The 288,358-nt window shown below is 38.7% G+C and overlaps 3 protein-coding genes, 1 non-coding gene and 1 pseudogene across 12 annotated transcripts; 3 read left to right on the top strand and 2 right to left on the bottom strand.

Annotated features, from left to right (window-relative positions):
* Nucleotides 1–21,086: 21,086 nt before the first annotated feature.
* On the top strand, nucleotides 21,087–42,163 carry Clta (clathrin light chain A). 4 transcript variants are annotated; one of them, XM_058578125.1, is made up of 7 exons: nucleotides 21,087–21,435; nucleotides 28,529–28,566; nucleotides 30,782–30,899; nucleotides 34,938–35,049; nucleotides 39,492–39,545; nucleotides 40,723–40,758; nucleotides 41,714–42,163. In XM_058578125.1, the coding sequence occupies exons 1-7, from the start codon at nucleotides 21,219–21,221 to the stop codon at nucleotides 41,883–41,885; spliced, it is 747 nt and encodes a 248-aa protein (XP_058434108.1). In that variant the 5' UTR covers nucleotides 21,087–21,218; the 3' UTR covers nucleotides 41,886–42,163. The 4 variants fall into 4 exon arrangements, with proteins under 4 accessions (XP_058434108.1, XP_058434110.1, XP_058434109.1 ...); XM_058578127.1 differs by lacking the exon at nucleotides 39,492–39,545 and having other exon boundaries at nucleotides 21,088–21,435; XM_058578126.1 differs by lacking the exon at nucleotides 40,723–40,758 and having other exon boundaries at nucleotides 21,088–21,435.
* On the top strand, nucleotides 34,580–34,686 carry LOC124101461 (U6 spliceosomal RNA). Its single transcript, XR_006854612.1, has one exon. It is a non-coding gene; the product is annotated as a U6 spliceosomal RNA (small nuclear RNA).
* Gne (glucosamine (UDP-N-acetyl)-2-epimerase/N-acetylmannosamine kinase) lies at nucleotides 34,883–98,066 on the bottom strand. Of its 3 annotated transcripts, none has more exons than XM_046457382.2 (12): nucleotides 98,042–98,066; nucleotides 79,734–79,939; nucleotides 72,328–72,779; nucleotides 67,435–67,587; nucleotides 64,241–64,453; nucleotides 60,862–60,949; nucleotides 59,015–59,225; nucleotides 55,870–55,999; nucleotides 55,027–55,248; nucleotides 52,396–52,578; nucleotides 49,425–49,541; nucleotides 34,883–36,434 (listed from the first exon to the last, which is right to left on the bottom strand). In XM_046457382.2, exons 2-12 carry the CDS (start codon nucleotides 79,895–79,897, stop codon nucleotides 36,346–36,348), a joined length of 2,022 nt encoding a protein of 673 aa, XP_046313338.2. In that variant the 5' UTR covers nucleotides 79,898–79,939; nucleotides 98,042–98,066; the 3' UTR covers nucleotides 34,883–36,345. The 3 variants fall into 3 exon arrangements, with proteins under 3 accessions (XP_046313338.2, XP_046313337.2, XP_046313340.1); XM_046457381.2 differs by lacking the exon at nucleotides 34,883–36,434 and adding an exon at nucleotides 45,038–47,951 and having other exon boundaries at nucleotides 98,042–98,065; XM_046457384.2 differs by lacking the exons at nucleotides 34,883–36,434; nucleotides 98,042–98,066 and adding exons at nucleotides 45,038–47,951; nucleotides 84,304–84,462.
* LOC124101468 (U4 spliceosomal RNA) lies at nucleotides 85,882–86,056 on the top strand (annotated as a pseudogene).
* Nucleotides 98,067–132,536: 34,470 nt separating the features above from the next.
* On the bottom strand, nucleotides 132,537–259,932 carry Rnf38 (ring finger protein 38). Of its 4 annotated transcripts, XM_046457329.2 has the most exons (13): nucleotides 259,665–259,932; nucleotides 211,442–211,512; nucleotides 178,529–178,678; nucleotides 168,334–168,527; nucleotides 157,021–157,234; nucleotides 151,496–151,663; nucleotides 149,690–149,860; nucleotides 146,197–146,358; nucleotides 145,238–145,344; nucleotides 142,940–143,024; nucleotides 138,871–138,992; nucleotides 136,850–136,949; nucleotides 135,789–135,994 (listed from the first exon to the last, which is right to left on the bottom strand). In XM_046457329.2, exons 1-13 carry the CDS (start codon nucleotides 259,915–259,917, stop codon nucleotides 135,932–135,934), a joined length of 1,860 nt encoding a protein of 619 aa, XP_046313285.1. In that variant the 5' UTR covers nucleotides 259,918–259,932; the 3' UTR covers nucleotides 135,789–135,931. The 4 variants fall into 4 exon arrangements, with proteins under 4 accessions (XP_046313287.1, XP_046313288.1, XP_046313285.1 ...); XM_046457330.2 differs by lacking the exon at nucleotides 178,529–178,678; XM_046457331.2 differs by lacking the exons at nucleotides 136,850–136,949; nucleotides 211,442–211,512; nucleotides 259,665–259,932 and adding an exon at nucleotides 187,804–188,072 and having other exon boundaries at nucleotides 132,537–135,994.
* Between the last annotated feature and the right edge of the window lie 28,426 nt (nucleotides 259,933–288,358).

Genomic DNA, 288,358 nt, shown 5'->3' with positions numbered 1-288,358 from the left:
TCACTGTGGTTACTTTCTTTTTAACAAGGTTGAGATATAATTCACCTTTATTTCACCAATTTAGAGTACAAGTCAATAGTTCTTGGCATTATCACAGTTGTGCAATCACCATCATAATCACTTTTAGAATGTTATCTTCATATAAAAAGAAATTTCATAATCTTTAGTAATTCCCTATTTCTCTTCCCTACCCACAAATCTCCCCATCCATGGCACTCAACAATCACTTACCTGCTTTCAGTCTCTATATATCTGCCTATTGTAATAGACTTTAAAAATATTCCTCAGCTGGGCACAATGGCAGATGCCCCTGATCCCAGTTACTTGGGAGGCTGAGGCAGGGCCAGCCTCAGCAACTTAGTGAGACCCTGTCCCAAAATGGAAAAAAAAAAAAAAAGGACTAGAACATCCCCGGTTCAACCTCCAGTTCTGCCAAAGAAAGAAAAAAGAAAAAAAAATCCTCATATCTAACTAATCGTATATACTTTGACTAATAACTTCTCATCTCTCACTCCTTTCTAAACATCCAAACTTCTGGTACCACCATTCTATTTTCTATGTCTATAAGATCAATTTTTTTAGACTTCCCACATGAGTGAAACATGTGGTATATGTGTTTCTGTGCCTGGCTTATTTTACTTAACAATAATCTTCAGGTTCATCTATGTTGTCACAAACAACAGGATTTCTACTGCTAAAGAGTATTCCTGTGTGTGTGTGTGTGTGTGTGTGTATCACATTTTATTTATTAATACATCTGTTGATGGATACTTAGTTTGATTTCGTATCTTGACTATTGTGAATACTACAATAAACATGGGAATTCAGATCTCTCTTCAACACACTGATCTAATTTCCTTTGGATAAATATCCAGTAGCAGGATCACTGAATCATACGGTACTTCTATTCTGAGGACCTTCCATACTGTTTTTCATAATGGCTGTACTAATTTACATAAGGTCCCCTTTTCTCCAGAAGTCTTTGTTATTCTTTTGATAAACAGATATTCAAAGAAGGATGAAGTGATAACTCATTGTGATCTTGATCTGCAGGTCCTTAATTAATGATGTTGAATGTTCATATAACTGCTGGCCCTATCTTTTGGTATGTGTATGGTGATAGTAGGATTGAATTCAGGGCCTCATACATGTAGGCAAGCACTCTATCAACTAAGCTACATCCCCAATCCTTTAAAAATATTATTTTGAGACAGGGTCTGACTACATTGCCTAAGCTGGCCTGGAACTTGTGATCCTCCTCCTCAGTCTCCTGAGTAGCTGGGATTACAGGCCTGCACCACCATACCCAGCGTTCGTGTTTTGTTTTTTTTGGAGGGGGGGGAAATGTCTCTTTAGGTCTTTTGTCCATTTTTAAAATAGGTTGTTTTTTTGCTATTAAGTTGTTTCAGTTCCTTCTAAGTTTTGGATACTAACCCTTTATCAGATATATTGTTTGTATATATTTTCTCCAATTCTGTACTTATGTCTTTATTTTATTGATTAGGTCCTTTGCTGTGCAGATGCTTTTTAGTTTGATGCAATTCCATTTGCCTGTTTTTGTTTTTGAGGTCATATCAAAAAAACTCATTGACCAGATAAATGTCCTGAAGCAGTTCCCCTTTTCCCTTCTGGTAGTTTCGGACCTGACATTCAAGGCTTTTATTTAGCAGTGCTGGGATAGTTAGCAGTGCAGGGCCTCATGCTTCTACCACTGAGCTACATCCCCAGCACCCTCCTTCTTTTTACATTCAAGTCTTTAATCTATTTTGATTTTTTTTATATGGTGAGAGACAAGCATCTAATTTCACTCTTGTACATGTGGATATCCAGTTTTCCTAACACCACTCACTGAAAAGAGAGTCCTTTCCTCAATGTGTATGTGTGCTCTTAATATCTTTGTTGAAAATCAGCTGATTGTAAATACATGCACTTATTTCTGGACTCTATTCTGTTCACTATCTCTATGTGTCTGTTTTAACACCAGGACTATGCTGTTTTGGTTATTACAGTTTTGCAATATATTTTGAAGTCAGATATTGTGATGCTACAGCTTTGTTTTGTTTGTGGTACTTGAGATTGAATCCATGGGTGCTTTATCAATGAGCTACACCTCCATCCCTTTTTATTGTTTGAGACAGGGTCTCAAGAGATTGAGAGACTGGCCTTGAACTTGTGATCCTCCTGCCTCAGTGTCCTGAGCTGGGATTACAAGTGTATACCACCATGCCTGGCAGAGTTTTATTCTTTTTGTTCAAGATTGCTTTGGCTATTCAGAGTCTTCTGTGGTTTCATATGAATTTTAGAATTTTTTTTTCTATTTCCGTGAAGAACATCATTGGTATATTGAAAGGGACTATACTGAATCCATAGATTGCTATGGATAGTATAACAATATTAATTCTTCCAGTCCATGAATACAGTATCTTTCCATTTATTTGGGTGTTCTTCAGTTTCTTGCAACACTTTTATAGTTCTTATTGTAGACACGGTTTACCTCTTTGATTAATTTTTTACTTGGATTTTTTTGTAGCTATTGTGAATAGGATTATATCTTAATTTCTTTTTCAGATAGTTTGTTTTTAGCATATAGAAATGCAGCTGATTTTTTGTATGTTGACTTTGTATCCTTCAATCTTACTGAATTTATTTATTAATTCCAACAGGTTTTTAGTGGATTTTTTCAAGTTTTCTGTTTGTATGATTGTGTTATCTGAAAAGTAACATTTTAACTCTGTCGTTTCCAATCAGATACCCTTGGACTGGGGATGTAGCTCAGTGGTAGAGTGCTTGCCTAACATGTATGAGACTCTTAAATTTGATGCCCAGTACTGATAATCTGGTATGCCTTTCATTCCCTTCACTGTGGATACTTTCATACACATTTAGGACTGAAATGCCTTCTGACTCAGTCAACTATTTATGATTACATAGTGTCTGTCTTTATCCTTATAATTTTCCTTGCTTTGAATTTACTTTGAATTTATCTTTTTTCAACCTTTATTTTTAACATATGTATTTATATTTGAATCAGTTTTTTGTAGAAAAATATAGTTGGTTCATGCTTGTTATTAAACTGGTATGTTTAAAAGTTAAATTTAGGGGCTGGGGGTGTGGCTCAGTGGCAAAGTGCTTGCCCAGCATGTGTGAAGCACTGGGTTCGATTCTCAGCACCACATATAAACAAAAAAATAAAATAAAAATTTGTCAAAAACTTAAAAAATTTTTAAGGTTAAATGTAATGTAATTATTGATATGTTCATATTTAAATATCATTTTATTGTTTTCCATTTTTTTCTTCTTTTCCATTCCTCCTCTTTCCTGCCTTCCTTTGGGTTATTTAAATATTCTTTAATAATTCTTTTTTTTTTTTCCTTCAGGGCTGGGGATCAAACCCAGGATCATTCCATGCTAGGCAAGTGTTCTGCCATTGAGTCACACTCTGAGCCCTACTATTTCATTTAAATTTATTGTCTTGATAAGATATATATAATCTTAGTGTTTTAGTCAGTTTTTTTGCTGCTGTGACTAAAAGGACCTGACTTAAACAAATGTAGAGGAGGAAAAGTCTATGTGAGGGCTCCCGGTTTCAGAAGTCTTAGTCCATAGAAGGCTGGCTCCTTTCTTCCGGGCTCAAGGTGAGGGAAGCAGTTCACATGATGATCAGAGGGCACACCCCCAATTAACCACTTCCTTCAGCCACACCCCACCTGCCTCCAGTTACCACTTAGTTAATCCCATCAGGAATCAATTCACTGATTAGGTTAAGGCTATACACCAATAATTTCTCCTCCAAACCTTGCATTGTTTCACACATGAGCTTTTGGGAGATACCACAGCTAAACCATAACACTTAGATATATATTTGTATCTACATATATAGATGTATCTATATAGTATGTATCTTTCAGCAGATATCAGGCATATTTTAAATAATTCAAGAAGAGTAATCTATTACCAAAATATTTTTCCATTTCTTTTGCTCTTTCTTTATTCCTGATGTCTCAGGTTTCCTTTCAGTGTCATTTCCTTTCTCTGAAAAACTTCCTTAAAAGAACTTTGGCAGTTCTATTAAAGCATGTCAGCTGAACATCATCAATTTTCTAGTTCTTCCTAGAAAACATCTTTTCTTAATCTTCATTGCTGAAAGCTATTTTCACTGAATACAAAATTTTTGGTTGCTATTATTTTCTTCCAACACTCCAAAATGTTGTGCCACCTCCTCCGGCTTTCATGGTTCCTATTGAGAATTCAATATTCACTCAAAATCATTGTTGTTCTGTTGGTAGTATGTTATTGTTTTTGTTTTTCAGGTTTCTTTGAAGATGTTTTTCCTTTTGTATAGTTTTCAGCAGTTTTAATGTGTATCAGAGTGTAGATTTATTTGCCTTTTATCCTTTGGGGGGTTTACTGAGCTTTTTAAAAACTGAACATATTACATACATGCTTTATTGCTTATAATTTAAGTTTTCTCTCCAGTCAGAATCAATATGACCCTACTGCATTATCAGATTTTTTTCACTATATCTCATTCAATAATGCCGCAGTCTGGCTGGGCACAATCAGGAGCCACTTGTCAAAAGAAACTAACTTTATTTTTAGAACCACACACGCCAAACAAAACAGCCTCTCAGGAAAAACCCTCAGAGCCTCAACTGCCACCACCGGCTTTCCACAAGCCTCTCTCTCCCACCACCAGCTTCTCTCCACCTCCCCCAATCCTCCTGCTCTTGAGGCCGATTGGCTGGGTCACGTGGGCGGAGCCAAAAAAGTCCCCCAATGAGCAGCTCCGTGGTCTGAAAGGGCAGGGAAACAGCCCAATGAGCATCACCGCAGAGGAGCCAATCAGCTAGATGTTGCTGGGGCCGAGGAGCCAATCAGCTAGATGTTGCTGGGGCCGCTGTGAGCCAATCATCAGCCAGCAGCTGGAAGTTTGCTGGCAGCTGGAAGTTTGCTGGGGCCCCTTTGGCTGTGGCTCTCAACATCTCCCCCTCTCTGTTTAAACAACAAGCATGTGGCTTAGGGACCGTGCCTGTTAGGCAGTCCAATTCAACATATGGTCCTTACCCGTCATCGGATGAACTGACCTCTAGGCGTCAGCCTCCTGTCTTAGGTTGGTACCACTGCAATTGGATCATACCCGTCACTGACTACCGGTCCAGCATACAGCCATACTTGTGGATAGGCCTTTGCACCTGTGGGGGGGTGAGGTTCTTTGCCTCACCTCTGTTGGCCCCCAAATTTTAGACCATCACTAGTAGAGGAGGATGCAAAATGCCATGACATTAAGCCAATTGAGGGCTCCTTTGAAAAATTGTACCACCGGTGACACCATCAGCAAAAATACTCCAGCACTACCACAATTCGCTGTACCAACAGATAGTTCACAATGCATACAGGTGAGCTCACAATGTGTCCAGGCAAGTTCTGCAAGCAGTTCAGTGATGGCTATTGTAGAAGCTGTAGATTGGTTTTATCTTTGACTTCACCAGCACTGGGATGAAAATAGGAATTCTGGCAATAATGGCTAAAGAAAAAATTATGTAACATTACAGAAGGCACTAAAAGAAAACAATTTTCTTAACAATTTACATTGTCTTCACGGGCACTGGGATGAAGATAGGAATTCTAGCAATAATGGCTAAAGAAAAAATTATGTAACATTACAGAAGGCACTAAAAGAAAACAATTTTCTTAACAATTTACATTATCTTTAAGAGAATTATTAAATATAATGAAAAGGAAAGGTGAAAGTAAACAAACAGATCTGTTAACCTTCTTTTTTGTTTACATATTAAAACAATCCTCAACAGTTGTTTACCCAATTTAAATTAAACCATATAAATCACGTGAAAAAAATATTTGGATCCATTTTATCATGAGCGCTCATCATATATGATATATGGACATACGTACATTCAAACATATAACACAAAACACAAGTGTGCACACATAATATAATACATACAACACATAACATTATAGTAAAGGCCTTATAACTTTTTACAGGTGAAATCTCCATTGCAATGTTTAAAAACTCTATAGTCAAAAAATAGAACTGATCAGCAAAACATTAACCTAGGTCTGTATGAGCTCAAAAAACAAAATAGAACTTCATGATATGGCAAAGGGCAATAATAAAATAGATATTGAAAAAAGCATCCTGGTTCTGTTGCAGATGTAAGAATAGCCAAACTGGAGTTTTGGATATCAGTTGTTATGGATTTGAGCCAAATCATCTTCTTTTTGGTCTGTAGAAATCGCTTTAGTTAATCTTTCTGGAATCCAAATCGGCTGCTGTTCTCCCTGTGGAAACACATAAACAGACCCCCGACTCCAGACAATCACTGGGTCAGGACCTTGGTTAATCTCTCTGGAATCCAAATCGGCTGCTGTTCTCCCTGTGGAAACACACAAACAGACCCCCGACTCCAGACAATTACTGGGTCAGGACCTTTCCATTGTCCTGTTAGAATATCCTTCCAAAGTACCTTGGGCTTATGTACATTTTTTGGACACATATGCCTTTCCGCAGCACTAAGTCCTGATGAATCCAAATTTAAAAAGTTTAGAGTAAAAAGGGTTATTTTAAGTTTATCTTTGGGGAATATATACCCCTTCCCAATTCCTTCTTTTTGCTTTAATAAGTACATTTTAATAGTTTGATGAGCTCTTTCAACTATGCCTTGTCCCTGTGGATTGTATGGGATTCCTGTTATATGAGTAATGCCAAATGTTGAGCAAAATTGTTTAAAAGAGGTAGAAGTATAACCAGGGGCATTATCTGTTTTTAACTGTTTTGGAACACCCACAGTGGCAAAATTTTGTAAGCAATGAGCTATAACATCTTTAGTTTTTTCTCCGGCATGAAGGGAGCCCATCAAAAATCCAGAAGAAGTATCAACTGTAACATGCAAATATTTTAATTTTCCAAATTCTGGCAAGTGTGTGACGTCCATCTGCCAAATATGGTTAGGTATCAATCCTCTAGGATTGACTCCAAGATTAACTTGTGGTAAAAAGGTCACACAATTTTGACATTGTTTTATTATTTGTCTAGCTTGTTCCTTAGTTATTTTAAAACGCTTTTGTAAAGTATTAGCATTGACATGGAACTTTTTATGAAAATTTATAGCTTCTTCTAGTGTAGAGAAAATATGTATGTCATGTGTAGTTTTATCTGCTAAATCATTGCCCAAACTAAGGGCTCCAGGCAATCCTGTATGTGCCCTGATATGTCCTATAAAGAATGGATCTTTTCTGTCCCAGATTAGACTTTGTATAGTGGAAAGCAAAGAGAAAACAGTAGAAGAAGGGGAAATCCTACCAGCATCTTCAAGAGATACTATAGCATTAACTACATACTGACTATCAGAAAATAAATTAAATACAGAATCTTTAAACATCACAAAAGCTTGTAAAACTGCATTAAGCTCTACCTTTTGAGCTGATTGTTTGGGTACTAAAAATGTAAAAGTTTGATCAGGGGTAACTACTGCTGCTGTACCATTATTTGACCCATCAGTGAATATATTTGGAGCATTCATGATAGGTGTTTTTCTTGTCATTTTTGGAAAAATTACAGGATGCAATGACCAAAAAGACAATAAAGGATTAGATGGTAAGTGGTTATCAAATGAAACATTAGATTTGCACATGATTATTGCCCAAGTATTTAACTCATTAGCTAACTCATCAATTTGATTCATAGTATATGGAGTAATAATTTTATTGGGAGAAATTCCAAACACTCCCTTTGCTGCTTTTATTCCTTTGAGTATTAATTGTCCTACAGCCTCAGGATACCTAGTAAGAATAGTGTGAGGAGAATAAGATAAATGTATCCATAATAATGGACCTTCTTGCCAAAATACTCCTGTAGGAATATTTTTTGTTGGTAGTACAATAAATAATAAAGGCAAACTTATATCAATTCTATCCAAATGCATATTTTCCATATATGTTTCAATGATTTTTAATGCCTTTCTTGCTTCAGGCGTTAACATTCGGGGTGAATTTGGATCTGATGGACCTTTTAGGATATCAAATAAAGGTCCCAACTCTCCTGTTGGTATACCTAAATAAGGCCTTATCCAATTTATGTCTCCTAATAACTTTTGAAAGTCATTAAGTGATTTGAGTTGATCTACTCGTATTTGAATTTTTGGTGGACGGACCATGGTTGAGGATAATAGAACTCCTAAATAATTAATTGGAAAATTTAATTGTACTTTATCTATTGCTATCTCTAGATTATAATTTTTTAATAAGTTTGTAAGTGTGGCATAACATTCTAGCAATGTGTTTTTATCTTTGTGTGCTAATAATACATCATCCATATAGTGAAATATTTGTAGTTCAGGATTTTGATTTCTAAGTGGCTGGATTACTTTGCTAACATAAATTTGACACATAGTTGGGCTGTTAGCCATCCCTTGAGGGAGTACTTTCCATTCATATCTCTGATCAGGACCTTCATGATTCAGTGCAGGGATAGTAAATGCAAAACGTGGACTATCCTCAGGATGAATTGGAATTGAAAAAAAACAATCTTTAATATCTATAACTAAAACATACCAGGTTTTTGGCAAAGCAGACAACTGAGGAATCCCTGATTGAGCAGGTCCCATAATAACCATCTCATTATTAATGGCTCTTAAATCTTGCAATAATCTCCATTTACCAGATTTCTTTTTGATGACAAAAATGGGAGTATTATGGGGAGATACAGAAGGTTGTATATGTCCTTCCGCTAATTGTTGTTTGACCAGGTCATGGGCTGCTTGTATCTTTTCTTTAGTCAGGGGCCACTGAGGAACCCATACTGGTCTTTCTGATTTCCAAGTAATTTTTATTGTCTCAGTGGCCCTTTCTGAAAATCCAACCCATGTCTGTCTGTTCCTTGATCTATTTGTATTGGTGCTGCTATACCTTGTTCTTGTTTTTCTAATCTTTTTCCTTTCCTAAAACCTTGTCTAGTCATAATAGTGGGTGCATTTTGGTTGATGTTATTTGTTAATGTCAAACCTAATTGATCTAGGACATCTCGTCCCCATCAATTTACGGGAAGATGATCCAATACATATGGCTGTATAGTTCCTTCACATCCTTCAGGATCCTTCCAATCTAATACCATTGCACTTCTATGGGGATTAGTCGCCACTCCTAGGCCTCGAAGCGTTTGAGTGGCTTGTTGTAATGGCCAATGTTTTGGCCATTCTTGACGAGAGATGATGCTAAGGTCTGCGCCTGTATCCAGTAGCCCATTAAATTCATGTCCTTGAATATTTAGTTTTAGCATGGGGTGAGAATCTAAATTTAAAGAAAGCATAGCCCAATCTACACCTGTGGAGCCTAATCCCTTGGAACCTCTTTCTACAGTACGACTGGAAAATTTATCATGTAGGCTGGGTATTATTAGTAACTGTGCTATTCTATCTCCTGGTGAAATTACTGATATACCCTTTGGAGAACTGGCTATAATTTTTATTTCACCTTCATAATCGGGATCAATTACCCCAGGACTTATCATAAGTCCTTTTAGAGTAGAAGAGCTGCGTCCCAAAAATAAGCCTACTGTTCCTTTGGGAAGAGGTCCTTTCACCCCTGTGGGAATGATTTGAACTCCCATCTCTGGAGTTAGTACTGCTCTGACGGAGGCGCACATGTCCAACCCTGCGCTCCCTCTGGTTTGTCTGATGAGGGATCTGATGGACAATGTGTCCTGGGCACTACCCTGATGGGGTTGCTGGGTTCCTCCAGTGCTCCGTATATTTGTGGTTTTGGGCCCCGGAGCATTGGGCCCCCCTGTCCATTTTTTGGCAATGGAGCCCGATGCCTTTCTCCACAATATCGTGGATAAACACCTGTTCCTTGTTCGTTTTTTGATAATGGAGTACCCTCTATGGTGGTTTGAGAACGGCATTCATTAGCCCAATGTCTCCCTCTACGGCATCGTGGGCAAATACCTGGTATTCTACTCCTTTGATACCTAGTTTTGTTAAACCCTCCTCCAATGGGGCAATTCCTTTTAAAATGTCCTGTTTGTTCACAATTGTAGCATGTTCTTGGCCTGGCATCTAAAGCCTGTTTTACTGCAGCTGCCACAATTTGCCCTTGTTCATTAAGGTCTCTGGCATCTAAAGCCTCTTTTACTGCAGCTGCCACGACTTGCTCTTGTTCATTAATGTCTCTACATAATTTAATATATGTGTTTAAATCTTCATGTTTCCATGGTCTAATGATATCTCTGCACCAACGATTCGCTTGCTCATAAGCCAGGTGTTTTAGTAATGGCATTGCTTGTTCTGTATTCCCAAAAACTCTGGTAGCTGTTTGAATAAGCCTATCTACAAATTCAGCATAAGGTTCATTAGCTCCTTGTATTACCTTAGATAATTGACCTTGTAAACCTCCATGTCCTTGTAAAGTCTTCCATGCCTTAATTGCATCTGCAGCAATTTGTGCATATACGCCAGGATCATATGCAATTTGTTGCTGCTGATCCTCATAAGGTCCCTTTCCTAACAACATATCTAGATTTCTCTGAGGATAACCAGCTGCTGCATTTCGCCTAGCCGTCTCCTTGCAAAATTCCTCATTGGCAACCTTCCATAACAGGTATTGTCCTCCATTTAGCACAGCTTTACACATATTAGCCCAATCTGCTGGCGTCATGTTCAAGTTGTTAATGGATTCGACCATGCTTACAGTGAAGGGTGCTTGAGGACCATAGGTTGTTACAGCCTCTTTTAGCTGCTTCACTGTTTTGAAATTTAAAACTTGGTAAAATCGCTGCCCTCCTGCCTCAAATACAGGGCATGTTAATATTTGAGATCTTGTCTCAGGATCCCAACTATCAACTGCGGGGGTTGAGGGCCTCCCAGCATATGGAGGTGGCGCTGTTGGTTGGACACTTACGCCCTCTGGTGATAGAAAGGTGTTAGTAGCAGTTTCCTGTAGAGGTGGTGCTGTTGGTTGGACACTTACACCCTCTGGTGATAGAAAGGTGTTAGTAGCAGTCTCCTGTTGTAACTTTCCCCCTGATGGCTTTTTCTGTTTTACACTTTCTTTCTCTGTCTGACTAGCTTGAGAGGCCTTCTCTTTTACTTGAATCTTTTCCTCTGTCTGACTAACTTGAGAGACCTTCTCTTTTACTTGAATCATTATGTCTTCTCCTTCCTCTACCATTGTCTGAACTGAAGGCTTTGGACTAAGCAAACAAGATATGAACGTCCACAATGGCAATGTGCCAACTGGCAGAGTCCCTGGGCTTTTCTTTTCTATTCTTTTTAAATCTTCACCATGATGGTTCCATTGTGACATATTTAACAACTCCTCCTTAAAAAGCCATGGGCTACATTTTTGTATTGTATCAACGTATGCCCTGATTGTTCTTGATTTTACTGAGATGCCTCCTTCCTCTAACAATTTACTTAACACTCTTTCAGTTTGTTTTTTACTAATTTCTGATCCCGTATTTCTACTATAATACAACCCAACAAGATGACGCCAAACAAAACCGAGACAGAATGAAATAAAAAGGGAACAACAAAAAGTCATTATAGCCTTTCTATCCTCCTGACATGTGCATCCGTCCTTTCTCCCTATCTGTTCCTCAGATGTAAATAGTTTTTCCTCAGATGTGAGCGGTTTTTCTTCTGTCTCACTCATCTCCAGGGACAGGCAACTTAAAACAAAAGTGAAGCAAAATAAAAGAGGAATCTTAAAATGGCTACCCATCCTCTCGCCCTGCCCTCAGGGGCGAGCAGTTTCGCTTACCCTCAGTCGCTCCCCGTGGGAGCCACCAAATGCCGCAGTCTGGCTGGGCACAATCAGGAGCCACTTGTCAAAAGAAACTAACTTTATTTTTAGAACCACACACGCCAAACAAAACAGCCTCTCAGGAAAAACCCTCAGAGCCTCAACTGCCACCACCGGCTTTCCACAAGCCTCTCTCTCCCACCACCAGCTTCTCTCCACCTCCCCCAATCCTCCTGCTCTTGAGGCCGATTGGCTGGGTCACGTGGGTGGAGCCAAAAAAGTCCCCCAATGAGCAGCTCCGTGGTCTGAAAGGGCAGGGAAACAGCCCAATGAGCATCACCGCAGAGGAGCCAATCAGCTAGATGTTGCTGGGGCCGAGGAGCCAATCAGCTAGATGTTGCTGGGGCCGCTGTGAGCCAATCATCAGCCAGCAGCTGGAAGTTTGCTGGCAGCTGGAAGTTTGCTGGGGCCCCTTTGGCTGTGGCTCTCAACACAATATAATTCCCATAACAAACTATATTAATGTCTACACTTGAAAAATGAAAAATTAAGATTCAGAGAAGGGGTCACTCCGAGTTCAATTCCTTTGTTGGGATGAGTTCTGGTCTTCCATACCTGAGAGTCTTTTAATAGCATTGGAGTTAGACCACCTATTGTACAAAAACAGTTTCAGAGGTTCAGTCCATAGTCAGCCAAATCCATAGCTCTGGGCTCAAGGTAGAATATCATGGCAGAAGAAAGTTGCTGAGTTTATGACAGCAGGAAGCAAGAGAGCCTACTGGGTTTTTTGAATCTGTAGGTTTATGTCAAAGTTTTCAAAAGTTATTATTTCAAATATTTTCAGTTTTGCACTTTTTCCTCTCCTTTTGAAATCTAATGAAATAAATGCTGGACTTACTATTCCAAAGGTCCCTGTGGCTCTTTGCAGTTTCTCTTGTTTTCCTTGCTGTTGTTCAGACAATTTTACTGATTATCTTCATGTTCATTGACTGTTTATGAACTTTTTAAATTTTAACACTGCCATTTTTTTTCTATACTAGAGATTGAACCCATGGGCACTCTCACTGATCTAAACTCCCTACCTTCTTTCAACTTTTATTTTGATACAGATCTCACTAAATTGTCCAGGCTGGCCTTGAATTTGTAAACTTGCAGTCCTGCTGCCTCAGCCTCCTGAGTAGCTGATACTATAGGGTGTACTACTGTATCCAGCCATTTTTGTAGTTTCCATTTCCTTATTAAAACTTTCTAGTTTCTATTTGTTCCAAAGGTGCTTGCAACTACTTGTTGGAGTATTTAAAAAATTTTGTTGTTGTTGTTGTTGTTGTTGATGGAAAGGATTCTCTTATTGTATTTATTTGTTTTTATGTGGTGCTGCTGAGGATCAAACCGAATGCTTTGCATGTGCCAGGCAAGCACTCTACCACTGAGCTATAGCCCCGGCTGCTTTAATGTATTTGCCAGATCATTATGATATCTGAATCAACTCAGCTGTGACCTGTTGTCATACTTGTGAGTTGAGATTTTCCTGGTTCTTCATATACCAAGTAATCGTGGATTCTACCTAAGACATTTATGCTATGAGGCTCTAGGTCTTGTTTAAATCCTATGAAAGGAGGACTGGGTTTGGTGACACTCCTATAATCCCAGTCACTCAGGAGGCTGAGGCAGGAAGATTGTAAGTTCAAGGCCAGGCTCAGCAACTTAGAGACCCTGTCTCAAAATAAAAATTAAAAAGGGGTAGGGATGTAGTTCAGTGGTGAAGTGCCTCTGGGTTCAATCCCCCACCCATACCAAAAATTAAAAATAAATCCTATGATGAATACTGTTGTTTTTGCATTAGTATGCTTTCGACCTAATTAGGTTCAGGCTGGTAGACCTAATCTGCCTTTTGTGGGCTATGGTTAGAATTACATTTAGTTTTGGGATCTATTCCATGTGTGCACCACCCAGTGGCCATTTTAGAATCTGGATGATGGTAATTTCAGCTCTCCCAAGTGGTTTTTTTTTTGTTGTTGTTTTGTTTTTTTAAACACTGTTTAAAAGCACAGTCACCTAAGTACAGCTCAGAGTTGTTTACAGTTTGTAAACAATACAAAGACAGAGAAAGTTATGGGGTCACTTACCCAACTTCCTTCTACTCCATGATCTCATACTATTCATTTCCCTGGGTTCTTCGTTTTGGTTCTCCAGCTAGAAAGCTTTACTTAAACCACTCTGCCATACACATCCACAGCTATGCTCAGTTCAGGTCAGATCAAGCAACAGGAAGATAATAGAAAAAAAAATGGTAAACTTGGGCTGGAGATATAGCTCAGTTAGTACAGTGCTTGCCTCGCCTGAGTTTAATCCCCAGCACCAAAAAAAAAAAAAAAAAAAAAAAAGTTAAAATAATTGCCAGTGAGTGCTTCATAGTTTTGTCTTCTTCCCCAGTTCTGTTGCCACTGTTACTTTTTAGAATTCTCAAATAGATCTCCATGAATTCTGGTGGGTATTATAGGTCCATTCATTCAGTAGAAGAGACCACGAGTGTGCTTATGCCATCTTACCCCTTCTCATGATTTTTCCAACAATGAGTCTATAATTTTCCTTTTTCTTTATTTGATGCTCTTTTTTAAAAATTCTCTGAAGAACTTGTGAGGGCTGGAATTTTTACTAATAAAGCCAAATGGCATTCTTTGTGGGAAGGTTGTTATTAAACTGCTTTTACTAGTTATAGGAATATTCAATCCTATATCTCCTTGTATTATTTTAAGGTGTATTTTTCTAGGCATTTCTCTGCTTCTTTCAAATTTTCAGTTATTATCTGTATACCTTATAATCATTATAATGTCTTTTTTTTTTTAAGACACAGAGGTTTATTTAGGAAAGCAGATGCACATTCAAGGAAGAATTACAGGGCAATCTCAAAAGAGAGATGCCTTTGGGGTAAAGCAAGGAATATACACTCAAGGGAGAATGTGGGCTATTTTCAGAGGGAGAGACAATAATCCATTGGTGTGGGGTGTTAATATTTATAGAGGGCTAGTGCTATGGGCTGGAATTGGAATAGAGATGTAGGCAAGACTGAGCTACACAGTTTCATGCTAGTTTTTCCTTTGCATGCACATTTCCCTCATTTTACAAGGGCATAGACAAAGGACATACTAATCCATATTTAAAATGTGCTTTCTACATCTTAGTGGCTATGGGCGCTTCCTTTAAGATTCTTCATCCTAAATTCCTATCTCATTCCTCCTTCCCAGACTTTGATCCCCTAATCTTAAGAGTTTGGTAAGGGTGAAGATTCATCTTCTATGGGTGCTTCAGGGTGCCAAGGGGCGATGATCCCGCCTAGTCAGGGATCAAAAGTCTTATCCTGACAATTCTAAAGGAGATGGGCACTGGTCTCAGTTGTGGGGATGGCTTGGAATTCTTGCACTGCCATTCTCAACATGGAAATGTAATCTGGAAGATATAGAGTAGTAGAGCTTTTAGAGGGGTTCCATCATTCCCTGGGTTCTGGTTGACGTTATAGTGGGCAAGGGCCAAAACATTGACTGCTTTTTTCTTAGCCCTTTTACCTTTTTGGCTTTGGTTCCCAAGTTTGGGTTTTAAACATCCAGCAGGCCAGTTTCACCAGAGTGCCTTTGAAGATCCCCATACGGGCCACCAAGAGTTGTCATGGGAGATGTCTCCACAGAAGGGTCAGAGGAGTTCTCACAGAGAAGCACTCAGAACCAGCAGTATTCTTGGCAAGCATGATGGAAAAGAATTTCAGCAAATACCAGTCAAAGGCACAGTAGTTTATTTAGGAAAGTAGATACACACTCAAGGAAGAATGGGGGGAGCAATCTCGAAAGACACCCCTTTGGATTAAAGCAAGGAATATGCACTCAAGGAAGAATGTGGCCTATCTCCAGAGGGAGAGACCTTTAATGCCTTTAAAACATTCAGTTATGCTCCTGTTTTCATGCTTGATTTTAACTTTTTAGAAAACTTTATATCAATCTCACATAGATGTAAATCTTCATGACCTTGGATAGGCAATGGTATCTTAGACATGACACCAAAAGCAAAAATAACGTGAGAAAGAACAGCATAAAAAAAGCAAAAAGACAATTCTGGAAAGTAAAAAGAGTGGCACATGCCTGTAATCCCAGCTATTAGGAGGCTCAGATAGCAGGATTTAAAATTTGAGGCCAGACAAGGTAACTCAGAGAGACCCTGTCTCAAAATAAAAACTGGGCTGGGGATGTAATGCTTGAGGTCCTGGGTTCAATCCCCAGTAATACACACACACACACGGAAAATATTTGACAAGCACATATAATTATTATAATAAAAAGGCAAATAAACCAATTAAAAGGTAGGCAAAATATCTGAGTAGACATTTCTCAAAAATACATGAATGGTTAAAAGGTACATGAAAGGACACTTGATATAATTAGTCCTTGGTGAAATACAAATCAAAACCATGAAGAGCTATAATAAAAAAGACAAGACATGTTAGTGAGAAGGTGGAAACCTTCATACAATGTTGGTGGGAATGTAAAATGGCGTAGTCATTTTGAAAAACAGCATGAAGATTTCTCAAATGGTTAAACGAATTACTGTATGAGCCAGTAATTTCACTCCTAGGTATATAAACTCACCAACCAAAAATTTGTCCAAGATTTTGGGGATGTAGTTCAGTGGAAGAGCACTTGCCTAGCATGTATAAGGCCCCAAGTTCAATTCCTATCACCACAAAGCACAGGGGTGGGGGTGAACAAAATTATTTCTAGCAGCATTATCCATAACAGCCAAAAAGTGGAAGTGACCCAAATGTCCATTTACTGAAATATGCACAAAGTATGATACATCCATTTAACAGAATATTATTCAGCCATAAAAGAGAATGACATATTGACACATGCTACAACATGGATGAACCTTGAAAACATTATGCTAAGTAAAAGAAGCCAGTCACAGAGAGCTACATATCATATTTTATCTACATGAAATGCCTGGAATAGGCAGATCTATAAAGACAAAAAATGGACTGTTTGTTTCCTAGGGCTGAGGGGTTTAAAGAAGTAACTGATAAAGGGTATGGACTTCTGGGTGTGATAAAAATGTTCTAAAATTGATCATGATTGCAGCTCATTGATGGATGCCCAACTCAATGAATATATTTAAATGGGTGATTGGCAAGATATGTGAATTGTCTCTCAATAAAGTTGTTAAAAAGATACTGTGGCATCTGTCTCAGTCATTCTCTCTTTCTTGGATTATTCATCCTGGGGGATGCCAAATTCTGTGTTGTGAGACTCCAGGAGAGGACCGCCAACAGTCACGTGAGCTTGGGAGTGGATTACCCTGCCTCAGTCATGCTTTCAACAGCTGCAACTCTGGCCAACAGCTTGACTACAACCTCAGGAGAGATACTGAGTTGGAACCACCCAGCCATGCCCTCCCAGATTCCCCACCCTTAGAAGTCATGTGAAATAATAAATGTTTGTTATTTTAAGGTAATAAGTTTTAAGAAAATTATTATACAGCAAAAGGTAATATGGGCCCATTCATCCATTCATCTCTTTAAGACAGAAATTTCTAATAAAACTTTATTGTTACTAATTATTTGTTGTTAACTTTCTGGCATATTTTGTCCTGTTGTTTAAATGCATAGTAGCACAATGATACTCAAAACAACAACAAAAAAGATTATTTTGCTATGTTGGGGATAGAATCCAGGGCCTTGTACACATTAGGCAAGTTCTCTACTCAACTATACCCTCAGCCCCCAGAACCAAATTTTTAACATTAAGAGCCTTGTCATGAGAACATTTTTTAAAAAAAATCTATTATATTTGTAGTACACATTTTTCTTACAAAGGAATATCAATAAAAGTCAAGCACACCCCCCCCCAAAAAAAAAAGTATAAGAAGGTACAATTTAGGGGACATACAATGACAGTATGTGTGTATAGAGCACAAATAAGAATCTGAAATTTTTAAAAAATATTTTTTAGTTTTAGGTGGACACAATATCTTTATTTTGTTTTTATTTTGTGCTGAGGATCAAACCCAGTGCCTCACACATGCTAGGCGAGCGTGCTACCACTTGAGCCACATCCCCAGCCCTGAAATTTCTTGATGTTGATAAACTTTCTCATTTTTTTAAATGGATGATAGTGGGTATCAAATTGCTGTGGTATTTAGACTCTACAGGTTTACATTTAAAATAGCAATGCAACAATTTTATTTGAAAAGATCAATATTTACAGTATGATGGAAATTTTACCCATTGCAACTCATTATTACAAAGAAATTTACATGAAAATTAAAAATTCACAAGGGAGCTGAGTACAGTGGTACACGCCTGTAATCCCAGCAATATAGGAGGCTAAAGTAGAAGGATTCCAAGTTTGAAGTCAGCCACAGCAATTTAGTGAGACTCTGTCTCAAAATAAAAAGGCTGGGGATGTAGCTCAGGGGTAAAGTACCCTTGGGCTCAATCCCCAAAATAAATAATGCAAAAGTAAATAAATCATAAAAAAAGGATTGGGGATGTAGCTCAGTGGTAGCATGCATGAGGCCCTAGTACTGCCCCCCCCCCAAAAAAAAAGGCACAAGGGGCACGCAGATTTTTAAACTTTTAGGAAACTCAGCGCTGAGGCAGGAGGATCACAAGTTAGAGATCAGCTTCAGCAATTTAGCCAGGCCCCTAAGCAACTTAGTGAGAACCCTGTCTCAAAACTAAAAATAATAAAAAGGGCTGGGGATTAGCTCAGTGATACAGTGCCCCTGGGTTCAATCACCATACTAGGAGCAGCAGGGATGGAAATCCTTGAGATTCTCCTGCCTCAGCTTTCCAAGTAGCTAGCAGTATAGACAGGTGCCACCATGCCCAACTTCTTCTAGAATTTTATATCTCCCATAGATTTATCAATCTGTGGACAAACAATGATCATATATATCATTTTTCTCAGCCTTTATAGCTACTATTCAGCTGAGAAATCAGCTCTCAGTCTTATTGCTCCTTTAAAAGTTATAAGGCTTTCCCCCCTCAACTTTCAATATTTTCTCATTGTTTGTTTTTTAGCAGTTTAATTAAAATTTCTAAACATTTTTTTGGAAAAAATAATCTCAACTTTTTATTTTAGAGAAAATAACAGATGACAAGGAGACCATAGTTTCTCCTCAAAACCCCCAAACAAGCAAAAGGTTATATCAGTCTTCATTTTAATCTTGAGCATTGAGCCATTCTTTTTCTCCAATTAAGTGAACCTTCCACTTGAGGTAGTCTATGGATGACTTTGTAAATGCTTCTAAATGTATCAAATATCTTAGAGAATAAGATCTAAAAAAATTGCATAACAGTGTTGATTGAAATTTTTACTTGATTATTTCAGTGTCTTCAGCCAATATTAATTATTTTTGGGGAGGGATTACAGAGGATTGAACTCAGGGGTACTTGACACTGAGCCATATCCACAGCACTATTTTGTACTGTTTTTTAAAGACCCGAGTTTCACTGCTTAGTGCCTCAATTTTTGCTGAGACTGGCTTTGAACTCATGATCCTCCTGCCTCAGCCTCCTGAGATTCTGAGATTACAAGTGTGTGCCACCACACCCAGCTTTAACTTTCTTAAATGTTTTTCTTCCAAGCTTTCCCATATTTCACACTTAAAATGACTAAATGTTTTGAGTAAAAAATCACTTTTTTGGCATCAAAATACTTGTAGAAAACAACTTTCATGACTCTTTTTGGCTCTCTCTCAAGGTATCTTTGATCTCTGGTTTTATTATTGTTTTGTTTTTTAAAGAGATCTCACTGTTTCCCAGTCACAAACTTCTGGGGTCAAGAGATCCTCCTGCCTCATTCTCCCCAGTAGCTGGTACTATATGTGTGAGTCACCATGCCCAAGGTTTTTCATTACTTTTTAGGGTGATGGCCTTGATGGAGAAGGATCCTTCTGTTGGCCACTGTATAAGCACTCCTCCTCAACATGAGCACGATTAAGTGAGATTCCTCTACTAGCTCTATTAGCATATTAGTAATATGCCCTGATTTAAAAGAAATATTTAAGAAACATTATATCTAAACAAAGTCCTTGCTGTCCTTAGTTAGGAAAGGAGTATGCATACAAGAGGTTGTGACTAGTTTGGCAGAGGGGCCCAGGTCTGTAATCCCAGGGATTTAGGAGGCTAAGCCAGGAAGACTGCAAGTTAAAGGCCAACCTCAGCAATTCAGAGAAAATAACAGATGACAAGGAGACCCCCATCTCAAAATAAAAATTTAAAAGGGCTGGGGTGTAGCTTAGTAGTAGAGTGCCCCTGGGTTAAATTCCCTATACTAGGGGGATTTGTATCATCAGGAATTCCCCAGGAAACCTGGTTTTCCTCTTGGCCACTAACTTCTTCTAGGAATGACTTCTTCCTCCAACATCAGGGCTACGGTTTCCTGATACAGCAGATCTCTATGGAGTTTTCCAGTTACTGAAAAGCTGTACTGGATGCAAAAATTCTTTGACAAACAAATGTATTCGCCTGTGCTACACAGAGGGCGGGGGGGGGGGCGTGTATTGGGGATTGAACCCTGAAGAGCTTTACTAGTGAGCTACATCCCCAACCCTTTTCATTTTGGGACACAGCCTGGCTAAATTGCACAGGCTGATCTCGAACTTGTGACCCTCCTGCCTCAGCCTGGCAAGTCGCTGGGGTTACAGACGTGTGCGACGACGACAGGAACATTTGCCTTTAAGGAAAAGTAATTTTAGGGGGGAAAAAATCGGAGTGGATTTGATCAGTTACATTTAAGTCAGTTGTCTCCAAAACAGCAAATAATCCAGACTAGGTAAATGAGTTAAGAAATATTTTTACAACTTAAAAAAAAAACACAACAGTAACATGTATAACATGGATTCAATAACAAGGATTCAATCAGGTTTATGTTCCAATAAATCTTGAAAGGGAGGCAGTGTAGGACTCTTGTGCCGGTTTTACATATGAGAAAACTGAGGCTGAGAAAGCCTAAGTGGCTTGCCTCTTCTGCAGGCGTTCAATCTTGCGAGCCCTACTTTCATCTCACCTCCCCATGCGGCACCAGAGTCCCCTCACCGGTGGCAGTCCCAAATCCGTCCAGCTCTTGAAGGCCAACGACTAAAGCAGCTTTCCGTCAGAGGGTACTTCCGCCTCCCTGTCCCAGCTGCTAGCGGTGGTCTCCTAGCGGTCACGAGTTGTCTCTGGGAATCCGCCCCTCCATCTGCTAATTGGGCAGCTCCTGGCCTCTGATTGGTTGTTCCCTTTCCGGCTCTCCAACACGGCCTGGACCAGCCGGATATAGGGGCAGGGCTTCCGCTTCCACCTTCTCCCTCCTCCCGCTTGCCCTCCGATCGCAGTCGCCACCACAGCGGCCGCTGTCGGGCGCGGTGTCGGTGTGTCGGTTGGCTTGTCTCTCAACGTTGGTGTCTGTGCCGTTGAATTGCCCGCCATGGCTGAGCTAGATCCGTTTGGCGCCCCTGCCGGCGCCCCCGGCGGCCCCGCGCTGGGGAACGGGGTGGCCGGCTCTGGCGAGGAAGATCCGGCCGCGGCCTTCTTGGCGCAGCAGGAGAGCGAGATTGCGGGCATAGAGAACGACGAGGCCTTCGCCATCCTGGACGGCGGTGCTCCCGGGCCTCAGCCGCACGGCGAGCCGCCGGGGGGTCCGGGTGAGAGTGCGGACGCGTTTGCGGCGGGAGGACTTGGGAAACTAGGCCCAGAGTGGGTCCTAGAGCTTCCGTGTGACTCGTGCTCTTGGCCGAACCAGGAGGTTAGGGAGGAGTGCAAAGAGGAAACGAGACCCCAGCCCAGTCATGTGGAAACCTGGGCTCGGGAAGCCTGACCGGTTCTGAGTGTGTCTGAGTGCTGCTGATCGCGGAAGAGCGAAAAAGCAAAGAAAATAGGGTGACGGTCATGTTCGGGAGCTCGAAGAAGCCCGTTCGGTTCAACTTTTCATTAAGCACTTGCTGTGCATTAAGCTGATCTCTGAAGCAGCCGCATTGGCGCAGTTGGGCCAGACTTAAAGGCAAGTCTGAGCCCAGAAAGAACCAGTTAAGAAAGTAGAGCAGAAAAAATTAATAACAGTGGTACCGCTGTCTTTCAAGACAGAAACAAAAATGGTAATGCAAGTCAGCAGTTAAGCACTTGAGATGGCAGTACTGAGTGTTGGGTTACAGGGAGGAACGAAGGAGTAAGGAACTGAAAAAAGATGGTCTAACCCTGGAGAAGGAAACCCCAGCCGAGAGAGAGAGGAGTTTACCATTGTTGAGAGTATCACACAGCTATGACTTTTGGAGCTCTTCTCCCTTTGGAAACAGCTTTGGTTTTCAGTATTGCCTTAAGGAGAAACCAAGATTGGCCTGGACCAATCAGGGAGGGGGAAAGAGGTGAATAGAGAGGGGAGTGTGACCCTTTCCCAGCGAAAAAAGAGGGACAGGATGCAATTTGACGTTTTTAAATGCCTTAGCAGTGTGATGCTTAATGGTGTCGGGGAATTGTGCTCTGTGTATCTTTGAGACTCAGAAATCTCAAATTACTAAGCAGACAGAACCTTTTTTGGAGGTAAGGGGGTAGTTTGCAACCTCTGAATTTTTTTTTTTATGATGCATTTTAGCATCTAAATTTTTGTACTACACTACCTTATAAACAAATCCACCCCCCAGTAAGAACTTATGTGAGAACATGTAGTATGCCTAAATATGCAATTTACAACAAGCAAGTAGGACAGAACTGGGTTGTGATCTGTAGACAAAAATGACTTTAAGAGATTATGGCTATGATCATTGGATCTTAATATTTGCCTGAGAATTTAAAAGTTGTAATTTTTAGATCCTTAGTTTACCTCTTTCACTTAACAGGAAATTGAATCCTAGAGAGAGAGATGACTTGATTAAAAAATAACAAGCTAGTAGCTGAGCCCCAAGTCTCCGCACCTTTAAACTACCACATTCTGTTGAAGTTTTTTTTTAGCCAAGGTGTGATGGCATAAAAGAAAGGCATTGCCGCTGTTCCTGGGTAGGACAAAATTGGGAGAAGTAGGACCCATAGTTAGAAGAATACTATGATTCGAGGACAACGTTATTCTTTTTTTTTTTTTTCCTTACATGATAATAGTGGAGTACACTACATTCATAATTATCCATTCACAGCACAATTTAACAACGTTATTCTTGTTCACTGTTTTATCTGCATTATGTAGCAGGGTATCTGGCTGTCCACGTACTTCACAAAAGAAGTGGGCAGAGTGAGTCTTGTATCTATCATGCAGCTATTGGGGGTAGGCTGTTTGGGAAGATAAAAGGAAGAGAAGAGTAGATACATGGGCCCTTTGTGTATCAAGCCTTCAGCAAAGGGAAGGAAAAGGATGATTGCTGACTTAGTTCCTGGGAAAGATGTTCTTCGTAAACTAAGCATTTAATGACTTAATGCCAGATCCCTGACAGTGTGTTGAGGTTGTTAATAGTGTAGGGTCAGCACTTCCTTTAGGGATTAGAGAACTTTTTGGATGTACACTAGTGATTACTGTTCTATCCTATCCTATGTTACTTGGTTGTAAGTTTAGCTTTGTGGTCTTTAGGCAATTTATATAACTACCAATGATTGCCAGTTTCAGTTTACTTCTCTGTAAAAGGTGCATAATATATTTCACTTAGTGTTTTGATGAATACTTAAGAGTATCTGTGAGTGCTTACCTGGTATATGGTAAGCATCCATCCTTGGGGGAAATTCCAAAGATGGAGGATGGGCACAAGCCAAAACAGGGTTGAGTCTTGGTGATCCTCAGGTGATCCAGAGAAGAGACATAAGTTTGAAGGTAGGAGGTAACCAACCTAGATGAAGTAGCTTGGGGGATATTGAGAAGAATGAGTGGTCAAAAAGGAAACAGCACAAGTGAAATTAATTGAAAACCCCCAATCATGAGGGCTGATTGGGGAGGAGAACAGTGATTTTAAGTAGCTACAGAGAAATATAGCAGCAAGGCACTATTTATTATTTCTGACAAATCCTTTATTGGAGGAGAAAGAAAAGGGGTAGATGAATTGAAGGGAAGCTTTCTGGAGGGACAGTAATTTTATTGGTAGCACTGGTAGAGAGAAATTTAAGGAAACTTTATGCATGATATTTAAGAACATTGTACATTTATGTATGCCAAGAACTCTATATACTTTGAGATCTATGCAGTAACTCTGTAAGCTAAGGAGTAGTGCCATCACATTTCAGATGAGAACTGATCACTGTGGAAGTTAAGTAGTGTTCCTAAGGTAGCAAGCTAATCAGCGGCTCAAACCTGAGTTGGCTTGACTTGAAATGTATGGGGAACGTGAGAGGTTGAAGGTGGGTTTGGAAGTCTGTTCCGCTTTGGAAATTTACTCTGGCCCTTCTTTCTTTCTGGAGTTCCTTAGCCCTAGAAAATTTCCTCTGGATCATTGAGTTTTTTGTTTTTTAAATTTATTTATTAGGATCATTGAGTTGTTTCTCTTAGCTGTTCTCATAAGTTAAGGTCCCTAGATGTTCTTTTTGTATGTTTCTTTAACGATGGACTCTCCTTTGACTTGGTTTAGTTGCTGATTCATAGGAGAATGTCAGTACTGTAGTACATAACTGATGAAGAGCTCAAAGCACGTTGTGTGTCTGGATAAGTCTTCAGACCTAAAGGACAGGCAGCATGTGATTTAGGAGGAATGGGGGAGGGTTGTTTCTAGTTTTGTATATGGAGTAGTGATCAAAGTCTCTTCTTTTGAAAGTGGCCCTGGGCTGGAATACATTAACTGGATAATAGGTATGTTAGCTGTGATATATTAACTATAATGTAGACCTAGCCAGAGTAACCAATGTGTTCTCTAGCATTCAAACTATCTCACTCTTTTAATCCCAAATGGATTAAAGATAGAAATTTTTTAAAGTACCAGAAGAAAAGTGAATATCTGTTTCACAGTAGGAAAGACCTTTAGCATAAAAGCAGATGTAGAAATCAAAGAAAAAGTTAATTATGACTACATACAAAGTGTTAAACGTTAAGTAGTATTTCTAGACACCAAAGGCCATAAGCCAAATTAAAAGACAAAATGGAAAATATTTGCAATATGAAAGTACTACTAATAGAGAATACAAAATATAGCAAAAAAAAAGGCAAAACTCTTTTTGGTAAAGAAGAAACTCAAATGTCAGATATGTTAATAAGATTGGCACAGCAAAGCCTCCATGAAGGTTTTTTTTTTTTTCCTTGCTTTCAGATTAACAAAAATTTAAAAACACAGTAGTCTATAGTATTAATGAAGGTCTGAGAAATGGGGTACTCATGAGCTGCTGCTATTAGTAATATAAACTAATAGGCTAATAGGGGTAAATGATTCAATGTTTTACAAGTCTTTAAAGTATGTATCATAAAAATAATAAAATATATATATTCTGTAACCCAGCAATTCTTTATCATTTGATAATTGATACCATTGATGTGCTATCAAAATACTTTAATTCACTTTTTGATAAACTTTGTTTTCTAAAACTTGATAGAATGTTTTAAAATTATATGGGTAGGTGGCACACAAACAGCATAAAGTAATAGAAGACCATTGTTTTTTTTTTTCGGTGCTTTCATAAAGTACAGAAGTGCCTGTGCTTAAGCAAAAGAGTTAAACAATTAGGAAAATTAATTAAGGAAAATATGGAAAGTATATTGAAATAATCAAGATGTGTGTGTGTGTGTGCGCGCACACACACACACAAATATATATATATATATGCACACACACAAACATAAACCAGTAGTTGAAACAGATCAAAGGTAGCTGAGGTTTGTTGCTCTGGGCTTAGATCCTATGGTTTGTATTCTTATTATCAAATTAACAGATGATCTTTCCTGCCATGATGCTTGCTCAGGTTTACACTGCCTTTTGTTGCAGCTGCTACTGGGGACTCTACCCAGGGCCTCACACCTGTTAACAAGCCCTCTACACTCAGCTACATCCCAGTCCTATCAAACTTTTAAAGGCTGATTATCTAATGTGCATTTAATGTTTATATTATTTTAAACATAAAAAATAAGTTAAAAAGAAAATAGTTTCATTAATTATCTGCTCTTTCAAGAATACCTTTTCTTCTCTTAAGGAACCCTACATGTTCCAAGGTTATTTATGAAGTGTTGATACATAGAGGTATATTGCAAGAATTAAAAGTTAATATATGTGAAGGGAAGCGTTTAACACTGTATCTGGCACACTGTAAGCAATAAATAGTAGGTGTTTTCTTAGTAAGAAAGTTGAAAACAATATCACCAGGCATGGTGGCACACATCTGTAATCCCAACTACTCAGATGGCTGAGGCAAGAGGATCGAAAGTTCAAGACTAGTCTGGGCAACTTAGCAAGACTGTTTTAAAATAAAAATAAATTAATTTTAAAAAGGACTGGGGATGGGCTGGAGATGTGGCTCAAGCGGTAGCGCGCTTGCCTGGCATGCTTGCAGTGCTGGGTTCGATCCTCAGCACCACATACAAATAAAGATGTTGTGTCCACCGAAAACTAAAAAATAAATATTAAAATTCTCTCTCTCTCTTAAAAAAAAAAAAAAGGACTGGGGATGTGGCTTAGTGGTTAAACACCTCTGGTTCAATCCCCAAACCACAGAATTAAAAGGGCTGGGGACATAGCTTGATGGTAGAACACTTGCAGAAAGCCCTGGGTTTGATCCCCAGCACTGCCCCCATCTCCCTCCCCCCGCCCCGCCCCGTCCAATTTTTTTTTAATGATATAGATGAATGGATTATTAAAAAACATTCATCGTGTGTGAGGAAAAACTAAAAGTACAGAGATTGGTGTTGGGATTATATGGCATTTTCTTCTGTTTTTATTTTCCTTTTTCTAAAAAATAATAACTATTTTAATATCAAGAAGAGCATGATAGAGAAATGATCTGTAAGTTTTCAGTGCTCCCAAAGCTAGGGGCTGGGAATTAGGAGAAATAAGAGGACTAAAAAGTGAATGAAATGTTAGGATTGTGTGATTTGAAAATAGGTAGTTCAAGTTGGGTTTAATTAGAAATCAAGAAAGTTAAAGGAGTGGTTTGATGAAATCTTTGCCTGTTAGAGGGAAAAACAAGGTTGAGAGCCCCCTTGCCCCAGGCCTCTAGGTAAGCTGTGGTGTTTTTCATGTATTACCCTTCAAGAGCCTCAGAATGTGGTCCACCATAACTACTTGGCATTCCTGTTTATATCCCAGTTTCTTGTATCTTTCAGGTTCATCTCTTCTCATTTTCTTCTACCTCATGTAATAAGATAGTCACTGAAGTTTGAAAAATTGGGATAAAGTAATAGAAATCCTACACAGTAGGTAGCAAATTAGCTAATAGATAATAGAGGAGGTCGTTGGAAGCTAAGGTTTTATGGCCATACTGAGGTTTTCAGGAAAAGGCAGGGTAACTCCTTCAGAGGGACTGTGCAGCCCTTCCAGACCTCCTCTCTGAGGGCTGTTGTGTTGGCAGGGCTTAGAAATTCATGGTGATTGGGTAACAGAATTAGTGAAACACAGAGAAGGTTTTAAAATCAAGTCATTGGTTTTAGTGGGGAGTGGTAGATTGATTATAGAGTTTGCTATCCTGAAAGGTTATTCTCAGTTCCAGGGAATTATTACCAGTTCAGGAATGCAGGCCTAGTATTGCCAGATCCTCTCTCTGCTTGCCTCTTATTCTTTACCTACCCTGCCCAAAACTCTGATTTTTTTGAATATTTTGAATATTTTTTACTTAGTACTGTTTTTAATTCAAATATGTTTAGACTCTAGAACCCTTTTCTGCTAAATGGGCAAAAGGTATAGATAGGCCTTACTTATTAAAAAGAAACTTCATATTTTTTATTTTTTTATTTTTAGTTGTAGATGGACACAATATCTTTCCTTCCTTCCTTCCTTCCTTCTTTCTCTCTCTCTCTCCCTCCCTCCCTCCCACAACCCCCCAAAAATGTACTTTCTCATTTAACTCAGAATAGTTAATGGTGCCGCACAAAAAGGCTGGATTGTATATCATATTTTTTGAGTTTTTAAATGATTTATATCCTTGAAATACTGGTTTAATTTGGTATGCTCAAATCGTAATTGTTTTGGACTAATTCCAAATGGTCTAGAGAAATTAACAAGTTTAGGGCTGGGGATGTGGCTCAAGTGGTAGTGTGCTCGTCTGGCATGTGTGAGGCACTGGGTTTGATCCTCAGCACCACATTAAAAAAATAAAATAAAGATGTTGTGTCCACCTAAAACTAAAAAATAAATATTAAAAAAAAAAGTTAACATATTTCAACTGTAGACCCTTTGGTACCAGACCCACTCCATCCATATAGTGGAGATTCCTGATGCCCAAAGCAGCACCTTAGTTTGAAAGTGAAGCTCCACATCTCTGCTCACTGTTGATTTCAGGCCAGATTTTTCTTTTGCATTGTTTAAAACTTTCATAGAGTAACACTGTTCCTCTATGCAGCTCTTCTTCCAGGCTTCCATTTGTCACCTCTCTCAGCCAGGAAACAGAATCTTAAAAGGTTTTGACCTGGTAGCTTGGGGACAGATTTGTCTATATTTTGATGAAGTCTTTGTCATTTGTGTGTAAGTACATCTTAGTTTCATAAAATAAAAAATCGTTACAGTCTAGTACCTACCAGAGGGGTAGCATTTAGTAGCTCAGAGTCCTGCAGTATCCAATACTGTGTTCCACTATATTGTCCTTTGACCCAATATTTGACCAATCCTGGTTGATAGATTAACATTTCATGTCTTACAGATGCTGTTGATGGAGTGATGAATGGCGAATACTACCAGGTAGAGTACTCTGAATCAATGTTGAATTATGATTGAGAGTCTTCCTTTCTTGTGAATTGAATAGAAAGAGATCCTAGTCTTTTGACTTTCCTGGATATTAGTAGTTGGTATATTATCTGCCAAAGTGAAAGGACTTAAAAAGTGGTGGCATTGATAGGAAGAACATTCTTTTAAGATGTTATTAACCTGGCCCTAGTATTATCACCTTGATTTTCAGGAAATAATCCTTTATGATGATGAGAATGGCTATTTAAGTCTTTATCCATTTTTCTGTTAGCTCCCAAATCTTACATACAACGAAGCAGAGCCACTGCTGCTGGGCATGGTGGTGCACACCTGAAATCTCAGCTACTTAGAAGGTAGATGCAGGAAGTTTGCAGGTTTCAAGGTCATCCTCTGCAATTTAGCAAGACCCTGGCTTAAAAAGGGATGGGGATATAGCTTTAGTGTTAGAGCACTCTGGGTTTAGTCTCTAGTACTGGTGAGGGAAATTAATAAATAAGAGCTACCTCACCTCCCTACCCAGTGACTCTCATTTGCCTGCCTTTTCATCCTTCTCTCCCTTCTTTTGGGAGGAGGAGGAGGAGTAACTCACCTTCTTTTGGATTCTCTTTCTTAGAATTTACTATTTTGTAAATTGAATGATATTAAGTGACCTTTTTCCTGAATATTATAATGGCATTTAGAATTTGTAGGCTCTAGGTCTTGCTTTGCTATGTACCTTTTTTTTTTTTTGAAGATATCATATAATATGGTGTTGAAAGAGGAAACAAACTGCTAATATGGTTTTCTAATAGGTCCATTACCCACCCACCGCCAACTTTTCTATCATCCACTCAGATCTCACTAATTAACCGGTCAGATAGCAACAATTCTGCTTCCTTCACAAGATTCTTAAGAATTCAGTGCATTATTGGGCCTACTTTTTCTTCAGTTAGGCACAGGGTCTCTGGTCTAATTCTTAGGTCCTTGATCCACTTTGAGTTTTGTGCAAGGTGAGAGATAGGGGTTTAGTTTTACTTTGCTACCTATGGATTTCTAGCTATTCCAGCACCATTTGTGAAGAGGCTATCTTTTTTTCAATGTGTATTTTGGGCGCCTTTGCTAGTGTGAGATAACTGTATGTATGTGGGTTTGTCTCTGTGTCTTCTATTCTGTACCACTGGTCTATGCCTGTTTTGGCACCAATACCACAAACTGTTTTTGTTACTATGGCTCTATAGTATAGTTTAAGGTCTGGTATTATGATGCCACAATCTGTCAACAAATATATGAAAAAAATGTTTAACATCTCTAGTAATTAGAGAAATGCAAATCAAAACTACTCATTAAGATTTCTTCTTACTCTGGTCAGAATGGCCGTTATCAAGAATACAAGAAATAAGATTTGGCAAGGATGTAGGGGAAAAGGCACACTCATACATTGCTGGTGGGACTGCAAATTGGTACAACTAATCTGGAAAGTAGTATGGAGATTCCTTAAAAAATTTGGAATGGAACCACCTTTTGACCCAGCTATCCCATTCCTTTGTCTAAACCCAAGGGACTTAAAAATGGCATACTACAGTGATGCAGTCACATTAATGTTTATAGAAGCACAGTTCACAATAGCTAAAATGTGGAACCAACCTAGATGTCCTTCAGTAGGTGAATGGATAAAGAAACTGTGGTATATATAGACAATGGAATATGAGAATGGAAAAGAGAATAAAATTGTGGCATTTGCAGGTAAATGGATTGAGTTGGATAATATCATGCTAGGTGAAGTAAGCCATCCCCAAAAAAACCAAAGGCCAAATGTTTTCTCTAAGAAGTGGATGCTAATCTATAGGGGGTGCGTGGGATGACTGCAGGAATTTTGGATTGGGCAAAGGAAGGGGAGGTGGGCGGGGAGGGGCTATGGATATAGGAAAGACAGTGGAATGAGACGGACATCATTACCCTGGGTACATGTAGATTGCATAAATGGTGTGTACAATCAGAGAAGTGAAAAATTGTGCTCTATTTGTGTACAATTAATCGAAGAGCATCAAGAATTCAGTGCATTAATGTTGAAACCTATCAGTATGTGAAGTTGTTAATTTTAGGGTAATTCTTAAAACATTTTTACAGCAGCCTCCAGTGTTGTGTGTAACCAGAAATTCTAAATTTTTGAAGCACAATTCAGAAAGGAGTTTTTGATACTGATAGAACATTAATTGTATTTTGTGTTAAGGAGACTAATGGTCCCACAGACAGTTATGCAGCTATTTCACAAGTGGATCGATTGCAGTCAGAACCTGAAAGTATCCGTAAGTGGAGAGAAGAGCAAATGGAACGCTTGGAAGCCCTTGGTAAGGAATCCATCTGTCTTTGTTAATCTGGACTCTATTTTTATGCATTTTATCTTGAATTAGCCATAGTATCCTTGTCTGGTGAGGTTTTTGTTTTTGTTTTTGTTTTTTGTTTTTTTTTTTTTTTTTGGTTTGTTTTTGGTGTAATTGGGGATTGAACCAAATTCACTTGCTTGATCTTTGGGGAAATCTTTCTCAATCTGAAGATCACAAGGCCACTGACATTGAGATGCTTAGCTCTGTTGTGTGAGGAGTATGATAGCCCAGAAAGCTTCCTCTCCCAGGAAGGGCACAGTGAAGTTGTGGAAAGAGAGAGCCCTGGACTTGCTATGAAAGGCTGGGTTCAGGACCCAATCTTACCTTAACCTTCTGTGGGCACCTGGTTAAACTTCAGAGTCTGTGTCATCATCCGTGAAAGATGTGTGTAGCTGATCTCCAAGGATAGTCTGAGGTGGTATTTATGAAAGTGCTTGGTAAACTTCATGATGGTATTGTATCCACATGAAAGACATTTACAGTCTGTCATTTGAAGGCTTAGTTTAGGTAATGCTTACAAAGAGAATGTGAAAACATGCACAATTTGTTTTTCTTAATATCTCTGTAAGATAAGTTCGTACAGGTTTATGGATGAAGAAGTAGATATTATTGGTAAAATAAGTATTTAAAACACATAGTTAAGAAGTAATAAAGAAGAATTTCAGCTTGAGTCTTTATTGCTTCAAGGGCCACATCCATGCCTGTGTTGCTTTCTAAGCAAAGTGGGTGTACATAACCATAAGGCTGGGCAGGCCAAGCCCAAGATCAGTGCTAACCAATCTAGCCTCTGGTAAAGTGATCTGTATATGGAGAATCAGGTAACCAATCAGATTGGTTCAAGATCAGGAAAGATCTCTTGCCTATATCTGGTGCATTGGTGAGGATATAATCCGTGGTTTAAAACACAGAATAGTTGGATAAACAAGGAATGTTTACAACTCCCTTGAATGTTTCCTAGAAACAGGCATTCTCCTATGTAACCACAATGTCAACAATATTATTCCTTAAGAACCAATGATCTTCCAGGCACAGTGGCACATGCCTGTAACCCCAGAACTAGGGAGGCTGATACAAGAGGACTGCAAGTTTGAAGCCAGCCTCAGCAACTTTAGTGAAGTCCTAAGTGATTTAGTGAGATACTGTCTCAAAATTTAAAAAATCAAAAGGGCTGGCAGTGTGGCTCAGTGGTAAAGTGCCCTTGGTTAAATCCCCAATCCCCTGTCCCCTACCCCCATAAAAGAAGAAAACAAATGGAAAAAAAAAAATGACCCTGTAAAAACATAATTCCTTATTTTTCAGCTGGAGAACCAACATCTGGAAATAGGAACAGACTTGATCCAGATAATATAGCCAGTTATTGCCAAATCTTCTATCTCTGGTCTAATTTATATGGCTTTCAGAACAAAGACACATTTAAGTTTAAGCTTATATATAGCAGCACTAATAATAATTCTTCGGTGGAAATATTTGGTATCTGTCCAGTATGATAGCCACTGACCACATATGACCATTAAGTACTAAAAATGCAGTTAGTGTGCCGGAGATAACTGAATTTTAGAACTTTAAACATATGTAGCTATGTATGACTGGTAGCTACTGTATTGCATAATGCAGCTTTAGGAATACAAAACAGGTCTTCAGGTTCTAGCAATCTTGATCCTTGCTTCTTGTTTTTTATGTCTTTTGGTTAGACTTGGAAGCAAGTACTGCTGAAGTTACAGAACCCAGCTTTTGTCTTTTATATTTTTCTAAAGTTTAGCAATGATTGTCTTCTCCATAGAAAGTATACTATGGTTGTAGAAATTTTCAATTTCTTTTTCAATAATCAAATTGGGTGCCTTGGGAATTCTCCCAAAGAGTTTTCTTTCTTCTTTCTTTTTTTTTGTACTGGGGATTTAACTCAGGGGTGTTCTACCAATGAGCTATAACTCCACACACCCCCACCCACCTCCCCCCACTCACTTTTTAAATTTTGAGGCAGGGTCTCGCTGCATTGCCAAGACTGGCCTTGAAATTGTGATCCTCCTACCTCTACCTCTAAAGTAGTGGGATTACAGGTATGTGCCACTGCACTTTTCTTGAAGAGTTTTCTTAACTCAAGATGCCATCTTGAGGAACATTAGACATTTGGCCTTGCCTTCTTATTGAGCTGAATTTGTCCACAAATAAGATATTTCTTCAGTTTCACCTTTTTCCTTGCAAGAACTGTGAGAAAGCACAAGATGCTAAAAATAGAGGGCCAGTATCAGTGGTTTTCAGCGTAGTGCTGGCTGCATTCTCAAATAATTTCTTTCTGTGAACAGTAATGAGGGTGGACAGAGAAGAAGGCCCCTCTCACTGTGCCTTGCTCTCTAAAGGGACTCTTTATACTTTCTTCCTTTCCAGACTCAAAAGAGATTGCATTCAGGCTCAGATCTTTATCCCATCAAGCTAAGCACTGAGGAATTCTTACTGCCAGTGGCACTTCCTTTTATAAAAAAGCCAGAGGACAATTTAGTGCAGTGGTAGAGCTTTTGCCTAGCATGTGTGAGGCATGTCACCTGCATCAGTACCTGTGACATGTATTTCTTTATCTCCACTGTTAAAGAGCTGGGGCCTTCCAAGAAACAGAGGTAACGTGAAGACCCTCTCTTAAAACCCCAGTTCTTATGATCAAGTTAGAAAGATTTCAGACATGTCATTCAGAGTAATAGGACTGAGTTTATCGACCGGAATGGGAAAGGGAAAGGGGACACACTAAAGGGAGAGTGTGGGTCCTCTCACAGGGGAGAGGGACAATGTGCCTCTCTTGCACGCCAGTTTTATTGGTGACCCAGAGAAGTTTCCAGAGGGTCCCAGCCAGGCCTACCTCTTGGCTTTTGCCTGACAGCAAGGTGACATCAGACTTCAAGTCCCCACTGTCATGGCATCTCTAGGTCACCTTGGCCCTTGTTGACTGGTTCTAATTGGATTCTTTAACCATACATTCTTACAGATTTTATGGTTAGGAGGAATTATCCTTATCTCCTAGAGTTTCAGGATGGATCTGGTCACAAAAAATCTCCTAGGTTCCTCCTACTGACATTATCTTGGGCCTGCATTTCTCCTACAGTTAGCTGATAGTTTGCTGAGGAATGTGACATATCTTGTTTATTTAGGCCAGGCAGGGCTGCAGGTAAATTCTTGGAAAAGAAGGCATTTGGGGGTTAGCACAGTGGGCCCATTTTATAGAATTACTGTCTTAACCTTATGTTCCCACCATCCTCATCCGTCTATTCCATAACACCACTATCCTAAGTCTCTTCAGCTAATTGGCTTAGGGAAAACCATGTTTAGTTCTTTATATTTGAGAATCCAATCTAACCCAAAAGGTGTGTTTTCTCGCTTCATCTCTAGAACTTTTTGGCTTAACTCTTGATGGTGATCCCACACCCAAACTCTTGCAGTTTTTTCTCTTGGGGTTTCTTTGCTAGCTCTGTCTCATCTCTTCCATGAGCTTAATCTGCAGTCTGAGCTCAGTCTGCATATGCTTCCTCTCCCCATTCTCCCTCAATTTAATTCATTTTGTTTGTGAACAGGTCCAACTAATGACCCATCAACTTGTCAGTGGACTAGGATAAAATGTAGTGAAAGATAAGGAATAGGATTATGAGCTCAAGAGTTGTGTGCTCACTTTGGCAGCACATAAACTAAAATTGGAATGATACAGAAAAGAATAATATGGCCCCTTTGCAAGGAAGACACATAAATTCATGAAGCATTTTTCATCTATTTTTCCAGTTTAGAGGTGGATTTGGTCATGGTCAGCCACCCCAGGAAAATTGCAGGAGATTATATTGTGTTGAATAAAGAGTTGGTTGTACAAAAAGGGAAGATATAATTTTATCCTCCCCTTCCTACTATTCTCCCCACACTTATACACATGTGCCCACACCCACCATAAATTCAGTAAGACCACAGTAGACTGATGAACTTAAATTTGTGCTTTACCTCATTTATATTGTCTTTTCCTTCCCTTCAAAGATGCCAATTCTCGGAAGCAAGAAGCAGAGTGGAAAGAAAAAGCAATAAAGGAGCTAGAAGAGTGGTACGCGAGACAGGATGAGCAGCTACAGAAAACAAAAGCAAACAACAGGTGAGTCCATGATGGTTCTACTATGGCTTATTTTCCAAGACTGAATCATATCCATTTTCTAATATCCAGTCCAAGCTCTTGGCTGCTGCCTCTTTCAGTGTGAAATAGCTTTGAAGAAGTTTTCAAGAAAGTGCTTGAAACAGGTTGCAAGTCTCCTGGATCCTGTCAGCATAATTCTGCCTGTTCTTTAGCCATTCTGACTCTAGTAAGTTCAGATCTTTTAAGAGTTTGGTTTGCATTAGCTATATTGTATTTCAGGATAGAGAAAGTAATTTCATGGGTTAAGTTCATGATGTGGAAAAAAATGGAACACTGAAACAAAAGGTCAGTTTCATGAATGTACTAGGATCTCATCTGTACTTAGGACATAATTATAGACTTGAACATGGTGCATTGCCTAAACACAACCCTGACTTCTGAAAGATGCATAGTGAAGGGGTCCATCAGCATGTGAATGTGCTCTTGTAATTAGGGAGCTGAGGAAGTTTCAACACAGTGACATCAGATTTAGGATTCAGTGGGTATTTATCTGTGCTTTAAGAAAATCTTGAATTCTTCTTAAAAATACTTTTTTCAGAATCCCTTTTACTCACTTCCTGAAGTTGAATTAGTTATGGGGAGGAAATGGGGTGTTTATTTCAAGCAAGTGTCATTATCCATGGGTGACTCCTCAGGTCACTATGAAGCAGCAGAAGTAATATGCTTTACTTCTTGGAAGTTCTTCCTTCTTGGAAGTAGCTCACAGAGGAATCTGCAGCCTGGCTTCCCTCAGGGTAGGCACATTGGCTTGCTTTCTTCTGCTGAATTCAGAGTCTACCTTTCACTGAGTATTTGTCACTCCTTCTACTTCAGTGTAGAAGCACGCCAGACTGAGCCTGGGATATTTTTAATTTTAAGGGTAGAGCATTAGGTTCCTAAAGCAGATTGGGTTAAAAGCCTTTATCTCTGGCAGCTGTATTCAGTAAAATCTGCCGGGAAGTGGGTGAGGGGGGGCATGACTAACTGTTTTGCCAGCAGCAAATGCTGTTGTGGTGCAACTGTGTCAGAATGGAGGGCCACTTTCTTTCATAGAGCCAGCCCTTCCTTCATTCTTTGAATCCCTTTGGTCATCCTTGGTTCTATCAGCTCTCCAGTAGATGCCATAGCTCTTTCCTGGTCACCTTCCTTAGGGGGATACATACTCAGAGTGCTTGTCGGGTTCCATTTGAAATTTTGTGGCAACAGTGGTCTGTGTGTCTAGTTGCTAGAGGTGATGGCTGCAATCCAGCCTACCCAGGGCTGCTGTTGTGTTTGTGGTCAGCATGAAGTTCTGACATCTCTGGTCTCCTTTACCCTGTGCTTACTCAAGATGATTGCCACCTCCCGCTCCAGATGCAAGTCCAGATCTGTAAAGAAAGATGAGTGGATGCAGTTATGTTCCCCAGCAAGCTGCCTCAGAACTCAGGTCTGCTCTGAAATACTTGCCAGAATATGCTGCCCTTCCCTGTGCAGGGTCTGTGAACCTTCAGCAACTTGACACACAGATTTTCAAACTTGATGAACATGTTAGAAAGTGGCTTCTTATTGCAGAAATTTCTTCAAGGCAATTTTGCTGAACTCTGAAAAGAAAGGGCTTCCTCTCTATGTATAGAATTAGGTGCTCTTGTAGTCATTCATATATATATATATATATGGTGGATCTCTCCAGGCTTGGAGATAGGGCTGTAGTGTCTTTCTTGGAATTGTAGAATGTTATGTTGGCTGTTCTCAGATTTACCTCTCAAGTTCCAGAGAGGAGAAAGGACTGGCCCACTCCACACTGAGCACATGGAACTGTTTAGAAACTGCAGCACAGGCCTGAACCTGCTTATGTAAAACTAGAGAAGTGCTAGCCACTGTCACCAGGGTCCTAGGACAGAAGGGATGATTTTCACACATCATTCCAGTGTTTGTCAGAGGGTAGAGGTGGCAGCTGTTTAAGAACATGGGAGACTTCTTGCAATGGCATATAACTGCCCCTGGAGGAGAGTCTAATATTGCTGAGTTTCCCCATCCATGTTTGCCTCCACATTTTAGAGTCTAAAGGAATAGGTCTTATTAGTGTATACAAAATGACTCATCTTCCCTGTTGTCTGTCTGTATGTAAATATTGAATATTTTTAGAAAAGAAAATGGGGTGTTTATTTCAAGCAAGTATCATTCTCCATGGGTGACTCCTGCAGCACCTGAATGTAAGGGGACCCCAGAAATAAGGCAGAAAAGCAGAATTTGAAAGTGGGGTATGGAAATAGAAAGACATCTAGTTAATTGTGTGTCCTTAGTTCCCCTTCTCTTAAGTTGCCCTTACCTACTCAGTTGCCAAGGCATTGGGAGCATATCCAGGCCAAGGCCCTGTGCTAGGGGATGGGGGGCTGGGCAGGCAGTAGGCAGGTGGGGTCCTTGCCCTGCACACAGAATCTGTTGCCTTTTAGTCCCTAGACTGCATCTCCCTTTTTATCCCAAGTCAGGGCCTAAATATCACTATACAAGCACGTGAATAATTCAGTGACAGCCTGCCAGAAAGGAATTCCCTTTCTGGAGGAGTCAAGTCAAAGCATTGACTGTCTTCTGTAGTTCTCTTATGGAGAAAAACTCAAAAACATGTTCTTTTCCAAACCAGAAGAGAAACTTTTCCCCCTGCCACAGGTGGCTTTTGTGCTGAGACTTTTCAGCTCTTCTGAGGCTTAAAAAGGTTTGGAGGATCCATGATTCTCCATAGTGCATTCTCAGTGACACATTTTCCATGCCCATTTTGGGGCTATTTATAGAATGAAGTTCTGTATTGTATTTAGGCTTCTGGGAGCTTGTCCAGTAGTCAGGAATCCTCCTCCTTCCCTTCCCCTGGCTTCCCTAAGCCCCACCTTGCTGAGGCTTGCAGTTGCCACTTTCAGATCCCTCTTACTGAGTGAAGAGCAAACAGGTGTGGCTGTCTGCACTTGGTATATAGTTTCCTGTTTGTTCTTCAGGGGCTCTGCTTGTCACTGACTGGCTCTTTAGTCTTGGGGCTACTGACATCAAGCCTTTTGTTGTTGCAGTGATCCCTTGACAGGAATCATAAAACCTTTATTCTCTTCCATTAGGAGCAAGTGGCGTTGGAATTAATTTTCGTTGAGCCCTTTGTGTAAAATAAAAGGATGCGAGTTTACAGCTGCCCTGTGTTGCCCTGTCCTCCCATTCACTCAGCCCACTAACAGCTCTCTGCTTCCCTGCTGAGTCATTTTTACAATCAGTCTGCTCTTTTTGCTTTCTCTGAATTTCCACAAAATACCTCTTATGTATAAACCAAAATGGGAAAGACAGAAGGGTATGTGTGAGTTTAAAAATAAACTGAAATTAAAATTACTAGATTTTGCCTTCAAATAAATAAGTGTACTTAGGTTAATGACTAGGCATGATTATCCTTTAAAAATGCCCCTTTCATTTGCCCACTCTAAATTGACCTGGCAAAGGATGGGCCAAGACTCCTTAAAAAAAATTCCCAGCCTGCCACAGTGGGTGAGGTGGCTAGATCCAGAAGTTAACCTACCTCTACCCAGTATGCCCCCTTCTTTCTTATCTCAGACCCCTGCCCTGTTGATCGACTTGCCTGTCAGCATGAGTTAAGGAGGGATGAAGTTCTGGATTCTGGATCGTACTTCATCAAAACCAGTTAGGTCTGGCATAGAAATGCACCAGCTTCTGGAGCAAAGAGACTTGCTCCGGGACAGCCTTAGCAAGGGACAGATCCCAGGACCCGAGACTAGTGTTCCTTCCAGCAGACCACTTGCCTCCAGCTGCTTTTTCTCTGAGACAGGACTTTTGAAATGATGATGTGTGTTCCTATGAAATTGAAAATGTATTCCACCCAGCCAGTGTGGCAAAAAATGGTTGGATATTCCTGGATTTGGGATTAAGTCTTTGTGACTGAGTAGATCTGGTGCATGGTCTTGTTCATGACCAGTGACATTTTACTGAGACTGGCAGAAAGGTGGCATAGCTTTCTGAGCATACACAAGCTGGGAAGCAGCTTTACTGTACAGTGAAAAGAACCCAGGCTGCCTTGGCTGTGAGTTCTGAACCCTGCCACTGTGCTGCAGGTGAGCAAATCGCTTCTCTCAGCCTCAGTTAACTCATCTTAAAGTGGGGTGAGAGCACTCAGTGGCACATAGGTTATTGAGAATTGAATCAACATAATAATATGTGAAAGGACTTATCCCAAATGATGCTTAATAAATGTTGCTGGGGCAGCCCCAGAACTGAAGCTGCTGTGCTCACTCTGGGAGGAGCCCCATGCTGGAAACCTCCTGGGGATTAGGATGAAGCCTTAGGAGCAGCTCCCTAGAGCCCAGTTGCACCTCTATTGTGGATTTTAGATGTTTCTGCTTCTCAATGTTCTCTCTTTTTTCCTGCCTGCTTGCCTGCCTTTTGGACTTCTTGCTGTCTAGGGTGGCAGATGAAGCTTTCTACAAACAACCCTTCGCTGACGTGATTGGTTATGTGTATGTTGCAAAACTAATTCCTTTTCTTGTTTTGATTCTTTCTACCTTTTGTTTAGAGTTAATGTTCCTTTTATGTCACAAGTTGCTTTGCTTTTTAAAATATTTCAAATTGGCACTGTGGGGACTGCCTGAGTGTTGATAAACTGGGGTATGATCCATTGCTAATCTTGCAAAATTGTGACTCCCTGCACCCTCTGATGGCCATTTTTCATATTTGGGGTTTTGGAGGGAAGCGAGTTAATTCCCTTTGAAAAATACAGGTCCTTCATGATCTTGTCAGGGACAGGTTTGGGACTTGGGGTGGACTCTGACCTCTTGCTGTTGTTACCACCACTGCCACTTTCAAGCTCCTATTGCCTGTCTGTCCCCAGGTGGGAAGGAGAAGTCTCCCACCTGGGAGCAGGTGAAAATCCCAGATTAGGAGCCCCAGTGAGTAGCAGTGGGGTATCTGCATTTCTATACTGAGTCCTTCACATAATAGGCCCGCTGCCTATTCCTCAGACAGAGGAATTCAGTGCAGAGGGGATTGTCTCTGATGGGTGTCTGTCATTGTTTCTCTGTAGTCTCACATGTCAGAAATTCTATTTAGTGACCAGCTTTGAGGTCAAGATAACTGAAGCTGTCTGATATGGGCCACTTCAGCTTTTCTCCCCCATACTGCATCATTCCTGGAAGATTTTTAAGGATTCAGGTCATCAAAGCAGTACTGCAGAAGACCTGGAAACAGTTCTGTTTCCTCCTTAAAAATTAGGACCACTTTTTTATATAGGGGACAAGGGTGGAATAGAGAAGAGCCTGTAGAAGATGGGTGGCAGGCTGAGGTCTATAGAACCTGGTTCATGACCTTGAGATAGTCACTTCATTAGAAGACAGAACTAGGTTTCCTGGGCCCCCGATGGTGCTTTTGCAATGAGACTTGTGAAATGCTGGATTTACAGGTGGTGTTTGATTTGACTTTTGCACATTCTCTCTGGAGTAGAAATGGAGACTGGAAAGGTCGAGTCTGGTTTTGCTGGGCAGCAGGGTGGCCCATCAAAGCCAGCTGCACGTTCCCAAGCATAGTAAGAGTGGCAAGGGCATGTCTAGCTTACTGACCATCTGCATTGAGCTCATTCTCATTTTCTATATCTGACCTAAAGTTTCTCTCCTTGTTTCTTTTCTTCTCTTCACCTTTAAGCACAAACATAAACCATCCTTGCTACAGCCTAGAACAGTTAAGTAAACCTTTCTCACTGCCCCTAACTGTGTGTGCCATGAAGTCGCAGTGTTGTAGTGGCTCTGGGCTTCAGCGGTGTTTGCCACAGCCATCCCTGTGATAGTGCCACCCCTCTGTCCCCACAGACCGGTCATCTCCATTGCTTTTGCTTTGCCCGTGATGCTTGTTGGAGTAGATGAATATATTGTGTCTTCCTTCCTCTTACCACTGTTCTTTGAGCTATAGCCCCCACCAGTTAGTTCCCAGTTGGGGATGGGCTGACCTTGATATAAAAGAATGTTGGAACAGCATCCTGCCAAAAAGCAGCTAACCTTGGCTCTCCTGCCAGTGTGTGTCCTGAGTGGCCCCAGGCACCTGGCTGGAGAGAAAATGGCAAACTTTGGCTGAAGAATGTCCTAACAAACCCCCTTCTAGAATGGCTTTAGTTTCTAGTGCCTGCTAGCATGGGAGCTTTGTCTTGAATTCCTTTTGATCTGCCCTGTTTCTCTCCAGCCGTAGGAATAAATCTAGAGGTTTTGTGCAATGACCTGTGGGCTTTTTAGAAGTCTCAAAATTTCCTTGAAACTCGGTACAGCCCAGCATAAGCTACTCTTCAAGTTCTTGATAAGCCTGCTGCTTTGTTCTGGTTAATAAAAGCAGTGCTTAGCTGGCCAAGGACTTGCTTTTATAATGCTCCTTATGATGAGAGACAGCCAGACAGAGAGACAGTGAGCCCTGAACCAAACACCTGTATTCCACCATTTTACACAGGAGCCTGGGCACCCCGTGCCTAGGAGTGCTGAACATTGTCTGCCCCTGAGTCTCACCTGGGCCAGGGGTAGTTACTCTTGGGTAAACCAGAATGCCACTGAGTCAGGGATGAAGAGACAGTCACTTTTCTGTAGCAGGACAGCTGCCAGGTTGCTCAAAGGGGTTTCTGCCTTAAACCAACATATTTTGTTGTTGCTTCCAGGGCAGCAGAAGAAGCCTTTGTAAATGACATTGATGAGTCGTCCCCAGGCACTGAGTGGGAGCGGGTGGCCCGGCTGTGTGACTTTAATCCCAAGTCCAGCAAGCAGGCCAAAGATGTTTCCCGCATGCGCTCAGTCCTCATCTCCCTCAAGCAGGCCCCCCTGGTGCACTGAAGAGCCACCTGTGGAAACACTACATCTGCAATATCTTAATCCTACTCAGTGAAGCTGTTCACAGTAATTGGATTAATTATGTTGAGTTCTTTTGGACCAAACCTTTTGTCTTTAGAGTTGATCATTGTTTGTGATTGCATGTTTCCTTCAACTGTGTTCTCCCTGGCATTCAGAGAGGAGGGGGGAGGAGGAAGAGGAAGGGAGGGAAACTCCCAACAGTAGCCTCAACCTGTGCTTTTGTGCATTATTCTGAGAATAAATTTCTGTTTCAAACAATATACATGAAGCTTCTTTATTGACCTCAAGATGTGCTACAGTTTGGAGTTAGGCTTGCACGGATGAGGAATTAGGAATTCCCTTTTATCATTTTAAGGACTGAGTAGGAATTGCCATTGGGCACTTAACTTTGCCTTAATAAAATAGCTCCAAGTTTCTCCTGCTGTGGAATTCTTGGAAATTTTCTTTTTTCTTGTAGTGCTGGGAATTGCACCCAGGGCACTGTACCATTGAACTACATTCGTAGCCCTTTTTGTACTTAGTTTGAGATAGGGTCTTGCTGAGTTGTGCAGGTTGGCCTTGAACTTGTAATCCTCCTGCTTCAACCTCCCTCCTGAGTCACTAAGATTATAAGCATGTGCCACTGCTGGCTAAAATTTTCATTTGAAAAGGGAATTCTATAATTAAAAATTAACCCTTTATTGCTTACCTAACACATAGCTCTGAATCATCTCACCAACAGACATTTTTTTCTAGATGGGTTCTTGTCACCATCCCTTAGTTTAGGGTCCTGAATATTCATACACTTTGGATCAGCCAGTAAACCTGAGCCAGGATAGCACGAATGTGTGGCTAGCACCATTCCTTAATTCCGTAGCATATGGTGGGGCCTGTGCTATCCTAAGGCACTTGATTCATAGTTCTTGTGTAAAATTCTTCATCTAGACCTGGGCTGTCCAGTACTGTACTCACGGGGCACATGTAGCTATTTAGTTAAAAATATATTTTTAGCCCTAGTCACATTTCATATGCTCATTAGCCAAGTGTGGGTAGGTGGCATCCAAATTAGACAGTGTAGGTCATGGAACATTTCCATTATCTCAGAAAGCTCTCTAGAACCTTGCTGATCTTTACAACAGGTGCTTCTAGGAGACTGTGCTGAACACATTCATCATCTACCTGCAGAACCTGCTGTAATATGGTGCCTTTTAGTTGATATTCTAAGCAATTAGTAAAGCCATCTTTTAGTAACTTTTTTCAAGATATTTAATTGGTACATTATAATTATATTTAGTGGGATTCATTGTTATATATTCACACAGTAGAACAATATAATTTGGTCAATGTCATTCCTTAGTACCTCCCTCCCTTCTATTTTCATAAGACACCCCTACCTTTTTTTTTAAAAAAAATAACTTTTCCATATAGTCATCTGTTATTTCTTTTTTCTTTTTTTTTTTTTTTAAGTTGTAGATGGACACAATACCTTTATTTTATTTATTTTTATGTGGTGCTGAGGATTGAACCCAGGGTCTTGGATGTGCTAGGTGAGCACTCTACTCCTGAGCCACAACCCCAGCCCCATCTGTTATTTCTAAATTGGAGATAGAGGCAAACTCCTGTAACACCATACCCAAGAAGGGGGTTAGGTCTTGCCATTTCCAAGAAACTCCATCATCTCCCCAGTGCATAATTACGTGTGGATGGGAGAGGAACATTCATTACTTGCCCTTCTTGCTCCTCCTTAGGTAGGCTTTCCTTGATCTGGTGCCCATTTCTGGCCCTTTTCTTCATTCCTCTTCTTGAGCCACCTCTGATTGCACTCAAGCAATCTCTGTTGCTGACAAACCATTTGTTACTACTAGATCTTTGTAATGCCATTCACGATGTCAAGAGTTCAATTTAAGCAGCAGTTCAAAGGCCTCTCTTCCACAGTGCTTTCACATATTCCCTCCCCTGAACTGCTTTGGCCCTCTACCTAGTACAGCTTAGTTTTTTTGATATTGTTTTTGAGCCATCATATGGCCCAGTCCTACCTACCACACAGGGAATATGGCAACTTTAAGATGTAAAAAACTGGGCATGGTGGTGCACACCTGTCATTCCAGTGACTCAGGAGGTTAAGGTAGGAGGATCTCAAGTTTGAGGCTAGCCTCAGCAACTTAGTGAGACCCTGTCTCAAAAAGGGCTGGGGATGTAGCTCAGTGGTAAAGCACTCCTGCATTCAATCCCCAGTACCCAAAATACAATAATATAAAAAGTAAACAAAATCTGTGCCATTGTACAGATCAAGAGGTAATTGGATAATGACAAAAGTGATGCTTTATGACTTCCCAGGCTATCGTAAAAGGTAATGCAGCTTATGGCTGATTTGGAACACACTAACTGGGAGCCCTCAGCCACTATAAAAAAATCTTTACCACTGTGAAGCCCAAAGTATGCCTACAAAGACCACTTGAGAGACCCCATAACTGTTTGCAAAGAGAAATGCCTGGCCAGTTTCTAGATATCCAGCAGCCCAGCCCACTATTCTAGCTGCAGCCCCTGTCTTAACTACAGGTGCAGGCCACTCAGCCAGACCTACCTAGCAAAGCCTTTTCCAAATTCCCAACCCACAGAACCATGAGAGAAAACAGTTACTGTTGGTTTCAGATCTTTTAAATGTTGTTGCACGGTGATCGTGAGTTGTTTCTAATGCCTGTGTAGCTGGCATGGGGAGATTCAAGTGGGTGCTCAACGTTTACTTGCCAACCTCTTTATTGGGGCAACTTTGCTTTTTAATTTTTTCCTAGTACTGAGGATTGAACCCCGTGCGCTTTAACATTGAGTTTACTCCCAGTTCTTTTTATTATGAGACAGGGTCTCACTAAATTGCCTAGGCTGACCTCAAACTTGTGATCCTCCTACCTCAGTCTCCCAACTCATTGTGATTACAGGCATGCACCACTGTGCCCGCGTGCAACTTTGCTTTTTTATATCAACTTTTAAATGTTATATAATAATGCTTTCTATTAATAGGTTTTTTGTTGTTGTTCAGAAAACAATATTAGTTGCTTTAAGTTATATAAGCTTAAAAAAAAAGCAACAGTATAAGTCTCTTCTAGGAAGGGAAATGCTTTTAGCTAGTGAGTTAAGAACAAAACAACACAACTGTGTTAAGATATCACAAAGAAATGTATTTTTTCCTTAGAATTTGACTCAGAACAGTAACATAAAAATATATACATTAAAATAAATTAAGATGTGATTATTTAAACATGTAATAATTTATGTCAGAATATATTAGTCTTTCCATGAATTTAATAAAGACTTAAAAGATTTAGTTTTTGATTCAGTACCATCCTTTCAAATATTTGGCATGAAACTTGGTAGCAGTGCAGTTGTTTGGTGTCCACTGATCGTGGTTTTAACCAAGAAACACTGATGTCCACTTTGCGGCACACCATCTCACCCAGACATTGATGCGCCTGAGCCACCCTGGAATGTCTGAACAGTAACCAGGCCCTAGAGATTGTTTAAGGGCTGGTATAGAGTTCTAGGAATCAGCCAAGCTATCTTTTTCACATCAACCCACCAGGAAGGAAGTTGTTCAAATGTGATATTGATTCCTTAGGTTTTGTTTGTATTTTGTTACTGAAGCAATACATTGTAGAAACTTTCAGGCTTTTGTAAAATAAAAAACAATCTGAAAAATATATGCATGTTTTTTTGATTATCTACAAGTACTCATAAAATCCTGTCACTAGACCAAATACTGTACTGGCGAGATTATCAGAGCAGAGAGGAATATTTTATTAAATTCACAACTGAGAGGGTCAAGAATGAATCGAGCCAGGCTCAGTGGTGCATGCCTCTAATCCCACCAACTCAGGAGGCTAAGGCAAGAGGATCACAACTCTGAGGCCAATCTCAGCAACCTAGTTAAGATCTGGTCTCAAAAATAAAAAGGCTGGGGATATAGCTCACTGGTAAAGGAAAAAAATAAAATAAACAGTCATTTGCAAATCAGATATTCTTATTAAAGCTTTTGATAACCACTGGGGTTGTAGCTCAGTGGTAGAGCGCTTGCCTAGCATGTGGGAGACACTGGGTTCAATCCTCAGGATCACATAAAAATAAAATAAAGGTATTATGTCCATCTACAACTAAAAACAAAACAAAAAAAAGCTTCTGATAACCTAGAGTAATATATCAGCATTTTGAAATGAGAAGTTGTGCAACTTAGCAAAAAAAAAGACACCAGGACCTGGGATCAAACCTTATCAAGCTTATCTAAGATTCACTAACTGGGGGGCATAGCTCAGCTGGTAGAGTGCTTGCCATGTACACACAAGGCCCTGGGTTCAATCTCCAGCACCACCAAAAAAAAAAAAAAAAGATTCACTAACTCCATGGCTTTAGATAATATCACTTAAAATCACTTAAGTTTTGGGTTCTACAGAATGAGAATTCAAATAACTACTTCACAGGTTGTAAGGATTTAGAATAATACATATGAAGCACCTAGTTCAGAACTTGATACACAATAGGCACTTAATAAGTGTGGTGGCTGGAAGTATTTCTTACAGGTTGACCCTTTTTATTTTTCCATTCATTTACATTTTGTACTTTTGTAATTTTCCACAGGTTCTTAGTCAAAATCTGGGTTCATGGCTCTGGGCTGTAGGAATTGCACCTATAAACACTGCCTTCATAGACACTTGGGGGTCATATGCAAAGCAGTGTGAAAAGCTATAGAAAGAATTATTTGCTGTCAGGAGCAAAGATCCTTTTGGGGATAATCTTTCAGAGGCTCTTAAGTCCTAGTGGCTTCTTAGTGGTCTCTAAGAAGATGAAGACAAGGTCACTAAAGCCAGACTTCTGGTCTTTTGTTTGTTTTTGCAGTGCTGGGAATCAAACTCAGGGCCTTGCACATTTGTAGGCAAGAGCACTACTGAGTACTACCACTGAGCTACACCCTCAGCCCAGATCCCTGGTCTAAATCAAGCTCCTATAAGTGCTGCTAGTATAACAACATCTTTCAGCAAAAACATTTGGAGGTGACTGATATGTCCAATGTCTATGGGTTTGTTTGTTTTTTTCAGTAGTGGGAATTATTGTACCCAGAGCCTGGCACATGTTAGGAAAGTGCTCTACCACTTTAAAAAAAAAAAAAAAAAAAACAACTTTGAGACAGGCAAGAATCTCTTGCCAAGGCTGGCTTCAAACCTGCAAGCCTCTTCCCTCAGCCTCCTGAGGGCTGGGATTATAGGTGTGCACCAGCACGCCCACCATGTCCAATGTCTTTATTGTGGTCATGGTTTCATAAGTATATACATAAGACAAAGCTTATCAAATTGTACACTTTAAAAAATACTTCAACAAAGCTATTTTTAAAAAGTTCAGGTAAGCTTTTCCTGGTAAGACTCTTCTGTTCCCTGACTGGATCCCTTTCTATTCTCCGAGTTTGGGGTTAGATAAAGAGTTATTAACCCACACATATGAAGTTCTCATCCAAAGTAGGTCTGCAAGGTCTGGGTGGTACATTAGTAAGCAGAGTCCTAAGGCTCCCTGGTCTATTATTGTAGCTCCTTTTAGCACAAGAGGTTGTGATTGGAACTTACAGGCTTCTCCTAAAATGACCCCTAGTAGGAAAACATCAGAAAGAGCAGCATCTACAAAAATGGGCACAGGAAAGATAAATTTAAAAGAGACGAAAAGCAAAAGCACTCTCTGTCAGTGTCCGCTGCAATAAAATACTAAATTTGCTGTGTAAGAAATGTTCATCTAAAAGAAAAGAACTTGATTCCACTAAGAAGTTCTTGAGTCTCGGCCCATGTCCACTCCTGGGAATCTAGTGGATCCTTCGAGTTGTATAGTCCAGAACCATGCTGGCAGCACCAAGCAGGGCAGGGTCAACTAAATCTGAAACCACCACATCCACATCCTGCACCGAGGACAAGGCTTGCTGGCGAATGACATCCTTGACGATGTGGATATAGTGACTGGCCAGTACTCCAGAGAGGATCACGAGGGAAGGATTCATGGTGTGGAGGATGTTCACGACCCCAAGACCAAGAGCTGTTCCAGCTACAGGAAAACAAAAATGAGTTTTGGGGTACTAAACTAAAAACACCAAGGAAGAAGGTAGGAAAGAGCCAGTGGCCAGTAATGGTAAAGTATATTCATTCTAAGTAATGGGGAGCAATATTTTAATAGCTGTTCATGAATTATTCTTTTTTTAAGAGAGAGAGAGATCTTGTTATGTGGCCCAGGCTGGCTCTGAACTCCAGGGCTCAACCGATCCTCCTGCCTCAGCCTCCCAAGTAGCTGGAAATATAGGTGTGTGCCATGATTTATTCTTTTTGTTGTTGTTGAGACAGAGTCTCACTAAGTAGCTGAGGCTGGTCTTGAACTTGCAGTCCTTCTGCCTCAACCTCCCGAGTTGCTAGCTTCATAGGCATGTGCCACTGTACCTTGTTCATGATTTATTCTTTTTTTTTTTTTTTTTAATGTGGTGCTGGAGATTGAACCCAGGGCCTTGTGCATGCAAGGCAAGCACTCTACCAACTGGGCTATAGCCTTACTCCCCATGATTTATTCTTTTTTTTTTTTAATATATTCTTTTTGGTCTGGGGGATTGAACTCAGGGACACTCAACCTCTGAGCCACATCCCCAGCTCTATTGTATTTTATTTAGAGACAGGTTCTCACTGAGTTGCTTAGTGCCTCACTGTTGCTGAGGCTGGCTTTGAACTCACGATCCTCCTGCCCCAGCCTCCCGAGCTGCTGGGATTACAGGTATGTGCCACTGCACCCAGCCCTGTGACTTATTCTTAATATGAAAACTATCATGTGATGTCTTTTTTTTTTTTAAATATTTTTTAGCTGTTAATGGACCTTTCTTTATTTATTTATTTATATGTGGTGCTGAGATTCAAACCCAGTGCCTTACAGATGCTAGGTATGTGCTCTACCATTGAGCTACAACCCCAGCCCCACATCATGTGATATCTTTTTTTTTTAATGGACTTTTATTTTTTATTTATTTATATGTGGTGCTGAGAATCAAACCCAGTGCCTCACACATGCTAGTCAAGCACTCTGCTACTGATCACAACCCCAGCCCAAATCATGTGATATCTTGAAGTGAAAAATGAGTCTCCATAAAAAGAATAAAATGGCATATACTGTAGAATATAATCTCAACTATGTAAAAAATGAACAGAAAAGGAATAGAAAGGCTCAAAAGAAATACTAATAATTGGTATCTCTGACTGAATGGTAAAACTTTAAAGTGATACTTTTTCTTATTGCTCTTTGATATTTCTCTATCCTATAGTATTATCAAAATTGTAAAACCAAACACCTATTTATAAAAGTACTGCTGCTGGCAAATGCCTTTAATACATTTCCTTTTTTTTTTTCCTCAGAAAATAGGAAAAGTACCTCTGAACAGAATGCAGAATACTGGTTCCCTGAGGGAAACTGAGGGTTCTCTGCCAGAGCCCTGGTATCTGAGAACACTCCCTGTGGCATGGCTGCCTGGAGCCATTGGCTCACCTGTTCTTAAGATGCTCTGGGCCTTCGCATTGCCAAGTTTCGCAGCTTGGATGAGGTGGAGTGCACCCACGGCTTCATCTTTTGGCACTGACATCCCTTCCACCAAGAGCAGGTCCTCTGAGCCGAGTGAAGAGAGTGAGGAGAAGCAGTTGTTAGTGAGCTGTGGGCAGCCCTGGGGAGAGGCCAAGCTTATGTGCCTATGGGCAGCAAGCCCCTGAGTGAGGTGCTTTCTGTTTATAGTTGCAGGGCTGAAGATGAAACTCAGTAGTAGAGCACTTGCCTAGCATGCACAAGACCCTGAGTTCAATTCCCAGCCCCGTGGACACATCATGCAAAACTTTATTATTCACAAACATCCATATATATTGCCCCCAAAGCCTTTGCTGCCCTCTTGATAACTGGCTATACATAATCCAGAACTTCTATAGCTGGGAAAAATCTCAAATGTGATGACAGTCTTCTAGCCCTCTGGCTCCCTTGCTTTTCACTTCTAATACTGGAGTCTTAAAAATATTCTGTTCCCACAAATGATCTAGCTCCTTAATTCAGTTCCATCCTCATCTACCCCAGATGCAGTGCCACACTACTTCAATGCCCAATGTTCTAGGGCAGCACGGCACAGTAACTGCGGAGCAGTCAGGCCTGGGTGCGGTTCCAGCTCTGCCACTACTAACTGCGTAGACCTCCCCATGTCACTTCATCACTATATATTTCTCCCTTCTAGAATACTGGGGCAATAGTACTTAGGGTCATTTCAGAGATCAAATGAGATAATAGATTATAAAGTACTTAACAGTGCTGGCTAGAGTAAATGCTAAATAAACAGTAGAGATTTCTATTACTTGTGGTCTTTGTCTTTCTGCCAGTCACCAATCCAGATCAATCTTCAGCCCAATCTATTATTCTAGGCTCTGAAGGAAGAAAATCCCCAATCATGCAGACGACTACCTAGATACCAATGGATTTCTCCTGTCTTTCCTGAGCCTCGCAGTTACCAGTTCTCACTTTCTCATTGTTCTTCTATACCTTCACCAATACATTTCCACACTTCTTACTTCTCTGATAAAAGATGCCACCAGGCTGGATTCCTGTACTTGTCTGCCCCCACCTACAAATCAATCAGTGCTTGCACATTTTTGTTCTTGCCCTCTACCTGGCTTTGCAACTCATTTCTTCCCACCTGTTCAGACACTCTATGGCTGGTACTCCACACCTGTTCTCCTGCATTCCAAACCTTCACTTCCATTCCCATGGTTTCTGTCCCACCAGTACATGCTTACAGATTGGTTCTGAAGCAAAAAAAGATACCAACCATCATGTAGCTTTTTGGCTTCCCTCATTTTATGTATAAAGTATAGATATACATGTGGAACATAAAAAATACATCTGTGGTAGGGAAGTTTCACCCTCACCAGGGGAAAAAAAATCATTTAAACAGGCTCTCTAGGGAGAAAATGAAACCCAACATTCAAACATGAACACACAGTTGTAAGGGCATCAAATGATGTCCTTGTGGCCAAAGCCAATGAACTTTTTCAAAATTCTCATAAGTAGCACTTAACATTACTGACTACACCCTCTGAAACACTCTTTTTTTGGTTGGTTCTATGAAGTTTTCCCTTTTCTGGCTCCCCCCACCCCCACGCCTCTCCCTGCCCCTCCAATGCTGATGCTGCTCAGCATTCCATCCTTGACTCTGGCTTGCCTCATTCCCTGGTCTCATTCATAGGCTTAACTACCACCTCCATATTGACGATTTCCAGTCCCTCTTTCTAGCTTAGTCATCCTCCTGAGTGACAGATCCCAGTGTTCAGCTGCCTTATAAGCATTTCTACCTGGATGTCCTCCAGGTACCCAACCATCATCTTGTCCATTTTCAGAATATAGTATTCAGCCTTAATTGGATCCAATTGTAGGCATTTTTAACTACAGTCCTTCCCTTTGCTTGCCCCAATTTTAAAAATAGATCTAATCCCATAGATCATAACCCCTTCCTCCAATAGGGGCAAGAGGGAGCGCTGTATTAGGGATAAAAGCAGGTGGACTGGCTGTCCTGGTGTGCCTGCTCTCCTGATTCCCTCTGAGGGCACACCCTTCTGCAGAATAATTTTTTGCCTTGCTGACCTACTTCTGAACACGTTTGATTTCTTGCGGCACCTCGGTATTCTAACATGCCTGTACCAAGTCAACATTCCCACCCCTGAGCTGTCCAACCAGAAAACTGAAAGTCACTCCAGAACTGTCCCACCTAAAGCCATCCTCCATTCAACTGCCAAGTTAGGAGTTTAGTGAAGAATCTAAAATTCAGATCTGTCTGTGTCTTTCCTATACTGTTTGTTAATGGCTTTTCTCCTGCTACACTATGCCCAGTCTTGCTCTTTATGCACCCACACCACTGTTTTCATGCCTAGAAGAGCTCCCCTGACCACTCACGCTTGATTAACTCTCTGGTTCTGATGTTCAACTCCCAGGAAGGCACCTGGCACTCCCTCCCTGTGCAGAGGGTGAAGTGGCACTTGCAGTGTCCTGCTTACTTGCATTTGTGTTCCTTGGTCTTAATGCTCAGTGGCTTTAGCACAATATGTAATAATGACATTAACTGAATCTGTCCATCCTGACTTGCATAACATGTCTAGAAACAGCTTTAATTCACAGAGATCTCTCAGTTCAAAAACTGTAAGATGTTCATTTCTTGCTTAATTAAAATGTACCCACCCTGTGCTAATGGCTGAGAAACAAAACTAAAAGAAATCATCCCTTATGTCTTGGACCTCTAGGCCCCTGTCCACCTCTACCCCTAGAGAGGGAGAGTGTTAATTTGGGTCAGAGCCAAGCATCAGTGGAACATCAGGAGGAAGCCCTGCTCTTCCTCTAGGAAGTGAAAAGGTTAAAAGCCCTGGCTTTAGTATTCGGCTCTTTGGATACTTGTCTACTATTTGGTTACTTAATCCCTAAGGGGAAAGATACCAACCATCATGTAGCTTTTTGGCTTCCCTCTGCAAGGCCATTCCGGAAGCATATGCTTCAATGCATCCATGGCTTCCGCAAGAACAGTCGGGCCCATCCAGAGACACAACAAGGTGGCCAAGTTCTGCAGCACAGAAGGAGCTTCCATGGATCAATTCATGCTGATGGATGATCCCACCACCAATTCCTGCATTAAGAGACAAAAATCTATGATGTGGCAATGCCTCAATGGTTTAGCAAAGTTTTCCAATGCTTGCTTTTCTAGACAGTTGAAATGTAGTACGCACCAAAACTTTATTTGGCAGCATTTTGAAAGGAAATATTTTTAGCAGATCTTTGGATACCTGTGTCACATCTGCTTGATTCACTCCAGTTTCAAACATAGCTATGGCAGACCGTTCAGGGCGCCTGGCTCACCTAGTTTTGATGGCTTACCCCCTTCAAGCACACGCTGCCTGTCTCTGCGCACCATGGCCACCTCCCACACCACAGTAAGAGCCCACTCAGCCATGAAGGCACAGTGCCAAGAGGCAGCCCTCACCAGGTGAGACAGGAGCCAGCATCTATAAGTGGACAGTTCTGCACTCTGCTCTATAGGCTTTTTCAAGTTGTGGGAGATTTCAACCCCCACTGCCCTTAAGGCCACTTTGATAATGCTTCCTTTAATGGCTTTTCTCCTACTGTGTTTCACTTTTCCCACTCCCTCCTGCTTCTCAGGTTCATCTCCTAAAGAAAATACCTATACCCAAATGGTTGTTGTCAGGCTCTGCTTCTCCCCTAACCCCAGTACTGGAGATGGAACCTAGGGTGTTCTGCCACTCAAATACATCCCAAGTCCTTATTATTTTTTGAGATAGGGCTTTACTAAATTGCTGAGACTGGCCTCAAACTTGTGATCCTCCTTCCTCAGCCTCCTGAGTATCTGGGATTACAGGTATGTGCCACCACTATACCCAACTCATGCTTTTGCTTTGAGGAAAGCCAAGATAAAACAATCCAAAATAGGGCTGGGGACATAGCTCAGTTGGACATAGCTCATAGCCTTGCATGCATAAGGACCTGAGTTCAATCCTCAGTACCATCAATAAAGAAAAAATCAAAAAAATCTGGGCTGGGATTGTGAGTCAGAGGTAGAGTGCCCATCTAGCATGTGTGAGGCACTGGACTCAGCACCACATAAAGTAAAATAAGACATTGTGTCCACCTATAAATAAAAAAATAAATATTAAAAAAATTCCAAAATATATCACACACCACCTGCTTTTCTGAAGCAGAGAATATGAATATGATTTTGTCTCTCTCTCTTAACCTTTATTTTATTTGTTTTTATTAATTTATTTTTTTTATGTGGTGGCGGGGATCAAACCCAGTGCCTCATGCATGTTAGGCAAGCACTCAACCACTGAGCCACAACCCTGGCCCCTGGTTTTGTCTCTTCTTGATGATGCTATAACTAAAAATTCAATTCAAATGTTATGAATATAAACAATCATCTTTCGAATGGAGTTTAAGAATTATTAAGGAATACGGGGATCTTGGCTTAGAAAGCTCTGCTTTTAAGAGCTGTCCTTCCATCTGTCACCACCCCTCTGATTTACAGCTTGTTAACTACTCTGAACTAGGAAATGGTATCCAAGTTAGCTAAAACCACATCCAAGAAAAGGGAGGAACTATATGAGCTAAAGTACATGACCTCAAAGGGAGAGGTAATATAGTGCAGAGTTTAAGCACACACAAGTGTTAAGATTAGGCATATTCTAACCTAACTACTTCATTAGATGAATCTACTTTCCTCATTTAAAAAAATAAAATTGTTCCCCTTAAATATATACAATAAAAATAAAATTTAAAAATAAAACAACAGGAAAACCAAATTTGGACATCAATGAAAATGACGAAAGTAGGGAACTTCAAAAATCCATCCTGCCACTTAAGCAATGAATAAGGGGGCAAGGCTGTCAGAATCTTGTTTTACAACTCCTGAAAAGATTTACAACATGGAAAGGAAGAAGGAAAACAGTTTATCTCAGTAAGTCTGATTTTTAATTTAACTTAACCTGGACCCACCCACTCCCTAGCTTGGAAGTGACCTTGAACAACAGCCCCATTCCCAGTTCTGGCATATAGATACCAGTACCTGAGGAAGCAGAATCAACTGGTTCTCAAAAAATTGTGGTTGTTTTGACTTACCTGGTAGTTCCATGGAAGACCAGTTCCAAGAGCTTCCTTATCTCTCACCTAACTGGGAACTGTTCAATGCTGAGGGGGGGTTATACACAGGTGTTTGTAAAAGGCATTTAAAGGTAAAATGTATTAGTCTCTAGTGCCTAGAACAAAGCGGCCGAGACATGTAATAGACTAAAAAACCAGGAGGAAAAGCTGAAGAATGAGAAGTTTGGGGGAATAAGAACTCTGACTATGTATGACAAGTTCCTAGAAATTTAGAAGGCCATAGGCAAGACTAGTGCTGGGCACATGCTTAGAAAACACCTGGGAAAGCCTTAAGCTCTCACCTGGGTTCACCTTCAGGACATACTCAAGCTGGAAGCAAAGACTAAGGCAGAGTTGTAACTGCTTAGCTGAGGTTGAAGATGAGTTCCAACACACATTCTAGCTCCTTCCCTTCCTCTCTTACCTGTGCCTGTGATAAGTGTAACAAAGTTTTCCAGTCCCTTTCCTTGGCCAAATTTCCTTTCTGCCATGGCAGCGCAATTGCCATCGTTGTCTACCCACACGGGGAGATGCAAAGTGTCAGAGAGTGGGGTCCTGAGATCCACAGAGTTCCATTCTTGTATCAGTTTGGTTGAATGCAGCACAATCCCTTCCTGAGGATTTACACGGCCACCTGTGGAAATGCCTGAGCTCCACCACAAACACAAGGAAAATAATTCTGATTAGCAATCTTAGGAAGGCATGCCAACTTTCTCAGCTCAGAACACAAATTAGAGCTGGTGATGTAGCTTATTGGTACAGCTGCTTGCCTACATTTATAAGCATTATTTAAGGAAAAGTTTTCATCAGCAATATATTATTGCACTAAAAAACAAGGTGATGTAAACTCAACTTTACTTTATATAGAAGTGACTAAACAGAGTATAACACAAGTGATGAGAAGCTCAGTAGTGTCAAGGAAATAAAAATTATAAAAGCAGCACTACAAAAAAAATCAACACACACACACACATTAATTCACTCAAGATCTCAATACAAACATTGCCAAGGACTACAAGGAAATATTAGACAGTTTTATAAATATTAGACAGTAAATCTATAGCTCCCCACAGATTTACAGAACCATCAGTGCTTCTCCCATAATACTTGTCAGCATCCCAGGAAGTCACCATGCTTTGGGTATACAGACAGGACCAGAGCCATCTGTACACAGGCAGACCATAACATGATGTTCAGTTAAACATCAGAACTCAGTAGACTGTACATTAAAATGAATATTTCTTGGATTTGTAATTTACCATCTTACCTACTCCCAAAATTCTGCAATTCAGTTTTACAGCTTCTGCTGCAGCTTCCACACACATTTGTAGGATTAAATTAATTCTCTCTTCATAGGTTTTGGGATTGAACTGAGTATACTTCTTAACTATTTCACCCTACAAAAGAAAAAACAATAAGATCTATCTCACTTAGCTAAGGAGCCTATCACACAGTGCTATAGCACAGGCTTAGATGACTTAGATGCAAACTTAGATGATTAGGGACAGAGCCTTGTCTGGCTTCAACCAGCCATGGAATAAGCCCAAGTATTTTCTTGGGAATCCATCTTGATACAAAGTTGCTGAAGCAACAACTCCACAGGCAATGAAATGGAACTTTTTAAGCTTAAGGTGAACATTGGCTAACCTGAATCTCATTCACTAAAAGGTCATATTTTACTCTTTTTGATTGACCCAATGTTTTTGTTTAAATTCTAGGGCAACTAAATAGTTATCCTACTTGAATTTTAATCATCCCCTGCAATTGAAACCAATTTATCCTATTTACTCAGGATAATTTCCATGCTGAGCACATTGTTTAAATTACTGTGCTTTATGATGTTTTAAGACCAAACAGGGATAATCCTTCCTATTTTTTGTTCCTATTTTTATATTTTTTCTTAATTCATCTCACTTGTATATTTTTATTATTTTCTTTTGGTACTGGCAATGAACCCAGGGCCTCCAGCATGCTAAGTAATTGGTAAGGAAGTTTTCATCAGCAATATATTATTGCACTAAGAAACAAAGTGATGTAAACTCAACTTTACTTTATATAGAAGTGACTAAACAGAGTATAACACAAGTGATGAGAAGCTCAGTAGTGTCAAGGAAATACAAATTATAAAAGCAGGATGTGGGTTGGTCTATGTGTAATCCACCTGGATTAATTAATTGCTGCTTTTGGAAGTTAGATTCCTGCTTCCTATATATGGAAGCCCTATCTTCAAGTGTTAGCAGGAACAAACAGGAATTTCTACACAATTTTTAGTTCACCCAGATGGGCACTTTAATGGGTAGTGGGGTCATGCCCAAAGAAGAGATCCTTGAGCTCTTAGAAACGATATTAGTGTTTTGTCCAAGTCTTCATCACAGCCCTTTTTATTTTGAGACAGGGACTCTAAATTGCTCAGGCTGGCCTTGAACTTATGATCCTCCTGCCTCAGCCTCCAGAGTAGCTAGGATTACAGGCGTGTGCTGCCACACCAGCTCACTTATGTATGAATTTAAGAATAATGCTAAACTTTAAAAAAAAAAACTGTGATTTATGATAATTTTATTCAACTTCAAAATCCCATTGGAATATTGACTAGAATTATATTAAATTTATAATCCAATTTGGGGACTACTGACATTTTTGAAATATTCAGTACTTTCACCAAGGACACTTTTTTAGGCCTTTATATTTTATAGTAAAGTTTTATAATTTTCTTTATGTACATCACATAGTTTTCTGGTTTTGATTATTCTTCAGGAGTAGTTGTTTTGAATAGTCTCTTTTTCTCTTTAAATTCTTTTGTTATTAAGGGATTTTTACATATCAATATAAGGGTTAAAACTATTACTAATAACAGTCATTAAAAATCAACCTGGGGTATGGGAATGGGAAAGACAGTAGAATGAATCAAACATAACTTTCCTGTGTTCATATAAGAATACACAACCAGTGTAACTCCACATCATGTACAACCATAAGAATGGGAAATTATATTTCATGTATATATGACACGTCAAAATACATTCTACTGTCATTTATAACTAAAAAGAACAAATTAAAAAAAAAATTTAAAGCAATCTAGAGGAGTGTTTCCCAACCTCACTATATATCAGAATCTACTCTTAACAAATACTGATATGTCCACCCATCCCCAGAAATTCCAATTTAATTAGTCTGGGGCAGGAGCCAGGCATCTGTGTTTTATTAAAGCTTCCAAGTAATGCTGAATATGCAGGGGAGTCAACAAACACCACCTAAAGGGAAATTCAAATCTTTGTCTACAATTTCACCTAGATAGAAAATTATTGATACTTACATATTTTTCATAATATCCAACCATGTTACTTATCTTATTAACCCTATAAGCTAGCTGATTTCTTCAAATTGTCTAAATAATATTTTTGTTTTATTCTGTCCGCAGTCTCCATTTTTGCTATTCCTTATTTTTTCCCTTTGTAAATTTCAGAATTATATTAAAATTATGTTGCAAAAGATTTTTTTTCTTGATTTCAACAGGAATGCCTCTAGAATTTCACAAAGAATACTGGCCATGGATAAGAAATAAATCCTTTTCAGATTAAGAAAATATTGTTCTATTAACTTTTTTTTTTAAGTGTTTATGGGACTGTGGTGTAGCTCCATGATAGAGCACTTGCCTAACGTGCACGTGCGAGGTCCAGGGTTTGATCCCTGGCACTAAAAAAAAAAAAAAAAAAGTATAAGGGAGGCCTTTTAGTTTCTCTTAGCAAAAGTATGTTTTGTTTTGCTTTTCTGTATTTTTGATTAATGATATTAACAAGCTCCCTGTATTTTTGTTTTTAAAATCTTTGCTATTTCTTGTGCACTTCTAAAACTTTATAATGTTTCAAACAAAGGTTTTTCCTCATTAAGTCATTCAGAGATCATGAAGGCACTCTCAGCCTGACAATGCTGTGTTGATGTCTAGTTAATAAAGATATGCTCTCTTCAATAAAGAATATACTTATAAAAATGCAAAGTGGAGAACCCATCTGTCTGACAATATCTGAGAGAAGAAGCAACTTCTTTCACCCCATGCAAATGCACGTGTTCTTGGCTGGGTGGAGATGGTGATCAGCATACTTCACACTCTACTCCACTGTGACTACTCCGATACTTTCAGGTCTCCTGGGTGGCAAAAGCCCTCTCTGATGCCTAAAAGTGTCTTTTCTACCCATTGTTCATTCAAGTCTGCTACCTTGAATTCCCTGAAAATTTACTTCTTTGAAATGTTAATAGTTGATAAACAAGACAAACATTGTAATAGATTCAAAATCAGTACTATAGGCAAATGATTACACACTCTTGTATGTTTCTAGTCCTGTCTTCCAACTATACATTTTAAAACTCAATTACTCAAATGGGATGCATAATTAAGAGCTGAGCAGTGAGTATACCTTCATGCTGACTATTGCAACTCGGAGGTTCGTTCCACCAAGATCAACAGCCAAAGCACTTAGAGTTTCAAGAATATGGTCGATATCTTGAGAGATATTCTCCTTCACAGGAGGAAAGCAGAATTTCTTTTGTAGTGGCTCTTGAAGGTCAATAGATTTGAGAAACTTCAAAATCCTTGGAACAGCATTTCCATCTCCATATATCTTTGAACTACAATATCCAAAACAATTAAATTCACTGTATACATTAAGTGATGTTGAGGGTGTGGTTTAATGAAATCTGAAGGTTCAGGTAAAAATAGTTTGTGTTGCTCCTTTTTAAAATAACATTCTGGATGGTATATATACATAATGGAATATTTACTCAGCCATAAAGAAGAATGAAATTATGGCATTTGCCAGTAAATAGAGGAACTGGAAGCTACCATGCTAGGTGAAATAAGGCAATCCCCAAAAAAACAAAGGACCAATGTTCTCTCTGATATGCAGATTGGACAGCGGGGTATGGGGGGGATGGAGGGGAGATGGGAATGGGAAAGACAGTAGAATAATCAGATATAACTTTCCTATGTTCATATATGAATACACGATGTGAAACTTCTTATCATGTACAACCACAAGGATGTGAAGTTATACTACATGTATATACGTCAAAATACATTCTACTGTCATGTGTAACTAAAAAGAAAAAAAATTTAAAATAAAATAACATGTCAGGGAGTGTACCTCAAAGGAATAGTGTTTGCCTAGAATTCACGAGGCCCTGGGTTTGATCCTCATCATTGCAAAAAATAATTTATAAATACATAAACCGAAATAAAATAACATTTGTGCAATGTGTGTGTGGCATAATTTCAAAGCATCATGTACAAGACATGATGATTCACAATGTGATCTGTCAATTAAAAAACTGGAAATCATAATTATACATAACTAAATAAAATAAAATGACATCTGGATCTCTGCAGCAATAGAATAACTAAGTGTCTGCATTTTTGTCTTGCTTTTTTAGAAGTTTTATCTTTACCTTTCTGAGAAAATTCATCAATTTGAAATAGGACAACCAAAATTAATCAAAATTCTGAACTAGAATTTTTTTGATAGACACAATATCTTTATTTATTTACTTATTTATTTATGTGGTGCTGAGGTTCGAACCCAGTGCCTCCTGAATGCAAAGCAAGCGCTCAATCACTGAGCCACAACCCCCAGCCCTAGAATTTTTTTTTATATTTTTTTAGTTATTGGTGGATTTTTATTTTATTTACTTATATGCAGTGCTGAGAATAAAATCCAGTGCCTCGCACATGCTAGACAACTGCCCTACCACTGAACCACAACCCCTGCCCCTGACTAGAATATTTTTTAAGAAAATTAGTTACACTATTTTGTAATATTTCTAGAAAGTCAAATTAGGTTAAAATAGTATTTTCTAGCCAAAGTACTGTATAATTAACTGAGACAAGTTTAAAAAATAAATTCTACATTAGAACCCTTGGGACAATACTAAGGGGTAAGATATCTGCCATTCCCATCTCACCAGCAGCTAGGAAGCCCTGGGCATGAGAAGAAAAGTTGTTAAGATGGGGACTAAACACTGGTCCACTGCAACTTTAAAGTGGTGCCTGAACTATTTCCCCTTTTAAAATACTTTAAAAAAGAGGTTGGGGGCTGGGGATGTGGCTCAAGCAGTAGCGCGCTGGCCTGGCATGCGTGCGGCCGGGGTTCGATCCTCAGAACCACATACAAACAAAGATGTTGTGTACGCCAAAAACTGAAAAATAAATATTGAAATTCTTTCTCCCTCTCTCTAAAAAAAAAAAAAAAAAAAGAGGTTGTATACTCACCAAGGGTATTGTTTACCAAACTGAAGGTGCAGTGCTTGCAATATTTTGTCTTGAGTGTCAGCATCCCGGACATGAAGGACATTCTCCCCTAGGTAAATCATGTCACATTTTAATGAATTGGACATGGGACTCTCTAAAGAATAAAGAAGTTGGCAGTATAATGAATTCATAATTTAGTCCTAAAACTCAGAAGGACTGCAGAGCATTCTGCAAGATTTCCATATATCAAACATTTTAGGGCACTAGGGTTCTTTATTCCCAAAGACAATAAATCATGGTTTTGTTTATTTATTGAAATAAATAAGGTGGATTAATCCAGCATCCACATCTCACTTGCCTAGTCATCTGTCAAGCCCACTCTCAACCTGCCCTGTCTTCCATCTCCTTAGCCAATCATTCAATCAGCTGGTCAGGTATGACTGGCCAGTCAATTGCCGGTGAGCTATTCAGGTAGCACTTTCTCTTCCTCCATTTCCTAACCAATTTGAGAAATGGAATATAGTAAGAATGGTCACGTTTTCAACAGGCTTGGCTAAGAGGAGTGGAAGAGTGGACAGGAGTGTAGGTCACAGGAGAGATTGTTTTTGCTTTTAATATTTGAGAGGCCAATGCAAGTTTAAGATGAGGAGGTTAAACATACATGGAAGAGAAAGGATGCCTGATGGGCAAGTCCCTGAGAAGGCAGGAGGGGAGGGGACTTAGAGCACAGTTAGAAGGATGAGCAGTGGACAGGCAGGAGACACACACCTTCTCCGCTATCCTCATCATCACCACATATGCACACACTATAAAGGAAAATAAGAAGGAAAGGAGTCCTGAATGGGCACATACATTTATGTAAGAGTGGAGGCAGAGAGACAGACCAACAGACCACATTGCCAAATCCAGTGTTCAATTCTCCTTTCACATCATACTTAACTCTCAGCAGCATTCACCACCACCTCCTCAAAACACTATTTTCTGGGCATTATGATATCATATTCTCATTTTCCTCTGATCTCTCACTGGCAGTTCCTTTTCAATTTTCTTGGTGTGTGTGTGTGTGTGTGTTGTGGTGCTGGGGATTGAACCCAGGGCCTTCTGCATGTAAAGTAAGCACTTTACCAACTGAGCTATCTCCCCAGCCCTCACTTTCCTTGTTTTTGGTACTGGGCATTGAACCCAAGGGTGCTTTACCACTCAGCTTCATCCCTAGCCCTTTTTATTTCTTTATTTATTTTAATTTTGAGACAATCTCACAAAGTCTCTAAGACTGGCCTTGAACTTGGGATCCTCATGCATCAGCCTCCCAAGTTGCTGGTATGTACCAATACACCCTGCCCTTTTCAATTTTCCTTGCTAGCCTTTCCTCTTCACCAAAACTCTTAATGTTGAAGAGCTCCAGAGGTTTGTCCTACACTCCATTCTCTGCCTTACTGACAACTCTCCCTGGTTCATTTCATTTAGTCCTTGGTTTTAAATACCATTTAGGGCAGAATGCCATTATCTTTGATATCTTTCTTTTTTACTCTAGAAATGGAATTTTTAGCATCTGATCACCTAGCAAAAGACTAGCTAAGTATGGCCATGTGACTAAGTCCTGGTAAATGTGAAAAGTATTTGCAACTTCTAAGTCATGCCTTTAAAGGAAAGGGCATCTTCCCCCTTTTTCTCCTTCCTAATGGTGAAAATACAGACTCTATACCAAGAGGTAGAGAAATACCAGATAGAAGTTTCTGTGATAGCAACTCAACTGATGTCCTAACTACATAACCATCCATATGCCAATGACTTTCAAATTTCTATCTCTACCCCTAATTCTCCCTGAACTATTTAGTTGCTTATTGCCATCTCTGCTGTGGTTATCTAATAGACATGGGAACATAACACAGCCATTAGAGAATTCTTAATTGCATCCTCCCCCAGATCTGTTCCTCCCTCAGAACTCCCTTATCTGGAAAATATACCCCCACTGCTCAATATAAAAATCTAGGCATGACTATGATTCCTTTCTTTTACAACCCACATCCAAGCATCAGCAAATACTATAATAAAACCCAAATCAATTCTTCTGCATCTCTAATACTACCATTTAGCCTAAGCCACTATTCTCTCTCATCTGCATAACTAGTCCCTGTCTGTCTCCCTGCTTCACCTCTTGCCCTATCACACTCCATTCTCTCCATAAGCAGACACAGTAATCTTTCCAAAGTGCAAGCCATAACATTCCATTCTCTCCCTTAACTGGATTCCCAAGATACTCAGAAAAAATTACAAATTTTGTAAGCCAGTACTTTGGCTTATAGAAGTCTGCCCCCTTCTCTGCCTTTTGCCCACTACTTTACAGCCACACTGACGCTTCTGTTTCTCAAATACATCAAACTTGTTTCCACCTTAGGGCATCACACTGGCTATTCCCGCTGCTTCTCCCTGCTCTTCACAAAGCTGACTTTGTCATTCAGGTCTCAGCTTAAGTGTCATTCCCTCAAAGAGACCTTTCCTTACCAACCTAATACAGCTCATCACATTACTTTGTGTAACCGTCAGTATAACACATAGAAATCCTGATATTTTTATTTTTGTTTATAATCCATCCCCCCTCCCATGACATCTAAGTTATATGAGAGCTCAGTCCTTGTTAGTCTAATTTACTAACAAATCCAGTGTCTAGCACATGGCATGGCATTTTCTGAATTTGAAACAATTTCCATCTCACAGCTTCTATTTTCTCTATGAAGTGAGAAGCAAAGTAATGTTCTGGAATGAGAGATGATCTAAAGGTAAAAGAAAGAGCAGCAATTATGAAGAATGGAAGAAAGAGCAGAGCTGGAACAAGTCTTACCATTAACTGCAGATATATATTTGCATGTAGATAGTATTAGAACTTGGACTAATGTTAAAAACAGGATCTAGCTCAGCATATTAATAATAATCCTGATACCTTAGTTATTAAGGAGCATCTTTCATAGAATTGCCATAATTTAAAGTACTGATTGAAGAGATTTCATGAGGCCCAGAAGATACAAGAGTAGTATACTATGTGTAACAGACTCATGACTATGGTATGAAAGAGTAGTACAGTATGTGTCATATACTCATGACACATCAACCACATTTTTTTTAACCACATTCTCAAATACAGCCTTCAAAGATCATAATTAAGAACCACTTAACTCTAGTTGATATTACAAGGACAATAAAAATATAAATAGAGCTTTAAATTTTGGTAATCATTATGTACTTTTTATAGACTATTTCCAGATTTAAGCTATTCGTCATTCACCTCATTCACTCACTTGCTCACAAAAATATATGCCCAGCACCAATATAAACATACCTCATGATAACTCACAGAAATATAGAAAGCCTAGTCAACTGAGATATAAGCAAAGGTAAACACCTGTTTCTCTTCCAATCTGACGTGTTCCTAGGTTGATCACAGGTGTTCCAAAAGCACCAACCTCTCGTACCCCACAGCTGCTATTCCCAATCATACAACCGGCATGTGCAACCAGCTGTATAAACTGTTCAAATGGGACATGTTTAACTGCACGAAAATTGGGATGATGCTCAATTCCCTTCTTCCGCATCACTCGAACCATCTCTTTGCTACCTGTGAAAATGAGAAGAACCAACTGTTAAATGGTATATGAGACAAAGAAACCATTTCCATTAGAAAGTATTCCCGCCCCCCGCTTGAGGAAATCTCCATAAAAACTCATACCAGTTATTGAGGAAATAATAATTTTAATCATAAGTCTTTTCAGGAATGATGAGCATCTAAAATGTCTGGCTAGCTCTCTACTTCAATTCATCCTGGAACTCAAACAGTTGGAGCTTTTGAAACAAAATTCAATGAAGCAAATACTTTTATTAATGCTGCAGTAAAAATCTTTACCTTAATCAACAATTAAGAGCTAAACCCAGGCCTACAGTCTATGTCCCTTAATCTGGAGATCCTAAGTGGAAAGGTCTCATTCTTCACACCCCAGGGACATCCATCAGAAAACCTCTGCCCAACTCTGCTCATATTTACAGTAACAATAGGTCAGCTGGACAGCACTCCCACCTATGTGGGCTAAACTCCAAGAAAATTCAAATCGATTCTGATACCATAGTGGACATTTCTAAAACTTTTTTTTTTTTGCAGTGCTGAAGATTGAACTCAGGGCCTTGCATGTGCTAAGCAAGCATTCTACCACTGAGCTACACCCAGCCCAATATTTTATTTAAATGAATGATTTTAAAACAATTTAAAGATACTTGAGGGAAAAGCTTCTCTTCATCCTCTTCTAGACAATAGAGGGAAAATTGCTCATCTGACGGATTAGAATGTAGGACAGTGACCACACTATGCCTACTAGTGGACAGGAACCACTGATTATCAGAAGCCATGCATGCCATCTCTTCTTATATTAACTTTATCTATGTAGCAAGGTAGGTCAATGGGCTCAGGGTCTCACTCTTAGGAGTGAACCTGGCCACTTCTCTCTGCATACAGTGTTGCCAGAGCACTCCAGTCACCATCTGTAATTACCGTAGTATGTGACACACTAGAGGTACTACTATTCTAAGATTCAGACTTGGAATCAGTTAAAGGCTTATCTTTGGCCTTAGGCTTAAACCACAAGCATTAGTCCAATTTTCCAGAAAGTCCTACAATGGGCAACTGGGCACAAAACCAGATAATGATAAAAATGATTGATGCCTTCATCCTTATTTCTTTATTGTTCCCTATGTACATCTTATCAAAAACTCCATGGAGCTGGGCAAGGTGATGCATGCCTAGAATCCCAGCAATTCTGGAGGTGAGGCAGAAGGATTGCAAATTTGATGAAGTACCACTGGATTCAAGCCCCAGCACTACAAAAACAAAGAAATAAAATACAACTTAGCGAGACTCTGTCTCAAAATAAAAAATAATAAAAAATAACAAAATAATAAATAATAAAAAAGGCTGGTAGCTCAGTGGTACAATGCCCCCCGGTTTGAACCCCAATTCCAAAAAAGAAAAGAACCCCACCAAAAAAAAAAAAGAAATTAAAAAAAGAAAAAAAATGACCCTTTAAATCATGGGGCCTTTTACAGAGGAAAAATAGCTCTATTCTAAAGTATATACAATCAGGAAAATATATTACAAACAGAAGATACAATTTGAGAGATACATAAACATATTATACGTGTTTATGTAGAATTTAAAGGATTAGACAAGAATCAGTATTGAATTTTTCTGAAATATTGGCATATTACCTGGACAAAATCTGGATTAAGTATTCTTATTTTTCAACTAACACTGTATTTCATTTCTTTGTTTTTGTAGTGCTGGGGATTGAACCCAGTGGTACTTCATCACTGAGGTCTTCAAGTATGCTAGTCAAGTGTTCTACCACTGAGCAACATCCCTAACCCCATAATACTTATTTTGTTTCCCCTAACAGAAAAGATTATTAAAGGGTCATTAAGAGAAAGTTCTTTCAGAGCAAGATGATGATATTTTGGCATTGCAAATAAAGGGTCCTGACCTTTATTTTTACTTTTTGGTACTGAGAATTGAACACAAGGGGACTTGACCACTGAGTTGCATTCCCAGTCCTTTTATTATTTTGAAACAGAGTCTTACTAAGTTGCTTAGGGCCTTGCTAAGTTATTGAGGCTGGTCTTGAACTTGAAATCTTCCTGCCTCAGCCTCCCAAGTTGCTTTGCTGGGATTACAGGCATGTGCCACTATGCCTGGCTGGGTCCTGCTTCCTTTACCAAAAAAAAAAAAAAAAGCATAAAAGCAAAGCAATTTGAGTATTGTCAGCTAACAATAGCAAGTATTTGAAAATTCCGTCAGTGTAGGGGTCTGCTGGGGTACTTCTCCTTTATATCTCATATGCCCAGCTAACTTGCCTCACTAGCACTAAAAGTTCACAGTACCATCCATCATCAGGTGATTACCGAGGGCAGGCTTAAGCATCAACTGGTTAAGAATTCCAGATCTAAACTGCTTAAGCTCAAAATTACTTTAAGGTATACCAAAATAGGTAAGAAAGAACACAAGAAAGAGTAATAATAGAAATTTTACTACAGTCAGTGGAATCATTACTTTCCTTTTCTAATATTTATGCCTCAAGTCTATAAGAGACTATCAATTATAAGAATTTCTCATTGGTTGAAACTAGAGGAAAGAAACTAACCATGAGAGTAAGGTGGACATTAGATTTTTTTCTTAAGAATTTACTTCTTGGGGCTGGGGATGTGGCTCAAGCGGTAGCGCGCTCGCCTGGCATGCGTGCGTCCCGGGTTCGATCCTCAGCACCACATACCAAAAAAGATGTTGTGTCCGCCGAAAACTAAAATAAATGTTAAAATTCTCTTTAAAAAAAAAAAAAGAATTTACTTCTTTCTTATTAAATTTCTACCAGACTTGATTAAAAAAATCACAACTCTGATCTATAACAAAATAGGTAATTCTCTGAAAAGTGAAATACATTTCAGCCTAGATGGCCTTCAATGATAACATGGGTGAGTAGGAAGACATTCAAGAGAAGAGGTAACAGAAACAAAATTTGAAAATGTAGGTGACATGATTTCATTTTCAAGTTTAATTACCTGCATCAATATTTGGAAACAGTACTAGGGTCCGCTTGTTAAATGAGATAAGTGCATCCAATGTTAATTCAAACATTTTAATGGAATGCTTAATGTCAGTGGTCACAGGGTGCTGTAGTGCAACAATGTAATCCTTACACTTTACATCATCACCTGTTTAAAGAAAATCAAACCACATTGCTTCATTAGTTAAGCAACTTAAGAGAAGCAGCAAATTCTAAAAAGTAAGACCTTGAAGTCTGCTTTTAAAAATTCTAAGATCAAAACTGTTTGTCACATTCTAAGCAGGTCATCCATATTCGGATCAATGATAAGAACTAAATAGCAACAAGGAACCATCAAACTTAACATTTTACAGATTCTTGCTACCACAAATATAAAATATATGTGTAAATAGCAGGAACTAGAAATTCACTGTTGTAAAATCCAAAATATTCCAAAGCCCTAAAAAATGTGAACATTCCCAATTTCTAACTAATGTTTCTAATCAATAATCAGCATTGCTAATTAATAATAGTATGTTGTAAATCGGGGTACTCAGAAGTTGAATGATCATTAAGAATATTTGACAATGCATAGGTGCTCCCCAAACCATCACCCACCAGATTCAACAAGTGTTCTAACTCTGCTGAAAGGGCTGGAAAGGCTTCATTCATCATTAGTGTGGGATACCAAGGCTTTCCTCAGCAAGCATTTAAAATGTAAAAGGCTTAGGTTGATAGTGCCATGCCATACAACACACAACGTTTATCATAGGGCCTGTATTATCCCATAAAACTGAAAATGAGCTCCACTAACTTATTTTTATGATTTAATGATAAAAGAGAATTTTTACTGTTAGAATCTTTAGTAGTATTTGATTTAAAATACTATATTAGCTCCAAATTTTTATTTTGAGAACTTATTGGTCCTATATTAGCTTCTAAATTCTGAGGAGGAAGAAGTATAATGGTTATTATTATTATTTATTTTAGTAAGAAAAAATACTAAAGGCCTAAAAGAATCTACTGGAAACTTTATAAACACAACATTTAAAAGATCAGAGGAAAGCTGGGTGTAGTGTACACCTATAGTCCAAGCTACTCATGAGGCTGAAGCAGGAGGATTTCTCAAGCCTAGAAGTCCAAGACCAGCCTGAGTATCACAGGGAGACTTGGTCTCAAAAAAAAAAAAAAAAAAATCATACTGAAAACAGCCTCTTACAGCTTACATTACAGTTAACACAAGTCTCAAAACAATTTCAAAGATGCTTAATGTCAGTGTCACAGGGTGCTTGCTGTAAAACATTAAAAACATGGGAAAAGGAGTGGCAATAAAAGAAGTGTGTTCACCATAAGGAATATGGAAATACTACATATTTCTGCAATCCAACCACAGGATTAATCTGTACCAGTATAAGGCATGTTTCCATAATGTGAATTAACTCATCCATGCCCAATAAATAGAGAGAACATGTTAGCCTTTAATGTAGTAATTGAGTTATATATACATGATTCTTCATGGCAAAATTCAAAGAACACTAATGGAAATAGGCAACAGCTATGGAGGAACACAGTCCCATCACAAGGGCCCTTCACCCCTCATTTTTCATGTTGGTTGTTTGCCCATATACTCTGTCTTGAAAACACAGAGGTGGGGGCTGGAGCTGCAGTTCAATGGTAAAGCATCTGCCTCGCACGTGTGGGGCCCTGGGTTCAATCCTCAGCACCACATAAAAATAAATAAATAAAGATATTTTAAAAAAAGAAAACACAGAGGGCAAGTCTCTGATCCTTGGGCTTTGGGGGGCAAATTTTCTTTGAAAGCGAGAAGGTTAGGGTGCTTCTGTAGTCCAGTGCAGGATTGTTTTACACAATTTATTGCTACAATTTACCACCAAGGACCAAGCAGAAGATCAAGAAGAAAAATGCTGGCAGTCTGCCTCCAAAGAGCTTTCCACTTTTCTATTTGTGTGGGGAGTGGGTACAGGGCAGTACTGGGGATTGAACCCAGGGCTTTGCACATGTTAGGCAAAAATTGAGCTACATCCCCAGCCCTTTTATTTTATTTTGAGACCGGGTGTAAGTTGCCCAGGCTGGCCTAGAACTTGGGATCTTCCTGCTTCTTTAGCCTCCTTAGTAACTTGGATTATAAGCATGTGCCACCACACCCAGTATATCATATTTCACCATATAATCGTTGCCACATTAACATATATTCATAAGTATTCTTTGCCTCCTAATCTTGCACCAGAGGCAGTTTAGTAATAAACTAATTTGTGTGTGTGTGTGTGTGTCTTGGGGATGTCAGGCAAGCATTTTATCACTAAGCCACATCCCCATCCCATAATAAATGTTTTCTAAGTAATACTGGCACAATTTTTTTTAAAAGAAAACACTTCACATAATGACTCCATCCCATTGTTTGCAAAAAAAAAAAAAAAAACTTGGCATAAAATCTGCAGTAATTATGAAGTGAAATACAATATCCTTCTCATTTATCTTCTACTTTAAGTGTAAGAAACATTTGTAGTGCACAGAAAATAACTGTATAACACAGGTGCAGTGAGACTGCATTTTGCGTTTTAAGGTTTTATATAGAGCCACTTAAGCAGTTTCTTTTGAAAGATTGGCAAAACAGCAAAAACTAGATGTCTTTTTTTAAACCTGTGAGAAAGAAAACAAGACACTGAGCCAGAGCTATTTATTCCTGGCAGTGATACATCTTGTGCAAAGCTGGCACCAGTGTCTCAACCTGCAACCATTTGTGTCTGAATTCAGCAGCCTTAGCCCTTCCTACTTTTTCTATTAAGGTACTATGATTTTGTTTTGCATTGTAAGTCCTGTACTTACCATGATGTGTCTTTTGTTACTAGGACATTTTTTTCTTTTTTTGGTACTGGGGATCAAACCCAGGACCTTGCACATGCCAGTCAAGCACTTTACAACTAAGCTACAACCCCAGCCCTTGTTACTAGGAATTTAATGTCTATTTAACTGTACTAATTTTCTTTCCTTCTCTCTCTCTCTTTTTTTAATTGGACCCAGGAATCAAACCTAGGGCCTCAAGCATGCTAAATATAAACTCCACCATTGAGCTACACTCCCAAGCCCTTTGCTAATGTTTTTATTAGGATTGTTACATATACTATTGGTCTGGTTACACACAGCATAAGTTGTCTACCCAACCTTATTTTCCTATAAGCAGAGTAATAACATAAAAAGTTGCTTGTTAAGGGGCTGGGGTTGTGGCTCAGTGATAGAGCACTTTCCTAACACGTGGGAGGCACTGGGTTCAATCCTCAGCACCACATAAAAATAAATAAATAAAGTTGCTTGTCAAAAAGCAGGTGCACGCTTTATAAAATGTGTCATTACAAAGGGTGGATAACTCCGGCTCTTTGTCCTGTATTTTCTTTTTCACTAGTTTAATAAACAAAGCTATGACTAGTTTCAAGCTGGATCTATAACCATTATCACTTAAGATATTAGTAAAACAAATACATAACTTTGTCAAAGTTGACTTATAGGTTAAGGTGCTATATATATTTATGACATACCCCTTTAGCTAGGATTGCAAGGTTCAACAGCACCCATTAGAGAAAAATTACTTCATTTCCATGACCGTATCCTGATAAATGCTATTTTGTCATCTTTCTTTTCATAAAGAACTACTTAAATGGTCCCAAATAAGACTTTAAATCTTATAAGTGCAATTCTTGCTGCATTCTGCTTTCTAGTGGTTATTTTCTACTCTAGAATTTTTCAGTAACACAAGGTTTCCCAGAATATAGAGAGCTCAAAGTATGATTAGAACAGAGTGCAAGAGGGTTCATTTAGAAGCATATGAAAAGGAGAGTGAAGAGACAGATGTTTGTTCTATCCCCATTATCTAGGCAGGTTCTTTGATAGCTATAAATCTGTCCAAGGATAAGAAATATATAGAAGGGATAATTTATCTAGTGAGAAAGTCCAATTCCATTCCCAATCTAATGTGATCTGGATAAAAAATACACCAAATTTCTTTGATTACATAATCATCAAATCAATTACCTATTCATTATTTCATTATTCAGTAGATTTACTTTTAGAAAAAGGAAGATCCAAAATAAATGATTAGTCCTGATTCTTACATGGCATTCTCACTATAAATTAACTAATTAATATTCTGTTCTTAGGTTTGTTTTCTTTACCTCTGATTAGAAAAGGTAATTTCCAGGAAGCCAGATTACTGATAATTGAAAATTTAACACTTTAAGGCTTTGTTTTACAAAGATAACAAACTCTGATGTTATAACTATGACTTTTGCTTTTTAATAATCATCATCAAAATCCCTTATATTAATAAGTACTTCTGGTTTGCTATCTGCTTTGAACATTTATTATCTCACCTGAGTATTCCAATAATACTGTTAGAAAAGCATTAAAAGTAAAAATAACAATTTTTTTCGTTGTACTACAAAATGCAGAAAACAAAAATAAAAACATCCATAATCCCACACTAGAAATGACCTGGTGTACATACTTCCTAGCCTTTCCATTTTTATAACTTTTCTAAAAATGGCATCATATTCACATGTAGTTTTGTAGTTTGATTTTTCCTCTTTTTGATATAGTAGAAATTGTCCTGGTAACTAAATATTCACCCACATTATATATAACAAATAAAAGCATTTCATTGTATAAATACAGCATATATTTTTTAAAAAGCTCAATCCAATAAGCCTATTTTACAGAAAAGGTGAATCTCAAAGGTAAAGTCAGACCATAGGGCAAGATCTGTGAACTAAAGCCTTAGCTTTCTGATTGCTAATGAAATAGTTTAACCATGAGTTACCAAAAGAACTGAAACATACCCAATGCTTCCTGACAAAAAAAAACAGCCATTAGGCTAAATAAAGGCTGCCATACTTACCTAACCACATCCGAATAATGCTCATATAGTCTTTGTTCTTGGCTGAGAGAAGTTTGTCATAGGAAGGGCAGCCTGCCAGAAGGATGCGATCATGGTCCTCACACATGGATATCAGATGTTGCTCTGCACTTCGGGTGCAACACACATGATAATGAGCCAGTTTTGTTATGGCATGTCTGATAGAGTCATCAATAGTTCCACTAACTTCCCCTCCTTCAATGTGAAGGATTCGGATGTTCATCAAGGCAGCAGATGTAGCCAGAGCCAAGGCATCAAACCGGTCGCCATGAACAATCATGATATCAGGCTTCAAGCGATTAAGGACATCTGGTAGCTTCACAAGGGCCAGGCCTACTGACTCCACCATGGCTGCTTCATCTTCCCCCCTAACGATCGTATGTAGCCTGGTGTTAATGTCAAAGTCGTCTTGCTCGATCATGCGATAAGTGTTTCTAAAGCAGGAGAGAAAAAAAGATGTGACACCATGTTCTTAATATACAAGAAAAACAATCTAACACTAACCCTGATGGGAGAAACATGTTCACATTTTTACTTATTTTAAAAATAAATAAATAAATTGAAGTATAACTTATACACAAAATTAAGAGTAAATTCCACAAATGTACTTAAAGCCTGATCAGTTTTGTTACATGAACACCCCTGTGGCCACCACCCAGATTGAGATAAAAACATGCAGCCGCCGAGTGTGGTGGTGCTTCTTGCCTACAATCCTAGCAGTTTGGGAGGCTGAGGCAGAAGGATCACAAGTTCAAAGCCAGCCTCAGCAATTTAGCAAGACCCTGTGGCAAGATAAAATATACAAAGAGTTGGAGATGTGGCTCAGTGGTTAAGTGCCCCTGGGTTCAATCGCTGATTAAAAAAAAAAACAAAAAACAAAAAACCCACATGCCGCACCGTGGAAGGCTCACTTGTGACCCTACAAGTCAATACCTGGGGGGAGAAACATCTGAGGCAGATTTTTTTTTTTTTTTATTACCAGTGATCAGGACTTACCTATCAATTTTTAAAAAGAAATATGTAAAAATTTACTTTTTTTTTTGAGAGAGAGAATTTCAATATTTATTTTTTAGTTTTCAGCGGACACAACATCTTTGTTTGTATGTGGTGCTGAGGATCGAACCCGGGCCGCACGCATGCCAGGCGAGCACGCTACCGCTTAAGCCACATCCCCAGCCCCCAAATTTACTTTTTTAATATTTATTTTTTAGTTGTAGGTGAATACAATACCTTTATTTTAGTTTTATGTGGTCCTGAGGATCGAACCCAGTGCCTCACTCATGCTAGACGAGCGCTCTACCTCTGAACCACAACTCCAGCCCTAAAGTATGTACTTTAATAGGAAAAATATTACTTATAAAAATGAAGCTCATTATTTCTACCAAAAAATAGGGCAGGGGGGGGGGATCGGAATGTCTGACATGTCACTGCACTATAAATTTCTGAGTGATGGGAATTATCTTCTGAATTCTCCTTGAATGGTACCATTAATAATTCTGCTTGGAATGAAAATGTAACTTTATAGAATTAAAGTGGCTATGAAATGCAGTTTCCAGACTGCTTCATGCTTTAATAACAGCAACTCTCAATTTCTTAAAAATTCCCAGTTATGACTAAATTGTCAAAGATATGACTTTTTTTTCTAAATATAGAACACACATTTATATTTTAAAATTAGGAAACAGAAATTTTTATCCACAAACCTACTACTCAGCAACAACAAATATAATCTTTCTAGCCATTTTATGCAAATATTTTAACATGGCTGAGAATACATTGTACATATAATTTTATAATTTCATAATCTACCTAATCCATTTCATATTTTGTGAGATAATTAAGGATTCTATTTTTTATTTTTTAGGCAGGGGATAGGAATCAGACCCAGGAGTACTCTACCACTGAGCTCCATCCCCAGGCCTTTTTATTTTTTATTTTGAGATAGGGTCTTGCTAAATTCCTGAGGATCTCACCAGCAACTGGTGAGACTGGCCTCAAACTTGAGATTTTCCTGCCTTAGCCTCCTGAGTTGCTGAGATTACAGGTAAGTGCCACTGAGCCCAGCCTAAGGATTCCTTACATACATCATACAGATGTAGTTATCATTTTGTAGACTCCTTTGGATTTTCCACAAGCAATCATATGTGCAAATAATGACAGTCATTATCCCTTTGTTTTTACTTCTTATTTATCACACTGGCGGTTTCATATCCAATATAAGTTGAAGAGAAGTGAGAACAGTGAAAATACTTACCTTGTTCCCAATCTTAGAAAGCACAAATTTTGTTAGCTGTCAGTTTTTCACAGACAGCTTTTATCAGATTGAAGTTTCCCTTCTATTCCAAGGTTCCAAGAGTTTTTATCATAACTGGTTGTTATTTAATTTTGTCAAATGCTTTCTTTCGGCGGGGAGAGGGTACAGGGGATTGAACTCAGGGGTACTCTTTCAAAGCCACATCCCCAGCCCTATTTTGTATTTTATTTAAGAGACAGTCTCACTGAGTTGCTTAGCGCCTTACTTTTTGCTGAGGCTGGCTTTGAACTTGTGATCCTCTTGTCTCAGACTCCGGAGTCACTGGGATTACAAGTGCATGCCACCGCCCAGCATCAAATGCTTTCTTGACATCTACTGAAATGATCATATAGGTTTTTTTCCCCTTTATTCTATTAATGTGTCAGTTACAATGTTTTTCAAATATTAAGTTGGTCTTGAATTCTTAAGATAAGCCCACTTGGTCTTAATATATTATCTGGTTTTTATACACAGTTATCTGATGTGCTGGATGTGATCTGCTATTTTGTTTATATTTTTATGTTTATATTCCTGAGGAATACTAGACTGAATTTTATTATGTCTTTGTCAGGTTTTGACGTCAGTATTATCTGACCTTATAACATAAGTTAGGAAGGCTCCCTGCTTTTATATTTCTTTAAGGTGTTATTTCTCTCTTAAATGTTTGATAGGTTTAATAAATGAAGCCATCTTTCTGGGAAATTTTTTATGGAAAATATTTGATAATGAATTCAATTTCTATAATAGATATTGTGCTATTGAGATTTTTCTTTTTTAAAAAATATTTATTTTTTTAGTTGTAATTGGACACAATATCTTTATTTATTTATTTTTATGTGGTGCTGAGGATCGAACTCAGGGCCTTGCACATGCTAGGTGAGCTCTCTACCGCTGAGCCACAACCCAGCCTCAGATTTTTCTATTTCTTTAAGTAGGGGTTTTGGTAAGCAGTGGTTTTTCAAGGAATTTGTCCATTTCATCTAAATTGTTCAGTTTATTGGTATAATAGTCCCCTTTTCTTCTTCTTAATGTTTGTGATGATATTTTTATTCTATACTGATAAATTTCTATTTTCTTTCTTTTCCCTCATGTATTGCTAGAAGTCAACTTTTTAATATTTTTAAAGAATTAACTTTTTGTTCTTTTAAATTTCTCTATTGTTTATTTTTATATTTCACTGATTTCCATTCTTTGTTTCCTTCTATTTTGGGTTTAATTTTCTCATCTTTTTTCTTGTTTACTAAAGTAGAAACACAGATCATTGACTCTAAACTTCTATTTTAATATAAGTTTTTAAAGCAATAAATTTTCCATATTTGTGCAGTTCAGTGGTCAAACAAGAATTTGTAAAGAATGTATGCACAGATTCTGGGGCTTCTCCCTTGTGGTCTTTCATTTCTAGAATCATTCCCTCAAGAAAAGTTCCATTTTCTAGTATCTCAGCCTAAATAACCGAGGCTTTCTACTCGAGTTCTAGCCACCTACACCCTGTGGCTTGGGAAATATGCTCAGGAGAAAAGTTATTGAAACATGTATCTCACCTACTATAGTACAGATCCCTTCTTTTAGGCATTCTATCTCCTGTAGTTTCTACCTGCTGCTGATTGCTCTCCAGTGCCTTCAAATACTTTTAAATATTTTCCCAGAGTTAAGAGTAAGCTGTAGGAGAGTTAGTCAGATATAAGCTTCTCTGCCATTACTAGAACTTCTTTTTCTTAAATAGGTATTTTAACATTTGAGTTGGATATTTATCCATTTACTCTTAATTTTCCGCCAGTAATAAAAGCACTTAAGACCATAAATTTTTTTATTACAAGTTTTCCTTTCTTATTTTATCTCCTCTATTATTTTGTTATTTCATTTTTATTAATTATTTATATCTCATTCATCTCCCCCACCAGAATGGAAGTTCTTTGAGAACAGGGATATTGTCTCATTAGCCATTTGGCACATCCTGGATGTATAATAAAAAATTGTTGAATGAACAAATGAATTTCTGAGCATTCTATTGTTACTCATTTGCTCTCCTTTTACACCCACTTCTTCAGGGCATAAAAATGCTGATTTTTTTTAAGTTGCTGATGGACCTTTAATTTATTATTGATTTATTTATTTATATGCAGTGCCGAGAATCAAACCCAGTGCCTCACACATGCTAGGCAAACATTCTACCCCTGAGCCACAATCCCAGCCCCAAAATGCTGATATTTTAAAAATGTCCCAAGTACAGATGCACCTTAGTTTACAATGAGATTTAACCCGGATAACCCCATTGTAAATTGAAAATATCACAAGTTGAAAATGCACTTAAAGCCAGGCATGATGGCACATACTTGTAATTCCAGCAACTTGGGAGGCTGAGGCAGGAGGATCATGAGTTCCAGACCAGCATCATCAATTTAGCAAGGCCCTAAGCAACTTAGCAAGACCCTGTCTCAAAATAAATACAAAAGGGCTGGAGATGTGCTCAGTGGTAAAGTGCCCTTGGGTTCACAGTACCAAAAGAAAATTCACTTAATAGACCTACTCTAGCAAACATCACAGCTTAGAAACCCAGTACACTACAGAATATCAATGGTTTATTCTCTTGATCTCAAGGCTAAATGGGAGCCTGGGCTTGCTCTTGCTGCCAAGCATTCTGAAATTTTCAGAGTATCATACTGCATATCACTACCTCTGGAAAAGATCAAAATTCAAAATTTGAAGTACAGTCTCTACTGATGCCTACTGCTTCAAACTCAACCATCATAAGGTCAAAAAATTATAAGTCAAAAGATCATACATCTGGGATAGTCTGTAGTTGAAATAGAAGGTAGCTTATTTATCCTGTTATTTTATTTTATTTTTAAAGAGAGAGAGAGAGAATTTTTTTTAATATTTATTTTTTCATTTTCGGCGGACACATGTTTGTTTGTATGTGGTGCTGAGGATTGAACCCGGGCCGCACGCGTGCCAGGCGAGCGCGCTACCGCTTGAGCCACATCCCCAGCCCCTATCCTGTTTTTTTAATGTCTTCTTAAAATAAATAGTACAAGCCAGGCAGGGTGGCATACAACCATAGTCCCAGCTACTCAAGAGGCTTAGACAGGAAGATTGCTTTCCCAGGGCAGCTTGGGCAACATGGAAAGGAAAGGGAAAGGAAAATACATTCACTTGGTTCAAAAGGTACAAAAGGTTATATAGTGAAAAATCTTTCACTTTTGTCTCCCAGTCACCCAATTCCTCTCCTAAGAGGCAACAAATTTCTTGAATTAGAAGGTACTTTAACTTTTTAGCAGGGCATAGTGCCACACACCTATAATCCCAGTGACTTGGGAGGCTGAGGCAGAAGGATTGCAAATTTAAGGCCAGCCTTGGCAACTTAGAGAGACCCTGTCTTAAAATAATAGAAAACAGGGCTGGGGATGTAGCTCAGTTGCCAAACACCTCTGGTTTCAATACCTGGTGCCCCCCACCAAAAAAAAAAGTTATTATAAACTTAAATTTTTATTAAGTACTAGTAAAACTTCCTTTTTAATAGTCTTACCAGACAAATACTACCTTTCCACCTTAATTGATATGGTAGGAGATAAAAAAAAAAAACAAAAAACAAAACCCTACTACATCCCAGAAGCTCAGGAGGCTGAAGCAAGAGGACCACCAGTTCAAACCCAGCCTCAGCAATTTAGCGAGACCCTGTCTCTAAATAAAATACTAAAAGGGGCTGGGGATGTGGCTTACTGGTTAAGTGCCCCTGAATTCAATACTTAGTACCAAAAATTAAAAAATTAAAAAAAAAGAAACCCAACTATAGTTTTCCTATGAGCCTCTCTTCCATCAGTCTTCCTGTCAAAACTTCACTATAGGGCTGGAGATATAGCTCAGTTGGTAAAATGCTTGCCTTGCATGCATAAGACCCTGGGTTCAATCCCCAGCACCACAAAAACTTTCACTATAGAGGCAAAAGAACCCACTCAGACTTTGATTTCTAGCTCTAGCTAAAATTTCTCTTCTATCTTGTCCTATTCACCCAAGTAGATTTTCTTATGTTGACAGAATTCATTTCATATTTTTTAGAAATTTATGGATCCCTGAGCTAACCATAAGTTTCTTCTCTACTCTTTAAATATTTTCTTAGAACAAACTGCTAAATTAGTTTTTGAAGGCAGGTTTCCTATTTGTTTATTTTGCTAGTGTTGTCTTATTTTTAAAGAGTCTCAGAAAAGGACACTTTTACTTTAACACACAATCTACTTTCATATATAATAATGCATTTTGACCATCTTTGAAGACTGCATGAACATTTTCATGCCACAAGGGTGCACTAAATGCCACTTTATTACATATAGTTAAATGAATGTTTATTTCTGGTTTATATATTCTACTCCCTCAAAGACTACTCAATCTTCATTTTGCAAATATATCCCATGTTCACTACAAATCTAATGCCACTAAAATAAATATCAATGGTCATAATATTATAACATTCTACTTTACCTCAAATCAATTAGATTTTTAAAAAATATTGTTCTGTATATACTACTTAATTTGCTGTTGAAGAAAGGAAAGGGAAAGGAAAATACATTCACTTGGTGAATGTATTTTCTATAAACCAGTTTTGAAGAACTGCCATTAGAACTCAAAACACAGGTTGGGGATGTAGCTCAATGGTAGTGTGTGTGCCCAGCATTCATTAGGCCCTGGGTTCAATCCAAAAAGCACCCCCCCCCCCAAAAAAAAAGACCTTACAAAATAGATTATATGGAATCATATTATTATAGTCACATAATATATATTTACAAGTGGCATTTCTCCTGAATATAATAATAAATAGTAATATTATTTATAGTGATTGTTTATCAAATATCTAATAAGCAACATCATTGTGATGGATGATTTAAATCATTCTCTGTTACAATAAATTACAACATAGGTTTTCACTCTGTTTCACAATTGAAGAAACTGAATTTCAAAGATACTAAGCATCTTCTCAAAGTCTACATAAAAACTAAGTGATAGAACTGAGATTTGAAGCTAGATCCATATGGCTACAAAATATCCTAACTCTCTGGCATATACCCTTACAATGAAGAATAAGAAAACACTTTGAGCTTACCCATAGTCATCTATCAGGTGAGAGCCAAGTACCACCACATCAAGTTCAAAGAACTCAGGCTCTGTTTTAATGCCAAACATGATCGGGGCAAGTTTAGAATAATCAGCACGGTTGCAAGTAGCAACACAAACCCGAAGCTTTCGGTTATTCCCATTCTTCTCCATGACTTGTTTTTTTTGTTTGGAGAGTTTCTTAAAATAGAGTTCCTGAAGTTTCAAAAATAAAAATTGTTTGTTATCAGAATAATTCATAGATATAAAATAGATCTTTTCAGTATTACATCCTACCACTTAGTGTAGTGATTCTTAATCTATTTTTTCCAACCCACTGCTGTGTGACACTCGTACCATAATTACCAGTTATAAAATTTCAGCAGACTAACTCTAACTCAAACCCTTTCTCTCATAGTCAATAAAACACTCTGGAATGCAATTAAGAGTGACATAACTCAACTTTCATTTAAAAGGAGGTGTCAGCTCTTTAATTATTATTAATTAAGAATTACTTGCCATAACTCACAACTGAACCCAATATGCCACACTGTTGGAAAACTTTGGTAGAGAACCGTTGATAGTTTAACTCCCTCACTTTATAGAAAGGGAAACACAAGTCTTAAGAGGGGAAATTACTCAAGATTCAAGATCACATCTTCCAAGGTACATAATCTACTCAGCCTCATACTATACACCATCTTAAATATAAGGACTGTGATTAGTGCTGGGGAAGAGAAAGATAAGTAATATAAAAACCTTATCTTTAATACATCATTAATCCCTACACACCAGTACCTACAAAACTGCCAATCTCACATGCTACCAGGTGTCTCCAGCTATACATCCCATAGGCATATTAAAGTCAATATCCCAGGCTGGAGCTAATAGCTCAATGGTAGAAAACCTGCCTACCACATGTGAGGTCCTGGGTTCAATCCTCAGTACCACAACAAAACAAAACAAATGTAAGTCAATGTCCCAATCTGAATTCATTTTCTTTCCTAAGCCCGTTCCTTCTTAATTGTTCTCTCAGCATGCATATGATTTATCAAATGTCTTGATGTCCCTATCCTCTCTGTTCCTCACATCGTCACTTTCTGTTCCATTACCTCCTAAGCTCTGTCAATTCACCTCCTAAATATCTTCCAAATCTCCTTCTCTTCTTCCCCACCAGGACTTCCCATAGTTCAATTCCTCACCTTGGGCCTTTAGTTTATAAATCAGATATTAAGCTAACCAGGGTAGATTGCTATGGGACAAAATACAAATTGCTGATCCAAATCTAACCCATCTTTTTAGGCCATTTTTCCACTACACACAATTATCCTTACTCTGTGCTAAAGCACCAGCCACACCAAACTGCCTACAGTTCAACTAATGGATCTCTGTGCCTTTTTAGGTACAAATACCTCTACCTAAAACTTGCCTTCCCTCTTGTTTGGACTCCTACTCATCTTTCAAAACTTAGCCTGAACCAGGCACAGTGGTGCACATCTGTAATCCTAGTGACTTGGGAGGTTGCAGCAGGAGGATTTCAAGTTCAAGGCCAATCTTATGAACTCAGCAAGACCTTGTCTCGGAAAAAATATATATTTTATCCTTCCTTCCTTTCCTTCCTTCCCTCCCTCCCTCCCTCCCTCCCTCCCTTCCTTCCTTCCTTACAAAGGCTCAGTGATAAAATAACTCTGGGTTCAATCCCCAATACTGGAAAAAAAGAAAAAAGAAAAACTCAGGCCAGATGTGGTGGAATTAGTTTTTACTGGGGATTTGGCACACCCTATAATCTCAGTGGCTAGGGAGGCTGAGGAAGAGGATCAAGAGTTCAAAGCCAGTCTCAACAACTTAATGAGGCCCTAAGCAACTCTGCAAGACCCTGTCTCTAAATAAAATATAAAAAAAGGGCTGGGGATGTGGCTCAGTGATGAAGCGCCCCTGGGTTCAATCCCAGTACGAAAGAAAGAAAGAAAGAAAGAAAGAAAGAAAGAAAGAGAGAGAGAGAGAGAGAAAGAAAGAAAGAAAGAAAGAGAAAAGAAAGAAGAACTCAGGCTGAGTGTCACCTCTTCTCTAAAGGCTTCCCATAAGCCTCAGGTCTTCCTCAAACAGCTATTAGTTGCTTACCTCCCTATGAGCACAATAGCCCTACCATACACAAATATACTATTGTTCAACTTGTCTTCCTACCTATCCCCCTCAAACCATCACACCCTCCATTCAAAAGTAAAAATTGGGGCAGGAAGTAAGAGATTTTATGGAACCTTTTAAACTGCTCTGCATCATGTAAAATTACACCTTATGGACTCTGATCTCAATGCTTAGGTTTCAGGAAGTACATCAATATTTAGAATTTGTAACCAATCCAGGGAACTTGACTAAGGGTGTCAACACAAGGGGTGGTGCCCTCTGAAACTCACTGGAAATCCTATCAGCAGCCCTCTATTATTGGTACTTCATTTTTTAGGGATGCAAATTGCCCCATCATTAGGCCCTTTCTGAATTAACAATCCCCATTAAAAACTAATTTCACTCAAAAGATAGCACTTGTAAGATAATGAACATTCTGCCAAGAGTATTCAGAAGACCTAAGCACTATTTAATCATTAAAAATACAAAAATATTCTTCCACAATGGCTGTCTTGAGTGTTCTTGTACATAGTCTTTCTTCCACTAATAAATTTGAGCTGAATAAACTTTTGGTGATATTAAATTTGCCAGGTAAGGCAAAGTAAATCATTCATAGTTGGTCAATTTCTACTTACTTTACAAGAACAGTAAACTTTCCACCTGGCAGTGCAAAGTATTTACCAAGTTACCTAACAGTTATTCTACCTGAACTGAGTAAACCAGTCATGTAAATAAACTGTGAAATATTGAACAACATATATTTTTTTTTGGTACCAGGAATAGAACCCAGGAGTGCTTAAGCCACATCCCCAGCCCTTTCTTAATTTTTTTTTTTTTTGAGACAAAGCATCCCTAAGTTGCTAAGGCTAGCCTCAAATTGTGGTTCTCCTTTCTCAAAAGGGAGGAAAAGAAAAATAAAATGGGGGTAAAAGAGCTTTACTATTTCATGTAAATTTTGTCTATACAGTATATAAACTTTTGGGGGGTATGGGGCAGTACTGGGAATTGAACCCAGTGCCTCATATATGCTAGGCAAGTATTCTACCACTGAACTACACCCCATTCCCTTTTTAAATTTTTGAGACAGAGTCTAGTTAAGTTTCCAGGCTCGTTTATTTTTAAAAAATCATATAAAAGAAATCTTTCTTTGGCTTTTTTTTTTTTTTGTAGTACTGGAGACTGAACCCAGGGGTACTCTACCACTGAGCTGTTACATCCCAGCCCTTTAGGAAGGAATAGATAGATAGTATGCCTTCCTCTTGAATTCAATGGCAATCTCTGAGAATCCATTCTTAAAAACCACTTTCAACTCAAGACTGTCAATTATACATATTGTCAAAAGATGTTTAACTCTTTCCAACAAAATTAAAAACGTCCCACTCAAATGTGGAAAGAGTTCTTTGTGAACAAAGGAAACGATAGTAACAGTAAACAACAAAGTAAACAAAGTGCCAAGCACTTTGATAACAGCTCTATAAGCACTAGCTAAATTCATTCTCACAGCCCTCTTATTACTTCATCTTACAAACAGGAGTACTGAGTCACAGAGAAAATGATTTACTTGCCCCCAATCACTAACTGCATAGCTGACATCATCCAAAATCAAACCCAGATCTGGATGATCCACCAGCACTCTGGATACTGACCCACACCCAGAGTTTGCCTTGGGTCTATTCATTCCAAAATTATCCGTGAGTGCAAATCTTTCTAGAAGAAAACATAATAAGTGACCCTTCTTCCAGTGCAGAGGGGATGAAACTCTTAGCAATAAGAAGGGCTACAGAAAGTGGTCTGAAACTCAGAACTCTATCCCCAAGCTATAATTTGGGTTGGCTTCTCCTTCCTGAGTTCCTACAGCTGGACTGACCGTACTGCTAAGCTGTACCCCATCCCTCCTATCAGAGGAGCAAAACATACTTCCTTGTGTTCTAACAATTTTACAAGTGTGTTCAGGGTTGGGGTGGGGGTAATAAATGCTACCAAACTTCCAGGGAAGCCCCGACTCAAGACAGACTCAGGGCTGGGCGGGTCCTTCAAGACCATTTTCAGAAGAGCCTTAACACACCCCAGGACACCTTGTCTGTCAAGCACCTCTCCACCCTTTCTTGCTCGCCTTTGTAACGGAAGTTCACTCTCTTTCCTTGCTGGACAGCACTGCCCATGGGGATGGAGACAAGCTAAGGCTTTTCTCTGCACCTCCAGCCCCTATTCACCTGGCTCACACTGAGCCCGTCAATTCCAGCAGCCACATGCAGGGGCCCTGAAGAGGGCCAAAGGGGACCCTGTTGTGTAGGGCAGCGGGGCACAAGGCAAGACCCGGATCGGGATGCGAGCCCGAGGTAGAAAGCTGCCTGCGGCCGGCCGGGTAGATGGGGCCTCGGGGAATGGGCGGGAAGACACGGTCCTGGGGTCTAGCAGGATGCTCTCCCGAGTCCCGGCTGAGGCGCGGCTCTCACCAGATGCGGGTCAGAGGTTCCCTCCGGCGCCGCGCCGCCGCCGCCCTTCTCCGGCGAGAGCTGAACCTAGAGTTGGAAAGCAGGCCGGCGCTAGCCGGCCCCCGGGGCTTCCACTACCCGGGCGTGCCGGTCGATGACTCGTCGCTCGACTCAGGACCTGGCTCCCACTGCCTGATCGCCGAGTCGGCGAACACGCCTTCCGTCGCCTGCGAGGGCTCCCGTGATTGGCTGCTTTCCGCCCCGGGCTCCTTCCCAGCCGCTTTCAGGAGGCCTCTTGCCGGTGAGCTAGGTACTTTCCGTCGTCGTGGCAGTGCTTGGCAGGCGGCCGAGCTGGCCTGCCAACCTGTTCCCGCCTCGAGGCGTTCTCTCCACCGGTGACACACGCACTGAAACCCGAGTCCTCCGGCGGAGTAGTTGCTAGGGCCTTGCACCCAAGGTGGGATTTTTTCCCCCCTTAATCATTTCATAGACCAGCACCAAAGCAATACTCTAGTGCAGCCTGTCTGTCCCAGAGCTGTCCCTGGAGTTAAGCCTCGTCACTCCTTGCCATTTGTACTCTAAGGCTCTGGTGGAGTGTCAGTCATGACAAGGTGATGATTCTAACTGATTATTACAGTCTGATCAGCGTTGGCCTTCACTGCAGGTAACTAACTAGCTAGTTCCAAGGCCCTGGGGACGTCCCCTATTCACCTGGCCCACACCGAGCCATTATTTTGTCCTGAGAGACACCTAGTGAGAAAAGGCTAGCCCGGCTCCTGATGAAGAATTTAGTGTTTTAAATTGACTCAAATTTCTGAGTCACTATAGAAACTCCAATTGACAGAAAATATTAAAACTTTTTTACAACCATTAAAGAATTTACGACAACTGAAACTATTTAACAACTCACTGAGATTGCTTGGTACAAAGCTAATTTTAAATTCCATCATACTTTTAAAAAACAAATTAGTTGTATATGGACACAATATCTTTATTTTTTTATGTGGTGCTGAGGATCAAACCCAGTGCCTCACACGTGCGAGGCAAGCGCTTTGCCACTCAGCTATAGCCCCAGCCCCTCCATCATACTTTTGCAGTTCATGATGTATTTCAATTAATGATGAAGGTCTAATTTGCAGCATACTATGAACCATTTGTTCCCTGAAGCTAGCTTGAAGCCACTAAAAGGTCACATCAGTCCAACAGTACAGAAGACATTAAGGGGTTTTAATGCAAGGAAGTGCCATCAGATTTCTCTTTTAAATATTTCTCTTTAAATATTTTGGACTCCTGGGGTGGAGAATGGACTGGATGAGAGTTAAGAATTGGTAGCAGTGAGATAACTGAAGTAGATGAATATATTATTTATTTTGGAAATAATATTGATAAAACTTAATCATGGATTAGATATAAGGGGATGATGGGGGCAGGGTATCAAGAATGACTTCCAGGGCTGGGGATGTGGCTCCTGGTAGAGTGTTTGCTCAGTATCATGAAGCCTTGGGTTCGATCCTCAACACCATGAGCCAAGGAATTTATAAAAATAAATTATAGAAGGAATCCACCTTCTTTAAAATTTTTCTTAAAAAAAAAAGAAAGAGCTTTGCGCAGTGGCAGTATCGTAGCCAATGAGGTTTATCCGAGGCGCGATTATTGCTAATTGAAAAAAAAAAAAGAAAGAATGGCTTCCAGGTTTCTGTCATTGAACTAAGTGATTGTACCATTATTAAGATGAGAAAGACCAAGGAAAAGTAAATTTTGGGAAGGAAAAAATAAAATTTTAATTTTGGATGAGATACAATTGAGATGTCTATGAGATAACTGTATGAAGCTACTAAATAGGCAGTAAGGTAAATGAATCTGGACATAGACTCACCAGATATTCCAAATGGTGTATTAGTTTCCTATTGCAGCTGTAACATATTACCATAAACTTAGCATCTTAAAACAACACAAAATAATTGCCTTATTTTGGAGACTAGGAGTTCCAAGGAAAGAATTTCAGGGATTAAAATCAAGGTGTCGGTGCAATCACCTGCCTTTTGGAGGCTGCAGGACAGAATCTATTCCCTTGCCTTTTCCAGCTCTTAGAGGCTGCCCACATTCCTTGGCTCATAGGTTTTCTGACCTCTACTTTTCTTTTCACATTCTTCTGCCCTCTTTTGTTCCACTCTTTCACTTGATTATGTTGGGTCCACCCAGTAGTCCAGGATAATTTTCCCACCTCAAAATCCTTAAAAACATCTGCAAAGTCTCTCTTGTTATGTAAGGTAACACATAAAGTTCAGGGAGTAGGATGTAGACCTTTTGGGGAGCGCTATTTTTTCTACCGCAAGTGGTACTTAAAGTCAAGGAAGACATTCAAGAGGGACATTTGCTCTTAAAGTTTCATACCATTTTACCAAATATCCAGAGCACATTACTTTTTTCTTTTTGAAAGTTAAGAAGAGTTAGCTTTAAAAACAATGCTTTTTTTTTTTTTTAATTTAAGTGCTATCCAGGCATGGTGGCTCAAGCCTGTAATCCCAGCGGCTCAGGAGGCTGAGATGGGAGGATCACGAGTTCAAAGCCAGCCTCAGCAACGTGGAGGCTCTAAGCAACTCAGAGAGACTCTGTCTCTAAATAAAATACAAAATAGGGCTGGGAATGTAGCTCAGTGGTCAAGTGACCCTGAGTTCAATCCCCAGTCCCCGCCCCCCCAAAAAAAAAGTTAAGTGCTGGTGGCATGAGTCTGTTGAATTTTGTAAAAATTCAAATTGTACACTTAACATATGTGTCCTTTTTGTATGTATGTTACACTGCAATATGTTTCAAAGTACTTAACACTTAAGATTATGTCTAGGAAATGTACTTTTAACAACAAATTCAGCCACTTGTAAGTTTTGTGTCTGATCAATATTAGAATTTTATATATCCATATAGAGTCGGATAGCTCTGTGTTGATGGAATCATCTAACTTTAAGTGAAATGCCCATTTTGGAATTTTATTCTGTGTTTTTTGTCTATGTGTGTTGGAGATTGAGCCCAGGGGTGATTTACAACTGACCTACAGTCCCCAGCCCTTTTTGGTTTTTTATCTTGAGACACGACCTTATTAAATTGCTGAGGCTGAGGCTGGCCTCCAACTTTGGATCCTGCTGCCTCAATCTCCCCAGTCACTATAATTACAGACGTGCACCACCATGTCAAGTTCTTATGTTCTCTCTCTCTCTCTCTCTCTCTCTCTCTCTCTATATATATATATATATATATATATATATGTGTGTGTGTGTGTGTGTGTGTGTGTGTATGTGTGTATACACATACACACACACACACACACCAGGGATTGAACCCATGGGCACTTAACCACTGACCCACATCACCAGCCCTTTTTATTTTTGAGACAGGACCTCCCTAAGTTGCTGAGCTTAGCCTTGAACTTTCAATCCTCTTACCTCAGCCTTCTAAATCACCAGGATTACAGGTGTGTGCTACTGTACTTGGCCTCTTGTATTCTCTTGAGATGAGTTGTAGCAAAGAGGCTTAGGAGGCATTTTTTCCCACCTTTTTGAGGTCACTTTTTCTATGGGTAAATAATGTTACATTTCTGGATCTCTTTTACTTTGCTATTCAAAAGTGAGTTAATATATCAAAATTCTTCCCAGCTTGTTTTGTTCATTTGATTTGATGTCATTTGACTTTAGTCTGAGGGTTCTACAATCTGCAAAAAGTACTTATGAATAACAGCAATTCAGGAGACCAAGGGAGGAGGATCACAAGTTCAAGGCCAGTCTGAACAATTTAGCAAGGCCCCAAGCAATTTAGCAAGACCCTGTCTCAAAATTAGACAAATTAAAAGGGTTGTGGATGTGGCTCAGTGGTAAAGTGCTCCTGAGTTCAATCCCAGTTAAAAAAAAAAAAAAAAAAAAAGTTCTTATGGCCTTGTGGTATAATAAAAATCAAATTTTTCTATAGGTTATTCCATAAGCTGAAATATAATTTAAATCACTCAGAATATAATTAGGCTAACAAAGAATCTTAGTTCTTATGAGAATATCTAATTTACCCTTCTTATCAAAGGAGATCTTTCTACAGTTTTTTTTTTTTTGTGTGTGTGTGTGTGCATGGTGAGGGGAATTGAACTCAGAACCTTGAACATGCTAATCAGGTACACTACTACTGAGCTGTATCCCTAGCACCTCTACAGCTTGCTCGCTTGCGCTCTCTCTCTCTCTCTCTCTCTCTCTTTCCTTCTTTCTACCTGGGGATTGAACCCAGGTATACTTAACAACTAACCCACATCCCCAGGCTTTTTTTTGTTGTTGTTGTATTTTATTCAGAGACAGGGTCTCACAGGTTGCTTAAGGCCTTGCTAAATTGCTGACATTGGCTTTGAACTCTTGATCCTCCTGCCTCAGTCTCCCAAGCTGCATGCACCACCGTGTCCAGCTCTCTACAGCATTCTTGACAGGTACTCATCTGGCCACTTTGGGAACTTTTCTTCTAACAAGGACTTGTTTTGCTCTTTTATTTAGTGATTTAATTATTATAAATTAATCTGCCACTTTGTAAAGTCCACCTATGTATTTGTAACCTACTCTTCTAAACACTTTATCTATATTCACTTAGTATTCAACAACCCTAAGATCTACTTTCCATCACCCCCATTTTATAGATAAGGGCACCTGAAGCACAGAAGGCAAAGGTGCCTGAGGTCATATAGCTGTATGACCTCAGCCCAGGACTTGATCCCACTTACTTGACATCCACCATGTATTTCCTATCTATATAATTAGAGTGTGTTCTGACTATCCTCAGGTCAATCTTTTTTAACTTTATTTACTCATTTTTATGTGATGCTGAGGATTGAACCTAGTGCCTTGCATATATTAGGCAAATACTGTACCACTGAGCCACAAACCCAGCCCCTCTGGTCAATCTTAATCATCACTTTTTGGGTAAATTGTTCCATGAATTAGAATTCAAGAACCTGGGATGTAGCTCAGTGGTAGAGCACTAGCCTTACATGTACAAGGCCCTGGGTTCATTCCCCAGATCCTCAGCACCATACACACACAAAAAATAAATTCACATAGCTCTTCCACTATTCAGTTTATATCACTACGAATTGCTCACATCAATATTGAAGAGTTTTGTTTTTTTCTGAATTAGGAGTTAAATCTAGGATTGTCCTACCACTGAACTGTATCCCTAGTCCTTTTTATTTTTATTTTTTTTAATTTTGAAATAAGGTCTTGCTAAATTGCTAAAGCTAGCCTTGAATTTGTGATCCTCCTGCCTCAGCCTTCAGAGTCACTGATATTACAGGTGTGTGCCACAGCATCTGGCTCTTGAGAGATTTTTTTAAAGATATCTTCTTTAAAATCAAAATGTAAGTGTTGATGGAATTCTCCCATTCTACCGATTTAATAACACTTTCAAAAAGGAAAATACGAGCTGTGGGTTTAGCTCAGAGATAAGTGCTTGCCTAGAAAGCATGAGGCCCTGGGTTCTATCCCAGCACCACTCAAAAAAAATTGCTAAAAAATGAAAATAAGATCAGTTTGGCACAAACCTTTTTAAAACAAATTTTTTATTGGTATGTCAATGAATATCTAAGCAGATGTTGAATTTTGAATTTTCATGAAGTGAAAACCACCACTGAGCTAAAGAAAGAAACATTACCAGAGTCCATGGGCTGCCTACTCAAAAGCTGCCTCTCCATGATCCATGAAAAGCACTGGCACCAAGCAGGTCATTAGCTAGCAGACACATGGTAATTACCTGAGTAAGTCAAGCTAGCTCTCTAAAGAATCTGGATAGAGGGAACACAAGTTTGGCCAGTTGGATGTGAGAGGAAAGGGGGCACATTAAAAACAGACAGATATGCTATAAGAGGTGGAGCAGGTGGGCTGTGGGGAGAGAATCCATTACCCAACTTGTCTTGGATCCTGAACTGCTTTCTGATTTCAATCCATCTGTATCCTTAAAATAAATTCTCTTTTTCTTAAGATGCCATATTCCTTGCAATCAGAAGATACTGACACAAAATGGTAAGCCAGGGAGAATCTCCAACCATTATTTTGATCCCCAACTCCAATTCATTGTATGAACTCAGCTGGGTGTGATGACACACACCTGTAATCCCAGCTCTTTGGGAGGCTGAGGTAGAAGAAGTGCAAGTTCAAGGCCAGCTTAGGACACTTAGTGAGACTTCTCAAAATAAAAATGAAAAGGGCTGGAGATGTAACTCAGTGGTAGGGCCCTGGATTCAATCTCCAGAAAAAGAGAATAAAAAAATAAAATTAAAAAGAGGTATTCTGAGACAGAGTAAAAGTTTAATGGGAAAGAGTACTTTGATGTCTATCATGTTGTTTCTTTAGGGGAATGCAAGGGAGGTAGGGATGGTAGGGACAGTGCTATGTATTTGCCATCCCTACCCTGAGCATGAAGAAATCATCCAAGAGGTGGAAAAAAACTAAGCAATGTTAAGCTAGGTATTTATGTTAATAAATGTCTTTACTTTAGCTGTTCTCCTCCCCCTGTTCTATACATTAGCCACAACCCTTTTAATTGCCGGAGTGTCTAGTGTATTAGAGGTAAAACACACAAATCAGATATCACTGCATTAGCCATATTGTTGATAGCCTCCCAGAACAAAGAATTGCTCCTATTGCACTGAGGAGTTTTATGTCTATACTACATAAGGAAAGCAATTCTTTTTCCCTAAGAAAAGCATTTAAGAATTAAGGATTAAGATTATATTGACAGGGCAGGGGTTGTGGCTCAGTGGTAGAACATTTGCCTAATGTGTAAGGCACTAGGTTCAATTCTCAGTACCATGTATAAATAAATAAATGAAATAAAGGTCCATCAATAACTAAAAATATATTTTTTAAAAAAAGATTACATCGGCAGAAAATAATTCAGTAAAATCCTAAACTGTATGAGTCAAATTCAGGTTTGCAAGACCATGAGATTTAAAGGTAAGGGTTGTTTTTTTTTTCTTCTTCTTCTTCTTGTTTGGTATTGGGTATTGAACCCAGGGATGCTCTACCACTGAGCTATATCCATAGCCCTTTTTATTTTATATATATATATTTTTTATTTTTTATAAATATATATATATATTTTATTATATATATATATTTATATATATATATATATATATTTTAATTTGTAATTGGACACAATACCTTTATTTAATTAATTTATTTTTATGTGGTGCTGAGGATCAAACCCAGGGTCTTGCACGTGCGAGGCATTCTCCCGTTTGGCCACAACCCCAGCCCCTTATTTTTTATATTGAGACAAGGTCTCTCTAAGTTGCTGAAGCTGGCCCTGAACTCAGCCTTCCAAGTCATTGGAATTATAGGTGTGCACCATCATGCCAAGCAAAAAGCATGCTTACAAATGTGCCAATTAAGATACTCATAACTGGGAAGGGCATGGTGACACACACCTGTAATACCAGCAATTTGTGAGGCTGAGGCAGGAGGATCATGAGTTCAAAGCCAGACTCAGCAATTTAGCAAGGCCCTAAGCAACTCAGTGAGACCCTGTCTTTAAATATTAAAAAGAGTTGGGGATGTGGCTCAGTGATTAAGTGTCCCTGGGTTAAATTCCCAGTACCAAAAAAAATAAATAAATAAAGGAAAAGATACCCATAACTGGAAGAGAGGCCTTTTTGAAATTCAGGTTTCAGGACCATTTAATCACTCTTTGTAGCCCCAGTTACTAATCAGTTTATCATGCCAGCCAATCAGATTTTTATAGTACCTATGACAGTAAGCCATCTCCATGCTAGCTTCCCCAACTGTAGAAGAGAGGTTCACATAAGTGTGACTTTGTGTTTATTTTTGTGAAATATTCCTTATATTGGAATTTTAAAATGTATTTTTCTTTATGGACTATGATGATAAATTATTTTATTATCTGGCTGCTAGAGAAATGATGTAAGCCAGAGAGTACTCAGTCATCCTTGACTAATAGAAGTTTACAGTTTAATTAGAACAACTATTCCAGAAGGACTGGAAATGTGTTAAAAAAAATAGTTTGCCTTTAACTTTGACTCTAATATAAAAAGTGTGTCAACACAGTTATGACCTGAAATAACTGCTCATTGGCCAGGTGTGGCGGCACACTCAGGTAGTGCCAGGCTCAACTCATTTGTTTTGCTTTCTTATAACTCTCTTAGGATTATGCTTCTGCCCTTTGTCCTCTATGTATTCCATCTTTCAGAATTTGATTCACTCTTTAAGCTTTCCATTTTGACTTCCATGTAGATAATTCCTTGGAAACAAACAGCCTGCCTTTCCTCCCAGGTCTTGGTCCATCCTTTCAATTTCCTGCTACATATATCACCTCGTGCTCAATACATATATGCAAAATGTAGTTCTGTTGGGTTTTTTTTCTTGACTTCTCTATTTCTTTCAATGGTACTAACTTGTCACTTTCATCCAAACTCAAAATCATCTGAGTCATCAGAATCATCAGAGTCATCTTTCAATCTTTACTTTGTCTGATTTCTAACATCTAATCTTTCAATGTTATCAAAATGTTTCCTGCATGTGCTCTTTGTGCTGTTTCTTTCCCTTTCTACCATCTTAGTTCAGGTCTTTGTCTTTTTATGTCATTTAATTTTGAGAATGCCTATTTTTTTCATGATTTTACATGAAAATTACCTAAAATCAAGCTTTATCTTGTAATCAATGTATAGACTTAGTGTAGGGTTTTTTTAATTGCAAACATATCCTCTATTAATAATATCTCACAATTTTTCAAAAAATAGGAACAAGGCACAGTGCTGCACACCTGTAATCCCAGTGATTTAGGTGGCTGAGGCAGGAGGATCACAGGTTTGAGACCAGACTCAGCAATTTAGCAAGGCCCTAAGCAACTTAGTGAAGCCCTATCTTAAAATAAAAAGTAAAAGGGGCTGGGGATGTGGCTCAGTGGTAAAGTATCCTGGGGTTCAATCCCAGTACCAAAAAACAAACAAAAAATATTAAACCAGTATCAAAGACCTAGACTAATTCCTGCCAAATTCCCTTGCTCTTCTAACCTGTCCTGAACACTACTATTTTATTAATCTCATTAAGAGACTGCTTTAAAGAAAACTGCTTTTAAGCAAGGAAATAATCAGTGGCTCCCCATTCCTGGCTAGATGAAGTATGCCTAGGAGATCAAGTTTAGCATTTAAGATCCCTGACCTTTTGCTGATTTTACCAATATTATTTCCCTACCCATCCTGTGTCCTGAGCACTTTCTTCTTTGTTTTGTGTCATTCCTCTGCCATCACCCCCATTAGAAGGCTATTCTTTGTTGCTGCTACTTACCCTTATTCTGGCTTCAAATCCTCTCTCTTTTCAGAAGCCTAATCTGAACAATCTAATCCCCCAATATTCCTTTCTCCTCTGAATTTCTGTAGCACTTGGCTTGACTATTAATTTCATGCTTACTATTAATTGTCTGGTGTCTCTGGATGTTTGTGACTATAAAGTTATGATTTGGTATGCTATAAGGAAACCAGTAACATTAGTCATCTCACTATATATGACCTGTTTCTTTAATCAGATCATAAATTGCTTGAAGTTAGCCCTGTTAGGTATGTTTGTTTCTCTGATATCTTATGTAAGAAGCAGTCAGTGGTCAAATGTTTTCTCTCATATGTGGAAATTAGAGCAAAATTAGGGAAAGAAAGCAGTGGAGGGGGTCAGATATCATAAATATATAGGGAAGATCAACAAATTAGATAATTGATAGGGAAGAAGGATGGGAAAGGGGAAGAAATATGAAATGAATTTAACAAAATCACATGATATGCATATCAAACAAACAAACAAACAATCCAAAGGAAGATGAGTGGAGGAAGAAGAATGGGGAGGGAGGATGGAAGGAAAAACAGAGCGGTGGGTGGGGGTATGGGGATTGAAATCAAATTCCATGCATGTATGATTTTGTCAAAATGAACCCAACTACTATGTATAACTATAATGCTCTAATTAAAAATAAAAACAGTCAATAAACATTGACATTGTCAAAGCAGGATGACATTTACCAAAGATTCATTGTCGTCTCTATTCTTTCCCCTATGTCTAGCCCACATTACCTGTATACAAGCTCCCCCATCAACCATCCTCCACCATCTGGGCTTATAATCTTAGTAGCATAATAGTGTTGCTCAGTCTTTATAATGAATCAAGTTTAAAAGAACTTGGTGAGTTGAAGAACAAGAAGAAATTTAGAGATATTGTAAAGTAGATGTGTAGAGGCAGAAAGTAACTAGAGATGTGGCTGAGATACATAGGGAGGCCAGGTCAGCAAGTTCCCTGCATGACATCAGATACAGAGGCCAGGCTTTTCTTCACTGAAATTGAGAGCAGTTTTAATTAGGGAAGTGACATGTTCAGATTTGTCTAAATAAAATTATGGTGGATGGTGGATTGGGAAGGGGAGGAAGGAGCAGCTGAAGGGATACCTATTAAGGATAATATTCCAGGACATTCCAAAGTCAGGCTGATCTCTTTATTTAAATAAGAATAAACAACTATGGATCAAAATGGTCAGGGAAAAAAAACTATCGGTACTGAAATGTACAGACTTTCTCTTGTCATTATTCTCTAACTAATACAGTATAACAACTATTTACAAAACTTTTACATTGTAGTAAGTATTACAGATAACCTAGAGATGATTTAAAGTATATGAGAGGATATGTATAGGTTATATGCAAATACTGTACTGTTTCATAAAAGGGACTTGCACACCCACAGATTTTGATATCCCTGGGAGTCCTGGACCAATCTCCCATTGGATACTGAGGGACAGCTGTGTCTTACATATAACAGTTGTCCAAGTCTTAGACAGTTAGACTCTCAGACATTATTAAATTTAATTTAATAAGGTGTAAAGTTCTGTGGAAACCCAGGAACTTCAATCTATTGTACTTCATGTTAAACACTCAGTAATGCTCTGCTGGCTGTGTTCCCTCTTTTCCAACTCACATTTTCCAACTGCCCAAGCATCTATCTTTTCTGCCCTCCAGCTTCTCTTCTCTTAAGCCTTTGTCTTTTTTTCCACATCTTTTATTGGTGCATTATAGCTGTATATAATGATGGGCTTTGTTACATATTTGCATTTGAGCACAATATAACAATATAATATCAATATAACTTGGCCAGTATCACTCCTGAGCCTTTCTTTACATTGTTGGTCACTGACTTCTTCTTGAAACGTTCTACTTCCTGGACTTCGGAGACACCTGATTTCCTTTCCACCCCAGCCTCTCTGGCTACTACACTTCCTCAAACACCTTGAAAAAGTTACTCTTTCCTAGGATTCTGTATTTAGCTTTCCTTGCATCTCATTTTAATATTTCTCCAAACTTCCTCATTCACTTAAATTGTTCCTAAATTTTAATCTCTAGTCCAATCTTCTTAGCTCAAACCCAATAACCAATTGCTCATAGGACAAACTTCCTGGAATGTGTCCTATAGGCACTTCAGATCAACCTGTTCAAAATTAATTTTTTTTTCTCCACAAACCTGGGCTTTCTTGCCAATTCTATTCTCAGAAAATTGTGTTATTATTTACTAAGTAACCTGGGAGGCATCTTTGACATCTCTCTGTCCTATACCTCTTAATCCAGTATGCCATGTAATCTTATCAATTTTGCATTTTTTAAAAATATTTATTTTTTTTAGGTATAGATGGACACAACACAATGCCTTTATTTTTATGTGGTGCTGAGGATTGAATCCAGGTCCCGCCCGCGCTAGGCGAGCGCTCTACCACTGAGCCACAATCGAGCCCCTCAATTTTGCATTTTTTAAGAGAATTTTCTGGGAGAGAAAATGGTGTATTTGAACATAATAAAATGAGAATGAAAATAGTATATGAGGAGATCAGCCTGACAGGAGAAATGCTTTGTTGAAGAATATTTAAAAATATAACTGGATTATTAAATGGGAGAGTACCTTAGAAGGTAACTTGAAGACCACCCAGAGAATTTCAGAGCCGATGTGCTCAGAGAAACTGCCAAATATTAGGCAGGTAAATGAAATGGTCATTTTAAGCTGTAATATAAGAAAAGTGAGCCGGGTAAAGTGGCGTGCACCAATAATCCCAATGGCTCAGGAGGCTGAGACAGGAGGATCACAAGTTCAAAAGCCAGCCTTGGCAATTTAGCGAGGCCCTAAGCAACTTAGCAAGACCCTGTTTCAAAATAAAATATAAAAAGGGCTGAGGAGGGGCTGGGGATGTGACTCAGTGGTAGAGCCTTACATGTGGCACTGGGTTCGATCCTCAGCACCACATAAAAATAAATAAAATAAACATATTAGAAAAAAAGGGCTGAGGATGTATGGCTGGGGTTGTGGCTCAGCAGTAGAGTGCTCCCCTAGCATGTGCCAGGCATGGGGTTCGATCCTCAGAACCACATAAAAATAAATAAACAAAGGTATTTTTCCAGCTACAACTAAAAATATATGTATTTTTTTAAAAAAAGAAGGCTGAGGATGTGGCTCAGTGGTTAAGCGCTCCTATGTTCAATCCCTAGTCCCCCCCCCTCAAAAAAAGTGAGTCATAAGAAAAATAGGTGGGGAGAGATAACCATTTTTTGGTAGATTTCATTGAACATATGAGGGGAAAAACCTTAGACCTTCCAGGTAGAAGCTCAGAAAATCTGACTTTGAATTTAAATTTAAGTAATACTAAAAAAGGGGAAAAAAAGTAAGAAATTCTCACTAAAGAAGGCAAATTGAGGGGGCAGAGAGAGGGGAGGGGAGGGGAGGGGAGGGGAGGGGGGATAGTAGAGGATAGGAAAGGCAGCAGAATACAACAGACACTAGTATGGCAATATGTAAATCAATGGATGTGTAACTGATGTGATTCTGCAATCTGTATATGGGGTAAAAATGGGAGCTCATAACCCACTTGAATCAAATTGTGAAATATGATATATCAAGAACTATGTAATGTTTTGAACAGCCAACAATAAAAAATTAAAAAAAAAAATCTCAAAAAAAAAAGAAGGCAAATTGAAATTAGTTCTATTACTGCATTAAGGATACAGCTAAATGTAAACTGTTGGAAATAATTTAGGAATGTCATCATTTGATTGAAAAGCTCTTATAAGCTATTCTTTGACTATAAATGATCTTAAAACGGAAATGTGATATTGGAATGTGATGATTTGTTAAAATGTCTGAATATCCACAAGCCTCAATAAAAATTTAGGTTAAATAAACTGTATTTATAGCACACTATATGACACATTTATATAAGAATAAACATGGTAATTTCCTTTCATCTTGGCTTAGATACTAATAAACGGTATAAATGTGTCTCCCTCCCATATGGTCAGTGAAATAACTGGGGAAATAAAAGGGAAACTAGGAAGCTCTACATGCCATCTTTCAAAAGCAAAGGGAAAAATTAAAATAGTTGAGTGAATATTGGACTCTTTGGAAATAAATGGTATTTATGAAACAGAATATAAAAAGTAAATCTGGTGAAAGTGTCAAGAACCTGGAGAAAAGAGTTCCTTTCCACCTGGAAATGCAAAGAGGCATTGAGTTCCAACACAGTAACTAGAAACAAATAGCAACCATAGAATGACTAACTTGAGTTAGCAGTTTAAAAAAAAAAAATGCCATTAAAAAAATGGATGTGATAGATTTAAAACCAAAGTTTCCCTCTTCCTTCTTATAATTTTCCCCTTTTTTCTGATAGCAGTGTCAATAATAAAGCTCTACAGAATTGCTACATAACTTACATGAGGTCCTAGATAGCAGGACTCCCTGTGAAGTTCCACGTTGGTGTCCATCCCGTAGAACAAGTTTTGTATCCTGGTGTGGTAGGAGTTCACGGGCAGAGCAGCTGTTTGTTCTCTTGGTTCAGCTGCCACAGAACTGTCACTAGTGAGCATCTGAATTCCAGGCTAAATCTTAAGCCCCGCCTCTCTGAAAAGGAAGAAAAAAAAAATGTGATTCTAAATTCTTTCCGTATTCTTGGACAGTGGCTTGAAAGCAAGAGGACAGTAGCACCTGAGTGTTACTTCCCTTTGTGTGGTTGTGTGTGTGTGTGCTGTTTGGTTTTTTGGTGGCACTAGGAGTGGAACCCAGCGCCTCACATATGCTAGGCAGATGTTCTACCACCAAGCTTATCCAACAATTTTATTTTCCATGAGAAAATTTTTCTTCTGCGTTTCCAAATATAAAATAAAAAGGCCTATAATCAAAATCTGAATACTCTTTTTCATTTTGTTCTCACACGATAGTACATTCAAAATGTTTGTTTATGTGTGACTTTGAGCAAACAAGTAAAATGAATTAAACTGGAGGTTTTTTGTTTGTTTGTTTGTTAGTTTTTGTATTGGGGAATCTAACTCAGGGGCACTTTACCACTGAGCTACTTTTTATTTATTTTTAGACAGGTTCTCACTAAGTTGCATGGTTGGCCTCAAATTTGTGGTCCTCCTGTCTCACTCAGCCTCCCCAACTGCTGGGATTACAGGTGTACACCACCGTGCCTGGCTCAACTAGAGAATTTTTAAAGATTCCTTAATAACCAAAACCTCAAGATATTTGGAACCTTTAGTTTCATGAAACTGAACAAAAATCAATATGGTTGCATTTCATCTAAGTATATTAGAATAGAAAATGTACTACATTTGATAAAGAATTCACTTTGTGCTTTTGGTGCTCAGAGTTACCAAGTTCAACAATCTACTACACTTAGCCTTATCTACCACATGACTTTATATCCCATGTAAGGAAAGCTATAATACAAAGTAATACAATCTGACATAATTTTCTCATGTACATATATGAAAACAATGTAGTGAATCCCACCATCATGTACATCCACAAAAATGGAATCCTAACTAGAATGAGATATATTCCATGCTTGTATAATTATATAAAAATGGATTCTACTGTTATGTATAACTGAAAAGAATCAATAAATAAACTTATTAAAACAAAAACAAAACAATTTAAAAAATTCATTTGTAATAAGAGACTGTACTGCTGTTTTTAAAAATTAATTAATAGGGCTGGGGATGTGGCTCAAGCAGTAGCGCACTCGCCTGGCATGCACAGGGCTCTGGGTTCGATGCTCAGCACCACATAAAAATGAAATAAAGATGTGTCCACCGAAAAGCTAAAAATAAATATTTAAAAAATTCTCTCTCTCTCTCTCTTTAAAAAAAAAATTAATTAATAGGAAAAAAATTAATGAATAGGTTCAGAAGTATATGGACAAGCACAGGCTGGTACATTTTACTGAACTAGCACAGGGTAGTCCAAAACAAAATTGAATGAAAAAGATTGAAGGAATCCCAAATAAAAAACATTAGTAAATAAAATCCAGCAGGGTATTATAGGAATAATAGCTAATAACCAAATGGCAAGAGCAACTGAATGGATGGTTCAATTTGAGAAAATCTTTTATATAATATATTATATTAACAAGAAAGAAAAACTATACATACTAGATCCTGAAAGGCATTCACTACATACATTTCCAATTTAAAAACACACAACAAACAAAAGACCTTTCTGTTATATAGGATATGGGAATTTTCCTTAACTCAGTAAAGAAAAACTATCAAAATCTATAACAACTATCATATGTGAGAATGAAATAAAAATATTCTTATGTTATTATCATCACTTTTCACATCACACTCAAAGTTGCAATCAAGACAAGACAAGACTAATATATAAAGAGTAAATACCTGAAAGTAAGAATTGAAACTATGTTTTATGGATTGCACGGTTGTCTACCAGGATAATCCCAAGAAACTCAGTTTAAATAAATATTATAATTAATGAGTGTTTACCAAAGTGACTAAATACAAAACTGCCAGTAATAATAAAAAAAATTACAGAAGAACAATTCCATTCACAGAACCACAAAGATAATAGAGTATTTAGGAATTAACCTAATTTAAAATGTGTTAAGAGCCAGACACAGTGATGCAAGCCTGTAATCCCAGTGGCTTGGGAGGCTGAGGCAGGAGGATCAAAGCCAGCCTCAGCAAAAGTGAGCAACTCAATGAGACCCTGTCTCTAAATAAAAAAATACAAAATAGGGCTGGAGATGTGGTTGAGTGCCCCTGAGTTCAACCTCTGGTACCAAAAAAGAAAATGTGTTAAGACTTACTATATGAAGAAAACTTTTAAAACTTTACTGGAAGACTTAACAGAGATCTCAGCAAATGTACAGTCCATGTTCTTAGATGGGAAAGATGTTGATGTTCCTAAGTAATTTATAAACTCAAGGCAATCACAATGTAAAATTTCATTTCTTACTTCTTTTTGGTGATACCAGGAATTGAACCCAGGGTCTCAATTGGACGCTAGGCAATCCACAGAGCTGAGCCACATGCCCAAACCCCATTCTACCCTACCTTTTTTTCTTTCTTTTTCATGGAGACAAATAGCCTCCCAGGTAGCTGGAATTACATCCAGCAAACTTTCGCATTTTTAGTAGAATATGAAATCCTCGAGTTCTTCTGGAATAGAAAATGAACAAATATAACCCCCAAAACAGTTGAAGAGCTGAACACAGTGGTACACACTGTAATCCCAGCTTCTGGGGAAGCTGAGGCACAATGATTGTTAGTTCGAAGCCAGCCTGGGCAATTTAGTGAGACCCTGTCTCAAAATTTAAAATAAAAAGGGCTGGGGATATAGCTTAGTGGTACAGTGTCTTTAGTTCAATCCCCAGTACTGAAGAAAACAAAGGTTTGAGGGGGAAAAAAAACAGAGGAGAACTTTTCCTATCAGATATTGAAACACAACATTAGGGTAGGAATAAAGGACTAGATAAATGAAGCCAAATAGAGTCCAGAAACTGACCTGTGTACTTCAAGGAATTTAGCGTATGATAAATTTAGGTAGAATTTCTCACTAGTGGGATTATTTAAAAAAATGGTTCTGAGATAATAAGAAATCCAGAAGAGAAAAAAAATCATGTGAATGTCACCTCATAACATACACAGAAATAAATTTCAGATTGATCCAAGATCTACATTATGAAGTATTAGGACAAAATACAAGGCAATATCTTTATAATTATGAGTGGAGAAGAACCAGAAGTCATAAGAAAAAACAGATTTTATTAAATAGCAATGTAAAACTCCTCATGGTGAAAGACTGGGAAAAATATATCCCATATTAGCGGGGTTGGGGGGAGGAATATCTTCACCGGGCAGGTGGTGCACATATTGTAATCCCAGTGCCTCAAGAGGCCGAGGCAGGAGGATGGCAAGTTGGAGGTCAGCCTCAGCAAGTTAGTGAGGCCCTGTCTCAAATATAAAAACAAAAAGGACTAGGGCTGTAGCTCAGTGGTATAGCACTCCTGGGTTCAGTCTCCAGTGCCTCCCAATAGATAAATCTGTAGATACTAATTCCCAACATAGAGTGTGTCATGGATAATTGCATACCTTATTCTCTAAGGGTCTCTCTTTTCCAGTGTTTCATTTCTTTGAATTTTCTATCAGATCAAGGTGAAAGCTTCAATCAGGGAGATTTCTTATCAAATCTCCGCAGTGGCTCAGCAGATGGACTCACCACTGACTTCACTGAGACAGAAAACCTCCCTCGTCCTTCCTCCCGGAAGCTGAATATTTCTCTATACACGGACTCACTCTCTGTTGCTTGGCTGGCTGATAGTAAAAGGAGCAAGGCTTTGAAGTCAGTCAACACTGTACTTGAATTCTGGCTCTGCCACTTACAGTTGATTGATCTTGAACAAGTTAATTTTCTGAAGAGATAACATTAGAGGGCTGTTCCTAGGGAGGGGCAAAAGCTATACAAAGCAAACACCAAGTGTGCTTGATGCCCAGTGATTTTCTTCCTCTTCCCAACCCGGGCAGAATCGTGGTGCAGTCTCTTGTGGATATGACCAGCAATGGGGAAGACTGTCCATCAGTCTCGATGACTGGAATCTCTGTATGTACTAAAGACTGCTTGTAAATGTTATTTTATACATATTATTCTTGAAATCAACTTTAAATCAATTTTTAACTTAGCTTTATCCTTACCAATGATATCTGTGAAATCATTAACATGATAATTATATTTTTTCCAATGTACAGTGAGTATATTTAGATGCTCATTCAAGAAATAAAATACCTGGGGACTGGGGACAGAACTTAGTGGTAGAGAGTTTGCCCAGCATGCACAGAGGTCCTGGGTTCAATCTCCAATATCACCACCAAAAAATAAAAATAAAGAAAGAAAAAATATATATGTATCTTTGATGTTCTTGATGTGATTAATAGGCTAGTTATATACATTATACATTGTATATGCTGAATACCTTGATAGTCATTCAGCAGATATGTAGAGTGTCTTCTTGTTAGAACAATCTGGCCTGGGTCCAAACTCTTGAGGACGCATGCTGATCCCAGACTGAGAAGATTGATGACTGACTGAGGAGGAAGTTCTACGACGTATCTACCAAGGAGTCCATTCAGGGTGTATGAATCCTAAGCTTTGGGCTAGAAGCCTTCTTCTAATCTTCATTTTCCTCCATGCACTAGGAGGGAGAGAAGTTAGAGAGGGTGGGACACTCTATTATTCTCTCTTTTCCTCCATTCCAATCCTCTTTCCAGGCAGCTGCAAGAGACAATTGGCTCAGAGCTGCAGAAACTACAGTCACCCTTGCTCTACTTAGACCTACATTATTTTCACTGCATTGCTCTGGGGCTCAGGATCATGCACTGATAAGATCCCAAGATGTAGATTTGGGGATAGGAGTGAAGGAGATGGCACCTTTAGGCTAAGCAGATTTCCACGCCTGTTTATCAGACTTTGCATCACATGTCTGTTTTAGCTAATTCAATGGCTCCCCTCCTTCGCTGTCATATTCCAAGCCTCCTCCTTCCCTGAGGCATGGCTCTGTGGATTATCTCCTTTCTCTTGAGGCCTCACCCTTTGTACACCAACATGTTCCTCTATGGCAAAAAGAAAGATTACCAACCCAAACCAGTTCTCTTTTCACAGGTCTGTGCCTCCTCTTTCTTTCCTTTTCCAATTCTGAGATTCTGAGAATAGGCTACCTGCAGGGTCTCAGCTTCTAGCTCCCTGTCCATTTCTTAACTTTTCCAGTCTGTGCTCTGGACCCACCACCCTCCCAAAACGGCTTTCCTAAAAGTCAGCAATGACCTCTCATGACCCTCATCCACCTCTACAGCCTATGATCTGCTGACCCTCCCCTGGCCCTGGCACCAAATGACCTTCACTCTCCTTTTCAAGGCTTTTCCTGTTTCATCTTCTCCTCTCCTCACCGCCTTGAGGTATGGTCCCTGTACTGGTACTGCAGGTCATGTCCCATGGCCTCTTTTTTTTTTTTGTACCAGAGACCTAGGGTCATTTAACCACTGAGCCACATCCCCAGCCCTTTTTAAATATTTTATTTAGAGACAGGGTCTCATTGAGTTGCTTAGAGACTCACAAAATTGCTGAGGCTGGTTTTGAACTCTTGATCCTCCTGCCTCAGTCTCCCGAGCTGCTAGGATCACAGGCACCACCGTGCCAGCTCCATGGCCTCTCTTCCTCTCTCAGAGCACCCACATCTGCACCATCCTCTGCCCTGCAGCACAGTGAGCAGTCAGCTTCACCAGACAGAAAGGCTGCAGCAGTTTCATTTCGTTCAGTCTCAGAGCCTAGAACAAAAAAATAGGAAAGTGGAAAGTCCCATGACATGGCCTCTGGGAAGTTTTGTGGGAACAGCTCAGGGTTTCAGAAGGAAGTGTGATCCATGGAGTCAGCTGGTTCAGAAGAACAAAGACATTTGTAAAGAATGAGACACAACCGACCAACAGCCTTGCTTTCTATTGACAGGAAGCAAATGTAGTTAACTGGTCAGGGGGATATGCAGACATAGGCACCTGGGTTTCAGGGCAGTGTCTATCAAAAACTGTCATAGTAGCTTATGGACAAGAAGGAAACCTGGGCCCTGGTAAGAGTGGGAAAGCCCTCTATGCTAAAGAGCTATGGATAGGATTTAGGGAGCAGGAGGGGCTCTGGAGGACTGTTGGGATGACCTCAGGCTGCTTACAAGATGAGAAGGGATAGAGAAAGGGCTGGGAATTACTCTAAGACTTTCATGGCTGGCACTGGTTCCTGCCACCATTTCAAAACAGTCCTGTTTGCTGATGTTGTCTGTGGAGATCTGGAGATCCTCAGAGAGAAGATTCTTTGTATCGGGCAGCAGCAAAACCTATTTTATTTATCTATTATTTACTTATTTTTATTTTTTTGGTACTGGGGATTGAACCCAGGGGTACTTTACCACTGAGACACATTCCCCAGTCCTTTTTATTTTTTTATTTTGACACAGGTATAACTAAGGAGCTTATGGCCTTGCTAAATTGCTGAGGCTGACTCAGCCTACCGAGCTGCTGAGATTACAGGTATGCACTGCATGTCCAGCAACAAAACCTGTTTTAAACACCAGCAGATTCTGGCTGCAGCCATTAGAAAGCTTTCTGTTTTGACATTCAGCAAAGAGATCCCCAGCAGAGGAGCAAAGGGTACTTCCCTACACTGCACCCAAGTGCTACTGGAAGTCCAAATCCTTAAAATACTTGAGCAGGCCCACCAGAATGTAATGTGGCAATAGAAGCAGGTGGACTGCTCTGGGAAACCTAGGCAGGAATCCCCATAAGAAATTGCAGAACCCATAAGACACTGTTCTGGCCAGTGTGTGGGGTGGGAAGGGAGAGAATGATATCTATAGTTATGGGAATACAAAATAAAATGTGCACCTACAGAGAGGAGGACTTCATTTCTGTCAGCTTCTGGCCATGGAGGCTGCCTTCTGGCTAGGGAGTACACATCCCTTGAAGAATCACAGTACTTGGTCTTGATGTAGGAAAGCAGACATTGGAGTGAACTCTAAACTTCTTCTCTTGGTCAGGAAGACAGGCGGACAGTGGTGGGCGTGTGTGTGGGAAGATACGATGTTAACTGAGGGCTAAAGAAACAGGATCTATAAAGAAGCCTTCGAGCTCTTCCCAGGTAATTAAGGGCATTCACCCAAGCTCACACCAGTTTTTCTTGTTTATGGCTTTAATTTTGCTGGCTGTCCTTTCACTCACCTGTTGATTAAATTTTACACCCTATTTAATGTGCCCTTTTAACCACTGGGCTTCATGAACACCATTATCGTAATTTTCCACTTACGACTTCATCTACAAATGGATGTTGACATCTCTACTCAAATATTTCCTTATTCACCTGCAAAATTAGGACACTAATACATGTATGAAAGATTTCCTGAGGATTAGGTGTGATAATGTATATAATCATCTAGCATAATAATTGGCAATATACACAGTAGATGGTTTTCCCCTTCTTTTCTAATTTCTCATTAACCATCTGTTTAAGACTTCACTTAGAATTCTCACAGTTGCCAACAAGGACTAACATTGTTAAGGTATAATTTTAATTTTTTATTATTTTTCATTTTATTTATTTATTGTGGTTTATTCATTTCATTTATTTACCTCACATGTTAGGCAAGTGCTCTACCACTAAACTGCATTTGACCCTATAATCTCTTTCAAAAATAAAATACAATTTTTGTGCAAATATACAATTAACAGGGTCATTAATTACTCGTCAATTAATGAAGACGTCAGTAAGATGTTAAGACTGTTTTAAAGGAGAATTTGAGAATAAAAAGAGTCAATACGGCCAGGTGCAGTGACAATCTCTATAATCCCAGCAATTTGAGAGAATTGAGGCAGGAGGATCACAGTTCGAGGCCAGAGAAAGCAACTTGGAAAAACACACTCTCAAATTTTAAAAAATTGTAAAAAGACTGAGAATGTTACCCAGTGGTAGAGTTCTGCTGGTTTCAATTCCCAGTTTAAAAAATAAAAGAAGAATCAATGAGAAAAGATAAAATGGTTTTTATCAGTAGTTCTCCCTCATCCACAGGGTTTCCAAGAGTTCCTCAGATGCCTAAAATTCTGTAATATACTCTGTATATACAATGTTCTTTCATACACACACACACACACACACACATATTTTCTGGAGGGTGGGGTTACTAGGGATTGAACTCAGGGCACTCAACCACTGAGTCACATCCCCAGCCCTATTTTGTGTTTTATTTAGAGACAGGGTCTCACTGGGTTGCTTAGAAACTCACTTTTTTGCTGAGGCTGGCTTTGAACTCGTGATCCTTTCCTGCCTCAGCCTCCTAAGCGGGCTAGGATTGCAGGCCATGCACCACCACGCCCAGCTTATACATACCTATTATAATTTTAATTTATAAATTAGACACAGTAGGAGATTAGCAACAATAAGAATAGGACAATTGCAACACTACACTGTAATAAAAGTTATTTTAAATGTCTGAAATATTTATTTAGGATTTTTAATTTAATATTTTTAGAATTTCAGACCACAGATAACTAAAGCTTTGGAGAGCAAGACTGGGCATGTGGTACACACCTGTAAATCCCAGCTACTTGGGAGGCTAAGGCAAGTCCAAGGGCAGCCTGAACAACTTAGCCAGACCATGTCTCAAAATAAAAATTAAAAAAAAAAAATAAAACCCAGCTGGGGTGTAGTTCAGTGATAGAGTACTTAACTAGCATACATGGGGTCCTGGAATGAATCTCTAGAATTAGAAAAGAGAAAAGAAGGAAGAAAGGAAAGAAGAAAGAAAGGAAGGAAAATTTTGGAATGTAAAACTACAGATAAGGGGACTACTGTTAGGTGCAAAATTGTTTAGTATTCTGTTACAATAAAATGTAATGTCTGGCTGGGCAAGGTGGCACATGCCTATAATCCCAGCAGCTTGGGAGCCAGCTTCAGCAAATTAACGAGGCTCTAAGCAACTCAATAAAACCCTGTCTCAACATTTAAAAATAAATAAATAAACAAACAGAGGCCGGGGGTGTGGTTCAATTATTGAGCACCCCTGGGTTTAATCCCTGTTACCAGGAGAAAAAAAAAAAAAAGAATAGTGGTGCTGTCCATTCAGGAAGCCAATCAGTAGCCATAAAGTACTTCCTTTAAATGAAAAAGGGAAAGTTCTTGGCCTAATAAGAAAAAAAAATCATATGCTGAAATTGCTAAAAATCTATGCTAAGAATGAATATCTAATCCATGAAATTGTGAAGAAGGAAAAAGCAATTCAGGCTAGTTTTGCTGTCACAGCTCCCATCGAAAGAGTTATGTCCGTGGTGAGTGATAGGTGCTTAGTTAAGATGGGAAGGGCATTAAATTGTGGGTGGAAAACAGAAACAGAAATGCGTCCTGACTGACAGCAGTGTGTTGCACCAGAAAGCACTGAGCCTATCTACACAGATTTCCACTAGGGTGATGCCAACCCATCTCAAGTAAGGGTTGGTCACACAGATTCAGGAATGAGTTTGAACTGAAAAAATGTAAAAATGACAGGAGAGGCTAGGCCTGCTGAGGAAGAAGCTTCTTCCACATTTCTGAGTTGAAAAAGTTGATTAAAGAGAAAAGGGGATGGGGATATGGCTCAGTTGGTAAAGTGCTTGCCTCGCATGCATAAGGCCCTGGGTTCAATCCCCAGCACTACCAAAAAAGAGAGAGAGAAAGGATACTGACCAAAGCAAGTCTTCAATAAATTAGTAGTTACTGAGCCTAATTTATAAATTAAACTGTATCACAGGCATGTATGGAGAGGGAAAAACTCAACACATATGCATAGGGTTCTGAACTAGCTACGGTTTTAGCATCCACTGGGAGTCTTGGAACATACTCCCCATGGATAAGGGGGGACTATTGTAATTTCTTTTGTCCATTTCCATTTGGTGGATGAATTTTCCTGATAATGATATATTTAGGAGGAGGCCTTGAAAATTTTCTCACTCTTGTGAGACCATAAAGTCTGGCATTGCTTAGATCTAGACACACTGGCTCCTAACTAATCTCTTATTCCCAGTCACTGATAATAGGGATTCTCCTCTCCCTGAGGCATTATAAAGATTAGGTAGAGGTGCTTGGGCAGCCAGTTTCAACATTAACCATTTTATTCCTATGTTGGGCAGTCCAGGGACTAGCCATCCTTTATTTAAAACATCCTTCCAAAACCTGCCCCAACTGGCTAACCAGAGTAGTCTCCTACTTGCAAATCCTCAATCCAAACAAACAAAAAGTCACTATAACCTTCAATTTACAAAGCCATTTTCTCTGTTAAACCATCATGCACTACCGTGGACTTTTTTTTTTTAATTGTATTTTTTTAAGTGTGTCTAAAATTATTTTTTAAAAAGTGTCCCATTTCTTGTGTCTTTGTGTAAGTTCTTTCATAGCAGGAACTGTTCCCCTCCCTCACTACCCAATATTGTATGTTAAATAAATATTTGTTGATGGAAAGGCTACATAGAAGATGTCAGAATAGGGTCTTTCCCTGCTCTGAAAAATTTCTTGAATTCCCCCTGCCTTCCACATAGGGTGCAAACAACTTAACTAGAGGGCCCAAATTCTCCTAGAGGGCCCAAATTCTCCCTGGGTATTACCCATCTTCTCGTGCCAATCCAAGTGTTTACACTCAAACATTTCTTTTTTTTTAATATTTATTTTTCATTTTTTTTTCCAGTGGACACAACATCTTTGTTTGTATGTGGTGCTGAGGATTGAACCCGGGCCGCACGCATGCCAGGCAAGCGCTCTACCGCTTGAGCCACATCCCCAGCCCTCAAACATTTCTTTTTGCATCTCTGTGTCTACTTTTCTAATCTGAAGTGTTCTTTCACATCACCTTCGAGGCTTCTCACTAATGCTACCTCTTCCAAGAAGCCTTCCATGATCTCTCTACTTACAAGTTGCCATTCTTTGTCTCATCCTCTAAATAAATCCAGTGACATGATACAGGCTGCACACACAGACTGCCTGAGTTCCCTCCGTCGTTCTGTTATCTTTAGCAAGTTACTGTAGGAGAGACCAGAATAGGCCACCCCAAAATATGACTAGGAAAATCAGACTATGCCACACTAGAATATACCTCTTTGGCATAAAGACTATCTTGAACTGAGTATTTTGAAAAATTACAGATGTAGGGAGAACTCTGAAAACTGAGTAGAAATTACCCTTTTGCAAGGCAAGGTTAATCTTTAAAGGAAGTCTGCATTTGCATGAGTGTCTTCCTTTCTATACCAGGAAGAGAAAGATAACCCTAAATCACCAGAAACTCTCACCACCCGAGGTGGCACAATTTAAATCTGCACAGCAAAACTTACAGTAGTTTACTGGGCTTTTCCTGGATGTGCCCCGCCCCTTAACCAACCTTCCCCCCACCCTTCTCAGTTCCCAAATGAGGGTTTTTAAGTCTAAATCCAAAGCCACAACTTTAAGATTTACTCATGTTTCTGGGTCTTTTCCATGAATGCATGAGGTATTCATGTTATTAAACTTGGTTTTCTCTGTTTAATCTGTCTTTTGTTTCAGGGGTCCCTTCTGACTAAGAACTAGGAAAGTAGACAGGAAATTATTTTTTCTCTTCTATATTTTTTGGGGGGTGGGTAGTACCAAATATTGAACTCAGGGACACTCGACCACTGAGCCACATCCCCAGCCCTATTTTGTATTTTATTCAGAGACAGGGTATCACTGAGTTGCTTAGCATCTCGCTTTTGCTGAGGCTGGCTTTAAACTCACAGTCCTCCTGCCTCAGCCTCCCATGTTGCTGGGATTACAGGCATGTGCCACCTCACCCGGCTTCTTATGTTACTAAACCATCTGTGCCTGAGTTTTCCAATATAACTTTGGGAGGAAGGGAGCCATGTCCATATCATAGGGTTTTTCTAGAACAAAATGAGTGTTCAGTAAGAGTTAGTTTTTGCTCCTTCCCTTGGATGATCCTATCATTCTGTCCTGGTGCCTCTTTCAGAGTACTTATGCTCAGTTCATTCTACTATATGTAGATTTTATTTACTTTTTACATTTCTGTCTCCATCACTGAAATAAGCTTCTTAAGGGATGTTTAAGGAACATTTGCTGAATAAATGAGCAAATTAAAAAATTGGATGAATGGGTAATTGGTGCCCTGGCTCTTAGTAAGCAGTCCTAATCAAAAATCAGACCTTTTTCCAGACAAGGTAGCACACACCTGTAATCCCAGTAGCTCTGGTGGCTGAGGCAGGAGGATCAAAAGTTCAAAGCCAGCCTCAGCAACTTAGTGAGAAGCTAAGCAACTCAGCAAGACCCTGTCTCTAAATAAAATACAAAATTGGGCTGGGGATGTGTCTCAGAGGCTGAGTGCCCCTGAGTTCAATCGCCAGTACGGCCCCCCTAAAAATAAAAAATCACATCTTTTACTTGTGGTATGAGAGATTTTCTTTAACTACCCAACCTATCACATGAGCTTTCATTCTGCAATTTCAGCCATCTGTTTGATCTGAAGTATAATGTTTGGATAGCCCTGACACCACCTGTAGCACTAGGATATTAGCTACACAAATCATCATGTTTGTATTTGTTTTCTGGGTGTAAGTCAGAATAGTTTTGTTTTGTTTTGTACCAGGGATTGAACTCAAGGGCACTTTAGCCACATCACCAGTATTTTTTTTAATTATTATTATGATTTTGAGACAAGGTCTTGCTTAGTTGCTTAGGGACTTCCTAAATTGCTGAGGCTGGCTTTGAACTTGTGATCCTCCTGCTTCAGCCTTCCGAGTCAATGAGATTACAGGTGTGCACCATTGCACACAGCCAGAGCAGTAATTTGAACATCAGTTTTCTTGCCTGTAAAATGCACACCAATATCTGTTTGGGTTTTTTTTTTTCCTCCTAATGCAAGCCCTAGGCTGAATAGTATGTTACCATTAATAAGGTATGTGTTCTTGAGCAAGTCACTTCTAAAAATTTGAGTTCTGTTTCCTCACTTCCTGTGCTGGATTGTCCTTGTGGCTTCTCAGTCCATTCCTGCTTGTGTGTCCTCCCCTGTGTCTTGGGAGTTGGACATACGGGAGACTGCAGTTCCTAAAGCCCTCACCAACAGGATGCCAGGTTAAGTTCGGCCAAAGAACAGATTCAGAGAGAGCAGAGATTTTTTGAGCAGTGGTGGGTGGGTGAGTAGACATTAGCTGGCTATGGAAAGGTTTTTGCCACATGTTGCAAACCTATTCCTGCAAACCATTCACTTCAGTGCTGCTGGTAGCTGGGATCATTAGTCATTCCTACATATCTTGATTTCCTCAAAGCTGGTAGCAGTTTTCCTACCCTTCCCACAGTTTTTTGGAATAACAGATTTAGTGTAATAGAATCCACAGATCATACAGTTCACCAACTAAGTGTACAATTCATTGGGTTCTTAAAAAAATATATTGAAAGCATTGTGAAATCCTCAACTACAATGAATTTAAGAACATTTTTATCATCCTGGAAGAAATTCCATACACATGAGCATTTACCCCGAGGGTCCCCCTAACTCTGACCATCCTCCCCTCTCATAATGCAGCCAGCAGTCCACAAATCTCCATGGGATTGTCTAGTCTGGACATTTCATGTTTGGGCGCTTTGTGATGTTGTACTTTGCTTTATTGCACTTCACAGATAACTTGTTTTTATGAATTGAAGTTTTGTGACAACCCTGCATTGAGCAAGTCTATTAGGACCATTTTCCCAATACATGTGCCCACTTTACATCTCTGACACATTTTGGTAATGCTTGTGATACTTCAAACTTCTTCATTATTATTACTCTTGTGGGTGATACGTGAGCAGTGTTCTCTGATGTTAGTACTGCAATTGTTTTGGAGACCACAAATCTTGCCCGTGTAAGACTTAAACCAATACGTGTTGTGTGTGTTCTGACTGCTCCAACAACCAGCCATTCCTCATCTCTCCTCTTCTCCTCAGGTCTTTTTATTCCCCGAGACAAAACACTATTGAAATTAGGCCAATCAATAACTCTACAATAGCTGGGACTGGTGGTGTATGCCTGTAATTAGAGCAACTCAGGAGGCTGAAGCAGGAGGATTGCAAGTTTGAGGCCAGACTCAACAATTCAGTGAGGCCCTAGACAACTTAGCAAGACCTTGTCTCAAAATAAAAAATAAAAAAGCCTGGAGATATAACTCAGTGGTAAAGCCCCCCTGGGTTCAATCCCTAGTACAGAACAAAACAAACAGCACCTCTCATAAGAACCCCTACAATGGCTCCAAGTGTTCAAATGAAAAGAAGAGTCATACATCTGCCACTTTTTCAAAAGCTGGAAATGATTAAGCTTAGTGAAGAAGGCAGGTCAAAGGTTGAGGTACAATGAATGCTAGACCATTTGCACTAAACAGTCAGCCAAGCTGTGAATGCAAAGGAAAAGTTTTTGAAAGAAATTAAAAGTGACACAGTAGAGCTGGGCACAGTGGCACATGCCTTCTATAACTCCTGCAACTTAGGGAGCTGAGGCAGGAGAATCACAAGTTTGGGGCCAGCCTCAGCAACTCAGTGAGACCCTGTCTCAAAATAAAAAGGGGTGGGGATGTGTGCAACTCAGTGATTAAGCACCCCTGGGTTTAATCCCCAGTACCAAAAAACAAAAAAAACAACAACAACAAAACAACCCACCCACTCACAAAACAACCAGGGGTCCAAAATAGGCAAATCCTTTAGAAGTATAATTGAAGTTATCATCCTCTGAGCCCCCACATTATTAAATCTTTGCCAAATGACATTTTGAAACCTCATGTTGAGGTGCACCAGCCAGAGCTCTGAGGACTGACAGGCAGAGTACTCTGGTGGCCACCTTCGCACCAGGCAATGTTTGAAAGTCCCCTCCACGGGCTCAAGGTTGCCCTCTGCTCAAATGAACCCTGGAGCTGGTGTTCTGGGGAAAGTACACCTCGAGGGCTAAGAGAGCGCAGGCCTAGTGGGAGAACCAGGATTCCACAGACTGACACCACCTGTCTACCAGCTAGGTTATAGGAGAGCCGGATACAATTTCTGTCCTTGCCAATCTAAATCTGAAAATGTTTTAACCCTCAGCCCTCAGCTAACAGCACCCAGAAGAGGCCAGAAGTTGGGTTGGTAGGGAAGGCGAAAGAATATGAATGAATGAATATGTAAACGATATGAAGCCCCAGCAGCCCCAGCAGCCAGTGCTCATTCAATCAGGAGTTCAGATTGAATGGAGTCTTTAAACTCAGTGGGCAAAAAATTACACCCTGGTTTTCATTAACCTCTAACTAGAATTTACCTTTTTCTTCAGTTAGAATGAAGGCCACACCAGGGTGCCTGTAATCCCAGCGACAAGGGAAGCTGGGGCAGGAGGATTCCAAATTCGAGGCCAGCCTTAGCAATTTAGTGAGGCCCTAAGCAACTTCGTGAGACCTTCTCTCAAAATAAAAAAAAAAATAAAATAAAATAAAAGGGGCTGGGGATGTGGCTCAGTGGTTAAGCACCCCTGGGTTTAATCCTCAGTATTTAAAAAAAAAGCCACAAAAGGCCACAAATATACTTGTGTATAAGAAGCACCTGCTACTTTGCAACTAGAATCTCAAAACTTTCATATCACCTTGTGTTTGTTGCAGAAGCCTTGCAATCTCTCTCTTCCATTCATCACTTAACAGTCATAGTTACCATTAGACCTACTGCGGATCTTGTCATTTAATACAGGAATAAACTAGCATTTATATTCCATATCAAAAATTTGTTAACATTTTGATAACTGCTTTTCTACACAACTAGTTCCATAATAGTCCTGGGTGTTTATGTTATGCATTTAAAATGGTCCATAGGCTTCACCAGCCTGCAGAAGCGGGGAGTTCATGGTGCACAAAAAGGTTAAGAACTGAGAAAAGCAGCTGGCCAAGGGGAGGTTCTGGAAACACAAGATAGTCTAAGTTCCGTTTCTACATCCTTTTCAGAGGACACAAAGCCCTTTTGTTGCTCATGGTCTGTTGCCCTCTAAAGCTGATCAAGGGCCAACTTCAGAACAGGATGGAGCTGTGGGTGAGGAATGGGTGGAGGGCCACGGAGGTATAATAAAGAACAGTAAGGTCCCAGCTGACGCTCCCACCCTCAGTCCCCAACCCCAACAGACTGGCACAGGGAATCTAAGCAGGACCCACCCACGCACCCCAGCCCTTGGGGATCTCCCTCCAGCTGCCTGGGGCGCTCCTTACCAGCCAGCTTCCACCATCCGCAGAGAGCTGCTCTGACTATTGAAAAAGTCTCAGACCCCGGACATCTTTTCCTTAAGGAGGTAAAGATGAACTTGACGGCCTTTACCTGATGTCTATACTGATATTTCCTCACTAAGTGAACGAGCCAAACCTCAGCACTCAACACCCACTTGAACTTTGCAGTTTCCCTTTTTCATTAAGAAGGCTATCATAGAGTCTGGCATCTAGTCAAGGACACATCAGCTCTCAGGGCAACCCCGTTTCTCCCAGTGGAGCCCGGGAGATGGGAGGGTGTGGCTAGAAGCCAATAGGAAGGGATGTGGACCCCAGGCAGCCGGCTGCCCTGGAGCCCTGGGAAGGAAGATTCTGGGCTGTGGTGCTCTCGCCAGATTTACTGCACTGGGGATCTTTCCCTGAGTAAGTCCCAGCTAATTTGTAGGTTCAGGGAGAAGTGGGGATTGTAGAAAGATAATTGCAGTGAAGAGGCCTCTGGGTTTCTTACATAGGAGCTGGAAACTATGTTCTTCATTTTCCTCCAGAATCTAGTCATTGCTGTTAAAAAAGAAAAAGAAATAGTTTGATCCTCAGCACAACCAGAGAAGAAAACGGTTTCTGCTACACATGCCCTGTCTTCTAATTAGACTTTATTACTTTCTTTTTGTTTTATGGTTTGAACCTGTCGCAAATTGTAATCTCTAATTACTGAATGCAGTGGGGGTGGGGCGCACTGAAGCTGTTAAGGTGTGTGGTCTCATGTAAGGCACTTGGTGTCAGCCACTAGGAAACCTGGGTCCCAGCCCCAGCCCTGCCTCTAAGCTCCGCTTGACCTTAGGTGACTCCCTTTTCCCAGTGTGCCTCAGTTTCCTTGGAGGTAAACAGCCACAGTTAAGGAGGAGAGATCTGGGAAAGTGCAAAGAGGCTGGAGTGTGGAGAGGCTGGCCAGAGGAGCGTGGGAGGAGCAGTGAGTCCCAGCCTGAGAGAACAGGGTTCAAGACACTGGTGTCCAGACTGATTCCTGGTCCTGAAGAGACTGTTCTTTGTCCTGGCTGGAGGCTCCCCAAGGTATGGGCAGACAGAAGAGGAGTCCTGAAGAGTCCTGGTGCCCATGGCTCTTCCGCAACAGGGAAAAGACTTGTGGTCTGTAGTGATACCTGATAGTAAGAGGTCTGTGTTCAAATGAAAGAGGAGAGCTGGGTGCAATGGTGCACTCCTGTAATTCCAGCAACTCTGGAGGCTGAGGCAGGAGGATCACAAGTTCAAGGCCAGCCTCAGCAACTTAGCAAGGTCCTGTGTCAAAACAATAAACAAAAAGGGCTGGTGGTATAGCTCAGTGGTGAAGTTCCCCTGAGTTCAATCCCTGGGCCAAAATAAATAAGTGATAAATAAGTCCCCAGCACCAAAATAAATAAAATTTAAACAAAATTAAAAATCAAGCATAACAAAAATCCAAAATTGCTTGAAATAATGTTTTTCCAGCTCAGTCTTCTAGGGCAAACCATTTATTGTTATGTGTACATTGTATGTACTTTTTTTCTTTCTGTTTTTTTTCTCAAGGGGGGATAACATATGAACATGTTATTTTGGATAACATATTTTAGTATGTGAACTAAAATAGAAAGTTCTTCTTCTATTCCATTCAAGCACTGGTCAATGGGAGACTGCTTCCTGCTGGTGCACCCCAGCCTCCCCTGACCCTTGCCTCAGTGTTCACCAACACTTCCACCCTTCTGTCTTTTTATAGGTGGGGTGGGGTACTCATGAACACTAATGTCAGTAAATCTGGTTTCAGAATATCATAGCATGTCCTGCATATGTGGCTCAGCCCTTCCCTTAAATTGTAGGTGAACAAAGCAGCTATTATATACTCTCAGACTTTGAGGTCTCAGCTGAAATGAAGACAGAAAGAATGTGCTCTTGCCAGGCTCAGTGGTGCACACCTGTAATCCCAGCAACTGGAGAGGCTGAGGCAGGAGTATCACAAGTTCAAGGCCAGCTTCAGCAATTTAGCAAGACCCTCAACAATTTAGGGAGACTCTATCTCAAAATAAAAAAATAAAAAGGCTTGGGGAATATAGCTCAGTGGTAAAGCACCCCTGGGTTCAATCCTCAGTACCAAAAGAAAGGAATAATTCCATATGATTATGATTCTATATCATCATTTCTTTAACCAGTTTTCATTGATGGGCATTCAATTGTTCCCAGGATGCCTGTGGATGTGCACTCCTGTGCTGTTATAAACAATGTCTCAGGTATGCTTTTAATTTAGCTGCTGATTTAATATAATTGGTTTCACTTTGGCCTCCCTAGACCATCTAACCAGACCCCAATCAGATCCCCTTGCCCTGCTTACCAAACTTGGAGAAGCTTGGCACTGGACATACTTAGTGTATGCCACAGGATATGAGATCTCACATTTACTTAAAAGTTTTGGTGAAAAGAGTAATTGTTATGTTTTGGATGTGAATTGTCTCCCAAAGACCCACAAAAGACTCAGTCCCCAGTAAGGCAATGTTCAGAGGTGGGGCTTTGGGAAAGTGATAGGATCATGAGGGCTCTGATCTTATCAGTGTATTAATTGATGGTTTCCTAGCAGATGGCATTATTGGTGGAAACTGTAGTAGGTGAGACCTAATTGAGGAAGAGGTCATTGGGATCATGTCCTGGAAGGGTATTTCTTCTGCACAGCCTCTCTGTCTCTGCTTTCCTCCATCACACCCTTCCACCATGATGTTTCTTCCTCAGAGCCAGTCAGCCATACCGAGACCAGCCAGCCAGACTGAAACCTTTGGAACTGTGAGCAGCCAAAATAAACCTTTCCTTCTTCAAGTTTTTTTTTTTTATTAGTTTCACAGATAATACAATGATCTTGACAATTCATACATTTGAATCAAATGGGGTATAATTTCTCATTTTTCTCATTGTACAGGTGTTTTGTCATTGTGATGAAAAGCTGACTAACACAGTGGTATAACGTAATCATTAAGTACTTAATTCAAGAGGAATAAGTGGGAACCACCAAGTACATTCTCCTTGCAGTGAGCTATTTAGTTCTTTGGTGCCAGATCTCCAGGCCCCACATTGTCTTCACATCACTCTCCTATGTTTTCAGGGTTGTTTTGTCAGGACACCTTGAAATGTGTTGCCTGTGTCAGCCACCCTCTGAGATGGCCCTTGTGATCCCAGCCTCTGGTATCCACACCCCTTGGGTAGTTTCTTCCCACTTTGTATTGGTCATGTGACCAATAGAACTTAACAAAAAGGATGGTGTCTTAGTATTCTGTTGCTATAACAAATACCTGAAACTGAGTAATTTATAAAGAATAGGGATTTATTTAGCTCACAGTTCTAGAAGCTGAAAGTTCAAGAACATAACACTGATATCTACTCAGCATCTGGTAAGGGCCGTGTGTGTGTGTGTGTGTGTGTGTGTGTGTATGTGGAACTGAGGATTGAACCCTGGGGCACTCTACACTGAACTACATCCTCAGCCCTTTTTAGTTTTCATTTGAGACAGGGTCTTGCTAAGTAGCTGAGGCTGACCTCAAACTTGTGAACCTCTTGTCTCAGCCTCCCGAATCTCTCAGATTACAGGAGTGCACCACCTTGCCTGGCTTCGTTAGCGCCTGGTGACTTGCCATCACAGGGGTGGGTGGGAGGGTCCTATCCTCATGACCTCTTTTTTTTTAATATTTATTTTTTAGTTGTAGTTGACACTATGCCTTTATTTTATTTTATTTTTATGTGGTGCTGAGGACTGAACCCAGGGCCTTAAACATGCTAGGCGAGTGTGTGGGAGACCAACCCTACACGTGAGTCACACTCCCCGGCTGGGTGCTGAGGTGCTCAGTCACAGAAATGTGGCAGAGCTTTCCCCACCCTTCTTGGGTTCGAGGGTCGGTGTCTCATGCATGGGTGTGCCTTGCTACAGCCCCATGGGTGAAGCTATGCTCACCTGTTCCTTTGTAATATAACCCCTTGCCCTGTTTAGGATAGAATCTTCCATGGAAGTGCCTTATGTGTGTCCCCTTCTCTTACTGTGCCCTTGGGTGTGGCCTACCTAATGTCAGTCAACCTGCTGACAGTGGACATCATGAAGATAGACTCAGCCCCCTGAAACCTGACCCCTTGCATTTAAATAGCTTCTCCTCAGTAAAAGGGGTCAGCGTGTGTATGTGTGCATTCTCTCTCTCTCTCTCTTTTCCTGCGGACCCTTAAGGAGAGAGGAGCCGTCACAGTGACTCCAAAGAAAAAGGTATTTGTGTCTCTTGTGTGGTTATTTTGTGCAGCCCAGTTAGCCCAGTTCAACTGGAGTGATCCCTGAGCCTTTTAGTCGCGAGAACAGAAACCCAGCGCTAGTGCTCTACTGCTGAACCACAATCCCAGCCCCATCCTCATGACCTCTTTTAAACCAAATTTTCTTCCCAAGGCCTCACTTCCAAATACCACTAACATATTACTTTGGGGATTAAGTTTCCAACACATGAGTTCTGGGAGGTAAACATTCCAACTACATACAGCAGGTGGCACTTCCGAAACTAGATCATAAAGCTACTGGATCATGAAGGTCTTGAGCTCTTATCTTCAGTGATGGAGAAAATATATCATCAGAGATAGTAACATTACTATGTAGAAAGTACCATGTTGGAGATGGGGGTGCACAGAGGTCAAGGAGGGCTTCCAGGGAGAAATGACCCCTGGGCTGAGTCTTAGGGGATAAGCTGAAGTTTTCCCATCCAAGAAGATTGGAAGGAAGGCTCAAGGAGAGGAGAAAACATCAGGAAAAAGCTTGGAGATGCAGCAGCACGGAGTGTGTGTAGGGGAACACAGAGTGTTCATCTCTAGAATGTAAAATGCAAAATTAAGACTAGCAAAAGTGGCTGGGCTCGGTGGAACACGCCTGTAATCCCAGTGGCTCGGAAGGCTGAGGCAGGAGGATTGCAAGTTCAAAGCCAGCCTCAGCAATTTAGCAAGGCTCTAAGCAACTTAGTGAGACCCTGTCTCTAAATAAAAAAGTAATAAGGGCTGGGGATGTGGCTTAGTGGTTAAGCACCCCTAGGTTCAGTCCTTAGAACAAAAAAACAAACAAACAAACAAAAAAAAGACTAGGAAGAAAGAAGACTGGAAAGGTAAAGAGGTATGAGAGAGTTGTGGGTGCCATGTTAAGGACCAAGGGCGATGAGGAGCCATGAATTGGGCTTAAAAATGACATGTCAAATTTTGGCATATGGTGGGAGATTCAAGGGGGGAATCACTGAATCATGAAGAATACTCATAGCCCTGTTGAGCGACCAAAACGTTCAGTAGTAGGGAATGATTAAATAAATTTTGATGGCCCATACCATGGATAATTATGCCCCATTTTTCTAAAGTCTGCTTCATGATGAGTGCGTTTGCGCACATGCTATATACTGTGTTTCCTCCCTTTTCACCTAATGTGGAGGTATGTGGCAAGATCCCAATTTTCTAAAATGCTGTCAGAAAAAGCAATCAGTGAGATGCAATAGGTTAATGATTAGGAGAGAAAGGAAGAGGGCCTCAACTAGGTGGTGATGAGAAGGATAGAGAATGGGGCAGAACAGAGATAGGAGGTCAAATTGTTAGGACTTGGTGACTAAGGACAGCCAAGGGTGTGGAGGTGGGAGGCCCTGCATTGTGTTTGACTTGGTCACCTTGGGGGTAGTCTGGATAATGACATAGCCACTGACTGAATCGGAGCACAGGAGGCAGGGAAGTTTGGGAGGAGTGTGGGTTTGGATGTGTTGACTTCTGAAGCGCCTGGGGTGGGGCCAGTCAGTTACATCTGGTAATTATTGAACTAAAGCAATATCTGAAACCAGAGGATTGGAGGACTTGCCTTGGGGGATGTCTTTGGTTGAGAGCTCCAGGGTTTAGGGAAAAATTTGAATACTTAGTCTCTCATCTCAAATACTATTGCCAGTCAGTTTAAGTACATGGTACTGTTTAAACAAATGGCTATTATTTATGAAATTATAAACCCCAGAAGACATATGTCCCCCCAAAAGATCTACAGTTATCAACACTGTATTGTGTCAGTTAAGGAAAAAAACAAATCAACTGTAAGGAACACAGAGCCAGAATGTGGAGTTTGGGATTTCTCAATGCAGCAGACCAACTATGTGGTCAGGGACATGTTTCTTTCTAGTTTTTCTGTGCCTCCATGGGGTCAGCTTCGTCCCAAAGCCAATGCCCCTCATAAAGGATGGCTATCAATAGCCACCAGGGATGCACACTTTCATGTTTATGTGCTAGAAATTCTGGGCCATCATTCAGAGTCAGACTCACAAGATTCTTTTTTTTTTTTTTTAATGGTTGAAGACTTCCGGTTTATTTATTTAATTTTTTTTTTTTAATTTTTAACATTTATTTTTTAGTTTTCAGCAGACACAACATCTTTGTTTGTATGTGGTACTGAGGATCGAACCCAGGCCACACGCATGCCAGGTGAGCGCGCTATCGCTTGAGCCACTTCCCCAGCCCTCACAAGATTCTTCTTAATTTGCCCTACTTAGGTCACATAACCTCCTCAAAGCCCTGACGGTGCTCGAGGAATGATAAGTGCTCACTGGCTTTCACCACCAGAGACCCACTCTACTGGCAAGACTAGAGTCAATTTCCTCCTCAACAGTGGTGCAAAATGTGAGGGGGCTAGGAACTTGAGGAAGAGGGAGTGAGGGAATGGAGGGGTAGGCCAGAAAAATGTTCACTAGACAAAATGTCTAGCTCTGCAAACCCAAGAACTCAAACCAGAGAAGAATGTTTCTCTTCAATTTTAAAGAAGAAACTGAGTGCTCCGGTCCTTTTCTTCTCTCTCTCTCTCTCTCTCTCTCTGTGCTAGGTATTAAACCCAGGAGCACTTTGTCACTGAACTACATCCCACCCCCTCAACCCCCCCCCCCACACACACACACCTTGAGATAGGTCTTGCTAAGTTGCCCAGGCTGGCCTACAACTTATGATCCTCCTACCTCAGCCTCTGAAGTCACTGGAATTGCAGGCTTGTGCCACCACACCCTGCTCTGGTCCTCTTTTAGCAGGCAAAAGAATTGACTTTTCATTCCATGCTGTTTTTCACCATCTATCATCAATATGTGAATGATTCCAGAATATTTTCTTTGCCCTTTAGGGGTGCTTTTGGTCTCTTAAGGTAAGATATTAACAGGAGAGGCATCAGTCAGAGCTTGCCATGTGGGATGGTCCCAGGGTGAGCACTTTCACTGGCACTGAATGATTGAATTCGGTTCCTTTGATCCTGTGAACAATCTTGTTATGTCAATCTGATAGTTGAGGAAATGATGTCCAAAGAAGTTAAGCAAATTACCTAACAGCATGTAGTTGAATTATGACACATCTCCCACATTAACTAGGATTCTTGTTGAGTTGGAGTTAAGTGAGCTGAGTCACCACATGGGAAACGTGGCTAATGAACCAAGGGTGTCTCATGGAGCTGGGGGCTGAGATGCAGTGGAGACAAGAATCAGGAACTGAGACCTATCAGGATCCTCTCCTTTTAGCGCCATTCCTTTCATTCCCACTACATTCTTCTCTTTTCCTTCAGACTTTCCTGATTCTCCAGGCCTTGTAACAAAAAAAAAAGTGGCCACTAAAGTCCCTTTCCTTCTCTCTCAGTTCAAAAATCCTGGAAAAGTCCCCCATTGACCCAGGGGGACTCACATTCTACAGAATGGCTGCTGCCCTGACCCCACTCCTGCTCACTGTGGTATTTGCTTTACAGCCCAGTAGCAGGGAACAAACCTCTGAAAGCCCCGTCAAGGACTTGCAGCAAGGGGGCTCATGAAAGGGACACTAGAGAAGGCAGCCTTTGACTCAGTGACGGTAGAAACAAAATTGAGTTAAGTGAGTGTGGACTTATGGTCAAAGCTTTATCTGGGGCTGCAGGGCTGGACTTCAGCTGAAAGGAGACATCTCTCTGGAGGAACCAGGCTGCTTTCCAAAGGGAAACACAGGCTTTTGTTGACATGCTGAAGTGGGCTAGAGTCTAGTAACTTTTCATTGGCCAGGGGCATGTTCCAAAAGATGTTTTTCCTTGTGGTGACTCAGAATACCTGGTGGTCACGGTCAACTTGTCCTGCTGAATTACTCTTGCAGCCGGTGCCATCATCTCATGCAAACATCCTAGTCTTGTATCTTAATCTGAGTCTTAAGACAGGGCTGAAGGACTTTTGAGTGCTTGGACAGCTATAGCTGCCCAAAATGCACAAGGGTAGGAGAGAAGAAAACACACACCAGCTCCCATGAGTAATCAACATGTCTACGTGCAGAGCCGAGTAGAATCTGATCCAAAAAGATAAGTCATCAAAGGGGACAGACATAATAAGAAGACAGAGATTCCACCCAAGTCTCCCTTCAGACACCTACAAGCCCAAGTGAAGAGTCAATGTTTTCAGCAAGAGTAGGCTTCAATTACCCGGGGCAACTGTAATCATCATAACCCATATGTGAGAGGCATCATCTATAGCAAAGTTAATAGAAAGCTGATAATGTATATTGCCCAGTTTTGTGATTTCCAAAATTAGTGATTTTTTTTTTTGGTATGGTGGACTGAACTCAGGCATGCTTTACCACTTAGGTACATCTCCAGCCCCTTTTAATTTTTTTTTTTTTAGTTGTAGATAGACACACTACCTTTTAATTTATTTATCTTTATGTGGTGCTGAGGATTGAACTCGGTGCCTCCCACATGCTAAGCCAGTGCTTTACAACTGAGCCACAACCCCAGCCTCCAGCCCTTTTTGAGACACGGTTTCACTGAGCTGCTCAGAACCTCACTATATTGAAGCTGACCTTGAACTTGTGATCCTCCTGCTTCGGCCTCCCGAGTTTCTCACAGGGTTACAGTAGGATTGCAGGTGTGCACCATTGTACCTGGCCATAAAATTAGTGACTTTTAAGTGGACTAAAAGTAATTGAAGCTGGGTGTTTATTTACGTTTTTTTCCTGGTAATGATTTCACCTTATGCAAACATCCTGCTTCTGTGGATTTATCAGAGTCTCAGGGCGAGTAAGAGCTGAGAAGAACACAAAGGTAGAGAAATCGACATGCCAGAGTTCATAGTGATAGTTCATTGCACCCAAAGGTTTATGTAATTGTCCCAGCCTTTTGTCCCACCACAGTAGTTCCTGATGGTCTCAAAAGGAGCTTTGAGGCTACAGCTTCTGCTGTTCTTTCCCTCTCCATGGACATTTGTCCCACCAGCTGCTGTAGTTGTTCACCAGGCAATTCACAAAGTGCAAGGTGGATCCTAATGAAATAATGGCCTGGGACCTCAGAGTCCCCTCCACATCGCTGGGAGATGAAATTCTTGGACATTTCTTGAAGCACAGTCTTCGGTTCCAGGTGGATTTGGAGTGATGAATTCCCAGAAAGAGTCATGACAACCTAGTTCCTAGGGGACAGAACAGGCCTCTCTGGACAGTGGACCCCCCCTGGAGCCCAGGGCATTTGCACTCCCTGCACAGGTCATGCTTGTTCAATTGTGATCCCTTCCTGCATGGCGTGGGTGCATGGGTGTGACTCTCACCCTGCTTAGGTTAGTACTGACCTGAACCTAACCCATTCGAAATACAAATCCAGGAAAGGCAGTTTGCCCAGAATTGAGAGAGCCTCTCTTTGCATGTCTCAGCAAAGGAGTGTCTGTTTACTTTCTGCCACACTGGAGCCCTGTCCACATCAGCATGCTCCTGTTCCTGAAGAAGGTGGGGTTTTGCCCCAGCCAGCCCTCCAGCTCTCTGGAGGCAGCTGTAGCCCCAAGGCTTCTTGGAAGAAACTTTCACCTGGGATCCCCCCTGGAGAGAGGAGAGAGGGTGGTGTTGCTGTCCTACAAAGGAGACATCCCTCTAGGCCTCCTGAGTCAGCCTGTTGCAGCTACTGCACTGAATTATTGCTAACCCTCAGCGGGCCCGGCTTGGAGCTCCAGACCCAGTCATCCAAACTGTCTATTGAACATTGGTCCTTTATGTAACCCCAGGAACTCCTGGATGTCCTTGTCATTCGAACACACTCTCCTGCCCCTCTTCCAGTATTCCCCCCATTGGGTGATTGTGTTCATGGTCACCTAAGCACTCAAGCCCAGGAGTTGTTTTCCACTCCTTCATTCAGGAAATATCTATTCAACCTGTCTTGGGCCAGGACCTGTGCTAGGCCCTGGAGGTCAAGACGGGCACAAGAGGCTCACAGGTAGGTGGAAAGTGCACATGGTTCACAGATGGGGGTGGGGGGGGTGAGCTTAAACAGATTCAGGAAGGTTTCCTGGAGTGGTGACATAGGATTGAGTCATGAGAGGAATGGAGAGGAGGCCCTGGGGCAGAGGGTGTCTGGGGCATGTGTTGGGGAACTATGAGCAGGCCAAGGCTGCGGGGTGTCACATGCAAGGCAAAGGCATCTTGAGTTGAGGCTGCAGCCACCAACAGGTGCAGGTTAAGAAAAAAAAAAACACAACTTTTTTTTTTTTTTTTTTTTTTTAGGGAGGGAGGGAGGGAAGGTAGGGAGGGAACATCTACTATGATAGGACTTTGTCATATAGGCATGGAGAACCATTTAAGGGTTTAGGGGTATGGGTGGGAGTGACTCCTTTTGGAAGCTGTGTAGAGGTTTGATTATGAAAGTGGGGAGAAAGGAGTTGGCAGTGAGATGAAAACACAGATGATGGAACAGACCATTCACTATTCACTGAGTGTAGAAAAAAGATGATGGACTTCCCTGTTTCCTGCTGGTGTGCTGGGCCCATGGTAGGTCAGTGATGGAACTAAAGAACATAAGAGAAACAAGTTTAGGGGAAATTTGATGAGTTCCTATGTGGGTAGAGTGACTTCGAATGCCTACAGGATGTTCAGGAGGGGAAATTCAGGAAAAAAAGGCAGAATCTCTGGAGGGAAAAGTTGGGACTATGAGTCATGAGGATAGTTGAATTGGTAGGAGTCATGTAGTCAGTCCAGCAAGAGAGGGTGGAATGGGAAAACAGGGTTGGGGACACATCTTAAAGGGGTGGCCCAAGGAAAAGAAATGCAGTCAGAGAGAAGGAACTCCAAGACACAGAAGGAGGCTAGAGTAAGAAAATCACAAAAGCCAAATAGACAGAGCTTTAATAAATGAGCATCAAGAAATGAGGAGCTAATTTAGCAACTCTGGAGAGGCTGAGGCAGGAAGATCACAAATTTGAGGCCAGCCTCAGCAACTGAGTGAGGACCTAATCAACTTTGTGAGAGCCTGTCTTAAAATAAAAATGGCTGAGAATGTAGCTCAGGGCTCTTGGGTTCAATCCCCAGTACTGAGGGGGAAAAATAAAAGAAAAAGCAATGAGCAGTGTCATATACCACAGAGAAGTCCTGCAAGACAAAGACTAGAAACTGTTCATTAAACTTGACATTTTAGGGAGCCCCTGGTGACCCAATTTGGTAGGGGCTGGTCTTGGTGGTTACAGATGCCCTGATCTCACTGCACCTATGTATATGAGGAAGGGAGAATGGGAGTTGAGTGTGTATGCAGGAATTAGTTGTATTCAATTTAGAGGGAGACTTATTTAAAGCTAAACAAAATTGCATTTGAGAATCAACTTTAAAAAGGAAAGTTAAACATTCAAAAAATCATACTTTCGGAAGCCCCACTCTTTAGGAAATAAACACAACAGTGCTTGGGAAGGAACGAGTCTCTGAGTTGAGTGATCCTGCCCTGTTCTGCTCCAAAGATCTGTATTGTGTACTTTCTGTGAATGAAGGAAACAGAGCCCATTTTAGCTTATAACCAAACTGATCCTGACTTGTGCATTAAAGGGCTTGTATTTGGCGCTTGGTTTTGTACAACAGTGCCCCCTGGTGTAGATTTTATGCATAAACACCTTGAGGACAGGGGCATTACTATAGAAATACTGTGGCTCTGAAATTTTAACTTAAAAAAGCAAGCTCAGAATGTGTTTTGGGATGGGGGAAATGTTGGATTTGGGGATACTGTTTAGGTTTTAAAATGTAATGCAGCATTATGGGCAGTGGTATTATTTGTTATGGCTCGCTTATCTATTTCCTTATTTGTTGGGGAAGGTATTAGGAGCGCTGAGCTGTATCTCCTAGACATTTTTTTATTTTGAGATGGTCTTGCTAAGTTGCCAAAGCTGGCATTCTCCTGCCTCAGTCTCTCGAGTAGCTGAACATCTATTTATTTTTAAATTTTTTAAACTTGTTTATAGACCTTTATTTATTTATTTATACGTGGTGCTGAGAATCAAACCCAGTGCCTCACACATGCCAGGCAAGTACGCTACTGTTGAGCCACAGCCACAGCCCTGAACATTTATTTTTTAAATAAAGTTCACAAAAATTTATACTGAAAATGGAACAAATCCTAAGTATAATGAATCTCTCCAAATTTAACTGCTTGTGTAATCAAGCACATAGATCAACAAACAGAAAACTACCACAGTCTAGATGCTGTCCTCTGCTCTCTGTTCCTTGTGATCAATATGAACCCTGTCAAGGATAACCACTACTGTGTCTTCTCATGTTACAGATCAATTTCTCTTGTTTTTGAACTTTTTTTTTTTTTTCAGTACCAGGGATTAAACCCAGGTGCTCTACCACTGAGCTACATCCCTAGCCCTTTTTATTTTTGAGAGACAGTCTCAGTGAGTTGCTGAGGCTGACCTCAAACTTGTAATCCTCTCCCTTAGCTTTCTGAGTCACTGGAACTACAGGCATGATTCACTGTACCCATTGTTATTTCTTCCACTTGACATTTTTTCTAGGTTCCTACGATTTTGATTCAATAAAGAAACCTTCCATCTATGGATCAGATTTTATACTTGGGACATAGATTGCAGGCTTATTCCTATTTATTTATCCCCTTTTCAAAAACATTGCTATTGACTCACTTAGCATGTGAGGCAGGGATGTAGGTTATGTTGTCTATAAGCCAACCATGTTGCTTGCATTGACTACACAAATCAGGATTTAATTTGCACTGTCAGAATCTATCTTGGCATATGTTTGGAGAACTCTTTTTCAGAAGACAATAACTAAGAAGGGATAATATAAAAATTATAAAAAAACTCTTACCAAGACATAAAATTACTGAGCCAATTACAAAAGAGGGAAGTTGCTACATGGAAACCTTTAAGTTTACAACTAAGGAGAGGCTGTGGGAAGCGATTCCAACACTGATGAAGGCTAAGGAGGCAGCACATGGACATGTTTTCTGTGTACACTGCTGGTCAAAGACTGCTAGGTGTGAGGCTGTAGGTTATTAATTAGCCATCATACCTTCTGTGTTTCCATGTGTAGACTAAGAACCAGAGGTCTAAAGGAAATGTGGGTTACTTCCTTCCCAATAATTCACTTCCTTTCTAGCATTCCTGGTGTTTTTGTCAGCTTTTTTCACCCTGTGACCAAAAGACTGACAAGAACAATTAGAAGAGGAAAAGTTTATTTGGGGGCTTATGGTTCCAGAGGCCTCAGTCATCTGGCTCCATTGCTCTGGACCCAAGGTGTGACAGAACATCATGGCAGAAGAGTGTGGTGGAGGAAAGTAGCTCAGAAAATGGCCACCAGGAAGGGGAGAGAGACAGGGAGACAGAAAAAAATATCTAATCTCCAGGGACAAAATATGTGCTCAAAGGCACATTTCCATGAACCTACCTCTTCCAGCCCCACCCTACCTGCCTACAGTCACCACCCAATTAATTCCTATCAGGGGATTAATGTGCTAATTAGATTAAGACTCTTATAACCCAATCATTTCATGACTAAACATTCTTATCTGACTCATGGACTTTTGGGGATGACTGTAACAGCTGGCTGTTATTATATTATATTGTGTGTTTCCTCCCCCCTTCTTTTTCTTTATACATTTTGGGAGGCAGACAGCCATATGGGCAAAATTAAAGGCATGTGTATTGTAGAGCAATCTCAATAGGAATCTACTCCATCAGGTCAAAGTGGGTTGAAATTTTCCTACCTGCAATTCTTCAGAATGCCAAACTTTGATTGCTAAATTACCATTATTGTGGTTTTAGGGATTGAATCTAGAGAAGCTTCATCCCCACCCCTTTTAATTTTTTAAAAATTTACAGACAGGGTCTTGCTAAATTGCCCAGTCTGGCCTTGAACTTGTGATTCTCCTACCTTAGCCTCCAGAGTAGCCGGGACCCCCATCCACCAAATTATTTTAAAAAGCTGTGAATCTCAAAGGTGTTAAGCAAAGCATATATAACTTTGGAATCTACTGACAAACATTATTAACACTCTTTGAATTTTATCTAGAGAAGCAATCTTTTTTTTTTTTTTTTTTTGGTATTGGAGATTGATCCTAGAGGTACTTAACCTCTGAGCCACATCACCAGCCCTTTTTCATTAGAGATGTGGGTCTCATTGAGTTGCTTAGTGCCTCACTAAGTTGCTGAGGCTAGCTTTGAACTTGTGATCCTTCTGCCTCAGGCTCCTGAACCGCTGGGATTACAGGGGTGTGCCATAGTGCCCAATTTTGAGTCTGCATTTTAAGTATATATCGTGACAACAAATTATACTCAGCTATATGAAGTAAAATGCTTTTTAGTCATACTGTAGTTTAAGGCATGTAATGATAAAATTAAGAAATCTTGGGGTGGATATAGCTCAGTTGGTAGAGTGCTTGCCTTGCATGCACAAGGCCCTAGGTTCAATCCCCAGCACCACAAAAATAAACAAACAAGCAAGCAAACCCAGATTATCTCTGGTTATATATCAAAATGTTTTCTGTTAGATTGAATAAAATAAAATCAAAAACAATTTCAACTGTTTTTACTTTTGTGCCTGTGATACTGGTAATTGAACCTAAGACCAATTCATACTAGACAAGCATTCTACCACTGAACTTTTTTTTTTTTTTTTGGTACCAGGGATTAAACCCATGGTTGCTTAACCACTGAGCCACATCCTTGCTAAATTGCTGAGGCTGGCTTTGAATTCATGATCCTTTTGCCTTAGCCTCCTGAGCCACTGGGATTACAGGCATGTGCCACTATACCCAGCTACTGAACACTTTTTTTTTGAGGCAGGGTCTCATTAAATTACCTAGGCTGGCCTCAAATTTATAATCCTCACTATGCATGATGGTGTGTGCCTATAATCCCAGTGATTACAGAGGCCTAGACAGGAGGAACACTTGGCAAGAAAGACCCTGTCTCAAAATAAAAACAAAAAGGGCAGGAAATGTAGAATTGTAGCTCTGAGTTCTTTGGAAGACTGCCTCTGGGTTCAATTCCAACGTGTTAAAAAAACCTTTTTTTTGATCCTCGTTTCAGCCTCCCAAGTTGTATGCCACACTGTCTAGCTTCCAACTGTTTGCTTTTTAACCCATATTGTCCCATTGTTTCAGATGTATAACACACTTTAAAAAACTTATAGTACATAATCATATATCATTAATTATATATCAATATCAATAATTATTAACCAGAACTATGTAATATTAACACAACATATGGGCTCTGAATTATTATTTCCAACCTATTTTAACACGCCTGTATAAATTTCATTGAAATATGGCAGAATTGAAAACTTGGTACACAATGGATTAATGTGGCTAAAAACTTTTAGATTAATGTGGCTAGTCAGGTCATCAGACATCATTATCTATCCGATTCGTTAGTCTGAAGTGCACAAGAAAACTGAAATGCATGGCTTGATCACATTCATAAGAATTTTATCCCTTAGTACTCTTCTGCCTCATCTTGGGCCCAAAGCAATGGAGTTGGCTGACCATGGACTGAATCTCTGAAACCATGAACCAAAATAAAACTTTCCTCCTCCAAGTTGTTCATGTCAGGTGTTTTGGTGACAAAAATCTGACTAAAATAGTGACAATATGTATGTGCTTTTTGTTATCTTTTGAGAAATATCTTTTGCCTGTTTTCTAATTGGGCCATCTGTGGTTGATTGGTTTGTTGGTGCTGGAAATTGAATCCAAGGGCACTTAACCACTTAGTTATATCCCTAACCATTACTTACTGTTATTTTGGGCACTAGGGATTGAACCCTGGAGTACTTAACTGAGCCATATCCCCATCCCACATATTTTTTGAACGCTTTAAAAATTTTTCATGGCTTCATACTTTTGTAGTTATAACATCAAATTTTGGAAATAAACTCAATCTTACAAAGTTGCAAGAATGTAAATAACAGAAAATGCTTATAAGCTGTTTGCTCAGAATCACCTACCTCTACTGATGTTTCACTCCATTTGCTTTATCATTTTTGTGTTCTCTCTCCACATACACATAATTTTTTTCTGAGCTTTTGGAAAGTAAGTTGTATGTATCCAGGCCTTTTACCCTTAATACTTCAGTAATGTATTTCCTAAGAATATTCTTTTGCAAAACTACAGTAAGATTAATACTTTGGATCACACTGACGGTCTATTACAATTGTCTGTTGGGACTCAATAATGTCCTTTATAGTTTTTTACACTGCCGGTACAAAATTCAATCTAGGAGTTCTGCATTAGAATTTGTCTTTGAACTTGCGCCATTATTTAGAACTGACAGCGGTTTTGATGTGTGCCTTGTCTTCACTGTAACAACACAACATCAGTATCAGTTCAGCAGTCTTTAGACCACGATAATGCTTTTATCCATGTACTCAAGAAAGGTCCCCCTTTTTCATCTTATTCTAAACCTTTTAGACAGATAGGTTGTTAGATTTATTTATGTCAGGTCTTTTTGAGATTTGGGGATACCAAAGAAATGGTTGTCTGTCACAGTTCCCATTCAGTTAGTCTGGTCACCAAATATAAACTGAGGTTCTATTCAGTGGATCAGAAACAAATGGTACACTGACCCACTTGAGCCATTATGTGTTCACTATTGTACAATACCCTAAGCCTGCAAGAATGCAAAAGACCCTTTTTGTGATTAATACCTAGGATCATAAATGTAAAACAATATTATAAAACAATTATCCCTTAGTATAAACAGTAGTTTGTGATCTATTTAATAATTGTAGCCAATAATGCTTAGCAGCATATATGGAATGCTTGTGGCTTAGTATTATCAAAGTCTACTTTTAGAGCAAAATTTAAAAAGACTTGTAAAAGGGAGAAATGAGTTGGCAAGAATGAAATCATGATGTCCATAGTTAATGTTATTTTTTTCCATACCAGGGGCTTAACCACTGAGCTACATCCCCAGACCTTTTGAAACAGGGTCTTAACAGGCTTAACAGGTTGCTTAGGCTAGCCTTGAACATCTGCTCTTTCTGCCTCAGCTTTCTGAGTAGCTGAGTTTAGAGGCTTAGGCTTATTTTAAAGGCTTCTAATTTTTCGTCTCCAAATATGTGCTGAGGGTTGGTGGTTTTCTAGGGCAATTCTTTTCCAGGACTGTCATTATCACGACAGAAGGAGACTGTTTGTTGGCTTTTAAATGTTCTCACATGAAGAGGTCATAATAATCTATGTTTTCAAGTCATATCACCCTCCCCTCCCTTATTCAGAGAGTGCAGTAAACGCCTTTGCCATAAGAGAACACAAGTTTAGCATTTCAGACACTCAAAACCTGACACAAATACTCTTCCCAAGTATGTTACAAAAATGAGGTGGAAAAAAAAAATCAAGCGAAGACTCTTCCCTTATGTTGACAGTAACTGTGGACACAGCTGCTCAATTATGTGGACACAGCTGCTCAATTACCTATTGTAATCTTTTCACTTGCACCTTATGGTTACCTATTTCTATAGTTCATTATGCACAGAGCATACCTGTGGCTACACTTTCTGCTATCTTCTTAGCTTTTTAAAGGACATAAATATTTACCATACATTATAATACAAGATATTTTTTGTGTTTCTAAGAGTTTACATCAACATGATTCTGCAACCTGTACAATCAGAAAAATGAGAAATTATACTCCATTTGATTCAAATGTATGAACTGTCAAATCACTGTACTGTCGTGTGTAACATAATAATAATAATAATAATAATAAAAGAGTTTACACCAATTCTGAAACACCTGGAATACTGTTTAAAAATTAAATCTGGCACCTAGTAGCTCAACCCACTTCTATCTGCTGGAATCCCATCTATTACCCACTATCTCTGCAAACCCAACTTTCCCCTCCCCTTTCAGAGTAACAAGAAACAACAAATATTTTAAGTGTACATCATACATTTATTACCAACAACCCTCTCAACTCCAAAATTGGGCACAGGGATTAAAAATAAAAATTCATTGCACTACTTAGTAAAGCATTACTAGTAACTTTCATAAAAAATGTACAAACTTTGTTAAAAATTTATCAAGCCTTCAAATGATTTGGTTACAGATATTTATAATACGTACATTTAAAACTATATGTTAACTGATACAATGGAATATGATTTGAGGAAATGACTCAGCAAATGATTCCAACAGACACCCCTGTAGCTTTCATAATCTGAAACAATAGCAAAATGAGGTAACCAACAGGGGGAAAATAGCTTTCTAATGAAGGCCTAAAGATATCTGTGAAAAATATTCTCACAAGTGAGTTGGTAGATCTCATTCAAAATTATTACAAGAGGCCCAAACTTAAGAATCTTAAATCACATTTCAGAGAGTATATAAAATCTAAATATACTTTCACATTTTCCAGATTTTGGTTAAAAAAAAAATTTTTTTTCCCCAGGACAAAAAATCCTTAATATGAGATCTTAATCCATGGAGGCCTTGAGTTGTTTTTTTTTTGGGGGGTGGGAATTAAAAACAATACCAAACATGACAATTCATACCAAAAAAACAAATAAACCAAAACCCACAAAAAACCCCACAGCTGAGTTAAGATGGTAAAGCCAATGTTGTTTTAGGAGGAAAGAGGATAAAGGCAACAAACCAACATCTGCCTGCAATCTGGACATCACCAGTGGTAACAGCTGGGCAAGAAATCAACTGTTCTTTCTCATATGCTAGACACTCACTGTGTCTAGTTGCTCACTGTGGCTAGTCTGAGCTGGTTAGAACACACACACACGTGTGCTCCTAATATGCACTAACCACTTGGTAAGCAAGTCTGGACACTTCTCTAAGAGCTCCATGCAAAGACAAGGCATTCCCCAAGAGATCAGCTACAACAGTGCAACAATTAAACTCAGACCCTGCTGCCTCCTAAATTGCCAACTGCCTCTCAAAAATTTACTAGAAAAGGGACATTACAACAGGAATTCATAGTCAGAGGAAGGGGAGAAAAAGCTACTTCTCCTGAAGTCATTAGTACAATGTGCCTTGTTAATTAGATATCTCTATATAAATTAGAAAAAGTGCTTTAACTTGCATGCTTCAGTAAAATGAATACTGAGTGTAGTAGTGTTATGTTAGATCTGTACAGATATAAATTTTTGTAGCTATATAAAAGAAGTCTATAAGATGGGTTTTTGCCATTTTAAACATGATTTTTTTTAATTAAAAAAAAAGATAAAACTATACGTGATTTGTATGTAGCTGATTATTATATGCCAATAATTTTGGTCTTAAACATACTTTTTACTCTTCAGGAACAGGAGGGGAATTATCCTAATGATTTAACAGTAACATGTGCATTTTACCACTGTTTAGGTATATTTCTGATGCACTGACAAATCTAGGGGCAAAGTATGCAAAATCCTATTTGTATGATTAGATAGAGGCAACAGTGTCTGGAAGAGGACAAAATTGTGCTTCTGTGTGAATTGACTTTACAGAACTCTAGGCTGTGATGAGCTTATAGATTTCAAGGGAGGGCAAGCAGCATGGCAGTAACAAGTAGTTAACACTGTCTGAGTACAAAACTGACTCAGAGCCAACTGAGAGCTGAGTGAGGCTGGCAACAAGTTCTCACAGTCCCGACTAGAATAATGTAGCATGTGCTACTGCAAACAAAGCAATGACATCAACTGCAGGAGGAGGCAGACAATGCTGAATACACTAAAAGAATGAGAAAGGAATCTAAATGTTGCTGGAAAAATGACTTTAAACAATCTGAATTTCGCTCAATGAACCTATTAAAAAAATACAGCTATGTATTATTTCAGATCAACTCAATGAGGGTCAATTCCTGTTTGACAGCATTATTTTATACAAAAATCAAATCTTCATTTATACTGCAAGTATTCTGGACATCTGTTGTATTAAGCTTTTTCTTAATCAAACAAAAATTAAAAGAGCGGCAAGACATCAAAGCAAATCAGGTCTAAGGAACACAAGCTGTCAAAACACTTGATCCATCCTGAAACAAGGGCTTCAAAAAGAAGCACATTTACTGAGGGAAGAACTAAGACAACTTTCAGAATTGGAGCTTGGCAAGTGAATTAATATGAACAGAAAAAGTTTTCTTGAAATAATTTAGTTGCCTATGGGAGCCTGAACAAAGAACACATCGGAAATCAAGCTGAATTAACAGATTTTGTTCTGGTGGAAGTCAAAGAGGCAAGACTTCATGGGACCAGTGGTATTCTTAAAAATATATTACTCATATATCTTCAGAAAGGACTATAAATCTAAACACACACACACACACACACACCTATACAAAGAAAAAATTAAAAAAATCATCACAGGTACTTTCTGTAAGAAGCTTACTGAAAATGTAAAAGAAAAAAGTTATCAACATTCAAATCATTGATTGAAATGCTAATATTGCTAACAGATGATGTATGATATTGCACCTTCTTTTTGGAAACAGCAAGTTGGAGATTTAAAAATTTCTTTTCCACAACAGAATCAAAACTCAGGTTCATGGAGTGAGAATTTGTTACACTTTTTTTCTTAAGTGACCCACTTAGGACCACCAATGAAGAGAAGGTGACAGCTGCCTGAAGCAAAGGAAGAAGGCTTTTCTCATTCCATTCATTAGGAGGAAGGGATGGAGTATTCAATGCTTATAATTGATGCACCCTTAGCAACCAGTGTGCAACAGCAAACACAAGGGGAAAAACCAGTGTACAGTACTAGTGCTGTTTAAATAACACACCAGATTATACATTGCAGCATAATTAAAACTACACACACATTCTTGGTACATGCTGGTATATAGGATCTCATACACACGTTAGCTACCATGCCCTCTCACAAGTAGTTGCACACACTCTCACACACACAGATACATTTATCAACAGTCATACGCTGCATTCATTTCCACTCACAGTTTCTGAAGGCTCTATATAAGGTAGATTGCTATATCATCTGGAGCTACCACTTTTTATAAAAGCACATGCTAAAAGATCACGTCCACTGTAATCTTGCAGCAACACTCGGAATGATCACACAAAAAACCAGGGAATGTTAGTGCACACACAAAATTAAGCTAAAGAAAAATTCTTTGGAGTTCCAATCACACGGTTAGTATAACAATCCCATAATTGTGAAGACTAATTGTAAGCTTTTATAGTTGATTAAGTCACACAGTGCAAAGAAAGGTCCATTGACCCTTTTGGTAAAGGGAGGGCTGGAAGCCACACAGATTAAGTTCAATGGATAGTCCGTATATACATGTGATGAGGAACACCCAAACTAAATTTGTGCTCTTAGGTTGGTCATTCTGAATCCCGATGCACTTCTGAAGCATCAGCTCGGCAAATTGGGCAAGTACGATTTGCCTAAAATACAAAAGAGAAACTTGTTTGCATTGTGGTTCATACAGTGAAATTTATTAAAAACAAATAATATTATTTTTACTTCCAACACAAGTTTTAGACACTTTGTTCTTTTAAAGAGGCACAAAGTAATCATGTGCCTTAAAACAAAACAAAAAAGAAAGAAAACAAACCTTAAAGAGTTGATTATCCCATGGATGATCTTTTTTTTGGGGGGTAGCACTAGGGCTTAAATCCTGGGGGACTGAGCTCCATCCCCAGCTCACCCTTATCCCCTTTTTAATTTTGAGACAGAGTCTCGCTAAGTTGCCCAGGCTGGCCTTGAACTTGCCGTTCTTCTGCCTCAGCTTCTTGCCATAAATGATTTTTTAATATGTCTGTTTAAATACATAAACAAAATTACCCAGCACCAGTTTAGATATATTTAATAACTAACTTAAAAGTAAAGGGAGCTCTAGTGAGGCACCCTTCTAAACTAAGAGGAAACTCTGGCCTAACAAGTTCAGGTGTTATCCTTATATACTATCAGAAAATCAGGACAAGTTGATTATCAAGGGCAGATAGCCAGTTTTTAGGTTTTGTATAATCACTCCCATGTTAATCACCATAGCAACCCCATCCTCCCTGTGCTGGGAATGGAACCCAGGGCCTCATTCATGTTCCACCACTGAGTTATATCCCCAATCCCTAAGTTTCACTGGCCTTTTCTCTTCATCTGAAGAGATAATACTCTCAATGTTGTATTTCAATTTTATTTCCTATACCCATCCTCCACTAAACCACAGACTTATCTAATGAACCTATAGTCACTAAAACAGAAAATTTAGTGTTATTTCCTTTTAGATACTGTCATTTTACCTTAAGCCATTTGTCAACACACTTGGCATGGAACTCGTGGTTACAGGGTAAGACTCTAAGTAGCTGCCTTGACTCAAAATCACACATGCATACTACACACCTAAAAGAAGCAAAAAGATCAATTAAACATAAAATTGGGTGGTTTTCTATTTTGAAATGACTTCTGAAGTCTACAAAAGCCACTTAATCAGTCTCAGTTTTTTATCACTGAAATTTGTAGACAAAATAATCTATCAACCTGAAAAACAATGATGTTAAGGCATTTAGTAAGAGTGCTCTGCTTTACTGATAACTGATCAGAAAATCTCTGGCTAACATCCAAATCAAGTTTTAAAACCAAAAATACTCTTTGCACATGAAAAAATGAAGGTAGATGTCCCTTTAACCTCACACCATATATAAAAATTAACTTAGGAGGCTAGACAAGAAGATTCCAAGTTCAAAGCCAGATTCAGCAATTTAGCAATGTCCTAAGTAAGACTCTTGTCTCAAAATAAAAAAAATAAAAAGGGCTGGTGCTGAGCATGGTGATACACACCTGTAATCCCAGCATGTCAGGAGGCTAAAGTAGGAGGGCTGCAAGATCAAAGCCAGCCTCAACAACTCAGTGAGGCCCTAAGCAACCTAGTGAGACCCTGTCTCAAAATAAAAACATTAAAACACACACACACACACACATAAAAAAAAAGGCAAGTGGATGCTGGGGATGTGGTTCAGTGGTTAAGCACCTCCAGGTTTAATCCCTAGTACCAAACACACACACACACACACACACACACACACAAAAGAAAATTTTAAAAATGCTCAACAGTAACAGGCACCAGGGAAAGGAAAATTAAAATCTCAGTGTGATACAATTTCAAAGTCACTAGGACAATATGATAAAAACAGACAATAACAAATGCTGGCAAAAATGCAGTGAAATTGAAACCTTTTTATACAGTGTTGGTAGAAATAGAAAATGGTGTAACCAACTTTGCAAAAACTGGCAGTTCTCAAAAAGTCAAACACAGTTACAATATGACATCCAACAATTCATTTCCAGGTATATATCCAAAATTAAAACATTATATTCACAGAAAAACCTGTACACATATGTTCAAAGTAGCATTACTCATAAGAGCCCCAAAGTGGAAACAACACAAATGTACATCAACTGAAGAAAAGGATAAACAACATGTAGTGATCCACAAATGGAATATTATTTGGCCACAAAAAGGAGTGACTTACTGATAAAGCTACAACACAAAGGTACTTTGAAAAAGTTATGCTAAGTTAAAGAAGCCAGATACAAAAAGACCACATATTATATAATCTCATTTATGTGAAAGCTATGGAGACAAAGGGTTAGGGGGTGTGTCAAGATAGAGAAGGCTAGGGAGATAAGGGGAGTGGCTACAAGTGGGTGAAGGATTTCTTTTGGGGGTGATAAAAAGGGTGTAAATTTGTGGTGATGGATATACAATTCTACTAATACAATAAAATTCACTGAATTGTATATTTTAAATGGGTGAACTTTGCATTTCATGTTCTACATTAACACCTTTAAATATAGCAGTCAGTATCTAGTATGCCTAAGAAATTAATTATTTATCTATGTATTGATCTATTTATCTGACAGTACTCTAGTCTAGCCCAGGGCCTCACATATGCTAGTAGTTAAGTGCTCTATCACTGAGGCTTAAATCCCCATCCCGTTTTAAAATTTTACTTTCAGACAGGGTCTAAACAATTTGCCCAAGGCTGGCTTTGAACTTGTGAATCTCCTGCCTCAGCCTCCTGAGTAGCTTGGGTCACAGGTGTGTGTGTGCACACCACAAACCCAGGAAGAAATTTAACAGTTTCACTGAATTTAAATAGCTCCACAATTAGTGGCTACCTTACTGGTCAGCATAGACCCAGAGTATGAAAAAGAGATAACTTATCTTTATATCAAGTTCTGAGTCTCAAGCGTTTATTTCATGAAATTTTTCTTTAAAGAAAAAAAGTTAACACATATATTAGAAAAAAAATATACTTACAAAGTCTGTTCTGACTGGTGATTGTTAGGATTAAACCGATAAGAAGGAAGTTGTTCAATATCTGCTTTAGTCAGTCCTCGAGGTTTAGCCTCTCCCAGTCGCTCTGCCAGGTTTAAAAGGGCCTGTAGAGAAAAGACAGGGCTGTTTGCTCAGGCTGGCCTCAAACTTGTGATCTTTTTTTTTGGTACTGGAGATTAAACCTAGGGGTGCTGAACAAGTGGCTTGTGAATTGTGCCCAGCCAGACTGCGGCAGCTTTGCTAAGTTGCTTAGGGCCTTGCTAAGGTACTGAGGCTGGCTTTTGAACTTGCCATCCTCCTGCCTCAGTCTCCCAAATCACTAGGGATTACAGGTGTGTAAAATGGCACCAGGCTTCTCCCAGTTTTTAATGACTAATTAGCTATTTTCTTTATTCTATAATTAGGCTGCCTTATGGTTAAGGGAACAGGAAACAAAGAATTAGAAATGGGCAATGAGAGGAATAGAATTAATTTCCGTATCTAATGCTGGTATAGCTCTGTGTGTGTTTTAAGACAATAATCACAGCTTTGCTTTTTGACAGCCTTATTTGGAGAATTGGGTCATCTGAATAAATATCTGCCTTTCACTGCTATACTCAACCCTTCTAAATGCTATAACACATTAAGTCTAACTGAGGCTGATTATAAAATCAGCATAAAAAATTTAGATCAAATTCATGATAGAGTTGATATGCATCTTAACACCTCTATTGTTATGTATTATAGGATATAGTATGTCCTATATAGTATATAATTGTATGACAATAAAATATCCTCATTCATTCCTTAGTGGATACAGAGTGATGATCAAGCCCTCCAAAAATTTACATGATGCAACAGGCAAGACAACTGAAGGCAAGACATGATTAGTGCTTAAATCTCAGTAGAACAAAAAGAGAGAACTCGTTTGGACCCAGGAAATAGATTAGAAATGTTGTTCACAGGGCCAGGGTTGTGGCTCAGTAGTAGAGAACTTGCATAGTTATGTGTGAGGCCGTGAGTTCAATTATCAGTACTGCATATAAATAAATGTTAAAAAAAAAAAAAAAGAAATGATAATCACAAAGATGGCGGTTTTTATGCTATATTTCCAAAACATAGAGAAATGGAGAAAGATCTTAGCCGAAGGATCAAGGGAAGTAAAGGTACCAAGACAAGAACATGTAGGGTAGACTGGGCATGTAGGGACTTGGAGTGGGGAAGCCATCTGGATCGAGCCAGTGAGCCAGGGCTGGGGAGTGTTCAACAGCTACACTATGACATACAACTAAAAAGGCAAGTAAGGCCTTTTTGATTGGTTGTAAGTATGACTTTGAAGAATATCAAAATATTCAACCCAAAAATACAGTTTAGAAAGGAATTTCAAAGTCAAAATAAGATATTTTTCCATTTTTGGTACTGGGGGTTGAACTCAGGGGCACTCAATCACCAAGCCACATCCCCAGGGTTTCACTGAGTTGCTTAGTGCCTTGAAATTGCTGAGGCTGGCTTTGAACTTCTGTCTCAGCCTCCTGAGCCATTGGGATTACAGGCATGTGCCCAGCTAAGTCAAAATAAGATATATATTTTTAAATATATATTTTTAGTTGTATATGAACACAATACCTTTATTTGGTTTATTTATTTTTATGTGGTGCTAAGGATCGAACCAAGTGCCTCACACATGCAAGGCAAGTGCTCTACCGCTGAGCCCCAGCCCCAGCCCATATATTTTTCTTATATGACAACTGTACCACTACTTTTCTATTGATATATACATGATCAGCTATCTTTTTCAGCAATATGATTTAAGACAGGTTGATTTTAATAAAGATAAGCCACTTGTAGATATTGCTGTAATGCAAATGGTAGAAATAAAATGAGAAAATTATGAATGCCTCTTTTAATTTCAAGAAATGAAATTTATATGGTATGGTAGCATATGTTTAGAATCCCAGCAACTTGGGAGGCTGAGGCAGAAAGATTCCAAGTTCAAGGTCACTCAGCAACTCATATGAGATCCTGCCTCAAAGTAAAAAGGGGAGGGGATGTAGCTCTGTGGCAGAGTACTAATAAATAAATGCAAACAAAATAAAATTAAAAAGGGGTTGGGAATGCAGCTCATTGGTAGAGTGCTTCCACAGCATGTGCAGGGGGGCCCTGTATTCAATCCCAGTACTACAAAAAAAAAAAAAAAAAGGGCAGTTTAAGATCATGACTCCTTCTCCATGCCCACATTCAATACACCTAAAAACTGTTCCAGCATTCATAAAATGAAAAAGACAAAGTGAAGTTGAGATAAGAAGGATGGCTGGCAGTATCAAATTAAGGTCAAAATTACTTCCACTCAACATATTCAAATCTAAATTTGCCTGTTAACCCTCAAACCACATCTGTTATGTTCCTATAGCAAGATCAACATTATTTAAATGCCAACTATCCACTGGCATTTTGGTGTCTGCCTTCTTCATGGGCTAATACAGTCCTTTTAGTAGAGCATCATCTTTTGTAATTTTTGTACACTTACCCCTGAACACCACAATTAACCATTCAAGATAAAATCCTACTGATTGAAGTGTTAAAACATCTTTCAAAGCTGTACTTTCTTTTATTGTATGTATTTAAAGTACACAATATGATCATTTGATATATACACAGTGAAATGATTACCACTGTCAAGCAAATTAACCTACCCATCACTTTCCACTTCTTTTTGAGTTTTTTTTTTAGTTTGAGTGCCTAAAATCTATTTTCTTAGCAAGTTTACAATTAACAATACAATATTACTAACCACAGTCCTCATGCTATCTACCCCTAAACCTACCCTATCAAATGGCAAGTCTATATATACTTCCCTCTTTACCTCCATAACCAACACTCTACTATTTGACATTTTAAGACTCCTCATGTAAAAAAGATCAGTATTTCTTGCCCCCTCTATATTTCACTTGCCATAATATTTTTCAGATTCATGTTGTCAAATAGCAGCATTTCCCATTTATGGCAGAATAATATTCCACTCTATTTACACTACATTTCTTAAATCTAGTTATCCACTGACTTGCACAAGTTGTTTCCATAGTATGACTATTGTGAATAATGCTGTAATGGACATGATACTTCTACAAGGTGCCAGAAGGATTGCTGGGCCATACTGCTGACAGTCCCTTTTTTAATTTGTTTTTCCTTATGGCTGTACCAATTTACATTTCCACCAACAATATACAAGGATTCTCCTTACTCCGCACCCTATCAATACTTACTTACTTTATTTGATAATAGCCATACCAACAGGTGTCAAGATACATCTCACTGTGATTTTGATTTACACTTCTCTCATAATCAGTGATGTTGAGCACCACTAGTCATTCTTTTGAGAAATACCCATTCAGGTCCATTTTCAATCATGTTATTCAGTTTTGCCTATTGTTGTGAAAGCTACTTATATATTTTGGATATTAATCCTGTATCAAATTGTACAGTTTGTACATATTTTTTCCTACTCCATAGAGTACCTTTCTCAGTTTTCTGATACCACTTCCATCTATTCCTTCATACTGCTAACAGAGTTTTGACTTTTTAAGAGATATGATGCCATAAATACACCAAAAACATTTAGCATGGTACTCAAGGACATCTAATTGAGCTTTTCAATCAAATCTCTGTTTTCTCTCTTTCACTTTAGACACAAACTACGTATGCTAGTCCTCAAGACTTCCCTGCCTCAATCTTACGAATGAAAAAGTTTCCTCATTCTTTAAGATCCAGTTCTCAAACACTTCTACTTCCACAAAATCCTTTTGGAACATCTCAACATCAAAACTTCCCCTGTTCTCATTTGCATTCTCTCAATAGAACTGTGTATAACTCTAACAGAGCATCAAAAGTCTACCTACTTAATACAGATTTAGGGCACGTGATCAAATTAGATGTAGAACACTTTTATGACAAATTTGTATCTTGAAATGCAGTGTTTATCTAATGTTTAGATGGTGATTAGAACAATATTTTCAAGACACAATAATCCCCCAATTAATTCACAATTCATTTAATTCACAATTCATCTACTGACCTCATAATTTTCTACTTCTCCATCTTCCACATCCAATTCAAAGCTGAAAGTTGGGCCCACTGCAGGTGGCACTGGAAGCATTGATCTGCAGTGAAAATAACAGTGATATGTTAGTAAATTCAATGACAGGACAGGAAGGACAAAGCCCAGTGCAACCCTTTATAAATATTAACTTTGCTAGCAACAACAACAAAAAAGATGATAGCAAAGCACACTATTTACAACAGTATTAAAAAACATATATGGGGGCTGAGGTTGTGGCTCAGCGATGGAGTGGTTGCCTAGCACATGCGAGGCCCTGGGTTAGATCCTCAGCACCACATAAAAACAAATAAATAAAGATATTATTATCATCTACAACTAATAAATAAATAAATATTAAAAAAACATAAATGTAAGGATAAATTTCATAAAACATACAAGACTGTGCAATACCAACTGCATAAATACTATTAGGATAAACAGCAATGTATCTTGTCAGTAGACTAGAGGTCTCAAAATTAACTGTTAAAATATCAATTTCCCTTCAAATTGATCTGCAAATTCAATATAATCCCAATCAAAACCTAGGAAGAGTTTTTTTTTCTTTTTAAAGTAGAAATACACTGAATTTAAAAATTTATATGAAAGTGCAAAAGATCTTAAATTGAAAAATTCTAAGAACAAGCCAGAATACTTACATGAAAGACAAAGATAAAGGGGAGGGAAGAGGAACGGGTAATAGGAAAGCAGCTAAAACTATCTGAACAGGATTGGGGTAGTAGCTCAGTGGTAGAGCACTGGCTTAGCAAGTGTGAGGCCTGGGTTAGTTTCTTAGAACCACATAAAAATAAATAAATAAGCGGCTGGGATTGTGGCTTAGCGGTAGAGCGCTCGCCTGGCATGTACGAGGCCCTGGATTCAAACCTCAGCACCATATAAAAACAAATAAATAAAGATATTGTGTCCAGTTACAACTAAAAAAAAAAAAAAATTTAAAATAAATAAATAAATAAAATTCACTATGTCCATCTACAACTAAGGAAAAAAAATATATAAAAATAATCAGAACAAGGTGATACAGGAATGCAGTCTTCTGGTGTAACAAGTACATTTCCTACCTTTCTATGCTAAGTGAAGCTAGCCAATCCCTAAAAAACAAATGCCAAATGTCTTCTTTGATATAAGGAGAGTAACTGGGAACAGAGTAGGAACGAAGAGCATGAGAAGATGATTAACATTAAACAGGGATGAGAGGTGGGAGGGAAAGGGAGAGAGAAGGGAAATTGCATGGAAATGGAAGGAGACCCTCAGGGTTATACAAAATTACATACAAGAGGAAGTGAGGGGAAAGGGAAAAATAATAAAGGGGGAGAAATGAATGACAGTAGAGGGCGTAGAGAGAGAAGAGGGGAGGGGAGGGGAGGGGAGGGGAGGGGGGATAGTAGAGGATAGGAAAGGCAGCAGAATACAACAGACACTAGTATGGCAACATGTAAATCAATGGATGTGTAACTGATATGATTCTGCAATCTGTATACGGGGTAAAAATGGGAGTTCATAACCCACTTGAATCAAAGTGTGAAATATGATATGTCAAGAACTATGTAATGATTTGAACAACCAACAATAAAAAATTAAAAAAAAAAAAGGTAATTATAGACATGTGAATAAGTTCTGGCTAATGGAATATAGGGAGTAATATGTGCTGTGCTACATTTAGGAAATATCCTGGGAAAAGCAGGTATGCAGAGGGACTCTTTTTCATTTTTGCTAGCTGGGAAATGTACATGATGACTAAAATCAGAGAAGCCAGGTTAGATCATGTAGTCCCAAGATTATAATAGCAGAACCATTTCTCACAGTCACAGGGCTAACAAATCACCCTGAATTTGCCTACTGCTAGACTTTAATATGCAAAAGAGAAAAAACAATCATATTTAACTCATGAGTATTTATTACAGGTAAATCTAATCCTAAGACACACAGATAATTCCTAGTCTCCTTTCCCATAAGAGAAATAGCACCAAAAGCTAGATAATCAAAAGTGATAGGAAGTGATGCTAGCTGTTTAAAAAAAAAAAGGCAAAGAACTTCCACTTCTTAATTTATTAAACCTATATTTTTTGGCTCAGAGATATCTTTTCCCCCATTTTCCCCATGTCCTTGGCTCTTTCTTTACTCTTAATGGCTTCCTGACCTCAACCCCCTTAAGTAAAAGCAATATCTAATTAAATGATGAGTCTGTACAGGATTCATAAAGGAAAGAATCTCAAGGTTTTCAAAATTTAGAATTCAATAAAATAAGAAAGAACTTACAACACATATGGCAGTAAGCTGGGATGATAAGGGGGAGGTGGTATTGGCTGCTGAGATCGATATCTACTACGTCCTGTGAGCCTCCGAGGCATAAATGGAGGATAAGGCTGCAGGGAAAAAAGCGTTCAAAGAATTTAAGATCATTCTACATATACAAATAATTAATATATGAAATAAAGATTGTTAAAATGTAGAAAGCTGTTCACTGTTCAAGTGGCATTTAATATTTCTTAAATGTTAACACAGATGTAATAACCAGTTTAAACCATACACTCATGTGCATTTCTAAATATAAATGCTAGCAAGAATACATTTAAAAGCTGGGGCTGAAGCTCAGTGGTAGAGCACTTGCCTAGCATGAATGAGGCATTGGGTTCGATCCTGAGCACCACATAAAAATAAACAAATAAACTGAGGCATTCTGTCCATCTACATCTACAAAAAAAAAAAAAAATTTTTTTTTTTTTTAAAGAATACATTTAAGGGGTGGGCTGTAGCTGAGTGGCAGAGTGCTTGCCTTAGCACACATGAGACACTGGGTTTGATCCTCAGCACCAAAAATAAATAAATAAATAAATAAATAAATAAATAAATAAATAAATAAATAAAATCTTAAAGAAAATAGGCTGGGTGCAGTGGTGCATGCTTGTAATCCCAGCGGCAGGAGGATCGAGTTCAAAGCCAGCCTCAGCAATTTAGTGAGGTGCTAAGCAACTCAGTGAGACGTCTCCCAATAAAATACAAAATGGGTCTGGGGATGTAGCTCAGTGGTCGAGTGCCCTGAGTTCAATCCCTAGTACCCCCACGCCCCCAAAATAAATACAAATAAAAAAATAAACAGTCATTCTGTCCAGTGACCAAAAAAAAAAAAAAAGAATGCATTTAAACTTCTGAACATGTTGAGAGCTACACACTGATACACCTCAAATAATTTGTCATAGTAATGCATAAAAACTTACTACTCCAAAGGACACCTCCTGATGCAAAGGATCATGTGTCAAGAACTGCAAAGGAGCTGATGGAGGTAATGTTGGGGGATGGGCTGATGGGGGATAAGTAAAACTTCCTACTTGAAGATGTTCTCCTAAGAGTTCCACTTCATTTTCTATCCTCTGCAGAGGCTGTAGAGAGAAAAGGAAAAAAAAAAAAAAATGTATATAATTCTAGTGTTCAGATAGAATGTAGACAAATTTTTTTAATAATCAAAACTAAGAATCCAAAAATATCTTTCTGGGGGAGGGGGTATTGTGTATTGAACCCAGGGATGCATTGCTACTGAGCTATATATCTCAGCTCTTTTTAATTTCGAGTCAGGGTCTAAGTTACTTATGGCCTAAGATGCTGAGGCTAGCCTCAAACCTGCAATCCTCCCATCTCAGCGTCTTGAGTTGCTGGAATTATAGACATGTGCCACCGAACCCAGCACAATCCAAAAAAATACCGTTAAGGCCATACATCTATTTTTCCCTCCCCTACCCAGTGCAAGAGATTCAATCCAGGGCTTTGCACATGCTACACTCCTAGCCCAAGGCCATCTATCTCCTGATGTTCACACATCATTCTAAAATCCACACAAGTGGAAATAAATTATAGTAAAATCTTTCTACCATCAATTTCAATAGAAAATCTCTGAAACAAATTTTTAAAGGATTTTCATTACAGGATTTATTTCATTTACTATTTGAACATTCTCTTAAAACGAGAAAAAAAAGTCACATACTAAGACAACCTCTCTCGGATGAAATAGAACATGGTATGTATTCATAAGTCAGAAAACAGGGCTAAATGCTGGGCATGGTGGCACACACCTGAAATCTGAGAGACTCAGGAGGCTAACCTTAGCATATTAGCAAGACCCTGTTCTCAAAATAAAAAGCTCTGAGGATACAACTCAGTGGTAGAGCACCCCTGGGAAAGGGGGAAAAAAAAAAAAAGAAAGAAAGAAACAGGGCTAAATGCAATGAAGTACAGTAGCATTATGCTATAGTAAAAAGACTACAGGCTTTTTGACATTAGAATCTTGGCACTGTCACCAATCAGCCATGTGACTTAATCCACACCTCAGTATTGTAATTTATAAAACTGACAGGATGAAATGTTCACAACATACTTCTAAAGTATACTGTGAAGCCAGGTGTAGTGGTGCATGCCTGTAATGTCAGTGACTTGGGAAGCGGAAGGTAGGAAGATCAAAAGTTCAAGGCCAGTTTCAGTAACATAGTGAGGACTTCAGAAACTTAGACCCTGTCTTTAAAATAAACAAACAAACAAATAAATAAGGGCTGGGTTATGTAGCTCAGTGGTTGAAGGCCCTGGGTTAAATCCCCTCTACCCCCATCCCAAAGTCTATTTTGAACAAAGCCAATGTACGATATGCGCTATTCCAACCACATAGGACATTTATTGGAATATAATTAACACAACTTTAAAAGAAGTACAACTCAATGGACTTGGGTCATCCATCTTGTAGACTGCATCAACACTTCATTCTGTTCTAAGGTTCAACAGTATTCCATTGTATGGAAACATCATTCATCCATTTATCAGTGGATAGACATCTTGACTCTCTTGACTTTTTAGCTACTGGGAATAATGTTGCTGTAAACGCGTACACATTTATGTGATGATGTTTTAAATTCAATTCTCTTGGGCAAATATATAATTTTACATGTTACTTTGACTCCTTTCAAAGCTCAGTTACAGAATAAGCAACAATTACTAATACTTTAATTTGGAAGTTTATGCATACTTGAGAAAAATCACAACTACTTACACTATGACAATACCAATGAACCTAAGTTCTACTTTGGTTTTATGACTGAACCTTTCAAAGAATTCCAAACTTAAATACAAGTGACAAAATTTTACTTAAACCTCAAATTCCCAGATACAGGAGGACTAAGTAGGAGGATAATTTAGGCATGAACCCTATTCTAATTCCAGGAAAAGACTTTTTTAAAATATATTTATTTTTGGTTATAACAATATCTTTTATTTTTATGTGGTGCTGAAGATCGAACCCAGTGAGTGCCTCATGCATGGTAGGCAAGTGCTCTACCTCTGAGCCACAACCCCAGCCGGAGAAAAGATTTTCTTATAGAAGCAGTTTTAACTTTTCAGATGAGCCAAACTTCAATCATAATTGTTTCTATACTTTTCAGGAGAACTAAGAGGTTAAGTGAGTTCACCTTCTTTGGTACTCAGAATGGTGCATAACTCCTTAGTAACAATTGTTAGGTTCTGCTATCCAAGACGGTTAGATTCCTTTCACAGAACTGAACCGAAATCTTTAAAACAAACAATTTCCACAGGTTATTTTTCCAATTTTCCCTTAATGCTTAATGGTTTACATGCCGAGTTTGGCCTGACCAAAAATCATTTGGACCTTTTCATTTCTGGTGGTAATAGGGAACCCAGGGGGGCTCAGCCACTGAGCTCTACCTGCAGACAATTTTTGCCTATTTATTTATTATTATTGTTATTATTATTTTGGTACCAAGGATTTAACGCAGGAACACTTTACCACTGAGACACATCCCTAGTCCTTTTTATTTTTTTGAGGTAGGACTTCACTAAGTTGCTGAAGCTGGGATCAAACTTGCAATCCTCCTACCTCAGCTTCCAGTCACTGAGATTATAGGCATGTGCTCCACACCCAGCTATCTACCTGCAGCCCTTTTTAAAATTTAAAATTTTAAAAATAAATTTAAAATTTATTTTTCAGACAGGGTCTTGCTAAGTTGTTGATACTGGACTTGAAACTGTGATCCACCTGCCTCAGTCTCCAAAAATTGCTGGAATTTAGGCATGTGTCACCACACCTGGCACAAATGGAATTTTTTCCTGTGTCCTTCTTTTTATTTATACAATGTTTTCCCATGCTAGACCCCACACCCGCAAATAATGTGCCTCTCAGCTATATTCTAATCCCAAGACAGAATTAACTATTTCATTTGCTTTTCATCAGAACATAGAAAAGCAGGCCCTCAGAAAAAAAATAACTGAGACTTAGAATTTAATTTACATGTCTAAATAAATATAAATATTCTAACAAGCAATAATTTCACAATATTTTCAATTTAGGTATATATATTTTTTCAATTTAGACTTAGAAGTTAATTTTCATGCCTCAATGAATACAAATATTCTAACAAGTATTAATTTCACAATATTTCAATTTAGAGATATAAAGGTAAAACAGCGCAACTAAGTTTTTCTTCAGATTTATGTCCTAAAGGAATGCAATTTGACAAAGGACAGTAAAATAACTAGGAAAAAAAAAAAGAAATCAGGTTAATTCAAGGTTTATACTATTTTTTTGTTTGTAGATTCCTTTAATTCTTTTAAGAACCATAAAAATAGCTAAGTTACAGTGTTTAAGTGGCAATAACCCACTAAATTTTTCTGCCAGGTCTAAATATTCTGGGAAAATTAAAAACACAAGATACCTACCGAACGTGATTGCTGTGTTTGGAAAGGGACAAACTGGCCTGGTGGTGGCAAATGAGGAGGATGATGGGGAGAAAGGTGAGGAGGATGTATAAGAAATGGATCACTAGAAATGAGAGGTGGGAATGCAGCATATGGTACTGGCAAGTGCTGAACTGAACATGCCTGAAGCATCTGTAAGAAAAATTATTTTCTGGTTAAATATATCCAAATATATAATTAATTTTTAAAAAAGATACAATGTGATTAAAATCATTGCCATATTTCCCCCCAAATCATACAAAACATTTTAAATAACATTAAAAATAAAATACTTCTGTATTTTTGCATCTATCAGTATTAGTCAGAATATATAATTAGTTTTTTTAAAAGATACAACAGCATTCAAATTATTGCCATACCTCCCCCAAAATCATACAAAATATTTTTAATAACTTCTATTAAAAATCCTACTATATTTTTGTATCTATTAGTAAGTTACTATACTGATAAACTCATTTTAAATAATCTATTTTACATAGTTCTTCCAAATCAATTAAAATGCCTCTTGGGTTTTTTTAAATACTCATGAAATAGAAGGGTAGATACTATACAGAAAAGAACCCTCATTCTAGTCCTTTTAATATGTAGAAGACATTACTGTATTCTAAGAAGTTCTGTTTTTTCAATCTTGTAGAAATTTTTCTTTCTAGGGCCTTTTCTTATTAAAATTTTTTTTTTGTCTGGGCAGTACTGGAGATTGAACTCAGTGGTTCATGTGTGTTAGGCTCTACCTCTAAGCTACATCCAAGCTTGTTTTATAAGAGCACAACTTACAACTGCTTTATGGTTTGTATGTTGGCTGAAAATGGTTCTTACTGAGAAACCAAGTTTGGGTGAATTAATCTATTAAACTGGTACTAGGATATGTATATTTGCTTTAATCTCACATTCAGACCAGGTATTAGAATTATAGTTAGAATTTATTTATTTTTTGCCAAATGCTTTCCTTTAAAAACATTATTGATGTTAGTTAAATTATTTAGAGCCTCTGAATTTCAGCACCTTCATTTGTGAAATAGGTTGGACTGTACTTGGTCACATAAACTTCAGAGGCAAAAAGTAGTGGGTGTCAATCACTTTTTAGATTCAACATCTAGAAAATAGAGATGATAACTATTTCTATCACAGGGACCAGGCACTCAAAGTACCCATTAAAATCATTGCCCATAGGTGTTGACACTATTAACTGTTGAACATTACAGTGTCTGAGACTTAAGCCAACCTTTATCTATTTTGTTTTTGTTTTTTGGAGAAGGGGGAACTGAAGATTGAATTTGGGTGCTTTATCACTGAGCTACATTCTCAAACCTTTTCTTTTTTTTTTTCTTTTCTTTTTAAGACGGGGGGGGGGGGGGGGGTGTCTCATTAAGTTGCCAAGGCCCAAAACTTGCAATCCTCTTGCCTCAGCCTCTCAAGTCACTGGGACTACAGGCAGGCATCATGAACCTGGCTTTATCTAGCTTTAATTATAAACAGTATTTACATAGGAAGAAATATGGTTTGACAAGATATTCAATTAAATGTAAAATTTAAAATTCTGATTTAAAAAACACGATGTTTTAAAGCTACTTTTATTAAATGGTTACTAAAACCATGTTTTTGAGATTTTTTACTTGTAAGAGAAGCTACAAAGATACTCTCAAATTTTGTTTGCTTATGTAATACACATAGCCATTTTAAAAAGGGATTTGAGTAGTAAATGACAAATCCAAACACAGGTTGGTGTTTAATAGTTAAGATCTAATGAAAAGAAAGGCACAGACTTACTGGAGGAGGCACACTACAGACAGGGAGGTGTTGTCCACTGAAAACCACAGAGCATCCTGGGACCTGTTGTGTATTGCAAGCAGGAATGTGCTGGCCTGTGCAGAGTGGAATCCCATGTGGTGCCACTGTTGTTACTGTATAGGAAACAGGGACTGTTCCTTGATGGAGCTATTAGGGAAGAAAAATAAAACTTTAGCTATTTGGCTATAATGTTAATTATTAGAAATTAATATTTGGATATATATTAATTCTCCTTCTCAGATGCACAGGTTTTCATAATGTACTTCCTCCAGCAGTTTCAACCAGGATATACATGGTCTTTGTACAGGAAAGCTGACTATTCTAAGAATATATATGACCCTGGAAGAACTAGGACTAAACTTTTCCCTCAAAGAGACTTGAAAAGCTCAGAGTAATCTAAAGTTATAATAAATCTTCCAGCATGCCATGTAGAGCAGAAAACTTCTAAAAGGATAAACTTGTAAAAATGATAGTTTGTATACCTGGTTATAGTCGATGGAAAAAGATTTAATTCCAACTAGTGAAACAAAAGAAAATACTATTAAAAAATTATTTGGGATGGGGATATAGTTCAGCCATACAGGATTTGCCTAGCACATGCAAGGCTCTGAGACCATTCCCCAGCACTGACACCCAATATACACATAAAATTATCTCCTTGTAGCCAACTTTAGTCCCATCTTCCCCACCCTGAGGGCAAATAATGTTAATAACATATCCTCTTTCTCCATGAGCATATAAACATCTACAGTCATGCATATTGTTTTAACAGAAAATAAGTCATATTTCCCCTTTTCACTTAATTTTGTACCATAGATATGTATTTAACTTGTTTCTCTTGAGACTAGCCTTTGTTTTATTTGTTCTTATTTTTTTTAGTTCTGGCATTTGAACCCAGGTCCTTGAGCATGCTAGGAATGGGTTCTACCACTGAGCTATATCCCTAGCCCCTAGCACACCTGGTTAACAAAGTCCTATCATAGGATGATAATAGACATTTGAGTTGCTTTCACACTTTTGACAATACAAATGACTATTAAAAAAAAATACTACTTTATAGTACTGGTAGTTTTATTTATCTCAGAGGCACTACTGGGAAAAGGAGTGATGCTTTTAAAGATACTGTCAAAGCAGCCAAGCATGGTGGTACACACCTGTAATCCCAGTTACTTGGGAGGCCAAGGTAGGAGAATTACAAAATTAAGATCAGCCTTGGCAAGTTGACATGACTCTGCCTCAATCAATCAATCAATAAATAAATAAAAGGGCAGGGGATTTAGCTTAGTGGTAGAGTATCCCTGAGTTCAATCTCCAGTATGGGGGGAAAAAACCACAGATTTGCGGAAGTCATTCTCTCAGCAGTAGCATATGAGGACCCAATTCCCAGCATCTCTATTCAAAGATAAATTATTTGTATTAGAAACATGTTTACATATCCAGAAGGTGGAAACAAGCTATTTGTATGCTTGCCTCAAACTGGCACTCCTCTGATTAGAGAGGACGAACTTCTTTCAACACAGTTTATTACCATGTAGATTTTTTTCTATAAATAATCTATATATCCTTTGCTCACTGCCCGTTTTCTAGTTTGTCATAACCATTTTTAGTTTTGTTTTATTGTTTGTAGCCAAAATATATTTCCAGTCTATTTTACCTTTGCTCCTAAAATTTAACTGAATTAAAATTTATATTATTTTACAAAGTATTCAACTTTATATTAACCTTTTTATCTAGGAAAATTACACAACTATAGTCTTGTCCTTCAGAAATTAGTATTCTTTGTAAAATAGATATATTATATTATTACTTATTTATACAATTTATTTATTTATTTGGGGTGGTATTGGGGATTAAATCCAGGATCTCATGCATGCTAGGTAAGCACTTTACCACTAAACTAAAACCCCTAGCTAGATGTATTATTCTTTATTAAATTTGCCATTCAAAGTTCTTTTTAAATTCAAAGTTTTGTTATATTGTATTTTTCTCTATTTGCATGTCAAATCCATTTAGTTTTTGTACTAAGATACTGATTTGCATTTATGTATCTGAAATCTAGCAAACCTTAGCTACTATTTTTAAAAACTGGAGGGCTAAGGATGGAGCTCAATAGTAGAGAACTTGCCTAGCACGAATGAGGCCCTGAGTGCAACAATCAAACAACTAACTCCCCCCAATTAGATATTTTTCCTTTCTTATATCTGCTAAGAGTTAACTCAATTATTTAATTTTCTTGTCCTTTTTAAATATATACATATATTTTTTTAAATCCATTTTTAAATTTTTTTAGTTGTAGATGAACACAATCTTTTATTTATTTACTTTTATGTGGTGCTGAGGATCGAACCCAGGGTCTCACATGTGCTAGGTGATTGCTTTTACCACCAAAATACGACCCCAGCCCTTAAATATATTTTGAAAGTTCTATCTTGGGGCTGGGATGTGGCTCAAGCAGTAGCACGCTTGTTGTGTCCACCGATAAACTAAAAAATAAATATTAAAAAAAAATTCTCTCTCAAAAAAAGTTATATCTTACTATAGAGATAAATACATAAATATAGAAAACTTATATATACCTATCCTATATTTGACTTTAATGGAAATTATAAATTTTACTAATAAAAATTGACTGATTTCTGATACTTTGCCATAGTTTAAATATATTTCATTGAATCTCATGTCAATCATATCATGACTATTTTTTTAGTGTACTAAGAAAAATATTCCCAATTATGTGATATGACTTTATCACAGAAATTTTATATTTATAAATTTGTTAAAGGCATTGTAATAGAGACAACAGTTGTGTGTTCATAAAAAGGCAATTATAAGTAAAATAAAGTGGTTAGTCAATACTTCTTCACTTTTAGAGTCTGACTGTACTGAGTCACTTTTCCTCTCAATGTATATGTTTTTTCCAGAAGAAGGTTAGGGCCATCAAGGAGGTTGGTAATGCATCATTTCTTAAAATGATCAATAAAAGAAATAAAGGCTACTTGGTCCAGATTCTTTAGTCAGGTTTGTAATTATGTAGACTTGTCTACTTTTAACTTGTGCTTGGAGAATGAAGTTAACTCACCTCTCCCTAAAACACAGATTTGATGTTGGAACAAGCAAAAGCAATGACAACTATGTTATAAACTGCTGCCTGGCTGACACCAAATTAAAATGCTGTTAATTGTTAATCCAAACTTTAGAATGTTAAAAAATGAAACAGTATATTTTGGAATCAATAAAATATAACACACACCAAGATCCCCATGGAGTTCCATAAGAGATCCTTCCCAAAGTGACTTCACAGCCACTCCCTAATAACCTTGTCAAAGTAACCAATCCTGATTTTTGTGGTAATCTGTTTCTTTTAATGTCTGTACCACACCTAGATATACCTCCCCCCATAGTCTTGTGTTGATTAAATATATTTTAACTGCCTTCATGGTGACTATTTTTTCTAAAACAAAGACACAAAGTGTTGGGAAGTGATATTGACCAAGTTACGTTGTTACATTGTATGCAAGTACAAATGTGTAAAAACAAATCTCATCATTATGTACAACTATAATACACCAATAAAAAATGTGGGAAAAAAACAACTGTGGGGCTGGTGTTGTAGCTTAGTGGTAGAGTACTTGCCTGGCACATGTTAGGCACACTGGTTTCAATCCTTAGCACCACATTTAAAAAACAAAAACAAATGACAACTGTGGATATGTATACTCATTTCTTGTGTATATCAGAGTAGAATTGATGGATCATACAACAGATGTGTTTGACATTAGAAATTCTCCCACTATTTCCCAAAGTAATTATATCACGTTTTACTCCACCAGCAATGGAACTGCCAATCTTTTTCATTTTCCTATAGTGATTTGTAGGGTATCTTACTGCAATTTTAGTAATAAATTTTGTAAAGTTATTTTTATGTTATAGATCCTAGTCCTCTCTCAAATATAGTACTGTAAATATTTTCTTCCAAGTAGTGGCTTGTTACTTTTTGAATACTGTTTTTGGATAAGCAGGAAGTTTTAATTTTAATTAGTATTTCATGAAGTGTCTGGAGCTTCATATATCCTGATTAAGAAATCTCTGGTACCTCATAAAGAGATAATCTTTTTCATTAATAATTTTACTGGGCTGGGGTTGTGGCTCAGCGGTACAGCACTCACCTAGCACCTGCAAGGCCCTGGGTTCAATCCTCAGCACCGTGTAACAATAAATAAATAAAATAAAGGTATTGTGTCCAACTACAACTAAAAAAATAAATATTAAAAAAAATAATTTTACCTTTCACATTTAAATCTAGAATCCAATTTTAATTTTTGTATGTGACATGGAGTCAAGAATCCAGTGTTAAATTCATCTAAATGGATATCTGGTTGCTTCTGCATCATTCTTTTTGTTTAAAAAAAAAAAAGATCTTCCTCCCCCTTCTTGAATCCCTGTGGAATCTTTATTAAAAAAATTAAGTGGCCAATATATATTTACTTTTTACAATGAACACCATTTCTTTATTTCAATTAAGTATAATTTATCACTAGTTCTCTATTCAATCAGTGCTTTTCCTTTTAAGAAAGCCTTTCCCTACTGAAGGCTATAAAGCCATTTCTTTGTTATTTTCTTGAAAGGTTATTATTTTGCCTTTAATACTTAACTCTTTAATCTACCTGGACTTTACCACTGTGAATAGTGTGAGGTAAAGGCTCTATTTTCACATTTTCTTTTGGATACCCAATTGTCCTAGCCCCATTTATAAAAATTCTGAGAGGGATACAGTGACACATGCCTATAATTAATCCCAACTGTTTGAGAGGCTTACGCAGGAGGATCACAAGTTTGAGGCCAGCCCTGAGCAACTTAATGAGACCCTATCTCAAAAAGAAAAAGGGCTGGGGATGTAGCTCAGTTGTAGACGTCCCTGGATTCAATCTCCATTACTTATTTTTAAGTATTTTAGGTTTGCTGGCCATCCTGATTTCTGCACTAAGAAACCATAGACAACAGATAAACAAATAAGCACATGCTCATGCTCATGTTGCTTATTTCACCACAATAAGCTACATTTGTTTTCTCCTGCTACAGACTATATAAGGTCCTTTAAACCGCCACAGAAATTATATGATCAACTTTTCAAGTTACATCAATAATCTTATTAGAGATTTATATGGGATCACATTAGTTCTATATATATCAATTTTGAAAACTGACAACTGGAAATTTTATTTAAACTTCCTCAAGTGTGTTACAATATTTTACAAAAAGGTCTTGAACAACTTGTTCGGATTGATTCTTAACTTCCCTCATAAAATACTTTGATTTTTTCACTGTTATTTTTCTTTGAACTTTTATTTTGTGTAGAATTCAAAGTTCTTCATTTTAAGAGTTACAATTAAATAAAATAGCGAATTTCAGGTAAAATTACAAAGAAATTTGCAACACAGAATCAAGCAATCAAAAAAGCAACCAACTTTTATCATTTGTATTTCTGGAACATTCTGTTATTATACCTGATCATGTATGTCAACCATTACTGCATTCTGCTGGGGTGGATGAGCAGCAGGATGTAACAGACGGGGAGATACATTCGGAGGGTGGAAGGCTCGAGGTTCCTCTATTGCTTGCTGCTGTGCATAAGGGAGATGGTGATAGTTTTCATCCTGACTAATGGAATTATGTCGAGACAGACGATCCCTTCTTCCTCTCTGGCGCCTGACAGGAGGACTGAAACAGTAAATGTCAAAAAAGAGGGTCATTCAAGCAGGAGTGTCCATACTCATATCAAATAAAATAGATTTCAAGCCAAAGTTAATCAAAAGGGATAAAGAGGGACACTACATACTGCTTAAGGGAACCATACAACAAGACATAACAATCATAAATATTTATGCCCCAAACAATGGTGCAGCTATGTTCGTCAAACAAACTCTTCTCAAGTTCAAGAGTCTAATAGACCACCATACCATAATCATGGGAGACTTCAACACACCTCTCTCACCACTGGACAGATCTTCCAAACAAAAGTTGAATAAGGAAACTATAGAACTCAATAACACAATTAATAACCTAGACTTAATTGACATATATAGAGTATACCACCCAACATCAAGCAGTTATACTTTTTTCTCAGCAGTACATGGATCCTTCTCAAAAATAGATCATATATTATGTCACAGGGCAACTCTTAGACAATATAAAGGAGTAGAGATAATACCATGCATCTTATCTGACCATAATGGAATGAAACTGAAAATCAACAATAAAAGAAGGAAGGAAAAAGCATACATCACTTGGAGAATGAACAATAGGTTACTGAATGATCAATGGGTTATAGAAGACATCAAGGAGGAAATTAAAAAATTCTTAGAGATAAATGAAAACACAGACACAACATATCGGAATCTATGGGACACATTGAAAGCAGTTCTAAGAGGAAAATTCATTGCTTGGAGTTCATTCCTTAAAAAAAGAAAAAACCAACAAATAAATGATCTCATACTTCATCTCAAAATCCTAGAAAAAGAAGAGCAAAACAACAGCAAAAGAAGTAGAAGGCAAGAAATAATTAAAATCAGAGCTGAAATTAATGAAATCGAAACAAAAGAAACAATTGAAAAAATTGACAAAACTAAAAGTTGGTTCTTTGAAAAAATAAACAAAATCGACAGACCCTTAGCCATGCTAGCGAAGAGAAGAAGAGAGAGAACTCAAATTACTAGCATACGGGATGAAAAAGGCAATATCACAACAGACACTTCAGAAATACAGAAGATAATCAAAAACTATTTTGAATCCTTATACTCCAATAAATTAGAAGATAGTGAAGGCATAGATAAATTTCTTAAGTCATATGATCTGCCCAGATTGAGTCAGGAGGATATAGACAACCTAAACAGACCAATATCAATTGAGGAAATAGAAGAAACCATAAAAAGACTACCAACTAAGAAAAGCCCAGAACCGGATGGGTATACAGCAGAATTTTACAAAACCTTTAAAGAAGAACTAATACCAATACTTTTCAAGCTACTTCAGGAAATAGAAAAAGAGGGAGAACTTCCAAATTCATTCTATGAGGCCAACATCACCCTGATACCTAAACCAGACAAAGACACTTCAAAGAAAGAAAACTACAGACCAATATCTCTAATGAACCTAGATGCAAAAATCCTCAATAAAATTCTGGCAACTCGGATACAAAAACATATCAAAAAAATTGTGCACCATGATCAAGTAGGATTCATCCCTGGGATGCAAGGCTGGTTCAATATACGGAAATCAATAAATGTTATTCACCACATCAATAGACTTAAAAATAAGAACCATATGATCATCTCGATAGATGCGGAAAAAGCATTCGACAAAGTACAGCATCCCTTTATGTTCAAAACTCTAGAAAAACTAGGGATTAACAGGAACATACCTCAATATTGTAAAAGCAATCTATGCTAAGCCTCAGGCTAGCATCATTCTGAATGGAGAAAAACTGAAGGCATTCCCTCTAAAATCTGGAACAAGACAGGGATGCCCTCTCTCTCCACTTCTGTTCAACATAGTTCTCGAAACACTGGCCAGAGCAATTAGACAGACGAAAGAAATTAAAGGCATCAAAATAGGAAAAGAAGAACTTAAATTATCACTATTTGCAGATGATATGATTCTATACCTAGCAGACCCAAAAGGCTCTACAAAGAAACTATTAGAGCTAATAAATGAATTCAGCAAAGTGGCAGGATATAAAATCAACACGCATAAATCAAAGGCATTCCTGTATATCAGCGACAAATCCTCTGAAATGGAAATGAGGACAACCACTCCATTCACAATATCTTCAAAAAAAAAATAAAATACTTGGGAATCAACCTAACAAAAGAGGTAAAAGACTTATACAATGAAAACTACAGAACCCTAAAGAGAGAAATAGAAGAAGATCTTAGAAGATGGAAAAATATACCCTGTTCATGGATAGGCAGAACTAACATCATCAAAATGGCAATATTACCAAAAGTTCTCTATAGGTTTAATGCAATGCCAATCAAAATCCCAACGGCATTTCTTGTAGAAATAGAGAAAGCAATCATGAAATTCATATGGAAAAATAAAAGACCCAGAATAGCAAAAACAATGCTAAGCAGGAAGTGTGAATCAGGCGGTATAGCGATACCAGACTTCAAACTATACTACAGAGCAATAGTAACAAAAACAGCATGGTACTGGTACCAAAACAGGTGGGTGGACCAATGGTACAGAATAGAGGACACAGAAACCAATCCACAAAACTACAACTATCTTATATTTGATAAAGGGGCTAAAAGCATGCAATGGAGGAAGGATAGCATCTTCAACAAATGGTGCTGGGAAAACTGGAAATCCATATGCAACAAAATGAAACTGAATCCCTTTCTCTCGCCATGCACAAAAGTTAATTCAAAATGGATCAAGGAGCTTGATATCAAATCAGAGACACGCCGTCTGATAGAAGAAAAAGTTGGCTACGATCTACATTCGGTGGGGTCGGGCTCCAAATTCCTCAATAGGACACCCATAGCACAAAAGTTAATAACTAGAATCAACAAATGGGACTTACTCAAACTAAAAAGTTTTTTCTCAGCAAAAGAAACAATAAGAGAGGTAAATAGGGAGCCTACACCCTGGGAACAAATCTTTACTCCTCACACTTCAGATAGAGCCCTAATATCCAGAGTATACAAAGAACTCAAAAAATTAGACAATAAGAGAACAAACAACCCAATCAACAAATGGGCCAAGGACCTGAACAGACACTTCTCAGAGGAGGACATACAGTCAATCAACAAGTACATGAAAAAATGCTCACCATCTCTAGCTGTCAGAGAAACGCAAATCAAAACCACCCTAAGATACCATCTCACTCCAGTAAGATTGGCAGCCATTATGAAGTCAAACAACAACAAGTGCTGGCGAGGATGTGGGGAATAGGGTACACTTGTACATTGCTGGTGGGACTGCAGATTGGTGCAGCCAATTTGGAAAGCAGTATGGAGATTTCTTGGAAAGCTGGGAATGGAGCCACCATTTGACCCAGCTATTCCCCTTCTTGGTCTATTCCCTAAAGACCTAAAAAGAGCATGCTACAGGGACACTGCTACATCGATGTTCATAGCAGCACAGTTCACAATAGCAAGACTGTGGAACCAACCTAGATGCCCTTCAACAGACGAATGGATAAAAAAAATGTGGCATTTATACACAATGGAGTATTACTCTGCATTAAAAAATGACAAAATCATAGAATTTACAGGGAAATGGATGGCATTAGAGCAGATTATGCTAAGTGAAGCTAGCCAATCCCTAAAAAACAAATGCCAAATGTCTTCTTTGATATAAGGAGAGTAACTAAGATCAGAGTAGGGACGAAGAGCAGGAGAAGATGATTAACATTTAACAGGGATGAGAGGTGGGAGGGAAAGGGAGAGAGAAGGGAAATTGCATGGAAATGGAAGGAGACCCTCAGGGTTATACAGTGGAGGGGGTAGAGAGAGAGGAGGGGAGGGGAGGGGAGAGGTGGGGAGGGGGGAGGGTGGAGGATGGGAAAGGCAGCGGAGCACAACAGACACTAGCATGGCAATATGTAAATCAATGGATGTGTAACTGATGTGATTCTGCATTCTGTGTATGGGGTGAAGGTGGGAGTTCATAACCCACTTGAATCAAAGTGTGGAATATGATATGTCAAGAAATTTGTAATGTTTTGAACAACCAACAATAAAAAAAAAAAAAAAAGAGGGTCATTCAAAGGCACTAAAAACATACACTGGAGAAATGATAGCAAATGGTCCTGGGAAAAATTGAAATCCATACGCAACAAAATGAAATTAAAAATCTCTCTCTCACCATGCACGAATCTCAACTCAAAGTGGATTAAGGACCTCGGAATTAAATCAGAGACCCTGCACCTAATAGAAGAAAGAGTAGGCCCAAATCTCCATCATGTCAGATTAGGCCCCAACTTCCTTAATGAGACTCCTACAGCACAAGAATTAAAATCAAGAATCAAGAAATGGGATGGATTCAAATTAAAAAGGTTCTTTTCAGCAAAAGAAACAATTAGTGAGGTGAATAGAGAGCCTACATCTTGGAAGCAAATTTTTACCTCTTGCGCATCAGATAGAGCACTTAATCTCTAGGGTATATAAAGAACTAAAAGCTAAACACCAAAAAAACAAATAGCCCAATCAATAAATGGGCCACGGAACTGGACAGACACCTTTCAGAAGATGATATACAATCAAACAGCAAATATATGAAAAAATGTTCAGCATCTCTAGCAATTAGAGAAATGCAAATCAATACTACTCTAAGATTTCATCTCACTCCAGTCAGAATGGCAGCTATTAAGAACACAAACAATAAGTGTTGGCAAGGATGTGGGGAAAAAGGCACACTCATACATTGCTGGTGGGACTGCAATCTGGTGTAGCCAATCTGGAAAGCAGTATGGAGATTCCTTGGAAAACTGGGAACAGAACCACCATTTGACCCAGCTATCCCACTCCTTGGTCTATACCCAAAGGACTTAACAGCATACTACAGGGACACAGCCACATCAATGTTTATAGCAGCACAATTCACAAATAGCTAAACTGTGGAACCAACCTAGATGCCCTTTCAATAGATGAATGGATAAAGAAAATGTGGTGTATATATATACACAATGGAATATTACTCAGCAATAAAAGAGAATAAAATCATGGCATCTGCAGGTAAATGGATGGCATAGCAGAAGATAATGCTAAGTGAAGTCAGCCAATCCCCCAAAACCAAATGCCAAATGTTTTCTCTGATTTAAGGAGGCTGATTCATAGTGGGGTTGGGAGGGGGAGCATGGAAAGATTAGATGAACTCTAGATAGGGGAAAGGAGTGAGAGGGCAAGGATCGGGGCATGGGGGTAAAAAAAAATGGTGGAATGAGATATCATTACCCTAACTAAGTACATGTATGAAGACATGAATGTTGTAAATATACTTTCTTTATTTTTAAAATATTTATTTTTTAGTTGTAGTTGGACACAATATCTTTATTTTACTTACTTATTTTTATGTGGTGCTGAGGATCAAACCCAGGGTGATTTGGGTTTGATCAAGAAAGTATATTCACAGGCTGGGGTTGTGGCACAGCGGTAGAGCTGAACCACAACCCCAGCCTGTGAATATACTTTCTATAAACCAGAGATATGAAAAATTGTGCTCTATATGTGTAATATGAATTATAATGCATTCTGCTGTCATATATAACAAATTAGCATAAAAAAGAATTACATTGAAAAAAATCTAGTACATTCTCTTTGACTAAAAGCAAAAATAGTAAAGGAAAATGAGTGGTTTATCTTCATTTTTAGTACCGATGTAAATAATCCAGAAAGTCAAGAAATAATAAAATGGATACTTCTATACTTCACTTTATTTTATAAACTTGATGATTCATGTACCTTTTATTGAATAAAGTGGAATAAACTGACATGCTACTATTATGATCCATCAGGATTCTGTATTCACTCTCTTCGATACCCATTGACAGTGTATTCTAAGGTAAACTTAACTATTAAATAATTGCTTTAGCTCTTCATTGGCTCTAAAAAGTTACAAATTTAAGTAGGTTTCATCAATAATTTTCAACATACATAGATTTGCAATCACTATACCATTCCAATGGTGATTTTCTATTCTGATAGCTTGTGTGTGTGTGTGTGTGTGTGTGTACTGGGGCGGGGATGGGAGGGAGTTACTGGGGATTGAACTTAGGGGCACTAAACCACTGAGCCACAATTCCCAGCCCTATTTTGTATTTTATTTAAAGGCAGGGTCTCACCGAATTGCTTAGTGCCTCGTCACTGCTGAGGCTGGCTTTGAACTTGCCATCCTCCTGAGCTGCTAGGATTACAGGTGTGCACCACCATGCCCCACTGTATATTTATTAACAGGAATTCTATAAGGAAGAGTTGTCACTCATCTCTCATTTGTTTATTCACTTGCTTATGATCAAAATGGATTCATGAATATTTACTCCGCTCACTGGGCTATGATCTATACTACTGTTTTACTTTGTTATTCAAATTGTTCCATTGGGAACACTTTCAGCTTGGCTCCTGTGCTCTTGTTCAATATACTCCCATGTTTTTAATATCTGGAACCACAATTTACTCCAGGGTCATCTTTGTAGTTTCATTACTCCAGCCCTGGATTTAAACAGTTCTACAAAAAGCCCTGGTTCCTTTACTGCAGAATGGTATCTGGAAGCCAAGACCAGATACTAGTAGCATTCACTGTTTCCAGGCTAAGAAAGCAGAACAAGGGCTGTGGATGTGGCTCATTGCTGAGCACTTGCCTAGCATACATGATGCCCTGGATTGAATTCACAATAAAAATAAAATAAACAAAGCAGAAAGAAATATTTGTATATACACATATTTATGCTATATTTATATGGTGTATGTAAACATTTCCCCCTCCCCCCCAAAATCCCATCTGTCCACAAACCTTTACCCTACTATTTTTTCCCCTCACAATTACTGTCACTTGTTACTCGTTCCCTATTCAAAAGTAATTCCTATGAAGCTCTTGAAATAATCACAAGATCCTGTTGTGCTAACAGGAAAGTCCCTTCATGATTTTGATCCCTATCATTCCTATATTGACTGCATCTCATTGCCTCTGTTGCACACCTTTGCGCTAGAACATTTATTCAGAATTACTGAAACCTGAAAACAAGGAAGAGAGACAAATATTTCTTTCAGCTGCAATATTTCTACCAGTGACGGATATGTACTTTGCAATTTGCTTCAGGTCTAACACTTGTAAAACAGCACAATGCTGCTGTTCTTTTTTTTTTTTTTTTAACGGTTTGTCCTTTTATTTTTTATTTATTTATTTATTTTTACACATCTTTGTTTGTATGTGGTGCTGAGGATCGAACCCTGGGCTGCACGCATGCCAGGCGAGCATGCTACCGCTTGAGCCACATCCCCAGCCCCAATGCTGTTCTTCTTAACCTCACTTTTTTGCCTTTGTTGTACTGATTTTTTTATATATATGTTATCTATTTAAATGTGTGGACATTATACATGCTAATCTTCCAGTGATCAGTCACTGGAAGTTTTCAAACACATACATTCATTTTTCTAAAATAATTTCTGTTCTCTGTTCTATCCCCTTCTCATGTTCTGATCTTTTCTGAATTTCTTTCATAAACAACAGACCCTTATTCAGAATTAGCATGTTTTTGTTTTCATTGCTAACCAATGGTCTTGAACCCTATTTCTTGTATTTATTATTCTGCTTCTGCTTCCTGGATAGAGTGTAATATTTAATAATACAAGCAGAAAGGATCTCTTGCTCGTTAATTTTCTGTATGTATCTGTATATCTGAAAATGCTTTTACATTCTGACATTACACTTAAATGATAAATCAGCCGGTACAATTCAAAGCAAAATGTAAATTCTCACATAACTCTTTTTTTTAATTTTTATTGTTGGTTGTTCAAAACATTACATAGTTCTTGATATATCATATTTCACACTTTGATTATTCTCACATAACTCTGAAGATGTACTCCACTGCCTTCTTATATCTAATGCTGTTAATGTTAGAAAAGCTTATGGTCAATTTGGTTCTCATTTCTTTGTGTATGGTCTATTTTCCACCTCAAGTTATCTGTGAATAATTATTATTATTATTGGTAGTAGTAGTAGTATCGGGAACTGAACTTTGGGATACTGTAACACTGAACCACATCCCCAGCCCTATTTTGTATTTTATTTAGAGAGTCACTGAGTTTCTTAGAGCTTTGCTTTTGCTGAGTCTAGTGTTTGTTCCTTGGTGTATGTTCTGAAATTTCACCAAGATCCTGCTTAAAACTCAGTTTTTCTCCAATTCTGAAAAGTGATTTTATATTACTGTCTTTTAAAACTTTATTTATGTTGCAAAATATAAATATTATTAGACATATATAACTGAAAATATTACTAGACATATGTATAAAACTGATACTTTGATATCATTATTTAAATTTATTTCCCCACACTTTCTATTTTGTCCTTTTTATAAGACATTTTGGGAAACTCCACTTTTTCTGACCACTTATTAAATTTTACTAATTGAGATTTCCAAGTTGATTTTTTAAAATGTATTTACTGTATTTATTTTTATGTGGTGCTGAGGATGGAACCCTCCACCTCACATGTGTGAGGCAAGTGCTCTACCGCTGAGCTATTATAACCCAGCCTCTCCAAGTTGATTTTTATGGATATAATATCCTCTTGCATCTGTCTTACTTAATCTACAATTCTAATTTCTTTTAACTATTCAAGTTATTCTGTTAATTACTGAGTATAATGCCTCTATTTATTCAAGTTGTTTTATTACACTTAGTGTCTTTCACTTTGTTGGTTTCTTTCAAGTGTTTGGTTATTTCCTGATTTTGTGCATCTTTGCATTTAACATCTTGCCACATTACTTTCAAAATCACATCTCCTTGCACAGCTGGCCTCTAGGAGAAAATCTGGCAGTCAAGTTTAAAGTTGGTCTATACAGAATATACAAGTAGCTAGTTTTCTAGACAGTTAAGTTCTCCCTACACCACCTTTGTATTGCCATTAATGAAGAGCATGATACTTCTTATTAATTCAAGAGTCTATACCTAGTTACTATTATAATCTGACACTTTCTTCTAGATCCAGAGCATTTTTCTATAGCCTAGTAGCTTTTACACATGTACATGAGAAAATGCGTATATGAAATTTCCTAACAGTTCTTTGTAACAGTAGAAGACTCGACCCAGTTATTACCATCAGTAGGTAGATACATAGTGTGGTACCTTAATAAAATGAAAGCTTATGTCATAGTAAAAATAAACTTCTGCCACCAATGTCCTTGGGTTTAATCCTCATATTAGTAGTTAAAAAAAAAGGAAAAACACCAATAGGCATTAAAAACTATAATGAACAATTGGGCAGGGTGGTGCATGCCTGTAACCCCAGCGACTTGGGAGTCTGAGACAGGAGGATCGTGGGTTCGAAGCCAGCCTCAGCAACAGTGAGGTGCTAAGCAACTCAGTGAGGCCCTGTCTCTAAAATACAAAATAGGGCTGGGGATGTGGCTCAGTGGTTGAGTGCTTTGGAGTTCAATCCCAAGTACCACCACCCCCCCACTAAAAGGGGGGGGGGTGTGAAATATAGAGAACAATGACAAATTCCTAGATGAGTTCACCCTCTAGGAAGGAGGAAGGAAAATGGCAGGTGGAGGAGGTGGAGGCAGGCAGTGGTGGCAACTCACTCTTTTGTTTTGTGGAATCAATAAGGTTCTATTTTAACCTAGGTTTTGGGTATATGTGTTTGCTATTTTTTTGACCATAATTTGTTTTACATGTTTTCAGTATATGACAATTTGCCATATTAAAAAAAATAAAAGCAAAACAAACAAAAACTCGAAAACCAAAATAAAACAAAAACTATTTTTTCGTGCTTATTTAACAGCTATAAAACAATTGTCCTAGTAGCCATACATTATTTTACTAAAATTGTTCCATATAATTGACTAATAATGTATTGAGAGTAAGTCTTAGTGTCACAATAGAATATAGCTCAGTTACCATGTTTGGAATCTGTGTTCATTTGGAAAACAGAACGGTGATTGTGGTATTTCTTCTGTATTAATCTGCTCAGGATGCCATAAAAATACCACAAACTGGGTAGCTTAAATAGGATCTTATTCTCTCAAAGTTCTGGGGCTTGAAGTCTAAGATCAAGATGCCACCATGACTGATTTCTGGAGAGGGGTCTCCTCCTGACTTGCAACAACCACTTCTCACTGTGTTTATATATGGCAGAGAATGAATTTTTTGATGCCTCTCCCTTAAAAGGACACTAATCCTATTAGACAAAGGTCCCACCCCTTATACCCACATTTAACCTTAGGTACTTCCCTTAGAGGTCACATCTCCAAATACCACCTACAGTAAGGGGTTATAACTTCAACATATTAATTTTGGAGGTACACAAAACATTTAGTCAATAATACTTTCCTAATTCAAGATTATTACTTTCCTTTGATTATCAACATCCTGGATATGCAAACAGGTATGTCACCCCAATTAGACAATTACCTGGAATAAGAATTTTATGACCTCAAGCAACAACAAAAGAGGAAGCTCAGGAAGAAATGGACTCAGGAAGAAAAGGCAAGAGCCAAGTCTGGTGGAAAGGAGGATTAAAAGTGAACTTCAGTTATTCTTCCACAACTCAGGCTTCACAGTTTTGTTTTGTTTTGTTTTTTATTTATTTATTTTTTTAAATAAGAAACATACTTAAGTTCCTAATTGCTTTAGGAGATACAGAAGAAATAGGAATGGAGTGGCAAAGAGACAGTTTATTCCTAAATGCCCATATTTCCTTACAGTTATGAATCAGGATTATAGACTAGCCCACATAAAGTCTTAAACCATAAGGTGAAACTGAATTCATATATGGTGGGAGATGTGGCTCAGTGGTAAAACACTTGCTTGACTAGCATGCACAAGGACCTGGGTTGGTTCCTCAGCACTGAAACACCACCAACAAAAAATATATAATGTCATAGAAGGACTTTAGGTAAATCACTTTATCCCTCTCAATTTCTTCACATGTCAATTACAAGATAAATGAGCTCTTAAAATCTAGTACATGTTCATGTGCACATGTGCATCCACTGATGTGTTAATGAAATGCCTACACAAATATGTCTTCTGATGTTAAAATTACAAATCTACTAATAAAAGAAAATTTTAAGAAATAAATTATAACCAACTAACCTTCTTCTGTTGCGTGCAGGTGTGTTGCATCGTTCCCCTGAGAAGTGATGTTGGCTTGGTCGAACTGAAGGGGGCTGCCTATTTGATGTCATCTCCCATGGTCGCATTGGTGGTGAGGGAGCTGGTGATGCTGATGTATAATCAAAGACTGAATGAGAGAGGCGCTGTCTCTTAGGACTCGGACTATCTTCACTCTGCCAATGCAACAAAATCAATCAACTGAATAAGGCCTTTTAAGGATTTCATAATACAGCATATGCATAATTATTTAAATATATTTACCCCCAAAATGTAAATGAGAATACACATGCACTATAAATCTAAATGTAAAGCCCTAAAGAAAATGCTATTTAAGGTAGAAAGAAGTGAGATGCACAACAAATGAAAAATTAACTTTTTAAAAAATTAATGATAAAATGTCAGGTAACAATATATAAGGCATATGATAGTGCAATGAGCTTTAATATAGTACTTGACCTTATCTTTAAAATCCTAATCAGCTTGAGAAATTCTACCATGCTCTTTGCCAATTACCAGTTAATCATCTAACCATCAATTGACAAGTTCAAAGTTTGGTTTAGGATACCCCCCTCCATCTCACAGGCCCTCAACTTGCTTCTAAATTCTACTACTATTACCACTACTATTCTCTCTCTGTTTGGGCTACTATACATATATTTTTTAATGATAATTACATAGATAAAGTAAGATTTATATGAAATAGAAATAGTCAACTAATATAGATCATCATTTCCTAATTAAAATGTCATAGCACTTTGGGATTTGTCATTTTCAAGGCTCACAGTATAGGCTTACTAGCTATAAAACTGATATGATCACTTAATTGCATTATTGACTTTCCAGGATTCTCCCCATCCAATTTGATTTTTCAACTGAGTCTTACAAAAGTACAAACTAGCTGAAAATCTGAGAGGGCTACATGTTTTCTAACAGACCTATTTTCCAATCTACTCCTACAAGTTCTAACTACTTAGATATTAGGGTACAAATTTAGGTTGCAAAAAAAAAAAAAAAAAAAGAGAGAGAGAGAGAGAGATTCCTATTACATGCACAAATGTCATATTAAAACATTACCCAAAAGAGTCCACATATCTACATATTACAATGTAGGATTTTTTTAAAGATAAACACAAAACAACTGATTGCTTTCTTTAAATTGGGCGGAATGAAGCAAATTGCCAAATGATTACATTTGATCATTCCAAATTATTCAGCAGAGATGTTCCAAAAGTCATGCCATTTTCCTTCTATATTTAATATTACAATTCAATTGTCACAATAAAAATAGAAAATAGGTCAGAACCATATATGAAAGAGTATGCTTTATAGTTCTTACTATGATATTAATTTATCTTAATGATACTATTAAAAATATGACCGTTTTTACCTGATTTTAAGTTCCTATGTTCTAATAATCTCAAAATTTTAAAAATGAAAAATACCCATTCAAACCTGAGATATTTTGATTTTTTAATAAAAGAACAGAGCAAGTAAGACCTGAGAAACTAATAAAATAACCAATCATGAGCACCAGAAAAATAAGCTATCTCCATAGCTGGTTAAAAAAAAAAGTTATTAGAGATTAAATCTAGAGGCATCTAATCACTGAGCCACATCCCCATCCCAACAGTGACTTTTTAAAGTAAAAAAGGTTGATCACTACCTTTCATATGTATCTCCTACCCTGCACATACTTCTGCAAAGCCTGACATGGAACTCTGAATTCTAAAAATTTATGCATTCAACTTCATTCAAGATGGAGGTTAATGCTACAGATGAGCACGATAAAGATCAAATGAAATAAGAAAGAATTTTGGCTGGCTGTAAAGTTTCACATTTCACAATGTTCAAAATGTGGGTTAACAAGTTCATATTTTACAGAAAATGCAATGATTTAATAAGAGGTAAGGAAAGATGGCTGAGAAAAGTTCCTCTCCTTCTCTTTGTGCTATGATGATTTCACATAAGTAAAAAAGAAAAGACAAACAGAAGTGAAGGGAGGCGAGCTATTTATTCATTAGTTCTCTGGTACATCTTAATTTTTTTTACTGAAAGTAATAGGAAGCCAGGATGAATTCAGGGACAGGGAAACATTAAAAAGTATACTATACATATATATATATATATATATATATATATAAAAGTATACTATATACAATGTGGTTTCATCACATCCTTATCAATTCTAGTAGTTTAAGGAACTCAAAAACATCCTGTTTCCAGAAAAGGGAAGTGAAATAAACTACAAATAAATAAATAAATAAATAAAATAAAAAAACACCAGAAGAAACAAAGGATACTAAAAATACTTTAAGGTAAGATAACATTGAATCTATAATTTTATACTCTAAACTATTAATCTCCAAACTATCAATCTGGTGAGGACAAAAACAAGAACTTGCCAGATGTACTGACTATTAAGACTTAAAAAATTGATTCTCGTACATCAGAAAATTTTATGTATTTTATGTATATGCTTGACCATTTCCTCTCAAGATTTGAAAGAGAGATATATGTTCCAATAAAAGGTAGAATAAATACAAAAGTGCAATGAAAAGCAATCCCAGGAATCGCAATGCAGCAAGTCTGAAAAGTAATCATTCCAAATAAAAACAAGTAGTCAGGTGGCTCTAAGAAAAATGATCGAACTAAAAAACAATATGTCTGTGATCATGGAAGTAATTAGTAAAATTTAAGCAAATGGCCCATGTTATAAAAAAGATAAAAGGCAATCAGAGTTCAGCAAAATAAAGGAAATCAATTCCATCTGATCTTGTATTCTAGAGCATTCTTTGAGTGGAATAGGTAGTAAGAAGATTACATTTCCTTCTCCATGGGCCAAACATGCTCTTCGTTCTGCAATGAGTAAAATTACTAATAACCCTGACACAATGAAGAATGTTTACTGATTTTCAATAATTAAAATCAACCTAGAACAAGGCATGAAGGATTACTGTTGTACTTCCTGAATTGTACTTTGATAAATAACTCTATAAAGACTTCTATTGTGACAAAAACCAGCCTAAATATAAAAATCATGAAACAAAGATCTAAAGACAGACGATAAGGCATCACTGAGATTCTTGCAAGAAGTTAATCCAAAGCTATATACTTAATAATAGGAAAAGTCATCCCACTGGCATAGAGTCAGCAAGGAAACACACCTGGCTCTATCTGGATTAAGTGAAGGATGGATTTCTCTCTCAAGAACTTAAACCCAGGTTCATATCTCACATTAGAGTTGGAGTCTAAATTTCCCTATACATGCGGTGAATCTCTAAGCTTAGAAATTAAAATAAAAACTCATCTATAACCATGCTACTACAACTCTTGATAGAAGTAAACACAATGTTGAATATGGAGGGGATAAAAAAGATAACAGTTATTTTTTTTTCTTGTGGGGGGTTAACTAGGGGTTTGAGCTGGGGCGGGTGGTTTACTGGGGACTGAACTCAGGGGCACTCAACCACTGAGCCACATCACCAGCCCTATTTTGTATTTTTTTATAGACAGGGCCTTGCTGAGCCACTTAGCGCCTTGCCGTTGCTGAGGCTGGCTTTGAAGTCAAGATCCTCCTGCCTTAGCCTCCCAAGCCACTGGGGATTACAGATGTGTGCCATGGTGCCCAGCAAAATAACAGTTCTTAAGACTTCTGCATATCTCGGAAACATCGGATTCTGGCCTCAATCCCCAGTCTCTATATAATAAGGTTTGGGATTGACAACCACAAACTGGTGCTTCTAATATGATCCAAGGTGATGCCTGATGCTGCTTGTGTGAGACCAAACTTTGAGAACTACTAAACTAAGAGAGATAAGGGACTCTCTTAAGAAAAAGCCTAAAAGGATAAATTGCTATAAAAGATGTTTTGAATTCTCAGGGGGAGAAATTCTTTTCTCTCATTGATTCTATGCCATGGACTGACTTTTCAAAATACCAGATGATAACAACTTAAAATTCATATGAAAAAAAAAAAAAGAAAAAAAAATCATATGATACAGATTCAAATCAGGTACAAGTACTGTCCCTATTTAGTACTGAAACTGTAGAGAAATTATAATACAGAACACTGGTATAAACTAAGGATCAAGAGAGGTGAGAAAGAAGATGTGTAGGATTATACTTAGCATTAAGTGTCTGATAAAATGATTATAAAATTATACCTCTATTAATATCAAACCATTTTACAACCAAAACATCATTATTAGAAGTGAAAACAACCCTGGAGGCAAGTGTTAAAAATGCATTCCACTAGAGTTAGAGAATATTATGCTAAGAAAAGTTATCCAACCCAAAAAACTAAAAGTCAAATGTTTTCTCTGATTAGTGGATGCTGATCTATGATGGGGGTGGGGGACATGGGAAGAATGGAGGAACTTTGAATTGGGCAAAGGAAGGGTGGTGGAGAGGTGTTATGGAAGTAGAAAAGATGGTGGAATGAGATGGACATTATTACCCTACTTGCATGAATGGTGCATCTCTACACCGTGTACAATCAGGACACAGAAATGTTGTGCTCCATATGTGTATGATGAATTGAAATACATTTTGCTGTCACAACTAGTTAAAAAAACAAACATTTGCTTCCCACTGGGGCTGATCCTGCTCCCTATTCCAGCATCACCTGTGGTCCCAGTTCCTTGTTGGAAATAAGCATCATGTCAACCTTCATTACAGATTCTGGGGCCTTCTGCGATTCTCCCAGGACTGGCTGGGTGACCTCTCTGGAGCAATGTCTTCCTGGAAGAGCTCTCACTGGCACACATACAGTAGGACTTGTCCTCAGTGCCATGAAGACAGTTCTTAAGAAGAGGATATAAGAATGTGGCAATGCTCATGATTGGTGACCCAAGACTGCTTGATAACTGCAGTGACTGTGGGTCTCAATCACGTCACTGTAATCCCTTGCACTGGCTCCAGACACTGCTGTGGAAATGGCACTGCTGAATATTGCTGTTTCGCTTCATGATCTCTTTAAATTTGGTTTCACTCACTGTAGAGGGCAAAGGGCCCGAATGTTGTCTGCCATGATGGTTTTAGAGTGTTGAGTTCTCCGTGTAATGTATCTGGTGGAGGCTCCACTGTAGAATTTGGTGGGGGAGAAGCAGCCTGGATTTAGGTTAAGGGCAGGTGGGATAGCCTCAGGGGGAGGTACAGAGGAGGTAACTGAGGAGAGGAGGGGATGAGATGTTGATCCAAGATGGGAGGAGGAGGGGGGAGGAGGAGAGGGAGGAGGGGAGGAGGGGGAGGAGGAGGGGGGAAGAGGAGGGGGAGGGGGAAGAGGAGGGGGAAGAGGAGGGGGAGGGGGAAGAGGAGGGGGAGGGGGAAGAGGAGGGGGAGGGGGAAGAGGAGGGGGAGGAGGAAGAGGAGGGGGAGGAGGAAGAGGAGGGGGAGGAGGAGGGGGGAAGAGGGGGGGAGGAAGGAGGAGGGGAGGGGAGGGGGAGGAGGAGGGGAGGGGAGGGGGAGGAGGAGGAGCTGCCCCAAAGCTTGGAGTGGTAGTAGGGATGGGATTAGAGGTGAGAGTAGACCCACCAGGGGAAGGGCTGAATGAAGTAGTGCTGTACACTGTGGGACTTAGCCACCTAAGCAGATGAGGGTACAAGGTTCTCAGGGCATGTGGCCCATCCATCAGCTTCTACAATTTCTAGAATATCCAATTGGGTCCCTTGAGGTATTTCCACTCTTAGAATTCTGACACACTCAAGTTTCTGACAACTGTGACAGTTGACCAGCCCCATATTCACTCCCCCCACCCCAGACCCCACTTACAAACTTTTCTGGGCAGGAATTCTACCTCAGCATGCCATAGCTAAGAGCTATGTGTGTGGACTTTGTTGACATCATAGCCTAGTGAATAGGAATATCTGGTGTCTGGGGAACTAACTTGCAGTGGACATTTCCTCTGTCTAAGACTGCCCAGAGACACTGTGAATTCCTATTACGCTCTGCCATGTCCCACACAGCACAGGAGATGGGTGTGACCTGCCAAGATGCCAATCAACCTGATGACTGCAAGACTTCACTGAAGCAAGACTCTGCCCTTGAAACCTTATCCCTGACTTTGATGCACCCCCCCTTAAATAAACCACTGGAGCCATCTTCTTTTGTCTAGCTTCAGCAACTCTGCGGACTACATGAAGCCGGATGTCATTATATGATAAAGAAAAATATTTTATATCTTAGGTGAAAACTCTCAAGGAGTCTTGGAAATAAAGGAGATGCTATGCCACAAACACTCTCACCAAAATGGAAAAGGGTTCCAAGTTCTAACTAAACCAGTGACTAATATGTGCCTCTGATTTTAGCAATCATTACTAAGTCCCATGATTTCCTTCTCAAAGGAGCAATAGTGTGTGTGTGTGTGTATTCAATGTCCTCTAGTAACCTAGCCCTCTATTTGTGAATCATTTAGTAGGGCTACCTTTCACCTTAGACTTACAAATAAGCACAATCTAAGAGTTCCCAATTTTCCTTTGAACTACCAGATTTTCTCAAGCCTTAACTATCTTTAACAAAACATGAAGTTTCTCATTCTACGACAAAGCAGGGAGGGGACAAAATTTAACTGCATATGGCCAAGGAAGAATAAACTCTCAGAGATTTTTATTCATTTTAAATAATAAATGTGAAAACACTTAGAAAACTTAATACTTGATATAATCAATTTGCTAATCAAGAATAACAGATTCCTTTTTGTTTTGCAATGGCAGGATGCAAGCAGAAAAAAGTATGAAATTTTGTTTGGATCACACAATGTAGTTTACAAAATTATATTTATCTATCTATATATATATCACATTTAAATTTCCATAGCTGTAGTCTTCATTTTAAGGTATATTCAGATACATATAAAATGTTTCTCTGAAAGACAACTTGGTAAGTATATAGCCCTTCAACCATACAATGTACATAGTCCTGTTTCACAGGACTTATTTTTTGATGTACAGCTCTGATACTCCTGAATTCAAAAATTTTACTATAAAATTCAATCTCTCAACTAAATAACCAATATATCTTCCCAGAATGACATGGTCCAAGTTTGTGTTTTTTCATAAAAGCTCGAAGAAATTAAGTTTTATGTGCAGTAGTGCTTAAAAAGAGACGCTGGTGGCACACTAGTGATAAAACATATTGCAATTCCATCAGAATGTAAAGGACCCAACGTTGTGTGAAAATACTATGACATTATCATTGGCTATACACCAGAACCCATAAGAGATTTTATTTTATTTATATATATATATAGTAAAACTTTCTAAGGAGGTCTGCATGGCTAGATTTTGATCAGCACAATTAGTGAGTGATGTTATGTCCTAGATTTTCCCCAAATTTTAATCACACAAAACACCATTGGTTCACAAAAACTCATTTAATTTGATGCTACAATTTGTGTTGTTTTCAATCACTATATTTTTAGAGCTCCACTGTATTTTAGTTCCACAGTACTAGATTCTAATCAGCAAATATCTGTAACTATAATATTTAAGCTATAAACATAGTTTTGTTTTGCAATGGAAGGATGAAAGCAGGAGAAAGTATGAAATTTTGTTTGGATCACACAAGGTAGTTTACAAAATTATATCTATACATCGCATTTAATTTCTCAATAGCTGTAGTTTAAAGCTTAAACAGTTAAATAAAACAAAACAGGCTGAGGATGAAGCTCAGTGATAAAGTGTCCCTAGGTTCAATCTCTGGTACCATTAAAAAAAGAGAGAGAACATTAAGGATCTAGGGGAAGATCAATACCTTTTTTTCTCCCCTATGTCTGCCCTACTTCCGATCCATATATCCAACCCCATGCTTGGGGGGTGGGGTAGGGAGAACAACCAATAATTTCTTTACCTCTAGAGGAGGTTATAGGGCTTCCTCTCTGAAAAAAAGAGAAGTCTTATCTAAAATAGGAAGTAGAGAAGGTGCTTTAAGAAAAAAACTGAAAGGATAGGTAAATATATTTAAAATTTAGTACTCCAAAGGGAAGGAAAGTAGAATGAGTTGGAAGGGAAGGTACTTGCGGGGGAAAAGCTAAGGAAAAGAAAGCATAACACATTAAGGGAGTAACTTTGTAAGGAAAGGAGATGACTAGGTAGGTTTTCCTTTTTATGGTGACCAAGTTTCTTAGGATGAAAAGCATAGCTGGAACTGACAAATTACACTCAACTTTGGTATCAAATTAGCTGAATTATCAGTAGTTCAAAAGATTGTACGAAAGATCTATAAAGTTTTATGCAGCTCAGTGGAAGAGTATATGTCTACATGTATGAGGCTTTGTATTCAATCACCAGATCCCAAACCAAAAAATAACAAAACACCCTAAATATAGATAGGCTCTAACATTACACTTCCATTTTTAAAACATGAGCTTAAATCTATTGCATTTGGCAGCTAGCTATCTCTAAGTTTAAGGTTAATGTTGAGTGAGTACCTGGAGACTTAAAGGGAATATGGAGAACATGAAGAATATAAAATAACTGTTATTGGTTGCAGTAGTAAGGGTATTAAGTCAATTTCCTTCTTAGCCATCCATCATCTACTAAATATCAAGCTACTGCAGACTGATGCTGTAATCAAAATCAGTCAATATGCCATTCAATTCAATATAGATAATTCTCTTAATATATACTGCACAGTTTGTAGAAATACCTTTTGATATCTAAAGTAGTATAACAAAGTGGACAAGATATAGCTAAAGCTGAATTTGAGTCCCTGCTCTGTCAATAACTGAATTTAAGCAGATGTCTCAGTAAATTATTTTGTTTTGTTTTTATGGTACTGGGGATTTAACCCAGGGGCACTTTACCACTGAACCATATGCCCAGTCTTTTTTTATTTTGAGATGGGTCTCACTAAGTTGCTGAGGCTGGCCTTGACCTTGCACCCTCCTGTCTCCCAAGTCACTAGGATCATAGACACACTTCACAGCACCCAGCTTCAGGAAGCTTTTTAAACTTTATTTGCTCATCTAACATTAGAAGACTAGTTTGAGAGTCAAACAAAAGACTTAATACTTGCAGAGAACCTGTCACAAATTTCAACAAAGAATATCAGACTCAGACTGAAGAACCCTGGATCACATAGCTTCACAGTTTCATGTTTCCAACTTCTCATATGTCCAACTAATGTGTCATAAGCATATCCTTTTCAAATCAGTTCCAGGCTTCAACCTGTTTCTCCACACAAATAGAAATGAGCTGCCTTTCTCTAAGTCCCAGTGTTGGTTATCAAATACTTTACTACCTCAGGTTTGCAGGTGTACATATATATGCCTTAGCCCACAAGCCTACCATCTAGAAGCAATTATATAATTTGGTTTCTTTCTGGTAAAATTGCAAGACTGACTTCCATTACTGAAATGTGACTGTCTAGGAGGATGGTGTGAAAGTTTAGTAGCCAGTGGTTTGTGTTTTAGCAGATCTCAGTAATTTCACTAACAACCTAAAAAGATGATTTTATTCTTTTTACAACTTCTTAACTTTCCTGTTTTCATCTTATTTTTTAGCAGCACTGGGGATTGAACCTGGGGTGCTCTACCGCTGAGCTACAACCTAAGTCCTTTTAATTTCATTGTGAGACAAGGTACTGCTACATTGCCTAGGCTTGCCTCAAATTTGCAATCTTTCTGCCTCAGCTTTCTTTGTCTGAGATTATAGGCACATACCACTGTGCCCAGCCTTCACCTTGTATTTTTTTTTTAATTTTAAATTGTAATTAACATATAGGAACTAAAAGACACAGAAGCCAAACAGCCATGCTTTCTCTCAGAAATATGTATTACTAGAAACTCAGGGCAGTAAGCAAATGAATAAATGATGGCTTATAAAAATAGTTTATATGCTTTCATGTTTTCATTTCCTACACACTTTCACACATTTTTTATCTTCTACTTTCCTAACAAAACTTGGCTTATTAGAACAAGTGATTAAGACTAAGATTGAAAAACCAGACTGGTAAATCGTTAAAAAATGTAAAAATATTTCAAGAGAAGCCAAACATTTTTCAGAAAACAATGGCTGAAAGTTATGTTGAAGAAGTGCTCTAAGAAGAATATTTATTCCCACGTACAACAGAAAATAAGAAGATGATAATAAGAAATGTTTTAAGCCTTCCTAGAAACAACCAAGAATGTATCTGTGACTTTCAGCCCTGTGTAGGGAAAGGGTAAATATATAAGAACCTGGAAGAAAGCTTTGAAGTGAGCATCCTCTTGAACGGTAGTGTTCTGATCACTTGGGAGGAGAGGGAACAGGCTCTGAAGTCTCACCCTTTCACAAATCACCTTGTTAGGATGGCCAGGTAGAGGTGCTGAATTGGCCCCGGGAGATATCTGGGAAAAAGAGGGAGAAGAAAAGGATAGTTCATGGCTAGCTGCACCAACATGGAGAATCAAGCCTATGAAGGACAGTGGATTTTCTAGTATTTGATGATTCTGTTAGCAGAGACAGGAAAAATTTTTAAAATTTTTAAACATCAAAACATAAGGATGGCAAAGGTTGCCTCTGTCAATGGATCTCTTTATAAAAATTTTGAGGCAAAAGAGCCATGGCTCAAGAACACCAAATCCTTCTTGTTTCCTAAATACCTATGGGTACACCATTTCTATTGATGTTAATTCTGAAATCCTAAAGGTTAGATTTCATGTTAAGAAAACTTGAGGTGGTATTACATATCTTAAGTATAGAATGCCTAGACTAACAATGTGTGTGCCTAGACTAACAATTTTTTCCCCTCATTCTACTTTTAGATAACCTTCCAAATGATCACGCATAGGATTCTTGACAATATTCGTGGTAAAACTTCTATAGCTATCTTACATATGACTGTATACCATATGATATATAGCAACCTTGTTTAACTGGTAATCTTTGCTCTCTCAACATAAGCCTAGAGATTTTCTTAAGGAATAAAGGATAAGATCATAAGCCCCAAAGTAAATAAACTTCTTTTTAAATGCTTGTGGTGGTACACACCTGTAATCCCAGCTACTTGGGAGGCTGAGGCAGTAGGTGTGCAAGTTTGAGGTCAGACCAGGCAAGTTAGTGAGACTCTATCAAAATAAATGAATGAATAAATAAAAATAAAAAAACTAGAGGTTAACTCTGGTAAAGTTCCCTGGGTTCAATCTCCTCATATTTAAATATGTTTATAGTACCTTAAAAATCATGCACACTGCTAGGCATAGTGGTGCATGCTTGTAATCCCAGTGGCTTGGGAGGCTGAGGCAGGACGATTGCGAGTTCAAAGCCAGCCTCAGCAAAAGCAAGGTGCTAAGCAACTCAGTGAGACCCTGTCTCTAAATAAAACAAACAAACAAAACAAAACAAAACAAAAACCAGGGCTGGGGATGTGGCTCAGTAGTTGAGTGGCTCTGAGTTCAATCCCCAGTACCAAAAAAATAAAAATAAAAAATCATGCACACAACCTGTTCTACTCTACCGTGAGGGTGAAATTCTCCTTGGTGGTTGAGGTTTATATATTTGTTTCCACACTAAATATCACATAGTTTAACACTGTCTTGTGTTTTAGAGTTTCATTGCCTCATTTATTCATATTTATTGAAGTGTCTATTTGACAGGCACTAGACCAGAAAGAAAGGCATGATTTCCTACCACTGAGAAGTATGTTACAAAAGGGCTGGGGATACAGCTCAGTGGTAGAGCACTTGTCCAGTATGAACAAGGCCCTGGATTTAATCCCTTGTACTGCAAAATAAAAAGAAAACAAAAGTAAATCACTATATAGTGTAAGTACCTTAATAGTACATGTTATAAACTAGGACAATTGGCAAAAGACCATAGTATAGTCAGGAAATTGCAAAATGTTCAGTATGGCTAGAGAATAAGGAAGAAGTTGGAGAAGGAAAGCAGTGGAATGTTTATTATATTAATACCCTTGCTGTAATAACTTTCCTTAGTTCTTTTATAACCTTTTTTCTTGCTTGCCATGAGCCTGGTAAACATAACCATGTCCACTAATAAGAGTAAAAATACTTTAAAATACCCTCCTAGGAATAAAAGCAAATCACAAGGGCAAGTATTTTAGAATTTATTAATTTGCGACACAAAATTTTTGGACATGAGCTTAAGTTTACCTCTGTAACACTATAAAGTATATATCACTCAATCAAGGAATATTTTCTGATTCCCTCCCACGAGCTAAGTGTTCTAAGAAAGGTATAAAGATAAAACATGAATCCTACCCTTCAGTAAGCTTTATTCTAATTAACAGATGCAAGCAGTCAACTATAGTATAATATTTAAATGAGGCAAATATAGAACACAGGTAAGAAGCCCCAGCTGATCTGAGGGTAAGAGTAGTAAGAAAAGATTTCCTAGAAAGAGGTGGTATTTTCAAAATTCCTGGCTCCTCGCTCAATCTAAGGAATGTTTTTATCATCTCAAAGCAATTTTCTCTCAAAATGTTTCTCTGTAATCTAATGCTTTTAATTTGTATAGTAAATAAATTTTGTAGTGTGCTTAAATAAGGTTATTTGCCTTCAACAATCAAGTCAAAGAGTCTTACAAAATGCTAGTGCCAGTAGTTGTTTAGGAAAACAAATCAGGGGTCAGGTTTTCTCTCTTCCATTCTTTGCTCCTCTAAAAATTTAAGATTTTGGTCACATATAAACAAAAAATACATAACAACAACAATAAAACAAACTAGGCCCCTGTGGCCTTAATATTTTCAAGCATATTCTATCCTACTCAAAACAGCCTCCTTTGGTCAGAAGCTCCAACTGTCTACAAAAAGGGAGGACTAAAATACGGTGGAAGAAAGCTACATTCAAATCATGTAGTTAAAATAAGTATAGGACAAAACCATAGATAAGCTTGATCAAGCCCCCCACCTCCACCAGATAAAATGATATACAAAACATTTTGGGTATATATATGTTAGGCAAAAGGTGCCCCCCCAAGATTTCCACTTCAGGTACAACCCTTCGATCTTATATATGGACAAGACTGTAAATAAGACAGATTTCATATGCTAATGTCAGTCAATTTTAAGTTGATCAAGAGGGAGATATCCTGGGTGGGCCCAACTTCATCAAAGAAAGTTCTTGAAGAAAAGGAACTGAGCCATTCTTGAACCTGAAGAGGGTCTTTACTAACCCTTCAAACCAAGCTACTACACTGTGCAAAGGGATACAAAGGAGGCAATATGGTAGGGACCTGACAGCAGTGTCTAGGAGCTGGAACACTTACTAGAGCAGGGGGTCCAGCAGACAACTCATACCAAGACTCCTGATATATGGAAATTGTAACATTATAGATTTTGTGTTTTATAACAGATTTGTGGTAATCTGTAATAAACCACATAAAATTAACGTGTATATAAAACTAGGATAAAATTTTTTGCTCCAAACTCAAGGGAAGGAAGTTTCTCCAGAATTTAATTATGAAAGAATAAAGGTATTTTAAATTTAAGCATACAGGAGTTTTTAAAACTTCAATTTGGCTGGCGAGTTGTGGCATGCCTGTAACCCCAACAACTTGGGAGGTAGAGGCAAGTTCAAGACCATCCTGAGTAACTCAGTGAGACCTTATCTAAAAATAAAAAGGGCTGAGATGTGGCTCAGTGGTAGAGAACTTCTAGGTTCCATCCCCAGTGCCAGAAAAACAAATCAAATCTCAATCTGGTAATGGCTAACTTCACACCAGGAACTGAACTGGGCTAATATTTATGCACTATATATTAGGTTTAACCAACTTGCTTAAAGCCACATACCTCAAAAACAGCAAAATTATATAATCTGAACCCAAGTCCATCATACACTAAGGTTCATACTCAATGTACTAAACTATCTTTTAGTTTAATCTTTAAAAGAAACATTCTTCTTTATAATTTTCTTTGGTTAGTAACAATTATTCCACAAGAGCTACTTAAAAATAATAAGTGTGTTTCCTTATAAATTGTTTTAGATAAGTTTTCACTAATTCTTCCTCAGTTAAACTTGTAAGGTTAAGATGGGTGCAGTGGCACACACCTGTAATCCTAGCATCTTGGGAGGCTGAGGCAGGAAGACCTCAAATTCAAAGCCAGCTCTAAATAAAATACAAAACAGGGCTGGGATGTGGCTCAGTGGTCAAGTGCCTCTGAATTAAATCCTTGGCACCCCCCCCCCCAAATACATACATACAAACATACATAATGTTAAAGTATACCTGAAAATTGATGAGTATTTTTTTCTAGCCTGGAAACTATTGAGCATTACAAAGATTTGGTTAACTTCAACCTATTCTTAGGGAATATGGAGAACATGGAGAATATAAAATAACTGTTCAACCTATTCTCAGGATGCAACCTGTACTTGCAAAAGCACAGCCATGGAAATATCCCTGAGACAGGATTACGTCTAACTCCTAGAGTTTCTTGGTTTTGATGTTTACTTACATATAACCGTATGAGTAATTACCCCAACATAATGCGGGGGGGGAACCTCAGTTTCACAAGACTGTTTGCAAAAACCAGTTTAACTTTTTAAGCCCCAATACTTGTTATTTTCAGAACAACTTTTAATGTTGCCTTTCTGTTTTGGTAGTCATATATAATCAACAATTTAATTTAATCTTTTTCTTGGAGAGTTTGATAATTATTATCAGTTAATGTGCTAAAAATTACAGAATTTAGGAGACATTGTCCAGAACTTATTCCTTCTAAAACTGCTTCTGATAACAGCTTTCTTCTTCATTCATTTACATTTTCCCAAAAAAGGTGAGGCACAGGATTTGTAAGTACATGACCCCTAGAGGACAGCACTAAAATAATGCACTTTCTACAGAACAAAGTGCTCAAAGGCTTAAATAAACTGCCTTCTCCAAACTGGCCATAATACTCCACAGAAGAAAAAAATAATTGTTCACTGTTACTAGCAGCATATGGGCTGGTCAAAAGCACTCAATCAAAACCGAATACAAAAAAGAAAAAACATCAGATGAAAAGGAGTCAAGGGCTTAGTGTTGCCTCTAGCCAGTCCTTAATCCTCTAGGTCCAAGTCTTGGCATCTACACAATGAAATCCAACTTGTCTTAAGATTCCAAATATTCTCATGTTTCCATGAGAGCAAATGTTAAACTCTTGGGAAGCAATTTGGCAGATTTTATGAACAATTTGAAAAGTATACCTAAAATCTGCATCTGCAATCTTTAATCTGATAAATTCTGTTATGCTCCAAAATAAGGAAAAAGCAACATGAACAAATGTATTCATCATCATAACACAATACCACCAACAATTTAAAAGTAAGCTTAATGCTTTTTGTTTGTTTTGGTACTGGGGATTAAACCCAGGGGCACTTAGCCACTGAGCCACATCCCCAGCTCTTCTCAATTTTTACTTTGAGACAGGATCTTGCCTGCTAAATTGCTCAGGTTCTTCCTAAATTGCTGAGGCTGGCTTTGAACTTGTGATCCCCATCTCAGCTCCCCAGCCACTGGGATTACAGGCATACACCAATGTACCACAAAAGCTTAATGTTTAGTAAGCATTTGCTAAGAAAAATTACAGTGCACCAGTTTGGTGAACTATTACATAGCCATTAAAAATAGCAATAAAAATGCATATGCTATTAAGTAAGAGAGGAACAAAATCATGTAAATGTTATGATTAAGATTGGGGTTAAGGAGCTGGAGTTGTGGCTCAGCAATAGAGGCTTGCCTGGCATGTGTGAATCACTAGGCTCGATCCTCAGTGCCACATAAAAAATTTTTTCACAAATATATACATAAATAAATATATTTTTTTAAAAATTGGGGTTAAGTTCCTGGAATCTCATAAATTTTAGATAAAAATTTAGAAGATTATGAAGAAAAACCAAGAATTCACTCTAAAGGGTAGGGATGTGGGTGTGATGAGCACTTGCCTAGCATGTAGGAGACACTGAGTTAGATTCTCAGCACTGCATATAAATAAATGAATAAATTAAAGGTACATAAATATCTTAATAAAAACTAAAAAAGCACACCAAATCTCCATGTCATATTCAGCATGTCACTTTCACCTAAAAGAGTATATTAAAGCAGGAACTCAACTACTGAAAGAGTAATCTTCCAAAGTAACCAAATAATAGCATAGCCTGCCTTTTTTTTTTTTTTTTTTTAATGTTTTTTAATGAATCTGGTTAGAATAAGACAAGCAGAAAGTTTTGATCAGGACAGGGGAAAAGCTCACCTGCAGATCACCACTTAAGTCAGTGATTGTGCTGGGGAAAGTGAGTGCCTAGGATGCACCGCAAAACAAAAAATAACAAAAGCCAGTTGTTGTCCACAAGTCCACCTCATCAAATTGAGACAAGATAAATCACTGAGATATTCATTTGTACTGTGCCTGTTGCTGGGATATTCCCCCCTACCATTCTGAGAAAGAATTTAGACCTCACTGTTGCTTTGAGTACAGTTGTATCACTAGGCCTAAAGCAAAAGTTTCTTTAGCTTTTACTTTTTGGAAGCATAATTTTCCAAGAGGATTTTACTAGTGGAGCAGGGGAAAGGACGTTGGAGCCAGGAATGTGTGCCTCCTCAAGCCATGCAAAAGACTGGTTTGGATGGGTACAGGAATTTTGAGGGGATGATAAAAATATTCTAAAATTGGACTGTGTTGATGGCTGCACAACTCTGTAAAATTTAACCAAAGTCAATGAATTAAGTGGGGCACTGGCTCAGACAGGAGAATCCCAAGTTCAAAGCCAACCTCAGCAACCAAGGGAGGTCCTAAGCAACTTGGCAAGACCCCATCTCAAAATAAAAAATAAAAGGGGGGGGGGGGGCTGGGGTTGTGGCTCAGTGGTAGCGCGCTCGCCTAGCATGCGTGAGGCACTGGGTTCGATCCTCAGCACCACATAAAAACAAAATAACCTGTCTGCCTAAAACTAAAGATACATAAATAAATAAATGTTTTAAAAAAATAAATAAAAAGGGCTGGGACTATAGCTTGGTGATAAAGCACCCTGGATTCAATTCCCAGTAGCCCAACTCCTATCAATCAATCGATTACCAAGTGGATTTTATGGTCTATAATTTTACCACTCAATAAAGCTGCTTTTAAAAAGACTGATCAAATTTATGGATATTTATGATTTTTAAAAAAAAGAAAGAAAGAAAAAAAAAAGAACCAAGACTCTAATTCTGAAAAGCTGAAGTCCAAAGATCAAGGACAGCTTCAGCAGCTTTGTGAGTGGATGTCTCAAAATAAAAAGCAAAAAGGTCTAGGAATGTGGCTCAGTTATTTTTCCTACAAACACACATAAATACCAATGGCACACAATTGAGATGATAAAAGAAATAAAATCATTCTATTACTTTTATTCAACTGTCAAAAGTTCTCTGAAAATTATTTTTGAAAAGCTAATAGGCTAGGGGAAAACCATTAAAAAAAAAAAAAACTGTACTATCTACCTCAGGGATGATCATTACTCACTACTGCCCAATACTGGCAATTCTTTCTAAAAATAAACTATTATTCCCACTTTTGAGTTAAAGGAAACTAAATGGACCTATGTCTTTCTGGGAGCAAGGCAAAACCAAGATGAATGAAAATAGACATGTACTCCACCTCCTTGCACTTCCTTTCCCTAGTCCAGAGTTCCATAAAATAACGGGAGGGGAGATATTTGCAAGTTTGGAAAACAATGAGACTATACACATGATCCCTCTTCTTGTTTACTCCAAATTTCTTTCTCATTAATTTACTACAGAGTTCAAGCATTTGCTTTATATCCTCTAGATTAACAGTGCCTTCTTAGGTATTTAACATTTCCTATGAATAAACTAGAACAGAACTACATCTTCCAAATGGATGCTTACAATCTGACTGCTCTTAAGCAGAGAAAAAGTGAACTATAGGTTAACTACAATGGAACAGGAATGAAACTGTTGTCATTTGATATGTGAATTTAGCAGGAAACCAGAAAATCAGTAAAATAACCCAGACACCATGGCACAATAAAAACTGACAGAGAATTATCTTCCCAGCAAGATGAATTACAAAATGGGAGTGCCTAAACCAAACTAGGGGCAGCATGAAACAAAGAGAAATAGATGAAACAAACTAGTAGATAGATAATCTTTATAATCTTTTTTTTTTCCTTTGTACTAGTGATTGAACCCAGGAGTGTTTAACCACTAAGCAACATCCCCAGCCCTTTTTATTTTGAGAGAGTCTTGCTTAAGTTGCTAAGGGCTTCAATAAATGGCCTAGGCTGGCCTTGAACTTTCCATCCTAAGCCTCCAGAGCTACTGGGATTATAGGCATGTGCAACGCTGCCCCGCTAAGACAGATAAACTAGGTCTTTCCATACTGACCAAGCAACTGATCATTTCATCAATTTTTATCTTGATTTCTCTCTATATTTTACATGCAGCCTAAGAAAGAGTAAGAACTGGGTAAAAAACAGTGCTTTTAAAAAGTTTAGGTTTTTGCCCATTTGCTGCTGTTGGCAAAGAGAACACAATAGACCTACATTCTACATTATGATGCTACCAGATTCAATTATGTCAGACTACGTCATTCTGTTTACTTTTCCTCATAAGTCAGAATGTTTTAGCACAGAAAATTCTCAGTATCTACTTGCCGATTTAGGTTAGCTATAAAAGGTATCAGAGGTGGAGGGCCCAAAAGTCCAGTTCTTTCTTATTTTGGAGGACCTGAGGTCCAAGTGGCTAGTCGGTTGCAGAACATATTCAATTATAGTCTTTAAAACCTCCAATTCTCTTAGAAATGAATCTAAAGAGAATATTATAGGAATTGACTTTAAAGGGACCCTTATAAATGTGTAGATTTATGACTAAGTTTTCAAAGTGTGAAATGCATTATATAAGTTATAAGGCAGGAGGAACTCAGGTAAGGGCTAACTGAAGAAATAATACTCCTAGTTAAAATTCAAGTTATAAATTTTAATATCAAGTGCTCCACCTTTCCATACCCACATATTTAGGTTTCCATTGTTGACGTCTGTGTCAGTTGCATTCCTTCTTTAGATCCTGTTCCTGAACAATTTCGCTTTGGTTTTAATTCTGCCGGTAAAAACCATGAGTGGATTTTGTTTGAAGCCTAAATTAAAAGATCTCGTTGCTATTTAAAGGAACTATGGTAAACATGTTACAACAGTACCTGCAAACAAAGCCATATTGATGTGGCAGGCTTGGAATTGTAAGATAATAAATTAGTATGATGAGCATGTATAAGCGTTGAACACATTTTACTTTTCTGTTAAATCCACGGCTTATGAAGGGAAAAAAAAGGCAATTCATAAGATGCTAGCAATGATTACATTTAAGTATTCACTTCTATTTATGGTGGAAGAATTAGCATACTCAACTTTTACTTATTAACATCACATATCATTTTTGCAACACAAAGAAAATCTCCCTCCCTTACAAGCAGTACACACCAAAACAAAAACTTTATTCTCTTTAGATCTCAATAACCTGAAAAACTCCAGTTTCAAAAACCAACCTCTCTCATTCTTCAGCCCTGAAAGGAAGAACTTCCATCCCCTGAGAACAAAACGCAGACCGTCCAGAAACCCGAGGGGGCAGAAGGCCGGGAGAAGAGAACCCCTGCGACCGGGTTCTGCGTTCTCCTGGGTGACATCATTACACCTGCGCCTCGGCAAAGAGGGAGGGAGCGAGAGAGCGGGGCCATCTGCCAGGCGGCAGAGGGCCGGCGCTCAAGCTAGCTGAGCTCGCACTCCTCGCCGCCGCTGCGGGAACAAAGAGAGCTGGGGCACTCGGGCCAAACCTCCTCACGGCTACCACCGGCCCGAGGCCCGTCCCGCCCTCGCGCGGGAACCAACGGCCATTGCTGCCAGTACCTGTGAGGGGAGGCTCCGCCCTGCGGGGCTGCTCCCGCGGCTTCCTGCTGGGCCGCCGCCTCCTATTGTGACCGCTCGCCCAGCCAGCGGCCAGCTCGCCAGCTCCGCCGTCCCCGGGCCTCCTCACCCCCGGAACCCGGGCTCTGACTGAGGCGCTGTCACGGCGCTTCCTTCCTCCGGGCACCATCACACGGGCCGCGCCAAGAAACGACGGCTGCACACCGAGAGCTGAGAGCCGTCTAACACCTTGGACGCCCCATTCTCTCCGCCCTGCGCCCCAACCGCCCGGGGCTTCGCCACTGCCGCACCGCTGCACGAGGGGACCCCGCCCCACCGCACCCAGCCTCGGCCCTCGCGGACCCGGTCTCGCCGCGCGCCGGCGCACTGGCGCACTGTTTTCCGCTGCGTGCGCAGCGACGCCCCTCCCATTTCTGGATGTTGCCCCCGCCCCCGCCCCGCGCGCGCCCTGCCCCCTCTCCGACACAAACCTAGCAAGCCCAGAGCGCGAGACCGCCTGAGCGCTCCGCCCCTTTCCCCCTCAGCCCTACTCGCTGTGCCGAGTCCCCTTTGTTTCCACCCCGCGGGGGCGGGGCAGCGCGCGTCTCAGCGCGCTCAGAACCAGTTCCGGCAACAGAGTCTGACGCGCAGCACCACTGCGCAGCCCCGCCCCAGCCCTCTGCGCGGGTGCTCGGGCAGTGCTGCCCAATTCATTTTCTCCTAGGTATGTTGTTACTGTTGCTCGGTACCTACCACTCCAAAATTCAGCAAACAATAACCTAATCGAATTCTCAAATATGTATTCTGTGGCCCAAGAGAATGGAAGTTTTTATTGATATAGACAAAATTGTCTCGCAAGGGAGCAAGCTGGTTGGAACCCAACTTGGACTAAAGCTTCACAGGCCTGATAGTTATTCAAACCTTGCTGCAGAGTGTGAAAATAAGGATGCGGACTGAAGTAGGCTTGGTTCCCGAAAATGTCCAAGATCCAAGAGAGAAGACTATTCATAAAAGCACAATAAATGATAAAAATTGTTAAATGGTATTGTAGTGGGGAGGGAGGAATTGGGGAGAGCATCACAGAAGACGGGGGCTTTTAAAAGTAGAAGATTCCTACAAGGATGGTGAGGTTTTCTTTTTTTGGGGGGCGGGGGTACTAGGAATTGAACGCAGGGGTACTTGTGAGCCACTTGCCCAGTGGGGTTTTGTATGTTTTAGGATCTCGCTAAATTGTTGAGGCCGGCTTTGAATTTGGCAATCCTCCTGCCTATTAATCTCCCCAGGTGCTGGGATTATAAAGGCAAGCGCCACCACGACTGGAAGATGGTTAACATATTTTAAAGGTGACTAGGTCCAGTCAGAACACCAAAGTTCTAATTCTTTGGGCATTACTTAAACCTGTTTCCTTCCCTCTCTGGACCTCAGCTGCCTCAAAGTAAGAAATGAGGGAATCAAGCTAAACTGATGTTTCAGAACCCTCTAAACCTTGTACATTCTATTTATGAAGGAAATAACCGTGTACATTTGTCTTCCATATCACAATAAAGCACCAGATCTGAAACCAAACAGCAAGTGCAAACTAATTCCAGGGCAAAGGAAAGCTGAAATGAGATAACAGGCCCCTATGAACATATATCCCCCTCATCGGATCCCTACACTCTTTTTAATGTAGAGTTATCTAGCTGACTCTTCCCCCAAATTCTCTGCCAGTCTTTCAAAATAGCCAGCTTGGAGATAACATTTTTTTTTTTTTTTCACTCGATGGCTCAGTTAAAGTCTCAATCACACCTTTAGGTGCACCCAGTATAATTCATTTCTAAGCGTTGGGTTCCTCAACATTTCCCACTTCACTGCTGTGGATTTGCCTCACATTACAGCTCTTCCATCAGAATCTCAGCTAAAACAGAAAGCTTTTCATGCATAATGCCGACCACCCTGAAACACCTTTTCCTTCATGCTTGGATATGGGCTATTTTATGGGAAAAGGGAGAAGAAAATTGGGAAATGGAAGGTAAATTATCAATTATAAAAGGTGGATTTCTGTGCTAATCACAGAGCCAAAACCTCTTAACAGCTGTCTTTAGTTCCTCACCCATAAGCTTAAGTGAATTTTTCTGCCATTCAGTCAACCTTTTGTGAGGAAAACTCCTTGAAAACCTTTCAAACAGTTAAGATCTTAACTGAGCTCTGAGAGCTTAACCTGCAAAGTCTGTCAAGATGTAAATAATGCTGCCACAACTCCAGGTTGGATAGTTTGAAGTTTCTACTACAATTTCTTTAAAGATTCCTTAACCAAAAAATCTAGTGCTAGTACCCAGTGGGCAAATAGGCTTTTAAGGTAGGTCAATTTCAACAACTAAATGACAAGGATTAAATTCTATCAGAGCAGCTCCTCAACAACTAACTGTTCAATCAAAATTTTACTTGATGTCTGTCCACAAAGGTAAAAAATCCTGTTGGAGAAATATTTAGTAAAGCTTTCTACAATGATAGAAATGTTCTACATCTGCACTATCCTAAAGGTAGCTACTAGCTAGCTACATGTATCTACTGAGCACTTAGATTGTGGCTAGTACAACTAGTGAACTGATGAAAATCCGTTTAAGAGGCACATATGGTTAGGGGACAGCATAGCATTTGTAGGAAAAGTAGTTGCTGTAGCAAGAGCTTTTTGAGAATTTAAGACTGCCCTTTACAACTGGTTTTATTGCTCTTTACAACTGTGAATGCCTACTAAAAAATTGTTCAGCTGGAGATAGGAAAATATTTAAGCTTTTAAAATAAAAACAAACCAAAACCAAACCTGCTTACCAAATAGGAAAATATTTAAATGCCTTCGAATGAGTCTGGTAGTTAATGAGATTGTTGATCCTTGAGTTCTGCCATTCTTAATACACAAGAATAACAGCAGCCATCACAAAACTTAATTTAGGTATCTGCCACCACACTGAAATGCACATAATTTTAGAATTAATCACCAAGTGAAGTTTATATATCAGTCCCCTGCTTATTTGTTACAAGTGTTTCATAAATAAAAACAAAATAAACTTAATAGGAAATGACATTTAAAAGGTCACCAAAAGAATGTCAGCAATAATATTAAAAATATATATTACTACATCATATTTCTAATTATGCAAGATATTTCACAATAAAGCTAGGTGGGAACTATTTAGAAACACATAATACTATGTACTAAATAAATTTCAGATAGTTTTATTAACTTTGTATCCTTTCTGAGCTAAGAAAACACAATAAATATCTGAATGGAGACCAACTTCCTAAAACTTAAAATAAGGCATATTTTAAAGGAACACACCAATAGATTTGGCCCTCCAAATCACTTTCTTTAAATGAATAATTTCTTTGAATAAAATAAAAATCACTTAAAAATTAGTGATGACCAAAAGTGAATTCAAAATGGATCAAGGAGCTTGATATCAAATCAGAGACGCGCCGTCTGATAGAAGAAAAAGTTGGCTACGATCTACAGTCGGTGGGGTCGGGCTCCAAATTCCTCAATAGGACACCCATAGCACAAAAGTTAATAACTAGAATCAACAAATGGGACTTACTCAAACTAAAAAGTTTTTTCTCAGCAAAAGAAACAATAAGAGAGGTAAATAGGGAGCCTACATCCTGGGAACAAATCTTTACTCCTCACACTTCAGATAGAGCCCTAATATCCAGAGTATACAAAGAACTCAAAAAATTAGACAATAAGAGAACAAACAACCCAATCAACAAATGGGCCAAGGACCTGAACAGACACTTCTCAGAGGAGGACATATAGTCAATCAACAAGTACATGAAAAAATGCTCACCATCTCTAGCTGTCAGAGAAATGCAAATCAAAACCACCCTAAGATACCATCTCACTCCAGTAAGATTGGCAGCCATTATGAAGTCAAACAACAACAAGTGCTGGCGAGGATGTGGGGAAAAGGGTACACTTGTACATTGCTGGTGGGACTGCAGATTGGTGCAGCCAATTTGGAAAGCAGTATGGAGATTTCTTGGAAAGCTGGGAATGGAGCCACCATTTGACCCAGCTATTCCCCTTCTTGGTCTATTCCCTAAAGACCTAAAAAGAGCATGCTACAGGGACACTGCTACATCGATGTTCATAGCAGCACAGTTCACAATAGCAAGACTGTGGAACCAACCTAGATGCCCTTCAATAGACGAATGGATAAAAAAAAATGTGGCATTTATACACAATGGAGTATTACTCTGCATTAAAAAAATGACAAAATCATAGAATTTACAGGGAAATGGATGGCATTAGAGCAGATTATGCTAAGTGAAGCTAGCCAATCCCTAAAAAACAAATGCCAAATGTCTTCTTTGATATAAGGAGAGTAACTAAGATCAGAGTAGGGACGAAGAGCAGGAGAAGATGATTAACATTTAACAGGGATGAGAGGTGGGAGGGAAAGGGAGAGAGAAGGGAAATTGCATGGAAATGGAAGGAGACCCTCAGGGTTATACAGTGGAGGGGGTAGAGAGAGAGGAGGGGAGGGGAGGGGAGAGGTGGGGAGGGGGGAGGGTGGAGGATGGGAAAGGCAGCGGAGCACAACAGACACTAGTATGGCAATATGTAAATCAATGGATGTGTAACTGATGTGATTCTGCATTCTGTGTATGGGGTGAAGGTGGGAGTTCATAACCCACTTGAATCAAAGTGTGGAATATGATATGTCAAGAAATTTGTAATGTTTTGAACAACCCACAATAAAAAATTAAAAAAAAAAAAATTAGTGATGACAAAAAAGAATACCCCCATAGAAGAGAAAATATGTGCAAAAAGACACAATTCAAAAGGAAAAAAAGCAATCTAAATGTCTTCAATTCTAAATCTCCACAAAGAGTGATTCTCCAGAGGGAGAATCATCATGTTTTTCTTGATCACTCCTAACAAAAGAAACACACCATTAATTTTTCCCACTTGAAAAGTTGTTTGGGGTTTGTCTATTGTTGTTATCCTGTTTAAGAAATCCTCCAGAGGCTTGGAATGTAGCTCAAAGATAGAGCAAATGCCTAGAATACCTGAATTGAGCACTTACAAAAAAAGGAAGGAAGAAAAACAGAAAGACAAAGTGGTGGGTGGATGTGGGTGGGGAAGGGATGTAAGGAAAGGAAAAGAAACTTGCCAGGCTGGGGATATAATTCAGTAATAGAATGCTTGCCTAGCATGTGCAGCAAGGGTTAGCTTCCCCCCACCCCAAGCAATACATACATACATACACACACACACACACACCAAAAAAGAAGGAAAAAAGAAAAAAATAACAAAAAACCTTCCTCTACACTTGGATCATAAAGATATTTTCCCATATTATTTTCTTAGAGTTTTTACACATCCCTTTTCACATTTAGGTCTATACATGACCAGGAACTGGTTTTTGGTAAAGTGGTAACAAAGCTGGTTTTTGCTTTTGTTCCGTGTGGACATCTGTTTGACACAGCATCACAATGAAAAAAAAAAAAACAACTGTTGTTTCCAACTGCTCCTCGGCTAAAAAACCAAGTATCTATATACCCATGGGTTTGTTTCTGGGCTCAGCAGTCTATTCTACTAATCAATTCATTCTTGTGCCAATACCACACTATCACAATTACTGTTGTTTTATAAGACCTCTTTTTATGAGTTAGCACAGGTTGTCTTTTTTAGTACCCCCTAAAAAGTACCATGGCTTTTAAAAAAATTTCCACGGGAATTTTAGAATAAGAATTCAAAGGCAGGATAGAGGAAAAGAACACGGGAAACTTGCTGAAGAGACAAATGAAGGGGTACTGATATCTTCATAATACTGATATCTTCATAATACTTCTTATCTATGAGTCAGATGCATCCTTCCATTTAATCTTTAATTTTTTAAAATAATCTTTCACAGTATTCTGCAGTAGTGCTGCATATTTTAGTTCTTGGATTTGTTCTTAAAAAAATACACAATTCAATTATAAATTACAATAGTTCATCTCAAAAACTTTTTGAATTTTTTAATTTACATAATCTTGTTTAAATACTATTTAGCAGAAAACAATGACTGTTGAATTTCTTTTCAACATTTTCATTTTCTGGTCTTACTGCACTGCTTAGGACCTCTAGTCCTAAGCTAAAGCAGTCCTAAGCTAAAGAGTCATGGTGAGAGCAGTTATCTTTTTTCTTATTCCAAATCTCAAGTGGAAACTTTCAATTTTTAAGTATTAGATTTGCAGTGGTTTTTTGTACAACCCTTTAGCAAATTCAGGGAGTTGGTTCAAATTTGGTAAGGTTTATTAAAAATTAGCATTTTTGTCAAATTTTTCTGCAATTCATAATTATGATTTCTGTTAATGTATGATTTAGACTGGTTTTTGGCTGTTAGGCCAATTTTATTTTCCTAGTAAATCAATTTTGGTATTATTGCATTATCCTTTTAATATACTGATGGGTTTGGCTTATGAATATTTTGTTTAGAATTTTACATTTGTATTCTTAAGTGAGCTAGTGGTAATTTTCCATTTTTGAATGTCCTTGTCAAGTTTTATTACAAAGATTTTAGTTATGAGCTAGGGATGTGGCTCAAGCGGTAGTGCGCTCGCCTGGCATGCGTGCGGCCGGGTTCGATCCTCAGCACCACATACAAACAAAGATGTTGTGTCCGCCGAAAACTAAAAAATAAAAATTAAAATTCATTCTCTCTCTCTCTCTCTCTCTTTAAAAAAAAAAAGAGTTTTTAGTTATTCAGGGAGTATTCTCTCTCTCTTTCCTATTCTCTAGATGCACTGTTGTAAGATTGGTGTTATGACTCTGTTACATGTTTGGGAGAATTCATTGGTTAGCCAACTGTATTTGAAATTAAATTACTTTAAGTATCCAGTTAGATTTTCTGTTTATTTCTAAGGAAAACCAACTACAACCTTAGTACATATTCTAAGGAAGATCTCATTCTGAAATTCACAATCTGCTTATGGAAAACCATCTCTGAATCATGAAGGGTACTGCTGCTGTAAGTACATTTTCAAGCATATGGCATAAACAATGATTATAAACAAATTTCACATAAATGCTACTTAATAACTGTCAAACAGCAAATATAAATTTTGTGATCAATTCTGCCTTTCTAGACATCAAGAAAATCAAAATAATGATTATCTGAAGGATCATTTTACAAAAACAGTGACTATAAGGCTATAGGCTCTTTCTTGTCCCTTCATACATTTCTATCGTAACACCTTGAAGTATTTATTAAATGTCTATTTCCCTGTTCGATGTACGCTCAAGGGCAGTTCTCATTTCTGCTTTGTCTATCACAGATATGCAAGTTTGGGGAATGGTGGATGACACAATGTACAAAGATAGAAAGAGGGCTATATTCTGTTGTAAGATATTGAAAGCCATGATTAAAGAGCCACAGATAAAGTTAATCATTTGTCTAGAAGCTGAAGAACCTTTCCTGTAGAGGGAAAATGCCAAAATAGATGCTGGGCAGAGAATTGCCTTCCTACTAGAAGTACCTGATCTTTACTAATGCAGATAGTTCCCCATTGGTTATGCTATCAGGAATAGAGCCGTTCTGTCATTAATCCACCGTCAAGTGTCCTGACTAAAACCTCACTCCAATAATCCCAACGACTATTCCTGAGTTAGTGGCCTCTCCTGTGTGTTCTAACATAGTATTAATCATGCTGTCTTGAAACTGTGTATTTAATTGACTCTGTGCCTAACACACAGGAAAAACTCCTTGAAGCCAAGAACTCTCACTGAATCTGGCAAAGTGTCTAGGACATGCCATGTGTTCAGTAAATAGTTCAATTAATGATATGTCAACATTTTATAGCAGTGGGAACTCCATTCTTCTTAGCAGTAAATTTCCAAGGAGAAGTACAAAAACAAAGGAAAGTAGGCAGTGAAAAGATTGAAAAAGAAGATAAAAAGTAAACTTGAAACTTTTCCCTAAAGTTAGTTCTCTGCTCAATCTCCTAAGAGTTTCCTTCCTTCCACCAAAACCAGCTAAAAGAACCTAATATGACGAAGCTGCTCCGAGGGCAAAGATGTACTGGCTAAGCAGTATCTACTAGCATACCAAGACTTGACCTACTATAAAATAATCTGCATTATCAGTTTCACCCAGAAGTGATAACACCTGCCAAACACCAGAAGGGGGCAGCAAAGGTTCACCAAAATCCAAGTCCACTGAGTTTTCTGGCTTTGAGGTGGGAGAGTGGTTAGATGGTTGTTTCCACCATACGGGTGAGAGATGACAGGAACCCCACTGCGCACTGCGGCAACTGGGGTAATGGAGGAAAGCTCTATGGCAGTAAAAGTGTGAAGGGGTAAAGCAAATTCAGGCCGAAGTCATCAGCCAAATCCACTGGACAGTAAGAGGCACAGAAAAGTTTACCACATATAGATCTAGGTTATTCTTTTCAACAAAGCCTACTATTTCATTGTTAGGAATGAGCCACCCTTTGTTTTTAAAATCTTGTCTTAAGGCTGGAGTTGTAGCTCAGTGGTAGAGTGCTTGCCTCATACATGTAAGGCTGGTTTCAATTCCTAGAACCATATAAATAAGCAAATAAAATAAAGGTCCATCAACAAATAAAAATTTTTTTAAAAAAATCGTGTCTTATATTTAGGTTATTTTTAGTGATTTTGCAATTACAAAAATATCATAAATATTCTTTTATATATGTATATGTTGGTATACATTTGAAAATATATCAATAAAAGTAAACTTTCTAGAGTAAATGGAAGAAGTTTATAAAGTATTTATATTGAGCAGAGAGCTAATTTTAGAAGTTTAAAAAGTTTCTGGAGTAGGAAACAGCAAGCAGTGTTTATGCCAACTTTCTCTGAAAAGAAAGTATAACCCTAAAGACAGCAGCAAATCAAGCCCTAGAGAGAGAAAAGCCCTGAAGCCAAACAGGCCAATATATTTTGAGAGCAGACATATTTCATATCCAGTTTTTAAGTTCTCTTTGTTATAATGTCTACCTGCTAAATCCTTGAGACTTACTATAGTTTATTAAATGCCATAACCTAGGAACTGGGTCCAAACTTAAGCCAAAGGAACATTAGTGAGAACAGCAATAGCTGTTCATAAAAAGCTGGTGACCCATAGGCCTTAGGTCAAAGGACTGGCTGAAGGGGTAAGCCTCAGAAGAGATACCTAGGGAGTCCCACAGAAGTGCCTGAGAAAACAAGACAAAACTGGTCAGGTACAATTGAGAGGAAATAAAAACTAGGAATTAAAGGAAAATGTAACTTGAAAAGTCAGTTAAAAAAGGACTTAATATTTGACTATATTTGCATATATGCTTCAAGAAAAAAAGGATGGTACCAAGCACGGGCTGAGGATGTGGCTCAAGCGGTAACATGCTCGCCTGGCATGTGCGGGGCGCTGGATTCGATCCTCAGCATCGCATAAAATAAAGATGTTGTGTCCACCAAAAACTAAGAAATAAATATTAAAAAAATAAACAGAAGCAAATTAATTCCTTCACTTAGGGGAAAACAATGCAAAAGCAATTGCTAAGAAGAAATTCATGGGCATGAGAGAATCTGAAATTTAAGATCCAAGAAACAGAATGCTCTCTTAGTGGACCAGTGTTCATCTGGTTACTTCCACTATGTTTGATGAGGAACAGACTTTACCCTAGAGAATCCTAAGGGATGTCATTTATCTGGAGAGTCAATCTGGAGAGCATGACACATACTGCTGTAAAATTCTAGCATCTTCTATTCATGAAATGTAGAACCCTGCCTAACCTATGGTTTTGCACAGACATTTGTAATATGTGGCAACTCTCCACAAACCTTGAGCCTTCCTCCCTATGCCACAGGCCTTCCCAGACTGCATATCTCAGATAAAAAAGGAAACGTGTTGCCTGAGCAAAATTCTACTCTGCATCACAAAACAGAAACCATAACCCTAAATAAAACACTTAAAGTATCACAATTCTTTAGGGAGTGAGTATATCATTTAAGCTCCCACAGGAAGTTTATGCATCAGTCCCCTGCTTATTTTTTACAAGTGTTTCATAAATAAAAACAAAATAAACTTAACAAGAAAAGATATTTTAAAGATCACCAAAAGAATGTCAGCAATAATATCAAAATATATATTACTACATCATATTTCTAATTATGCAAGATATTTCACAATAAAGCAAGGTGGGAACTATTTAGAAACACATAATACTATGTACTAAATAAATTTCAGATAGCTCAGAAAGGATACAAAGTTAATAAAACTAAGAAAACACAATCAATATCTAAATGGAGACCAACTTCCTAAACATAAAATAAGGCATATTTTAAAGGAACACACTTGATAGTTTTGGCCCTCCAAATCACTTTAATTTCTTTAAATGAAGAATTTCTTTGAATAAGATAAAAATCACTTAAAAATTAAAAGGCAATATGGAAAAATTTCTGCAAATACACCAGATTTAATGTCCCCTATAAAGTGATGACAAAAAGGAATATCCCATAGAAGAGAAAATATGTGCAAAAAAGACACAATTCAAAAGAAAAAAAGAGAAATCTAAATGTCTAATAAACATGAAATCTATAAAATCTCAGTAGTTCTAATGTTAGTTACAATAAATATTAGTTTAATAACAGACACAATTTCTTATCAATCATATTTATAAAGCAAATGACACTATGTATAATATTCAATGATGTCAAAAGAAAATGAGACAAATGTTCTCATACAGTTTAGGCAGAAACAAAAACTGACACATATGAATTTGTGAAAAATATAAAGAGACAATGACTAAAAGTTGCCCATATCCTTAGACACAGTAATTCTAATGTAATAAATAATATAGATTTAAGAAATAACCTATCAAAGCTCATTACAAAGCTACAATAATAAAAAATGATGTGGTACAATGGCATAGAATATAAACAGCTCAGAAATAAACCTACAGATGTATGGTCAAATGATTTTCCACAAGGATGCTAAAACTATTTAGTAAAGACAGGACAACTTTTCAACAGCTAGGAAAACTGGATGTTCACACGCAAAAGAAGAAACTGGATCCTTCAAACCACATACAAAAATTAACTCAAAATAGGTCAAAGACCTAAACCGAAAGCTAAAATTATAGAACTTTTTTTAGGAAAAACACAAGGGCAAAAAAGCTTTATGTTATTGGATTTGGATTTGGCAATGAATTCTTGCATATGACACCAAACACACAGGCTACAATACAAAATTTAGACAAACTGGATTACATAAAAATTAAACATGCCTGTGTATGAAAGTACACATTCAACAAAAGAGAAAGTAATCTATAAAATGGGTGAAAATATGAAAATCATGTTTAATAGGGGATTAAAATCAAAATACCCAAAAACTCCTACAAATAAACAGGAAAAAAAAAAAAAAAGAACCTTATTTAAAACTGGCAGGGGCTGGGGTTGTGGCTCAGCAGTAGAGCACTCGCCTAACCCGTGCGAGGCCCTGGGTTAGATCCTCAGCACCACATAAAAATAAATAAGTAAAAATAAAGGTATTGTGTCCAACTAAAAAAATATTTAAGATAAATAAATAAAACTGGCAGAAGTCTTGAACAGACATTTCTCCAAAGAAGATGCATAACAAATGGCCAACAACCAACAAGCAAATGAAAAGATGCTCAACCTCACCAATCACAAGGGAAAAAACAAAGTAATGAGTAATGGGAAAAATGTGGGGGAAAAAAATCAAAATCCTCTTGCACTATTGGTAGAAATGTAAAATGGTATAGCCACTACGGAAAAGAGTATGACAGCTCCTCAAAATGTTAAAAATGAAATTACCATCTGATCCACACTTCTGGGTATATATACCCAAAAGAACCGACAGCAATGTCTTGAGGTATTTGTATATCCATGGTCACAGCAGGGTTGTTCAAAAAGTCAAAAGGAGTAAAGAATTGGTTTTATTTATTTATTTAAGATAAATGTGGATGCCTGCCTATAATTCCAGCAACTCAGAAGGCTGAGGCAGGAAGAATGCAAATTCAAGGTCAGGGAAAAAAATTCCAGGCCAGTCTGGGCAACTTAGCAAGATCTTATCTCAAAAATAAAAAGAGCTGGGGATGTAGCTCAGTGGTACAGCACTTGCTGAGCATGTTCCTTAGGCCCTGGATTCAATTCCCAGTACTGTAGGGATTTAAGAAAAAAAGTAGAGACAGCCCAAGTGCCCATCTATGGATGAATGGATAAACACAATGTTTGATATGTCAAATAATGGAATATTATTCAGCCTTAAAAAGAATATGAATGACTCTTGAGGACATCATGCTAAGTGAAATAAGCCAGTCACAGAAGACAAATAGTGTATGCTTCAACTTATATAAGGAACCTAGAATAGTCAAATTCGTAGAAAGAATGGGGGTTGACGGGGGCTATGGAGAGGAAGAGAGAGTTGTTTAAAAAGAATACACCTAGGGGCTGGGGCTGTAGTTCAGTGATAGAGCACTTGCCTATCACAGGTAAGGCATCACATTAAAAAAAAAAAAATGCACAAAATAAAGGTTAAGTTCTTAAAAAAAAAAAAAAAGAATACACTGAATTTCAGATGTACCAGATGAAAAGAGCTTGAGATTGCATACTAATGTGACTACACTTACTACTACTGAACTGTCCTGTGTCCCTGGCAGAGAAGGGCTGGAGCCTGGGGGAAGGGAAGCCATGGGTGGCCAGCAAGGGGTAGAGGCCAGGGGTAATCCAGGTACCAGACAGGGAGTGGCCAGCACTCTGTGGCCCTGTGGCCCCGTGGCCCCTAGCACACAGTTAACTCTGCTTTGATTGAGGGGTGGGGGTGGAGTATGTGACAACTACCACCACCCTCCAATGGCTTCCCATAAAAGGAAGAATACAGTCTAAACTTCTTTCCCTTGGTTTGCAAAGATTTATATGATCTGGTTTCTGCCTACCTCTCCAACCTCATTTCTCATACGCTCCCACCTTCATCTAACTTGCTTACACACATCAGCCAATCTTTTCAGTCTTTGGGCTTTTTCACCACCTGTATCCTCCCTTGGAATGTTTGTTCATGACCCTGATTTTCACATGACTTGTTCCTCATTATTCAGATCTTAGCCTAAGTGTCATCCTCTTAAAGACCTTCCCCAACCCTTGATTTAGAGCATCTGAATATTTACTAGTTTACAAATTCAATTTATTTTCTGCTCCTTCCACAAAAAATAAACACCTCTAGAGCCTTCCTTATCAGTTTATTCCCTACTGTACTCTGGTGACTCAACTGACACATAGTAAATATCTGATGAACAAATGCATAATAGTGTCTTTAAAATGACCTGCCAATTCTACAATTAAAGACTTGTTAAATTACCATGTTCTTCTGATGGAACATTATCCAGCCATTTTAACTGAAGTTTCATATATATATATATATATATATATATATATATATATATATATATATATATATATATATATACATACACACACAGTGTGCAGATTCTATTTTCAAACATGGCCACAGAAAGTTCTCATATCCTACATTCTCTTCTTAAAATGTTACACTGATGTTCCTCCCCAGTTGTACGGCTGATGTTTTCTCCTCTGAATTTGGGCAGACCTGTGACTATGTTGGAAATGACGCTTTGTGACTTCTAAAGCTAGGTCATAAAAAAGACCCATAGCATCTGCCTGGTCTTCTTGGGACACTCATTCTTAGAATCAAGCCCAGGCTACATATAAGTGCTTAGGCTGAGAACCTTGGGGAAGTTCCAGCTGACAACCATCAGGCACATGCGTGAGGAGGTCTTCAAGATGACTAAAGTCTCAGTCACCATTTGACTGCAACTGTATGCCATACTCCAATCAACAGCCACCTAGATGAACACAGGAAATCCTGAAATCATGAAAAATACTAAAAGTACTATTGCTATGCACCAATAATTTTAGGGTAATTCATTATACGCCATTAAAAAATCAGAACAATTTAGCTTGAATTCAATTCAACTATGCAATGAAGGCAGAGACAATATTGAGGGGAAATGCTCGATATTCAATAGAATGTTTATTTATTGGCCTGGGTGCAATGGCACAAGCCTGTAATCACAGCGACTCAGGAAGCTGAGGCAGGAGAATCCCAAGTTCAAGGCAATTTAATTGGCTTATCAAGATCCTGTCTCAAAATAAAATATTTATAAAAGGGCTGGGGATGTAGCTCGGTGATAAAGCACCCCTGGGTTCAATCAATCAATCAAAAAAAAAAAAAAATAGAAGAAAAGGAAAGAAAGAAAAGAAAAAATAACAGTTATCTGTGTATCTCCCCATTGTCCATATCAACACACGTAACTATATAAATGAGGACATGGGTGGGATTTGTTGGGTTTTGTTTTTAAGCACAAGGAGTAGAACAACAAAAGAGGTCTTTAGGGCTGGGGATGTGGCTCAAGTGGTAGTGTGCTTGCCTGGCATGCGTGCAGCCCGGGTTCGATCCTCAGCACCACATACAAACAAAGATGTTGTGTCTGCCAAGAACTAAAACAATAAATATTTAAAAATTCTCTCTCTCTCTCTCTTTAAAAAAAAAAGAGGTCTTTAACTGACTTTTCTTTTCATATAATTATTCAGAGAAATCCATATTGAAAGACCACATATAAAAATTAGGTCATTTTCCCAAAGATGATTTAGAAATGGCCAATAAGCATATAAAAACATATTCAGCAACATTAATTATTATAGAAATGTAATACAACTACAATGAGATGCCACTTCACATAATGGATATAATCTGAAACACACAATCTAAACACGTTAGTAAGGAGAGAGAGAAATGGGAATGCTAATACATTGCTGGTGGGAATATAAAAAATGGTGCAGCTGTTTTGAAAATGGTTTTCTGGTTCTTCAAAACATTAAACAAAAATCTATCATGTGACCAAGTAAACAAAAACATACTTACATACAAACATTCACAGCAATATTATTCATAATAACCACAAAATCGAAGCAACCAAACACCCAGCAATTGGTGAATATGGAAAATGTGTTATATCCATACAATCAAATATTATTCACTCATAAAATGGAATAAAATACTGACTCACACTACAGGATGAACCTTAAAATGATCGTGCTAAGTAAGGAAAGCCAAACATGATTTTTTTTTTTTTTTAAAGAGAGAGTGGAGAGAGAGAGAGAATTTTTTTAATATTTATTTTTTAGCTTTTCGGCGGACACAACATCTTTGTTTGTATGTGGTGCTGAGGATCGAACCCGGGCCGCACGCATGCCAGATGAGCGCGCTACCGCTTGAGCCACATCCTCAGCCCCAAACATGATGTTTTATAGACAGAATGATCAGAGGCTGCCAGGAACTAAGAAAAAGATGATGGAAAGTAACTCATTTTTGAGTATGGGTTTTTGGGGAAATAAAAATATTCTAAAATCAGATGGTAAGGCTAATTGTTCAATTTGTTGAAAGTACTCAAGACCCTGAAATAAAAACCAAAAGGATGAATTTTATGGTATATGTATTATTCCTCAATAAAACTATTACTAAAATATTTAAGGCATGTTTTCTGATGTTATAGGAACTAATAAATCAGCTTTCTACTCATTTCCAATTCTTTTTGTTTATCTGGTTGGGTTTTTTTTATTGCAATCCTTCTACCTCAGCCTCCCGAATCACTGGGATTATAGGAGTGCGCCACGTTCTCCTTATACTAATTTTTTCAATACCACAATGGAGGCACACTCAGGTAATCATTGATGAATCAATGCCAATCAATGAAATTGACAAATCAATAAGTTTGATTGTATGGATATAATACATTTTCCATATTCACCCTGTGTAATCCCCTCCACTGAATGCAGATGAAACCTTTGACTTACTTCTAACCAGAGGAATATGACAAGAGTGACAGGATATCTTTCCTGCAATTATGTTTCCTTACATAAGACTCCATCTCAGCTGACTAGTGACTCTCCTATAGTCTAGAAGAAGAAAATAGCTAGTTGTGAACTGCTTAACAAGAAGATCACAACAGAACTGTGGTCAGACTCTAGAACCTGTAGTTGACTGGAGGCCAGTAAGAGGCCAGGGCCCTCAGTCATATGTCATGATGAAATAACTTCTGCCAACAACATGAATGCTTGAACATGAATCTGCTTGGAGGAAGCGGATTCTTCCAGAGTCAAGATTCCAGATGAGAATACATCCCAGTCAACACCTTGACCAAAGACTGTGAGACCCCAAGCAGAGGATCCAGATACAATTCAGTTATGCCTGAACTCCAGATCCACAGAAACTGTTAGATAATAAATGCTGGCTTATAAGCAACTGTATTTGTGGTAATTTGTTATACACAGCAACACACTAACCTTTTTTATTTTTCACACTAATCTCTTAAATGATATTCTTTCTTCCAAGCATCTCCATCCTTTCTACAGTTGTAATTCTGTCAATTTCTTCACATATTTCTAACGATTTTTGGCTTAAATATTTGGGATGTTTAGTCAGGCTGGGGTTGTAGCTCAGTGACAGAGCACTTGCCTAGCATATGTGAAGCACTGGGTTTGATCCTCAGCACCACATAAAAATAAATAAATTAAATAAAGCATTGTGTCCATAAAAATAGAACATATTAAAAAATATTTGTAAGGGCTGGGGTTGTGGTTCAGTGGTAGAGTGCTTGCCTACCATGTGGGAGGTACTGGGTTTGATTCTCATCACCGCAATAAAAAAATTACATAAAAATATCATATCCATCTACAATTAAAGATATTCTTTAAAATTGGGGTGTTTAGTACAAACAATATGAACTCTTTTCTTATGCTCTCATACAATCAACAGAGAAGACTTTTCAAAACATGGCGACTTTTCCCCACCAGCAAGTAAACAATGCTACAGCAGCAGACATCAGCTTGGTATCCTCTAATTTAATTCAGTTCTAATACTATCTTCCTGGAGATATCTTCAGATCTCACAGGTTGAGAAGCTCAGTCACAAGCCCCGTTTGTGACTATACTTCTGAGCAACCAGATATAAACTCAGGTTCCCGTAATGACCTCCTCAGATTTGATTAATTTGCCTGCATACCTCAAAGAACTCTGGGAAACACTTATGCTTACCTGTTTATTATATAGAATATTACAAAGGATTCAGATGAAAAGACACAGGGTGAGGCATGAGGGAAGGGGCATTGAGCTGTCATGCTTCCTCCAGATGCACCACCCTCCAAGAACATCCAGGTGTTTCGCTATCAGTAAGCTCTCTGAACTCTGTTCTTTTAGGGATTTATGGAAACTTCATTGCCCAGGCATGATTAAAGCATGGATAACCACTTCTTTCTCTCTCTCTTTTTGTCTTGCTGGGGAGAGAGCCCAGGGATCAGAGCATGCTAGGTAAGTATGCACTGCTGAGCTGTATCCCCAGCCCCTGGTAACCATGTAACTGGACAAAAAGTGTATGATCTAATGATAGTAGTTTGGGTGAAGAAACCCAGCAAGGCCTGTCTGTCCAGATTCTTTAGCATTCCTTTCTTGTGGGGATGGGGCAGAACCCCTCTGAAATGGGGATCTTATCATCTACTTTCAGACAAGGTAGGTCAAAAAATTTCTTTCTGGCCAGCTCCAAGGCAGGAGCAAAATTAGTCTCTATGACTGCCTTGCAGGGTGAAGTGGGGGTTTCTGTTTTTGTAGTGGGGATTAGACGGAGGCACAATCTACCACTGAGCCCATCCCAGTTCTTTTTTTGTTTTTATTTTAAGACAAAGTCTCACTAAGTTTCTGAGACTGGCCTTGAACTTGCAATCACTTCAGTCTCCAAGTAGATGAGATTACAGGTGCAGGCCACCACACCTGGCATATTGTTGGGGAGTGTATGAGCTAGGAACAAAATCCCAAAAATATATATCATGATGTCAAAGATGTGTTGGTTCATAATTGTCCTATTTTCACTATGCATTATGCCTTCTGACTCTAAGGCAGATTAATAATTTATGCTTTGAATTCTATTCAAATGTCATTTCTTTCTACCTGGTTGTATAGTGCTTGATACTTTTTTTAATGTGGTGCTGAGGATCAAACCCAGTGCCTCACAATGCTAGGCAAGTGCTCTACCTCTGAGCCACAACCCCCAGCCTCTAGTGCTTGATATTATCTTTATCTTTTCATTTTTCTGTCATTTCAAGCATATCTCATATAAAACATAAGCTGAAATTTTGCTTTTTAAACCAATCTATCATTTAATCAACAACTTTGATACATTCACCTTTTTAATGGATTAACTTTGCCACATTACTTTGTTTATCCTTACTCATATTCTAAAGGCTTCTAAACTCCTTATTGAATTTTTCATTAATAAAGTTTTCGGTTCCTCATTTTTCTTCTTTTAACTTAACATTATATATATTATCAGGGTAAATGGCACACACCTATAATCCCAGTGATTTGGGAGGCTGAGGCAGGAGGATCCCAGCCTGAGCAAGTAAGAGAGACCCTGTCTCAAAAAATGGGTGGGGATGTAGCTCAATGGTAAAGCGCCCCTGAAGTCAATCTCCAGTACCAGGGGTGGTGGTAGGGAATCATGCATGGCTATTTTTATTGTACAGGTTGAGCATCCCTAATCTAAAAATCCAAAATTTGAAGTGGTAGGATATTCACAGAGATCTATGCCAACATTCCAAAATGTGAAAAACTCTCAGATAAGGGATACTAAACCTGTGGTGAACTTTATTTTTTATTTTATTTATTTGTTTGTTTGTTTTTAATGTGGTGCTGAGGATTGAACCCAGTGCCTCACACGTGTGAGGCAAGCGCTCTTCCACTGAGCTATAACCCCATACTAAACTTTAATTTTCAATACTTTATTTACTTAATAACATGAATAAAATAATTCTTTAGATCTGTACTAATCCTACCACATTTTAAATAGACAAAGACTGTTCAGTTTTTTAAAAATCTACTTCCTATCTTAAGCTAGTGGGACTCTCCTCACCAAGGAGAGTCCCACTAACTTATCAGTGGACTCATACACATGTCCCTAAGAAACTTTCTGTTAAATAATTTTCTGCATGCTTAACTTGTTCCTTTTCAAGTACTCTCTTAGGCTGTTAGAGGTACCATTGTCCAATTAGTATCAGAAGTTCATGATCCCTTCAATTTATTTTTATTTTTTAAAATATTTATTTATTTATATATCTTTAGTTTTAGGTGGACACATTATTTTGTTTCTATGTGGTGCTGAGGATGGAACCCAGCGTCTCATGCATGCTAGGCAAGCACTCTACCATGAGCCGCAACCCCAGCCCCTGATCCCCTCAATTTAGAATTATAGAATGGTAGACCTGCAATGAACTTAAGACCACCTAATCCAAGGATAACAAATAGGTTTTTTTCACATACCAACCTATTGGTCATGACTACCTTGAAACAATGCTGAAGAGGGTTCTGAGGCTGTGTCAATTAGCAGGAAAAAATATAGTTTTCAATGAGTGGTATCTGCCAGGAGGATTTCGAGGGAGAAACAGAGACCCATATGCCTATTCAGGCTCAACATCCCATAATATCTACATCACCACTGCCCCTGCCACCACCCACACCACACATACAAACACACAAATTATTAGGCTTAAAAAAGTGTTATTATAAAATGTAAGCATAAATAACAACTACATTTATTTTATTTTATGTTTGGTACCAGGAATTGAACGCAGGGGCACTTAACAATTGAGCCACATCTTGAGCCCTTTTTTATATTTTATTTAGAGACAGGGTCTTGCTTAGTTGCTGAGGTTGGCTCTCAATTCATGATCCTCCAACATCACCTTCCTGTACCACTAGCCGTGCCCGGCTAACAACTACATTTATTGTACCCGGCTAACAACTACATTTATTAAGTACCATTCACAGGCAAGACCCTATCATAAATTTGCCTAAAGTCATCTAGTTTAAGAGGTGGTAGAGCTAGGATTAAAACTTAGGTCTCTGAATTCCATATAATTCTTTCCATATTGCTTTCTGAGGTCACTTCACAAAACACACTCCACAAAACAGTTGTGGATTAAAGCATATTTTCTTACTGAGTTTCAGCATGGTTTCATATCTACAAGACCTGAGTTATCCATTTTAGAGAATTAAAAGTCAAGTGTGTTCATCTATTCCTCCCATGCTCCCCCTCCCTACTCCACTATGAATCAGCCTCCTTATATCAGAGAAAACGTTCGGCATTTGGTTTTTTGGGATTGGTAGGGCAGAGGGGTGGGAGGGGAAGGAAGGGGACATGGGGTTAGAAATGATGGTGGAATGTGATGGACATTATTATCCAAAGTACATGTATGAAGACACGAATTGGTGTGAATATACTTTGTATACAACCAGAGATATGAAAAATTGTGTTCTATATGTGTAATAAGAATTGTAAAGGCAGGGGCTGTGGCTCAGTGGTAGCACACGTGCCTGGTATGTGTGAGGCACTGGGTTCGATTCTCAGCACCACATATTAAAAAAAATAAAAGATCTATCAGCAACTAAAAAATATTTTAAAAAAAAAGAACTGTAATACATTCCACTGTCATATATAAATAAAAAAAAAAATATGCAGGTTAGGGAAAAAAAAGTGGCTTTTGGGAGTGAAGGAAAAAAAAAGTAAGAAAATTAAACCTAGATAGAAAGACCCACATGAATCATTAAGTCTCAGCAATTCTTCTCTTTCCTAATCTAATAAAATTGTTTATTTTAAATATTCATAAAAAGCATGTATGGACACTGTTTCATATTGCCTGTAAAGACATTTTTCTTTATCAGGAGAAAGTACCATTAAAGATGGAAGTTTTTTGATTCACACACATACACACACACAAAAAAAAGTCAAATGAGTTGGCATATTTATGTTGAGTATTTGTGTTTTGTAAATATATTCTATTCACAAAATAGTTTGAAAGGTGAAAAATAAATTATAAAATATATAGTTAGAAGACCTTTATTCATTCCCTTTATTTTGGTCTGGAAAACAACCATAGTATACACAGATCAAGCAGGCAAGAAAGGAGAGCAGTCTCTGGTCGTTCTTGGGTCTGATGATCAAATAACAATTTCTCTTGAACCTTTATTTCCCTCCCCCATGTATTTCTGAGAAAAATCTCATCTCCCAAAATCAGCAAGGTGGGGTAGGAGTTGTAGTTCAGCAGTAGAGTGCAGGTGTGAGGCACAGGGTTCGTTTCCCAGCACCGCATATAAATGAGTAAATAAAATAAAGGTCCATCAATAACTAAACATGTACACATACATATGTGTGTGTGTGTGTGTGTGTACACACACATATATATATAACTTTTAAAAAATCAGCAAGGTAAAGATGGAGAAATTAGGAGAAGAACCATTTGAAGGAGACAGGGGAAACCTGGCAGAGGTGAAGAATTATCTCATTCCCTGTTGGGCAGGGTGGAGCATGCCTGTAATCCCAGTGACTCGGGAGGCTGAGGCAGGAGCACTGCAGTATAAGGTCAGCCATTAGTTCAAGGGCATTTAGTAAGACCCTGTATCCAAATTTTTAAAAAGGATGTGAGAGGGCTGGTGATGTAATTCAATGGATAAGAATGCCCTTGGTTTCAATTCTCAATACTGGGAGGGGGTCATACCTAGACTCTAATATTAACTCCAAAACACCTTCACAATTATGAAACACAATCATTTGTAATATTATTGACATAAAGTAATTTTGCCTTTTCCTTCTATTATCACTCTTAATTTTATCTTTTTTTTTTTTTTTGGCAGGGGTGGTAGGGGAATTGAGGATGAAACCCAGGGGCACTTTAGCACTAGGCTATATCACAGCCCTTTTTAAATTTTTTTGAGACAGGTCTTGCTAAATTGCTGAGGCTTGTTTTACTCATGATCCTCCTGCCTCAGCTTCTTTTTTTTGGTACTAGGGATTGAACCCAGGGGTGCTTAACCACTGAGCCACATTCCCAGCCCTTTTTATGTTTTACTTTGAGATAGAGTCTTACTAAATTGCTGAGGCTGACTTTGAACTTGTAATCTTCCTGACTCAGCCTCCTAAACCACTGGGATGATGAGCCTGAGCCACTGTGCCTGGCTATCTGTGCAGGTCTCTGCCTTAGTCTCTTTTGAGTTGCTGGGATTACAGGGCATGTGCCAGGGCATCTAGCTTCTTAAACTGTAAATGCTCATTTCTTAACTCTGTAGTACATATTACATTTTATGGAGCCAATTATATAATTGGAAGCCTTGGTAGCTTGCCTCTGAAAGAAGTTAAAAGTGAAATCCATGCCTCTGGATTGCTCCAATAACAAAAGAATGGAATGCTTTGGAATGCTATGAGCATACCACTTCCTCTATAAACAGTGTCTGAGCAAAGTTCACAAAGACAGTGACACCAACACACAAAACAGAGAAAGTCATTTGGAAAATCCCAATGATGGACCAACTTCTTAATCTAGCTCCAACAGAATGAGAGAGGAGAATCAAAATAACAGAGAAAAAGATTGCTTGGATTGTTCTGTACTGGAAACTACCAATGGATTAATATATTCCTGCACAGAAGACAAGGACATGGGAAGAAAGTCTCTGGAAAGTGAAGCTGGATAAGACTAAATGTTAAGCTGTTTAGATCAGTAGTAAACATGCTAAACATCCAGCCCACAGAAATATCTACTGGAAGGGTGGGCCAACAGGTTTGCTGATGAGTATCAGAAAGCTCCCAAGACCAGGTTTCTTTTGAGATAAAACGAACAGAAATAAAAACAACACAAACAAAAGCACCAATAGTTTGGATATGATTAAAAATTAAAAGAAAAAAGCCCAAACCAGAATCACACAGGTTCCATTCTCAAGCCCCAAGATTTAATGTGGACTTTGGAACCAAAGAAGTATTAAGAAGAAAACATAATTTAACATAACTAATCAACTCCAAAAGTGAATCAAATTGGAATTTCCAAGACAATTCCAGTTAGAAATAAACACAAGTTGCTAAGACTGCTACTAGTTTTGGGAACACATTTTCATATATTAAGATGATCTATCTAGGCTGTGCAGACAAAGAGGAAGACAGAGATAAAAATAAGAAAATGGAGTTACTTCTAAGTAAGAGTCCAGCCCACCTCCTATTGAGGAACTATCCTCAGGTTTTTTTGGAGCAGTCTAATAACCTGACACAAACCAGAAAGAGACTCTCTGCATCTCAACATTGTGCCCACCAAGTCACTGTCTAGGTTCTAGATCCAGATTTATGCAAGTGAACCCAGTAATATAAGGGTAGCATGCATTTTTATCATGATAGACATCAGCACGGACCTCACCTTGTCACTGTCATCATGACAAATGTGATCGTGATGGATGGACTGGCACTGAAAAGAAGCACCAACACTACCTATAAGAAAAAGGGAGGAAAGGTTAAGATGCAATAATTGCTTATATTTGAAGTGCTTTACCAATTAAAAGTGCTTATACATCCATTATCCCATCTAATACTCAATAACATTTATAAACTGGCAGGGTAGGGATTATCATTCATGCATTTTAACAGAAGAAAACAAAATAGAGTCTGATTCTCACAAAGTAGCAGAAAGTAAAGTGGCAGATCTTAAACTAAAACCCTGTTATTCAACCCCTAATTCACCACTCTCTACCATCGCAAGTCATCTATTTTCTAAGTAAGGCCACTTAAACGCATAGCTGTCAATAAGACAAACTTCTGTTAGTGATGAAAATAAATTATATTCCTTTTCAGACTACACATACTTTGAGGGAAACATTGACCCTATAAATTCTCAGCATATAAAAACACAATGTAACCTACAGATTTCAAATGTTTTCATTATTTTAAATGTACATACATTTAATATACCCAACCGTTTGCTAATTTGAAGAACTATCTCCTAAGAACAACTGCTCTATGAAAATAGTGATATTTCTAACCAATAGGAAAACAAACTATTATTCAATAAATGACTAGAACAATTTTATTATCCATTTTTTAAAAATTTGGTTCCTATTTCACCATGTTAAAAAAAATGGTGGCTCAAAGATCTATGTAATGTAAAAACAATTTTAAAAAGTTCTAGAAGAAAATGTAGGGAAAAAAAATTCTAGAAGAAAATGTTTTCTGTTTTTTTGTTTTTGTTTTTTGGTATCAGGGATTGAACTCAGGGACACTCAACCACTGAGCCACATCCCCAACCCTATTTTGTATTTTATTTAGAGACAGGGTTTCATTGAGTTGCTTAGCACCTTGCTTTTGCTGAGGCTGGCTTTGAACTCGCCATTCTCCTGCCTCAGCCTGTCAAGCCACTAAGGATTACAGGTGTATGCCATAGCGCTCGGCTAAAGAAAAAAAAATCTGCTGAAAGAAGATGCTAAACGTGAACGCTGCGATAAATGAAAAATCAGCACACATGACTCCAGACCAAAGATTACAAAAATTTTTGTCTTTATTTTAGGTAGGAGTTCAGGGACACCAAGATCGCAGAGGCAGGGTCTAAGAAGGATGCTGCTGCAAGACAAGACAGGGAGATGAGTCCTGTCCCTGTTATTATATAATAAGTCCCATTACCATGACAACTCCTGCCACAGGTCCAGTATTTTAAAATGACCAAGGGGCTAAAATGGGAAGTATTCTAGTTAAGTTTTCTAAACTAACCAATGGTGGGGAGGTGGGAGATTAGATAATATTCTAATCAGGTATCATAAACTAACCAATGGGGGCATATGGGGTAAGGTCTTTAATCAGGTCTAGATAGGGAAGAGAATGCCTCACAGCTCGGTGTATAAGATAATCATTTCCAGGGCTGGGGTTGTGGCTTAGTGGTAGAGCACTGGCCTAGTACACGTGAGTGAGGCACTGGGTTCGATCCTCAGCAACATAAAAATAAAATAAAGGTATTGTGTCCACCTATAACTAAAAATAAATAAATAAATATTAAAAAGAAGATAATCATTTCCAGACATGGGGGCCTTGAGTTTTTCTCTTGATCCGCCCACTCCACTCTGCCTAATGGAGTGTTACTTCTACCTTGACCTTCAATAAATCTGTGCTTTGCCTGTTACTTGTGCGTGTCTTGCTCACTCTTTGTTCAGGACACCAAGGACCTGGATGCCAACTGGATACCCTGATATTAACATTTATGTAAGAGAATCTTTCACTTAACCACCCCCCCATTAACCTAATTAATAGAGCATGCCAACTACATTACTTGGCAACCATGCTTATGAAAGAAATTATATTACCCAACAGTAGACTGGGTCTAGATGAGAAACATGATAAATATCTAGTAGAAAGCCATGTTTCTGAGCTTTCCTGAGAGTGATGGTTTGTAATTGGGCATATCCCTTCCAATCCTTGTCCTTGCAGAGGATCCTGGAAACTATGTTTATGAAGTTCTTGTAAGAGATAATCTTCTCCCATGAGAATTACAAAACTCTGGGCTCACCCAACGTGAACACCATCTCTTTGAACCTGAACTGTCAAAAGAGCACTTCTATATGAAGTATGGACTCTCGGTGCATTACTAACAAGTTGTGGTTTCTGTCCTCTATACTTCTGACTAAAGTGGTAGTAAAAGAGACCCACACTGGTTTTAACATCGGTCTGAAGGGTATTTTATTTAATTTAGAGACAGGGTCTCACTGAGTTGGTTAGTGCCTCAGTGAGGTGAACCTAAGAAGTTGAACCTAAGAAGAATTCCCACCATTACCTTTGGTTGTTACACTTAAAGAGATAGCATTAGTTTATAAAATTTAGAGTGCCATTAATTCATATGCCCAATTATTTCACATGACATTGAAAAATAAGGCTGCCAACTAAACTCTAACATGAATGACCGTTTAAAAAATCCTAATTTTGCTGGGCACAGTGGCCGATGCCTGTAATCTCAGCAGCTTGGGAGGCTGGGGCAGGAGTATCACAAGTTCAAAGCCAGCTTCAACAAAAGCGAGGCACTAACCAACTCAGTGAGACCCTGTCTCTAAGTTAAATAAAATACAAAATAGGGCTGGGGATGTTGCTCAGTGGTTGGGTGCCCTTGGTTCAATCCCAGGTACCCACCAAAAAAAAAAAAAAAATCTTTATTTTCAGGCTGGGGATGTGGCTCAAGCGGTAGCATGCTCGCCTGGCATGCATGTGGTCCGGGTTCGATCCTCAGCACCACAAACAAAAAAAGATGTTGTGTCCGCCGAAAAGTAAATATTAAAAAAAAAAAATTCCCTCTCTTTAAAAAAAAATATCTTTATTTTCACTCATTGAAATAACTCTTTTAAACTTATTAAATGTAGATTTGTGTCATATATTCTTTTTGTGCATTCATAAAAAAATGAGAAATATACCATTCCTACAAATTCAAAATATCAGAGAAAGAATTCACATTAGCATACCAGAGAAAATTATTTACTCTTACTCATCTACTCAGTATAAATTATCATCCCCAACTCATTTTGTATGGCCAAAAGAGAGCACTAAAATAAGAAAATAATCTTACTCATAAACACAAGAATAAAAATAAATAAAATTGCAAGTAAGCAGGAAAATGAAATGTGTATAATATAGTGAGTGGGTCACCACAATCTATTCATGTTTATTTACCCAAGGAAAGTAAGACTGATCCAATAAAAGAAAAAATAAGATGCTGGAGTTGTAACTCAGTAACAGAGCACTTGTCTAGCATGCACAAGGCCCTGGTTTCAATTTCTATCACTGACAATGAAAAGTCCTAAGTACCAAGAACTAGAGTAAAAAATGAACTTTACAAGTTTGATTATGTCATAATATTTATTATCTATTTTCCTCAAAAAAATTGTCAAAAATAAATAAAAATTAAACTTGTCAGTAAGCTTAACAAGTTTTTGCCACTGGTGACAATTCTGGGGAAAATGAGATAGAGCTGACCAAGAAGGTACAAATATGGATAAAAAATAATATAAACCACAGAAGTCCCTCCAGTACTAAGTCTAGTTAACATTAACTAAGTCAACATATAATGACTCTGAAACATTAAAACTGGAATAGTAAAATAATAAATCAAAATGAACTATTCAAAACAAATTGTATGTATTTCAAGGGGGAGTTAGGAAAAGTTTAATTCTATTAAATTATACTCCTTTAACTAGTCCCGTATGAACACAATATCTTATAAGTCTGAAATCAGATGGGCTAAAATAAACCTAATAATTAATAATCATAAGCACACATTTTCAAAGAGGTACTACAACAGACAACATTATTTCATCCTACACATACCCATGTATTTAATGTATCATGTTAGATTTGTTTCTATTGGATACAGATACAGAAAGATATTATATGAAACTGGAAACACTTCATATATTATATTCTAATGAGTGTAGGGAAGAACATCATATGGGACCATCATCAAAACCTTGGCCTCCAAGAGTTGGAAGGATTAATACATTATTTATCAACTTAAAAATCTCATCTCAAAGAGTGTGTTAAATAAATGAATAAGGGCTGGGGATATACCTCAGCTGATAGAGTTCTTGCCTCACATGCACAAAGCCCTGGGTTCAATCCCCAGCACCACAAAAAATAAATAAATAAAAATAAATGAACAAGCTGGGTGCAGCGGCGTACACCCGTAATCCCAGCAGCTCAGGAGGATGAGGTGCTAAGCAACTCAGTGAGACCCTGTCTCAAAATAAAATACAAAACAGGACTGGGGATGTGGCTCAGTGTACCCCAAAACAAACAAACAAACAAACAAACAAACAAGGGCTGGGGATATAACTTAGTGGTTATATGCTCATGCTTAGCATGAGCAAGATCCTGGATTCAATTCCTAGTATGGCGAAATAAACGAACAATAAATGAAAAGCTGGCTGCGGGACTCACATGGAAAAATAATTAAAAATGAACCTAGAGACTGACCCTATCCATACCTTTTCACAAAAGCGAATTCAATGTTGACCATGAACCCAAATGTGAAATGTAAAACTATAATACTTTCAGATTACACAGATACAATTTAGGTAACCCTGGGTTATATGATAAGCTTTCAGATACACACTAAGAGCACAATTCAGGGGGGAAAAAAAAACTGATAAGATGAACTTCTCCAAAATTTAAAACTTCTGCTCTGTGAAATACAGTTGTTGTTTTTTTAATATTTATTTTTTAGTTTTCAGCAGACACAACATCTTTATTTGTATGTGGTGCTGAGGATTGAACCTGGGCCGCACGCATGCCAGGTGAGCACGTTACCGCTTGAGCCACATCCCCAGCCCTTGTTTTTTGTTTTTTGAGAATTTTTTATTTGTTCTTTTTAGTTACACATGACAGTAGAATGTATTTTGACATATACACTGAGTATAGCTTCCTATTTTTGTGGTTGTACATGATGTGGAGTTACAATGATCATGTATTCATATAAGACCATAGGAAAGTTATGTCCGATTAATGCAAGCGTCTCTCCCATTCCCAGCCCCATTCCCTTCCCCAGTCCAATTCAGTGGATCTCCATTCACTCCCCCAGCCCCCACTCCCCACCTACTGTGAGCCAGTATCCACACATCAGAGACAACATTCAGCCTCTAGTTTGGGGGGATTGGCCTATTTCACTTAGAATGACAGTCTCCAGTTCCATCCATTTATCGACAAATGCCATAATTTTCATTCTTCTTTATGGCTGTGTATATGTACCACAAAGACACTTTTAAAAGAATGAAAAGGCTGGGCTTGGTAGCAAATGCCTGTAACCCCATCAGCTCAAGAGGCTGAGTCAAGAGGATCCTGAGTTCAAAGCCAGCCTCAGCAACAGAATGGCACTAAGCAACTCAGTAAGACCCTGTCTCTAAATAAAATACAAAATAGGGCTGGGGATGTGGAGGTCCCAGAGTTCAATCCTTGGTACCAAATAAATAAATAAATAAATGAAAAGAAAGCCATCGACTGAGAGAAAATATTTGCAAAATACATATATAATAAAGAACTCCCTAAAAATATTCAAATAACTCTTAAAACTCAACAAGAAAATGTACAACCCCATTTAAAAATAAGCAGTTTCTCTTTGACTTTTACCATGAGTGTAACTCATTCCTGTGGCCAGATGTGGAGATGCCTGCTTCTAATCCCAATTACCTAGGAGGCTGAGGCAGGAGGATCACAATATGGAAGCTAGCCTGGGCAACTGTATCATCCCAAAATCAAAGGGGGAGAATAAAACACCGTGTCCTTCAATACCCCTTTTCTGTTCCCAAAAACCTGGCCAAGTTAAGAGGACAATGAGGAGCAACATAACTGGTTTCCTTTGTAATACCATGTATTTTATTTCACGCAATTATGAATATTTTCCTACACAGCCTCTTGGTGGTACACACCTGTAACCCCAGCGAGTTGGGAGGCTGAGGCAAGAGGCACACAGCTTGAGGCTAGGCTGGGCTACTTATCAAAACCCTATTTTAAATAAATAAATACAAATATGGCTGGGGATATAGCTCGAAGTTACAACAAACAACCTTAGGTTAAAACCCTAGTTCTTTAAAAAAAAAAAAAAAATACTTTCCAGGTAGGGATGTGGGAGCATTTGCCTATCATGTGTGAGATACTAGATTAGATCCCCAGCATTGGGAAGGGGTATGTGAATATTCTCCTGGAAAGGAGCCTACAGACTTCACAGACTGCCAAAGGAATTGAAGGACAGACAGACACATACACAGCTTAAAAACTCTTTTTATTAGGGGCTGCAGTTGCAGCTCAGTGGTAGAGTGCTTGCCTAGTACATGTGAGGCAATGGGTTTGATCCTCAGCACCACACAAATATAAATAAATAAAATGAAGGTATTGTGTCCATCCACAACTAAAAATTAAGCAAACAAACAAACCTTGTAACTAGCAAAAGACGCTGGGACCACAAGAACAGACTCAATCAAAAGCACTAAAAGGGAACAGACAAGAAACATTCTGTGAAGAGTAAGAAAAATATGTGAAAATCAGGGAAAACAGCAGTGGGGAAATGAAGTCAAAGTATGGAACAAAAAAATGTATAACTAGAGAATGCAAAGAAGTCAAGGTTGAAACAGTGATGGGGAGGTGGAAAAACTTCAAAGTAATTACTAAAAACATCCTGCTGGTGTTTTTGGTCTCTAGGAACAAAGTGGCAATGTAGAGACATTACTTGTCATGTTCACAAAGACTCCTGCACTCCAAAACGTAAGGTCAATTTTTTTTTTTTTTTTTTAATACTGGGGATTGAACTCAGGGGCACTCAGTCACTGAGCCACATCCTCAGCTCTATTTTGTATTTTATTTAGAGACAGGGTCTCACTGAGTTGCTTAGTGCCTCGCTTTTTCTGAGGCTGGCTTTGAACTCAAGATCCTCCTGCCTCAGCCTCCCCAGCCCCTGGGATTACAGGCATGAGCCATCGTACCCAGCTCTGAGGATGGCTTTGAATTTGCAATCCTCATGCCTTAGACTCCAAAGTTGCTGAAATTACAGGCATACACCACCACACCTGGCTTATGTTTTTATTTTTAGACAGCATCTTCTAAGAAGCCCAGGCTTGCCTGGAACTTGCAATCTTCCTGCCTCAGCCTGGAGATTATAGGTGTGCATCATTGTATCCTGCCCTTTTGTCTTCTTATCTCCTCCCAGTACAAAACCCTTGCATCTCTTTAACAGTCAGCATCCTCTTAGATCTGCAGTGAGCCTCAACACACTCAAGCCTCAGCACAATCTTCTTTGTAGTTCTACCTTTTTCCTGGGGAAATGGCTTAGTCTGCCCACCAAAGCTACACTTCTTTCCTGTCACAGTACCATTTTCTGTGGGCATACAGAGAATTCTTGTCCTTCTTGTACTATGTCACTTTGTGGGGCTGGTGCTTTCCACGCTTCTTATAGGAAGCCCAGTGGGTTTCAGAATATTTACCATATTGGCAGGAGTGCTACTGGCATGGTAAACGCTACAACTTTATGATGATATCTCTTGCTACTTCTCCTTTCCTAGCAGGAAACTAAAATGTAAACACATACGTGTAGCGAATGATCATGTTAATATATAACAGACTTAAAATATCAGCCTTTCTTAGTGTCAGTTCCATCCAGAATTCATATCCCCCTCTTTTGACATGTAGCTTTTCAAATGTCATGTTCTATCAAGGATAGCTAAAATATAGCAGACTTTTTTGCACACTGCTTTGTAAAAATTGTTATATTGAGATTTTGAAACATAAACATAGACTCTTTTTTCTTTTTCTTAGGGACAAAACCCAAAAAATTCATAAACCTAAGCATGTGCTCTACCACTGAGCTACATCCACCTCCCAATCTTCTTAAATAAGCAAAAGAATAACTGTTGAGACATACACATATTCCTTGAAATCTATGTACAAAAAATCAAGAGGCGTTAAACCACAAAACTTGAACTGAAGAGTCTTCACCAAAGTCTACATATTTTTAAAGGGAAATTAACTCTTTAACTTGTCATAAAAGTGTGGCATTCAGTCTGGGGTTATAGCTCAGTGTTAAGAGTATGTGTGTAGCATGCGCAATGCCCTGGGTTAAAACCCCAGCACCAAAATTTTTTTAAAAAGTAGCATTGAGTACTGTCAGAATTATTCCTCAATGTGTATATGTGAGAGAGGGGTCTTCTGCCTTCTAAAAACAACGTGTTAACCTAGAAATAGGACATGGGTTCCTCCTATTCATTTCCTAGACTCAACAGCTACCTGCCCATCATCTTGCAAAGATTTTGTTTTCTGTGGTGCTTAGGATTGAACCCAGGACCTCACACATACTAGGAAAGTGATGTACCATTGGGTAGATCTCCAGGTCTGAAAAGACTGGTTTATAAAAGTGAAAGGTTTGAACTACAAAACTCAACAATGGGAAGGGCAATTGCACCAACCTAAGTACTATATACTTTCTCAGACCTATTCTGAAAAACCAAAAGAAAGGGGCCAAAGTTTTAATAAATACACACACACACACACACACACACTTGTTTAAAAAAAGATAGATCTTTTGTTTTATATATAATATATGCTTTATATATTTGTCATATGTATGTATTTATATGTTAAATATGTAGATATATTTTAATTGTATTTTTTTTTAAAGAGAGAGAGAAAACTTTTTAATATTTATTTTTTAGTTTTTCGGTGGACACAACATCTTTGTATGTGGTGCTGAGGATCGAACCCAGGCCGCACGCATGCCAGGCAAGCACGCTACCACTTGAGCCACATCCCCAGCCCTTAATTGTATTTTTTTAAAGTCAATTAAAAAGATCAATAGTTGCTAGGGACAACAGAAAAAGGAGGTATGAATAGGTGAAACAGAACTTTTTAGGGCACTGAAATTATACTATATGACATTATACTATATAATGGTAGATACGTGTCATTATATATTTGTTCAAATCTGTAGGATGTGTAAACAAAGAGTGAATCCTAGGCTGGGGTTGTGGCTCAGTGGTAGCATGCTCAATCATCTAGCACATGTGAGGCACTGGGTTCAGTCCTCAGCACCACATAAAAATAAAATAAAGGTACTGTGTTCACCTACAACTAAAAAAAGATTTTTTTTTTTTTTTAAGTGAGCCCTATTGTATACTATGGGCTATAAGTGATACTGATGTGTTAATGTAGGTTCATCAATTGTAATAAATGTACCACTGTGGTGGTGAAATCTTTATAATGAATGGGAAGGCTAAGCTCATGTGGAGCAGAGTCTATGGGAGCTCCTCTTAATTTTGCTGTGAACCTAAAATGACCCTCAAATATAAAAATTAAAAACAGGGGCTGGGATTGTGGCTCAGCGGTAGAGCGCTTGCCTCGCATGGGCAGGACCGGGGTTCCATCCTCAGCACCACATAAAAATAAAGGCATTGTATTGTGTCCATCTACACCTAAAAAAATAAATATTTAAAAAATAAATAAATAAAAAACAAGTGTAGCTGACTAAAATTTATCTTATCAACAAAAATCCCTGAGTCTTTAACAGTACTCAATAAAAAGAAAAGGAAAATCTTTGCATCTTAAAGTATGTACTTTAAAGAGCTTTTTATTTCAGTAACTAAAAAACCAGGCATTCTTCCTTATCTTTCAGGATAACCATACAACTGGTTTTATTTACAAAATGATGCCAGCTAAAATATGCAGAAGGAATTTTAAAATTAGAAAACATCATTTTGCAAACCTAATAAAATTACTTGACTGATCCAGCCAAGAATTATCAAAAAGATAAAATTATTTTGTTAGGTAAATGGCTGATGGGGATTTGTTAAGTGCCAAAGTAACACTATAGAGATTACTGTTAGCTGCAGGAAGAGCCTTACAATAAAGATCTTAATCCAGTGGTCAATCTTAACATCATATAATGTGCAGTACTAGATTATATATTAGTTTAAAAAACAGTTAAAAAGTTTAATCTTGTTATTAAGTGCCAGTACAAATCCCTAATGGCTTCAGAAAAAAATATCTTTGGAGAAGGCAGATGAGACCAACCCATGAGCACTGGCCTTCCTTGTCTATGAAATTCCTCGGAGACAAAGACTCTCCCCTCCACCCCATCCTTCCCCCAACATGCATATAGGTTAGGGAGACAGAATTATTGACCTAAGCTGGCACTAGAGGGACACAAGGTACAAAAGGACTGAATCCCCATGCCTTAGTGATCTAACCAGGCCTTCCTATATACCAGTTAAGTACACAAGCTGATGAACAAGGTTTGGACCAATTACTCTCAATACATCATAAGAGCTCAAAGTAGTAAACTTGGAGTCACATGTGAGGTGTGACAGAAGTTATATCTCAAATTGGGTCCCAATGATCAATCCAAAGGACAAGCTAGCAAAGTGAAATTCAACCATATATTGTTGGCATATAAATTTATGAAGTCCCTCAGGCTAAAATTGATATTGTAAAAGATACAAATCTTACATTGTATTTAGAACCTTTAGGACATTAGTACAAGCCCTTACACATATCCCTCCCCCGCCCCGTTTTTTTTTTTTTTTTTTTTTTTGGTATCCAGGATTGAACTCAGGGGTGCTTAACCAGTAAGCCACATCCCCAGACCTTTTTTGTATTTTATATATAGACAGGATCTCACTGAGTTGCTTAGTGCCTTCCTAAGTTGATAAGGCTGGCTTTGAACTCTCGAGATCCTCCTGTCTCAGCCTCCCAAGCTGCTGGAATTACAGGCATGCTTCACCACATCTCGCCATAATAGGTTATTCTATACCTATTCGTATATTGGCCTGAAATTTAGTCCTGTTTTCTAAAGAATTAAATACAACCTCTTCCCAAATTTATTTTGTTTATTCATTTTTTTATGTGGTGTTGAGGATTGAAGAACCCAGTGACTCACATGTGCGAGACAAGCACTCTGCCACTGAGCCAATACCCCAGCACCCCCCAAATCAGTCTTTGAGCCAAATAGTAGATACCAGTGCTAAAAAAGCACTTAATCAATAATAAAGAATTAACCAGCTACATGTTTTCTGTATTGACAGTGACAAGCAGACCTTTTTTTTTTTTTTTTTAAATACAGTCCCAGGAACAAGGCAGTAACTGTCACTGCAATTACTGTCCAAAAGCAGAACGGCGCTTAAGTCTAATTTTGGTTCTGTTCCCATTTACTGTGCTTTCAAGATTCTTTTCCTTTCACTTTAGCATAAATAATTTTTTAAGCTTGATTTTATAGCAGGACATGAAAACATGTTGAGCCTTATCTAATACTTGGCCCAGAGGTTGCTAAATTCTGGGACATACTCTCCCTGGGTTTTAGTTATTGATTTACCTATCCAGCTGAGTCTTAACTGCATCTGCAACTAGCTGCCTTCACAATTGTTACTGGGATATCAGGGTTTCTGGTTGGTCACAAAGAAATATGCTAAGAGGATTTCAAGTCTTTTTTTTTTTTTGGCGGGGGGGGGGGGGGGGGGTACCAGGGATTGAACCCAGGGGTGCTTCCCACTGAGCAACATCCACAGCCTTTAAAATATTTTATCTAGAGTCACAGTCTCACTAAATTGCCAAGGCTGGCTTTGAATTTGAAATCCTCCTGCCTCAGCCTCCCAAATTGCTAGGATTATGGATTCCAAGTCTTAACAGTCAACTAACAATTTCCAGATTTCCATTCCAAAGATTCAAATATCATCCAATTGGTAATACTCAACTTTACTAAATGTTTTAAGCCTTTTCCAAATGTACTTACAACAAAATACATTACAGTGCTTTTAGAAAGTTTTCCTAAAATTTAAAGGACAAACTAATGGCTCTATTATATAATACACTTAAAGACATTACTAATGTTAGGTAAATCCTGATAAGTAAATATGCAGTAAAAACTAATATCACTCTCGAGGTTCACCCTGCTTATTTGCTATTACAATAAGGTTTTGATGCTTTTACCTACGTAAAGCGAAAAATCCAATTTAAGATTCTTGCATTTTCTTTTATACCATCTTATTGAGATATAATTGATCTATTACACAATTCATCTATTTAATACACAATCCAATTTTTTAAATATAGTCAAAGTTGTGCAATAATAAACATTTACCTCATTTTCCCTTTCCCTAAACCCTTGACAACCATCTGCCTATTATGAGTATTTCATATAAATAGAATCATAAAATATGTGGTCTTTGTGATTGGCTTCTTTCATCTAACAAAATGTTTGCAAGTTTCATTCCTCATTATAGCCTATATCAATTCATTCCTAACTAAATAATGCTGACTTCACTTAGGTAATATTATGAATAATGTTGTTTTGACATTTATCAAAAAGTTTTTGTATGGATGATGTTTATTTTCATTTCTCGGCTTATGTGAACTTCAGGAGCTGTTCTAAGAGTTAAGAAGATTGAATGTATGAAAAAGCAAATGACACAGTGCCCGGCACATAGCAATTCAAGAAAAATAATTATAATTAACGTTTCTATTCAAACCAAGGCTTCTAATTTGCCTGTGAGAAATGCCTAAGTCTTAAAATTAGCCTACAGGGACTGGGGTTGTAGCCCAGTGGTAGAGAGCTTGCCTGGCACGTGTGAGGCACTGGGTTAGATTCTCAGCACCATATAAACAAGTAAATAAATAAAGGTATTGTGTCCATCTGCAATTAAAAGATATTTTTTTTTTGAGAGAGAGAGAGAGAGAGAGAATTTTAATATTTATTTTTTAGTTATCGGCAGACACAACATCTTTGTTTGTATGTGGTGCTGAGGATCAAACCCGGGCCACAGGCATGCCAGTCGAGCACGCTACCGCTTGTCCACGTCCCCAGCCCCTAAAAGATATTTTTTGAAAAATCAACATACTACAGTGATGCAAACACATCAATGTTTATAACAGCTCAATTCACAACAAACAGCTAAATTTTGGAACCAACCTAGATGCCCATCAATAGACAAATGGATAAAGAAATTGTGGTGTATATACACAATGGAACATTACTCAGTCTTAATGAAGAATGAAATTATGGCCGGTAAATGGATGGAATTGGAGAATATTAAGCAAAATAAGCCAATCCCAAAGAAGCAAAGGCCAAATGTTTTCTCTGATATGCGAATTCTAATTCATAATAAGGTGGAGGATAAAGGTATTTTAGACTAGACAGAGGGGAGTGAAGGGAGGGGAGGAGGCTTTGGAGTAGGAATGATAGAATGAATCAGACATTATTACCCATGTGCTTATATGATTACATAACCTGTGTAACTCTGCATCATGTACACCCAGACAAATGAGAAGTTATACTCCATTTATGTATGATGTGTCAAAATGCATTCTACTGTCATGTATAACTAATTAGAACAAATGAAAAAAAAAAAAAAAAAAAGAATGCCAAAGTCCTTAATTTTTGCTGGAACTCTTTCCAATTTATTCTTCTTCTAGCATGGTGCACATTTCCTGGCTCACAGCAGGCACTAACTAAATGCAGAAAATAAAGAAACACAGGGCTGTGAATGTAGCTCAAAGGTAGTGAGCTTGCCCAGCATGAGCAAGGTCTGGGATTCATTCACATCGGAAGTATGTTATGACCTGATATTTCCACCCTAAAATGACAAGGCACAGGTTTGACAATTTATCAGCAATAAACAGCAAGTATTAGAACCAAATAAAACCCAATGGGATGAAGTTAAGCATGAAATAATTCCTGAGAAAATTTGAATATGACAGAGATATTAAAGATGACAAAGATACAGACAGCAGATATAGGAAGTAGATTTTGTGGTCACGTGTCCCTAATTTCACATAATTTAAAAAAATAATAATAATGGTTGCTAGAGCTGGGGGTGTTGCTCAGTGGTAGAGCACTTGCCTGGCACAAGTGAGGCACTGAGTTCAAGCCTCAGCACCACATAAAAATAAATAAATAAAATAAAGGCATCGCATCAATCTACAACTAAAAAAAATTATTTAATTAAAAATAATGGTTGCTGGCACACGTCTATAATCTCACCAGCTCGGGAGACTGAGGTAGGAGGATCACAAGTTCAAAGCCAGCCTCAGCAATTAGCAAGGCCCTATGCAACTTAGCAAGACCCTCAATAAAATATAAAAAGGGCTAGGGATGTGACTCAGTGGTTAAGCAACCCTAGAAATCCCCAGGACCAAAAAAAAATTAATGATGATGATGGTTATATGTGCCAGACACGGGGATATATACATGTAATCCAGCAGGAGGAACTCAAGTTCCAGGACGGCCTCAGTAATTTAGCAAGACCCTAAGCAGCAACTTAGTAAGACTCTGTCCCAAAACAACAAAAACTAAAAAGGCCTGGGGATGTATCTAGTGGTAAAGTGACCCTGGGTTCAACCCCCAGTATCACAAGTAAATAAATGAATAAATAAATAATATTTACTAAATACATAATTAAACAATTTTCATTTGTTTCACTTTTTTCCTTGTTAATAGTTTTGCAAATAAATTGCACCATCAGACTTTGTACACAATTTGAGTACTGTTAACTGGTCACACTATACATATGAAGGCAATAAAAACTATACTGGTATAGAAATGCTTGTGAATAAATCAGAGATGGGGATGAGAGGCAATGCAAGAAGTCAGTTCATGCTAAAAGTCAACACAGCTGGTGGCACATGCCTGTAACACCAGCAACTTAGGAGGCTGAGGTAGGAGGATCCCAAGTTCAAAGCCAGCCTCAGAAATGGTGAGGCACTGAGCAACTCAGTAAGACCCTGTCTCTAAATAAAATACAAAATAGGGCTGGGAATGTGGCCCAGTCATCAAGTACCCAGTACCCTACCCCAGGGGGAAAAAAAAGGAGGCAACAACAGAAAGACCTAGTGATGGTGAAGTAGAGGGAAAAGCAACTTGTGAAAGACTCTCCTACAGCAAGGAAGCATGTGATTCTCTGAAAGTCAACCTACAAAACTCCTTAATCCAACTTTCTAATTTAGTACTTCAGACTATCAGCTGATCTCAAGGAATGTCACTTTAAAAAAATATACTATCAACTAACACTTTTCTCTACAAAACATAACTTAAATGTGTCACCTGAAGTAACAACCTAGAACAAGATATATAGGTAGACTTGTGATTTTCCTGCCTCAGCCTCCCAAGTCACTGAGATTACAGGCGTGTACCACTATACCTAGTTGGAGACTTCACCTTAAGTGGAATGGCAGAGCTATTCCCACTCGGTGCACTACTAGGACTTGAACTGGCTGGTTCTTTCACACTCATTCTGCTTATTATCTAGTCCTGTCTTCCCTTCCTTCTTTTTCCTCTCCCACCAAACAGAATTTTGGCTCTTGCACAGGAAAGTCCACCAAACTTGGTGATGTACTAAGAACCCTTGTGTTTTGGGGGCATGTGTACAACTGAGCCTCTGCTCATGTCAGGGAGTTTCTCAGAGCATCAGCCCGGTCCACGTGCTAACCATACTAACAGACTCCATGCTAGATCTCTGGACTTCAAGTACAAACTCTGGCAATGTTTTACTGATTTGTGTTAAATGAAAGATTAATTTCTGTCCCTGGATATAGAGGGAAAGGAGCTGGGAGAAATAGCTCATATGTTATAAGAATTCTCCCAAAATCTGTAAAAGTTGAGGACAATAAGAACTCAACATGAGAGTTTTTATCAATGATAATTTACATCAAATGCTTCCTTCCTCCCTATGTTTCTTGGAAAGAAACTGGGGACAAGGGAACAGTTCAGGAAAAATTTATTTTTTGTATTAAAATTTAAAAACTATGGGGCTGGGGATGTGGCTCAAGCAGTAATGTGCTTGCCTGGCATGCGCAGGGCGCTGGGTTCGATCCTCAGCACCACATAAAATAAAGATGTTGTGTCCACCGAAAACTTAAAAAAAATATATTAAAAACTTCTCTCAAAAAAAAAATTTAAAAACTATTAAGTTTAAATATTCCAAGTTAGACAGATTACATCCTTGTGATTAAGTATTGCAAGAAATGTTGACTCTAGAATCTCAACCCTGAGACTAAATAATTTAAACACCTCTCCTCTGTGCTGCCATACACCTCTGCACCCATCTGTCACAACACATCACAATGCTTCATATATCCTTCTAAGCTAGCTATCTGAGCAGAAGCCAAGACTTAGATGTTTGGATATATAGCCTAACACAGGGCTGAACACAAAGTAGGTGTTAAAAAATTCTGAATGTAAAGCCACAATATGCATTTATGTACTATGAATTTAGGAGATGAAATTCTGCTACCTGTGAATATTCCAAATTAGCAATAAATAGCTACTTATCTCGAGTTCTTGAGGTGTGGACATCTGGTAATATCTGATACTAGTAAATGTTCAGTAACAAACAACCTGCTAAAGTAGATACTAAGAAGAAAATATACTCCCAAAGAATTATGATGAAAATACAAGTTTTTAAATATAAAATGAACTTGGATGCTCTGTTACCACACTTAGTATTCAAAAGAATTATTGAATAAATAACAAAAATGTAAACATCGAAAGGAATAGACAATTCCAACTCTCATTTCCTTTCTTTCAAACCCTTGACTTAGGACCCAGATCAAGAAGAATCTGAGATTTTTAACAATGAAAAAAAAGTATTAACTATATTGAGGCTAAATAGAATTCAACTGTACTTCATAACTAGATTTTATTTCATCATGTGCATAACTACTATCATGGATAACCAAGAGCAGTAACTTCTACCCTCTGAGTTGTTCTTCATTAGAAACATAGAGAAGGTTTGTTTTTTTGTTTTTGTTTTTGTTTTTTAGTACTTAGAATTGAATTCAGGATGCTTTGCCACTGAGCCACATCCTTGGTCCTTTTTGTTTTTACTTTGAGTCAGGGTCTCGCCAAATTGCTGAGGCTGGCCTCAAACTTAGATCCTCCTGCCTCAGTCTCCTGAATTACAGGGACTAGAGGTGTGCACAACATCTAGCAAAATGGCGATTCTTCTCTGAAATATGAAACCTATACAGCAGCACAGAAAAGAACCCTGCAAATCTAACTCTACCATTTTATACTGAGCCTAAAACAGAGGTCCACAGAGGAAAAGTGACTTGCCCCTGGGGATACAGAAAGTTAATGGCAAAATGAGGATAGAACAGGTCTTAAGGCCTAGGCCAGTGATTTACTATTACAAACTACCACCCTGTAGCTACTATCTGTGTTCACTGTGATAGACTATATCAAGGTATTATTCAACTGTAAATGTGAATTAATTAGAGTTCTCAGAAGAACTACATATTCTAGTTGTTTTAATTTTCTGGTTACCAGAGATTGTACTGGACAGAGAACCCCATAATTATCATGAGTAAAAAGAAAATTAGAAAAAGGGGAAAAAATAGACTAAATAGTAGTTATGTCCTTAGATATAAAAATAACCTATATTCTTTTTGATAAATCTTTCCTATAAAGTAGTGGCGTAGTATAAACAGTCCAGTCCTACCACTGACTGTCTAACATTATTCAAGTCAATGTTTCTGCAACTGAGTTTTCACATCTTCAAAATGAAAAGGATGAGCTTGATAATGTAAGATACCACCCTGCTCTGAAACTCATAACATCTAGAACACTAAGCATAATTTCCTATACTTTTCAATGTTCTCCAGAAAGGGCTTGCCTCTCCTCCCAATCCAAGTATATGATTACCTCATGTTGAAACAAACCTGGAAGATAAACAAGTTTAAAGAAAATTACATCTGGATCTCCTCTACAAATATGTATACCTCTCAACAGTGGTTTTTGGTAGAACTTTTTTTTTTCTTTATCATCATTAATGAAGGAACTACTCAGAGACTAGGCATGGTTTAAAACATTTAGGGATCCTACATTGACTGTAGGGGGAGGGGTTGCTCAGCTGATGGAAGGAAGCTTTCCAGTCTCCTCACTATATCAAGAGTGCCAACATTATGTTTTATTTTTTCATGGTTTCAATAACATTTTTGAAGCTCACTGATTTAAAAGGATACACTAGGAGTTCTCTGCAGACGGTAGGTAGTGTGGCAAACACATTAGCTCTTTTCATAAGAGCCATACTAAAGAATTCTCTCAAACATTTATATACTATCATAAACTACCATGAGTTTAATCCCTTTTTTTTATTGTGGTAAAACATAAAAATGGTTAAAATGGTAAAGTTCATGTTAAGTGTATAGCTCAGGGATGTTAATTACATTGACGATGTTGTGCAACCAACACCACTTCCCATTTCCAAAACTTTTTCATTACCCCCAAACAGAAAACCTGTAATCTTTAAGCAATAACTTACCATTCTCATTCTTTATTTTTTTAAATAAAGTCTCAGAAGACTTAATAACTTCAAAATTATTATATGCTGCCACCAGGTGGCAAGAGTATGTCATGGCTGACCACAATTGGGAGGGAGGGTAGAGAATTTCTTGTGCCTTTACAAAAATCTTTATAATGGTAACTTCATTCACTAAAACCACAGATATATAACCATACTACATCTTTAATTCCAGTAAAAAAAACAACACACACAATAAATCAGAATTAATGGTACACAACTGTAACCACAGCTTTCTGAGAGGCTGCAGCAGAAAAACTACAAATTCAAAGCCAGCATGAGAAACCTGGGAAGAACATGTCTCAAAATTTTAGCCAGGTCATGGCCAGCCTCAGCAATTTAGAGAGACACTGTCTCAAAATAAAATAAAGGGAGGCGGGAGGCTGGGATGAAGCTCAGTGGTACACAGTCCCTGGATTCACTTCTCAGTACCACAAAAATAAATAAAATTTTTAAACGGTCTGAGGATGTTGCTCAGTGGTAGAGCACTAACAATATACCTAGGCTGAAGAAGGAGGATCACAAGTTCAAGGTTAGCCTGGGCAACTTGACAAGACCCTAACTCAAAATAAAAATTTAAAAACAGGGCTGGGGATGTGTATCAATGGTAGATTGCTTGCCTAGCATGCCCTGGGTTCACTCCTTCAGACCCTAAAAAGAAAAAATAAAAAGCAGCATGCCTAACTTCAAGACTTATATGACCACATTTAACAATCCCTAATAGATCTAAGCAAGACCAATGACTTCTGTCATCACAAAACTGAGAGACAATGAAACATCATGGATCTCCTGATGGAAAAAAACAACATTTTATAATATATTTTTGCATTTCCCCACATACAAAAAAATTATGACTGAGTCTAATTAAACCTCTCATTCTAAGCAACCAATGTAGAGTAAAGAGAGTGGACAGAGGGCTGCAAAAACAGACACCTTAAGAATGTAATCAACAAAATTCTGGTTAGAAAAATACACAGAGGGCTGGGGGTGTAGCTCAGTGGTAGAGTGCTTGCCTAGCACATGTGAGGCACCGAGTTTGATCCTCAACACCACATAGAAATAAATAAAGGTACTGTGTCCATCTACAATTAAAAAAAGAAAAATACATGTTGAATATTTTAAGTATTAATTTTAATGAGCTTTAGTAAGATATAATTCACATATCCTAAAATTCATCATTTTAGAGTTTTATTAGTTTTTAGTATACCCACAGAATTGTGAATCACTCACCACTAATTCCAGAGCATTTTCATCACCTAAAAAGAAATGCCCAACAATCAGCAGTCACTTCCCTTTTCTTTCCCTCTAAGCTAACCACTATTTACTTCCTGTCATGATGAAATTGCCTGTGCTGGAATTTCACATAAATGGAAACACACAATATATCATCTTTTGAATATGACTTCTTTCATTTAAATGTTTTATTTTTAGTTGTAGATGGATATAATACCTTTATCTTATTTTTATGTGGTGCTAAGGATCGAAACCAGTGCCTCATATGTGTGAGGCAAGCACTCTACCACAGAGCCACAACCCCAGTCCATCATTTAACATGTTTTCAAAGTTAATCCATTTTGTGGCAAGTATCAAACCTTTGTTTCTATTTACTAATAATAGTACATTGAATGGAGATGGCACATTTTGTGTATTGATTTATAAGCTGATGAACATACAGATTCTTTCCACATTTTACCTACTGTGAATAATGAATGACCTTGCAAACATTTGTGTACAAATTTTGCACAGGCTTATGCTTTCAATTTTCTTAGGCATATACCTGAGAGTAGAATTGCTGGATCTACGGTTACTCTTGCTTAACTTCTCAAAAACAAAACTGCTTTCCCAAGTGGCTGCATCATTTTCCATCCCCATCAGCAGTTTGAATGATCCAATTTCTCCACATCTTTCATAACACTTGTTGTCTTTTATTATAACCATCATAGTAAATATGAAGTAGTATTAATTTTTAAGTGTTACAATGATGCTGTTATCATTATAATATGTATACTATTAGGAAGACATGCTGAAATATTTCTGGCTAAATAATATTATGTCTGGAATTGTTTCAAAATTATATATAAAGTAGGAATAAGAAGAGTGGGTGAAGGTAATAAAATTGTTAATCTAGTAACAATTTTAGGTGATGAATACAAACAAGTTCATTATACAAATATCTACTTTCCTATATGTTTGAAATTTTCCATAACAAGCATAAAAATGTATATAGACCATGTCGTGCATTTTTTTAAAGTATTTTTTTCATAAGTTGATGAGCCTTTATTTTATTTATTTTTATGTGATGCTGAGAATTAAACCCAGTGCCTCATACATGCTAGGCAAGTGCTCTACCACGGAGCCACAACCACCCCAGCCCTATTTCATGTATTTTTAAACTCTAGAAAACAGAGTAGTATACCTGTGACATTATTTCACATCAATAGTGAACAAATATATTATAAGTATTCTTTAAAATCTGAGGAAGTCAGACACGGATTTGAGGCTTGCAACCAGTGACTCAGGAGGCTGAGGCAGGAGGATCACGAGTTCAAAGTTAGCCTCAGCAAAAGCAAGGTGCTAAGCAACTCAGTGAGACCCTCTCTCTAAATAAAATACGAAATAGGGCTAGGGATATGGCTCAGTGGTTGAGTGCCTCTGAGTTCAATCCCCGTACCAAAAAATAAATAATAAAATAAAAATAAAATCTGAGGAAAAAGTCTGATGTCTCATAAGTTGATTTTAAATATTATAAATCAAAAGCAAAATTTCAAGGTTATGTATTTATGCCAGTTAACAAAAACTAAACCTCATTAGCTACAAATGTGAAATAGATGGGTGTGGTAGCACTTGCCTCTAATCCCAGCAACTCAGGAGGCTGAGGCAGGAGGGTCACCAAATTTGAGGTCAGCCTCAGAACTTAGTGAGACACTGTCTTCCCAAAAAAAAAAAAAAAAGACTGGAGGACAGGGATATAGCTCAGTGGTAAAGTGCCTGCCTCATATGCATGAGGCCCTGGGTTTAGTATTGGGGGGCAAAGGTAAGACTGGGCATAAAACTCAGAGGTGAAGTATCACTGGGTTTAATCCTCAGTATCAAAACAAAAAACAAATGTGAGAACAGCAAATTTATCAGTATTCAACTCCCACATATATAAAGGAATAAATTCCTATATAGTAGTATTTATTTTATCTCAATTGATAGGTGTTCTAAAAGTAAACACAACTCTACAAAAGAATGAACTCCCCACTATCTCCAGTAGGAGGAAACTAAGAGGTAGTAAAAGTAAATAAATCAATAACTTGAACGTACACTCGTTTCTCCTTAAGTAATTTTTTTTTCATATTGCCATTTGCCAAATCACAGAAAAGGTAGCCTAGTAATTTTTTGTTCCCCTCATAATAGTAAAACTACTCATTTGGGATCATTTTCATTTTTATTTGTTTTTATTTTTTCAACGGACAGATAAAATTGTATTGTGTACAAAATGTTTTAAAGCACATATACATTGTGTAATGATTAGATCTAGCTAATTTAAGAAATGACCTACTTCTTATTGTTGTCATTTTTATGGTGAGAATAATTTTTCCAGCATCACAGGAAGAAGCTCCATCTAGACAAATTTTTCTTTGTTTTTTTTTTTTAAATACATTTATTTCATTTATTTATTTTTATGTGGTGCTGAGGATCAAACCCAGGGCCTTGCATGTGCTTGGCGAGCGCTTTACTGCTGAGCCACAACCCCAGCCCCCCCAACAAATTTTCTTTATTAACACTGATCCAACAAATAATTATTTCAAATATCTTTACTTAAATTATTCCAAAAGATAATTATGCATTTCTATGCTTTAGAAATCATTAAATGCAATGTTTTCTTAAATTTTTCATGATAATCATTATTAACATCAATTAGATGCCTTTTAAAAAAATGCTGACTTCTGTAGAATTAAGAGAGAAAAAGATTATTTTCTTTCATTAATCTCAAACCCTTGGTTTTTCCCTTCAAGTACCTGTCCTAGGCTCTGTCTTGCCAGTGAAGACCTGGCCAGGTTGAGAGTTTCTGAGTCACTTCCTGCAATTCACCTGTCAGCCTACTGAGCATATTGAATCTAATGAATGCCCACCGCTTCTCCATTTCTGGAGCGCTCAATACTCAATCTCCTTAGTTCCCGAATTGTTATATCCTATATTATGTCAAAATAGGAAAATAAACAGAGTTGGGTTGACCACTGTGCTGACCTATTTAATGGTAGATATGTTTTAGAATTATAAAACCTATGAACCCTAATGATCTTCAAAATGATAAGAACTCAATCTCCCTGTTTTATAGATGAGGGAAAGTCCAGGAAGATTAAGTGATTCACCCAAGATCAAGAGTTGTTTAGTGGAGGTTGGGAGGAAGGTATTATTAGAACTGCTGATTTCTAATCCAACTGTTTTTTGTACCATTTTCATCAATACACATTTTACAAGATTATGGAATAAAGTACAAGCTAATAATACCATTAGAAAGCTGGGTGGGGCTGGGGATGTGGCTCAAGCGGTAGCGCGCTTGCCTGGCATGCGTGCAGCCCGGGTTCGATCCTCAGCACCACATACAAACAAAGATGTTGTGTCTGCCGAAAACTGAACAATAAATATTAAAAAAAAAAAATTCTCTCTTTCTTTCTCTCTCTCTCTCAAAAAAAAAAAAAAAAGCTGGGAGCTGGGAATATGGTTCAGTGATAGAGCACTTGGCTAGCATGCTAAAGACCCTGGATTCAATCCCCAAGACAACAAAATAAATAAAAAACATAAGGGAGCCAAAATTTACCCTAATTTTTCTTGTGTGTATGGTACTGGAGATTGAACCCAGTATTTCACACATGCTAGGCAAGTGCTCAGCCACTGATCTATGCCCCCAGCCTTATCCCAATTCTTTAAATACATAGATGACAGTCCTACCAGGAATAAAAAGCTAGCGAATTACTAAATTCTAATTTCTTCTAGATGAATTTATATTAAAGTAAGACTAGGATTATCATAGGTTCTTGTGATCATGGATTTATCCTCAAAGTACTAACTAGTCAAAATACCAGAGTGACAGCAATACCCTAACCCTGGATTTTGAAAGAGATATTTTCATTTTGGACAAACAGAAGGAGTTAATAATTCCTTCCAACAGTTTAATAAGTTTAAGCAATCATAATAAGTGGTAGTACTAGTTGAGAACTAGTACTAGTTTTCCTGAACATGGAGGCATTAAACTCATAGAAAAATCAATCACATTTAAACCAAACTGAAGATGAAACAATCTTGCTAAACTATACAAAATGCATAAAGGTTAACAGTTCAGGGATGGGCAGAATTTCTGACTGAAGTTAAAATTAATAGATTAATTGCCAATTAAATAGTTTAAGTCTTTCATAGTAAGTTATAGCAGAAAGATACACATCTACCCTTTCAACTGAGTTCTGCTTACATCATAAGATTCTGAGAGTCTGCACATGGACACAAATGACAAATTTTACTTAAATAATTTAAACTCTTTGTTAGAATAACTTTAGAGCTCATAGGTATAAATCTTATTGTTGATAATAAGCTTTAAGGCACATGTTTCCAAAGTGAAGTCCTCAAGCTTAAAAAAAGTTTACCAATAGATTTCAGAAGTCTGTGTCATCCTAAAACCATATGCAAAATCAGAGTGCATACCTTCATGTGTTAAAGAAGGTCCAGTTTTTATCAGATCCTCAAAAAGAACCCATGATGCCAAAAAGATTAAGAATCACTGCTTTAAGTAAAACAAAGGTAATGAGTTTATTTTCTTCAAATACACAACCCTTTTGGAATATAGAACCTCAATATAGTATCAACACTAACAGACCATAATCAAGGTTAACAAAACAGAGATACAAGTCCATTATACATCCTGCAACAAGATTTTTTTTTTTTTTTTTTTTTTTTGGTGGTGGTGGTAGAGGTTAACTGGTGATATAACCCAGGGGTGCTTTGCTACTGAGCTATATCCCCAAGTCCTTTTTTAAATTTTTATTTATTTAATTTTTATTTATCTTTTTTTTTTTTTATGGTATGAGGGTTGAACCCAAGGGTGCTTAACCACCATGCCATATCACTAGCCACCCACCCCCCCCCCTTTTTTTTTTTAAATTTTTATACAGGGCCTCACTAAATTTCCAAAGCTGTCCTCAAACTTGTGATCCTCTGACCTTAGCCCCCTGGATTATAGGTGTGACACTGGATTATAGGTGTGTGTCACCATGCCTGCAAGAATCAAGGTATTTTGTAAGAAAGAAAGGTTGCCCTCCATGGACACTCTGAAAATATGTGGGAAGGGATAACAGAGTCCCTAAGGTAAAGGCCTCCCAGCATCCATAAACAGTCAAAAACCATCCCTGAAATGACTTTATCTCAACTAGTATTACCACTTCTTATGGTTACTTAAACTTATTAAACTGTGATAAGGTATTATTAACTCCTTCTAATTGTCCAAAATGAAAATAGCTCTCTCAAAACCCAGGGTTAGAGTATTGCTCTCACTCAGGTATTTTGATTAGTTAGTACTCTTTTATATTTAACACTCTGGTGTGTAAATATGTATGTACATGTAGACACTTTATCATATATCAACTACATAAAACATTATTGTATGGGGCTTACAAAGAAATCCTGCTTTCCTTTCACCACCATTAATTATTGTCTTCACTTTAGCAGTTTATGAATTTCAGGGAAAAAAATCATTTTCATTTTTTAGTGACATGTACAATACTCAGTACCCTGCCCCCAGAAAAAGAGAAAGAAAGAGGAAAAGGAAAAAAAGCAGTGCACACAAGATTCTCTAAGGTGACTGGTAACATCAGCACAGACGTTCTACTTTACACCTATGTATTTTAAGGCTACTGCTATCCAGTGTTTTTAAGGGAAAAACTTTTCACTTAAAAAACAATATTGTTTTTGATACAAAAACTTTTTTTTTTTTTTTGGTACAGGGATTGAACTTGGGGGTACTCAACTACCATGCCATAAACCCTGCCCTATTTTATATTATATTTAGAGACAGGGCCGCTCTGAGTTGCTCAGCACCTCACTATTGCTGAGGCTGGCTTTGAACTTGCAATCCTCCTGTCTCAGCCTCCCTAATGGCTGGGCTTACAGGTGTACATCACTGGGCCTGGCAAAAACAATTTTTATTTCTAATTTAAAAAGCAGAAACTGAAATCCATTCACCAAAATTGTGCTTCATAATATCTGAAAGCCATACTCAGGGCCACAATTAGAGCTTACAACTAGAGAAAAGGTCATAATCAACTGCCTAAAAGATACTGAGGATACTGCCTTTAAGACAGTAAGGACTTCAAAAAGTAAAGAGAGGCCGGATGCTGTGGCGCACGCCTGTAATCCCAGCAGCTTGGGAGGCGGAGGCAGGAGTTCAAAGCCAGCCTCAACAATTTAGCAAGACTTGCTAAGTAACTCGGTGAGACCCTATCTCTAATAAAATACAAAATAGGGCTGGGGATGTGGCTCAGTGGTCGAGTGTCCCTGAGTTCAATCTCTGGTATGGGGGTGGGGGGAGTAAGGAGTAATAAATATACTAGAAATTCCAACTCTTCCACTATTGTCACATCAATTATTTGATATAAGCACAGGGAGTTAACAATGATGATTCCAAATAGGTGTCTAGCAAACAAAGAAGGAAGTGGGGGGAAATTACAAATAGGTTATTCTCAGTTTGCAAAAGTGGTGACTCACTTCTGTAACATAAGTGATCACAGAAAGGCAGAAACTAACCTAATCTGGAGGCAAAGTCAGGAGGATTGCAAGTTCAAAGCCAGTCTCAGCAACTTAGCAAGACCCTGTCTCAAAAAATAAAAAGCGGGGCTGGGATGTGGCTCAGTGGCAGAGCACTTGCCTAGCACATGTCAGGCACTGGGTTTGATCCTCAGCACCAAAGAAAAAAGTAAACAATTAAAATAAAGTTTAAAAAAATAAAATTTAATTTAAAAAATAAAATAAAAAGGGACAGGAATATAGCTCAGTGGTTAAGTGCCCCCTCAGTTCAATCCCTGGTACCAAAAAAAAGAAAAAGAAAAAGAAACTAATCTAATCCAAAATTTAACCAACCAAACAAAATTCAAAGGCAGGAATAAAAAGAACCTATCTGTATTGCTTTAGTCAAGCTATCATACACGGAATAAATGGAGGTGACAACATTAAGTGTATATACAAGTGCCTGGCCCCAAACCTGTTACCAAGAACAAGGTTGATCTTGAGAGTGAGTTAAATCAAAAGTATAGTTAAATTAACAGTAAGGGGTGGGGTTGTGGTTCAGCAGCAAAGCACTCACCTGGCATGTATGGGGCCCTGGGTTTGATCCTCAGCACCACATAAAAAAAGAAATTAATTAAATAAAGGTATTGTGTCCAACTATAACTAAAAAAATAAATACACACACACACACACACATCACACACACATATATATATTTAAAAAAAGTATAGTGGTAAGAAACAGGCATTTCCTGGGCCAGGAACACGTGACAGACTAGGGAAGCAGCAACTAACTTAATCAGTAATGTCAGCACACATAAAAACAAAGTGATGCTGGGCACAGTGGCACATGCCTGCAATCTCAGCAGCTCAGGAGACTAAGGCAAGAGAATCACGAGTGCAAAGGCAGCATCATCAATTTAGCAAGGTCTTAAAGAACTCAGCAAGATCCTATCTTTAAACAAAATATTAAAAAGGGCTGGGGGCATAGCTCAGTGGTTAGGCCCGCCTGGGTTCAATCCCAGACTAAAAGAACAAAAACAAAGTGGTAACTGAAGGTGGCATTCAGCAACAAGAAATACATTCTAAGGCATAAACTTTGGTCACATTCAGCTCTGCCCAGAGAAGAAACAATAAAAGGGAACTCTTGCTGCAGGTAGGGTGACAACATCATTCTGAATATCAGAAGCATGAAAGGAAAAGAAGCCCCACCATCAGTAAGATGAAGTTCTCACAAAATAACCACCAGCTTTTGTTCCAGTCCTATTCCTTGTCTATGTATTAAGTGTTAGGAGCAAGATTAACATCAGGTACATCATGATGTTGAACACACAGATCATCTCATGCTGCTTGCTGTCTAGTGGAAAAACAGAACTTTTAAAGAGAAGGATAGGGGGATCCCAGTTTCCTCCATTCCCCAAGTTCTTTCCAATGTCAAACTCCTGGTCAGAAGGAGGTACTTTAGAATAATATATCCAAGTTATATTGGGAGAGGTGGCCAAAATGAGGGAGAGGTTTGTCTGTCCTGCAGATGTTCAATTTTAAAGAATAAGATGATCCAAAAGCCACCTTAACTGGAGCCAGGATCAGGTCTTCCCAGGCCTAAATACAACATATCAAAGATCTTGCCAGCCTTGGGCAAAAGGAAGGTGATCAAGATAGAAAGGGAATGGGTATATATGAAGAAAGAATAAACATCAAAGGAAAATGGGCTTCTGAAAACTTACCCAAGGCAAACTGAAAAATTATTTGCAGACTCTTCTGAATCCACTTTCTTTGAGATACATCACAGTCAAGACCAAACTTTCTTGCTAAAAGAGAGACTCATCTGTCCTGCCAGACACAGAGGGACAAAAAAGTCTGGACCAGATGTATAAACCCATGATAGAGTAATGGTAAATTTTGGCTTAGAGCTAATGAAAGAAAAAAATAATACAATGAAAGAGGAAAGAGGTAAAACTGTCTTTAAAATGAACAATCAAAGAGGGCCTCAAAGAAAGCTAAAGCTCATAGATGAGTAGGAGTTGATGTCTAAAAGAATAGAATGAGAACATTCTATGCAGAGAAAACAACTTAAGGGAGAGACAGGAAAAACTGAGTTAAGCTCAAGTGCAATGGAAGCCACTGAATGGTTTTAAGTAGCCATGTGACCTATTCTTTTAAAAGCCCTTTGGCTTCTGTGCGGAAAGAAAATGGGAAGAGGCCAAAGAAGTGGTATAAAGACCAGTTGAAAAACTACTATGGTAACTCAGAGAAAGAAATGGGATAGCTTCAAGCAAAAGGAAGGAAGGATAGATTTTAGAGATGGGTTAGAAAGAACTTACTGAAAAATGTGGTGGTAAGAGAAAGATATGTGACAAAAACAAAGTAGTCCAAAATGACTCCCAGTTTCCCGAAACAGTAACTAGGTGTCATTTTCTGGTGAAAAAAAAAAAAACTATAGGAGCAAGAGTAGTTCGCATAATTTCACTTGTAGACATGTAAAGTATGAGCTCCAAGTAAAGTATAAATTTGAGAATTGTCAGCATATAAATAATATTTATGTCCTTGGGAATAAATACTATCTTTTAGAAAGAGAACACAGGAAAGAGATGAAGGCACAACTCCTAAGAAATTCAAATATAAACTGATTAGGGGAAAAAGAAAAATAAAAAGTCTACACAAAGGTGAGAGGAAACCCAGGATTATGAAATTACAGAGTTTGTAATCCAAGAAGAGGTAAATCCTGCGGAGAATTCTGGTAAGAAATGGAGTAAGATGTGGCCTGATGTCCACTGTTTTGGACACAATTTCAGGAAAGTGAAAGAAAGCCCTTGTACCCAAAAGGGGTGGGGATGGGGGGGGTGGTCAAGCTGACAAAGGCTGAAGGGTGACTCACTGTACACTAAACAGTCTGTTTCTCACTTAGCCAATTTCCCAGCTACGACCAATTAGCACATAAAGCACCTTGAATTTCTCCTGCTCTACCACCATAGCCTCCTAACTGCTTTTCCTGCTTCAACCCTTACCCTTCTATAACTCATTCTCAGCACAGCAGCCTGAATGATCATTCTGAGAGTGAAATCTTGATCATATTATTGCTATTATACTTTGTGATCGGTCTCATTCACAAAAAGTCAAAAAGAAAGTCTTTTTGGAGCTGGAAGTGAGTGTAGTTCAGCAGTAGAGTGCCTGCCTTACATAATGAGGTCCTGGATTTGATTCCCAGAACCACCACTACCCCCCAAAAAATATATATATATACCTAACAGCTTAAAAGGTCACCTTACTACCTCAGGTCACTCCACTCCTCTCTGGCCACTCAGAAGTCCCTCTTGATCCTTCAATATAACAAGCACTCATTTGCTTCAGGGATTCTGCACTTACACAGCTTGATTTTACATTTCCCTCATGTCTCTGCTCAAATGTCACCATACTAAAGAGACTTTTATTTGACCAACGAATTTTAACAGTACTTACTCCCTTCATTCTTTCCTTATGCTGCTTTAACTGTTCTTTTTTTTTTTAAAGTTAGATATGGCCCTTTTCCCTATTTATTTATTTATTTATTTATGATGCTGAGAATCAAACCCAGGGCCTCATACATGAGGTAAGCACTCTACACAAAGAGCCACAACTTCAGCCTGAGTAGCACTTGTGGTATGTTTATTGGTTATAGTTTGTCTCCCACTAAGGTATACCAGACAAAAATCATTTATAATAATGCAGAGACATGGTCATGGAGGGTACAATGGTACTGGTGAATCAGACAAATACAAAGATAGGTACCTATTATATTTGAATGAGGCTCTGGGGATGAGGTCACATGCCTGTAATTCCAACAAGAGGCAAGCCTCAGAAACTTGGTGAGATCCTCAGAAATTTAGCAAGGCCCCGGTTTGAAAGATAAAAGAAAAAAGACTGAGGTTTTTAGCTTAGTGGTAAAGCATTCCTGGCACCCAGTACCAAGGAATAAAGAGCAAGGCATTTGACATCTACTCTGAGAAAAACTCAATAAAAAAATTTCCCTAATCTGTCAGGTTTCAGTCCCACAGTTGACCCAACAATAAAGAGTGAAACATAACCAAGGCAGTTTTAATACAGCAAATAAAGCTGAATATGTGACATTTTCCTGAATAACCCAAGGCAGTCTTTTTTTTTTTTTTTTGGTACTGAGGATTGAACTCAAGGGCACTCCACCACTGAGCCACATCCCCAGCCCTGTTTTGTATTTTATTTAGAGAGAGGGTCTTACTGAGTTGCTTAGCATCCTGCTTTTTCTGAAGCTGGCTTTGAATTCTCAATCCTCCTGCCTCAGCCTCTGGAGCCGCTGGGAGCCCAGCTGGCATGCGCCACAGCACCCTGCTCCCAAAGCAGTCTTAATACACTGAAGTTGAAAATGTGACATTTTCCTGAATTTTATGGTCTAACCAATGCAATAAGAAAAAGGAGGGAAATATTGAAAAGGAGTCTAAATCAGCAATATTTGCCAATAATCAGGTTATTCAACTAGAAAACACAAGAAAAATCTATGGAAATATAAAGAGCAGGGGAAAGTCAGGTTATGAAATAAGAGTTTTCCCTAACATCAGCAAAATTCAAAGGAACACAATGAAAAACCTCTGTCAAAAGCAAGAAGAATGTTGCTGGGCTTGGTGGCACATGCCTGTAATCTCTGGTACCAAAAAAAAAAAGATGGTGAAACTGTATTATGTCCACATGAAATATAATGAAATATTATTATATTTCTTATACTATTAAGTATTCTTATACTATTAAGTATTCTTATACTATTAAGAATAAGGTAGAGGGGCTAGGGTTGTGGCTCAGTGGTAAAGTGCTTGCCTAGCACTGCGAGGCACTGGGTTCGAGCTTCAGCACCATATAAAAATAAACAAAGTAAATGTCCATTGACAACTAAAAAATATTAAAAAAAAAAAAAAAAAAGAATGAGGTAGATATTTAAACTGATATACAAAGATGGCCACAAAGTAAAAAAAATTAGAGTGAGAAATATAATATGACCATGTGTTTACCGTGTATATATATATATATATATACACACACACACAAATACACTTGAGAGTTGCTATGAACAGAAAGTATTTAGAAGAACATGCAACAAAATGGTACCTGTTACCACCTTTGGTACTACAGTAAAGAGAGGAACAAGAACATAGGAAAGTACTCGCCTAGTACATGTGAGGCACTGGGTTCGATCCAGTAAAAAGTATTATATCCATCTACAACTAAAAAATATTTTAAAGAAAACATCAGAAACCATCAGAAAGGTCCCAACAATGAAGACATAATAGACACAAATTAGAATAACGTGAGTGCCGGACTCAGGTTGTAGCTCAGTGGTAGAACACTCGCCACTGAGTGAGGCATTGAGTTCGATCCTCAGCATCACGTAAAAAACAAATTTAAAAAAAAAAAGGTTAAATTCTTTGGGGAAAAAAGGCATTTGACATCTATTTTGAGAAAAGAGACATCTATTCTGCATTATTAAAAAGAGAATAATCTGAGTGCTTTTTTTTATAAAAGGAACAATTACAAAATTGGGGTGGGGAGCCCACAGAAAACACATGGGATGAAATCAGAGAAATCAGAACAATTATTGCTGAGGCCCCAAAAGCAGACAGGAGACAGCTGAGTAGAACCTGATCCTATAATGCAGGCTGCTCTGCCAGGTGAGGTGGATAAATAATCTCTTCCAACCCTTCAGTCCAAAATGCCTGAGAGTTCTTTATCTGGAGCAAAGAGGCAGTAGAAAAGGTGGCCCAGACTTCTAACTTTTATAAAATTAATTATAAAAGCACAGTATCTTCATTAAATAGTAAAACCTTGCAGGGCATGATGTTACATCTCTATAATCCCAGCTACTCAGGAGGCTGAAGTAGGAGGACAAGTTCAATTCCAGTCTGGGCAAGAACGTGTCTCAAAATAAAATAAAATAAAAGGGGCTGGAAATGTATCTCAATGGTAGACCGCTTGCCTAGCACGCCAAAGGCCCTGGATTCAATCCCTGGTACCACAAAAAAGAAGGAAAAAAGTAAAACTTGACAACTGAAGTCCCACCCTCCATGAGCCTACATTTTTTTCCTCTCTGGAAATAATCATCTTTGTTAGTATCAGTTTAGTGGGATATCTAGACAGATGGTGAAACATATATACAACAAAATACAGAGAATTGTTTTATAGGATGTTATTTCACATGAATGGTATATTCTACTATTTTCTTCAATCTTCTTTTCCATCACTTTTAGTCCAGTTAGAAAATAATGCTCAAGAGCTGGAGTTCATTCAGCTCAGCAACAGAACATCCTTCTAGCATACATAACGCCTCGGGGTCATCCTGAGCTTCAGGGAAAAAAAAGAAAGTTCAAGAAGCCAAGTTGAGCCAGTGCATTTTATTGCTGAGGCCCTAAAATCCCAGCAGCTGGGGAGGATGAGATAGGAGGACTGCAATTTCAAAGCCAGCCTCAGCAAAAAGCGAGGCACTAAACCACTCAGTATAGACCCTGTCTATAAATAAAATTAAAAAAAAAAAAAAATAGGGGTGGGGATATGGCTTAGTGGTCAAGTGTCCCTGAATTCAATCCCTGATACCCAAAAAAAGAAGCCAAGATGGGCTGGACATGGTGGGCGCGCACCTACAATGCCATTGACTTGGGAGGCTTAGGCAGGAGGAATGCAAATTCAACTACAGCCTCAGCAACTTTTCAAAATAAAAAATAATACCAGCTACTTGGGAGGCTGAGGCAGGAGAGTGGAAAGTTCAAGGCCAGTCTGGGCAACACAGCAGATAGCATCTAGGAGGAGGGGAGGGAGCCAAGATAGATGGCATGTTTCTCCTCAGGGGTTTAGGTTTGTTGTTGTTGTTGTTTGGTACTGGGGATTGAACTCAAGGGCATTTTACCACTGAACTACATCCCCAGTCCTTTTTTAATTTTTTTATTTTGAGACAGGGTCTCATTATGGCCTAGAATTCAGGATCACTCTGCCTCAGCCTCCTGAGTCACTGGGATTACAGGCATACAGCACCACACCTGACTCCTCAGAGTTATTTATACTCTACCTCAATAACTCTCTAAATTTTCCCCTCCCCCTCAGTTATATTAGCAACAAATAAACATTTGTTTAAAATGCAAATTATCAGGCCCCACCTCAGTGAGCTAAACTCAGGTGATGCGGCCCAGTAATTTTCCTTTTAACAAGCCCTCCACATAATCGTGGTATATGCTGAAGTTCGTGAACCACTACTTCATCTCCTGGCTACTAAAACTAGGTCCACCATCACCTGGGTCCTTGAATTTTAACAAGATCCTCAGGTTGTGCATAAGTAAAGTGTGAGAAACACAGATCTAACTCAGAGCCATAAATCATAATCCCAATCCATATTAACCTGTACCCACCTACACTGTGTCTGTGAGTGGCTTAAGACATGGAGGAAATCAGTGGTTTTTAATCTCTAGAATATAAATGTATCTCTATCAGTCCTGCAAGGAAAACATCAGCTCTTCATGCCCTAGTTAGAGCATGCTGGCAGTGTCATCCTTGTGTGTGACAGACAGCACATAACCACCATTAAATCTCCCTGGAAATTTATTCCTTTTAGGTGACAATGTTATATCATGAGTTATTTTAAAAAGAATTTTGATGTAAACTCCAGGCATAATAAAATTAACAAGATTAGCTAATTTTTGTATTAATATTACAATGGGAATTTTTTTTTAAGGTGTTGGGATTGAACCTAGTACCTCCCATGTGCTAGGCAAGACTCTAGCCTTGAATTTACAATTCTCCTGCCTCGGTATCCAAAGTAGCTGGGATGTGCCCAGGTGGAAATCCATCATCTTAAAACAAACCAGAGGGATATACTTTCTCTGTTCGAAACTGAACAGTTTTACCAACATATAAGTGTTACCTATTCCCCACTTTCATGTCGCAGTCCTCACCTCCATATAGTTTAGGAAGCCAGGTAAATGTCCCCAGCATTCCACCTTTAATTTCCTGCTACTTCTCTGGAAAGTTCAGATTTCATTTAAAAACTTGCATCCTGAAACCCCTGCCTGCATGATCCCTTTGCCTCTCTTATTTTCCTCCATTCTGTCTTACTGCAGTCACAATGACTCTCAGGAAAACTACAGATGAATACATACACATTTGTGCTTAAGAAACATCTGTACAGGTGGTGCATGCCTGTAATCTCAGATACTTGGGAGGCTGAAGTAGGAGAATCACAAATTCAAGCCCAGCCTCAGCAATTTAGTGACACCCTGTTTCAACACAAATTAAAGGGCTGGGGATGTAGCTCAGGGGCAAAGTGCCTCTGGTTCAATCCTTACTACCACAAAAAAGAAACAAATATTTGTAGTCTCACTGCTCAATTCAGCTTAATTTACAATACAGCAATCTGTCTTTTTAAGGCGTTTCCAGTTTCACTTCTGGCTCCTACCAGGCTTCTGCTCTACCCCATTACTACACAGTCCCCCACTCAGCTTCCCAGACCCAGGAAATAGCATGGTCAATTCTGTGGGGCCCATATACAATTGATTTGCCTCTCCCTTCATAAAGCAATCTTAGAATTAAAATTTATAAAGCCTCCTTTCAATCTGATAATTTCCCATACAAAAACAAGGGGATTTAATTAAGCCTTAAAATAAAATTTGGCCTTGAGTTTTTAATTACATGGTATCAGGAAAATAACTACCAAATAACTATTTCAAAAGGAAACATGTTTATATCTCAAAAGTACTATAAAAAGATTTCAGTATAGTATTATTAGTTCGATTTCTACCCACACTCCACACCTTTTTGAACTTCTCCAACATAGCTCCAAAATTGTTAAAATCACTTCTGGGTTGGGGTTGTGGCTCAGTGGTAGAGTGCTCGCCTAGCACCTGCGAGGCCCACCACATATAATCAGCACCACATATAATCAATCAATCAATCAAATAAAGGTATTGTGTTCAACTACAACTAAATAATAAATTTTTTTTTTAAATGGTGCACACCTATAATTTCAGCATCTCAGTAAACTGATGCAGGAGGATCCCAAGTTTAAGGCCAGTCTGAACAACTTAGTGAGACTGTGACTCAAAATAAAAAGGGATAGGGATAGGCATGGTGGCACACGCTTATAATCCCAGCAGTTTGGGAGGTTGAGACAGGAGGATCACAAATTCAAAAACAGCCTCAGAAAAAACAAGAGCTAAGCAACTCAGTGAGATCCTATCTCTAAATAAAATACAAAATAGGGCTGGGGATGTGGCTCAGTGGTCCAGTGCCCCTAAGTTCAACCCCTGGTACCAAAAATAAAATGGGAGGGGGTGGTAGACATGTAGCTCAGTGGTCAAGTGTCCCTGGGTTCAATCCCCAATTCCCCCCCCAAAAAAAATCACTTCTGTCAATTGAAACAGAATTAATTTTTTAAATCATTTTGTCCACCAACAGTTAGATTCAAAATATATAGAGTCAAATTCTGCCAGGCATGGAGGTACATGCCTGTAATCCCAGGTTACTCAGGAAGTTGAGGCAGGAAAATTATAAATTTGAAACCAGCCTCTGCAACTTAGCAAGACCTTGTCTCAAAATAAAAAATGAAAAAGGCTGAAGATGTAGCTCAGTGACATGTGCTGGCCTAACATGTACAAGGTCCTGAGTTTGATATCTTTAGTAACAAAAAACAAAAAATGGCCAAGCATGGTAACACATACCTATAACCCAGAAAGGAGACTGAGACAGAAGGATCCCAAATTTGACACCAACCTCAGCAACTCAAAATAATAAATTAAAAAAAAAAAAAAAAATCAAAATAAAATACCATCTTAAAATTTTTAAAAAATTAAACAAAATACATGTATGAAGATGTGAATTTGGTGTCAACATACGTTATATACAAACAGAGATATGATAAATTGTGGTATAAAGATGTATTAAGAATTGTAATGTGGGCTGGGGATGTGGCTCAAGGGGTAGTGCGCTCACCTGGCATGTGCAGGGCGCTGGGTTCGATCCTCAACACCACATAAAAATAAAAAATAAAGATATTGTGTCCACCTAAAAAAAAATAAATAAAAAATAAAGTATTTAAAAAAAAAGAATTGTAATGCAAAAAAAGAGAGAGAGAGCTCATGTATAATGGCATAATTTGATATGAACATACTTTATATACAGAATTACGAAAAATTGTGCTGTGAATGGATAATTATGAATATAATGCATTCCACTATTGTCATGTATGTAAGAAATAAATTAAAAAAAAAAAAAAAGACTAGGTTTGTAGTTCAATAGTAGAACAGTCCTGGGTTCAGTCCCCAGGACCTCACCACCACCACTACCACCAAAAAAAAAAAAAAATCATATAGTAGTAGCTTAAAGCTTTAAAATATCACTACAGAATAGCACTAATTTCTAACTGTTCCTCACAACACATGCAGAGTTTGGGAGTTTTTTTTTTTTTTAAGGAGAGAGAGAGAGAATGAGAATGAGAATGAATATCTTTTTTGTAGATGAACACAACACAATGCCTTTATTTTTGTATGTGGTGCTGAGAATCGAACCCGGGTCCCGCCCGTGCTAGGAGAGCGCTCTACCACTGAGCCACAATCCCAGCCCCATTTGGGAGTTTTTTTTGGTTGTTTTCTATCTTTAGTTTTGTTTTTGCAGCACTGGAAGTGGAACCCAGGGGTGCTTTACCACTGAGCTACAACCTATAACCCAGCCCTTTTTATTTTGAGACAGGATATCAAGTTTCCCCACACTGGCCTGGAACTAGTGATCCTCCCGCCTCAGCCTCCCTAATCACTGGGATTACAAACATGGGCCACCGCACCCAGTTTACGCACAGTTTTGATAGAAAACACTGGGGCTGGGGATATGGCCCAGTCAGTAATAGAAACCTTGCCTGTATGTGCAAGTCCCTGGATTCAGTACTGAAAAGGAAAAAAAAAAAAAAGAAAAAAATCTTGGATAATAAGGTCACAAAAATTCAGGATTCAGGCCAGGTTTGGTGGCACACATATAATCCCAGCAATTCTGGAGGCTGAAACAAAAGGATCAATAATTCAAGGCTAACCTGGGCAGTTTAGCAAGACCCAACTCAAAGAAAAACCTTTTTTAAAGGGTTGGATGGTTCTATCTCAGTGGGAGGGCACTCATAGAGTATGTTGCAAGACCCTAAATTCAATCCCCAGTAACATACAATGAAAATACAGAGTTCCTGCCAAAGATAGTAAACAGCATCTTCCTTAAGAGCCCCCAAACATTATACTATATTCTGATGTTAAGATTATTGATTATTAATAAACCAGCAAGTATATAAAAACTCAACTGTCTGGATTAGTTTTTACTGGTTTGTATAGAAAGAATGTCTTCCTCCTATGAATTAATTCCATACTGGTTAGTAATTTTGAGAGGTAAAAAGTTAATTTGTTCTAAGTATCATTAAGCTAGTAGGAGGGCTGGGGGTGTAGGTCAGTGGTACAACATTTACTTGTCCAGCATGAATGAAGCGCTGAATACAATCCTCAGTCTTTCTCTCTCTCTCTCTCTCTCTCTCTCTCTCTCTCTCTCTTACACACACACACACAAAATCTGGCAAAGAAGGGGAAAAAAGATTTGAGTTGGCAAGTTCTCAACTCAAAAACAGGACACATTCCAAAAGTCTATAAGTACTGTACCTCGTTTGGACCTTAGAATTCCATTTTTCCATCAAAAACTGCTTATGAGAAAATTTACATAATGTCAGATTCCAACTTTAGGCCACCTCACGATTTACTTTATGATAGAGAATGAACAAGGATCCCAACCAATTTTAAGGCAAAACATTGGGGAATCACTATGCTAGATTATCTTTCTCAAATAATCCACTGGTTCAGACAGCACTGACATAATAGTAGGTTCTCCAACTGATACCTGTATGTTCATATTCCATTCTACTTAACAAAAGAATATGCTTATGCTTTAGCTCATGAAAAATTAGAGTTTATTATGAAAAGTAAGGTTTTAAAAAATAAAAACACCCATTCTTGAGCTGATTTGGGGGACAGACAGACAGACAAGTTTTGTATCTGCCTAAGTGCCCCCAAAAATACATGGTTAAGATCTTAGAATCCTGGGCTGGGGATATAGCTCAGTAGGTAGAGTGCTTGTCTTGCATGCACAAAACCCTGGGTTTGATCCTCCATACCAAAAAACAAAAAGAAAGATCATCTGGGTGCCATGGTGCACCCCTATAATCCCAGGGGCTTGGCTCAGAGGCTAAGGAAGGAGGACTACAAGTTCAAAACCAGCCTCAGAAACGTAGAAAGATTCTGTCTTTAAACGAAATATAAAAAAGGGCTGGGCATGTGGCTCAGTGTTTAAGTTCTCCTGGGTTCAATCCCTGGTACCAAAAAAAAAATAAAAAATTTAAAAAAAATCTCAGAATCACAGAACATGGGAGATTTTCTAAGAAAATGGGGTAGAGCGCTTGCCTCGCATGTGTGAGGCACTATGTTCAATCCTCAGCACCACATAAAAATAAACAAACAAAATAAAGATACTTTGTCCATCTACAACTAAAAAATATATTTTTTTAAAAAGTTAAAATACAAGTTCTACTGATCAACATACTTGACCAAAATGGAGGGATTAAAAAAAACTTTTTTGCACATATGATTATACAACCAATGTAATTCTATATCATATACAACCAGAATAATGAGAAGTTATACTCCATATATGTATAATATGTCAAAATACATTCTACTGCCATATATAATGAATAAGAACAAATTAAAAAAATTTAAAAAAAGGAATGTGAACAGTCTTATATCATTGTGGAAAATATCTTTATTTAACTATATATTCTATTATTAAACAATCTTGGAAAATAAAGTTAATTGTAATAAATAACTGCATCAAGTATACATTTCTTTGGCTTGCATATAATCAAAAATTGGTTTTTTAGCATAATAAAATACTTTAAACCCCCCCCAAAAAGGGACTTTTTCACTAAAAGCAGATAAAATAGATCCTTATATATTTTTAATGCTAGGCATGAGACACACACCTGCAATCCCAGCAACTTGGAAGGATGAGGCAGGAGGATCACAAGTTTGAAGCCAGCCTCAGCAATTTAGAGAGATCCTAAGCAACTTAGTAAGACCCTATCTCAAGATAAAAATTTTCTAAAAAGAACAACAACAAAGGGCTAGAGATACGGTTCAGTCCTCCCCAGGACAAAAAAAAAAAAAACCTCACAAAATGTAGCTATCAGATTGATTAGTACAGCCTTTTTGAAGGATTATCTGTACAGGATTTTTTTTTTTAATATTTATTTAGTTGTAGATGAACACAAAGCATCCTTATTTATGTGGTGCTGAGGATTGAACCCAGTGCCTCACACATGCGAGCCAAGCACTTAACCACTGAGCTTCAGCCTCAGCCCCTGTACAGGATTTTTAATGAGCTACCCAGTAGACTTATGTGAAGATAAATTTAATGTAGATTTCCTCAAACCAGGACAAAATCATACTAAACAATAAGAATAAGGTCCAACTCCTGCTGGCCACAGTGGCGCACACCTATAATCCCAGTGGCTCAGTAGGCTGAGGCAGGAGGATCATGAGTTCAAAGCCAGCCTCTGCAAAAGCAAGGAGCTAAGCAACTCAGTGAGACCCTATCTCTAAATAAAATATGAAATAGGGCTGGGATGTGGCTCATTGTGAGTGCCTAAGTTCAATCCCCAGTACCCATGCCCCACAAAAAAAAAAAGGATAAGGTCCAACTCTTGATTGGACTCCAAAGAATTCGAAGAAGGGCCAGTTTACAATAGCTATCGGTTTGCATGGGATACACACTATTTACCTGTACAATATAGATATCAATGCTAATTATAACAAAAAAAAAGAGGGCTCTTTACTCATCCTGAGTAAAGACTACCGGGGGCCACTATCCTAAAACCTAAAGATCACCTCTGCAAGCAACTATTTAGTATACTTTTTAAGCAGTTTGTTTGACATATTAATAACAAGTAATATAGTAGTGGTTAATATATTTTTAAAATGTTTTCACTTAAAGATTGGCAATAGAGCTGAGAAGCACATTATGACAGAATGATGGATATAGTTTATTACAGCCAGGTATAGTGGAATATGCCTATAATACCAGCTACTCAGGAGGCTGCAGTAGGAGGATCTCAAGTTCTAGGATAGCCTGGGCAATTTAGCAAGAGCCTGAATTTAAATAAAATAACAGGGGCTGGGAATGTATCTCAGTGGTAGAGTCTATGTACAAGGCTCTGAATTCAATCCCAAGTATCACAAAAAAAAAAAAAAAAAAAAAGTTTATTAAGCTCATATTCCAGAATGATTTTTTTTTTCCTGGTAGCAGCAGGGAAAATCAACTTCCCCAAAATGTCAGTCATTACTTACTTACAAAAAAAAAAAAAAAAACAGATTAGTGGGAGTATGCCCTGGTAAGTAAGCAAGTTAGATATTTGGCTTTTCAAAACTCAGAACTCAATCAATCACTCTAACAACACAAACACAAAGCAAAGCAGACCCAGATTTCTATATACCTTCTTCTAAAGTACTTTTCAGTTACAATTTCAGATAAGGGGAAAAAGTTTCATGCTCAATCTTGTATTTTTAAACCCTCAATAATCTTGCAAGTAGTAGAAAACTCTTAAATGTACTCACTTAAACATGTTCCTGTCAGCATCACCAACGCTGCTCTATTATCTACTTCTGGATACTATTCCCAGATGATTTTTAAGCCCTCCCTGACTTTTCCCTACCAACAAGTACTTGGATATCATCTTTACCCTGTCTGCCCCCATTACTTGGTTGTGCTTAAGGAATTATAATTACAGTGACCCCGCCTTTTAGAACATCCTTATACACAAAGCTTCTTTGTAAGATGGGCAATGGAGGGATGCTTTCCAGGCTCCACTGCAAAGGATGGGTGACAGAAACAGAGGAGTTGGATCTGTTAGGGTGGCCCTCAGTTTGGCTTCAATATTGATTCTGGGTTTTTTCTCATGGTAATCAGTAAGGGTTCCCTCAGCCTCTCCACTCCTCCCCATGGGGATAGGGGCGGATGCTGTCCTGACAGATGGGCACAATCACCACAAGCCCAGAAGGCCAGGGAGCAGAAGGAAACAAGAAATAGGGAAGAAAAGCAAGCAACAGCTGTCCTGAAGCGCACCCTCTGTGCTCATCTCAGTATAGCTAGGTTTCTGACAATGAAAGTTATCACTGGAGTGAATTGGTGTTCACATACTAATGCCAGTATTAGCATTACTGGCCCCCAGTAGATGCTCAAATATGTACTAAGGTGGCAATAAAAAAAATCAATATACAAAGAGGCATTTAGAACTTATTTTTAAACAAGACAGCACAAGGGGCTGGGGATGTGGCTCAAGCGGTAGCGCGCTTGCCTTGCATGCGTGCAGTCTGGGTTCGATCCTCAGCACCACATACAAACAAAGATGTTGTGTCTGCTGAAAACTAAAAAAAACTAAATATTTAAAAAAAAATTCTCTCTCTCTCTCTTTAAAAAAAAAAGGCACAAATGAAAAATACTTTTTATTTATTATGAATCCCAACTCCTCTCTATTTGCAAAAGTAATTATGAAATGAATACTTGACTTTGCTTTCAGCTCACCCTCTTGTAGTTGTCTGAGAAATGCCCATTTTTAAATTCTGTGACAATAATATAGGTTTCAACAGAAGCTCAGCAAGCACCATTTACAAACACTGAAATCAAAGATGCTAAAGCAGAATAGATAACTTCTCTTCAACTCAAGTAATGTCTCAAAAGCACCACAGAATGCCCTACAACCTAACTGCCTACTACTTTCTTCCATGCACATACTTCTTCCTCTTACCACTTTTTCCTTCACTTGTCTTTTAAAGAAATCAAATGAGCATATACATCAAAACTTGTAATCTCTCACTCCCCTATTTCTATGTATATTTTACCATGAAAGCAAAAAAGGCAGTGATAGATTTTTATATCACGAAGAAACTAATGATAAACCCTAGTATAATACTATCATTCTCCACCTGCCCAATATCACTTTGGTTAACAGCACCAATATCCATTTAAGAAGAGGGGAGCCTGGCACGGTGGCACACGCCTGTAATCCCAGCTGCTGGGGAGGCTGAGGCAGAAGGATGGAGAGTTCAAAGCAGCCTCAGCAAAAGGGAGGCGCTAAGCAACTCAGTGAGACCCTGTCTCTAAATAAAATACAAAATAGGGCTGGAGGTGCAGCTCAGTGGTTGAATGCCCGTGAATTCAATCCCCAGTACAATAAATAAAAGTAAAGAAAAAGAGGAAAAACTGAAACCACTTTGGGTAAGAACTATAGGTAATATCTATTTATTCTCCTTATGCAAACATAAGATCATTTTTGTTAAACACTAAGTTTTATTTATATATAATTTCTTTTAAAAATTCCTTAAAGACAGCAGTAAAAGCACAATGCAATTCTCTAAGAGCCTTAATCATGTTTAGAAATAATAAAAAGTCAATAGAAACCTGTACCTGCCTTGAGCCCCTAGAATATCACTCTCCCATGACAACTATTCTGGAAAACACTCCGCCATTATTTGCAAAAGCAATAGGAAGTTCAGTCTTGTCCTTGTTTCATACTCTTCCCTCCTCTCTCTCCAAGAAAAAAAATGAAACAGCAGGAAGCATAAACAACCACTTAATGGAAAATACAAATGGATAAATATTTTCGAAAATGGCTAAAAAGCCTGAGGTCTTCAAAAATTCAAGAATGCTGGTAAAGGGAGAAATCAGAAGAGAAAAATAACATTACATTTCCCCCTCAAAGTGAACACTGTCAGAATATCAGAGCAAATGCGACACATAGCTATCTTTTCTCCTTCACTTACCTGATACTTCTGTATTTTTAATGATTTCTCTCATTCTATATTTTCATAAATAATAGGGATCAAATACAGGGCAGTTCAGCTGAGCATGGTGATTGATGTAAAGCCAGGGTTGGGGCTCTTTGCCATGAAAAGTTTACATGAAGAACTCTTTTGAGCCTCAGATCCAGCACCAATCCAGCTCCCATGGCAGAGCCATGATGAATATGGATGACCCAGTTAGTTATAGCTAGATCTAGAGTCCCAAAGCTGGTGGGCAGTGCTATTCATAAGGCACCTGGGTGAATGAGATAAAGGAACCCTTTCTGAGGACACACAGTTACATACCAGATGCTCATCTTGGTAACAGATCTCTACCCTCACTTATAGCCCAAAACAGGTGTCCTTGTGCTAGAAGGAATCTACATTCCTACACAGCAACCGTGATATAAAAAGTGTACCTGGACCAATGTTGTACCACTAAAGTGGGTTTACAAAAAGAAGAACATCAACATAAACAGGCATTTAAGGGCTAGGGATGTGGCTTAGTGGTGGAGTGCTTGCCTGGCATATGAAGTCCTGTATCCTATCCTCAGCATCACAAAAACAAACAAAACAAGCATTTTGCAAATTTCATTATCAGAAAAACTCACATTTAATATATGTTCATCCCTAAACACATTAGGAATAGAACAAGGACTACAGCAAAAAGAAATCTAGTGAAAGCTGTAATCCCAGCGACTCAGGAGGCTGAAGCAGGATTTCAAGTTCACCAGTCTCCATAATTTTATGAGACTGTCTCAAACTAAGATAAAAAGGGCTGAAGGTATAACTCAATGGCAAAGTGCCCTGATACAAAAAAAAAAAAAGAAATCTAGCAAAGAAAAAAAAAAAACTAGCATATTTGGGAGAAAGGAAACTTTCAACTTAAGGGTTAACCAGTTTCCTAAAGACTAGAATCTGTTCAACTATGGGTTCAAATAGCCGAATGACAAATGTAAGTCATAAGCTAAAACACTAAAACAATTTGTATCATCTGCAGAAGGATGAACCACCTTTCTCTTAAAAAAGGTATGAGGGCCAGGCATGATGGTGCACGCCTGCAATCCTAGTTACTGGAAAGGCTGAGACAGGAGGATTGCAAATTCCAAGTCAATTGCCTAGGCAATTTGGTGAGAAGGGTCCATAATTTTAAAGAAGGGGAATGCAGTGCTGGGGTATATAGTAGAGTGCTTTCCTGGCATGTGCAAGGCCCTGGGTTCATTTTCAGTGTCACCAGTAGTTTTTGTTTTGTTTTAAGCAACAACGGTCCTAAAGGTATATCTGATTGATAGAACCCAAGCTTAGCATGTACAGGGCCACAGGTTCTCAAAATTGGCTAATTTTCATTCTAGATTAGACCCTTTTTACTCTTATCCTAGCTATAAACCATGGGCATATGTAATAGAAGTCATAAATGCTGATAAACAGCCTTGGAAGGTAGCAAGTCCCTTTGTTACCTGCCTGAAAATAAGAGAGTTGACAACCTGGATTAAAATGGGTATGGGCATCCAACCCTATATTCTTTTAGACTTCACCAAAGAGCTGAGTATTGCATGAGTCCAAATCATACCCCAGATTTCTAGGAGGGACAACAGAATACAGCCTGAGGAAGGCTATGGCAAAGCTAAAACAGTGCTTCCAAACTTCAGTGGGCATCAAGAGTCTACTGGGGAGCAGTTGGGCACAATAGCACATGCCTATAATCTCACTGATACAGGAGGGCCTTGAACTTATAGTGAGACCCTATCTCAAAATAAAAAATTAAGTTCTGTGGATATTAAGTCAGTGGTTTCAATCCCAATACAAAAAAAAAAAAAAAAAACACTACCAGGAAGGCTGGGGTTGTGGCTCAGCAGTAGCACGAAACCTACCATGTGTGAGGGCCTGGGTTTGATCCTCAGCACCACATAAAAATAAATAAAATAAAGGTATCATGTCCAACTACAACTATAAAATTAATATTAAAAAAAGAAAAATCTATCTGGGCACAGAGGCGCACACCTGTAATCCCAGCAGCTTGGGAGGCTGAGGCAGGAGGATTGAAAGTTCAAAGCCAACCTCAGCAATGTGAGGTGATAAGCAACTCAGTCAGACCCTGTCTCTAAATAAAATACAAACTAGGGCAGGGGATTTGGCTCAGTGATCGAATGCCCTGAGTTCAATCCCCAGTATCAAAAAAAAAAAAAAAAAAAAACCAACTACTAAGGAGCTTTCTCAAAATCAGATGTCTGAGCCCCTCCATATATACCTAATAAATCAGAATGTGCTAGAGCATTTATTTTGACAAAGCTCAAACTGCTGACCTCGGGCCACTAGAAAGTTTAGAAAGACTAGGAAATCCTCCACACCTATCAGCAGTTCCCAAATAAATGTCATCCACAGCAGAACTAGGTTAGGCAGGTCAGAGTAGGGTAGAAAAGAATCACCAGCCTGCATGTCTAACAGGCTGGACTAAGTTGGAGTCTGTAGCTTGCTAGAGTTCCATTATTATGGGACAAAAACTCTTGTGTTCTGTAAACAAGAAAATGTTTTGCATATGAGAAATATTTCTGAAAAATATTTAGAGTAATATACTTAATATCTCTGTACCCCACATCCCAAAGATAGCAAATCTTAATGTGTGACTGAGGTTTCAGGTAATATTATAGGTATTAGTTAAAGCCCTTTACATGCTTCTGTTCAATCCTATCCTCATCTTCTCTACCCAAGACAAGTATTACTTGTGTTAGTATTACCTGCACATGTTTTTATACTATTACTACATATGTGCATAACCACAAACTATTATTTTCCATGTTTTCATATCTTACACAAGTAGAAAGATTGTGTTAGAGTTTTTCTGAGACTTGTTGAGCTATATCCCCAGTCATTTTTTGTTTGTTTGTTTGTTTTTGAGACATAGTCTCTTGCTAAGTTGCCAGACTGGCCTCAAAGTTGTCACCCTTCAGCTTCAGCCTCCCAAGTAGGATGGGATTACAGACACATGCTCCATAAGATCATTTTAATGTACTGGCTAAAATTTTTTTTCTACACTGTTATACTATTCAATTGTGTGGCTCTAAAAATTTTTATAATTGTCTGTTGGTGGAAATTTAAGCTGGAATAAGCAGTCTTATACTTCTTTGGTATTTATTTTCTTAAAAAAAGGTATAATGATTTCTTTGAATATATACCAAAAAGGGAAATTTTAGGTAGATGGGTATGTCTGCCCACTTTCAACTAGACATCACTATATCACCACTCTCCATGGCAGCTGTACCCATTTACATTCACACTAGTATATAACAGTGTATTTCCCCACAACCTTACTAATAATTATCACAGCATTTAATTTTGCCTATAAGATGGGTATGAAATAGCATCCACTGTTGTTTCAATTTGCATCTTCCTGATTATAAGTCTGTATATTTTCTTATACAAATGTGAATTTATCTGTCAAGCATATGTTTCTTACAGTTTTTTTTTTTTTTTTGGGGGGGGGTAAACCTAATATGTCTTGTCTGAAGCACAGCAGTTCTTCCCAAAGCACCCCGCCAAGAGCCACCACAGCTGGAAAGCTGAGGTGCAGGAGGACAGCAAAAAAACAGCTGACTTAAACAAGGAATCATATTGGACAAAGGGCCTTAATTAGTGCATTTGGTTAATTAGTCTTTCCTTTCCCTCTTTTGTAGTGACTTACTTCCAAGATAATACTAAGGGCATTTGGGGGCCTGCATCCTTATAACAGGAGCAGGAATGGGGTGGGGTCGGGAGGAGTGATAAAGCTAGAATGTTTCCATAAAGTATTTGACTATCCTTACTCAAAGAAAATGAAGTGATTACAGACCAAAACAATAAACTCAACCTTGTAAGGTAACATCCACCTCTAACAGACTCTTTTCAAACTCATCACCTTTGGCTTCCTCTTTGAAACATCCTCATATCTTTTTCTCTACACTAGACACCCTCCCCCCTTCAGCAAACCTTTCATCTCCCTTCCCCCACAATGACTGAATACCCTCTCCTTTTTCCTCATTCCAGTGTCTATTTTCTGGCTTCATGGGACCCTCTTCATTGCCTGCAACTGCGTTGCTCTCTTCCCCTTTCCTCTGTAACTGCACATCTCTCCCTTCTCTTTCCAAGATACACCCACAGTAAAAACAACCCACCTAATCACCCACCCACCCACCCCAAAAAAAGGGATTTCTGATTATTGCATGCCAAGCAGGAGGGTGACTGACTGGTTCCAACCCTCCCAGCTTCCTTTCCCTTCCCCGCCTGGGATAGCTGTTCTTTCTCTGGGAGTTCTCCAAGTGTGTAGGTCCAGACCACCTGGAAAAAAAAACTCATATAGCCTTCAGTTGTAAATGCCTTTACCAGGGCCATATACAATTTCTGGTTGTGGCACGAACGAACCCCAGGTCATTTCGTGAAAAAGACATCGGCATTTCCATAAAACCGAGCAGGCCTCCCTCCCCCATTAATTCCAGCTGAACTAGCTTAGTCCGTGCAGTGGTTGGGAAGGTGGCCTGGCAGGGACCAAGCGGTCCCCACAATAAGAAGTTTCCGAAGCTCTGCCCCATTCACTTAAGAAAGCCCTCTCACCGAGAGCACACCCCTCACAGCAGTCTCTCGCCCCTGCGGCTCCCCAAGCAGCCTCAGCTCCTCCGTCCCACTCCGCAAGAGATCTTTTCTCCTAAACGAGCCCATAAAGGGCTGGGTGGGTATGCCAAGGACCAGGCCCTAGCCCCCTCCTCCCTGTGCAATCTCCTTCAGTTCTCGGGGGCTGGGGGCCTCCTCCCAGTTCCTTCCGCTCCGGGCCGGTGCCAGCCCCGGGTCCCTACGACTCTCGCCGGCTATGTGACCTTGGGCAAGTCACTTCCCCCTCTAAGCCTCAGTTTTCTTCTCCGCCCAGCGGAGACTTATCGAGGTCTAGCCCTACCCACCCCGGGGGAGAAGGCCACCCACAGGGTGGGAAAACGCTTTGTGAGTCGCTCGGCGCAGCAGAGGCGCAGGGCTCACAGGGGCTCCGGGGCCGGACAAAGCTGAGCCGGACAACGCTCCTCCCCCTCCGCGGCGCCGGACTGCTGGACCACACGCCTTTGGGGCCCCCGCCCCCAGAGCCGACCCACGCCCCTCCCCGCCTGGCCAGCTCCAGGACCCCGTACCTGCTCCCGGCGCTCGGCCGCAGGCGCCGCCACCCTGCGCGCCCGCCCGGAGAGGCCCGTGGCCCGGAGGGCTGAGGCGGTCGGCGGCGGCGGGCTCGGGCCGGGGCGGCGGCGGCTGGGGGCGCGGGCGGCGCGGGGGCCCGAGCTCGGCGGGGCCCGGCCTTGGAGACGACGACTGAGGCTGGAAGTGCGCGGCGGCGGCTGCTGCTGAGGCGGCGGCGGCGGTGACCGCGGCGGCGGCGCTTCCGCTCATGGCAGGGCCGCAGGCAGCGGCTCGGGCTGCGACTGGACTCCGGCGCGGCGGGCGCTGGCTGGGCCCCGGCTCGCAGCGGCGGCAGTGGCGGCGGCGACGGAGGCGGCTCCCGAGGGGGAGGAGGCGGAGCCGGGAAGCGGCGGCGGCGGAGGGGGCGTGGCCGTCGAGGGGGCTGGAACGCCGAATCGCGCCGCCAATGGGCGCCAGGCTTCTCGGCCGCGACTCCCGGGGCGGGCGGGCGGCGCCGAGGGGTATCCTCAGCCGCGGCCGCTCTCTGATGCTGGGAGGCCGCGGGCCAGTCGCCCGCCGGGGCAGCCCAGCTCCAAAGGCTGCCCCGCCCCCGGCCCGCCCACGGGGCGCGGTCGCGGGCCTCAGGGGCCAGGCCTTGAGCTCCCAGGGCCCGGCTGCGCCAGGGCTGTGTTGCGCGGCTCCCTCTTCCGCGGGGGTTTGCGCCCGTGAGTGTGCCGGGGGCTCGGCCTGGGGAGCTGCTGCCTGCCCGCCCTCCCGCCCGCCGGCTTCGCGTTCCAGGAGTTGCGCCGCCTCGGCCTCCTTCCTCTTCCCGGCGCTGTAGCCACCCACTGATCTCCCTCTCTTGGCTGTTTCCTCAAAGTTTTCCCCTTTCCGACACTTAGGAAAGAAACTCTGCCTTCTTTTCTTAAGCTGTGTTTTCAATGATAAATAAGTCTCCGCGGACCTGGAGAGGCTGGCACAGGCGGAAACCAAAGAGATGGAGATGAGCTGCCTTCCCCGAGTCTCAGAGACCCATCTTGAATTTTGAGCAGAAGTCAATGAGCTCAACCCTGGCCCCTCGACCCCTTTTCTGACTTTCTCTTCCTCTTTCTCACTTTAAATTTTGTTAAACACCATCCAGCCCACTGGGCCTACTCTCGAAAGAAAATGAACCTGTGAAGCTGGAAAGGCTGGAGTTGTGCTGATGGCTTTCGCTTTCCTTTGAGGGCAAGAATTCGGATTCTTGACCTTAGGGCCGCCTTCCTTTCCCCGATGTGATGTTGGGCACTCAGCACATTTCCTTCCCATGTTCCTGTGACTCTGATATCAAAGGAACAAAATAAACTCAACCATGTGCTAGAGGTACCTTTAAGTACAGGCTTATGGGTGAGTGTGCAACCAAGCTGCTGACCAGATCATTTCAATGGAGTGTTAACAACAGCCTTTCCCCACGTGCAGCCACCAACTGCAACTTAGAGGAGAGAGCTCTACAAGTTGACAAGTACAAGAGATGAGTGACTGAATCTTTGGCAACAGAAACTTCCAATTCCACCTTGACATTAAGTGATATATATATATATATATTTTTTTTTTTTTGGTACCAGGGATTGATCTCCGGGACACTCACCACTGAGCCACATCCCCAGCCCTATTTTGTATTTTATTTAGAGACAGGGTCTCACTGAGTTGCTCAGCGCCTCTTTTTTGCTGAACTTTCAATCCTCCTGCCTCAGCCTCCCGAGCCACTGGGGTTACAGATGTGCACCACCACACCCCACGAGGTGCATTATCTTTCATCCACATAATCATCAGCAAGGCTAGGCACCAGGAAATACAATGATAAAAATATGATCCAGGTGTTCAGAGAGTTTACAATCTCCTTGGACAACAGTGAGATTATCAGAAGTTAAGAACTTAAGGATGAATAGGAGTTTACCAATTTGGAGCAGGTTCAAGAAAAGTGGATGCAAAGACATTAAATTATTTTTGGCCAAGAGACCTAAGATTTCTGAATTCAGTCCTTGGCTATGGTCACAGAGGAGGCAGGTAATGTCATGTTATTAGCTGGGTCTTCCATCCCAGGGCCCACAGAAGAACGCATGGTAAGTACTATATGGAGGAATCTTTCCTTCAATAGGTCTCAGCACCTTTGAGCAAAATCATGTCTATTTCTACCCCAAATCCCAAACCCCAGTTTCAGCTCTTACAACTCCAGTTGGAGCAAAAGCCCTAGAAGAAAAGGGACAGTGTACCAGTTTAATCCAGTAACCAGTCATCCCTGGATGCCTTAAGGCATAAGGGAGAAAGTCAGGTAAACCCCCATCTCACCTTGTCTACTAAGGGGAGCAAACAAAAGAATGAATCAAATTTTTTCTGCTGTGGTCCCTGTCTCTTAACATTTCCATCCTCCAGTGATGATTAGGAAAAGAAGTTAACATTATGTGCTTAGGAGCTGGGAATGTAACTCAGTGGCAGAGCATTTGTACAGCCCTGGGTTTGATCCCCAGCACCGCAATAAATGAATGAATAAAATTTCAAAAAGCATTGTGAGTTTAAGAAACAACAGGTTTAATGGGCTGCAGCACAGCCTGGGTGATGATTGGTAAGAAGAGTCTTACCACTGGAAAGTTAAAAGGTATGTTGGGCTAGGATTGTGGCTTAGCGGTATAGTGCTCACCTAGCATGTGGAGGGCCCTGGGTTTGATCCTCAGCACCACATAAAAATAAATAAGCAAAATGAATATATTGTGTCCAGTTACAACTAAAAAATAAATAATTTTAAAATGCATTTAAAAAGGTATCTATATTCAATGGAGTATTAATCAATCAAAGAAGAATGAAAGCCAGGTGCAATGGCTCGTATCTGTAATCCCAGGTATTTGGGAGGCTGAGGCAGGAGAAACTCAAGTTTGAGGATAGCCTGAGCAAGACCCTGTCTCAATAATAAAGTACAAGAAGGATGAATGAATAAATGAAATCCTGTCATTTGCAATTAAAAGGATGGAACTGGAAAATATATTAAGTGAAAAAAGTCAGACACAAGATGGGCATGGTGACACACATCTGTAGTCCTAGTGACTTGGGAGGCTGAAGTAGAAGAATTGAAAGTTTAAGGCCAACCTCAGAAACTTGGTGAGGCCCTAAACAACTTAGACCGTCTCAAAATAAAAATAAAAAGAGCTGGGGATGTAGCTCAGTGATAAAGCATCCTGGGTTCAATCCCCAGTACCATCCCCCCAAAAAAAAATCAGACATAGAAAGACAAGTAGCACATGTTCTCTCTCATATGTGAAAGCTTAAAAAAAATTGACCTGAAAGTAGAATAGTGATTACTAGAAATTGGATGGTACAGGAGAGAGGGTGGAAAAACAATGGTTGGATTTGATCAGTGCATGCTTTATGCTTGTATAAATATATCAAGCTAAATTCCATTAATATTTACCATTAATACATTTTAATAAAAAAAAGATGAGGCCAGGTTATGAAGAGTCTCAAATGCCATATTAAGGCTTTTAAATTTAACCCGAGTAACCAAAAGGAGTCATTGAAGGATTTAGTGAGGGAAGAATGTGATTAGAATTGCTTTGGAAAGAAAGAGATCTAAACCAAGACAAGAGATGGTAGAAATAGAATTACTAAGATGGTATACCAACAGGGCATAATTTTTGAGGAAAATGAGAAACAAAATTAACAGATTTTTGGCAATGAGGTGACAATAGTAGTACCATTCCTGAAGAGAGGGAATACAGTATGGATGATATAAGAAACAGAGAACTTTGAGGGTTAGTTTAATTCTTTGACCCTACACAGAAGGCAGAAGTACTGCAGTGGTTGGACTAGAGACACTAAAATAAAATTACTAATGTCTTTCTGAGATTGGGATTCAAAAATTTGCAAAGGAGAAGCAAAATAGCAGATTTGCTCATTTGATTTTCTTCCATTTTTAAAAAATTGTGGTAAAAATATGTAAATCACAAACCCGTGTTATTTTGACCATTTTCAAGTCTACAATTGTAATTTAAAGTGGCATTAACTGTATTCATAATGTACAGCCATTACCACTATCCATTTCTATCTTCATTATCACAAACAGAAACTCCATACCCATTAAATAAACATTACCACTTCCCTCTTCTTCCCAGCCCCTAATACATCTATTTTATTTTCTATCTCTATAAGATCATAATGCTTTCTTCTACACACACTCCTGGGGATCAAACCAAGGACCTTGAACCTGGTAGGCATTCCTTTCTGTCTCTATGCATTTGGATATTTTAGGTTCCTCATGTGAGTGATATCACACAATATTTGTTTTTGTGACCATCTGGATCATTTCACTTCTTATAATGTTTTCAAGGTTCATTCATATGGTAGTACCTTACAATTTCCTTCTAGAAAAGAAATTTCTTAATTTGAATGATATTCCATTGTATGTGTGTGCACACACACAATATTTTATTTATGCATTCATTCATCTGTTAATGAACAATTTAGGTTGCTTCCACTTTTCGGGTATTATGAATAATGCTACTGCAAATATTGACTTATATTAAGTATCTCTTTGAGTCCCTGCTTTTGATTTTTGTCCATATATTTGTAGAATTGTTGAATCATATGGAAATCTATGCTTAACTTTTTTTTTTTTGTACAGAAATGCTTTGCCACTGAACCATATCCCCAGCCCTTTTTATTTATTTATTTATTTATTTATTTATTTTTTAATTTTGTTTTGGTACTGGGGGATTGATCCCAGGGGCACTTAGCCACTGAGATACATCTCCAGTGCCTCCTCCCACTTTTTGAGACAGGGTCTCACTGAGTTACTTAGGGCCTCGCTAAGTTGCTGAGGCTGGCTTTTAATTGGCAATCCTCCTGTCTCAGCCTCCAGAGTTGCTGGCATTATAGGTATATGCCACTGTGCCCAGCTCTACTTAACTTTTTGAGGAACCACCAAACTGTTTTCCACAAGATATGCACCATTTTCCATATCCACCAGCAATGTTCAAGGGTTCTGATTTCTTCACATCCCCACCAACACTTATTTTCCTTTTTTTTTCATAATAGCTATCCTAATAGATATGAAATGTTATCTCAGGTTTTCATTTGCATTTCCCAGTTCACTTCCAAGCCCAGCACAAGGTCTGTTACCCGAATTTGTATCCCAGCACAGCTTCCAAGTTATTATTTGGCACATAGGCAGAATGAAGGGGAGAAATTATAAGGAAATAATGAAAGAACTATTTCTTTTCTTTTTTCTGGTGCTAGAGATTGAACCCAGGTCCTCATATATGCTAAGCACATGCTCTACCACTGAGTTATATCCCCAGCCCCTAAAAGAGTTATTTCATGAAAAACTACAAGGCTAAATTAGACCTTTAATAGTATGTAAAGTGAAAAGAAGAGCAAGGTATTATTATAAATATTACAAAATAATACTTTGCAGCCTCACCAACTGATAGACTCCAGACAAGGCAGTAAAAATAGTATTCCCAAATGAGAGACTGCAACAGGAAATAACTGATCCACCAATACCACATGACTGTAATTGTTCACAAGCACATCACAAGCACACATGAGATACCTTCAAGGTTTCCCTGAAATACTGGAGATGTAAGTGTCAGGATGTGAGGGAAGCAGAAACATACCAACCAACCATTTTCTCACTGTGATAACATTAATAAGCTATTATAAATAATAGATTTTATTTCCTTAAGCCAAATTTCTACCAGTAGAAATACTGCCTCAATTTTTGTTGTTGTTTGTTTGTTTGTTTCAGCACTGAGTATTGAACCCAGGAGCACTCCACCAATGAACTACATGCCCAACCTTTTTAATTGTTTATTCTGAGACAGGGTCTTGTTAAATTTCTGAGGCTGCCCTCCACCATTCTCCTACCTCAGCTTCCTCAGTAGCTGTGATTATAGATTTGTGCCGCTGCACAGGGTTTAACTCAATGTTCTTGAAGTTTTTACTTTCTTTATTTCTTTATTTTGTGGGGGGAAGCAGGTACCAGAGATTGAAGCACTCAACCACTGAGCCACATCCCAGTCCTATTTTGTATTTTATATAGAGACAGGGTCTCACTGAGTTGCTTAGTGCCTCACTTTTGCTGAGGCTGGCTTTGAACTTTCAATCCTCCTGCCTCAGCCTCCCAAGCTGCTGGGATTACAGATGTGTGCCACCACACCCAGCCAAAGGTTTTACTTTCTAAAGAGATTGTAGCAAATTATTTACTGAATCACTTACTTATTTTGATTAAGTTTAGGAGATTGAATGGATCATATGCCTCTTTTGCAAGGCACCTCTTATTATTTGGGAGTTGTGTATGGTTTTATTTGTGATGCCAGGGATGAAATCCAGAGCCTTGCTCATGCTAAGCATGCATGTACCACTGCGTTTCAACCTCAGCCCTCTTTTATTTATTTAATTTCTTATTCTTTCTCTTCTATCCACATTCCCCAATCTTTACTTTCTCACTGAAGTCCATCATTCCAGTGTATTTCATGTATATCCTTTCTTTTTGGTAGGTATTTATTAAAATTTGTATCATCAAAAAATAAATAAAATAAAATATGTATTATTGTTTTGGACACATGTATTTTTCACTTATATACATAGTATTGTAATTTTAATTTTTTTTCTTCTTCATAGCAGCATATTTTAAGATATGGTCCAGTTGCTTCTAATCATTGCATAAGACTCTATCCATCACATTTTGCCTAAGGACTTCTTTGATATGGACATCCAAATTACCTCCAACTCTTCACAATGAAAAACAATGCTACCATGAATATATTTCCACGCTTCCTTTATGGAGCTGTGTGAGAATTTCTTTGGAGTGTGAATACAGTAGCAGTTGGGGTTTGTGGCACAAGCCTGCAATCCCAGGTCCCTAGTTTAAAGCCAGCCTCAGCAATTTACCAAGATCCTGTCTCTAAATAAAAAACTAAGAGGGCTTGGAATATAGTTCAGTGGTAGAGCTCCCCTGGATCCCTAGTACCATAAATCAAAAAATAAATACAGTAGAAGAATGGAATACTTTATAATTTTTTTTCTTCTTTTTCTTCCTCCTCCTCCTCTTCTTCTTCCTCTTCTTGTGGTAGTGGGAATTAAACACAGGGTTTCACACATGCTAGTGAGCACTCTACCACTGAGCAACATCCTTAGCCTTTTTAAAAAAAAATTATTTTGAAACAAGTTCTCCTTAAATTGCCCAGGCTGACCTCTAATTTATAGTCCTTCTGCTTCAGCCTCCTGAGTAGCTGGGATTATAGGCCTGACTCATCACCCCCAGCCATAATTTTTATTTTTGCTTTTTGATTTACTGCTAGGGGTAAACGTGTAGGTATGTGTGTATGTTGTGTGTGTTTCTTTAACTACTGTATTCTAGGAATTTTCTGGTCACATTTCCTCTTCCATTGCATCTTTAAAGACTAATGTAAACCCAGTTCGGTGATATGAGTCCATAATGATATTCAAAGACAGAGAGAAAAAAAGAAAAAACACATTGGCCACTATTATAGGGTAGGAGTGCTAAGACTCCAACTTCTTTGTCAAGAAATTGGTAATTAAAGACAAAGAATGAAACATTTGACTTGCCATTTTAGGAAGAAATTAGATTCTTTCCTATTTGATGAGGGGAAACTCTTTGCAGAAGAATGTCAGCTAATAAGTGTAGTAGAATTGATAAAATTAGAAAAGTCACCATTTTGCAATCTCCAGTGAGATAATTGATTCGGGCAAGGATCATCAGTGAATGTTGAACTATTATGATGAATGTTAAACTATTAAAAAAGAAAGAAAAAAGGCCAATCTATCCTTGTATCTATTTCCTACTTGTTCACTTGTTCCACAAACACTTTGAATTTCTAGTGAATGTGCATGCTTGAAAGACTATGGTGACTTCTCAATTGCTAAATACAATGGCCTTTTCTCAACTCTTCTATGATCTCTTCATGGTAATTGACATTAATGGCCACTTTTCTTTTCTTATAACCTTCTCCTTTCATTGACAAAAAAATGATTTTCTGTTGCTTTATAACAAACCACTCTAATATTTAGTGACTTAAAACATAATTTATTATTTTTCATGGTTCTGGTGGTAGACTAGGCTAGGTTGTGTAGTTCTCACTTGGGACCTTTGATGAGGCTGCAGTAAGATGGTGGCTTGAACAGCTAGACAACTGAAAGTTTGACTGGGCTAGACATCAAAGATGGCTTCTTCACTCACTTTTCTGGTACCCCAGCTGGCTTGGTTGGAACAGTTGGAGATGAGTGGGGCAACTTTCTCTCCAAGTGACTAGTTTGGGCTTCCTAATAACATGGTGGATTCAGGCTAGCTAGACTTCTTACATAATGCCTAGCTTCCCCCAGAGCAGGTGTCCCAGGAGGAAGCTGCAAAACTTCTTATGAGACAATTAGTGATCTCTTTTTTCACCCAATATGCATTAACCACTATTTCCAGCCTTGGTTTCTTTAGAGGAGAAAAAGGACCTAAAGTCCCTTCCAAAGTTAAGTGTAAAATCCATCCATATATTTATAGTTTCATTGTTAATAATGCAATTCATCCATAGATAATCCCAAAGCTGTTTTGCTCATCTTTATCAAGTCTTTGGAAAGCATTTAACTTAGTTTTATTTTGTTTTGTTTTTGTGGTGCTGAGGATTGAATTCAGTGCCTTGGGCAAGGGAGGCATGCACTCTACCAACTGAGCTATATCCCTAGCCCTTAACTTAGTTTTCATAAAAAATGGAACTAACCATCCTCTTGCGTTTGTGTTTCCACAGTTAATTTAAAATTTAAGATAGAGTGATTTCAGTAATAACTACAACTAATATACAGAGATTTGGGGACAACATCTCTCTCAATTGATGGGATCATTTGAGATCATTTGTAGTCTATTGGCAGTGAGTGTTAAGCATAAATTAGAATATTTTATATAGGAATGGATTTTATACAGGAATGGATAGCATTGGTGAATGTCATTAAAGAGTTAGAAGAGTTTCCAATGAATCTTTTTTTTTTAGTTGTAGATGGACACAATTCCCTTATATTATTATTTATTTTTATGTGGTACTGAGGATTAAACCCAGTGTTTCACAAGTGCTAGGCTAGCACTCTACCACTGAGCCACAACCCCAGCCCTCTAATGTATCTTTTATGGAGTCATTTGATTAGAAGTAACATAAACCTCCTTAAGATACAGAATTTCCAGCTATTTGGGAGATTAAGTCAGGAGAACCATAAATTTGAGGCCAGTTTGGCCTCAAATCTAATGAAACCCTGTCTCAAAATGAAACTAAAAAGAAAAAAGGGCTTCTGAGATGTAACTCAATGGAGAGCACTTACCTATCATGTGTGAAGCCCTGGGTTCAATCCCCAGTACCACCAGAAGAAAAAAGAAAAGAAAAGAAAGAAGGAAACATAGCATTGACTGGCTCATATAACCCAAAGTCTGATAGGGTTGATCTGGCATGACTTGATTCAGGGGCTAAAATAGCGTCATCAGCTCCCAATTTTCCTCTGTCTCTCAGCTGGCTCACCTCCATATTGGCTTCATATTAGACCCCATATGATGACAAAGTAGCAATGGCAGCACCTGACACAGAACCTATATCCCTCTCAGCAATCCAAGCAAAAATCTCACTACTTTTCATTGGCTAAGATTGGGTATATATGCTCACCCGGGACTGACCTATAGCAAGGAAAAATTTATTTAGCACTGAGTCCCATCCCTCCCTGAACATCCACCCAGTAGAAGAATTGCCCTGGAGCTTTCCAGTAGGTTATCTTGGAAGTCTATTCCTGAGGTACTGATTGGAATGAAGGAAGGAACATGTGTTGCTTAAAAGTGTGGGTATAACATCATGTTCTTCTCTTTCCCCCTATGCTCCATACCCAGCTCCAACACATTTCCCTGCACAAAGCAAGCATTTTAGCACAAACCCAAAATTCACAAGCCATCTTCCTCTTCGTTCACTCTGCATCTTATTTATTTATCTGGTACTGATGATTGAACCCAGGCATGCATTACCACTGAGCTCCATCCCCGTCTATTATTAGTATTAGTATTAGTATTTTAATCATTGAAAGAGGGTCTTGCTAAGTTGCTGAGGCTGCCTTCCAATTTATGATCCTCCTGAGTCACTGGGATTACAGATATGCACCACCATGCCTGATCTCACTACAGTTTATAGAACACTTGCACTGACTGAGCAAAACATCAGTTCCCATTTGCCCAAATTTTGTTACCTTTTGATCTCTTGTGCAATCAAAATATCTCAAAGCATTGGTTTGAATTGGGTTTGGACTCCTAGAACTGAGCTCTGTATAGAATTCCGTCATTCCTGCTCAATCTCAAGTCTCATATTGCTTTATAATGCTGGTTACAGTGAGGCTATAGTTTTAATTTCACCTTTGAGGTTTGTACTACAGACACTTTTAGAAACTCTCTTTGGGTCTCTCCTCTAATCCCCTTCCCTAACTCCAACTTCCGTTGGCCCCTCTTCACTCAGCCACAGCTGCCTGGCTGGAGGGCACTCAGTCGGCACTGTTGCCTAGGCAACCCAGAAGGGGGCTTCAATCTACTGTCTCCCCAGAGGGGCTTGGCTGGCTCTGAGCCAGGAAGAGGCAGGGGGCAGGGGACCTGACTGGCCCTGCGCAGGGCATGTCGGGATATAAACAGACTACTCGTGTGCTGCCTGCCATAAGAGACAGGGGGAATGTCATGTGTGTGATTGTGTGTCTAGCAAGGAAACCAAGGATGCCACTGCCTGCTAAGACAACAGGAACAGGACAAAAGGCCCTCCCGTGCATCTTGGGCTCAGATCTGCAGGGTTGGGGTTAAAGGTCTCAGGCTTGGTATTAGTTTCTTAGGGCTGCCATAACAAAGTGTCACAAACTGAGTGGCTTAAAACAATAGAAATTTATTGTCTCTCACTTTTGAAAGCTAGAAATCTCAAAATCAAAATGTCAGCAGTATCATTCTCCCTTTGAAGCTTCTAGGGGAATCCCTTGTCTCTTCCCGGCTCTTGGTGGTTTGTTGGCAATATCTGGCCTTCCTTGGCTTGTGGCTGTGTGACTCTTACCACTGCTTTCATGGTTACTTCACATTCTCCTGGTTTGTTTCCATGAAGCCATCTTTTTTATGAGGACACTAGTTGTATTCAATTAGGGGCCCGCCCTTACTCCAGTATGACTTCATTTAACTACTTACATCTATGATGACCCTACTTTCAAACAAGGTCACATTCTGAGATCATAGATGTTTGAACTTCAACTCTTTTGTAGAGGACACAATTCAACCCATAAGAAGCTCCCAAATGGGTGTGAAATAATGAGGAAGATAGTTTTAGAAGTTCCTATTGTGTAAGACAAAGCCCTGGAAAAGTTAATTAATCAGACCAAGGGAGTCCTGGAACACCAGACTGAAGATCTTGGTTTTTACTTAACAAAGGAAGCCATGAAGGGTCCAGGAGCAAATATGACAGCAAAGTGACAATCTGTGAGGCTGTTTTTTATTTTTTTAGTGCTGGTGGAATGAGCCACTTCTTTCTCTAGTTATATTCCTCAGTTGCTTTTATTTTTTTATGTTTTTGGTACTAAGGATTGAACTCTATCTAGGGTGCTCTTCCCCTGAGCTACATTCCCAGCCTTTTTTATTTTGAGACAGGACTGTTAAGTTTCCTGGGCTGACCTTGAACTTGTGATCCTCCTCCTCAGCTACTTCTTTAAATCACAGCCCCAATACATACTTGAAACATGGCATAAAACCTCCAAAATGAATAGCACAGAGTTTGGAATGGTTCAGAAGTAAAATTGTCATTAACCAGGTGTGTTAGCCTTAGTTGCCTCAGTAGTCAAATAAGAATAGTAAGAGAGTTGTTGGAGGGATTGAGAGAGGTCGGGGGAGGGAGGGAGAGTCTCAGAAGAATGTCTGCCAAGGCAAGAACTCAGTAAAAGTTCACAACAATTGTGCAAAGATGAATGGTTCATTTGGCTAAGGAGGCAGGAGAAGCCATTGTTATTAGTAAGAGTTGTTACGCTTTAGACCCTGAAACTACCACTCCCTTCTGCTCTCCAGGAATAAGTCTCTCACATTTGCATAGCAATTTTCAATTTTCCAAGTACTCTCTCATCCATTCTCCTTCTCTCTATGTAATCTTCACGACAATCCCATGAGGTAGTCAAGACTGTCATTACTGTCTCCATTTTGCAGGCAAGATACTGAGACCCAGAAGAGTTAAATCTGTTGCTCTGAACATTTTTTTCTACTGGGACACATATGACAGATGATGCTTTCAGTTGACATACTCCTATGTATAATTTCTACCATATCTTTACCCTTTCTCTCTCACTGATAACTATTTAATGTTATGTAGCCTTTAAGAAATGCAAAAGGAAGCCAGGCTATGCCTATAATCCCAGCAATATCAGAGGCTGAGGTAAATTTGAGGCCTGCCTTTGATTTATGGAGACTATCTCAAAATAAAAAATAAAAAAGACTGAGGATGTAGTTGAGTGGTAGAGCAAACCTGGATTTAATCCCAAGGAAGGAAAGAAAGAAAGAAGTAAGTTATATGTAATTGATATAAAAATATGTCTCTAATATATTGTTGATAAAAATATCAGATTACAGATTTACTCACAGGAAATTATTAACAGTGGTAAACTCTGGAATTGAAGGGTGAAAGGTGGTAGAGCAGGGAGAGGAAACTGGTACTTTATAAATTTTTTAAGCGTATATTATTTTTATAATGAAAACCATCCTATTTTGAAAAAAAATAAAGCATCTACTATGCAAGCAACATTATAGGCAGACCTTGAATCTGCTCTGATTTTCTTCAAGGAAATTATTCATGAATATGCATAGGCTATCTCTGGAAATATTCAAGAAGCTGATGACAGTGGCTGCCACTAGACAGGAAGTTTGGGGGACTATTGCTTAGAGTCAGGGAGGGAGGAAAATGGACTTTTCACTGTATACTCTTATAAGATTTAATTTGTTTTCAACCAAGTGCCTTATTATGAATTCAAATAAGCTAAATGAATATTATTAAAAGCTCCAGTGATTTATAATTGCCAATGAATAATTTGTAACTTACCTTATGACTGATTACAGCACACCAGCTATTCTTGTTGGATTAGATGGTAAGTAAAGAGCTGACATTCAAACTCAGGAGTCCTGACTTCAAGTCCTTGGCTCTTTACGTCATTGCCCAGTGTGGTTGCTTCAAGGGCTTCAACCTCATAAGCCCACTGTATCCTAGGTATACACACACACACACACACACATGACAAACACACACGCACACACACACACACACACAACAAGCCATGGTAGAAATATCACAGTTGTCTTAGCAGAGAAGTCAGGACTGTGGAATGAACTTGCCAACCAGTCTCCAGCCAACCACATTCTGTATTGTTTCGCCTGCTTCCTTTTTACTTCCCCTTGAATTATAACTTGCTTACTCTTAAGTGCATAACTATTAAATGTTTAGCTCAATGAATTTTTATGTGTCTACCTGTGTAACCAACACCTGATCAAATATAAACCCTACTGTAACAGTGCTCCACTTTATGCTTTGAATATAGCCCTTACTCTTTGGCACTGCAACTGATTTTAAAAATGGACATATTTCTTTCTCTTGCACTCTTCCTGCTCCTCCCTAATCTCTCCACCACCCTAATCTTAAGGGAAACAGGATTACCTTTCTTCCTTATCCTAGGCATATTTATCTGTCCTTGAGTACACACCCACCATTTAACAAAGTAATCCAGATTTTGAGGATGGAAGCAGAAGATCTCAGAAATGACTATTTCCCAAATTAACAATGAATTACAACTCCAACAGAGAACACGTGGAATATAGCCTTTGAATCACTTCTTTAAAAGCCCCCTGTTCCTGCTGATGGGCAAAATTACAGCCTTTGGGACAGCAGTTCCCCTGTGTTTCTCCTTTGCTAGCAAAGCAATAAACCTTCTTTTTCTTTTTTCTCAAAACCGTGTCCTCATTATTTCATTGGCATGGGGACAAAGACCGAGCTTTCAGCAACACTACTATCTCTCTGCAAGATTCCCTCATGCGCTCTCCAGTCTACACTATCCCCTAATTGTAACCACTATTCTGACTCCTATCATTGGAGGTTAATTTTGCCTGTTTTGGAACTTCATATAAATGGAATCATACAATACCTACCCTCTGGTTTCTGGTTTCTTTTGCTTCACCCTATTTGTGAGATTTATCCACATTATTGTGTGCAGCAATTATTTGTTCATTCGTAGGCTGAAGTGCTGAGTCACAGGGCAAACATATATTTAGCTGTATAAATTCTGTCGAACAGTTGTCCAGTTTATACTCCCACCAGCAATGTAAGAAAGGTCCAGTTGTTTCATGTCTTCACACACTTGATACTGTCAGTCCTTTTAATTTTAGACATTTGGGTGGGGGTTGCCACCTCTGTTTTAGCCCTCATTTGGTTCTATGGTTCTCCATCTGCTCAGTCCTCTGTTCTGACAACCCCTGAATGGACTGTTTGGACTCCTGACCAACCCTTCCTGCCCCTCCTTTCCTGGAATACAGCCCTATCCTTCCATGACCCCAGCCCCTGCCCAAATCCTAGTGTTCACCACAAACAAATCTGATCCCTGCCACAGGCTGAGACCCCATTCCAGCATAGACTAAGCTCTCATGCTAACCACAGACTGGTCTCAACCCTAATCACAGACTGCGCTCTTAGCCCACCACACAATGAGCCCTAATTACAGCCACAGGGTGAACCCAGATCCCAAACACAGTCTGAGCCATGATCCCAGCAACAAACAGAGTTTTAATCCTAGAAGGAGGCTTAAACTGACCTGATCCAAACTCAGACTAGTGAACACAAATGCCAAGCACAATGTCAGAAATTTTTAGAAGTGTGAAATCACATGAATAAAATACATTGTAAAGCAAACTACTATCTCAATAGGGTCTCCTCGGTTCACTTCAAATTTTAATTGTGACAACTTTGCTAAATTAAAAAAAAAAACATGCTGGGGGTAGGAGTGGAGGTGTGCGTGGCTCAAGGAAACCTAAAACTAAGCTAGTCCTGCAGATGGTGGTAGAAAGATGGGTAACCTTCTTCCTGTCCTCACAAGATGGCAGGTTTATTTTAAGGGTGTTTTTAACAGCTTAAAAAATGGATTCAAAGAACACTGGGGGAAGCCTCTGATTTTTGGGTTTCTGCCCATAGTGCCTTTTTTCTTTCTTTTTTTTAAACAATGGTATTTGACTCCCAGTGAGATTTGTTCCTTCATTATGGTTCTGATCATATTGCTATTCACATCCCCCTCCCTGCAGAGGCTATTAGGAAGGAAAAAGGAGCCAGAGCCTTAAAGAACTAATGCTTAGTGGTTTTGTTTGCCCTATGTCTGCTAATCAGCAGCAAGCTGAGAACATAATTTTCACTTTTCTTGCATCTTTGAGAAAATTCTTGATTTTACCCTTAATGGTCTAAGGCACACCTCTGAATGTCCTGTGTCCTATGAAGGATGAGTGAGGAGTCCTTAGGGCAAAACAGACCTTCACAAAAATGTTCTCTCCAGGACAAAAATCCTGATTAGTTTGAGATTTCTTAATTCCTAAACATTAACTAGGTAAAGTGACTTTTATGATAGACCCCATTGCATTGTGGAAAAGACAGTGGGAATGTATAAGTCAGGAGACCTGGAAAGTTCTGCCACCACGTTTGACAAGGTAAAAATCCCCCTTCTCTCTAGGTCTCCTTTCACTACTGTAATAGTAAAGTTAAGTGTAGCTTTTGTAATATCATCTTCATATATTACCTCATTTGATCTTTATAAGGATTTCCAGTAAGATGGGAACTTTTATTATTCCAATTTTATAAAGCAGGTAGCAGGAATTGGGCACAGTGGCCCATGCCTGTGATGCCAGATATTTAGGAGGCTGAGGCAGGAGGACTGCAAGTTTGAGGACAACCTAAGGAACTTAGCAAAACCTTGTCTCAAAAATAAAAGGGCTGCGGAAGTAGCTCTGTGGAGGAGTACTTCCCCAGCATTGAGGAAAGAAAGGAAGGAAGGAAGGGAGTAAGGAAGGGATTTTCAAGAAATAATCTTGTTGGTTAACTGCTTTATAAAGGTCAATGTGTCAGTTGAAGGGATTATGAATAAAGGATTTCTCTTTCTCAAAACAAATTTGTTTAACTTTCTAGCTCTGCATCCCTGAAAGTCTAACTAATAAAGAGGTAATGTCAGCTATCATATTAGGGAGCATTACTTATGAGAAGTAGTGAATTTTGGCCTCCCTAATTATGCTGACTTTTGTAACTAGGTCCATTTACTATGGGGATCCTGAAAGCTATGTCCATAGGACATAAGATTGTAATTCCTATTTGGGACAGAGCATTTCTAATTAAGGTTGTTACCACACTCACTGATGTGATCTTATCTCCTTGGTTCTTATGACTGATTACAGCACACCAGCTATTCTTGTTGGATTAGATGGTAAGTAAAGAGCCAACATTCAAACTCAGGAGTCCTGACTTCAAGTTCTGTCACCTGAAGGGGAGAAAAATAAGATTGATCACTACAAGAACTCCTGCTGAACAGAAATGATGGAGGCAGTCCTGTTAGCATGAGGTCTCTTATTTTGGACCCTTCTGAATTAATATGATGCCAAGTGAGGCCTGTGGTAATTGGGTGACATTAAATATCTAGTTGAGCCCAAAGACGACCTGATAAGTAAACATTTCAGGCGTAAATCTAAGTCCAGTAGTTTGGAAGATCAGATTCCAGCTGTTTTGGTTGCCTGTATAGCCATGGTCCCTAATCTTGACCACATCACAGCCTCATATTGAAATGATATTGAATCACTTGCCACAGTGGACACAGCAAATAAAAAAGAACAAAATATTGCTAAATACAACTGGGATGAATCTCTCAAACATAATGGTGAGGGAAAGAAGCAGGCACAAAATAGCACAAAGTGGATAATTTCACTTGTCTGAAGTTTAAACACAATCCAAACTAACCCAAATGTTGACTGTCATGGAGGGGTGAGAATTGACTGGAGGTAGAAAGGAGCCTTTAGGGAGCTATAAATATTCTGTACCTTGATCTCTGTGGTTGTTACATGAGTAGGTGAATATATTCATGTATGTGAAGGCAGCCTTAATTAGAGCATCTAGAAGCAGAAAGATAGATTGGATCCAAAGGCGAGTGGGGTATTTAACTGGAAATTTGACATCTTGGGCTTATCTTAGTGAGAATGTCCCACTGACCATAAAGAGTAAATAATATGAGCCCCATGGTAAGGTATATAATAGTATTTCACTCAGAGGGACATAAGACTTTGAGAGAGGATAAATAGGGGCACAAGACCTAAGTGTTCATTTTCCAAGGGAAGCAAAGAAAGCAGAGCCTGGGGTTGCAACCAAAAGGTAAAACTTCACTATTCAAGGAGCTGGTCATATAAAACACAGGGGATGTAATGTTTTGTGAACATTAAGTGACAATTTTGGGAATAGTATTTTACTTTTAATCTCTCTCTCCATCCATTTTGGAAGAGGTTTGATTGAAGGTTAATTTAATAAAATAATATATAAACCCTTATTTTAGTCAGTTTGGAGCCCAGACAGCACCTAAAAGTAGGCACTGCCTTTGTTAAAAAATTAATTCATTCCTGATTTCAGAATGGGACAGAATTTCTGTCATAGGATCAAATTGAAACAGAAAATTTTGGAGTCAGGTCTTGCAAGAAATGGATGAAAATATGGAGACCATTGTCCTGGGTAAGTAAAGATCTTGTGGGAAGGGACAGGGCATGAGAAGTTTGAAGGTTTGTCATATAAAAAAAATGTCAGATTCACCCAAGGTGACTGCAGAGAGGAATGAGGACTTGTGAGGAGAAATTCTGGGAAATAGAATATAATGAGGAGAACCCTTCACAGAGAATCAAAGACCTCATGATGTTCCTAAGACGGAGCTCATTCATATAGTAACTCATTTCCTGTGCTAGGTTCTTGGACACGGAGGAGAGCATGACCTCCAGGTTCCTTCCTTATAGAGTGGTATAAGACTGAAAAAGTAGTGGTTGAAATTTTAGTTGCCATCTTGGTCCATGAGATACCCTTCAGAATGAAAGCCACTAAAGACAGTAGAAGAAAAAAAGCCTAAGGATCTTGGGTCTCATGGCTGTGATATCTCCATATCAGCTGTATTGAATGTCTCTGGACTTCTCTATACATGAAAGAAAAAAAGTCTACTTTATGGGGCTGAGACTGTGGCTCAGTGGTAGAGGGCTTGCCTAGCATGTGTGAGGCACTGGGTTCAATTCGCAGCACCACATATAAATAAATGAATACAATAAAGGTCCATATCTAAAAAATATTTTTAAAAATGTCTATTTTGGGGGGGGGTATTAGGAACTAAACTCAGGGGCACTCAACCACTGAGCCACATGCCCAGCCCTATTTTGTATTTTATTTAGAGACAGGGTCCCACTGTATTGCTTAGCGCCTCACCATTGCTGAGGCTGGCTTTGAACTCGAAATCCTCCTGCCTCAGCCTCCCATGCCACTGAGTTTACAGGTGTGCGTCACCATACTCAGCTATTTTTATTATTTGTTTAGGTTTTATTTATATGCAATCAACCCTAATCCTGACACATAAAACAAAATATATTTTTGTATTTTTTTAGTAAAAAACATTTTTAAACTAAAATTGTGTAAAATGACAACTGAGATCCCTTTTAGTTCAAACACCTGGATACTTCTTGTTTTCATCCTCCTAGGCTCCAGTGTGATGTCATCTTCTATAAGAAACTTCCCCAGATTCTTTAGAAGGGCTCAATTTTTCCCTCCTTTGTTCTTCAACAACACTTTATTAAACTGGTAGGATAACAAGTCAAATTGAGCTTTTTGTTTTGTTTGGGTTTTTTTTAAAACCTCAGATTTTTAAAAACTATTTTTATTAGTTGTTGACGACATTTTTTATTTTATTTATTTGTATGTGGTGCTGAGAATTGAACCCAATACCTCACACATGCTAGGCAAGCACTCTGCCACTGAGCCACAACCCCAGCCCCTGTTTGTGATTTTTTTGTGCTGGGGAATTCTTATTTTTTATACTGGAGATTGAATCCAGGGGCACTCTACTACAGAGTTATATTCCCAGTCCTTATCATTTTTTGAGACAGTATCTCACTAAATTGCAAAGTCTGGCCTCCAATCGGTGATCCTCCTGCCTCAGCTTCCTGAGTCCCTAGGATTACAGGTGTACACCACTGTGTCCAGCTTCCAGTTGAATTTCATGACAGGTCTCTGACACATACATTTATGATTACTATCCATTATGGCTGCATTGGTAGAGACTAGTGTTTAAATGGGGAGGGCACCCACGTTGCTGTCCAAGGTTCTGAATCTTCAAAGCACACTATGACAGTTGTTTGTTCCAGTCTCTTAAGACACTAATACACCTAAAAGACAGATATTCTGACTAAGCAAACAGGAGGCAAAGGCAGGAGAAGACAGTGAGAGCTGAAAGAGAGAAACAGAGAGCAGAGGCTACTCAGATCTTAGCCACTGAGAGGAGGCCAAGCAAGTAAAATGAAAAAGGAAAAAAAAAAACATTTTCTTTTGACATTTTTAAATAATGTTATCAGAGTTAACAAAGATGAACAGCTAAAGATGAGTTATAAATGAGTTATAAATCTGTGCTAGTGTTGATATGAACAAACATTTGTGCAGACAGGGAAGCAGAATATCTCGTAGGTAGAAATGGTAGGAGGAATGATCTTCACAGGATTTATACTAGCATGCTCATGGCTTTCTTTTTCAGTCTTGATCAGTGGTTTGTGAATTTTTAAAAATAGGGGGCTGGGGATGTGCCTCAGTGGTAGATTGCTTGCATAGCATGCACAAGGCCCAGGGTCTAATCCCTACCACAGCAAAAACAAACAAACAAATAAAACAATAAATTAAAAATAGTGCCACAGAAGAACTTGAATAATTGCTTATGTTTTACAATTCATGCAGCTGATTTCAGGTATTTAAAAATGATTCCAATATTTTGGGTTACAAGAATGTTTTCTTCTCCTATATTTGGAGAATGGGATTTTCTTCCTCTATCTCCCTCCTCCCTGCAACCTAGTCTAATTGCTCACCCCATGTTTAACTTGGCTAGTCAAGTGATTCCCTCCCGCACTAGAATCTTACATTGCTCTTGATTCAAATTCATGCTAGGTGTTTAAAAATACATTATCTCAGTTAATCCTCTCAACAGCCTACTATATCAGTATAATTATTCTCATTACAATTACATTCATATCATGGATCTCTGAGGCTGTTTGTGAATAGTTGAAACAATGAATAGTAATTCACAAATGTCAAGGGTGTATTCTAATTTACCTGCCTGTCTCCCAAAATAGCCTTTGAAGACTTTGAAGGCACGAAACATGTCTTATTCATCATTATATTCTCAACAATAACTAGCATAGTTCCTGACACACAGTAGGGGCTCTAACATATTTTTGAATAAGTGAATTAATTAATGGAAATGCATAATAATCAGCATTGTATTTAAATCGTTTAAACATGGTGAATTTATATATAATAAATCAAAGATACAGGGCTGGGGTTGTGGCTCAGTGGTAAGGTAGTTGCCTTGCATGTGTGAGGTACTGGATTGATCTTTAGCACCACATAAAAATAAATAAATAAAGATATTGTGTCCATCTACAACTAAAAAAAATTTTTTAAATCAAAGATACATAACGGAAATCTCAAAATGTTTTAACCTAGTGAAAGGTCAGGAAAGATCTTACACATAGCATCTACTATACAAAACAATGCATTCTTGAAAATCAAAACAGCGAACAGAAATAGTGAAATAATCTCTCTTCACATATAGGTATCACTCTAGCAATAAACCAAAATAATTCAGTTTATTCTCAAGAATAAAAAGGTAGCTGGGTACAGTGGTACATGCCTGTAATCCCAGCAGCACAGGAGGCTGAGAGAGAAGAATTCAAAGCCAGCCTCAGAAATTTAGCAAAACCTTAAGTAATTTAGCAAGACTTTATCTCAAAATAAAAAAAAAAAAACGAAAAGGGCTGAGGATGTAGCTCAGTGGTTAAGTGCCCCTAAGTTCAATCCCTGGTACAAAAAAAAAAATAGAATTAAAGGTAATCCCCCCCAGTCTCTCTCCTCTTTCCTCCTTTCTTCCTCTTCTTCTTCCCCTATGTTCCCATTTTCAAACATTTACTGAGATCCTACTGCATTAATGCACTACAAGGATTTCAGAATCTTCCTTTAAGAGTTTGCTCTCTATAGTTAAGAGGAAATAAGGTCACAAATAACAATATATATAATTACATAGATAATGTCTGACTTTCTTTTCTTTGCAGGGTGGGGGAGGGTTCTGGGATTTGGATTCAGAAGTGCTTTACCATTGAACCACATCCTCAGCCCTTTTTATTTTTTTTTTATTTTAAGACAGGATCTCACTAACTTTCTTAGAGCCTCATTAAGTTGCTGAGACTGGCCTAGAACTTTCCATCCTCCTGCCTCAGCCTCCTGAGCAACTGGGGTTATAACCACTGTGCCCAGCCTACATTTGAATTTCTACAATAATATCAGCCCCACAGTTTTGCCCTGAGCTGCTTTTTTGCCCATCATGAATCCCATCTTGGAAGACTTTCTTGATCTTGTTTCCTGAGCACAGGAGCAAAGAAAATTCTTCTCCTCAGTCTGTTAACTATTATTGTTATATGGCAAAACTGCAATAACAGCAGGGCTTTCCTTTGAGATTAAAAACTAGGGAAAGCCAGCACAGAAGCACATGCCTGTAATCCTAGTGGCTGGGGAGACTGAAGGAGGAGGATCATAAATTCAAAGCCAGCCTCAGCAAAAAAGAGGCGCTAAGAAACTCAGTGACACCCTGTCTCTAAACAAAATAAGAAATAGGGCTGGGCATGTGGCTCAGTGGTCAAGTGTCACTGAGTTCAATCCTTGATACCCCCCAAAAATAAAATAAAATATAAAAAGGGGCTAAGGATGTAGGCCAGTAGTAGAAAGCCCTGGCCTCAATCCCTAGTACTAATTAGTAAATAAATAGATAGATAAAATAAATAAAAGGCTAGGCCTGCATTTTGGCATGTGATGGAAATGATTATATTTTAAAATATGCACACTTGCATTAACAAAGTGTCAAATAGAAGCCCTGTGATTTCTTTTCCTGTGATTGAATGTGATCATCAGAAGAGCTGGTTTTGAATCCTGCCACTTAGTTTGTAGCTTCTGCCAAGTCACGTAACCCTCCGAGTTTGTGAAGAAGCTACAATGTGAGGGAAATCTATGAGAATGTCAAAAGGCTTTGAAAGGGAGAACAAGAGAAAGATTTAAAGAGAGGAAGAAAAAGAAGGATGACATAAGAGAGGAAGCCGGGTTTAGAGGAACTGTAAGAAGAATGGGAGCTGGTGAAATTATTTCAGACTTCATGTGCTGAAATAGTCATTCTTGTCACAAGCTGCTAGATTTTCCTTCTTATGAAAACATTTCTAAGGTGGCAGATGAATATATTTTTAAAAATTTTCCTGAAGCATAACACTTGAACAGGATGTGTTAGAGAAATGCCAAGAAAAGAAGGCAGAAGGAGGTAAAGTCCTTGAATGAAAAGAAAGATAAAGGGATTTATGCACGGACCTCGAGGCAGGTGGCCCACCTTCTCCACGAAGCTCTCCTGGGTAGAATTGATTATCTCCTTGTTGGACCCCTAATGTTCTTACACACCCTCTACTGGGGCTGGTACAATGGTTTAGGTGTTTCCCTGTTGTTTCTATCAGACAAGTTCCCTGGATGCTAGGCTTCTTCGTTTTCTCTGTTTCCAATGCCTCCCATAGAACTTGGTATATGAGATATGCTGGATGAATGTCTTGAATAAGCGAGCCTGGATGGAAGAAATTGCAACCATAATCTTTGCAGAATGAATGAAATCCAGTGGACATTTAGCTTGGAAAAGAGACAACTCTGGGATACATACTATTTTTTAATATTTGAAGGACTGTCTTGGGGATATGTGTTTGAAATGTGCTCTGTGGTCCCAATGTACAGCTGAAATTAAGAAAGAAAGTCGTAAGAGACCTATTATACAACAAGTGAGCACACACACACACACACAAAACAAAACAAAAACAAAACAAAAAAAACAATGGATTGTGTTCTTAAAAGTTGCTAAGGGTGAATTTTTAACTGTTCTCACCTCACAAAGTATATTATTTAATGCATATGTTAATCAACACCATTAAAGCTATTCTGCCATGTATAAATATCTCAAAATATCATGTACATGATAAATATATAATTTTATCAGTTAAAAATAAATAAAAAAAATAATTTTCTAAAAAAAGAAAGCAAGTTTTGACTTACTTTAAGTAATTCTAATTACAAAACTGGCCAGCAGTACCATGGCCTATCTTAAGGAGGCCTGAACTCATTCAAACGGAGAACTAACACCACTTTTCTTTTTCCTCCTCCTCCTTTTTCTCCTTATGGTAGGGATGAAACTTAAGCATAGGCTTTGCCATGGAGCTATACCTCCAGACCCCCAATCCCTTCACTCTGTAGATGAGAAAACCAAGACCCACATCAGATAGCAAGATTGTGGTGGAGACAGCCCTAGAACCTAGATCTCACTATTTCTGAGCAATATGACTCTCTCCCCTTTTCTGTGTCTGGGACTTACTGTATAGCACTAGATGTTGCACCTCTATTCTCCATTCTTTCACCTCAGAATAAAAACTGAAATAGAGGGGCTGAAGGTGTACATCAGTGGTAGAGCACATGCTTAGCATGCTTGAGACCCCACATTCCATCCCCAGCACCAAAATAAATTAATAATTATTGCAGAATTATTACAGACTTGCTGTAACAAAAATAACATTGTTGTTTGGATAAGTCATATTTTGTAGTGGTTAACAGCTATGGGGCTGGAGTGCAATGTGCTGCCCATGATCATGAGCCCTGAGGTAGGGCTTTATGTGCCCAGAGGCAGGGGCATTGTTTTTTAATTTACATACAAGGTGACATATGGGATTAAGATTTGAGGGTCCCAAAAGTCCTGGGTTCTTGTTCCACTTTTCTTGCAGCAGGACTTTGGGCAAATTAGTCCTTTGAGCCCATTTCCTTATTTCTAATATGAGAATAACTGTATCTCCCTCCAAGGGGTGTGGTAAGGCTTAAATTAAAAAACTACATAAAGCTCTTAGCACAGTATCATAATGAGCACTTAATAATTTTTAGAAGGCCATTCTAGTCTTTTTTGGTTTTTTTTATTCCCAGGTATAAAAACAGATAATTGAATAAACTTTCCAAACATTCTAGCCTCTTGCTTTTCTATGGAAAGCAATCCTGCTCAATCCTGGTGTCTGCCTCCATGAAGACTTCTGTACCCATTTGTTTATTTTGATGGTTCTGGAAATGGAACCCAGGGCATGGTGCATGCTAAGTAGGCACTCTACCACTGAGCTACATCCCAGCCCTGCTGCACTCCTTCACTAGGTGACATTGCATCCTCACTTCTCTGCACGAGCTTGTTTTTCCATCTGTAAATGAAGGCAGAAGAGGAAGAATGTCTCCTTTCTATTTATACCAATCCATTTCTACAAGTATACCTTAATTTTGTAAAGATTTAAAAAATTGGATTAGATTACTAAATTCCCTCCTTTCTCTCACATTGGTTGAGCTGGAGAACCTAATCTTCCCTCTTTTCCCCCATTCCTATTCCCTATCTCCATCCCTCATCCCTGTGTCTCTCTCACCTTAGAATGCAAAGCTCCAGCAAAAATAAACTATAGCCCTGTGTGGTGGCATATGCCTATAATCCCAGTGGCTACAGAGGTTGAGGCAGGAGGATTGCAAGTTCAAAGCCAGCCCTAGCAACTTACTGAGGCTCTAAGCAACTCAGCAAGACCCTGTCTCTAAATAAAATATAAAAAAGGACTGGGAGTGTTGCTCAGTGGTTAAGCCCTTCTGAGTTCAATCCCTGGTAGTGGGGGGTAGGGGTGGGATCGGCTTTCCGCTATTAAGCCCATTCCATTTCTCTAGAGCCTGATCCCTGTAGACAAATCAGTTTATGACTCGAAGGTTAGGCTGTAACTGCAATCATATATAAATTAATAATCATGCACAATTATTTGCAGTTAATTAGTAAATTTTTAAATGCAATTAATGGAATCATTTTACAAAAGTTTCTGTACCAGAATTTTTTCCCCCTGGGTACTGGGGATTGAACCTAGGAGCACTCTGTCACTGAGCCACATCCCCAACTCTTTTTTATTTTGAGGCAGGGTCTCACTAAGTTTCCAAGGCTGGCCTTGAACTTGTGATCCTCCTGCATAAACCACCTGAGTAGCTGGGACTATAGGCATACACCACTATGCCCAGCAGTCTGTGCCCTTTGATTTAAAGAACTCTGGAAATAGATCCCTCATTCTTTCACTGATTCCCGTACTTACTCCCTCATGCATTTCTTTAGAGAGCAGTGATCATTCATTTAATGTACTTTCTTTGAGTCTTTAGTCTGCTTGCTGCATTGGGGACAGTGTTAGATGATGGAGCCTAAGGCTGGTTTTAGAAGCTCAAAGTCCATTCAGGGAGGCAGCGGAGAGTAACCAGATAGCTTGCAGAGAATGAAATAAGGTCAGTGGCAAAGGGTCTGTCATAAGATTGCTGTCAAGATGTTGGCCTGAGGCTGGAGAATCCACTTCCAAGATGGACACATACACCTGCTGTCAGGTTTGATTGATTGATTTTTTCTCTTTTTTCCTCTTATTTATTTGTTTTTGTGTTTGTTGTTTCTTTCTGTCAGGAGTTTCTCATCATGTGGTTGAGTGTCTTCACAACATGGGAACCCACAGAGTGAATAAGTCAAGAAACAGCAAAGCAGAAACCTTACCTGTCTTTTATGACCGAGCCTTGGAAGTCACCCTCCATCATTACTATAATTTTTTATAGTTAATACAGGTCAGCTCTCTTCATGTAAGAGAGAGGATACATGTACACTAGGAGAGAAGAATCAGTGAGGGACATCTTGAAGTCTGGTTACCCCAATAACCCTTGGGAAAAAAAATCTTTGTGTGTTCTCTTTAATTTCCTTTCATAGAAATTCTCTCAGCCCTGGGGCTCTGTCCCTATTTTTCCCCCCTGTCAACCCTTATCTTGGGTCTCTGGCCTGTCACTATTTTCACTCATGTAAAAAATAAAACCACACCTATTATCATAGAATGAATGGAGGTGGGATGATATCATACAAAATGCAACTTTTAGCTGTTTCGGGCTCCACCTCTGATGCTCTGCTATTTTCCTGACAACCTCTCATGCTATCCCCAACTGCTTCTCTAATGGACAGCAGTTTCAACATACACTTTCCCAGTCTTTGAGGGATTCTGCTGCAAAATGTTTTCTCCAGATTTAAACAAAAGTGTTTATAAAACGGGAGCCTAGAGAAATCACTGGCTCTGTAGGAAGATGAGGGCAAGGCACACAGGGATTTTTGTTGAGGATGGAATCTCTTTACCCAAAGATTCAGGTGTATATATATATGGAGGGATCTTTTAAAGGAAATAGTAACTTACATTACGGGTGCTTCTGGGAGAAGAAATGGCATATACAGAGCTCACCAATTACCTTTCTTTCTTTTTTTTTTTTTGGCAAAAGCCTATGTGGATCCATCACATATTCTGATTTGCTTCTTCATACCTTGAGTGTTATAGGAGATCAATGATTGCCTGAACCTGTGTGAGGGGAGGTCAGAGGATGTATTACAAAGAGCTATAGAATATTTTTGATGGAGAAAGGATTATGGAATGAGTTTTGAATGAGTCAATAGACAGTAGCATAATCAAAGTTATATAAACATGGACGATTCTGGTACACCAAGGAAGAACACAGCTGAAGTGTTTAGGGTGCATTTTGGAAACTGGCAGAGGCTATTTAGCCACATGCCTGGATCAGGATCAATGCTGGTGTATATGTCTTGAAGGCAGAGGTTCGTGTTTATTATGTTTTCCACTTATTTCCTAGTGCTCAGGGAAAAGAACGAAAGGCATTTACACTATTTTGAATACATTGAAAATTCCCTGTGGCTGATGGAGAATTTGGACCTGATTCACTTGCCATAGTTCAGTCCTTCAATCTCTTCCAGGAAGAATATCAAAGACATCCAAAGTGATTTCAATAGTGGGCCACAAATTCAGAAATCCCTGGGTGTGTATCCACTGGCATTTAAACTAATAAACAAGAGAGTCCATATGCATACTAGATGGAAGTCAAGTGTGTATATTTAAGCCAAGTGTGTGCAACATATGAATGAGCAGAAGCATTAAACATAACCTTTATGAAGAGACAACAGGCAAATGCAAACAAAAAGAAAGCAGAATATGCATTATTCATAGTACAAAACAAATTCAAGGACAGTAAAATCTATTTAGATATTTACCAAAGGCAGAGTACTACATAACAAAGCTTATGGGAGTGGGCCAAATCTAAACTTATGAGAAGATGAACAATCTTAAAATATCTTGTTATAGAAATAAGGATGAACTGAGTAGTCAGTTTAGGAAATGTGACAAAGGTAAGGAAGCAGACAGAATGAGAAGGGTATTTGGTTGCAGTTTAGTTCATGATTGTGGGACAGGGAGTGGAAAGGGGCTTCTCAAAAGCACAAATAATGTGAGCTGAGAGAAGCAAGGACAACCAAGAAAGCTCAGTGTCATAGAAACAAAGGAAGGCAACAGTTTTGGTGGTTTTATTTGTGGTGGTGGTGGTGGTGGTGGTTTTTTTTTTGTTTGTTTGTGTGTGTGTGTATGTGTGTGTGTTCGGGCTGGGGATTAAACCCAGAGGTGTTTTACCATTGAGCTACATCCCAGACCTTTCTGTTTTTTATTTTGAGAGAGGGTCTCACTGCACTGAGTTGCTTAGTGTTCCGCTAAATTGCTGAGGCTGGCCTAGAAATTGCGATCCTCCTTCTTCAACCTCTAGAACTGTTGAGATTACAGGCATGGGCCACTGCACCCGGTGAAAACAGAGTTTTAATGACTAGGTATTGAGCTGCAGAAGGGAGATAATAATCAACAATGTCAAATACAAATGAGAAATTCAATAAGAAAATGACCTGGCAATGGCATATGTCTGTAATCCTGGTGACATGGGAGCTGAGGCAGGAGAATCCCAAATTTGAGGCCATCCTGAGCAACTTAAGGAGACTCTGTTTCGAAACAAAAAAATAAAAAAGGGCTGGGGTTTAGCTCAATGATTGAGCACTTGCCTATTATGTGTGAGTTCCAGGGTTCAATCCCTAGTATTACACACAAAAGAAAGAAGAAAGTGACTTAAATCCTACAGAATTTGGCAATTACCAGTAAGAATTCACTCTTTTTTTGGTACTGGGAATTGAACCCAAGGGCACTTTACCACTGAGCTACATCCCCAGTCCTTCATATTTTACTTTGAGACATTGTCTGGCTAAGTTGCTGAGGGTCTCACTAAGTTGCTGAGGCTGGCCTCAAACCTGCCATCCTCCTGCCTCAGCCTTCTAAGTCACTGGGCTTATAGGCATGTATCACAGTGCCCAGATTATTAACCTACTTATTGTAAGAGTACTCAAGTTTTGCTGTGGAAGAGATACCCATGTGGTTCAAGTGAAGCTGATGCAT

The sequence above is a fragment of the Marmota monax genome, unplaced genomic scaffold (genome assembly GCF_021218885.2).
Source record: "Marmota monax isolate L192 unplaced genomic scaffold, Marmota_monax_Labrador192_F-V1.1 WCK01_AAM20220418_F8-fsc00069, whole genome shotgun sequence".
NCBI classification, from domain to species: domain Eukaryota; kingdom Metazoa; phylum Chordata; class Mammalia; order Rodentia; family Sciuridae; genus Marmota; species Marmota monax.
The sequence above is the reverse complement of the archived record's forward strand: the minus strand, read 5'-3'. Positions and strand labels throughout refer to the sequence as shown.

Coding starts and splice junctions, on each gene's coding strand:
- Clta (XM_058578125.1), top strand. CDS start 21,219: ATGGCTGAGCTAGATCCGTTTGGCGCCCCTGCCGGCGCCCCCGGCGGC. Junction 21,436..28,528: donor CGAGCCGCCGGGGGGTCCGG/GTGAGAGTGCGG, acceptor CATGTCTTACAG/ATGCTGTTGATGGAGTGATG. Junction 40,759..41,713: donor CCTTGCTACAGCCTAGAACA/GTTAAGTAAACC, acceptor TGTTGCTTCCAG/GGCAGCAGAAGAAGCCTTTG.
- Gne (XM_046457381.2), bottom strand. CDS start 79,897: ATGGAGAAGAATGGGAATAACCGAAAGCTTCGGGTTTGTGTTGCTACT. Junction 56,000..59,014: donor TTGCAATAGTCAGCATGAAG/GTATACTCACTG, acceptor TTTCTTTTGTAG/GGTGAAATAGTTAAGAAGTA. Junction 47,952..49,424: donor CCAGAGCATCTTAAGAACAG/GTGAGCCAATGG, acceptor GTTTTCCTGTAG/CTGGAACAGCTCTTGGTCTT.
- Rnf38 (XM_046457329.2), bottom strand. CDS start 259,917: ATGAGCGGAAGCGCCGCCGCCGCGGTCACCGCCGCCGCCGCCTCAGCA. Junction 151,664..157,020: donor TGGTTGACATACATGATCAG/GTATAATAACAG, acceptor CTTCCCTAATAG/CTCCATCAAGGAACAGTCCC. Junction 136,950..138,870: donor CACCAGTCAGAACAGACTTT/GTAAGTATATTT, acceptor TGCTTCTTTTAG/GTGTGTAGTATGCATGTGTG.